The sequence below is a fragment of the Sinohyriopsis cumingii genome, chromosome 5, assembly GCF_028554795.1.
Source record: "Sinohyriopsis cumingii isolate HCF-2022 chromosome 5, ASM2855479v2, whole genome shotgun sequence".
Lineage (NCBI taxonomy): Eukaryota > Metazoa > Mollusca > Bivalvia > Unionida > Unionidae > Sinohyriopsis > Sinohyriopsis cumingii.
The window spans coordinates 51,778,208-52,066,565 of record NC_142965.1 but is presented as its reverse complement, the minus strand read 5'-3'; the positions used below and the strand labels follow the sequence as shown (position 1 = coordinate 52,066,565).

At 35.8% G+C, this 288,358-nt stretch overlaps 1 protein-coding gene and 1 long non-coding RNA gene across 3 annotated transcripts; both read left to right on the top strand.

Annotated features, from left to right (window-relative positions):
• Window positions 1–67,141: 67,141 nt before the first annotated feature.
• LOC149799160 (A disintegrin and metalloproteinase with thrombospondin motifs 4-like) lies at window positions 67,142–194,089 on the top strand. The gene is made up of 27 exons (XM_089958320.1): window positions 67,142–67,312; window positions 81,595–81,737; window positions 88,220–88,286; window positions 92,064–92,133; window positions 98,917–99,178; window positions 99,643–99,796; window positions 100,660–100,847; window positions 102,720–102,806; window positions 109,026–109,126; window positions 110,768–110,896; window positions 123,038–123,154; window positions 127,429–127,523; window positions 132,375–132,451; window positions 132,971–133,248; window positions 138,775–138,841; window positions 144,405–144,531; window positions 145,314–145,498; window positions 147,391–147,511; window positions 156,330–156,419; window positions 162,249–162,418; window positions 163,527–163,596; window positions 164,083–164,163; window positions 171,834–172,076; window positions 173,270–173,380; window positions 175,127–175,401; window positions 184,067–184,181; window positions 189,950–194,089. The coding sequence occupies exons 2-27, from the start codon at window positions 81,666–81,668 to the stop codon at window positions 190,030–190,032; spliced, it is 3,435 nt and encodes a 1,144-aa protein (XP_089814446.1). The 5' UTR covers window positions 67,142–67,312; window positions 81,595–81,665; the 3' UTR covers window positions 190,033–194,089.
• Window positions 194,090–218,380: 24,291 nt separating this feature from the next.
• LOC149799159 (uncharacterized) lies at window positions 218,381–229,682 on the top strand. Of its 2 annotated transcripts, none has more exons than XR_016420875.1 (3): window positions 218,381–218,474; window positions 224,000–224,110; window positions 229,498–229,682. It is a non-coding gene; the product is annotated as an uncharacterized LOC149799159 (long non-coding RNA). The 2 variants fall into 2 exon arrangements; XR_016420874.1 differs by lacking the exon at window positions 218,381–218,474 and adding an exon at window positions 221,702–221,867.
• The last annotated feature ends 58,676 nt before the right edge of the window (window positions 229,683–288,358 follow it).

The following is a 288,358-nucleotide window of genomic DNA, read 5'->3' as shown; positions in this document are numbered from 1 at the left end:
TGTCAGTAGTTATGTAAAACTGTAATGAGAGTTTAACTTTTGGTGTATGAATGTTGATTCAATTTTTAATAGAGCTATAAGTGAGTACTTTACCACTGGATAATTAAGTCAGGATGGTTGTATTGCAACATAAGTCACGTAGGAAATATATATATATATATATATATATATATATATATATATATATATATATAGAGAGAGAGAGAGAGAGAGAGAGAGAGAGAGAGAGAGAGAGTTAATTAATTCCTAATTCCTTATATTGTTCTTGTTTTAATGTGAATCTGCAGATGTATTTCATGTTGTGTTTAGATTTAATCTGAGATGAATCAATTGGTTGGGTCACTTTTATTGCAATTACAAAGCAATATTGTGGATTATTATGAATTCATTCACAGGAGGTCTGGACAATGCCATTGTGATACATCAAGACTGTTGGCACATTAGAGCATTCAAGGCTATTGGTATATCTGCATATTCAGGACCGGGAATTCGTTCGGAACACTCTATTCCGTCTGACTTGTTAGTATTTATTTTACTTCCTTTTTATTTGTTAGTTTAGCAAAATAGTATCGTAACAGAAATTGGGCGATTGTCCGCGTGTGTGTGTGTGTGTGTGTGTGTGTAATTTGGATTTTTAACGTAGCTTTAACAGTTGTTCAGTCATTTCGCTACGATGTCTGCAGTGTGGCAGTTTATAGTTATGCCTAGCACTGGGGCATCATGTTGCAGACATGTAGCATGATGTCCAACCAAGTCACATTATCCTGACACCAGGCCAACCAGTCCTAACACTAACCTATTAATGGTGAGCGCCAAGCGAGGCAGTTGTTAGTACCATTTTTATCAAGTCTTTATTATGACTCAGCTTGGGATCGAACCCACGACCTCCCGCATCCGAGGCGGACGCTCTAACCACTAGGCTACCAGAGCGATCAGCGCTAGTCCGTTGCTCGAATGTTAGAAAATATTTTAAAGAAATTCAATTTGTTTTTGAAGTGTGAAAATTAACCGTGTTTCGGAATAGTCTTATTTCCAGTTATTTTAATTTCACGCATTTGAGAAATCTTTACTGAAACCAACAAGCTTTTACAATGTTATCTTAAGTGGAAAGAAGAAATGTAAATAAAACTATGTATGTCTGTCTTTCTATCTCATTTCTACTGTTCTAATGGAATTGATATTTATAAAGTGCAAGAACGATTCAAACAAAATACGTATAAGAAGTTTAGTTATGATTCATCTTCATTCGCCCTTTTCTATATTATATAGGTAGGGCGTGATTACTGTTTCAAAGGAACTGGATTTCACAGCTGGATAACATCATACAGCACTAAGAAAATTTCCCACGACCTCTTCATTGTATCTTCGCTTCACTAAATAACGTAAACAGATAAGCGCTCGTTTGTTTATTGTTATAAATCACGCTATACGAAGAATTGAGTATCGAGCACAACCTCTACGAGTTAGGGGGCAGGGGCCAGTTTTTATGTACAAATTTAATACCGCAATCAGCAACCTAGTATAAAAAATCATAAAAAATCAAATACACAAGTGAGGTAAAAAAGGTCCATATTTTTAGATACCTGTATTAAAACAAAGCATAAGAATAGTATTCACTTGACCAGAGAAGTCAATGGCAGTTCATAGCAGAAGAAGTTTATGCACCCAACCCCTATTTTATTCATGCATTTTTCACATCCAAAGGCCATTTTTGACAGCATGTTGTGCTCACAGTGCAAACGCAAGGTCTTTCCCTGCATGAAAATTTTGAAAAACATTGTCTACTAAATAGTTTGATGCAATTCAGAATAGTTGTCATCCAAGCCGTTTTTGAGATACTCTACTTGCCTTGAACCCACGTGTCTACTGCTATGGGAGGCTAGCTCTTCTTCCTAGCCGACTATTGGTATTTCACGATCAACATACTGTAGAGCAACTATGGAAGGTGTATATGCCTGACATCAATTTCAAGAACAACATAAGCCCGAAACACCTAGTTCACAAATATATCCATATCTATAAATAGTAAACAATAATAGCTGAAAAAGTCACACCATAGCTTTAAGTTAAGAAATTTGCCAGGGGCCAATTTACGAAACTGGACCCTGCCACCTTAGCAAAGGAAGTTTTCAGTTTGCGGCTAAAAATGCTTGTTGGAATCAAGGCGGCGAGGTACACAACGGATAGAACTTGACGGGCAGACACGGTAAAGTATATGTGTTAATACCGCGTTGAAAAGAACATGGAATATAAAAGACATCTTTTTCATGTAACTTTGGAGTCTCCACATAAATATACTACTTTTAAATTAGATCTTTGATAATTTCATTTCGTTTTTGTATGTGAATTTGTGTATTTGTGTTCTTTGTTGATAGCAAATTTGCAAGAACCCCGTCCCCCCCCCAAAAAAAACAAATACTATGAGAAAACAGTTTATCCCTAATAAATATTATTCTCAGGGCAATCAGCCTATTACTTTCAAGCAGCAACTTTTATATCAGCGAATATTTCTCATTTGACAGTAGTAACACACACACACACACACACACATCTATATATATATATATATATATATATATATATATATATATATATATATATATATATATATATATATATATAAGACAAACATTATAATTTTCATTTCCAGTTAAGTGCTGCGTTGGACGCAATATCAAATGACAATGCTTATTATGTGGATCGATCGGTGTGGTACTGCTCTGATGGGACTATTAAAGACTAAACAGTTATTCCAGAACTAATGCGAAACCCATCCCGAAAGGTTACACAGATATTCATACAGTAACAAGGAAATCAAGACAACGAGCGATAGGCGTTTTTTTAGCATTCTAACGTGACAGTGATAATCTACATTATACAGTATAAAGAGGCAAGTCTTCATCAAACAATGGTTTGGAGTGGATGAGGTGGATTAGGTACTGTATCTGTTATTTTTATTTTCTGAAGTTAAAACTCTGGCCTCTGGGTAACACAAAATTATATATGGCCGCATTTACTTGCAAGATATTTTGTTTCACCCAATGAAAACTGAAGGGAAAAAGAAAGGATATTAGTAAGAGGCAAGGTAACGCGAAAATGCTGGCGAATGATGTATGCTGGATACATTAGAATACAAGAGGAAGCAACATGTTTGATGTCTCAACATGCATGCATACATACATACATACATACATACATACATACATACATACATACATACATTTTATTATCGTGTGCAGTGCCTGCTCAGTCATTTAACAACGTCATCATGAGCAACGTGCAGAGCATACAATCCACCGGCGAACTTTGAAAGTGGACAGTTGTTCAAAATGTGTGACATGGTCTGAATAACTCCACAGCAACAGGAGGAGTTAGTGGCCTGGCCCCATCGGGAAGGTTGACTGCACAACGACCCTGTCCTGTCCGAAAGCCGTTTAATGTGGTCCACAGATGACGTGGAATGTTTAGACAGATGGCTCCGCTACGAGGGAGTAGTTTACAACATCTCTTGAGGATCACTCAACACTCCATGCCGAAATATCTGTCATATCCTAAGGCAACAGACCTAACCAGATTGGGAATCTCGAAGTCAAGCGGATTGCTGGATATGAGATAATATCCATGTACAGTGGAAGTTTCTCACTCGCATAGACCTTAGCCAACATATTTGTGGCTTCATCCTTGCGACGCAAATGAGGAGGAGGAATATTGCTGACTAGTGGCAGCCATGGTAAAGGAGTAGGAAGAAGTGTTCCAGAGAGTATGCGCATTGTTGTGCTGAGCTGGACATCAATTAACTTAGTGTGGGATGATAGAGCCCAGACAGGAGCGCAGTACTCGGCTGTCGAACATGAGAGGGCCGGTGCTGATGTCTTGAGTGTCTGAGCACTAGCACCAAAGTTGAGCAAGCCAAATTTTGGAGTAGGTTGTCTCGAGTGCTAAGTTTTGTTTCAGATTTCTTCAGGTGGTTGTAGAATATCAGTGATCTGTCCAGAGTCACAAATAAGGTATGCTGGTGTCGGGTCGTGTTTTATTTGCTGCCCATTGATGAGGATGCAAAGCTAACGGTTCGCAGTTGCATTGTTAAGGTGGAAGACGCTGGAGTGCTTGACTGTAGATGCCATTTCTTGAAGAAGTCCGTCATATTCTCCAGGTCCTTGTTCAGTACCACCTCAAGCTAATCAAATGAGCGACTTTGGGTCCCGAGAGCAATTTCATCTGCATACACGACATGGCTTGGCATGGTTTTAGAGGAACCTTAAAACTGAAGTAGTTTTTCTGGATCTAACTGCTGCATATGACACTGTCTGGCATGCAAGGCCGCTGCTGAAAATGCCCAAAGCATTGCCATGCTGGATAGTTGAGACTGTTGAACTTTTCCTTCGCAACAGGCGTTTCAGAGTGCACATCAGAGAGAACTGCAACTCGTGGAGGCGTCAGACTAATGGACTCGTACAGGGGTCTGTTCTTTTGCCAAATTTTTCAATATTTATATCAATGACTTACATTAACATAGTCGCGCAAGTTCATTTATACATACATACATAATTCTGGTATATCTCCAGCACCTTTGTACTACGTGCACATCAATTAGAAGAGTGTAGTGTATGTTGTGTAATCTATGTCAGATTAGATTATTACTACATTATGTAATTAGCTTGTGTTGTACTTGCACATGTTTATCATTTCCATATGAGCATCCAGTAGCAATACTTTATTTGTACATTGTGCGTCGTGTGGCCGATTGGCCTAAGGCGCTCTCCTTCACAGATCATTCACTTCTCAGCCTCTCGCAGTGTTGGTCCGAATCTTGGCTTGACCATTTTGAGGATGCAAGAAAGCCTGACAACAGTTACACAAAATTTATTCTCTGTGCTACGTTTCACTGAAGGACTCCAGTCCAACATACCTATACGCTCCTCTTCTGACAATCGTATACTCATTATTCCCACTATGAAAACAAATTCGTATGGACAACGTTCTTTTGCATACCAGGGCCCAGCAAAGTGGAATGAATTGCCCACTGAACTTAGACACAAAGACACAGTGATCCCATTCAAGAGTGCTCTCAAAACTCACTTATTTCGACCGCAAGAACAATCTTAAAGCCTAATAATGTTTCCTACCTTAAATATTTTTCAGCATGTTTTTATGTTTTCTAATTTCATGGTGTTTGTTTTGTAATCATATCATTATATATGTTTTTTTATCTTATAGGTGTTGTCTAATGTTGTAAAGCGCTTAGAGCTTCTAAAAATTAGGCGCTATACAAAGTCCTCATTATTGTTATTATTATTATTATTATTATTATGGGTCGGTTGTTCTTTCCTCGGCTCGTCCTCCACCAAATGTACTGCCCGCCAATACTTTTCATAGAGCATTTAACGTACCGACTGTTTTAAATAACAGAGGGATTTAGCGAAAGATAGTGTGTCCGTAAAGTAACTACTTCCACAACTTGCATATAATATGTCATGTGTATATATAAATATTTTGTAACACGTACCTTAATACCGAGCGAATAAAAAATATTTAAAAAAATATTCGCGTAAGGCTGCCTTGAGATCTATGTTACCCATATATCCAAAGACCTCAAGACAAGAGTCGTTCTCATCTGAAGGTTTCTTTCAACGCACCATTACCGCAAATAATTTCTTCTAATAAGCTAACGACCACACATTAAAGAGATTCTGATCTCATACTTATGTTTTTTACTTTCTTCATGTATCGCATTTTGATGGTTTATTAGTACGCTTTCCTAGCCCACATTTCTGTATTTCACATCAGGTACTACTGACTATGCAGGTCGATATTTAGGACTGTTTCTCGAAAAACTCACACAACTAGGTATTTATTTACCTAAATCCTGGAAGGGGGGTGGCCGAGTGGCCAAGAGGTCTAAAGCGCTCTCCGTTACGGATCACTGCCATCTCATCTCTGTCTGCGTGGGTTCGAGCCTAGGATTCGGCCAATGTGGGTATGTGAGAAAGCTTGCCAGTAGCTCCTCGTGGGTCGGTGGTTCTTCTAGGGGTTTTCCCGGTTTCTTCCTCCACCATTAATGCTGGCAGCCATGCATAGCCTATCGTGTGCTGAAAAATGGCGTTAAACCCCACAACAACAACAACAACAACCTAAATCCTGCTCAAAGCAGCAAACAAACAACTTCTGGCCAATTCTTACGGACGTTAATAATGCACATGATAATCCGAAATAATTTACTCAAAATGGGCGTCTGCCGTCACATAAGAATTTCAAAATAAAAAATAACAAATTACAAAATATAAATCAACAATCTTTGCGCAGGAAGCTATGTGCATTATTCCTGTGGCTTTGTCAACTGAATCTGTTTGATACTACTATTCCGTCCTTAAGCCATCCGTTCAGTGGTTAGGGGACAAAGCGGTTTTCGACCCTTAGAAGAATTCTCCTCTTTCGAAATAAAATGGCTATTATTTTGTTTAGTAAGTATTAATATTAAAGCGCGTGCGAGCAGCTGCGGAGAACTGGTGTGTGAATGGGGCCATGTAGAAATAGATTCTCGTGAGGATATTTTTTTTATCAATCAAATTCATGAGTCCTGATTGAGAATGCACTCATTACAAAATTATTTTTGTACAGGTGCCATATGTAGAGATCAAGACACGTTAGAAGTGAAAATTTGTTTATAGTGAACTGTAATGTGTTAGAATTCACCCCTTTGTAAAGTCAGGAAAGTTACAAACGATGATGCAAGTGTTGATGGTTAGAAGAACGACTATTTTTGTAGTTTAGAGCGTTTTTAATTGGGACTAGTTAGTAGTGAGCCCTACGGTAGAGCAAACCCTGGCCCGGGGCCAACTAGAGACAGACGAAATTGTCAACATCAGACCCTGGAACAATCCGGCAAATAACCCTATAGCCATAGACCAGCCGCTAATGGATATTAACCAGGTTCTGACAAATATTTAGGCAGAACTGAAAACCATGAACCAAAATAATACTGAACTTAACCAGAAAGTTAGTGATCTTTTGAATGACTTAAGGTAGGAGAATAGGGAACTTCGTGAGCAAAATTTTAAGTTAGAGAACCAGGTAAAGTAAATGGAAAAACAGACGGACAAAGTGGAGGTACAATCTAGACAAATAATTTCATAGTTTAGCAGGCTCTGCTAACGAAGAAGAAAGTCAAAAATGTTTTTACAGGACACCCTTCATATACACGATGCGCGAACTATCCCAATCGATGGCGCCCAATTGAAGGCTCACTTCCAAATACCAAGGCAGAGCACGGGTTATTCACCGATCATAGCCATGTTTTACTGTGTATTTATGAATCCGAACATCTGAGTAATTCGCAATAAGAGTACTCTCTCTTACGTAGATACGCCAACTTCGGTCTAAATGTCGGTAAGGCGTTAACCTCGCAATCACTAATTGAAGGCAGTAGACTAGCGACAGATTATCAATATTGTTACTTTAAGAATGGTTTGAAATGCTGAAAGCTTGTGTTGCTGTGCGTTGAAAAACATCACATATGATGGGGACAAATCGTCGTTCTTTACGTTTCCAAAACACGTGCAAAGACAGAAAATGTGATTGACAGCAATGTAAAGGGACTAACCAGACGTCAAGTCTTGGGAACCAACTAAACGCTCAGTTTATTGCAGTAATCATTTTGTCACGTTTGCCTGCCCGCGATTACGTAAGTTAGGAACAAAGGAATGGATTAGTGCAATGAGTATGTCGACCCTGCACTGTTATGGCGATTTTTGTTTGTACAAAATCCGCTCGTTAGGTGTTAACACTAGCATATAGATGTTAGAAGCTTTGTTCTAAAAACAAAGGACCCTCAACGCTATTGTAAATCTCTCCGCTTTGACAGATGGCCTGAGGCTCGTCTGTTAAACTGGACCGACTGGGGGTAGACTTGATATCCATTCAGAACTGAGGAAGGGTGGGGCCATCAATTCGAACCAGAACTTAACAGTCAGTCGGACTGATAACGAATTAGTGATTTGTAAGCCGTCGTACTGGTAAAGCAGAATATACTCACTCCGAGGGAGCCACTCGTGATTTGGCGGGAAAACTCTTAGTACATTCTAAGGACAGAAAGCTTCGTAAAGGTCAGTGAGTTATTTGCTCGATTGTTGCAGAATGTTACGGCATTGTAATTGTAATTATGTGCGGTATGTATATTTACTTACTAGATTCGTTAGTACGTAGAATTACCCTTGTATTGTTTGATTTATATGCGTACTTGAGAAATGAGCTATGATTATGTAGATTGCTCGCTCGTCAGAATTAATATTGTAATTCGCTATTTAGTTACTTCGTGGTAAACTAGTGTATTTATTTATGGGATATTCTAGATTTTGCAATTGTTGAATTAAATGGTAGCTTGTAAAATGGCTGCAGTGTGTAAATTTAAATAATATGAATATTTGAATATTTGTGTACACTTGTGGGAGTGTAATGTACAGAAATGCGTTGGATTATTGTGATATTGTTGAGAATAATGAGATTAAGGAAATATATATATATATTGATGTGACGCAATTTAGTGATTTCTGTATGGTAAGTAGGATACCGCTCTTATTGCAACGTTGTTTTATAAGAACGTGTGTGTTTTTCGATGTGCATGAATGCGTGACCAAAGATGTAGATAACCTTGATCTGATGATTGATTGATTGTTGATTTAGTGTGAGCGAGATGGCTAACACAAATGCTAACGTCCTTGTGTTTTTCGTAGGAAGCTTTTGGGGACAGAGTATTTAAGTCCCGAGTCTCAGAGAGACAGGATAGAAGTAGGCGGAGAACAAGCTTCGTTGAAGGAGAAATAGAGAATAGAAGTAGGCGGGGAACAAGCCTCGTTGAAGGAGAAAGAGAGAAAGAAAAGGAGGAGGAGAAAAGAAGACAAAATGGGAAGAGGACAGGAAGAATCGGAGAACGCCGGAAGGAGGAAAGCAATTGGCATAGTAAACACAGATGAGTAGAAACCAAGTACAGGAGAAAGCCATCTCACACTAAAATCACGTGATGAAATAGGCTGTCACATGGTCGAGAGGAAGTAGATTGGTTGAGAAATTAATATCGTTTAATTTGTATTAAATTGTTATTCTTTGGATTTCACCTTTGTGTTCTTAATAATTTAATTGTCGGTATTGCTGACTGGGGGCTCGGAGCTTTACCTCTCTCTGTCACTAATTTCACTTCCTACAAAAACGAGCCAGGGTGGGAATTCCTCAGTAATTCAAATAAATATTGGGAACATCCCACACCAACGCATAACAGTGAGTCACATAGAACGTCACGTTTGTAACAGACTGACATATTTATTAAGGAAGAATACTTTATATCATGAAATTATGTTCCTGTGATATTACTGACACACACAAAACCACCTATAAAGACACAAATCAAATGATGTAGAACTTTACTTGCTTGCTGCAAGGTAGGCTTACATACAGCACTGCAATACTGTTTTATATTGTCTTATACACTTCATGCCTATTTGATAAAAGGTTTAGAAATATAGTGAAATTTTGTGAATTCTTTACTCTTTACAGGAAATCCACATTAGGATCCAGATCCCTCAGGTTATATATAACTGTTTTGAACATGCAGTAAATGATGTTATCTACAATTTGTACTTTTTATGCAACATGTTCTGAAAAAATACAAACGTTCAGAGTCAAACTGTATTCGTTTAACACTCCTTGCAAAACCACTGTCCTTTTCACAACGTTTCAGTTTTATACATTTCAGATCGAACTATCGTGCTTTGCACTTTGGATTGTCACGACCAATCATATCATCTTTACCGTTAGGGGTGTAACAATACGTTCAAAACCTGATTGCGATATACTGTGATATACCATAATCATATTGTAATATATATTGCAATACAGTAACACTTAATGAAAACAATACAATAATCAGTATAACATTTTGCTTGAAAAATATAATATCTCTAAGTGATGTTGCCAGGTAAGATCTCAGATGTCTACAAAAACATGAAAGCAGTCAAATTATTAACAAATAAAAATCTCACTTCCATTTGTAGCCGGTCTATGACGTACGTTAGCATATCACTTCGTACATGAGACAATAACTTCATCAATTTCACCACTACTCTTCCTTTTCCTTAAACCTAAAGATTTTCGCACGGCACTTTTTGATTTCTCTTGGGATAATTTTTTGACAAAATGTATGAGTAGTGAAAGGGGTGAGATTAGCGACAATGGGAATTAGCATTAAAAACACCCCTGCGTAAGATTAGCGACAATGGAAATTTAACATTAACCACCCTGGGTAAGATTAGCGACAATGGAAATTTAACATGGGCAAAAACCCTGGGTAAGATTAGCGACAATGGAATTTAACATTGGAGAAAGGAAAAAAAAGGAAATATTGATTTTAGCGACAAAGGCATTCGAACAATGGAAAAAAAATATCGATTCTAGGGACAAAGGCAATTGAACATGGGGAATAGAGTTTGGGTCTGTCTAGGGACAAGGGGAATTGAACATGGGAATAGAGTTTGGGTTTGTCTAGGGACAAAGGGGAATTGAACATGTTAGAAAAAAAACTACTTTAGGGACAAGGGGAATTGAACATGGGATTTTTTTTTTTAAAAACAAAAAATTAAAAAAAGGGGTAGGCAATCGAAAGGCTTTCTCTTTTCGAGAAATGTGGGTGGCCCTGAAAAGGGCCTTTGGGTTTATGTTAATATTAATATTAACATAGACGGCATCTGTCACATCTTCTTCTTCTTAAACTCCTTCTAACTGCAGGTCCATACACAAGTACCCTCTTGAGGCATCCTTGTCTTTCTATGTAAACTCTTCTCATCCATAGACTAGTATCTGTCCTATCAACAACAGTCCACTTGGACCGGACATACATGAGCATGTCCGTCCTAAACATCATTGAAGACACAAGGGTGGATGATTCAACTGTGGTCCACATCGTGAGGCGACGAGAACAGGTGAATCAATGCAGTGAACTGCGCTTATTTATAGGTAGAGGAAGGATTGAAACGGATTGAGTTCATTCACCAATCCGAACACGCGTTACAAAATTCAGTCAGTCCGCATCCAATCCGAAGAGAGCAGTCTGTGACGTCATGTGGTCTTTATAGATTCGCTAGCGCCTGTGTGCTGTCAATCTATGCGACAGTGATTCAACATGACGGAAACTCAGAAAACGATCCATTGGGGTGCACCAGCAGTGGAGACCGCCCAAGGGAACCCGGACTTACTTTCAGAAGAGGTACATTGGGATTTTGTGGATTTTCTTACCTCGCAAGAATTTGTTCCGGAACCTTCGTCTCATTCTTCATTACCGCAAGTGGAGAATTTTAGACAGAGACAGAAAGAAGAATTGGAGAAATTTATGCAACGACAAAAGGAAGCGGAACAAGCTTTTCTCCTACAGCAACAGCAACAGCAACAAGAAGAGGTAAGAAAAAAACAAGAACAAGAAGAAGTAGCAGCAAAGAAACAAGAGGGTGAAAATCAAACGGCTACGGTACTGTTGGACATTTTAGCGGAGTTAAGAAGTCTGAAACAAATGTATCAGACTTCTTTATCACGACCGAAGAGAATACGACCTTCCCGAGCTAAACACGCCAACCCTGTGACTAAGCCTATCGTACCACCCTTAGTGATTTCAACCCAATCATCATCATCAGAAGTAGGCCACGGCCGTGGCAAAGGCTTAAGGCAGTTAAAGTTGATTGCTTAAACTCACCCCTACACCAAATAAGGCCCTTTTCAGGGCCACCCACTTCTCTCGAAAAGAGATAGCCTTTCAATTTGCCAATAACTCAAAAATCAACAAAAAAAACCCATTTTACCTTTATAGTACATGTCTGTGTATGAGTGCGTGAGTGTAGCTTCTTATTTTAAAATCAAAACTCAAAGACACTTACCTTATATAATTAATGTATTCTTTTCTCCATAGTTACAATCCAATTCACAATTCACAACAGAACACTTTATAAATTACATTCACTTCTTCTGTTTCTTTTTTTACTCTCTCTTTTTTTTTAATTTCTTCACCGTCACAGTCTTTTCCTCCTCTTCCTCCTCACTTTCTTCCCTTCTTTTCTTCTCCTGTTTCTTTTTCTTCACCTGGCTGCTTTCTTCCTCTGAAGAATCTCTCTCTTCTTCTGAAGAATCCCTCTTTTCTTCCGACTCCTCTCGTTTCTTTTTTGGGCAATCTGGAGACCAATGTCCTTTTTCTTGACAATAATAACAGGTATCTTGACTTTTGTCTTTTCTAGCCCCTGTTTTTGTTCTTTTTTGACGGTCTGGACACTCTGAAGACCAATGCCCTTTCTTCTGACAGATATAGCAAGTATCTTGACTTTTATCTCGAAAGGAAGGAGAGTAGTCCGTCGGCTGGTCTGAAGAGAATTTTTTAATGACCCCTCGCAAAGCTCTGATGAAACGTTCCATCTGGGTAGTCTCTTCCATCGTTGTGCTCGGTTTGAGAGTGAAATGAATAGCGAAACGACAAGACACACGCCCTTTTTATATACGCTGGTTTGCCATGACTATAAATTAGTCTATGGTGTTTAAACTTGAGTCATTTGACGTTTTGCACTCAAGATGAAACGATCCTATTCATTCGAGAAGAAAGAAGAAGAAGAAAGTAAGAGGCAGAAACGTGATCTATCGCCTCGTACCAGAGCTGAAGTCTTGGCACAAATTCATGCCAGTGATTTTGAAGAGGACATGAGTGAACCAGAATCCGAACCCTCTAAACAAAGTTCACCACCCTTAGTCAACCCTGAAAAGTACTATTCCATTCGAGAGACGGAAGTTTAAAGATTTCAAGTCCGACGTACCATTGGAAAAAGCAGAAGGGTTTATCACCGAGATGTGGGATTCTTTGCTCACCGCACTCAAGCGACAATGTCAACCCAAAGAAGACGATCGCTTGACACTATCCATAGATCACGACAGCTTGAAATCCCCTGTTTGGATCGAGTTTAGCAGACCCGCAGAATTAACCCCTTCCAAAGTCATGGACAAGATTCAACACGTACAACAATCTAATGACCAGTTTGACATCACCGATGGTAAAGCCACACTGAAAATGGCCCACGTCTCTCCTCCTCAAGGGACCGGACAACGCAATAAGGTGTTATTGGTGAACGACCTTCGCAACACCAAAAAGAGTCTCGTCCAAATTCACAATTCTCAAGACCAGATGTGTTTAGCCCGAGCCATCGTTGTGGGACGAACCTATGCCAACAGGAACGACACGGTAGAATGGAAAAGAGCCTGGAAAACTATTCAACGATCCGACCGAGCCAAACAATGAAACGAAGCAGAACTCCTGTTACAACAAGCCGGACTGTCCAAAGACACACCCTGTGGTATTCCTGAGATGCAGAAATTGCAAGATGTCCTAGCTCCACTCTACACCTTGAAAGTGCACCCTCAAGAAATGCGCGGACCTCTGTTGTTTCGAGGGAAAGACTTTAAGGACGGAAAATACATTCATGTCTATTATCACGATGACCATTTCGATACCATTACCACTATCACTGGATTCCTGGGATACAGTTATTACTGTGAGAAATGTGACTATGGCTATAACAATCGAGAGCAACACAAACATTGCGGATGGAAATGCCCAGGATGTTTGGCCTCTCCACCCTGTCTGAGCGAAGGACAAGAAAGAGTACAATGTCCTGCTTGTCTGCGCACGTTTGTCAGCCCTGCCTGTTACCAACAACATCTGAAGACGCAAGGTTCACAGCAGAAATGTGCTTGTCAACTGCTGAGATTGTGCCCTACTTGTCGACAAGGCCTACGTACCAATAATGCCAAGGCACACGTATGTTCAGGAAAGAAAAAATGTCACATTTGTCACCACATCGTGGACTTGGAACACGAATGCTACGTGCAAAAATACCAACCCCCACCAGAGAAAGAGGACGGTCACAAGAAGAAAGGCAATTTCATTTTTTTCGATTTCGAATGCATGCAAGAGACTGGCATTCACATTCCTAATTTCTGCGTGGCTCATCGAGCGTGCGAGAAGTGCATTCAAGAACCTATCTTCAGTCATTGCCCTCACTGCAGCAAGATTCCCGGAGGGCGTGAAAAAATCTTTCGAGGACCGAACACGTTAGCCGATTTTACCCAATGGGTCTTAGATCCCATCGACAAAAAGTGGAGCCAAGAGGACATCGAACGTTACGGAGATTGTCATCGTCATGCCACAGTGATGGCTCACAATTTCTCCGGATACGATGGACAGTTTCTTCTCAGATACTATACGGAACAAGGCACCGAACGTCCTAAAGTCACTTTGAACGGAGCCAAAATCATTTTCATGCAAGTGGGACAAGTGCAGTTTAAAGATTCGATGAGCTATTTGGCCATGCCTTTGAGCCGAATGCCTAAAACTTTTGGAATGACAGAAATGGCTAAAGGGTACTTTCCACACTTTTTCAATACGGAAGCCAATCAACACGCCGTTCTACCCCATTTACCTGAGGCTCACTATTACGACCATGACAACATGCGTACCGAACAACGAGAAGCTTTCTACGCTTGGTACCAGACTCACGCCTCCGACCCTTTCGACTTTCAGGAAGAAATGCTAAAGTATTGTCGTTCTGACGTGGACATTTTACGGCGTTGCTGTGGAAAATTTCGAGAACTGTTCATGGAACACGGAGGGGTCGATCCTTTGAAAGAAGCTTGCACCATTGCCAAAGCGTGTTCCTTAGTGTATCGACAACGATTCATGCCTGAAAACACCGTGGCTGTCATCAGTCCTCAAACGACCCACTATGTCAAACGTCAATACTCGGTCAAAGCCCTACGTTGGTTACATTACTTGTGCGACAAGGAAAACAAATGGACTCAGCATGCCCGCAACGGAGGAGGCGAAAAGACCATCGGAACGTATTCGGTCGATGGCTGGGACTTAGAAAACCCCAAGATCGTGTACGAGTTTAACGGTTGCTTATTTCACGGATGTCCCGTCTGTTACCCTGATCGTAGCACTAAAAATCAGTTTTTACAACGAACCATGGAAGACTTGTACCAGGACACTTGTCAGCGACGCCTAAAGTTAGAACAGCAAGGATACCAAGTGGTGGAAATGTGGGAACACGAGTACGATCACCGGATGAAAACCGATCCCGAGTTTAAACGTGCCGTGGAAAGTTACAAGCTGATGGACCCCCTAAACCCGAGACATAGTTTGTACGGAGGAAGGACCAATGCGACCTGTTTGCTGTACCAAGCCGACGAAGAGAAAGGAGAAGAAATCAAATACTTGGACGTGTGTTCGCTGTATCCTTACGTGTGCAAATATTGTCCCTTTCCTGCAGGGCACCCACAATTGTTCACGGAACACATCGACCTGAAAAACATTCGACAATACGAAGGCTTGATCAAGTGTAAAGTTTTCCCTCCCACGAACCTATACCATCCCGTCTTACCTCACCATTGTCAAGGCAAACTGATGTTTCCATTGTGCCGTACTTGTGCCGAAACGTGCGACCAAGACCAACCTTGTCAGCACACCCAGGAAGAACGGGTTTTGACGGGAACCTGGGTCAGCGTAGAATTGTTCAAAGCTCTGGACATGGGATACCAACTGTTAGAAGTGTACGAAATTTGCCACTTTCCCAAGACACAACAATACCACAAGGGTGACCCCAGTCAGAAAGGCATTTTCGCCGACTACGTTGATGCCTTTTTGAAACTGAAGCAAGAAGCCAGCGGCTATCCTTCCTGGTGTCACACTTCCGAAGACGAAAAGACATTCAAAGAGAAATACTATGAACAAGAAGGCATCTCTTTAGACCACATCGAGAAAAGCGAAGGCAGGCGGTCGTTTGCCAAAGTGATGTTAAATTGCTTGTGGGGTAAAATGGCACAACGACCGTGTTTACCCAAGACGGAATATTTGACAGAACCTTCCCGCTACTTTCAGATGATTCACGACAAAACCAAATACATGAAACACGTGGACGTCGTTCGCGAGGATTTGATCTTGGTCAATTACGAAGAAGATCTGGACTTTGTACAAGACGACCCCTTTGGAAATGTCATCATTGCGGCTTACGTGACAGCTCATGCTCGCTTAAAATTGTACGAAGCTTTAGAACTGTTAGGGGAACGTGTCCTGTACTTTGACACGGACAGTTGCATTTACATCCATCACCCGAGTCAACAGCACCCTGACATCGAAGGAGACCGTTTAGGAGCCTGGACAGACGAACATCCCGACGACAAGATTCTAAGTTTCGTCAGTGGTGGTCCCAAAAATTACGGCTACGAATACCGGGACCCACAAGGAGAATTGCACACGACGTGTAAAGTGAAAGGATTGACTCTGAATTATCGTACCAGTCGTGTGGTGAACTTTGGGGTATTGAAAGAAGCCTTGCAATCGGGAGAGGATGAAAACTTTAAAGTGACCACCTATCAACCGAACAAAATTGTTCGTTTACCCACTCACCACATCGTCAGTCGAACCTTGGAAAAAGTCTATCAAATCGTGTACCAGAAGCGAGTGCGACTTCCCAATCATTTCACCTTACCGTATGGACACGTCGGTATTGGTCTGTATATAAAAAGGAACCCTAGGCAAGACCGATAGTTCATTGTGACTACCAAGACCGAGCGAACAAGATGAATACTTTCAGAGAAACACAAAACAAGTTTAGACAGGCACAATTCAAGTGTGGGGCTTCTGAAGTGGAATGCGATTGTGAGCCTTGCGACTTTTCAACCTGTGTTAGTGACGGTGCCAGAAGAACCCGTCACCCAGGACGGGACTGTCGTGGACAGGCCTGAAAGACCCTTTCGGGAGGACACTTGTGTGACCTTACCCCCTACTATAGAACTGGTTAGAACATTACCCAAAACATGTTGTACAGACACTTGTGTTTATTCCACGTTAATGGTTATCATGTGCCTTTTATCCTTATACTTAAGCCTTTGGCTTTTATGAATTTTTGTCTTTCGTATTCATGTTTGAAACATTCAAATAAACGTGTTCTGAAAAAAAGTATATAAACTCTTGTCTTGTTTGTTTTCCTGTCACAAGTGACATTTCTCACACTATGGCTACCTCTGCTGTCTCTGCTCCCTCTTCCTCTAGTGTCAAAGTCATCGACGAACACTTAGATCGTGCCAGTTGGGAGGCTTTGTATCTTCGCCATCCCTTTAACATGCTCATTGCTGGACCTAGCGGTTCAGGCAAAACCGAATTCGTCAAACGTTTGATCGAACATGAACATCATTTGATCGATCGGCCACCTCAGCGGATCGTGTGGTGTTACAAAGAGTGGCAATCGGCGTACAGCCTCTTGCGAGAAAGTCAAGGCGATTCCATCGTGTTTGTGGAAGGCATTCCTAAAGAAGACGACGGCATCGTCTCTGACTCCCGTCTAACCCATTTGGTCATTTTTGACGACATGTTAGGAGAAGACGAAGAAGAAATTAAACTGTGGTTCACGCGCAAAGGGCATCACCGTAATGCCAGTGTCGTTTACATCACCCAAAATTTGTTTCAACAAAGTAAAGCCCATCGCACCATCAGTCTCAATGCGCATTACGTGGTCTTGTTTAAAAACCCTCGAGATAAATCGCAAGTGCAAGTCTTAGCCAAACGGTTAGGAACGCCTTGGCTGACTCAGGCGTACGACGATGCCACTCAAACTCCACACGCCTATTTACTCGTCGATTTGAAACCTATGACCCCCGAGGATTTGCGATTTCGTACCCACTTGTTTCACCACTGGTGCCAAGACGGAGGGCCTGTCCTGTACACGTCTCCGTCCTCGACTTAATTTCACTCCACAAAAAAAATCTATAAAAAACTCAGACCCTTTTCGTCTGTCTCACACAGCGTCAACATGACGTCCTTTCAGTCGCATCTTCCCGTCAAATTGATTCGTGCCTTGTATGGCATCAGTCGAGAAAAAAAATCCACAAATACGAGCTCGTGTCTTAGAAGCTAGTCTCAAAGATGTCTTACGATGGTTCACGGTGACGGCACGTCAATTACTCCAAGGAATCATTCAAATTCCTCATCAAACCAAACGCTTTTTCGATCGAAACAAAGTCGCTTTGGTCCAACTGGCCGATCCCCGCATCGACACTCAAACCAAAAAACAAATCATTTTGAAACCTGGAGGGAGCGGTACTCTAGGAGGGGTCATCATTCGCTCTCTCTTAAGATGGGATCCTAATGCCCCCAAACTTCTCCCCAAGAAAAAAGTCCAACGAAGCCCCAAGAAGAAGAAAAAGACCAGGTCCCCAAGAAGAACTTCTCCAGTGGCGGGACCCTCCTCTTACCAGACACCACCCCAGAAAAAGAAAAGAAGCCCCCAGAAAAAGAAACAGAGAAAAAGTCCCCAGAAAAAGAAAAGTCCACAGAAGAAAACTAGTCGCAAGAGAGGCACTTCGTCCAGGACGAAACTTTACACTCGCAAACCACGACCTGCCACGGCGGTGACCGCATCTCCGGCAGCCTCACGTTCATCCACTTCTCCGTTGATGACACCAAGAACTGAAGAGTACTTGGAGACGTTGATCACACCAAGAACTTCTCCGTTGATGACCCCAAAAATTACTTCCCCAGTGGCAGGACCCTCCAACTTAGTGGCAGTGGCTGCTGCTCACAAAGTACCTTCTCCCAAAATCAAAGTTCAAGAAAGATCGGGCATGTTACAAAGTTTACTGGATTTGTCCAAGCAAGAACTGGCTCGATTCAGTCCGTTACGTACCCCTGCACGACGTGTCATGCCTGTCCTCAAATTGATACGACGTAAAGACAATCAGTGGCGACGCGTTCCAGTATAAAAAAGGTGTGTGACCAAGTAGGGTATCAGTGTTTTTTTGGTGCTCCTGAAGACTCAAAGATGTCACCCTCCAGAAAACCCCAAGGAAAGAAAAGGAAAGGACTACCACCACGTTTAGTCAAACATGGGGACATGTTTTCTGTCCTGTCCAAAGCTTCTCCACCTCTACGAAAAAAACTCATTCAATCGGCCTCCAAAGAGGTCATCGATACCGTGTGCGAATGTTGTTTGAACGTCTTGAAAGGCACGATCCCTTTGTCCAAACACCAGAAACAATGCTTAGGCAAACATCGTCACGTTCTTCGCCAAATGGTTCGAAAGAAAATTCCCATTCGTCAAAAAAAGAAGATGTTGGTCCAACGTGGAGGCATTTTACCTCTCTTGTTAGGCCCCATACTGAAAGGAGTCTTGGGAACCATGTTGGGAGGACTGGTGGGAGCAAGATAAAAAGGCCCTCGGAAGTCCCAAGATCTCAGAATCGACCCCTGACAACCCCATGGAAGGACGAAAACTAGCTTTAGTGCCTTACAAACGATGGATGGAATACCATCGGTGGCAAGAACAACGCACCCCGCATTTACCTCCCAATCCCCATTTGAGCGAGATGTCCCAGTTACAACACGAATTGCAGTCCTTGATGGATCGCCAAGATTTGTCCGAAACAGAAAAATCGCAAAAGTACGGTCAACTCTTGCAACGACTGCAACTCTTTCACCAGAAAGCTTTAGACGAAACAGCTCTACCCACTCTGAAAGATTTTAAGACCTTGATGAAAAGTCCAGCACCATCACCAGTACCAGTACCAGTACCACCACTACCAGTGACCAAGACAGAAAAAGGAGAAGAAGAAGAAGGGTTTCAAACTCCACCAGAAAAAGTACGCAAGTTAACAACACCACCTACCTCCAGAATTGGGTGGACTAAAAAGATGATGGCCACCCCTTCTTCATCACAAGAGAAAAAGAAAGTGAAGACAGAAGTGAAGACAGAAGTGAAACAAGAACCGATATCCCCCGCTCAGACATCCTCCTCTTCAACACCTATTGCCGGTCGCACACGCAAAGCATTGCAATCCAAGAAAATACCCCAAGAGAAAAAGAGTAGCATCCTCCAAGAGTGGGTGTCTTATTAACACACCAACCAACAGAAAAAATGGAAAAAGTCTTAGCCAGCATTTACTACGATCCCTCGCATCCTGCAGGTTACGCAGGAGTTCAAAAATTGTATCGTGCTCCCAAAACGCGACTGAAAAGTCTCCGTTTACCTCAAGTGCAACGATGGTTACAAGAACAAGCTACCTACACTTTACACAAACCCATTCGACGCAAGTTTGCCAGAAGTCGCACCCGAGTGGAAGGCATCGATCATCAATGGCAAGCCGATTTAGCCGATGTCTCTCATTTGGCCAGCTACAATCGTGGCTACAAATATTTGTTTTGTGTCATCGACGTCTTTTCCAAATTTGCCTGGGTCGTGCCCTTGACTTCCAAATCGGGCAGCGAGTTAGTGCGAGCCCTGCAACGAGTGTTGAAACGAAGTGGCCGTCACCCTCTTTGATGGCAAACGGACAAAGGCACCGAATTTCTGAACCAAGCTTTCCAAAAAGAATTAAAGAAACGTGACATTCATTTTTTTACCACCGAGAATCCCGAAACCAAAAGCCAGCATCGTGGAACGTTTTCAACGCACTTTGAAAGAACGCATGTGGAAATATTTTACGCATCACCACACTCTGAAGTACATCGACATCTTACCGCACCTGGTGCAAGCGTACAACCAATCTTACCATCGAAGCATCGGACGTGCCGCGCAAGAAGTGACTCCCGAGAACGAAGTGTTGGTGTTTGAGCGCCTGTTTGGTACGTCCCCGACGAGGGCTGTCCCCAAGAAAAGTGGAGAGTTGGCCGTAGGAGATTGGGTACGCATTGGCAAAACCAAACGCACTTTCGACAAAGGTTACTTACCTAACTGGACGACCGAATTGTTTCGCGTCACTGGACGAGTGCATGGCCGTCATCCTGCCGTCTATAAATTGGAAGACATGAACGGAGAAGTGCTCAAAGGAACGTTTAATTTGCCCGAGTTACAACGTGTCACCAAAAAAGAAGACGACGTGTACGACATCGAAAGCATTCTCGAACGCAGAACCCGTAAAGTGGGCAAACGACGTGTCAAAGAAGTCAAAGTACGTTGGAAAGGATATCCACCCAGTTTTGATTCTTGGATCGACGCTTCGCAAGTCATCGACTATAAAAAGAAGTGACTATCATGCCCTTTCACACAGACGCAGCTACGTCGACCACTCCTTCACCTAGTTCTTCTGTGCAAGATTTACAAAAACAACCCTTGTGGGTGTGGTGCGGAGAACGTGTGCCTAAAACGCAAATCATCTTTTTCTGCCAAATCTTCGTGGTGTATTGTGTCATCGGGGCAGCCATTGCCAATTTGAGTTTGCAACAAGGAGACAAACAATTGTGGACCATTTTATTGAGCAGTTGCGTCGGTTACCTGCTTCCCAATCCCTCCCTGAAATTCTCTTCCAACGGGAACCACGGGAACCTTGTGTCCAGTACCAGTGCCAGTCACCACTCCAACCACAACCAGAACCCCATTTTGAGCGGAGACACGCCTCTGACGTCCAGTAACCCCTTGGACAGCCACAGAACACTGGAATTATGAGTCACCAAAACCAATTTTACTTAACCTTACCCAGTGACAGTTCCATGGAGGTGTTTCCCCACAACACGTTGTGCTGTTACACGGCCAAATTACCTCAGGCCATCCCCTTAGATCACGAAGCCCATTGGGACGTGGCTTTGGTAGAAATGATTCACCCAACACAAATCAAAAACATCACTGAAACTCAAAACACTTTTGACGTCGAAATTCTGGACCCAACACTGCAGCAAAACATTATGGGCAGTCCTCAACATAGATCACATCTTGCGAAGGAGCCATTACCCCGTAACAGCAGTGACACTTCTCCTCCTCTTTACGTTTATCACTTTAAAATTAACTCAGGCCATTATTTTAGTGGTCAACATCTGGTGGAGGCCATCGCTGACAAATTCTATGCAACCTTTGACAAAGTTCTGACCAAAGAAGGTAAACGTGTCACCATGGAGTACCACAAACTGTCTCACCGTCTACTCAAACTGTCTCACCGTTTCCCGGTAGAACTGAACCAAGGACTGAATTTGATGTTCGTGTACTCCGATGTGGTGGAGTACAACGTGGTGGTACACACCTCCGTGCCGTTACTGCGTGTCATTCCTTTCAAAGTAAATTCTGCCTCGGCCACTGACGAGGAAGGTGGAAACACTTACCATGTCCACCGCAAATTTGTACAGCCTCACTATTTGCCTGTCAGCAAGTCGTATTTGGACACGGTCAACATTGCTATAAAAGGAGATTTGGGACAAAATATTCCATTCACCAAAGGAAAAGTCACGGTGAAACTCCATTTTCGAAAACGGTTCTCTCACGATTCGTAAGTCATGTATCCAGTGTACCGAGGGGTTGCTCGACAGCGAGGACACGGTTTAGGAGATATGTTAAAATCGGCCTTTCGTTCGGTGGCCCCGGTGTTGAAACCGATGGTGACACGCGGATTGCACGCCTTGAAAGATGTGGCACTGACGCAAGGCAAAGAATTTCTCCAAAATGTCATCATCGACAAACAAAACCCTAAAGAAGCCTTCATGAGGGCAGGCAAAAATGTCTTGTTGCAAACGGGTAAAGACCTTTTGGGCCAACGAGACACACCTATAAATGCCCTGCACGCTACCGAGTCAGGCATTCAGCAAGGACAAGGCAGAAAGAGACGACGAAGAAAACACCCTTTCACCAGACTTCACACTTCTAAAATTAGAAAGGCCAAGAAAAGAAGAACCGTGAGAAGAAATGCTCAAACCACCCGATTCAATAATGTGAAATTACAAGGCACAGATTCCTTGGTGTGTGGACAGTACTGTGTGTATTTTCTGCATCATCGCAGCCTGGGCTATTCCTTAGAACATTTAGTGACTCATTTTGATCCTCGTTCTTCTTCTAGAAACGATGTGAAAGTAGATCGATGGTTTTGTGACCATTATGCTTATCTTTTGTCTCAAGCTAGGAAACGTAGTGTCCATCAATGGCCTAATGATTTCCAACAGTGGAAATCACAATTTCATTCACAACGTTGTCAGCCCTGTTTAAAGTAGACTGTGAATTGAAAAAAATGTTTGTGATTAGAAAAAAATGTTTGATGTTATAATGTTGGATTATTGTTAAAAATGTTAGAGTTGTTGTTGGTTAGTGTTAAGTGATGTTTGAATAAAAAATGTTGTGTTTTGAAAAAAAAATGCCTTTGTCTTTTGTTTAGCTATAAGAATGTTTGATTGATGCTCTTTAATTTCTTACTATCCCTCTCATGATACTCATTGAACGTTGCGACTCGAAATCCGTGTGGGGGATGTTTTCCTTCACGTCCGCGCTTTGACTTTAAGAACCGGGGTTGTTTCCAGTCTAACCATCCATTGTCGACTCATCCTCCTACGAAGATGTGCTCCAAACTAGCTAAGCTCAACGAAGCCTACGTGAATTTGCATAGGGTCAGACAGAGTCTGATACCGAAGCCAGAAGAAATAGAGAATGTGAGAATGTTAAAAGTCACTGAAGACCTGATAGAAGAGCTCTTCAAAGAAGAAGTGAACAGGGAGAAAGAAGAATGGACAGAGAAGTACAGACTTCAGAGACAGCAGCAACAACAGCAACAGCAACAGCAACAACAACAGCAGCAGCAGCAACCTGAACCTGACAGAGGCTTTGTCGATTGTCGTATCGACACCAAAGAGTTCTTCTTCTCTTTCCGAAGAAGCAGACCTATTGCCAGAAAGTCCATCCTCAGAGGACATCGCATTCTTAGAAACTAAAAGATTGCCATAGCAAACAAAAAAAAAAACAGCCCTTTTCAGGGCTACCCCAATAATCTAGAAAAGAAATAACCATCAATTTGCCAATGTGTGTAGGTAGAGTAGTGTGAATATAAACACTAACTCTTTCTTTTTAATAGTGTGAGTGTATGTGTTTGTGTGTTTGTGTGTTTGTGTTTGTAACCGCTCACGTGCGTTGGTGTGGATAGTAGATTAAGATGACTTTTTTTGGTGTTTGAGGTGTGGGAGAGTAGATTTGGGGTTGGATTGCTTTGCGTATGTGGATAGTCTATTGAAGTGGTTAATGAAAAAAAATTTAGAATAGGAATGGGTAGTATAAAAAAGTGAGTGAGTGTTTCTTTTAGGTCCGCGCGTTGTTTTGGTCATGATCTAGGTAAGATCAATTTTATGTTTTTAGGGGGATGTTTTCCTTCACGTCCGTGCTTTCACTATAAATTGAAACTCGCTGGGCAGTCTAGCTACCCTTGTTGATTGATCAACACCAGAATGAATACCAGAATAAGCAAACTTCTTGAACTCCAGATACATCTGGAATATGTCAGGCGCCTGTTAAATGAACTGGCTGCGGAGGCTATAGTAGAAGAGGAAAGAATAAAGAAGGAAGAGGAGGAGAGAAGACAGAGGGAAGAGGAGGAAAAGAAAATAGGAGAGAGGATGGCTTACAAGATACCAGAGACAGAGGATTGGGGTGATGAAGCTAATCATCCTCCCTCTGCGCTCCCAGCCAAACGAGTCAACTGGAAAGACTGGAGTAGAAGATGCGTGTGTGGCGCCAGGCCAGGAAGGTGCCATCATTAGATAGGTGCATCTGGAGTTCAAAAAAAAACCAACAGCCCTTTTCAGGGTTACCCAATACTCTAGAAAAGAAATAACTATTAATTTGCCAATGTGTGTAGGTAGAATAGTGTGAATATAAACACTAACTCTTTTTTCATAGTGTGAGTGTATGTGTGTTTGTGTTTGTGTTTGTGTTTGTAACTGCTCAAGTAAGTTTGTGTGAATAGTAGATTATGGGTTTGTTTATTGTTTCTTAGCGTATGTGAAGAGTATAGTTTGGGTTTTATTATACGAAATGAGAAAGTAGGGGGATGTTTTCCTTCACGTCCGCGCGTTGTTTGGTCATGATCTAGGTAATATCAATTTTATGTCTTGGGGGGATGTTTTCAATCACGTCCGCGCTTTAAGTATAAAACTAACAGTGTTTGCCATTGGAGCCCATTCTACGGAATAAGCAAACAAGAAGATGCCAGCAGCTTCAGCTTTGTATAACAACCTTATGGGAAGTTGGTATTGGATGGTGGATGGATTGAATGTAGCAGAAAGGCTTGAACAGGAATGGAGGCATGCAGTGACAAAAGACTTCGTCTCAAGACAAGTAACCAGCCTCCACTTAGCCATCGATATTGTAAAAGAAATGATAGAGGATGAGGAGAAGAGAATCAGAGGTTTAATTAACCCACCGTATGTGAAAGTGGGTAAGTTGAAAGAAGCCATAGTTTATGTGACGAGTGTAAGGTGTTTTTTAGAAGACATTGTAGAATGGACAGATTGGTCTTTTGTGAAGTGGGGCTTAGACAAGCTTAAGAAAGCGGAAGAAGTAATGAGGAATGTGCTGACCGAAGAGGTCAAGAAGATCAAAGAAAAGTGGTCAAAGGAAAGAAAAGAAGAAGAAAATAGAAAGAAAAAGGAAGAACTAGAGAAACTAAACGCTAACTGGATGAAAATCCAAGAGAAGTTCTGAGCCATGGGTCACCCGGACTGGATGCCGGAAACAGAAAAGAAGAAGAAAGGAATGATGGAAACAATAAGAGGATGGTGGAAGAAGTTAAGGAGTTAGAAGAAGAAGAAAAATAACCCAAAGGCCCTTTCCAGGGCCACCCATATTTCTCGGAAAGAGAATGACTTTCGATTGCCTACCCCTTTTTTTAATTTTTTTTTTAAAAAAAAATCCCATGTTCAATTCCCCCCCCCCCTTGTCCCTAAAGTAGTTTTTTTTTCTAACATGTTCAATTCCCCTTTGTTTCTAGACAAACCCAAACTCTATTCACATGTTCAATTCCCCTTGTCCCTAGACAGACCCAAACTCTATTCCCCATGTTCAATTGCCTTTGTCCCTAGAATCGATACTTTTTTTCCATTGTTCGAACGCCTTTGTCGCTAAAATCAATATTTCCTTTTTTTCCTTTCTCCAATGTTAAATTCCATTGTCGCTAATCTTACCCAGGGTTTTTTGCCCATGTTAAATTTCCATTGTCGCTAATCTTACCCAGGGTGGTTAATGTTAAATTTCCATTGTCTCTAATCTTACCCAGGGGGTGTTTTTAATGCTAATTCCCATTGTCGCTAATCTCACCCCTTTCACTACATGTATGAGATTTAAAGTTAGGTATACATGCATGCTTACTAGCTTCAAAAATGAGCTGACGTTATTCGATATTTGGAGGAAGAAAAAAAAAAGACGTTAACATGACGTAAGCACATTGATCCAACCGAAACATGTATTTGGCACTGAAAAGGTGTTTGGGCGACCGCAGTATTTTTTAAAATACATGCTTCGCTCTTTTTTTTAATTCTTTTGAAGCTAAAATATCACTCATCGCAGCAGACGTTGCATGCCTCGCTGTATGTACATTCCGGGCATTGGATAAAAAAAAAAAATATTTTGGAGGAATAGACAAATTTACTAACACGGACATAAATATCTGAGGCAAACAAAATTTTTATAAATTATTATTTTTAACTGGAAAAATATCCGCTAGATATGACCTGCCACCCACCCACCCCAGCAAATAAACTTTCCCCGAATAATGGTACATTGCATCGTGTTTTACATTCTTTTGCAGTCTCGTGCTAAGAGTGCACCTAGGAGAAAAAGGAAATGCGGTTCTTGAATTAAATTGGAAAAATCGTGAGGAATACACAGCTTTGTAGAATGTAATCAAGACACTGAAAAAGTCGCGGTTGAGAAAATCGTATTGCAGTATGTATTGAGAGAACAGCAAACCGCAGTATTATCAGTATACTGGTATATCATTGCAGCCCTATTCACCGTCATCTTTTGAATGGCGTATTCAACATAGTCTTTGGTCAGTTACGCTGCTATGACCTTACAACGACTTCTTGCTGAACTATCAAGCTGATCAAAATAGTTATTCACCATTTGCATGAGTTATACATATTGGTAATGATGCTTGAAAATACTGACTAAACAGGCATAGCGTGTGGCATTTTCAGGGGATGCTGCACGTTGATAGGCTTCACCTATGCTATAACCCGGATATTGTAACTAAGACGCAGGTTTCTTGAGTAAGTAGAGAGACCTTTTTAATCCGACATGCGACACGTGTAATGTAGATTTCATTTAATTTATATCTAATTTAATTGTTTGTACGCTTTACAATCTTTTTTTTTCTTCAAATTTCATTATATGTCAAAATAATGTAGTTATGTTTATTAGGAACTCGATACTTTTTCCAGAAAATAGTTTGACCTTGACTGTTCATTTTTGAAAACACATATGGCTGACTTGGTTCCCGACCTTAATTCAAAAATAGTAACAGTCACGTCATCACGTTTTTTAAATAAAAAAGTTTATTATGGGAATAATAAGACTGAGATCGAGGCTGTGTTGGATACGTGACTCTCGACTTGTAAATAGATTTGAGTGAAGTAAACAACTTTTATTCTCGGAGTAAAATGATTGGTTCTTGTCAAGTACTTACAGTGGCTACGTGATTTTCTGTAAACATGATCACGTGACCCTTATCAGTGCATCTGTTTTGCGTAAAACTGAAGTTTCAAACCATCGTTTTAGAGAAATAATCTCAGTGGGGCTTCTAAACACTGAGACGTAAAGGTGTTTCTTTTGTTGTGTCATTTTGGGAATTACATTTTAATGTATATTCAAAATATTCGGATTTAAAAGGATTAATTCGTTTCTCTAGAAATATTTTTGAGTGCTCATACAGGATTCTTGAAAAAAGACATTTCTTGAAAATTTTATTAGGATTTCCAAGACCGGAGGGTTATTTCTTGTGTTTCTACAAGGAACTGTAGGTAACAACATTGAACAGGATGCAGCATACGTCATCGCCTTTCATCTTGGATTCTTCGTCGTTACTCGAACTTGAAATCATTAGAACATTTGATTATTAGGACTTCTAAAATTTTATTCGTGGATTATTCTTGGATTATTTTTAGATTTAACTCTTAAGACCGTAAGTTCTTTTTTATTTGTAAAGTATTTTTTCAGGGAAATAAATAATTTGTTAAATTTTTGAGCCTAAACACGTAACACATGAAAAGCACCCAATCAATAGAACAGATACAGTGTCAGAAGACAACACTCACCGTATACAAAACGGGAAGGGGGAGGGCTTACCTAGCTCTTGATGGTGAAAGAAACGAATGAGGAATACTTCACAACAATTAGATATAATAACGGATTATCGGACGGCAAGTTTACATGCATAACTGGGAAAAGGAGGAGGTTTGTTCGGTTTGCAGGGTGTGAATATCAGATCAGAAAAACTTACCATAGAGCACTGTGCATGCAGTGAATCAACACAGCAGACGAGATACGGATGGAGCTCATGTAACCAGCAGGGAACACGATTAGGGAGGAGGTCAAGGTCACTTTAATGAAAATAATGACAATGTGTTTTTATGTAGTAAGTAAATTTCTTTCATGATGGAATATCGAAGAACTTTAAAACAAATATGTAAAAAAAAGCTTTGAATTTTCCTCTTATTTTACGTGTTTATAATATTAATCTTTTGTGAAGCAAGGGTTGTGTCGGACTAAGATTTTCATATTTCTTTGAGGGTTGTAGAGATTTTAGCTTCATGTGTAGAAAAAAATCTCAGTAAGAATTCAGATCGTGTTGCCATATTTGTCACGACACAGCTAGTAGAAGGTATAGTGTCAAGAATGCCAGTGTATGATTGTTGTTGTTGTTGTTGTAGGGTTTAACGTCATTTTTCAGCACACAATACTGGCGGCCAGTATTAATGGTGGAGGAAGAACCCGGAAAACCCCGGAAAGAACCACCGACACACGAGAAGCTACTGGCAAGCTTTCTCACATACCCACATTGCCTGAATCCGAGACTCGAACCCACGCAGACAGAGGTGAGATGGCAGTGATCCGTAATGGATAGCGCTTTATACCATTCGGCTATTCGGGGCCCCTGTGAGTCAGTTGTGAAGTGTTGTGTTGTGTTGCATATTATTTTAACTTACCGAATTATATCAGAGTGATAGTTTATGTAGTTAACATATTTCACCGGAGAGTTCGCCAATTTACAACAATCCTGAAGACAATGGAATTGATTCATTTAATAATAATAATAATAATAATAATAATAATAATCTTTATTAGTATCATAGGCCATCGGCCCTAATTACATGCATGTATTAAAAATGTGGTACAACCAAAAACCATGACAATTCTTGAATTAACACATTGATTGATTCATTTATTGATTAACTAGAAAGAATAACATCTGTCGATCATGGAGTTGCTTTGGTCTTTACGGGAGATTTTAATGCTGTTGTAAAACGTTTCTTGACTTTACTCATGATGTTACTTGGAAAATATTTTAAATGTTAGATGACATGTATGATGGCGGTAATGTTTCTCTGCCACGTAATACAAGAGACTGAAACTAGTACCAAGTGTTGCCATTTGTAAAATAATGTTTTTCAAAATTATCACCCAGGGAAAGTGCTCGTGTTTGCACAGTGAGCTCCAGGCGTTCTAAAGAATGGCCTTCGAAAAAAAAATGCGTGTAAAGATTTGGGGGTGGTGTGTAGCAACTTTTATTCTATGAATTTCCATTGACTTGTCAGATTCAGTGAATTATATTCGTATGTATTGCTTTATTATACCTATTCAAAAAAAAGGATCTTTTTGACCTCACTCATGCATTTTATTTTTTATGAATTTTTATATTAGGCAGGTGTATGTAACATTAAATTTGTGCGTGAAAACTGTCTCCTGCTTCCTTAATGTTAGGCTTTTCAATGATACGAATGGGAATGTAACATGCATTGGAGCTAATGGGGCTTCAGCATGATGGATTATGTTTTCCCAACAGAGTTGTTTCCCTTTAGATCAAACTTTGGGTATGATGAGATTCCAATCCTCAAATTTTTCGACCTATTATAGCATGAAAATTGCTGATAAATAATTGATTAAAATAGATTAGAATATAGAGAATTATGTATATGACGATTATATCAGTGATGGTGGCGTTAGTGTCGAATTTGTGGACGTTGATATCGATGACGAAATATTACGATAATAATTGGCAATTATTTCATGGAAAGAAACAAACGGGGAAGCATGGTCAAAACATAACCGATTAACTACATTGAAATAAGGACGAGTGTTTCAAGATAGTGTAGTCTTTATATAAGGAAATTCGTGATGAAATGTAGTCAGAGACGTTCCAAGTTATACCACAGAGGTCGCAATCACAATGACGTGATGATACTAGGCAGGAGAAAATTTAAGGAACACACACACACTATATATAATAATAATAGCTAATAATTTAGATGCACACGTTCTCAGATGAAACTCGTTTAAAAGATGGCGTGAACGGCAAAAATTTCATTATATAAAAACTCAGTGAAAGATGAACTTGTGCAGTCAAGAAATGACCATAAACAATTCCGACAAGTGTTAAATGGAAAAGATTATAACAGGGTAAATGCAAGAGAATCTAATTTAACGATGAATGACTGGTTAGCTATTCTAATTTAATAATGAATGACTGGTTAGGCTATTCTAATGTAATAATGTATGACTGGTTAGGCCATTCTAATGTAATAATGTATGACTGGTTAGGCTAGTTTCTTTTTGTAATATACATGAAAATGCTCATAACGAGGGTACTGCAAGAAATGAGAATATCAATTTCGAATTGAATAAGCTAATTGGCCAATCAAGAATAATTTATTGAGTTCGCTTTTTAAAAAATTTAACCCCAAATTCCAACGACAAGATTTAAGTAATTTGTTACCAGTGGACATTACCACGCATTGTTTTATAACTGAATATACTCTTCAAGAGAATCTTGAAAAGGGGATTTCCCAAGAAATGGTCTTAAAGTATAATATGTCCGACATTTAAAAATAGTAGCATGAATGGTCCTAACTATTAAGGGTCAATGTCTATAATAAAGCAATCATGCTAAATATTCACATTCAATTTGATCAAACGGTTGTATAGATTGTCAAAAGGCAATAATGTAACGGATGAGTCTCAGACTGACTTTACGGTACTGTACATGTGTAACGGATGAGTCTCAGACTGACTTTACGGTACTACTACTGTACATATGATCATATATTCACTTTGCATGAAAATTCCTCAGAAGTGTATATGTAAATCTGTTGGTAAGTTTCACTACTTATTTGTTGATTTTTCAAATGCTTTCTATGGTATACAGCATACTCAACGATGTTTTTTTTTTTTGTACAGAAAGGTATTGATGGAAATATTTTACAAGTTTTAAAGAAACGATTGTTATTTGAAAAGCCGTTTACTATTTTAAATATCTATATCGTGCATTTTGTGTGTGTGTGTGTGTGTGTGTGTGAAATTGAATTTTTAACGTAGCTGTAAACAAATTCAATCATATCGTTAAGATGTCTGCAGTGTGGCAGTTTATGGTTATGTCTTTAATAGTCATCATCCCGCATACATGTGGCAATATGTCCAACCCAGTCACATTTTCCTGTCACCAGGCCAACCAGTCTAACCTATTATTGCTGAGCGCCAAGCGATGCAGCTACTAGTACAATTTTGTAATAAATCTTTAGTATGACTCGACCTGGGTTAGAACCCGCAACCTACCCCATCCGAGGCGGACGCTTTCACCACGCGAGCAACCGTAGCGGTCCCTTTATAATTTTGTTGCTAGCCTGTAGATTGCACAGGATCTATAATATTTAGAAGAAACCTGTTTATGAGTTTGGGATAATTTCCATTTGATGGGTCGGTCGGATGGGTTCGTTCGTCTAATCATATTTTGCTATTACGAACTCTGATCATTAGTACACGTGCACTCTACAATTACCAATTTAGAATGCCTGACTTTAAGCGAAAAAACAGCAAAAGAAAACAACAACAAAACACCACCAACACCACCACCAGCAACAAAACAAACTGAACAAAACTATCACAAAGCTATTTAATATTTCATCGATGCTATCGAAAATTCATTCTTTTCACATAAAAGGGGTTCAGTAGAACCTTACTACCGAACGAACCAAGAAACATCTGCATGTTGCTGGCTTGAGGTAGATGTTTCCCATATTTCCAAGGACGGCAAGACACCAGCTGGTGTCAATACCGCAAATCCTTTTCTATAATGATCTACCGTCCACACATTAACTTGAATGTTTTTTCATGCGTCATATTTGTATGGTTTATTAGTACGCTTTTCTACGCCACAAATTGGCATTTCATGTCACGTTCGATAAAACATGCAGGTCGTTATTTAGGACTGTTTATCTAAAAAGACACAAAACTAGATATTTATTTACCTATTTATGTTAGGTACTACAGAACATAACCAAAATACCTAATATGCGGAACTAATCCCAACTTAAATATCTAAATACATATAGATGAGAATATATCGAGAATCCATAATATTAAGCTCTTGGAGCTGGTACGTTTCACGAAACTAATCCATGCTGCCGTACTGCTTTATATGAAAACACTTAGTCCATGTACATGGCTATTTACTCCTTTTCAAAAATGTCTTCTCAACACCTCACAATCAAACAAATAGTCAATAAAATCTATAAAACGTATAGCAGAGACTAACTACAAATAGCACATATATTAGGTTATATATATATATATATATATATATATATATAGAGAGAGAGAGAGAGAGAGAGAGAGAGAGAGAGACAGACAGAGAGAGAGAGAGAGAGAGAGAGACCGACAAACAGACAGGAGAGAGAGAATTACAAATGTATACCAAACTTAACGGAAGGTGTTATCCGTTAATTATACAGGAGAACGCTTGATAATACAAGGCAGAATTGATATTTAATATAAATATTACTATCATACATGTTAGAAAATTTTAATTCGTACTCTTCTATTCTCTATCCGGTATTATATATATATATATATATATATATATATATATATATATATATATATATATATATATATATATATATATATATTTGACGGTGCTTTAGAGTATATTATTCGAACTAATCAGCAGCATGTATTTGGATGTTACAAATACGGTTAAATGAACTAGAAATTTACTGGACTCGAAAAGGAAAAATGAATTTTCGCTGAATATAGATATTAAAAATTTGAACTAAGTTGATTGTATATTAAGGAAGCTAATAAATATAGATGATATCAAGCGAGAAAATGTTGCAGATTCATAAACGATATAGGTAATATTTTTATTAGTTTTGCTGAATTGTCTTTTTGACCTGAAGGACATAAGGGTGAAAGTTCTACAAATGCACTCAAGCAAAAAGCGGACCCTCAACCATGGTTTTGCAATATGTGTACAACGTCCTGAAAACGTTACCATAGATACAGGAAATTTCTCGAAAGTAGAAAAATTGCAGTGAGCAAAACCTGTATGCCAACAGCTAGCAGACACTAGCTGTTAGCATATAGGCTTTAAGAAACAATCTCGATTTTTCAACTCCCCGAGAAGAAAATAAAACGTATTCTTTTTTTTTAAAACAAAAGCATGATTTTCCGTTTCCCTGTTTCTGTTTCTGGTTTTTCTGTGTCTGTTATGTTTCTTAGTACATTACCATATTCGGCTTCATTTCTGGTTCAAATCCGCCAATACAAAGAGAATGTCTCACAGTGTGGTTCTCTTTATCCGACCCCATCAGCAAATCTCAGCATCATAATTAATAAGTTTCTCAGCAAGAATCGAAAACAAAATAGAAGCAAAGGAAGTAACTGATGACTTTTCACCAGCCAAGAAAAAGAAATGGGATCAAACATATAGGAGTGATTGGGAGAAGCAGTTTGCTTTCATTCGTCCATCGACTCACGGGGCCTCTGCCACTGATGATCGGCTCTTCCCACATTCAATTCTGCGTCAGAATTGTAGATTTGGTAAAGCTGAAACTCTCTATGCAGATCTTCAGTGTTGGCTCCTTCCATTCGGTTGGAGAAGAAGGCCAGGTCCTTAAAAGATACAACAGATTGTTTAGACACATCATCAACTCTTGCGTGAACAAATATGTCATCCTTTAGCGGGTTGCTCTCATGGAAGAAAAAGAATGGATCTGGCCAACTGTTGTTTCCAATTTTGGGAGAGTAATTCTATCAATACTTTCAATACCTCACAGCAACAATAATGCTGAGAGAGCATTCTCAATGGTCAGAAAAACAGAGCCAGCCTGTCAGCATCAATCCTGAAAGCTATTCTTGTTATCAAATTTTATCAAATAGCTTTCAGGGTTGATGCTGACAGGCTGGCTCTTTGGCTGGTTCTGTTTTTCTGACCATTGAGAATGCTCTCTCAGCATTATTGTTGCTGTGAGGTATTGAAAGTATTGATAAAATTAAAGATATATACACCTTACTCTTGTACCTCCTGATTTGTTACCCTGCCTCCAGAGTTTTAATGGTGATTTTCCTGATTTTGATTTTTTCAATGTTGACAGGTCTGTATATAACTAGATATAAAAAGAAAACAAAACATTTCATGGGAAAATCCTCTCTTTAGAATAGAAAGATCAACCACAATACTGTAATATTACGAATAATGGTGGCAAGAATAGACTCGTTCGAAGTATTGCATTGCAGGAATGTGTTTATTTTTTTAAAGATAAAAACACACTAGAAACAGGAAGCGGAGGATGTTGTAGATAACTCTCGTCTGAATGACCCAGTAACAGTTGAAGTAGACCGCGCTGGTGACATAGTGGTTAGAGCGTCCGCCTTGGATGCGGTAGGTCGCGTGTTCGAACCCAGGCCGAGTCATACCAAAGATTTATAAAAATGGTACTAACAGATGCCTCGCTTGGAGCTCAGTATTGAGAGGTTAGTGTTAGGACTGATCGGCCTGGTGTCAGGATAATGTGATTTGGTGGGACATCATGCTACATGTCTGCGGCATGATGCCCCAGTGCTAGACATCACTATAAACTGCCACACTGCAGACATCGTAGCCATATAACTTAAAAATTGTTAAAGCAATGTAAAATGTCCTAATCACACACACAACACACATGAAGAAATATTAAAAGCTATTATGAATTAAATAGTAAGTTCAATTGACAATGTATTGCATGATTACATTAAATTATCAATTGCTGAAATGTTCAATGTACATATAAAACTTTTTAATACATTTTTGCATATATTTACCCTGACTCCGGATTTTTAAAGATGTTTATGCACCAATTTTTAAAAATAAATTTGACAAAACCGATATCTGTAACGTTAGCCAGCTGTTTTGGTCTAGTTTTTTTTACCGGTATATATTAAACTTATGATTTACTACATTTTGTATGATAATATCTTTACTATCTGAGACACAAACTAGATTCAAGAATTGCACATTAGACAAGATCTTTATTTTCTATGGCCGTATTTGTTTCAAATAAAAGTACATTTGATAATGGATATGACGTAAGTTACATTTCCTAGGCATCAGGGAAAGTGTTTTGGTGTGAGCAATGAATACCACAGCTGTAGACAACGAGAATATATGTCTGTATTAGTGTTCTCCTTATTCCTACATAATCTGTAGTAATATTTACCGTATATACTCGCTTATAAGTCTAGTTAAACTGCAGACTGCACAGACATAGATCTGTCGTTGCACAATGCGTCGGCCTATCTTAGTATATGCAATTTGTTAGGAGTAATCGGTACAACATACAACATAGACCCTGATCTGCAAGTTCTTTATACCATGGCAAATCAGGACCTCAGTTTTTCGCAGTTTAACTTTATCATAAGTGAGTATATACAGTATTACTTAATCTGTGTCGAGGTTGTGCTGTACCTTCAGTACAATGTTAAATTTAATGCAGCTTATATACTCTGCTGACACTATACTTGCTGCAGATAATCATACGTGTATGCAATATACTCTTACACACATGATGCAATGACTAGAAACTTAAAATAAAAAAATATATTGCATTTGGTTAAAGGCGTATCACACCTTCAGGTTTAATGTAAGAAATGTATCGGCCAACGTTATCGATGGCCTGGTTAATAAGAAACTGTATTAGTGATCGTTGTTAAGTTTCTTTGAATCAGCTCATTTATAAATTGTAAAACTTTGGAATGCATCCTAGAATTCATTATTTCAATACATATTCAATCAACGTTTACCAACAAACTGACATTCTAAGTAGTCCTGCAAGACAGGACCTGGATGTAATTTATGAATGATATACATATCACAATAGACCCAGTCACTGATTATAACATTTCCCAAAAATGGCAATCTCCATCTGTGCCAAAATTACAGAACTATCAGTTTGATCAGCCATGCTCGTAAGGTAATGCTGAAGATCGTCTTGAACAGATTGAAACCACAAGCAGAATAAATAATCGCTGAAGGACAGGCCGGGTTCCGGAGTGGAAGAAGCACAACAGAACAAATATTCAATCTCAGGGTTCTGTGCGAAAAGTACTCGCAACACCAACAAGACATATATCATGTGTTCATAGATTTCAAAAAGGCCTATGACAGAGTGTGGCATGAGGCATTGTGGGCCACATTGAAGAAGTATAACATGGGTCAAAAGTTAACCAATACCATCAAGCAGCTGTACGCCAAGGCTACCAGTGCAGTAATTGCCCAAGGTTCTGTGGGGGACTGGTTCCAGACAACAGTGGGAGTGCGTCAAGGCTGTCTCCTGTCACCCACGCTTTTCAACATCTACTTAGAGCGCATCATGAGCGAAGCCCTGGAAAACCACTGTGGCACAGTCAGCATTGGAGGGCGTAACATCACCAACCTCCGCTTTGCTGACGACATTGATGGGCAGGCAGGCAGTGAAGACGTGCTTGCCACCTTAGTGAAGAACCTGGATGAAACATCTTCCAGATTTGACATGGAGATAAGCGCTGAGAAGACAAAGCTGATGACAAATAGTGGCAAACAAATCTCAGCCAAGATTAAAGTCAGAGGACATGAACTGGAAACAGTGAGCCAGTTCAAATATCTTGGTTCCATAATCACCGAAGAGGGATCAAGAGCAGAAATTTTGTCAAGAGCAGCACAAACAATGGCAGCTATGTCAAAGCTAAGACCCATCTGGAGAGACAAGAATATCTGTCTAAAAAATAAAATCAGACTATTGCGAGCTCTAGTCATCTCAGTCTTTTTGTACTCATGTGAGGCATGGACCCTGACAGCAGAATTACAACGAAGAATCAAGTCACTTGAAATGAGATGCTACAGAACCATCCTTGGCATCTCTTACATGGACCACATTACAAATGAAGAAGTGCGTAACACCATCAGGCGCGAAGTAGGCCAATATGAGGACCTCCTCACCACCGTCAAAAAGAGAAAGCTGAAATGGTATGGCCATGTCACTAGAACCAACAGTCTATCCACAACAGTCCTGCAGGGCAGCGTCCAGGGTGGCAGAAGGAGAGGTAGACAGAGAACAAAGTGGACTGACAACATCACAGAATGGACCAGAAAAAGTTTTGCGGAGACACAGGCATCGGCACATGATCGAGACAAGTGGAGAGAACTGGTCAGATGTTCAGCAGCACAGTGCCTCGACGACCACGCTAGGTCATGAGACTGATAATGATGATGATACATACATTGTTGGTGTTTTGGTCTCTTAGGGATAACTTTTATTAATTGTTGTTGTTGTTGTTGTGGGGTTTAACGCCATTTTTCAGCACGATAGGCTATACATGGCGGCCAGTATTAATGGTGGAGGAAGAACCCGGAAAACCCCGGAAAGAACCACCGACCCACGAGAAGCTACTGGCAAGCTTTCTCACATGCCCACATTGGCTGAATCTTAGACTCGAACCGCCGCAGACAGACTTTTATTAATACATTAATGATAACTTCGATATATATTTTAAATATCTCCCTTTCCATTTTGTTTCGGCAATGAAATTGGTTTCATTAATAAACTAGGTCATCAGTGCCGTTTATCCGCGGACCCGGGTTCGAATATCCGTAGGGTACGAATTAGAATTGTCTAACATCTGATGTTATATTTATATATATATATATATATATATATATATATATATATATATATATATATATATATATATATATATATATATATATATATATATATATATATATATATATGTATGTATGTATGTATGTATGTATGTATGTATGTATGTGTGTGTGTGTGTGTGTGTGCACGTGGGTAGGTGGGTCGGTGTTTAGGGGAGATAACTAGCATTTTCATACATTTATGTTCTCTGGTAGGTGCACGACAATGGGATTTCCAAACTTGGAGTATCGGACTTTCAAATTTCCTACCTTTGAATATCCAGAATTCCAGAAATGAACGATTGATTGAAGTCCTGTAGGAGTTTATACATACATGTAAAAAGACTTATAAAAATGGTACTAACAGCTGCCTCGCTTGACGTTCAGCATTAAGAGGTTAGTATTAGGACTGGTCGGCCTGGTGTCAGGATAATGTGACTGGGTGGGACATCATGCTACATGTCTTCGCATGATGCCCCAGTACTTGACATCACTATAGACTGCCATAATGCAGACATCGTAGCGATATCACTGAAAAATTGTTAAAGCTAGGTTAAAAATCCAAATCACATCACACATACATGTACTTGCATGATTCTAGAACAGATACATAAATAGAGAAAGGTTCTTCGCCACAAACGTTGATCATCGTGAAGTTACGCAGCAGCAGAGAGGGCGAACAGACCCAAGAATTCCGACAAAAAAAAAAAAATAAAAAAAATGAAATCATCTCGTAGAAAGGTCCAGATTCTTTTTTACAAATAAACGTTTCCTTGAGATGTTTTATTTCTGTTGAAACCAACCCCATTAATAAAACCTTAGTTCGAAAAGGTAGCTGAAAAATAAAGTGCTCTACGTGTTTATTTACTTTTTGTTTAATTTCCACGGACTACCAACGTTGGTAGGCGCCCTCTCTGCTGCTATTAATTTTAAAAATCAAAAACGTTAAAAGATTTTATCAAGACCTACACGATATCTTGTTCTTGGATCATGTAAATTTATTGTTATAAATCCATGCGGAGTAGCTTGCGCTTGTGAGAAGAAATTTCTGAATTTATTATAATCCACGTCACCGCTGCACCAGGTTTGATGAATATTTCTCAGCGTGTGTGTGTCTACGCCATTAAACACAACTAAAATATTACAATTGTCCCTGATCACTTTTGGTATTTGTGTATACCGTTGAGTAACATAGATCACATCTGTATTTTTATGTCTGCCGCGAGAAAATATTCTGGCTGGATTTGATTGTTTATCTAGCATCACATCGTCGTATACAACTAAATTATTAATAAATCCGTCTAAAACATCTACGGATGGTGCTTCATCAATATCGGTTATAAACTCTATAACATCATTACCTTCGTCCAGTAATCTTGCATTTTCGTTAAAATCTTTTAATACTTCATAACACCTCTGATCATCAACGGATGGTGCTACCAAATATAATTTATCCCATTTCAACCATCTCATTATCAAATTAAGTAATAATTGCGTCTTACCCTATCCAGATGGTCCTATGATAATCATTCTGATGGAATTGGGTAACGCAGGGTGATGTTTAACTGGCTCTCGTCGCCGAGTTGCTGAGAAATCAATTATATCCATATATTTTATAACATGAATTTATATTGTTTACGCTGTAGAATTAAAACTCCAACTACTGATTTAGCTACGGTTACAACAAAAAATAAAAAAAAATAGCGTATGGTGGAAAATGTTCTGCGTGCGGTAGAAAGAAATTTTCGTTTTTACCTAATAAGCGCGGTGGTGATATTGCTAATTTGATGTCAAAGTTTCCAGGTGCCCCATGGGCTAAATACTCAGGAGAGAAACATCTACCAGGATATAATTATTGCGGTCCTGGTACCAGATTTGATAATCAGGATCAACCAAAACCAGGCGAGGAACCAATAAACGCTATTGATCGAGCTTGTCACGCTCATGATGTAGCTTATAAAAGTAAAAATATACAAGATAGGCATATTGCAGATGTAAAATTAATTCATGCGCTAGATTCTATAAAAAATAAAAATATCAAAGAAAAATTAGCTAATTGGTTGGTAAGATCTGCGATGAAAGGTAAACTCGTATTAGGGTCTGGTAATATATAATGGAATTAATTTATTATTCACCAAGAGGATACTGGAGAGGCAAAGCAGCAATTAGTAAATTTGCTGATGCAGCAGCGGTTAAACATTCTACTGCTAAAGCGTGGTTATCCAAACAGGCAATATGGCAAATTTATCTACCACCACCGAAACGAATTCAGTACGCGTATTTCGATGTTAATGTTCCTAATGAAGTTCATCAAGCAGATATTCTGTTTTTACCACATGATACTGTACGCAGAAAAACATACAAATACTCGTTGACCGTTGTTGATGTTGCAAGTAGGTATAAAGAGGCAGAGCCGCTATCAACGAAAACATCATCTGAAGTAGCCGATGCGTTTGAACGAATTTATCATCGAGGACTCGGACCACAAGGTGGTCTGCGATGGCCACAATTATTACAGGTTGATCCTGGTAAGGAATTTCTTGGTCCAGTATCATCGTTGATGAAACAACATGATACCAAAATACGACGAGGGCATACTGCAATTCATCGTGATCAGGAAATTGTTGAACGATTTAATCGAACACTCGCTGAGCGGTTATTTGGATATCAATACGCGAGGGAATTTATTCAAGATAAAAGATCTCGCGAATGGGTTGCAAGATTACCAAGCGTGATAGCTGCATTAAATAATGAGATTACACGAACAACCAACATGAAACTCATTAATGCAATTACAAAAAAAAAAAAAATACCAACACAACGAAAATATATTGAAAAACAAAAAATATTGGGTGATGTTACAGTTAGATATTTTTACGAGCCTGGTGAACTTGAAGGTGGTAAAGCGAGAGCGACTGATCCTATTTGGAGTGTTACCACACACAAAATATCCACCGTGACAAGATCCTCAGGTAGACCTGCAATCTACAGATTAGATTCGGCTGCTCCTCAACGTGGATTTACACGTGAACAACTACAAGTAATCCCCGAGGATACACAACTACCACCGCGATCACTTAACTAGCACTAGTGCCAGCACCCCGACGTCGATTACACTCGAGACAGGTCAACATCACATTTTCTCGTGTATGACCGCGACTATTATCTTTTCTGTCTACGGTAAATTGTCTTGAATCATTATTCAAATACCGCCATAACATTATACAATTACAACTTGCGCAATGATTATTCTGCTGCTGTTTTAACTCAATAATAAATTGAACATCAAGATCAAAGTCGCGTTTATTTTTTTATCGGATTGTTTGTATCCGATTAATTTTTTTTCTTATTATATCATCATCGATGATGTTAAATTTATCAACGATTTCAGGAATTATAATTCTACGTAATTGAGATATTTTTCTAACCCTCGATACCGCTAAATAAACTAAATTTGACCATTCGATGCGATCGTCCACAATCCAAACTCGTGTATCAGAAATAGTTAATCCCTGAGACGAGTGGATCGTCATAGCGTATCCCAACACCCATGGAGATTTGTCAGCGTGTAATGCATCTTCGACTACACTGGTATCAACGGCGACAATATCATTTAATACGAGATTCTGTTTTTCAGTCTGTCCTGGAATATCAACATTAATATTCTGTTTTCGTGTATGTGATGGTCTATAACATAACGGTACGGGTAATTCTGAATATTTTTGCAGATGGTTGATGATCGGTTCAGTAAATCGATGCAATAAATCCTGCAGAAAGGAATTTTGTTGGATGCACTTACAAAATATACGGCGAGGAAGTCTAGGACCAATACCATGTCTGCGGTGTGGTATTGGGGTGCGAGTAAAAACAGAATTATGTGGAAAGCTCGGTGGAAAACGGTTCAGAGAACTTAAAAGATATTATGACAAAAAAAATAATAATAATTAAACAAATAATATTATTGTATAAATGGAGCAAAATATATTTGTCCCACATCCTGTCATCAAGAATTACGAATCAGATCGTAATGGCGTGATCAGAAATTGTAGGTTGAAGAGACAAGTTGGTACTGTTGATAATTTTGGTTATCTTAGATTTACTGTTGGGAAGAAAAATTATCTCTGTCATCGTTTCATTTACGAGTGTCACAAGGGTTTGATCAAAAATGGTTTTGTTATTGATCATATTGACGGAGATCCTCAAAATAATATTTTATCCAACCTTCGAGTTGTTAATCAGAGCGAGAACTCTGCATGTGGTAATACTGGAAGATGCAAAACAATCGGAAAGAGGGCGGTAAGTTCTGCAAACATAGAAACTGGTGAAGAAATAATATTTCGTTCGATATGTGCTGCTGCGAAATATTTTGATATTCACCCGCATTCAGTACAGAAATTTGCAGAAAATATATATAAAACCGCTTTCTCAAAAAAATATAAGCAAAAAATCACCCTTCAGTATTGTTAACTATCATCATCACATTGAATTATATTTATTTATTTTTTGGTCAGAAATTATCATTATTATACTACTTACCTGAAGGGAGATAACTCCGCTGAGCATATTCATGTAACTGAGTTACTTTCCCTTGACCGTGTTCACGATAGTAAGCGTAAAATTGCTGTAATACATCTATTTCAAACTTGCGATGTATTTTTAAGCATCTACGTCGTAATTAATTACTTGTAGAAAGATATTTATGGTTTCTAACTTACAAACAGAAAAAATAACTGCAGTTACATTATGTAATAGTAGATCCGTTGCAAAGATACATTTATCATTTTGATGATGGGGAAAAACCCAGGAAAAATCCCCCAATTATGGGTTTTCCGAGTTTCTCCACTATATATCCCGGCCTCATACGTTGTGTTTTGCCCCTAAACTTGCTAGTGTGCGGTGGCAGACTAGGAGTTATGGGGCCGCCTCTAAACTTGCTAGTGTGCGGTGACAGACTAGGAGTTATGAGGTTTAATGTTGTGTTTTGCCTCTAAACTTGCTAGTGTGCGGTGGCAGACTAGGAGTTATGGCTTGTGCTGTCCTTAATTAAGATTATATTTTCTGTGTGTCCTCTAAACTTAGTAGAATGCGGTGGCAATCTGCGAGTTTAATAAGGATTGTCTTTACCCTCTTGGGCCTCTAGACCGTTGTTTGACGGGTTAGGGGCTCTCACAGGGGTAGTGTTTCGTGTGCCCGTTGAACTTTGGTAGAATGCGGTGGCAAGCTACGAGTTCTGGGTTGTGTTGTCCTTAATTAAGATTTCATTCATTGTATATATTTCATGTCATTCATAATATATGTTGTGTTCTGTGTATCCTCTAAACTTAGTAGAATGCGGTGGCAATCTGCGAGTTTAATGAGGCTGTAAATATGTAAATACTATGTGTTGTGCCGTCCATGAAACATCCCGACGAACTCGCTAAACACTCAATAAGGGTTCTATAGGGATAATTATTTTTATTTTAAAGATTTGTATATTATATAATGAACCATGAAAATATCAAAGATATTATTTCTGCTATCAAAAAACTAGAAGAAAACGGAATTAATATATCTGATGAACTAAATCCTGAAAAAATAATATCTGATTTTGAAACGTTAGAAGAAATTAAGAATGAAAATAAGTATGTTCTTTCATCTCAATATAAGTTCATAAAGCGGATTCAGGCAGCTATGTTTCAGTCACTAGCTATGGTGAGCGATGATCAAGTAAATGAATTTATTCCTCTTTCTGTCGCAGTAGAAAAGGTCAGATCGGGATTATCCATCTAGTACGAAACGAAAAAACAATCAGTACCCGCATAAGATACTTAAGAAAAATTATGTCAACAAGTAACGACCAAAGCAACCCTTTCTGAACTATTATATATTTATTCTGAAATATTTTATTTATTCTGAAATATTTTATTTTTTCTGAAATATTTTATTTTTTCTGAAACTGATGGGTTAGTTGGTACTCAGAATCAGTGCAAAATGATCAAATTTGTAATTTTGATGGGTTAGTTGGCACTCAGAATCAGTGCAAAATGATCAAATTTGTAATTTTGATGGGTTAGTTGGTGTTCAGAATCAATGCAAAATGATCAAATTTGTAATTTGGATGGGTTATTTGGTACTCAGAATCATGCAAAATGATCAAATTTGAAATTTGGATGGGCTAGTTGGTACTCAGAATCATGCAGACCAATCAAATTCGTAATTTTGATGGGTTAGTTGGTAATCAGAATTATTCTGAATTATTTTTTTATTCTGAATTATTTTACTTATTTTTTCTGAAATTGATGGGTTAGTTGGTACGTAGAATCATACAAACCGATCAAATTCATAATTTTGATGGGTTAGTTGGTACTCAGAATCATACAAACCGATCAATTTCGTAATTTTGATGAGTTAGTTGGTACTCAGAATTATTATTTATTTTATTTTTTCTGAATTATTTTATTTTTCTGAACTATTTTATTTATTTTTTCTGAATTATTATTTATTTCTGAAATTGATGGGTTAGTTGGTACTCAGATTTATGTAAAATGATAAATTTCGTAATTTTGATGGGTTAGGTGGTACTCAAAATTATGTAAAATGATCAAATTTGCAATTTTGATGGGTTAGTTGGTACTCAGATTTATTATTTATTTTATTTATTCTGAATTATTTTATTTTTTCTGAATTATTTTATTTATTTTTTCTTAATTATTTTATTTTTTCTGAATTATTATTATTTATTCTGAATTATTTATTTATTCTGAATTATTTTATTTTTTCTGAATTATTTTATTTTTTCTGAATTTTGATGGGTTAGTTGGTACTCAAAATTATGTGAAATGATCAAATTTTCAGAAAAAAATAAAATATTTCAGAAAAGATGAATTTTTCAATACAATCACCTCATCAGATATATTTTGTACCAATATTTATTTATTTATTCTGGAATATTATTTTTTTAAGTTGATCGACTTTAATACAGGAGTGTGCATACTTTAGAATTTGATCTCTGCTACAAATGATCTCGATAATACGTTTTTGACGGAGCTCATCTAACTGTTCTTGTGTTAATAAGAAATCCTCACTTCCGTATTCATCAATAACTAAATTAACGCTAAATTGTTCTGTGTTTTGTGAAAACGCTGTTCTGATGGCGTTTTCAAGTACTTCTTTGTCATGTATAAAAACCCTCACGCGCTGGTACATTATATAATATTTACTGTATCATTAAAATCAAAGATCTATGATTTCACATACAGATTTGTCACAAGCTCTTCTCCACGTATGTCAATTAAGCGATTAAGGTGGTCTGTGAGCTTAAAATTTATTCGTGTTAACATATTATTGTGACACCGCAGATGCACAGGATTAGTTGGTTCTTGCACGATTAATCTTCCAGGGGAAACTTGTGGTGTAAATGTATATAAAATATATCCCTGTTGAGCCTGATTTGATTCTCCAAGATCTATTTGATAGCTACCATCGACTACGTCACAAACCAGATTGACCACGATCCTGCTGGTTATATTAACGATTCCCGGAGATACGTGTCTGCCGCCGCCGTGTGGATAATTACTATATCTTAAAACAGTTGCTAGTGGTGCTAGTTTTCTCCATGCATCGAGTATTTTAGGAAAATATTCATCAATGACATCATTGACAGATTTTCTTAATCTATCTGGATTATAATCAGGGAACTTAAACGTTACAATCTTAGCTTCGGATATTTTGTACTTGGTTGCGAAAAACCTTCTATTATAACCCGATGATTCAAAAACCAAGTTTATGATCCTATTATGAAAATATTCAATGGTATCAGCTATATGATTTAAAATTTCTACTCGTTTAATTATTTCTTCACGCGTAGATGTCAAATCAGACAAATATTCCGGAAAACTATCACGTAAATTGTCCAGTTGTTCTTCGTGATCTGAATTTATTATATGAATGACATTATTGATATTTATATCGTAAAATGAATTACCACCATCAACGTTGTGTAAGAGCCAGTAGTACTCACCAGTTCGCTCGACACGAAATTGATCCCGTTTATCCCATACCCGTTTTTCTATGTTCCACCAGAAACTTGTATAATTCATTTTAATATTATGATGAAAACTTTTCGATGCTGTAAAATCAGATTTTTTCGGTTCTGATGGTCCTTCATACATCGGGGGAACATCCGGCCAACCTAGTACGGATCTTATCGTGGATTGATAAATATCAACGGCATAATCAGGAGAATGTATATCAACCGTCGAAGATAGCGTCGGTTCATGAACGTTAATTGATATTTTTGCTTCTTTTCCTGTTATTGATTTTATTCTACGCTGAAATTCTTCATTGATTTGTTCGATCTCATAACTACCAGTGGGTATTCCAACATCTATCCAGTCAGGAGTACCATCTGGTTTGTTCTTGTTTGCAAATACAAGCAAATTATTTGTTGGTGTACCATTAAATGATTTTGATCTGATATTTGGCCAGTTGTAATATACCCGTAATTGCGCTAGTGCTATTTCTTTTACTGGAATTGCAGTAGGAAAATTAATACTAAATTCAGGATTAGTTGAACTTACCGAGATCATCGTTATCTTTGGCGGAGTTGTATTAGTCACGATCTGCTGGAGTAATTCTGTCATTATTAATACTTGTATCTTTAATACCGATCCCTTCATGATATATTTTAGTCATCATTGAAAACTCGAAATCAGATATAATTCCATCACTGAGACTCGCTGATAACAACGAGGATAATTTCGAGTATGCTACCGTCGCTGTGTGTAATTTTATTATGTAATCGGATAATGTTTCGTTCGTGCAAGCACATATTTTTTTTTGCGATGATAGTAAGCACACCTGCAATAGTTGTTGCTGCTGAAATACAAATAGTTACGGCTACTGGTGCCATCACTGTCACCGCTGATAATATAACACCGGTTCCAGCAACAACAGCGGATACTGAATAAACAATCACATCAACGATAACTAATCGTCGTCGATATTTTTTTACTTTTACTGTATATTGTTCGACTCGATCTTTTAATGCTGCCTGCCATTCACGCGCTTGATTGTACCTGTACTGTGCACCGTCCATATATTTTTATGCAGTAACCAATTGAGGTGTTTCAGCTACAAATTCCAAACACCACCAGTAAGATGTTGCGGTTAATTTCTTATCAGCTGCTTCCAGAATAAATATTTCTTCGGTTCCGCTATTTAATATAACAGATACAACCCCGGAAAACCTATCCGTTGAATGACGCCATGGATACGTTGCAAATATTTCACATTTTGCAGCACTAAACACAGATAACCTGTACACGCCAGTGACTGTTGCGGTATATTTGATAGTTTTATTTTCCTGCGACCACGTTGCAAATCCCGATGATAAAGTGTATACGATGTTTGTGATATGTCCGGGAGTTATTCCAGCTGGAATTTTAATCAAATTGGTTTTATTAACGATCTCAGGAATCCCCGCTACGATGTCTTGCTGTGTTCGTTTGATCGTGTCTAGGTTAGCTTTGATATCAACGAGTTTTATGTCAATGGTGTGCGGAGTGCCGAAGAATTCTTCTGCGGTTTTTTGATAGTTTCTGCGAAATCTTGCAAAAGCGCCCACGTGAATGTCATACTCAGCCCGCAGCGTGGATAATTTACCATCTACGGTGTCGACGTATTTTTTTGTTGCTGCGTCTTCGTCGGATGTTGGATCTCTTAAAACTACTATTTTATATCCGTTCATGCTGAGTTCACCCGTCATTGTGTCGCCGGTGTTTCTCACACGATTAGCAACACTTTTTGCAATTTCATCTCTGATGGTTGTAAACGATATACTTGAATCTTTGATTCTACCACCGTCAGTAAACACAGGAATATTATCTGTAACTGCACCAAGTACTCGTCGAACTATATCATACCATCTGATGTTGCTCGTTTTTAGTTTACCTTATCGATCCTGAAAAATAACAACCTCATCTGGGTCAACTAAAGCAAGATTCATGATATCAGCAAGTTCATCTTTAGTTGCGTACTTCGACAGATCAACGTCGCCGGGTTTTTTCTCAACGCGTGAGGATCTTCTTCCGTAAATATCAACCATTATAATAAGACCTGTTGTTTAAAACGCTTTACGCGCAAAGAATCGGTTGCTTGTATACTCATGCACGACTATATGTGGCGGTTTGGATGATTTTGATATAGCGTTAAGTACATTAATTACTTCACGGCCACGTATTGGCGGATCTGTCACTGTTTGTGGGTAGCGTTGAATACCAAACTTTTGAACCAGAGGTTCTTGCGTGGAGTGGTGCGACATGCTTGATAAATTCAACAGGTGGAGCTAACCCGTACGAATCAAAATAAACGATTCCAAGTGGATCAACCGCGTATGATACCCAATGAGTACCGGGTCCTGAATTTGAGTCGAGATTAATAATACCTGTTTCGAGTTTGTTTGGTCGGTCCGGCAATTGATCTCGCATAAAAACACCTCTAAAGGCTTTTAGTTTTAATTTTTTTTAGCAGCATCAAGTAAATCAAAATTTGATGCTGGAGTATCTAACGTGGAAGCCTCAGACCTCTTCCCCAACGAGATCCTGGTAATCTTAGACCGCGTCCCTTTCTTTTGTATCCATTTCCAGTTGCTTTCTTTAGAGCCATTCCAGCAGCTGTTCCAACAGCACCTAACGCGGCTGCTTTTGCTACGGCTGGAGCAGCAGCAGCTATTAACGCTGGAATAGTCGCAAGAAGTGGAAATATACCACCCGTTTTAACCATGTCCTTGATGGCGCTCGGAGAAAGATGAAATTGAACTCCAGTTTTTGATTCTAGGGCTTTATTGAAATGTTTAATCTGATTATTTGTCAATGATAATTTGTTTGGACCACCACCAATCTGACCTCGTTTTAGTGATATTTTACTTCCACATTTGTTGGCGGTTTTTGATTGAAGCTTTTTAACCTGACCAGGAGTCAGAGTAATATTAACATGACCATACGACATTTTTATATAAAATATATTTTTCTGAATAATTAAAGATTTTCCACCGGTGCATCAACGACCCTCATCCGACCACTACCACCTTTAGGTAACATGGCTTTATCGCTGAGTATGACCGCGATTGCTCTATAATTAGCACCACCTGTATTTAATGTTGCTTTAAGATGTATATCAACGACAGATTGTTTTGATAGATCAAGATGCTCCAGTGAAAAATAATAAATCGGATATAGTTTTTTAAAATCTAATTGTGATATTTGCAACCCAGTATCTACATTTTGATCACGTCCCATAAATGACATCAAATGATGATATACACGTCCTATATGATCCTGTTCATAATTTAGTTGTAAATTTTCTTTTGGCTCTTGCTGTCCGTTTATCCGTAAAGAAATATTTGTGACACCTAGTTTATCAAATATCATATGAGAGTGAGCTTGTGAGCTTAAACGATTGATGTTCTGAAACGTAAAAAAAATATGTCGCGGTGCAGAAATACCCTGTTGTGATGCTATATGCCATGTAAACTGACCGTTAACGTTAGTTTGCATACTATCTGTGCTTGTTGTTAACCATGACAACAAGGATTTACCACCAGTGTCCATGAAAGAAATTAATTTCTGTTCTTCTGTGATCGTTGGAGTCATTACCGGCATCCACAATAAAAGTTTCGATAATATTACTTTACCATCATCACCAGCAGGTCTCCACAGAACATCGTTATCATCACCTTTTCGCACAAGAATAACCGTGTGTCTAGCTCCAAAAATAACCTTCCTAAAATTTCTACAAAATCAAAAAATATGCGATAGTGGAATTACACATGAGAATCTTCTGCTGTCTCCTAGCAACACACTTTTACGCGCTGTAAATCCGAGATTGAAATCTTCGTTAGAACCATGAACAATCACCCACACATCAGCATCAGCGTTATTGGCAAAATTTCTTGGTCGTCTTATATTATACGGATTATCATTGGGGTGATCAGAATTATCTTTCACAAACATCATTGTAGGACCTGTTGATCTTGTATAATCATTAGAATATCTTGCTAATCCTATTATTGTCGTAGCAACGTCTACATCTTTCTGAATCGATTCGATATTTTTTCCATCGATCATATAAGTGGCGCTATCAAACAGTGCCATGATCCCGTTGTTGACAAAACCAACTTTTACTGTATCTAAGAAATTAGTATCATCCATTTTCACAATTGTACCTTCTACCTCGAGAAAGGCCTCAGCGGGTAAAAAGTTTCTACTTGTGTCATGAACTTGTAGTTCAATTCTTCCACGTTGATTTGGTATTCGTGCTTCATAAGAGTAAAACTGATAATCACGTACCGATTCATCTTTAAGGACAGGTGCCTCCATATCAAATGCTTCATCGGATACGCGCTTGAACATTTTATTATAATTATTTTCGTTTAACATGTTGATTATCGCGTTCGGGAAACTCCACTCCCTGATATCAAACTTGAAATATTATTTCCAGATTCACCTGCTAGCGCCGCTAGTTTTTGATTTGCAGCTTGATTTATTATTCTACTGACATCTTCTGGCATAATTTCAGTACTTGGTAATTTTACTGGCGGTTGTGATTTTCGTCGCAATAATCGTGCTAGTCTTTCTTTGATTGCCGAAAACGCCTTACCAGCAACATTGACAATTGCTCCAGGAGCTTTATCACGAGCAACATCGATAGCTTTCATCGATAATTGTTTTGCAACAGATGCTACTTTTGGAGCCATCCTTGTGAATAATCCCTGTATAACTTCACCAAGTATATCTCCGTAAGTAGCTTTATAGATTGGTAATCGTGAGTTTACCGCTCTGACCTGTACGGGTTTACGATGATTATTATGTATGATCATCTTTTTAATTTACCATTTATTTAACAACTAGTCATCAACAAGTTCATCGATAAGTTCTCGGTAAACTCCGATATCCATGATACCACCTTGAAATAATCGCCGACAAATATCAGATGCTTCATTAATTATTTCTGGTGAATTATTTCCAGCTCGTTTTCCTCCTATGAGAACTTCTAACCGTGACACATCATTAATGATCTTATCAGGACATAAACCAGATCCTGTTTCAGGTTCATCTTGAGGTGTTTTAAATACTGGTGGTTGCATCACCGGATAAAGTACTTCAGTGATGACCGGGGATATGTCAGGTGAGTCACTTCTTCGAAATCCATGTGGTGAATCTACCGGTGAATATGTCCTTACCGGCGCAGAAATTTTTTTACGTTGTAAAGGTGGAGGAAGTTGATACTGGGAGAGTTGTTCTTGTTCTTGTTCTAGTCTCTCTCTACGAAGTATTTCTACTTTTTTATAAAGATTTTTGTATTTCGAATCATCACCTTCAACCCGTCTTTTGTTTGCATGTATGCGATATATATATTTAATAAGATCTTCATTTTTTACTTTTTCATGACGGGGTTTTAAAATACCAGATTTGTCAGATATATAATCTAATATTTTTTCGGGTAATTTTTCTCTTTCAGTATTCCTAATTTCTTCAACAACCCCTTCCTTAAATTTTGCAATTAATTTTATATTTTCTTTTACTGGCTTGAATTTAGGTGTATGTTCTTTTTGCACGTTGGCGGCTTCAGCACGAAGTTTTCCAATACCTTCAAGTATTTCTTCGCCGACAGGTGGAGGTTGAGCCGCAGCTATTTCCCTGGCTATGCCAAGTGGAAGATCTCGTAAAATCTTCTTTGTCTGTTTAGTTCTTCTTGCTATTTTTTCGGTTTGTTCTGCTGTTTGTTTTGATACCGGAAGAAGATCTTCTTTGATGACAGCTGTAACTTGTTCAGTAGCTGCAGTGACGGGTTTAAACAGTTTTTTAGTTTCTTCTTCGTATTCAACTTGTGCTTCTTGCTGCGCTTGTAGATTTTTTCTAAATGAATCTCGCACGGGAAGAAATTTTTTAATTGCTTCTAATCGTTCTCGTGCTATTCTTGCAGTATGAGATTCTGGATGTACCATTATTTTTAATATAACAATTTTTTAATTAATAGCAGCGGAGAGGGCGCCTACCAACGTTGGTCGTCCGTGGAAATTAAACAAAAAGTAAATAAACACGTAGAGTACTTTATTTTTCAGCTACCTTTTCGAACTAAGGTTTTGTTGATGGGGTTGGTTTCAACAGAAATAAAACATCTCAAGGAAACGTTTATTTGTAAAAATCTGGACCTTTCTACGAGATGATTTTATTTTTTTTTTTTTTTTTTTTTTGTCGGAATTCTTGGGTCTGTTCGCCCTCTCTGCTGCTTACGCCCAGCTCTCTTGACATACGTAATACTGTCAGGAAGTTACGAATCCAAAAACACTTATCTACTGTTAATTTGATATTTCTGTTGTGACCCAATACAATATTCATCATCTCAACGCAGTGACTGAATCACTTATTTGGTCATACACATGGTTTAGAAATGGCCCGACCTTGATATAACTATGAGCAATGATCCCCGGGATGATCTAACGTACAACGATAGGATGTTGAATGATTACAAATAAAGGTAATACTTACATCAGTAAATTTCATTTTCAAGGTTTCTTATACATTTTGCTGAACTGCATGTCCTTAGATAACGATCGTTGTATATTCATATACATGTATAGCTAATTAAAATGATTTTGTATATACCATGAGTAAGTGTAAAATTTGTTCAGAACAATAAAAATATCGCTTGGAATCTATCACACCATCCTCTTCCAAAATGCATTTTCTCGATTTATTTTCCTGGCTAAACGTTTCTTCTATTAAGCAGCTTTGTCTCGTTATAATCAAATCAAAATGCGAGACTCAATCGTTGTTGTAAATTGATTGTTAACGTTTCTCTCCATTCACATGTATCTTAAACTAACCTAAAGAATTAATGACACGTGCAGTACGTCGTGTTTCGGGACATATCTTTTTGAGTTAACTGGATTTTCCTCTCATGGAGGTTGCTGATGGTGGAAGTTAAAAATAACTCTTTGATTTATACCCATTTGGATAGAGTTCAGTTCGCACCTGCTATGGAGTAATCTGATATATTTGGAATACGTCATACGTATAAAGTTTACTTTATTTTTAAGCTAACCGTTTTCTTGGCGTCATGATCCTCTGGCTATTTTTACATACTGGGGCACAGCTACTTGGTCCTTATTTTGGAACCTTTTGAGATCCCCATCATATAACCGTATAGACAGTTCTTGATATAAACAGGCCAAGTCAATTCTACTCTGGTGTTGCACCTGGGTCATAACTGATAAACACTGCCTGGCTCCATTGTAGACTTATGCATATAAATTGCCTCTGCTTGACAGTGGGGATTTACTTCTAATTTGTGATTATGCATTTAACATTAGTCAGGGGTCTATCATGTGACCAACCTGTGATCATACATTGGAAACCACTGAGATCTCCACCCATACATCCTTATATACATTTTCATGGCATGAGATGCTGCCAGAATTTCTTCGTGGAACTCCCCTACAACCTGGGAATAAAGGCTTCCGATTAATAACTGGAAGTCGGTTCACATATCCAAGGTAAAAACTATATGTACGGTTGCTTGGGATAAAAAGGGCAATCAACTTTGAAGTAACTTACAGAAGTTGAGGTCGACCGAACCGAAAAAAAAACAAAGCGAGACATACTTATTCACAGAACCGTTGCATTACTAGTGCAATGGATCTTTTTCGGAAATCCGCGAGGCAACTTAGTTTTGAAAAACAATTGAGGAGAAATCGATGGCATTTTCGTTTATATATCAACTACGATAGGAAAGTGTAAATCATATTACCAATTTATTGTTGTCCTTTATTGTTTTATTTTTACTTTAGTTCGTATTACGTTGATAAATAGATAACAAACATATCAAAATTTGTCTCCTAACGTTGGATCAAGCTGACTACACAGTGCATTGAGAGAGAGAACGAGAGAGGGAGAGAGAGAGATATGGGGGTGGGGTGGCAGGCAGGCACATTGTGCAAATGCATAAATTTGTTTCAAGGCTACAGTCATCTGTCTAATACAGAGCTACTAAGTACAATAAGGTTTAGATGCGAATTAAATCTGTATAGTTTAACGTGGTATTTTGTCAGTAAGCTACACATTTGTTAACTGAAACTAAAGTTCAGTCATTTCAGAATTTTCATAGTTATAAGAGAGCGTGTGTGTGATGTGACTCCTAGCTTTGAAACAGAATCTATCCTGATCGGTTCTTGTGCACATTGTAGTGATGATTTCAGATACTATAAAGCAAGATTTTCCGTGTTATTCTGAAAGAAATGTATTTCGTTTAAGTCGCACATAACTTGAGATACGATATAGAATGATTGCATGCTCCACTGATTCAAGCAAGTGTTATATTTCTAACTCTTATTTTTTATTCAGTTCTGGACAAGATACACGTAATCAAACAACAGATTGTTGCTTCGCAGATTATTCAGCAGTCAACAATGTACTCTGTGATGAAAATTATCCCTTGGACGTTTATTGCTTTACTCTCAGGCCATATATCCGCATCTTTGGTACGTATTTTCATCTGTCTATTGAATTTAATATTTCTAAAATGCTTTTTTGAACGAAATTGGCAGCAGTATATTGCACAACAAGGGGTATATAGTTACTTATTAAACTAAACGTATAGAAATATTTGTTAATTATGAAGACATACATTCACTATTTCTGTTAAAAATCATTCTAGATGGGTGTAAAAATACAATAAGATCATAACTATCTCATGTGACCAGAGTAAGCAAGTCACATGACTGCTGGCAATACATAATGAAGTAAAGCACTACAGCCAACAACCTCCGCATCAGAGAAGAAACAGCTGATATCTAATTTATTATCAAAATGAATTATTTTATTCGATATAGAAAGGAGTTATGGTGTGGTTTATTATCACTAGAAAGTATTCTCCTAAAGAAACATAGGTTTTATATGCACAATGCTGATTCGTTTAAGTCGTTCGCCATAAATTTAAGGGGGGTGGGGTGGGGGAAGAGCTAACTGCTACAACTATAGCCATGTTACCAATGACAGCTAGAACAAATATATTCTGATCTGTTATTCTTTCAACATTAAATGTATGTAAGGTTTATGCACATATGGGGTTCAGCGCTGTAACATTCTGTACTCCTCCCCTTTGACAACTAAAACATCACTAGCAATCTTACTGCAAAACTTGCATACTTTAATACGGAACACTGAGAATTCATTAAATTTTTATGGGACTCGGGTAAGCAAGAGTGTGCAAATTAAAAGTAAACAACATAATGAGTAGATAGAGTAGCAGACCTTTGAGTTTATTTATTTTTGTGTTCATATATAAATAATCTATTGGCAACAACTTCTAGTTATAGGGAAACCAAGCAGTGATGGTAACAGATCATTCCAAATAAATCCTAGCTTACTCTGTTATATTTGTCATGATCATGAACTTTATGACCATCTCAGACAACAGTTACTTCAGTAGGAGATAACGGTGTGAACTACAACGTGACTAAATAATTCTGACATTTTGGACTTTGTCTTTTAAAACTAGAGTTTTTCGAGACAAACCAGTTTTTCAGTACGCGATACAATTTGCATGGTATAGGACTCTGATATTACCACACTTTAGAAGCCCAAATATGCATCATCATTCCATTTGTCATCTATATACATTTAACCAGATCCCATGGCCACTAGTGTGTGTGTGTGTGTGTGTGTGTGTGTGTGTGTGTGTGTGTGTAGGAAGTAGAATGCGAGCAAAACCGAATGTTGTACATAACAATTTTCCATGGATCAGAAGTTGATCTCGGTCAGCAGTTTTCCTATGGAAAGGTTCCCAAGAATAGAAGAAACATATTGACCAAGCTGCTTGAAAATATCTTGTCTACAAATGAATTGTTGTCAGGAAACTAAAATTGACAATTGAATAAACTGTAAATAACTATATAATTATTGTTTGAGAAGTAGGTCACTGTAATCTGCTTTCCTTAGTGATTGTTCCTAATGATCCGAGGCACACCCAGATAAATGTCCATGAAGATAGCATAACTAATCCTGGAGGTAAGGATAGATGCGCACAACTTTGTCACTGTGATATTGTCATTTGCAAAGAATAAAACTATTAGTGTAAGACAAATAGGTCACTGTGACCCTTTACCCTAGATTAGTTTTAAATTACACGAGAAGGACCTCAACCAAGTTCCATGAGCATATATCATGGTTAGATGGTCGAAATTTGCAAGTAACATGGAAGTTTAATGCTGATCTTAAGCTATAAATAACTCATTCACTCACGATAAGGAGATCACTGCTCGATATAGTTTTCTACGGTGGTTCCAATTCAAGGAAAAGCAATATCCAGACCAAGTGTCATAAGAAACGATGCCTACAGCTAATGTTCTGCCATGAAACAGAACTTTAAACATTGGGATACACCTGTAAACAAGTAAGTTTTTAATGTAAGAAAACAGGTCAATGACGCCCACTTTTCAGTGGGCTGGTTCAAACTGATTCCAAGAAGCACCCTCATGACATTCCACTCAAATTGCATACCTAAAACTGTATTGGAAAGAAAAGAAAGAGAAAAACAGAATTAACAGTCTAACTTACCTGACTGCAGAATACATGAAGGATGACGCGGGTACAGTGTTGGATCATGTTTTATAGTACAGGTGAGCGAATGAAGGCAGGTTAGAAATTAAGTGAACGTTTGTTTATTTATGTAGGGTTTGAAATATGCAGATGACAGTTATGAGACAGAAGAATTTATCTCGTCTAGAAAACTACGAGAAGGTAACTAACTATAGTAATATAAATATCATTTGTATGTCACGTCTCAACCCGAATTCTTTTAGATGACACCCATAATTTGTCTCAGTTGAAGACTGTCACAATTCTATTTTAGTATTTTGCTATTTTGTTTTAGATAATCAAGCAATGTTTGTTTTAAACCAAAAAAGAGTTATTCACTGATTCACGGACATTTTGTGTCAGTGATTTTAATTGTGCATTATTGAAAGACGGGTAATAACAAAGTCTTTCGTCCATCCATTTTACTATGTTTGTGATTAATGACTGAAACATTTTGTATAAATAGCATTACATGACACAGTGAAATAAAAAACAACTTTACCGATTCTTAATTGATAACAACATGTAGTTATTATTTCAATGTAAGTAGGATATGTATATTTAATTTTTAATGTACAACAGTTTCATTTCACTTCGCCAAATGTATTACCAGCTCTTTTGCCTAATGATATTACACAAGTTGAATAACCAAACCATTTTTTGTTCCTATTTCCTCCAGCTGGATTAAATGATTTTGAGCTATCACGATTGGAGCAATTGGAGAACGGAAACATGTGAATCATTAATTCATTTCTCACATTTAACGTTCTTTTCGGTTCTTTCCGGGTTCTTCCTCCACCAGTTATACTGGCCACCATGTATAGCCTATCTTGTACTGAAACAACGGAGTTAAATCCCATAAAAGGAAGAAGAACAACAACATGCCGAACTCTCGGGCGTGAACTAGATCTGTCAGTTAACCATCACATAGTTTCCAGTGGACAGCAGACTAAATCAGTCGCTGACTATTGTTTCATTAAGTAGATGATGTTGACAAAAGAGTAGGTTTTAAGAATAAATATTGGTGTTCGCAATCTTACGGAGCATTCTTATCTTTCTAAAGTCATTACATAATTGGCGTTGGTAGTACATGTGTGTGTGTGTGTGTGTGTGTCTTCAGCTTTAGTGGATATATGAATGTCTCAGGAGTTAAACACTTTATTTAGTCATTAAGTTTGCCGGAGACGATTTTTTCAGATTGATGACCCATTCGTCCCAGCAGATCGAGTGTCTCTTGGACCACACTCGTTTTGACGAGTTACTGCGTAATATAATAGCTGAGTCTACTTTTACTCTTCAAATCTATGGTTATTTTACAGTTGATGAGTGATTCTGAATCATCATCATCAGCTTAAAAACCAGTGACACGCAGAGTGAAGGTAACCTTAGCTATATTATAGGCATATATATTATTATAGACATTAAAGACCGCGTACAAATTCCATTAGGGCTAGACACGTGAACTGTGATTAATGAGGGCTCTTTGATATATGATTGTGCAAACAGTTTCGGAATATGTGTATCTCATTTAAGGCTGGGACTGGTGGGGTGGGAATATTTTAGATTCGTAAGAGCTCGTAAGTTCTATGTCTTAATTGTATTAAAGTCAATGTACGTAATAAATCAACCAGGTGTTAATACATGTCAGACTGTGAACACAGAGTGATCTGTCAGGGTCTTTCCATACCCCCATCCCTCTGTCCATAAGTTTTATATTTTGTTCTTGTGAGAGAATGTATTAAACACAGTTTCGGAACTGACATTGACCCGACGCCGTTCCTTGTCCTTAAACTACTGGAATGTAATGTGCGCTTCATGATTTTGATATGGTTTTAACATAGTATAAATACTATGTTAATGTATCTCGAGCCTGTAAATAAGATTTTATGGTCATAGCACAGAGACCTACTTATAGATGTTTCTGGTATTGATTTACCTACAGCCAAGTAAGGCTATGAGAATCGCTGGTTCCATTTAGAAATATTTTATTCCGTTACACCCGATCGCGCAGGCACCATAGCTTAGCTGTTTAGTTAGTTTATTTCTGAAACCAGAAACTGTATAATAATAATAATAATAATAATAATAATAATAATGATAACAGTCAAGAACGATATGCATTCCTGCTAACCACATTGTTATATAGGGTTCGTCCGTCAAATAGAGACAGCATGTACTGGAGTGTGCGTGATTTGGATTTTTAAAGCAGCTTTAACATTTTTTCAGTCATATCGCTACGATGTCTACAGTGTGGCAGTTTATTGTGATGTTTTACACTGGGGCATCATTACACATCCAGTCACATTATCCTGACACCAGGTCGACCAATCTTAACACTAACATCATAATGCTGAGCGCCAAGCGAGGCAGTTGTTTGTACCATTTTTATAAGTCTTTTGTATGACTCAACCGGGGTTGGAACCTGCGACCTCCCGCATCCGAGGTGGACGCTCTAACCATTAGGTTACCGGAGCGGTCCCATGCACTTGGACAACCCAATCGTATTTGTGAAATGACTGATCACAATATAAATCAATAATGTATGAGACATCCATACAGTTAAGGCCTCTTTACACGAGAAAATCACGCTGCGAATAAGACTGCATTTAAATGATAATTATTCAGGTACGAGACCTTAAGACACTACTGTGTTGCTATCTTTCGTTTGTTTCGTAGCATAGATTCAAAAATATTGAGAAGAATGAAGTGTTCAACTTCATTTCAAGAACCGATCACCTTGTCAATACCGGCGTATGGGGAGACTTTTCAGCTTGAGCTGATGCACGTGCAGTCAGTGCTTCATCCCATTGCTACCATATCAACACGTGCTGGAGATGCCGAGGAAAAGAAATGGACAGGAACACATCCAGATTGCTTCCTTGCAGGATATGTGGCGTCGCATGGTGGGACAGCGTCGATATCCTATAGTTTAGAGCTGGTAATATTTTTGTTTCTTTTTCTTTCTCGCGCATTTGCTAGGAATCACGTATTTAAAACTCTAACGTGCTTTGATAAATTCTATTTTTATCACTAAGGTAACAGCCTTCTGACTTTAAGTCAGATGGAACCAATATCTGATAAACACGAAAGACGTTATATAATAGCTATACTAATAATGTATTTGTTCTTTCTTTGTAATTTATGTAAGCTATATTTGTTATTATTTGTTCAAATCTTCCACACTGTATGTTTGCTCTAACAGTACGGTCTGATCTTCATTGATATTGATTTCTAAACTACAACTATATCAGTTGTGCTAAAAAACCTTGTCAATAAATGATGATGTTATTAATAAATAAACGCTTCCTATCAACTTTAAGGCAATACATACATACATACATACATACATTTCTTTGATACTGAGCAATTAATTATTCCCAAACACCCATTTTCCAAAAGGAGCAGCTTTTCTGATAATAAACAAAGATTACGACACTACTGGTTACGAGAGCGGTCTGTAGATACAACGTTTTCAGGATATTCATCCATGTTCTTGGAGCGAAATTTCAGAAGGCGATGGAGCTAAACATAACTTTAGCGGCTATGTAGTTATTCTGCAGAAGAAGTTGGGTTAGGGGTGGGGGGAAGGAGCACTTGTGATCCAAACGTTATCATTTCCGGGTATGTTTACATTTACATTATGCGGCACTTGAGACCCAAACTGGTAATTAACATTATGGGGCATTTGACAGTTAAACGTACATATTATCTCATAGCTATTCAACACCCATTCTTCGAATACTATTTGTCAGCTACTTTTTGATTGCTATCCAACACCCATCTTTTGATATAATAATGACCAAGACCCCCAATACCATTTACTGTCCACGAAGTGGTTATTTGTGCTTCCACACATCGTACATGCAAACATACAAACATACCATCACAGAAGGGGTTTTGGACGTTAAAGAAGAGAGATGAAATCACACACAAACGAGGGTAGATGTGTTTTAAAGACACGTGGCTGACCATGAAAAAAGGCCGTTTGATATTTGCCACACTTACATTTAGTGGACGCACCTCTCAGGTCTGGCTTTGGAAGCAGCACATTTGTTGCATCAATGATCTCTATCGGTAAGATTAATGGTTGGTGAGAGGAAACAGTGTAAATGGTTAGCCTCACATTCCCAGTCATCCGGTGGTTGGATAATGCAATCTGAATGTTGTTGCTATTTCTCTTGCTGCTGATTCTGTTAATGAAATTTCTCGTCCTCCTTTCGCCTCATAAGAATAGCAGTGGAGCATATTGGTAGTAGTGGTGTTGGTTGCGGCATCTTTTCTCTCAGTGTTTCTTATTATTCCCCCTTTCGCTTTCTCTCTTCTGGTCTCATCCGTGTGTTGTCGAGGCGCTGAAATTATCTCTCTCTCTCTCTCTCTCTCTCTCTCTCTCTCTCTCTCTCTCTCATGCGCCCATCTCCTCTCGATTTTCAGAGCTGTATGTGCTTCAAGCAGGGACGTGAAGGATATCATCTCTCCGGTTCGGAGCGTTGAGGCGATAGAAAACATTCATTTTTGTATACATTTTTAACGACCGACATTTTCAACTCGAAACATCATATCATAAAGATGTTTATTTGTGAAAGAAAAAACAAAGAAATGAAGCCAACTACACATTTTTCTAATCAACATTTGCTTAAAATAACCCCTGCGAACTCAAAACATCAACAAACGAAGAGGAAGTATATGGGCCAGTCCCTTCCTCTTCATGTACAAATACCCAACAATAATCATGAATGCGTTTACGAGGTTGACAACGTTGTGGTGCAAAACTAGGCTTCCCAGGATCTGTTACAGTGTCAATTTACCATACATACGCGCTAGGCTTTAATGCTAAAGAAAACAGATAGCCATAATGTTTGCAAATCCACTGTGCTATAGTGTCTAGAATAATGTAATCGCATATTATTGAATTGAGTAGATACAGCATTTCTTTGCAAAAAACCTATGATATCATCTTCCAGAACAGACAATCCATATGAATCAAAATATTCCTCATTATGGTCGGGGGGGGGGGGGGAGTAGGGATCTGCCAGGTGGGTTCCTGGCGTGGTTGTCGTCAGTGTTGATGAGATAAGCACGAACACATCTTCATCTTTAGCAAACACCACTGGATTCCAAGAAGATATGTACAAGCTGCAAATCAGAAGGTAATGATGTCCGTATATATTCATTCTCCATAGGTAATGATAAGTGATAAGTTCACATTTGACTTTTTCTTTTAAAATATTTGTCCAATAAGTTGAAGAAGTATCGGTTATCTTTTTGGAAGGGAAATTCAATGCATTTCGTCTCGATTACTTAACTCCATTAACTTCTAATGGAGTTAAGGAATGGTCACTTATATCTTTATAAGACTCTTTTGAAAACTCACCTTCTGACACGAGTGTCCATGCCTCTTCCAGATACTCTTCAGACTGATCTTAAAAGTGTATTATTTTTTAAAATGCTAACTCAATTTCAGGTATAATATTCCTTTCTTTTTGTTTTGGTTTATGATGTCATAAACAACCTTATTAAACAATACAACTTCATCAGACGCTATTATGTTACAATTGAGTGTAGGCTTTGACTCAATGTGGTAACACTTGAATGTATTAGAGAGTATGTTGATATGTATAATATGTTCACAAATGTGTTGTTTTTTTTAAACGTTCTTTGAAAACATTCCAGGTAACTGGCTTTTGCTTCAGGATTTTTAGTAGTGAAAAACAATTTTTTCTTTTTCCCTTCATTTTGCAAAGCTTGATTTAGAAATTAGGGTTGCTGTAACGTCAGTACGATACTTCGATTGTTGCTTTAACCATTGATGTACGTGCTGCAGAAGTGAATTTTAAACTTTGGTTTTGACTTCACGATACAGTTGCTAGTGGCCAGAGCAAGTCTGAAGCAAATGATTCCTAAAATGTGTCAGGTGGTTGTTGCTGCTGTTCAATAAGTCACACAATGTTCGAAACTCCATTTTTGTGTTGTTCGTATAGTATTTTGTATTGGGATGCTTGACGTGTCCGGCGAGCAATAGGGTACGAGGAGTCATTGGTTCTTTAGTCACCATTTTCTTGGTATCTTTCTTTATTTGTGTCTTACCTTCTATCTTTCTTTTTCTTTTGCCGACGAAGATGCCAGCACGATATATGTGATTCAGCCTTTCACTTCTTCTCGACAGGACATCGGGGAAGTTGTCAACAAAGAGGACGTGTTTCATATATCTATAATTTTGTAATTTTTATTCATGTATTTAATTTGTAGTGCTTATCGTTAGTTGAAATTTCATACGTACATAGGCTATGTGCTAAGATGTTAAAGAACTTAAATTTGCATAGGATCTATAAATAGATATTTACGTACATGTTGACAGTTACTAATAACAAATTTATTAGTAAATATATATACAAGTTTCGGGCTGTTTCCCCTTGTACAAATCGGTCATGGTGGTAACTCAGAAGAATTATATTAATTCCCATCGGATGGGTTAGATCATGTGAGTTCTTTTATCATGTTGGAATTTGCAGTATGTCTCACGTTGGCATAGTGATGACGTGTTTTGGAGCATTTTTGCCTGTATATAAGCTCGGTCTGAACAGTTTTCTTATTCTGATTCTTATTTCTTGTGTTCGTGTTGTAATATAACGTTTGTAGATGTGTTTCGTGTTCTATTTAGGTACTGGGAAGGAAAACAATTATTTAAGATTTTTTAATGGAAATGGAAAGTGCACATTGGACTTCAATATTATTTTGGAACTATTATGAATTATTCAAAGGAATTCTGGACGACGCAATTTTGAAACGTAAGGTCTGTTGGCGTACCTGTATATTCTTCGATCTGAAATTTACCCGGAACATTTCATTATGTTTTGGACTTTAATAGAACATTTTTGAGGTTTATTTTGGATTAAGTTCATAATATTTTAAGTTCCTCGTAAAGTTCCATTTTATTACATTGATAATTAAATTCTTTTTCAACTGTTACAGACTTGGTTTTGCCTCTTTTTGTTACTTGTTTTATGACAAGAGAGTAGCAACAGGACGCTACATAGGGTGTTTGAACAAACATTTTGTTTCTTTCTCTTTTTCCATGCTCTGGTTATGTATGTCATCCTCTTTGCTACGTTTTGTTTTTGTTCTATTTTCATAGTATTCTTAAATTTCTAATCGTAGTTTTATCCGTTTATTTTAACACTTTCTTGTAAAACAGTTAAAGTCGTTGCAATAATTGACGATAAATTGCAATGTTTCTGTTTTTGATAAACGTGTTCGATACATGAACTCTTTCTTGAACATGCCGCTTTCCTTTAATTACTGTCAGAAAGAAAAACGTGAATGATGTTTTATAGTCCCTTTCTAGACAGACGAGGAACGCGACATGTAGATAATGGAAACTGCATATTGACACGAATCGTGAAAACACTTTCTACGAAATCTCGAATAATCTTGAGTTGCACTTGAGTTGTCAATATTAATCCAGCATACAGAAAGCTACATTCCAATGCCAAACAATAATTTCCACATATTAGATGCAAATATAAATGGAAGATCAAGACAACATTGTAGAGATATTCAAGAAACCCCAAAATCAAATTATGGGGGATATAATTTTTTTATTAGAATTTTTACAATCATTTAAAAATGTACGAACACCACTGTAAATTATACAGAAGCTGAAGATATCGTTATTAATTTTGACCGTTTTCACGATGTGAAAGTCGAAGCTATATTTTATATATTGATTGCACATTTAATAAAAACTTAGTACTCACAGTCATTCAGAATGTTAAGACAACAGACAATTTACTTCAAATGAATACTTATTATATGGGAAAGATATATTATCACCTTTACAAACATTATTGTTTAATTCTAATTTTAATATTGGTTGTCTTCTATAATAAAAAAAGCTGGAGAGAAAGAATCATCCAACTAATTTGTAAATCAGAAGACACTGATTCCGACACAGATTACATTGAGATTTCACCTGAGGTTTTGCCTACACTATTTAGCAACTTTTTATCACAGATAAAAGGATGAAATGCATGATATCCGGTTTAGTTTCTGAGATTGAGTAGGAACTGTTAATGTCATTTGTAGTCACATTATCTTGTAAATTTGTACTTCAGGACAAAGTACAATGACTATTTCAGTAATGAGTACTTAAGTACAAGTACAATGAATATTTCAGCACAAAGTACAGTTAGTACTCAAGTACAAAGTACAATGAGCATTTCTACAAAAAGTACAATGAGTACTTAAGTTCAAAGTACAATGAGTATTTCAGTACAAAGTACAGTTAGTACTCAAGTACAAAGTACAATGAGTACTTCTACAAAAAGTACAACGAGTACTCAAGTTCAAAGTACAATGAGTACTTAAGTTCAAAGTACAATGAGTACTTCAGTACAAAGTATTATGAGTACTTCTGCACAAAGTACAATGAGTATTTCGGTACATAGAACAGTGAGTACTTCAGTACAAATTAAAATGATTACTTAAGCACAAAGCACATTCAGTGTTTAAGTTCAATGTCACAATGAGTATTTCGGTATGAAGTATACTGCACAAAGTACAATGAGTATTGCAGTACAAAGTATAATGAATGCTTCAGTATAAAATTACATTGAGTACCTTTGCACAATGTACAATGAGCATTTCATTATAATGTGATATGATTACTTAAGAATGAATGCTTTTATTTAATATTAGTATATTTTTTACATTTTGTCTAGATATTTAAATAAGGTTTTGCTTAAAAATAGTCACTATTTTGCGTTGTACATAAAAGGTAAATATGTCGTGCAATTGTACATACTGTTTGTTATTCTGATCTTTTTATATGTACTTTGTGTATGAAGATTAGCTTCGGCTTCTCGTAAATAAAGATATAACTGCACTGACAAAACTCAGGGCTAGCTCTGACTCACTGAGAATTGACATCGGAGGATTTAGCAGTACGCTGAGAGACATAAGTGTGAATCTGTTTGACGAAAGGTATGTTGAGAACAATTTAACTTTGTATTATTTGTAATAAGTACTATTAGTTCAGAAAATCCCACATTGCTAAATATTACGCAAACACTCTGCTGTCATAAAATGTGAGGAGTTGATGATGGTGCTCACAAGAAAATGGTGTGCAATGCATTAACAAATGTGTATTTAGAATTTGAAATGAGGAAGCAATTTATATTATTGGATTCCATCTTCAACCTAATCTAATCTGAGCTTTATGTGAAAATATGTTTCATTAGTGAATAATTATTCATATATTTCTTCAATATTCCAATAAATGTTGTACTTTGCTAAATAGGCATGCAACGCTTAAGAGTAGATAAAGAATTATATTAAAGCACCTATAATCGAATTTCTTGCCATGTATCAAGTCTCTTTCCTCGTATCCCTTAACTGTCTCTTTCTCATATATATATATATATATATATATATATATATATATATATATATATATATATATATATATATATATATATATATATATATATATATATTGCATAGATAGAAGTTGGACATACCAGTCAATAAATATGTAAACGTATGAACCAACATAGATCAGATATAAAAAATTATATCGATCAATCATTTTCATCTCATGTTCTCGTGGGTCGGTGGTTCTTTCCGGGGTTTTCCCGGGTTCTTCCTCCACCATTAATACTGGCCGCCATGTATAGCCTATCGTGTGCTGAAAAATGGCGTTAAGCCCCAAAACAACAACAACAACAACAACAACAATCATCTCATGTTGCCGCACATTATTTCCATACATTGCAAGATTTCTCCTTCCAACCTATTGTTAAAGCTGATTCTGAAAAGGAACGTCTGCTAAAGGAAACCTATTGGATTCACCCTCTTAATACGGTATATCCAAAAGGTCTAAATTCAAAAACACTATATGACATTCATTAATTCTATTTTTTCTTTTCTTCTTTTTCTTTCTTTTTCTCTTTTTTCTTCTGAATTATGTCCCCTGTTTATAATTAGATAAGAATATTTTTATATTATTCTACTTTTGCAGAAAAACTTAATTGGTAAATTGGTAAAAGTAAAATCTAATATCATAAAAATAAGTTTACTAATTCTTTAAAAAAGAAAGTGCATTTCTAATTAATTCTCAATATAATATGATTAATTATTTATAAAATACTTAATAGCAAGCGTTATGAACACCATAATTTTTTATTATATAAATTGAGTTCTGATATAATTTTAACAGTTGTCAAGAATATATCCAGATATGTCATTTTTTAAAAATTTATTTAATTATTTATTTTGTATATCTTTAATAATTATACGTAATACAAATATTGATAAAACTGTTTATCTGTATTTAGTAATAAATTTTATGTATATGCATGTAAGTATATATATATTATTAAATCTTCAATAATGATTTCGTTTCTGACGGCGTCTATGCCATCATTAGCTGAATATAATGACTGACGTCATAACGCTGACGTAATAATGTAATATTTACGTCATATCAAGTTCAGATGTCATAAACAATCAAGCAATCTCCATGCAGAAGACATTATGGACTGAATCAAACATTAAGGAGTTATGAAGATAGAAACTGTGTGAAATCAAGCATTTATTATACATCTACACATTCTACGAAGCTGACTTGTTAATTCAACGTCTGAGTGATAATTTCACAGTTCCTGTGACAGAACGGGTCCTTGCCTAGACAGGTCGGTAAATATTTGTCAATCCCTCTTTATTCACATGCCATTTTACTTCTAATGGTTTTATATTTCGGGTAACTGGTGTGTTTCTTCTTCATGGCGTGCGAAATCAGTGGAATTTCGAATCTGTTCTGCAAGACTCATCTCTTATTTTCTTCTTTAACCCTGTTTCCGGCTAGTTGTGCTATTTATGTATGCAAACAGCCACCAATGATTTTATTTCACTTTGTTTGTTTCTTTTTCTTTTCTTTTTGTATATATTCAATATCATTCATGTTCCCATTAAAACACGCACATTAGTGATAGAAGTAGCAGGAGGAAGCCTAGTCCGAGTTTCCTCTGACCCTTGCCATCCCATTTTTTGATATTTTTCAAGGTCGTTCAAGTGTGCTGGGTCGGCTAGAAAGCGGCTACCTCATGCCGACACAAAATGGTGTCGGCGAATTCCAACTTTTCGATAGGGAATGCGCTCTGACCCTACACCCCAAAATAAATGTCCAAATATCAAAAAATGGGGTGGCAAGGGTAAGAGGAAACTCGGACTAGAAGAAGCCGAAATTATCAAGTTCGAATATACTAAATGTATTCCGTGATCTATAATAGATTAAAGAGAAGATATTTGCCTGAAACAAGTGAAGAACGGATAGTATATTGCCAGTAAATATTCAGGCCAGCGTTATTAAATGTAGCTAAAAGTATTTAAAACGAACGTGTTACATACAATGACGCCGAATTACAGACAGGATAAAATTCACAATGCAGTGTAGGACGAACTATAGCAATATACCCACCATGTCGGCCGATTCTGCGCAACGATACGTCATTTCTGTAAACATTGGATCACGTGTTATTTTGGGTAAAAAATCAATTTTGTATCAAGAAAGAACGATCGTACTTTAATTAAGAAAAGTGATATTCATAAAGTGTACAAAAATATACAAAATTTCGAATCCAAATGCATATGAAAATGTGCTTTCTAAATGTCAACATGAAAACCCACTCATGACCTTCTTGTACCTGTAAGCCATAAAATCCCATTTACTGTGAATCTTTTAAAATCATGCAAATCAAAACATTATTTAAAAGATTGAAATGCATACCCTAACAAATTCTGCATCTTTATCCATCTTCCAAATTTTGCAAGAAGTTGTCCCACAAGAAATTACCCAGCGTATAGTATGTTTCTAAATCCTTTAGATATTTTCCCCCAAAACCAAGACTTTGTAAACACATTACATCATATTCATTGTTGTTTCCCTTCCACATAATAGCTTTTTTATAAAATGTTGAACTTTACTAGTTTATGACAAGATCGGTTTAGTTTGCTTAATATCTTTTGCAACTTATTGGCATTGTTACGTTGAATTTTGCAAACCTAGCAACAGACCTGACCTAATTACTCGACTGAACTGCTGACAGAAACAGTCCAAAGTAAAGTATTTAATTTCTATAGCCCGATGGATAAACATTACATCTTTTCAAGGCTGTGTACAGAATAGGCCGACATATCGCGAGTCACGAAAACACGGAGGTGGTATCCCGTGTGTACAAAATTAATAGTATTTTGAAGGGAATATTCTGGTGACAGTTGCCTCTTATCAAATGGTAAGTATTGCAGTATTTTATTTTCGTCAATCGGTCGAGGTCGGTATGCGTTTTGCTTCAATATTGGAGACGGAAACCTTGTGTGCGCAGAAATGCCCGACAGCATTGTATATAAAATACTGAATTATCAGATTTCTTATTTAACTCAGCACGATGTCAACTAACTACAGTTTATTATCTGCAATGTTTTGTTAATATTCGCACAGAAAAAATAAACGGTAACTAAATTCGTCTATCCAGTTCAAAGCAAAATAGCACATTAAGAAAAAAATTTATTTACACCATGTTGGATTTGAAACTGATTCGTCTTTAACTGTGGCAGAAATGCTTACCGATTAACTACGTAAGCGTTTAATAGTAACTTAAAATTTCTTGGTCAAAATGCTATCCGTGTCTATTGATGGCCAATGAAAACTAATTAATTTTTTCACTGAAGAGAAATATCAAGATCATTTGTTTCAGAGAATCCAGTAAGTCACGGCCTAGCATAAAATAAATGGAGGATATTTTCTTTACCCACGTTGATACCGGATATATGTCATTGTGTGGTACCAAAAACATATGTTGACGATATATTTCATCTTGTGGTGCCAACAAATATATAATAAAATCTGTACTTTATGGTAAAACAAAATGAATTATTGCCGGTATTAACGTAGAAAAGAAACTTACCTCTTTATTATACGCCAAACTTGCTCTAGAATAGAAGTTTAGAAGATTAAACTTACTCGTCGGCAAAACAAGCTCACCCCATGCCCTTTCCTAAACTCACCTAACTTTCATAGTTTTGTCATATATGTACATGTGACTTAAAAAAGCGTTCGGATTGTCTTGACTTATAGTACAAGTCTCATGGTCATATATGCGCATTTACTCATTTTAAATTTAATATACATTGTTCTTTTAAATTTAACGCTAATTGTCTTTAACGAAAGTCTATTCAATCCTGATTATTGAATGTCCTGCGCCCGAACTATCAACAAAAAACTTCCAGAGGAAAATTATCTATATCTATGGACTATTACAATGGTGGCCATGTACTAAACTTGGGTCAAAATAAGAGCGCGTCGAGTGGAATTATCAAACTCGAGTTTAGTATGAGTTTGTTTATCAATATGCGTAGCTTTCATTGTGACATCACAGCACGCTATATTCAGTTCGGATTGTAGTGGATCACACCCAGGGGCGTATTAACCATTAAGCAGACTAAGCACGTGCTTAGGGCACCACAAAGTTGAGAAAAGGGTGAAAAGAAAAAAAAAACGAATGAAGATTTGTAAAAAAAAAATTGATAAAACTAGTGCACATTGATCATAATGTTCTGTTTCTTGATCATGGTGCACCCTAGGGTTATCTTCCCAGGTGTACGTGGAAAGGAGGCGGGCACCAAGATTTGTCAGTGCTTAGGGCACCAGTGAGCCTTAATCCGCCCCTGATCACACCCTAAGTTTCATTTCGTCCAAAAATGTCTACGTACTTTAACATTGACATTGCCGTATGCACCTCTCGGGGAGTCTAAATAATGACATTCTAAAGGAATATAGATGGTACGAATCCAAATGAAGTGAATACTTGACACTTAAAGGTATGTAGAATCAAATTCTAAAAAAATGACACCCATTACTGAAATAATCGGTGTTGAATGCCTACATGACCCGTGTGACTTATACTATAATCTGTCGCAGTAATTTATATTCTTTATCATTTTGTACACTATTTGACCCTATCTGAAAACAATGCAATGTCTAAAATGTAGGGCGGTTTCTAATTATGTGTTCTTATTAGTAATGTGGGACGATTCAGCCTCAAGGGGAATTAGCATTACAAACCACCCTGGGACCGTTTAGCCTCAATGGAAAATTTAACATTACGGAAACCCCTGGGACTGTTTAGCCTCAAGGGAATTTAACATGGGAAAAAATTTTTGGGACTGTTTAGCCTCAAAGGGAATTTAACATGGAACTGTTTAGTCTCAAGGGAAAATGGAACAGGGTCGGGACCCTATTTTAATACGGTCCCGACCTGATGGGTCTATGGAAATGGAACAGGGGAAGATTGAAACAGGGAGGGGTCTCTATTTTTTTAAAAAAAAAAAATAAAAATAAAAAGATGGGTAGGCAATGAAAGTCAAGATCTTTTCGAGACCTATGAGTGGCCCTGGAAAGGGCCTTTGGTTCATCATCTTCTTCTTCTTCTTTTATTTCCTCCACTTCTTCGACCAAGTTCTCACTTTTTCCATCATTCCTTTCTTCTTCTTCTTCTCCTCTGGCATCCAGTCTGGATGGCCCAATGCTCTGAACTTTTCCTGGACTTTGATCCAATTCTGACTGAGCCTCTCAAACTCTTCCTTTTTCTCTAAATTTTCCTTATTCTTTCTTTCTTTACTCCATTTCTCCTTTATTTTCTTTACTTCTTCCTCCATTACTTTTCTCATTAGTTCTTCCGATTTCTTAAGCTGGTCCAGGCCTTTTTAGACAAATGACCACTCTGTCCATTCCATTATGTCTTCCAAAAAACACCTTACTTCTAGCACATTATCCATGGCTTCTTTCAAGTGACCAATCTTTAGATACTCTGGATCTATAAAGCCTCTTAGTCTTTTTACTTCTTCTTCTATCATCTCTTTCACCAGATCCATAGCTAATTTCAGGTTTGTCACTTGCCTTCTGGCAAAATCCCTGGTAACTTCATGCTTCCATTCACGTTCAGTCCTTTCCACTACATAGGCTCCATCCACCATCCAATACCAAATATCCTTCAACTGGTTAAACAATTCTGTTACAGCCACCATCTTCCTTGTCTTTATTCCTTAGAATGGTGCGAACGACAAACACTGTGGGTTCTTATACTAAAAGCGCGGACGTGAAGGAAAACATCCCCCTAAGGCCCAAATCTTATATTACCTAGATCATCACTTAAAACGCGCGGACGTGAAGACAAACATCCCCTACTTTTCTCATTTCATATTATCTACTATCCACATACGTGAAGCAGCAATAACCAAACCCAAAATCTACTATCCACACACGCAAAGCATTAAAATGAAACCCAAATCTACTATCCACACAAACCAACTTAAGCGCTTACAAAACCCAATAATCTACTATTCACACAAATGTACGTGAGTGCTTACAAACACAAACACATACACTCACACTAGGAAAAAAGAGTCAGTGTTTATATTCACACTACTCTACATACACACGTTGGCAAATTGATTACTATTTCTTTTCTAAAGGTTTGGGTAGCCCTGAAAAGGGCTGTTTGTTTTGAACTCCAGGGCACCTGGTTAATGATGGCCCCTTCCAGGCCTGGCACCACACAGACATCTTCTACTCCAATCTCCTTTCACTCTTTTGACTGGGAGCGCAGAGGGAGGATGATTGGCTTCAGCACCCCAATCCTCTGTCTCTGGTATTTTGTAAGAAATCCTCTCTCCTATTTTCTTTTCCTTCTCTTCTCTCTGTCTTCTCTCCTCCTCTTCCTTCTTTATCCTTCCCTCTTCGACTATGGCCTCTGCAGCCAGCTCATTCACTATACGCCTGGCATATTCCAGGTGCATCTGGAGTTCTATAAGTTTCACAATCCTTGTATTCATTGTCTTGCTGTTAACAGGTCGATGATGGGTAGCCCAACTGACGATTAGTTTTCAATTTGTACTATCCACATACGTAAAACAGTCAAATCAAACCCAAATCTACTATTCCCACACTTCAAACAACAAAAAACATTATTATAACCTACTATCCACACAAACGTACGTGAGCCCTTACAATGACACACAAACATTTTTAACTAAGAAAAAATAATTCATGTGCTTATACACGCGCTTCTAATTTTTTAACTTACTATAGGCAATCTGTTGTTATTTCTTTTCTAGAGGTTGGGGTAGCCCTGAAAAGGGCTGTTTTTTTGTTTGCTATTGCCATCAATTTTAGGTTCTAAGATGGCGGCATCCTTTGACGATAGGCTTTCTCCCAGGATAAGGTCTGCTTCTTCGGAAAGAGAAGAACTCTTTGGTATCGATACGACAATCGACAAAGCCTCTGTCAGGTTCAGGTTGTTGCTGCTGCTGCTGTTGCTGCTCTCTCTGCTGTTTCTGAAGTCAGTACTTCTCTGTCCATTCTTCTTTCTCCCTGTTAATTTCTTCTCTGAAGAGCTCTTCTATCAGGTCTTCAGTGACTTTTAACATTCTCACATTCTCTATCTCTTCTGGCATCGGTATCAGACTGTGTCTGACCCTATGCAAATTCACGTAGGCTTCGTTTAGCTTAGCTAGTATGGAGCACATCTTCGTAGGAGGATGAGTCGACAATGGATGGTTAGACTGGAGTCTAACCCGGCTTTAAAGTCAAAGAGCGGACGTGAAGGAAAACATCCCTATACGGTTTTCGAGTCGGAACGTTCAATGAGTGTCATGAGAGGGATAGTAAGAAGTTAAAGAGCATGAATCAAGAGTCCTATAGCAAAACAAACCACAAAGGCTATTTTTCTTCAAAACATTTTTTATTCAAAATCACTTAACATTAACAAACAACTTCAACATTTTTGACAAGAATCAAACATTATAACATCAAACATTTTTTTCAAATCACAAACATTTTTTTCAACTAACACATTATTTTGGACAGGGCTGACAACGTTGTGAATGAAATTGTTATTTCCACTGTTGGAGGTCATTAGGCCATTGATGGACACTACGTTTCCTAGCTTGAGACAAAAGATAAACATAATGGTCACAAAACCATCGGTCTACTTTCACATCGTTTCTAGAAGAAGAACGAGGATCAAAATGAGTCACTAAATGTTCTAAGGAATAACCCAGGCTGCGATGATGCAGAAAATACACACAATATTGTCCGCACACCAAGGAATCTGTGCCTTGTAATTTCACATTATTGAATCGGGTGGTCTGAGCATTTCTTCTCATAAAGTCGATGATATCGTCTTCCAAAGGGGACAATCCATACGATTCGAAATATTCCACACATCCTTCTTGAGGAAAGTAGACGGCTACCCAGTGGGTTCCTGGGAGATGACTGTCGTCCGTGTTGATCACATAAGCTTGATGGTCTTGAGGTTTGCGATAAGGGAGTTCATCTTTAGCACAGACGACAGGATTCCAAGAAGCAGTGTACGAACTGTGGTTCGAAAGGTAATAAAGTTCCCAGGTATCCATTTATTTGTGTGGGGTTTTTTTCTTCACAGGTAATGATAAGTGATCGATTCGATCCTGACGTTTTGCTTAAAAATGTCTGACAAGTAAAAGGCGTTTAGCTCTGACTTCGGACCCTGGTCCACGAGAGTTTCATTGCGACGGATCTCCAGAGGCGTTAATAGAGGACAAGAAAGTTCACGCAAGCCTTTATGGTGGCGCTATACAGTTTCGCATTTTGCATAGGGTTAGGATTTTAAAGAAAAAGAATGTCCCCGGCTTTCCTCACTGGTTATACTGGCTATTTAAAAAAAAAACCTTGTATATCTTAGATATAATGCAAAGAACCTTTAATTCCCTTTATTTTAGTGCATGATTGATGGGTGTACTATGTGTTATAGAGTATACAGCTTGGCCTTACTTCAAATGTGCACCTTTCAAAAAAGTGCTAGCTCTACTTGGTCATTTTCACTTCCTGAACTTCAGAGGTAAATTGTATAAAAAAGAGCCGATAACTTTTTTTACATTTTATATATTTGGTAATTCATTCATTGCACTTTCAGAAGCTGGTATTGTCTAGTCTGGCAAAATTCATTTTCCCTATTTTAATAGCTGCTATGTATAGTGTATTTTAGACTAATTCAGACTGATTTTTTAACACAAGGGAGCAGTCATTTTAGTTTGCAGTGTGCTTAAATCATGTAAAATTTCCAAAAGTACAATATCCAAAAGAAATATCATCCACATTACATTAATGTAGCATAGAGGTATGCAAACATTCTCTCCACTGTGCATGTTTTAAATGCGAACTACTTCACCTTACATACGTCACTCTCTCAAAAGTACATATTATCTGGTGAGCGCCACCATAAAGAAGATGTAGGTATTATTTTTGTATGATTTAATTATGTTTATATGGCTGAAACATTTAAGTCGCAAGCATCAAAACAATCCTTATGAATAATTCTCCTGCCTTTTTCCCCACAGAACAGTATTTATGAGTGTCAGAGTCTCTAACAAGTCCAGCCCCCCCCCCCCCATGTTGGAAGTGAGCTATTTTAAGAATGCACATTACATTTTGTAAACATAGCAACCAATGTTATGCTGAATGACAGGAACATGAAACTAGCCAGAATTATTTCTGAGATATCAACAATGAATTTTACAATTAGAAAAGGGAGGTAACTCATCAGCTTCATAAAGGTCAAAGGTCAAAGTGTAAAATATTTGCCTATTGTTTAATATGGAAGAAGCGAATTCACTTTCTCTTCATTTATTTTTTTATTTCATTGCAAATAAATGAAAAGAAACATTTTCACCATATATTTCTGTCACTTATTGCAACAGTTTTAAATTTAAGTTGACTCTATTCCTATATTCTAAGTCTTCTAATTTCCCCATAATTAAGGTCACTACTCACACAAACGTACCTCATGGCAAACTATGTAAGCAAGAGAAAAATGATCATAATTAGCTTATTTTCATGCTTAACATCAATATGAATCTACCAGTTTATTCAGAACATCATACATAATTATATGAAAATAAAAAAAAAATAATTGCAAACATTTTTTTATTTTGTTTAAGGTGGCGCTATACAGTTTCGCATTTTGCATAGGGTTAGGATTTTAAAGAAAAAGAATGTCCCCGGCTTTCCTCACTGGTTATACTGGCTATTTAAAAAAAAACCTTGTATATCTTAGATATAATGTAAAGAACCTTTAATTCCCTTTATTTTAGTGCATGATTGATGGGTGTACTATGTGTTATAGAGTATACAGCTTGGCCTTACTTCAAATGTGCACCTTTCAAAAAAGTGCTAGCTCTACTTGGTCATTTTCACTTCCTGAACTTCAGAGGTAAATTGTATAAAAAAGAGCCGATAACTTTTTTTACATTTTATATATTTGGTAATTCATTCATTGCACTTTCAGAAGCTGGTATTGTCTAGTCTGGCAAAATTCATTTTCCCTATTTTAATAGCTGCTATGTATAGTGTATTTTAGACTAATTCAGACTGATTTTTTAACACAAGGGAGCAGTCATTTTAGTTTGCAGTGTGCTTAAATCATGTAAAATTTCCAAAAGTACAATATCCAAAAGAAATATCATCCACATTACATTAATGTAGCATAGAGGTATGCAAACATTCTCTCCACTGTGCATGTTTTAAATGCGAACTACTTCACCTTACATACGTCACTCTCTCAAAAGTACATATTATCTGGTGAGCGCCACCTTACCGAACTCAATTGCAAATTAGCAAGGCCATATCAAACACAACTGAATGCGGAAATAAACAAAACGATAAACCGAAAATAACTTAGAATCATTAAAATCTTCTGTTTGATGATTTTATGCTGTATAATCTGTCAAATATCCTCGCTATATGATGTTACGCTGTATAATCTGTCAGATATCCTCGCTATATGATGTTACGCTGTATAATCTGTCAAATATCCTCGCTATATGATGTTACGCTGTATAATTTGTCAAATATCCTCGCTATATGATGTTACGCTGTATAATCTGTCAAATATCCTCGCTATATGATGTTACGCTGTATAATCTGTCAAATATCCTCGCTATATGATGTTACGCTGTATAATCTGTCAGATATCCTCGCTATATGATGTTACGCTGTATAATCTGTCAAATATCCTCGCTATATGATGTTACGCTGTATAATTTGTCAAATATCCTCGCTATATGATGTTACGCTGTATAATCTGTCAAATATCCTCGCTCTATGACGTTTCTGCAGTATCAACACCACAACAATGTTCACTGTATCAAAGAGAAAAATCTTTACAAAAAAGTCATTAATTTGATGAAATACAGTTTGAAGCATTATATGTTCGAGCTTTTTCCTAAAAAATTCACTATCGTAAAATTATTGTACATTTCGAAACTTTATGTCAATGTAGTAATGCAGCTGTTAATCGCATTGGCACAAAATAAAGACAAAAATCCCTCTACATCAACGGTATTTGACCATAAAAATAGAGCATAGAAAGAAAATCTACTTCTTTTTGCGTAGATAAATAAATTGTGAAGCTGAAACAATTTTGTTGTCACGCCTATCGTGACATGACCGAGTTTCCACATCTCTCGTTAGAATTTTTTTCATTTTATTACGCACTTAAGTGTGAAATATAGAGATATTTTTATTGTCACGCCAATCATGACAAGACAGAGTTACCACATCTCGTTAGATTTTTCATTTTATTACGCAATTTAGTGTGAAATTTACAGGCTTTTGGGGAAATAATTTTCATATTTATTTCGTTCCTATCTCTTCAAATGTGGAAAATACATCCTTAAACTTTAACATGTGACAATATATCTATATATATTTTCATATGTAAAATTATAAGACTTCCCATTATGCCATGCAACGCTTGATTGAGTGTGCCTACAAAGTTGTACCTGCAGCAACAAAAAACATTACTGTGTCAGCTAGAAGAAATGGAAAGAAACTGTCTTATATTTCAGAGACCAGAAATCAAGCTTTTCCTTTTACGTGTGTAATTCTCTACAGATTTTAATTCGACTCTAATGTTTATAAATTAAATATCGTAAGCGGGTAGTGATTATATTGCGTGGAAGATACCACGATTCCGTAAATTGCCGAGTTTTTCCGAGTTTTGATGAGACGACAGATCACGTGGTCCCGTGACGCAATACTAGCCAGTCCTCGAATACAAACATAAACATGACGAGCGAGACAGACAGGAGGAGACCAGATTTGATTTGCAAAAGTTGAATCTACTGTCTGGTATAATAGTTTATGTACTGTACTGGTCAGTGCTCAAATAATTATTTTTTCAGGCACAGGCCCTGGGCTGGTGACTTAAATAAACTCAAGCCCTGACTGAAATTCCACAAGCCCGGACAGTTCATACCTGTCAACTCTCAAGCCGTGAGAAAAATCTCCCGAATTTGGGGGTATTTCCTCAGCTACTTCCCGATCTCGTAATATCTCCCAGTTTTTCGCAAAAAAGTCACGATTATTACATCATGTCTGTCAATTTTCAAAAACCATGCATAAATAGATATAACGTATGCAATCCACAGATGCCATATTCTATTTTGTCACTTGTGAATATTGTAGTGATGAAATCAGTGCCGGATTTAGGCTTAAGTTAAACAAGCTACAGCTTAGAGCCTCACAGTCTGAAGGGGCCTCTCAATTAAGATTAAACATTATTCACGTAAATTTCAGATAAGAAATTAATAAAATTGTCACCAATTAGCTTAAATGAATGATCACTGTGGATACTATGAAATTTTCACTGCAAACAAAATCGCATCTCCACATCCGGCAAAAAAAACTCGGCCAGTTAACACCTGATATTCCTCTACCATATATATAAAGTTTAATCTCCATTATTAAATTAAACGTAGGAATAAAACAAAATATACCATGCAGTATATGTGCCCCTAAAGAACTAATTCAGATTAAATATTTTATTCAGTAAACAGTGTTACATGCATTAAGATTTAAACCTAAGGAAATAAGGTGGGGCATAAAACGTGGGAAAAAAAGTTGCCACATGTACGGTAACTTGTGACTGCAGATTTGAACTGTTAAAATGAAGTCCAAGGCATCGTAAGTTAGAACAAGATAGGCATCGTGTATCTGGCAATCAATTGCTGGTGCTTACATACACACACTGTCGAACATGGTTTCTTTGAAGTATGTCCGAAGGGCAGTCGTTTTCACACGATAAATACAAGGATGAGGATTAACTGTCAATTTGTCATACTGGCTTTATTGTTTGTGTACTTAAATCAAAACTTCAGCTATTTCGCAATTTCTATTGTCAGCTAGTTAATGTGAAACTTTGACCTCTTTTCTTTTAATCGCTGCTATTTAAACTGTCCATGGGATAGTTTTACATCAGTTCCAGTCATTATAGATTACCAATTATACATACTACATGTAACAGGCATAGACTGAAAGTTTTTGTTTTTTTAATTTGTAATTTTTTTTTAAGATTACTGAAAATTGTGTTTTCTCGAAACACGACATGTTTAGAATTTTATTTATGGCAAAGCTCCCATTTGATTAAAATCAGATCTCAATTTCACCTAGGACTGTGGCGATTTGATTAGATTGTGCCATGTTAAGGCATTTATGTCAACATCTTGAAAATACATTTGCTCATTTCACCAGCGCGATCAAAGTTTCTTCAGGCAAACAATTTTTATTTCGACAAGCCTGACGGACACCTAACATTGAATACAGGATGGGCCCGAACTAAAATCAGAGGGGCCCCGGTTGTCGGGCTATCAGATTTCTTTTAACACTGCTGGTCTAGATAAAAGATCTGTGAATTGATTGTTGCACTTTGTGGTCACTTACTCGACCTTCTGTCTATTTTCTTAACTCACACGTTTAACACTTTTCCCAGGATTTAAAATATCCAACGGTATGTCTGGAACAGCGCCAACTTTTAGTCTAGGCCTAGCATTTGCGTATCCTAGAGCTGCCAATTTTTCAGGATCCCTCTCGTAACATTTCTTTGAGAAATGTAATGAGCACAGAGTGCTTTATGGTGTTGCTTTGAAATCGACTCGCTTGAAGTAATGTATCCATACTTTCTTTGTGCCTTTATCTTTTGGGAAGGAAAAATAAAATTTTGTCCACAGGCTTTTATTAATGTGCTATTACACCCGTAAACAACGCAAAACGGTATTGCTTTTTACTCTGGCAACTCCCACTTGGGATGCTAGAGTCGCTACTATGACGTCACATCCCGAAAGTAACCGAATAGGCGCGGAAAGTTTGCATACGAGGTCACGGAAATTCAGCTCCTAGAAGATATGCCAATATTTAAATACTGGCATTACGGTCGCAGAAGATACTTCAGAATAAGGTTTTCTGCTATAGTACTTTTATTATTATTGTATCTTTCCATTGGTTTCTGGTCTTCTTTAATCTCTGATAATTCCCATTTTTATTATTTGACCTCGTTTTCTAGAGTTTTGATTGGATGCAAATGGTAACGTGATACTGATCTGGAATTATTTACACATCAATACATTCTGCGGAATACTTTTGATTTCCTGTTTCCTGTATATTCTTTTTGAAGTTTTATCTATATCAACGCCTTAGACCATAATAAGAACAACAATAAACCCTCACCCACCCACTCAGTGATTTCCGATCAAAATTGAAAACCCCCATATTAAAACCGTCCATTATAATTTAAAACAATGCAATTGCACATAGTTTCATGCACTCCAACACTCGCCCCTTTTACCGAAGAAGGCATATCACAGGCTTAAGAAGCCAGTCTTCAGAAGTTATTGCATTTCGCTTGGATAACATATTTCAGGGATTGTTATTAGAGATCAGGGTAATTTGACGAGCAAAGGGTCTTACTGAACATGGATGCTAGTTTGCTTTGAAAGATCGAAATGCACAGAAAGCAAGAACAAACAATGCTATAACAACAACTGCCATACGCAAGCGTAATGTTGAAAATACGAATAACCTGGCATAAATAGCATCAACAATTTTCATTTAAATGAAAATAAGATGATCATACTAAGCTCCTTAGATAACTGCCATGATCCACTCTGACACTCTACCCAATATTACTACATAAAAATCGACCACTATTGGCTAACGAAGATGGGGCTATGTATTCTATCGCAGTGAAGAGGTTGGTAAAATATAACTTCGAGCTACCGAAAAGTGAACTCTTTGTTAATGAAACATGCTGATATGTTGACAGAAATAAATTATAATGGAATTATAAGGATTAAATTATCATTTAGGTAGTAATCGATGTGTATATTGTTACCTATTTACTCACAAAGTTAACATAAAGTCCTTCGGCCTTTATTTACTTTGTGAATGATTTGATAAATTTACACATCGATAAATATCCAGCCATGATTTAATCATATAATAAACAAATCTGACCAGACGCTGTCTGCGTCTCTTTGAATCTATTTCCCTTTTTTCCTTGACTACAATCACGACAAACCCGCCATGATGAAGTGCTAAATCGGATTTGATTGTTTTCAGATAGGGTCAAGCGATTTTCAATATGACAAAAATGTAATTTACTGCGACAGATTAGATAAACCCAATCCTACCGCTTTCTTTATGTGGCCAGCCTATGAAAGAGAGGTGAATTCATAAAAAGGGTGGGGTGAGTGTGTTGGGCCGAAGAGTAAGTTGATTCTTCCAAACTTCCAATATTTCTAGTTTATAATAAAAAGACATATTTTTTATTTTTCTTCTTTAATACCGAATATATTTCATCTTGAGGTACCACAATTATATCTTAACTCGTAGCTATGCAACTCGTTAAAATTTGACACTTTTTGGTACTACACGGTGAAATATATCCGGTATTAATATAGGAAACTAAAATATCCTCTATATATCTGTAAAAAAAAAAACCCTAATATTCTCTACCTGTCTCTAAATGGGAAAGGGCAAATGTTTGCATGCGTATTGAAAATAAAAAGTGTTATATTTCTTACTCGGGTGTTCTTTTCTTTTCAGTTCTGGTTCAAGTGTCCGTGATCAAACAACAGCTGACTGCTTCGCAGATTACTTAGCAATAGTCAAGAAAAATGTTGTCTTGGGAGAGAATCGTCATATGGTCAACTATCGTTCTACTCACATGCCATATCGCCGTATCTTTGGTAAGTATTTTCATTTTTCATTGAATTAAATATTTCAAAGTACTTTTGAACGAGATAGAAAGCAACATGTTGGAGAAAATGGGGAATACTGATAGTTACATATTAGTTTATGATGGTGTACATAATGTTACCTGAGCCGTGAATTGGGTTCAGTACGGGCATAAAGTTCTTAAACATCAACAAAACTAACATGTAATGAATTTATTACTTTAAAACCTAACACAGATGTATTCATTAAAAGAAAACCACGTGACATTACATCTTAGATGCAAGTGTTGGCTATGCAGACTATTGTAAACAGCAAACTATCGATTCTTTATAAATCGTACCCACCTATAGTATTCGAAAGCATTTACCTGACACAGCTACAGTCAAGCTGAGGATTAGGTAGTCCCTTCAAATCTTACAAATTTCAAACCAAAACCTTGCTAAACCCGCGAAAAAATGTGTAATTGTAATTTGGAAAACAAAGTAAAATTATTAATGGCGTTAATGAAATGATATTTTTAGTTGACGGGACAGCCTAATGTATTCCGTGAAATTCATGATTGTGACGCTGATACTGTATATAACGTGCAAGATACAAATCGATATAAAGCCTTATAACTGCAAAAATTGACAATAAAAACAAAGCATTCCTATACACGCCTCCAATGAATTATCAAACTCATTTCTCATGGAAAATCCAGTAATTCACGCCCTAGCATAGAAAACAACAAAAATAACCAAGAAATCTGAACCGCTAGTTGATCACTTGTTTAAATAGTGGTAAGCACTGTCTCCTAACTTGCAGGGGTACCAGATTCTAATTTCACAAGCTGCATATTTTTTCTTTATAATTTTTTTATTGTCTAGTTTTCATTTTGTAAATGCCATCTGTTACTGAGTTAGGAAATAAAAATTGCTTGCTCCGATTAAATGATGGATATCTTTCGTCTGGTGGGTGGACAACGTTGTCGCGGGTGAAAATACGCAGTTTTTCCACCCACTCGATTCATGTTTATTTTATCACAGAAATGAGAGTTTGATTGCTAGATCACGCGAAGTTGTCAACATCATAACAAATAATCATTCCGAGATGTGTTGAGTCATAATCTGGATTTTCCGATGCTGATGTCAAAACAAGATTTAGCAATTAATATCGAACTACTGAAAAATTATAGTTTCGATATCGACATACTAATTTTCAAATAAAACAATATATTTACAAAACGTAACAGAAAAAAATAAATTGTTTAAAATTACAACCTTCTGATCTGAACTTCATCTTAAGTCATACAAATATTTCATTTGTTTTAACAGTTGATATTTGCATGAAAATCATTTATATGTGCAAGAAAAGTGACTCATTTTCACTACTCTTATATAAGTTACTTGTTTAGGATCCAATAAACAGTAACAAGAGAAAGGGTGAGAAAAAAAACTTTGAAAAAATTAACAAATAATTTATTTCCCTGGAAAAATATTGTAAAAATGAAAAATAAGAACATAGGTTTTAAGAATCAAATAAAAAAAAAAATCAAAGAATAATCCACGAACTAAAGTTTAGAAGACCTAATAATGAAATGTTCTAATGAATTCAAATTCGAGTCCCGACGAGGAATCCAAGATGGAAAGCGATGACATATACTGTAGCTATACTGTAGCTATTATTGTGATGTTGTGTATACAGTTCTGTGTTATTCACAAACAACAATCAGGTTTTTGAAGTAATTATGTATGAGCAGTCAAATTTTTTCCAGGAAAAATAATTATCATTTAGAATCCAAATAATTCGCATAAACACAAAAATGTAATTCCCAAAATGACACAAAAAAAGAAACACCTTTACGTCCCAGTGTTTAGAAGCCCAACTGAGAAATATCTCTATAAGCACGTAGTCGCAGTATCACCTTTACAAATTCCAATCATTTTACTCTAAGAATAAGATTTTTTTTAAAAAAATTGTTTGCTTGTCCAAGTGATTTCTGAAATCAAGATAGGGAACTAGGTCAGCTGTACAACCGAAGAGTCAAAATCAAACTGTTTCTGAAAAAATATCGATTTCCTCGTAAACAAAACTACATTCGTTTGACATGTAATGAAATTGAACATAAAAGCTCTAAAACTTACAAACAATTAATTTAAATCAAATATAAATTAAATCAAATATACATAACACAATTCCACCACGGATAAATCAATGTTGATATATGTCAGTGAACAGTTCTAATTATATCTTGGTTTTTGATATCATTGGTATACAGTAAAAACAAATGTCTACCATACATCTTGATATCATCCTTTAAGCAATTGTTGACATCGAAATAAATGTATTTTTGGAATAATCACAAAAGCTCTCCATTAGAGGTATTCTATATTTTGGGAAAATTACGATAATTTTAAAATTGTATTTTTAGACTCGTCATCTTATATAAAGGTTAGAGACCACGAATGTTGGCATTACTTAAAGTGATTACTGTATTTATTATACTCAATCAACTTAAAGTGACTACTGTCTTTAGTATACTCAGTCAACTGAAATTTATTGCTGTCTTTAGTATACTCAATCAACTTAAAGTGATTACTGTCTTTAGTATACTCAGTCAACTTAAATTGATTACTGTTTTAGTATAATCAGTCAATTTAAATTGATTACTGTTTTAGTATACTCAGTCAACTTAAAGTGATTACTGTCTTTAGTATACTCAGTCAACTTAAAGTGATTACTGTCTTTAGTATACTCAGTCAACTGAAATTTATTGCTGTCTTTAGTATACTCAGTCAACTTAAATTGATTACTGTTTTTTGTATACTCAGTCAACTTAAATTGATTACTGTTTTTAGTATACTCAGTCAACTTAAAGTGATTACTGTCTTTAGTATACTCAGTCAACTTAAATTGATTACTGTTTTAGTATACTCAGTCAACTTAAATTGATTACTGTCTTTAGTATACTCAGTCAACTTAAAGGAGACCAGAAACCAATGGAAATATAGAATAATAATAAAAGTACTATAGCAGAAAACCTTATTCTGAAGTATCATCTGCGACTGTAATGCCAATATTTAAATATTGGCCTATCTTCTAGGAGCTGAATTTCCGTGACCTCGTATGCAAAATTTCCGCGCCTGTTCGGTTACTTTCGGGATGTGACGTCATAGTAGCGACTCCAGCAACCCAAGTGGGAGTTGCCAGAGTAAAAGACAATACCGTTTTGCGTTGCTTACGGGTGTAATAGAACATTAAGAAAAGCCTGTGAACATATTTTTTTTTCTTTTCCGAAAGATAAAGGCATCATGAAAGAATGGGTACATTATTACAAACGAGTCGATTTCAAAGCAACACCATACAGCACTATGTGCACGTTACATTTCTCAAAGGAATGTTACGAGAGGGATCATGAAAAAATAGCAGCTCAAAGATACGCAAATGCTAGGCCTAGACTAAAAGTTGGCGCTGTTCCAGACATACCTTTGAACATTTTAAATCCTGGGAAAAGCGTTAAACGTGTGAGTTACGAAAATGGGCAGAAGGACGAGTAAGTGACCACAAAATGCAACAATCAATCCACATATCTTTTATCTAAAACAGCAGTGCTAAAAACAAATCTGATAGCCCGACACCCTGGGCCCCTTCTGGTTTTAGTTCCGGCCCATCCTGTATTCAAAGTGAGGTGCCCGTCAGGCTTGTCGAAACAAAAAGTGTTTGCCTGAGGAAACTGTGATCGCGCTGGTGAAATGAGTAAATGTATTTTCAAGATGTTGACATACATGCCTTAACACGGCACAATCTAAATCAAATCACTACTGTCGTAGGTGAAATTTAGATTTGATTTTAATCAAATCGAAGCTTTGCTAAAAATAAGATTCTAAACCTGTCGTGTTTCAAGAAAACACAATTTTCAGTAATCTTATAAAAATTAAATTAAAAAAAATGCATTGTATACATGTAGTATGCATAAACGGTAATCTGTATTAATTGGAACTGATATAAAACTATTCCTTGGGCAGTTTAAAAAGGAGCGATTAAAAAAAGGTCAAAGTTTCACATTAACTGTCTGACAATAGAACGGGGGAGGGACTATTGACCCCCCCCCCCGCTTGCCCCAATGTGCGACCGCCCATTTGACGTGCCTTTTCTCGCTGTGATACGCCTTATTATTTACCCATGACAAGCCCCTTTTGCATACTCTGGTCAGTTCTGGCTAAATTGCAAAATAGCTAAAGTTTTGATTTAAGTACGCAAACAATAAAGCCTGTGTGACTAATGAACAGAATCCTTATCCTTACATTGATATTGTGAAAAGGACTGCCCTTCGGACATACTTCCAAGAAACCATGTTCGACAGTGTGTGTATGTGTAAGCACCAGCAATTGATTACCAAATAAACGATGCCTATTTTGTTGTTACTTACGATGCCATGGACTTCATTTTAACAGTTCAAATCTGCAGTCACAAGTTACCGTACATCTGGCAACTGTTTTTCTCAAGTTTTATGCCCCATCTTATGTTCTTAGGTTTAAGTCTTAATGCATGTAACACTGTTTGCTGATTAAAATATTTATTCAGAATTAGTTCTTTAGGGCCACATATACTGCATGGTATATTTTGTTTTATTCCTTGTAATTTACTCATGGTAATTAAACTTTTCATATACGGTAGAGGAATGTCAGGTGTTAACTGGCCGAGTTTCTTTGGCGGAAATGGAGATGCGATTTTGTTTGCAGAGAAAATTTCAACGTGATCATTCATTTAAGCTAATTGGTGACAATTTTATTCTTTTAATTATTTTTTTTTACTATAGTACTGTTGTAGTTGTTTAAAAAATCTGAAATTTACTTGAATAATGTTTAATCTTCACGTTCTATTTACTGAAGAAGAAAAAAGAAAGAAAAAAAAAACTGTTGTATGATATTAATTATTTCGTCCAGTGCCGGGTTTAGACGTGTGTGCGTGTGATTTGAATTTTTAACGTAGCTTTAACAATTTTTCAGTCATATCGCTACGATGTCAGCAGTGTGGCAGTTTAGACTGTGGATTGCATACGTTATATTTAAAAATGGTTTGGGGTTGGGTTTTTTCTTCTGACAAATGAAAATTGACAGACATAATGTAATAATCGGGACTTCGCTGCGCAAAATTGAGAGATATTACGAGATCGGGATGTAGATGAGGAAATACCCCCAAAATCGGGAGGTTTTTCTCCCGGCTTGAGAGTTGACATGTATGAACTGTCCGGGCTTGTGGAATTTCATTCAGGACTTTAGTTTATTTAAGTCACCAGCCCGGGGCCTGTGCCTAACAAATTTCTTTTAGTACTTATCAGTACAGTACATAAACTATTATATCAGACTGCAGATTCAACTTTTGAATGTGCAACCCAAATGTGGTCTCCTGTCTGCCTCGCTCGCCAATGTTTATGTTTGTATTCGAGGACTCGCTGGTATAGCGTCACGGTACCACGTGATCTGTCGTCTCATTAAAACTCGGAAAAACTCGGCAATTTACGGAATCGTGGTATCTTCCACGCAATATAATCACTACCCGCTTACGATATTTCATTTATAAACATTGCAGTCGAATTAAAATCTGTAGAGAATTACATACGTAAAAGGAAAATTTTGATTTCTAGTCTCCTTTAAAGTGATTGCTGTCTTTAGTATACTCAGTCAACTTAAAGTGATTACTGTCTTTACTATACTCAGTCAATTTAAATTGATTACTGTTTTAGTATACTCAGTCAACTTCAATTGATTACTGTTTTAGTATACTCAATTAACTTAAATTGATTACTGTCTTTAGTATACTCAATCAAAACAGTGGTAGAATATTTTGTATGCTTTAAACATTGCACTGTCTTAGTGTTGAACAATATAAGATTGCATACAACTTTAGTATCTCATGTAGGTCCTTTCCCTAAATATACAAATACATTTTTATGACTATCAATAGTAGTATATTTACAAAGTAACAAACAAAACATTTTAGAGACAAGTGAGCATAAATTACGTGATTATTTTTAGCTCTAAACAAAGTGAGCCAAAGCCTTGCTCACGACAAATATGTATCTACGCCACCTAGAAAGGATGGCATTAAATCACAACGTAAATTATTGCTATTATTATTATTATTATTATTATTAGTAGTAGTAGTAGTATTAGTAGTAATACTGATAGATGCTATTATTGTGATTGCTATTTTAGTGGTTCATTTCAATTTCAATTTGCAAACTGCAAAAAATGTATTTTGGACCTATAATGTGCAAGACATGAGATTATTGATGTCTATAACTTAGTTTCCTTGTAGCTGTTAGTTATTTTGAATTCCTGTCTATTTTTCTAATATATATATATATATATATATATATATATATATATATATATATATATATATATATATATATATATATATATATATATATTTCCATCATATTATTTAATACATGCATAACTTCTGACCCTATATAATTATGTCCTAATATTGTTCTTTTCTGTTACAGGAAAATGACTTTATTCAGAATAATTCCCTACTGCAAGATTTTATAGATGTACGTCAACTGACAAAAGGTAAAATAAATCGTTTTTTTATGGGGAGGGAGGGGAGGGGAGTTTTGGCCTGTTAGATGTTAGATAGTAAATATATTAATATAACTTCAGAATTTTGAATATTTTCTGCAGTTGTTTATTAGGCAACGTTATACATGCACATTTATATTTATCATTACGTTTCATTGCTGGAATATGAGACGCTATTGAAACTAAAGCAACTTGTGTACAGTAGAGTAATGAAGACTTTTCTGGGCGTTTACTTTTACGTTGATCGATTTATTTTTCAATTTCGAAAGTGACCTAATAAAAAGGCAGTGAATAATAAACTTGAAAGATGCTCAGAAACATATTTAAACTGACAAAATACTTATTATGTTCCCAGATTTAAGCAAGTAGATCAATGAAAATACAAGGGTTGCCTGAAATATGTCATCTCTATTTTCGATTCATATTCTAATTCCAAATATCATTTATGGCATACAAAAGTCCTCGTGCTTGTGCATGAATGTACTACTCGTATTCTAAATAATTCGCAACAATACATTCACCTTTGGTGCATTGAAAATATATGTAGCAGAAATGTGTTTGTCAACAAACCAGAACTAACCAAATAGTCCCTGATTAACTGAGTAAAATCATGCCGGCATTATTAGCTTAACTAAGGCTTTAAAGGTTACTACTTTTAAGGTGGTCCAATTTTGAAATCCGAAAATTTGTTTAACAACATAATTGTTTGATACGATAAAATCTGCGTTGATTGCTTCGTGATAAGAGCAGTTGATGTTGTACTTCAATTTCATTCATGTATTAAACTAAGCGTTTCAAGTTTTTGGTACATACTGTTTTTCAGGTCCGATTGAATAAAGTGTTATTTTTGGTTTGATTGGTTGTTGTATTCTAGTCGCCTGTTCTTCGATTAGGCTTGGGTTATAGCTTTAATGACAGGGACGATCGAAAATCATGTTAATGTACGTTGACGCATCAAATATACACGAGGAGATAATGGGCAGACAAAAGTGAAATTAACCACCGTGAATTAACAGCATTAAAATAGTGTGATGCATTAAAATGAAAATGCATAATCAGCAAATTCATGCGACTAAGTACAAATCCTCTCATCTGTACAGTTATCAAAATTTTCTATATTGTAAAAAGACACGAAAAAGGAACTCAAACTTTTCACCGTTAAAATATCAAATATTTGTCACACAAAGAATAAAGATTCAACAAATGTTATGAATTTTGCTGTATACATATTAGTGTATTTATTAATTGTTAGAAGGCAAGGAATTTATCTTTTTAAAATAAAAGTTCAAGTAAACAAAATAGACAAGAAGAATTAATCAGCAAATATAAGAAATTGATGACAAAATTATCCCTTTATAAATGTTAAGTTGTTCTAGATTATTAAAAAACATACAATAAGAATCAAGTGGTTTTGAACGTTAAATATTTTAGCAAATAAATGACAAATTATAGCAACAAAGGTGTCAACATTTTTTATATATAAATACCAAGGTTTTACAATACTATTTAAAGTCAAAAATGAAAAGGAAATCAGATAAAGGAAAGAAAGAACACGAATAACAGTTGACATCGACTGTCATTTATTTTGATAGAATAGGGAGGAACAAGGTTTTAGGGGGACACTGTGTAGTCATGGGCACCTGCACATATAGGCAAGGGTGGGTGGCTACAAGCCCCTCTACCCCAATTTAATCTCCAGACATGTTTTGGTCTACAAATATAAAACTTAATATTTGACCATTGCACGTTTGCACCCCTCTTGAAAACAATTTTGCAGGCGCCCCTCCGTGTATTTAATGTTTTAGGCCCATATGGCAACGAACATAAGGAGTGACCGAAGAACAGTTTCTTATATTTATTCGTTTGTTAAGGAGGAGCGCAAAGAAGAACACGTATGCAATTTGCATTTTTGTTAGATAGCTGTATAAAACTGTATCTCCTGTGAAAAGACTTGATATAGACTGTGCTGGTATTTTTGAGGTCTTAAAAAGTGCAGAAATATGGCAAAATATGGGATTTTCGATGAACATACCACCTTTTAGGAAAACAAACCTTTGAAATTTCTTTTCGGTGTTTCACATATGACAAAATGGACATTGTAGGATAACCTTAACAAATGCTGTTTCTATCCCCTGAATTTATTTCTAATTTGGTTGCCAAAATCGTCGCTAATCCAACCTTTCACTTAACCTTTGATGACATAATCTTAAATAATGTAGCAAAGGTGTCCGTGCAATCCTTAATTATGTTGTGGAAAAGTCTTGTCTGTGACATATTCCTTTTATACAACGCTGGCCATTTCCTAAGAATGTATCTGTTTTATACCTAAATCATTTGATGTGCTCACTGTACCTAAATCAATTCCAGTTTAGATGTAGTTAATACTTGACATCGTTATAGCGATGCCAGATATCAATGGACGCTGACGGACTTAATTTCCTTTTTGTTTTTCACAATGTCCAAATGCGACAACCAAACCGATATTCTACACGTAGAATTAGGCTGCTAACGTATACCTTTATATTCGCTAAAATATGAAGCTGGTTGTTGTGTGTCGATCACTGGAATGTTTTCAAAAGTAGATCGAATTCTAGCCCTAAATGGCTACTTCATAGTCAAATGTGACCATATGAGCACGTGCATATATCATATCTAAATAATTTTCAAAAATCAATCACAATTTTAAGTTTCTAAAATGTTATTAAAATGTTTCTTTATTTATCTCAGATCAACTACATTTTAAAAAAATGTTTTGGCCAAAAAGAGACCTTATAGTACCTACCCCCTTCAAATATTAAAAAAAATTCATTCCACTATTTGTTAAGGAGTTTCTAAACAAAAGAGCAAATAAAATATCTATCGTCCCTAACAACGGAGAGAAATATATTTCATTCAGCAATGATTTTGTTGCGCATTGGATTGAAAACGATCATAAGAAACTTTCTGAAAAAGAACTATTCGATTTGTTTATAGATACCAATTCATGGGGAAAGTACTTGCTCAGTTATCCAGGAATTTTTGCAATATGTTGAAAAACTAAACACTTTGACATATTTTCTGGATAGCTTTAAAATGTTCAATGAGATAGAATTATGTCCCAAATAATTTTTATTTACCGTTGTTGGCATCAAATTTTTCTGATGATAACAACAAAGGCAACGCCAACATCACTAGGCCACGCATAATATTTTGAATGAAGAATTAGTGTTCGTGAACTTTGCTATGCCAAACGTCGTATTATAAATTTTATGTTGAGCATTTCAGAGATGGCATATTTTAGAATTCATTGTCAGTTTAATTTATGTTTGTTTAGCAGTTGAGTAAAGGAAAGTAGTAAAGAAGAGAGCTTTGCGCCATGTACTCTAGTTTTCCTAGGTTACTTTTTAATTTACAAACAAAATTTGTCGAGGTACAGAAAGTGGCTTACAAACTACTACTCTTTATTATAATTATGCTTTTTAAGGTTAATTTCCAAAACTGCATCAGGTTACAAATGTCTAAACATGCAGAAAGATATAATTCTTATACGAGAATATATTTGGGGTCATTATTTTTCTGAATAATGAGAGGCATGTTTAACATTTACTTTAAAAATATTTTCTAATTGTGCAAGAGATTATTTGCTAAACAGTTTGTGTCTATAACGCTTTATGACTACACACACACACACACACACACACACACACACACACACATATATATATATATATATATATATATATATATATATATATATATATATATCGATTTATTTTCTTTGAATTTCAGAACATCATGAGTTTGATATATCTATGCTAGAAGAAGACGTAGAACGGAATAGTTCAGTAGCACGAAGCGGGTGAGAAGAACATATTTTAGAGAAAGAGAGAGGGAGAGAGACATATGTCTCCATTACTTTAAGTTGACTTCTCTGGAGAATATTACCATAGGATCACACAGTTTCAAATGCGTGTCATGTATGTCATGATAATATTACAACAGGATCACCCAGTTACAAATCAGTGCCATGTATGTCATGATACTATTACAATAGGATCACCCAGTTTCAAATGCGTGCCATGTATGTCATGATACTATTACAATAGGATCACACAGTTTCAAATGTGTGCCATGTATGTCATGATACTATTACAATAGGATCACCCAGTTGCAAATCAGTGCCATGTATGTCATGATACTATTACAATAGGATCACCCAGTTACAAATCAGTGCCATGTATGTCATGATACTATTACAATAGGATCACCCAGTTGCAAATCAGTGCCATGTATGTCATGATACTATTACAATAGGATCACCCAGTTGCAAATCAGTGCCATGGATGTCATGATAAAGTCATTAGGATAATCCTAAAAAGAAAATGTAACCATTTCTTTATATTTAAAAACTAGCGACGACTTTATAATGACATATTATTATTCACGGTGATCAGAAATTCAACAAAAAATACAACAAGATAATGTAAATATGGCTACATAAACTTCGTGACATTGACAGGAAATTGACTTCTGTGATCCCAGGAAATGAAAATGCAATTATCGACCATTTTGGTGTTGTTTTGCAGTAAAATGATCAATTGTTTCCACTTCAGACGCAATGAGAGATATTTACAAGAATGTTGTGATGGGGCATCCAACTGTTTCAATTAGAAACAGCTTTGTATGTCACTTTACATGTTACATTTTAACAATACCAGGATATTTTTCTGTTTATATCGCATAGCAAGAGCCGGAGTGCAAAATGAGATGAAACATATTCGGTCCATATCTGCATGTCACTGAACTTCTTCGACTTATTTGTCTGTTTTCTTCCTCACAGCTGGAATATCACAGCAAGCAATTGCCTCCCCCTTTCTCCATTAACCAAACCAGAAATAAAACTGATCCACCACTGGCCACCAGCGAATTATATATTATCGATTTTTTTTAAAAATGTCGCATAGAGAAGTCATGCATAGTATCTGAAACTAGCATGTGCTTTTATCGCCTTAACTCATGGATGTATTTTAATTATATGTCTTTTCTATTACAGTATACTATATCGTCTATCAGCATTTTTTTCTATTTGCATTTTCAATTAGTTATGTGCTGTATATTCTATTTTGTATTGTTCTGTTTTGCATTTTCTATGCGTTCAGAATGATCATTCTATACTGTAACTTTAGATCCGCCAATATTTAAGACTGAGTTTGTGGGGGAATGATATTACATTTGTGTGGGTATGATATTACATTTGTGTGGGTATGATATTACAATTGTCATGTCTTAGATTCCACTTCGGTGTTTTTATGTGCATGTCAATGTTATACAAGTGAACATTCTTAACAGTGTCTTTCCAACGATAAATGTTCTCTTTGCAATTAAAGATTTTAAGTATTTACACAAGTAAAATGTTGACATACTGAACATTACAGTGTAACACAATGACGACAAGCTGGCTTTTAACTTTACCCAAGATGCAATAGATTAATGTCCCATCATGACAACGAAAGGAACCGTGTTAACCGAAGGAAAAGTGTGACGTGGAGCAGGTATAATGCACATTCTAATCATGGAGCACTGAACCATAGAGCTTACCTGCCGTGTCTCGACAGCAAAATAGTGTTTGTTAAATAATAAGACAATATAAATGCTTCTTTCTTTCATATAGTAACTTTTATTTTTATTAATGAATGTTCCCTATACAGGAGAAGAAATGAGAAGAAACAACTCTTTACCTTCTTCGTTCATCAGTACTACCAGCATTATCATCGGTTTTAAAAGTTCAAAGCTCTTCCCAATCCTCTGTCTGTCTGTCTGCCTCTCTTGTTTATATATTGTGGCCTATCAATATAGATGTATATGAAAATAGGGACATATATTAGCAAGACTGGCCCTGGCTAAAAACAAATGGCCAGCATGAAAACAGTACTGATCAAACGCATGTGACACATTGTTGATCAGAAACTAGTCGAAGCTTCCTCTGACCGTTGTCACCCCATTTTTTGATATTTGGATATTTATATTGGGGTGTAATGTCAGAGTCCATTCCCAATCGAAAAGTTGGAATTCGCCGACACCATTTGGTATCGGCATGGGGTAGCCGCGTACTAGACGGCCCAGCAAACTTGAACGACCGTTCATATAGATATACATGCATGGAATCGATAGGAATATTATTTATTTTCTCCAAAAACGTGAGCATAGCATTCGTCATGTCTTTAATCAGCTGACAGACGAGACGAAAGTACTTCGTATCTGAAATTTGACCTGGATCTGGCCATTTGCATCCCGAGTCACATGACTATACAAATCTCTTTGTTGACACTCTTAAGCTCCATCCCAGCATATATAGCTGGTTAGAACTTTAGAGTGACACCCTGTTTTTCTAAAAGTGTATTTTGGTGTGGGTTTTCTCCTGTCTCCCTTGGAGGTCTGTAAGTGTTATTGTTCAGAAAACAATAATGCGATATAGAATTTTGCAGGGTTAATTTCTTTTTTATCCATCGAATTCTTAGAGGTTTTTCATTAATCCCATAAGAAAGCATTATTGGTATACTTTCTTCCCTTTGTCCGGGCTGACAGTGGGCCTGATTTCTACCAATTTAGCTTCGGATTTTAGGGTTGTACTATTACCCCAAAGGCTATTTAGCCCTGGGCTAATTTCCTTCCCTTTCCCTTGTGTTATTTATTATTTTTTGCCAGAGTAATATGTTCGTTTTTGTGATGTATTTTCCATTTTTATTAAGAGACGTGTCTTGTGTGTATGTTTGATGTCGGAAAGCATTATTATTTCAAATTAACAAGTTTTGTTTCTATCTAATGTATCCCAAAAATAATAAATGTTTGAGTTTGTATTCTTGTTTTTTGAGTGTATGTGGTGCGTTTGTATATGCCTTAGCATATAATGGGTTGAAGAAAAAAAAATTCACACACAAATCTCCCAACCAACATGTCAATGACATCAGAGGTCATATGGTCACCTGATATCGACAGCAAACAAATTCCCAAAGTTGTTGTACATACAATTTGGACATATTATATAGAAGTCACTTAATGTTTGTAAATAAATATAATGCACAACTTAATTCTCAACATACTTATTCTAAGAACAACGACCAGAAACCTGCTGGTATCGCAGCAGGGTGGAGAAAACCATTTTCAGGAAGTACAGAGCACGTGTCAGCGATGTTTTTGTTGGTGTCACGTGACTACCACATTGACATGTGCTCTCTGTGTAGTGAATCTGGTTTTCTTTACATTGCTGCAATATTTACGGATTTTGGGTCGTCGTTTTCACAATAATATTTTGAGATATTTTTTTCTCCTTCATTTTTCTATAAAAAATTACGTGACTTTCATTTGTATGTTCGATTTGTTTTCCTACAGCAACACTAGAATTTGTTTATTGTTGATATCACGTGACTGTATGACCTCTGATGTCATTGACATGTAGGTTGCGAGAGTTGTGTAGTCACGTGACTAGGAATGCAAATTGCCAGATCCAGGTCAGATTTCAGCAACGGTGTACTTTCGTCTTGTCTGTAAGCGGATTAAAGACAGAACGAATGCTATGATTGCAATTTCCGGCTAATATAAGGCTCCCCATGCCGACACCAAACGGTATCGGCGAATTCCAACTTTTCGACAGGGAATGGAATCTGACCCTACACCCCAACATAAATGTCCAAACATCAAAAATGGGGTGGTAAGGGTCAGAGGAAACTCGGACTAATCAGGAACGTACAATTTTATTTCAATAAACTTGTGCTAGTCTTGCAAAACAGCTATTAAATGTCATGTTCCCATGATACTGTTAGTGATCCATTTCAATCCAAACAATTCGTCGAATTCCGGTAGGAATGATTATGTGAAAACTTCAGAAAAGGGCATCATGTGATATATTTGTTTTCAGAATGAAAAAAAGGTTTTCCAAAATATTTATGACAAAAAAATGTGTAATAGGTTTATGAAAATAAATGAACCCCTAGCAATGTTCAAATAGTTTTCTTTCTTTGCTCACGGCTTTAAAAATTTTGAAAGCAAATCTTCTTCTTCATTAATAAAACAAAGAATTTCTAAATATTTTGTATTTACAAAGACACTTATTTTAAAAATTAAATTTTAGAATCATTATTGATTTGGCAACGAAGTTTCTTGTAGTAAATTCAGCACTTCTCGAAGTAGTTTACATAAATAAAAACACTGTTTAAGCTAAGAATGTTTCTTACCTAAATATTCATAACACCGGTGTGTTCCATAAACAAAATAAACAGCATCAACAACAAATAATAAAACAATATTTTTTAACTAAGTGCTTGGAAAAGACGATTGGTGTGAACGGGGCAAAAGGCATTTGCAATGCTGCATAAATGCTTGTCACAAATAGCTGCTACCCAAGATAAAAGTTCAGTGTTATAATTGCGGTTACATGAAATGCTTCAGACAATTAAAGCAAAATAAAATTAGATAAACTAACATATACTATTATTTTCAAAGAGCCTGGGTATCAGCCTTGGCTTTCTGTGCAACTTCATTCTATCGGTATCGCAAATCCCTGCGCATTTTATTATGTATTGCCATATTTTCAACCGAAACGTACGGTGTCTCCGAAAGACGAGATTAGATTCATTTATAAGATCAATAACGAATAAATAAGTTGGACGAATTTCCAGCAGTAATTATGAATGAGCGATAATTATAGACACAACGCACGGACGGAATGAAGGAGGGAATCCTTAAATGCCCTGACACTGAATTGTGTTCTAGATAATGTTATCCATCATAAGTGTCGATACCTGCTGATTATCTGATTTTATGGCAAATTGCAGTGAACAATCCCTGATTCACGATCATCATGTAAAGAGAAATAAATAAATAAATAAATAAATAAATAAATAAATAATGCCTATTAACCAAAGTAAGCAGACGGAGATCTCCAGACCGTTAAATAAGAGCGTTCTATCTCTCTCTCTCTCTCTCTCTCTCTCTCTCTCTCTTAAGATACGAAAAGTTAGCCAATGTTTGTTGGTGGAATAGAGGCTCCGTGGCCATGTCTTCCATGCTTAGAATCAGCAATATACTGGACCCATGGCAGTTCTGCCTCTTCCGTGATTAATATAACTCCTCGATCTGTTGTCATAATGTGTCAGTACAGTAAAGCCCCATTATGACAAAAGATGGCGTTGAGTACAATATTATAGCTTGCATTAAGCTAATATCTTAGCTTGTCATTTTCACTGTGCTAGATTGTGCTATGTTAACATCTTGGCTTGTCATTTTCACTGTGCTAGATTGTGTTATGTTAACATCTTAGTTGAAACTTTCACTGTGCTAGATTATGTTATGTTAACATCTTAGCTTGTCATTTTCACTGTGCTAGATTGTGTTATGTTAACATCTTAGTTATAACTTTCACTGTGCTAGATTGTGTTATGTTAACATCTTAGTTGTAACTTTCACTGTGCTAGTTTATGTTATGTTAACATCTTAGCTTGTCATTTTCACTGTGCTAGATTGTGTTATGTTAACATCTTAGTTATAACTTTCACTGTGCTAGATTGTGTTATGTTAACATCTTAGTTGTAGCTTTCACTGTGCTAGATTGTGTTATGTTAACATCTTAGTTGAAACTTTCACTGTGCTAGATTATGTTATGTTAACATCTTAGCTTGTCATTTTCACTGTGCTAGATTGTGTTATGTTAACATCTTAGTTATAACTTTCACTGTGCTAGATTGTGTTATGTTAACATCTTAGTTGTAACTTTCACTGTGCTAGTTTATGTTATGTTAACATCTTAGCTTGTCATTTTCACTGTGCTAGATTGTGTTATGTTAACATCTTAGTTATAACTTTCACTGTGCTAGATTGTGTTATGTTAACATCTTAGCTTGTCATTTTCAATGTGCTAGATTGTGTTATGTTAACATCTTAGTTATAACTTTCACTGTGCTAGATTATGTTATGTTAACATCTTAGCTTGTCATTTTCAATGTGCTAGATTGTGTTATGTTAACATGTTAGTTGTAACTTTCACTGTGCTAGATTATGTTATGTTAACATCTTAGCTTGTCATTTTCACTGTGCTAGATTGTGTTATGTTAACATCTTAGTTATAACTTTCACTGTGCTAGATTGTGTTATGTTAACATCTTAGTTGTAACTTTCACTGTGCTACATTGTAACTTCGCATTGTTCTATATTTTGACCGTTATGGTGATTAACATCTTATTAAATAAACCATCAGAATGCTACGAAGAAAGTGACAGATGGAATAATGCAGTGTTGCATGTTGACGTGTGTATACTGAAAAATATGCACATGGAATTTGAAAATAGAAAATGTCAGTATTCTGATATAATGTATATCAAATTTACAACACAGATATGATGAATAATGAAAAATTGTTCGTTCATTTATTTTGCACGGAAACTTTACAAGAGAAACAAACTTTGTGTCACATCGTGCTGTTAAACCTCACACTGAGATATTTCTGGTATGTGAGTCCAGAATTCGTCCTCTGTTGCACTCTTGTTTTCAACAGAATCTTTCCCCCTTTTTCTATATTTTATTTGATATATTATACATTTGATATGCAACGTTAATAAATCACGTGTCATTGATAATTTTTGTATCTCAGTATTCAAAGTCATGACCTTCGGCGTAAAAAGAGATCTGGATCTACCGACACCCCAGTACAGTTATCCCTAAAAGCATATGGAGAAGAATACATACTGGAACTGTGGCACGTGCAGTCAGTGCTTGACCCCGATGCTACCATAGTTACACGTCTTGGAGACTTTGAAGAAATAGAATGGTCAGGGAACCATCCTGACTGTTTCCTTCGAGGAATGGTTACGTCACATGCCGGGACCGCATCCATGTCTTTCTGTGATGAATTGGTATAATTAGATGTTGTATGTATGCACGTGCTTGCGATGGAGAGTAGAAAGAAACTGCATCAGTTAGCGTATCAATTAATATAGACATATTCAGAAAATTCTAAAGCAGAAGCAACATAAACAAATTTGATTTCAATAAGAAAATTTCAAATTCTAATGATAGTATTTATTTATTTTTGAAATAAAATGAAAAAGAAAACTAAAAATACATATAATACAAGATACGCATTCGAAAGGAAGATGTCCATGTCGAACTTAAAATTCCTATGGATTTTATTTTCAAAATGTAGAAAAACAACTCTGTTTCGTTAAGTTATTTTGTTACTGAATCCAAACGTAAATTATTTACCAAATTCTAAAATTTTAGCAAACATGCGCATGTCGTATACTTCTTGACGCTGAACAGTTTATAATCAGGTTGTTCATAAAATGTTCTTAAGCGCATTTTAATTATATGCTTACAGGTAGGAACTATGAATGACGGGATATACGAGTACCACATCGAAACATTGCCCAGACATCTATTAGAAGTAAGCAATTTTCCCGGCAATGTACTTGTCGCCAGGAGGAACGTAACCACAGTTCAGCTGGGACCTCCGCTTAACCTCAGTACAACAGGTCACTATTTCTTATCCATTGTGAAGATCTATATCAACTGGAATTACTATTTCTACTGCGCCTACCCTTCTAAAAGTATTAAAGTTAGAGATGTGAAGTAGGTACACTTCGTCAAGGTCTTAAGTCGATAACTTGATAATAGGTAACCTGGTGAGTTTTCCAGAAAATTACATATATATTGTAAATGATAACCTGATGAAGTTTCCAGGACATTACACTAATATGTCAGTGGGAAACCTAATGAGTTTTCTAGAACATCACAGCAATATTTTAAGTTTTAACCTGATGTGATTTCCAGGACATTTACAGTAACATTTTAAATGTTAAACTGCTTATGTTTTCATGATATTACAATAATATTTGAAATGGGTAACCTGATGTGATTTCTAGAACATTTTCAGTAATATTTTAAGTGGTTAACCTGATGCGATTTCTAGAACATTTACAGCAATATTTTAAGTGGTTAACCTGGTGCGATTTCTAGGACATTTACAGTAATATTTTAAGTGGGTAACTTGATGCGATTCCTACGACGTTTACAGTAATATTTTACCATGTCGAAAAATATCCATGTAAACACCTAGAATATGCAGGTATATCCTGCCTATTTCCATTTGCTGTTGACTTTGATTGTGAATTATATATATATATATATATATATATATATATATATATATATATATATATATATATATATATGTGCGTGTGTGTGTGTGTGTGTGTGTAGAAAACCAAATCAACATGATCCAGGAAGTGAAAAGAATGCTACACAATCTGGAGTTTTATGTACTTATGAATGATGCATATACATACAAAAAAGGGCAAGGTTATAGCAGTAATTGATCCACTTTCATACAATTTAGGTAGTGACTTCAACACATTTAGTTACTACGGGAACCACAGGCGACAAAGACGAGCCACAACTAACACATCGTTTCAGATTGAGGCGGCGATATACGTGGACCAGTTGATGTATGAGTTCATGGAGAACGGACTACATGCAACAACCACAGAGAAAAAGATTGAGCTGATCATGCTAGAATGGAATGGGGTAATTTTCGCTATCTTTACATGGAATGGGGTAATTTACGTTACCTTAACATGAACTGGGATCATTTAAACAAACAATTGGGTAATTTAAGTTCTCTTTACATGGAATGAGGTAATTTACGTTATTATAAACAGGAAATGGGGGTAATTTACGTTATCCTACCATCGAGTGATGGGGGTAAATCACGTTATCTTAACATGGAATGGGGTAATTCACGTCATCATATTTTTGTCTTTAATAATATGTATACAGGAAAGAAGTCACAAGGGCTATTAGGACTAATTAGTTTGCTTCCTGTATATGAATTTATAGATTGGTTGCAGGGTGAAGCAAACTGTGTTCATGATCCGGATGATTAACATTTCAGTTTGTTCTTTGATATGCTTATAAGGGATATAATAATTTGCGATAAAGGTTTCATTTTCAGTAAGAGGTGGCATAGAGGAGAGGTTTACATGATTAAATTTAATGAGTTGAATTAAGTTACAGCTTTGTCTTCCAAGTTACCTAGAGTCATGATGCAAAATAAGACAGTATTTCATGTATTTCCTCAACATATATGGCAAAGGTTTAATGTCATTAGAACTGTCCGTGACGATAGAGAATGTTAACGTTTTAGCTGTACTATTATATTCTAGTGTATAAAAGTAAATGTGAGGTATTATTTTGTTAATCTCAGACTTTATATCAAGTGTTACAACTCTATGGTCTTAAAAAATAAGTAAAATGAAAGAGTGAAAACTAACAATTTCTGTACAATTCAACAAATAACTTATTTCTCTAGAATACAAAGCAAAATTTACAAAGAATATACAGTATTGCTAATTAAATCCCTAAAAGTCCTACAAGTTTTATCGCTATTAAAATGTATAGAGTTCCAAATGATTCCCAGTTGTGATCCGAATAAATCCCAATATTGAATGTGCCGATGTACATGTGGTACAGTGCTAATGTACCAATAGCATGGAATGGGGTGATATGTTAAAAGTCTTGATGTAAAACAGTAATTTAGTCCAAAATGTCCTTTAATGAACTTACAACTATTCCAAAATAATGATTTAGTTCGAAAATATTGTTGAGCACTTTGTAATTACAGTGAATAATAATTTAATTAAATAAATCCAGCCAAATTAAATACCTAATACAACATTAAATAGACAACAATACTATAAAAAGCTAAGACACAATAATAGAGCCAGGATAAACGTAAGTTTCATTCCTAAAACATTCTAAGTTATCGACAAGATCAGGAATTACCAAGTGAAAAACTAATATTCTAAGCTCAGATACAAATAATAATGGATATCTTCATTACAATTATCTATCTATTTCATCTATAATTATTGAGAAATATTAACTATGCAATCTGTTCTTTACAAAACAATAATCTCTAGTAAGGTAGACCCTTAAATTGATTTTGGACACAGGTCAGTTGCAAAATACAGTTATACATAACACATTATCACGAAGAAAAGCCAACAAACAATGCAAATTCAATATACATAACACAAGTTTGCGGATATAGTGATACCATCCACCTGTCATTCTGTCCATTTGTCCCACTGACTGTAGCCGCATCGCTCCTTCAAAACTGGGTGGAAATTTACAAAATTTGGTATCTTATATTTTACTCTTCTAGTAACCATCTGCAAGAGGGGTAATGTTCTTTGTTCGCGTCTTTTGGGTCCCTTTTGGAGTGGTCACGTTCCTTGCTCGCGTCTTTTGGGTCCCTTTAGGAGGAGTAATATTCTTGACTCGTGTCTCTTGGGTCCCTTTAATGGAGTTATGTGTAGGAGGTGGCATTATCCCAAGTTAAATACTTCCACTCTCATGTAAGATGTTTATTCGCCATTCCTTTCCAATTTTCACCAGGTACAAGCCGAGTTTAGCAAACACGAACAGCTGGGTTATAACGTCACTATACTCATTAAGAAAATTGTATTCTACCAGACCAATCCTGTAAGTTGAACCTAATTATTAACCTAGAACTCTCTGCCTGACTGCACATCTGTATGTCTCTGTCTCTGTCTGTCTGTCTGTCTGCCTGCCTGCCTGTCTCTCTCTCATTCTCTCTCTGTCTCTCTCTCTCTCTGTCTCTGTCTCTCTCTCTCTCTCTCTCTCTCTCTCTATATATATATATATATATATATATATATATATATATGTACTGTGGAGTGCAGACGGCACGTGGCGGTCCACTACAGCCAAGGAAGCTGGCAGCCGTAACGAGTTATCGTGCCACTGGACTACGACTTCAGCGGCCGAAAGGGTGAGATTGCTCCAGGGCAACAGCTTCATCACCATAATCTCCTTCACTCGCAGGTTTTCCTTATGTAACGCTCTTCACGCAAACCCCTGCGTTCTCTTTCTTTCTACTCTGCGCATCTTCAAAGTCCAACGGCGATTAGGGAGGGACGAAGGGATAGGTAGAGGTTACTACTGGCAGTCGTAGTTCCAAACCTACACGGAAGCGGTCTGTGGACATGTGGTCATTTGTCTTTGAACCAGGAGAGCAAAGATGTCCGGCAGCATCCCAGACGACTAAGCAGCCCTGTTTAGGTCAGCACTGCGCACCCTAGTAAGGGAAGGGACTCGAAAAGGTGTCCTAAAAATTGCATCTCCTATAAACTAACTGGCTGGCAAGCCATGGTTGGCAGTTAACCCTTAATGCGGTCGACACCATGAGCATAAACAAACCAAACTCACTTTAGGTACATGGAACGTATACACACTCATGGACAAAGAAGATGCACACAGGCCTCATAGAAGAACAACCCTCATAGCCAGATAACTGGGCCGATACAAGATTGACATTGCCGCTCTTAGTGAGACAAGCCTAGCTGATGTAGGATCTGTCTGTGAACCAAGGGTGGCTACACCTATTTTTTAAAGGGGAAAACAGAAGATTAACAAAGAATCCACGGAGTCGGTTTTGCCATTCGTACTGCACTTTTGAGTCAATTTCCCAGTGGTTCCTATGTATGATAACGAACACTTAATGCAACTCCGCGTCCCCCTCTAAGTCACGGTATATCACCATCATCAGTTATTATGCCCCCCCCCCCCCACGTTGACCAGCAGCGAAGAAGACAAGGAGGCCTTCTATGAAGGTCTCGATGCCCTCGTAAATGCTACCCCAGCTTGCGACAAACTCGTTGTACTTTGCAATTTTAACGCCTGAGTGGGCCATGACCAAGAAAGCTGGAATATAGTATTGGGACAGCATGGAATCAGAAAAATTAACACGAATGGACAGCGTCTACGTTCGATGTATGCAGAGAATAATCTGACTATCTCGAACACACTCTTTTGTCAGAAGAGCAAGTATAAAATGACTTGGATGCATCCCAGATCCAAACGATGGTATCTGATCGACCATATCATCGTCCGTAACAGATATCCGCGATGTACGGATAACAAGAGTCTTGAGGGGAGCCGAGTGCTGGACGGACCACCGATTAGTCAGGGCTATCCTTGATCTCAACATTGTCACGCTACAGCGCAAAAAGGCGAAGCTTACCCGAATCAAGTTCAACACTGCAAGGCTGAACCATCCGCAGGTGAGAGGGCGATATCAAGCTCACATTGAAAACCTACTGACTGCGCACGGATCTCTGACTGGTGACCCAGCCTAAAACTGGAACCAGCTCAATGACATGTTGAGTAAGTCTGTGAAGGTCATCCTAGGACCCAAATGAAAAGTCAACCAAGACTGTTCTGACGAAAATAACGAAGTGATGAGCATCCTCCTTGAACAAAAGCGAGAGGCCTATATAGAATGGCAGACCTACGTTGACTCATTCTCAAAACATGATCGCTTCAAACACCCGCAGAGCAAAGCCCAGACAGAACTTCGCATTATGCAAAATAGCTGATGAAACCGCAAAGCAGATGAGGTCCAGCATTACGCAGACACCAACAACTCGAAAGAGTTTTTCAGGTCCCTGAAAGATGTCTATGGACCGTCGAAAGCCTGTAGCACCACGCTAATCTCTTTCGATTGAACCACTCTGCTCAAGGGCAAAGAGGGTATCACCGAAAGGTGGAAGGAACACTTCTACAACCTAATGAACATGGCCTCCACCGTAGACTCTGCAGCAGAGTTAGACGCAATTGTCCCGAAGTCAGCTATCTCGGACCTGGACTTGCCCCCTACCACGGAAGAAATCGAGCGAGCCATCAAAATGATCAGGTCTGGCAAGGCGTGGATGGAATTCCCGTTGAACACTGCAATGCAGCTGGCCCTAAGGTACTTGAGGCACTGAGCATTATCCTTAAACATCATTTGGGAAGAGGAGTCCATGCCACAGGAGTTCAAAGACGCAATGATTGTTACCTTATGCAAAAACAAAGGGCACAAAGCTTACTGCGGCAACTATCGAGGCATATCACTCCTATCGATTGCAGGCAAGATTATGGCGCGTGTCCTTCTCAACAGTCTAGTCAGTAATGTCTCGGAAGCCATACTGCATGAGGCCCAATGTGGCTTCAGACCAGATCAGAGCACACTCGACATGATCTTCACAGTGAGACAAATACAGGAAAAGTGCATTGAACAAACATGAACTTCTACGGTGTTTTCATAGACCTCACAAAGGTCCTTGATACGGCCAATATTGATGCACTATGGGCCATCTTATCATCTTAGCACGATTCGGTTGCCCTAGGAAGTTCATTTAGAAGATTCGACTTTTCCACGACGGCATGACGGGACTCGTTCTCTACAACGGTGATGTCTCCAAACCATTCAACATTTCTAACGGCGTGAAGCAGGGCTGCGGTCTGGTCCCAGTATTATTCAACCTATTCTTTACATGTGTCCTGAGCCATGCTTCACGTGATCTCCAGAAAGGTGTGTACATAACGAACATACTGGATAGCTCTCTCTTCGACCTTCGCCGACTTAATGCCCAGTCAAAAATAATGGAGAAACTTATTCTTGAAGCACTTTTTGCAGATGACTGTGCTCTCATGGCACACACGGAAGCAGATCTCCAGATCATCGCTACTCGCTTTGCAGAAGCCCCGAGACTCTTCGGACTCGCCGTCAGTCTACACAAGACAGATGTACTTTACGAACCTGTCTCAGGCAACATAGCTCATCCCACCCCCGACTGTGTCTATCGAATACAACCAACTGAAAGCTGTCGATCACTTCAAATATATTCGAAGAGTCATATCTTCCGATGGATCACTAGACAAAGAGATAACGGCACGCAGCAGCAGCGCCAGTCAATCATTAGGACGTATATCCGCTCTCGCGTGTTGAGTCACAGGAATATCAAACTGTCCACCAAGATAAAGGTATATAAAGCAGTTGTGCTAACAAGTCTTTTATATGGATGTGAGACCTGGACAACATACGAGAAGCACATCAAGCAACTTGAGCGCTTCCACACGAGAGAACTGCGTTGGATTATGGGTGTCCGATGGCAAGACAGACTGACGAACTTAGAAGTGCTGGATAGATCAGCTTAACCAGTATCGAAGCGATGGTCATGAAAGCCCAACACCGGTCGACGGGTCATATCGCCCGTATGGAGGAGACTCCAGTGCCACGTCATAGTTTGTTTGGAGCTCTATCTAGTAGACACAGAAAAATTGGTCGCCCGAAGAAAAGATTCAAAGACTCTATGAAGGACAGTCTGAGATGCTGCTCGATATCTGTGACAAACCTCGAGTCCTGCGCCAAGGATAGACCTGGTTGGCGTGCAGCTGTTAGTAATTGGTGCAAAACCTTCGAGGATGCCCGCAGAAAGAAAGTCGCCGACGTCAGGGAACGCAGGAAGGCCTCAAGGTCAAGAACCAACCTATGCCTCTAGTGAACACACTGCTCCAGGACATGCGCGTCTCGTATCGAACTCGTCAGCCACATGGGGACCCATCAGCGAAGAGCAGTCCAGGATTGACTTCAACGAGCCCGATGGTCAACCAGCACAATATATATATATATATATATACACACACACACATATATATATATATATATATATATATATATATATATATATATATATATATATATATATATATATATATATATATATAATTACAGGCAATACTACTGTGTCAAGGTATGTCATTTTAAAGTTTGTTTATTTCACTTAAATATTAAAGAGATGGAGATTTTTTTTTTTGCTTTAGAAATGTGAATATAATTCCAGATACAGTATATGTACTTTCATCTCTTTGCGGATATAAATATTGTGTTTTTATAAATGACGGTATGGAGACAGGAATTAGATATACTTCGTATACTTCCTAATACTGCAACCGTGGTTCCTTCCAGCAAATAGGTTGATATTGCACACCAGCAATATAAACTACGTACATTAGCTTTAGCAGCTTCGACGTGAACCAGACGTTGGTATCACTGATATGATCTTATTATACCTTTTTTGGCACACAATGCATGCCATTCTGTCTGGGATCAACTGTTTTAGACAATGTTCATTCTCGCCGATTATAATTTCAACAGGTGTGACTATCGACGGGTCACAAGGTCACACAGCTACTTCGCTGAGTATGATTCTCGTTAAAACTTTGAGAACATGCTAACAAGTATGACGTCAACAGATCTATATATCATATATTAGTACCTTGGGTTGCACTTTAGATATTTAAACGTTTATGAAAATGTTTCTTTTACGTCTAAGTGATATAAAAAAGAAAATTGATAAACATTTGACCTAAATGTTAACCACAATTACTATTAACGTACCACTGTGTGAATTTGTTGTTGTTGTTGTTTTGGGGATTAACCTCATTTCACAGAGCTAAAGTAAGGGAGGAAATTTGATTAAAATCAAAACTCCACTGCCTTACTTAAAGATCTGACAGCGACCGCTTAGGAGTCATATTCTGATGACCTATGTTATTACCATAACCGCTAAAGATTATCAGCCAATCAGATGAAGTCTTACATATTCGCGTTTTGGAGTCCCATCATTATGAACGAAGAGCATCAATGTGCGCCGAACGATTTCATTAACTTTAAGATGTATGAAATCTACATTTCTTGTCTTATTCAAAGGTTACCAGAAGATGACTCCTATGCCGTCGAGGTCACATCTTCACGAAGGATAGTGGAGATCTAATTTTAATCAGATTGGGTGGAAGAAGTACCCGGGAAAACCCCGGTAAAAACCACCGACCCAAGGGAAGCTTCTGGCAACATTCTCACATATCCAAACTGGCCAAGCCAGAGACTCGAACCCACATGTTGATAGATGAGATGGCAGTGGTCGGTAAAAGCGAGCCCTTTAGACCACTTGGCGACCTGTGACCCCATTTTATAGGGTAAGCGAGAATCAAGTAACAATAAAGATCCAATACTAAACATTTATCTTTGAAACAAAGTATTTACGTGCCAAGCAATTAAAGAGAGATGCAAATGAATTACATTATCTTCTGAATTTCACCTGAGTTAACATCCTTCGGTTTCTAAAGAATATTATCACTATTTCTTTAATTATTTTTAGCATTCTCAACTTGTGTGGTCAGTATTCTATTCAAGACACACTGTTAACTTATACGTTGAAAAGAAGGCTTCATTATACTGTTCTTCCTGTATAAGTTGGATGATTTATTTTAGTGGGAGATGCTCCATAATTTGATATATGAATGATCTATCTGAATTACCTTTCACAGAAAATTGCTACTTACTTTTTTTTTTTGAGGTGCGGAATGAACACAAATAACCCATGTTGTGTATTGTTGTAGTTATGTAAACGGCTTTTGAACTTTAAATCAAATAATAATCCTCCATTATCATTCTTTACGGATGCATTTTTAAGAATGTATCTTTTAAATTTATAGTTTTAGGCCATACTATTCAAAAAATTATGACAAAATATATTATGAGAATAAACAGAGTTAGAATGTATAAAGAAACAGAAATTAAGAGTTCAAAGGAACTAAATACTTGTCGTTTGCTTGACCACACATACTCAACTGAATAGGTATAATTATTGACCAGAGTTGAATCAATAATCATTCTTTAACATTAAAGTACAATAATTTTACAGTTGAATTTAAGCATTTTCTCTAATGGCTTAAATGAATTACAAAGTAATTTATTCAATGTTATTTACAGTCATATAGGCGATACACTCTTTGATAAAATATCCCCCCCGTATCACGAATAAGAGTATCAGTTATTTTATTACATGCTTTCAGAGCTGGTATGTCCCGTCAACAAGCCTATCAGTCAGCTTATATTCCATCTGCAATGGGACGAAAAATGAATTAGCCTATGACCATGTCCATCTTCATACAGGGTACGTAGTTGTCCTTATTGCCAGTTTTGTGGATACGTTGGTTATCTTAATTACGTATAATTTTTCTTTGCTTTTTCTATACTTTGATCTAATTTCATGTTTTGGAATATTGTTGTTGTTGTTGTTGTCGCATGAGTCATGATCCTTCAAAAAGTGATTGAAATTTCCTGCAAAGATTTTGACTACATGGTCATAATTATTATGAAGAATGAAACATACCATTACTAACATGCATATATGTATCAAAACAACAAGAAAACAATTTCGGACGCAAAGTTGAATCAAAATAATATTTATAGTAATTGTAATGCAAATGATGGATATTGATTTAAGGCCTAGATAGCACAATGTAAACACACTAGCTGTATGCCTTGGCAGTTTTGGGTTCAAACTCGGTCTCATATTTTAAAATGTACAGCGTTTGTGCTCACCCATTCAAGGACTTTTATTTCATCCATGGTGTCTGGTTCAAGGTTTCCAAAAGTAACAAGCTATGCGTCGATCTGAGAAGGTTTTGAAAATATTGGTACGATTTGCGGAAAATAAATCCATTTCTGCATATAAAAAAAAATTATGATATAAAAAAGAAATAGACCATTTTCAATTCCATATGCATGAGCTCATGGTCATATTGGAGAGATGGAAATCCTACAGGAACTTGCGAGGTCTCACTGAAATACCTGCCGATCTAGACCTGTTAGACATTGAAGTTGCTAAGCAAATGCAGGTTTAGGAAGAAAGAAGAGCGTGAATATTTCCCCGAGGACAGAATTAAAATTTGAATAGAAATAAAGTTTTATCTGATTTAATTACATAACACTGTACACTGTCTCAGACTATCTTGTCTAGAAAAAACAACAAAAAACGAATAGCACAGTAGCATATATCCACTGTACAAATGTTAAACGAAAACATAAAAAACCATGTCAAATCCATGAGTAATAATGCTTACGAGTTTGTAATAACAGTACAGAGTCGACCAAAATCAATATATTTCATAGTTTTCGAAGAAATTTTTGCATTTAAGACCTATCCATGCATTTTAGGGTTTTGTCTTTCGCAGTCTTAAAATATGTGGTCGTCATTCATAGTAAACATGTGATTGTCATGTGACGATCATGTGATCGTCAGTTCATAGCTAGCTTCCTCCAGATACGTCAGAAGTATATTCATTCGGTTTTGAAAGTTGTCCATGGTGTGCTAAAATATGACACATAACACAACTAGCCAGACTGGAAAATGATCAATACGCCTTAGAACGATAGCTTGTAACAATGGCACCTCATCTAATCACTCTGTCGTTTCACGGATTTAGGTTTACATTTGAACAACACTGAACCACTCTGTGAAAACATTACGAAAATATCTGGCAAAAACACTTTCAATACAGTGTAAGCTATTTTAAGGAAATTCTTAAATACGTTAAATGTTATTCTTTTTCATCTCGCATAAATTATATTCGTCTATATTGCCCAACAGATAATGAGACAGCAGGGATGGCATCTGTGTTCGGTTCATTTAATCAGTGAGCACAATACACACCTTTACAACCTCTTGTATCGCAGCACATAAACATTACACTAGTTAGTGAATTAAATTCTCTTCTATATCGCCCAAATTATTCTCTTTTCCTTATTAAAGGCAAACAGGTACTTCGACATCAGGCATGGCGTATCTGCGAGGTTCGTGTATTCCATCCCAGCGTTGTGCAGTGAGCTCAATACGGTCCTTTACATTCTATTATATTTCAGCCCATGAACTTGGACACACGTAAGCAATTGCATATGCATTTAAGTAGCTATATGGGACAATACAAACTACAACAGAAATTTGACGTTACGCTTGGGGTCAGTATAGGGTTTATTGGAAATTTAAATTTATGCTTGGGGTCAATAAATGGTCTCATGGGAAATTAACGTCAAATTTGAGATGATATAGAGTCCTATGGAAATTTTACGTTACGCATGGGAAGGTATAGACTCTAAAGGGTTTTTTACGTTACGCTTTGGACGGCATATAATCTAAAAGGAACTAACACTACGTTCGAGTTATTTTAATATTACGTTAGGGACGCTAATGGGAATTTCACAGTTTGTTTGGACCACTCTAAACTCCAATAGAAATTTAGTATTGCCTTTCGGAAGGTTCATCACTGTTTGCTTTTCTAATTTGAAGGGTGACACTTGAGGACCCTCTAGAAATGAAAACATTCATGAGATGATGATTTTCGATGACAAAAATCAGTTCAAAGTTGCTGCACGTTGCTGGCGATATATGATGAAAAACTAACACACTGACAAATTTCATTTTAGTGACGTCATTCCCATAGCGTCAAGTTTGAAAACTATCTCTCAATTTGCTTGATTTGTTTACTGTGTAAAACCGGCTTGGTGTATAATTTTAAAAGTTCTACTGAGTGCGGCCACCACCATCACCAATTAAAATAGAATAAAGGAACAGGAAAACAAGAGCAAAGAAATAATACCAAGAAGAGGAAACGATTAGCAAACCGCCAAGCCGTGAACAAAGGAACTGAACAGAACAAAGGAACTATCAAACAAAGGAACGATATTAACACGTAACAGAAAACAAAGGAGAGACTTCTAGCGGAGGAGCAGACTGGGTTAGGACAAAAACAAAAGATAAGTCATCATTCAATGCTATACGCAATTTAAGTAGAAGAATGCAAACTAGGTCCAAACAAATGGCTCTATTCAATCCAAACACGCAAACACACAAACCACCAAACAACCCTATCAATAAATCAGTAAAAATATTGGATGTATCACAACTCCAAACAGCACCAATAAAGCATGTAAAACAAGCAAGATTAACGCAAGTAGTACCAACCACAGCAAACTCGAATTCAACCAACATCACACTGGGACCCCAAATTCTGGTCTCAAACACAGACCAAACAAACCACAAACCAGCAGACATAATTAACACACCCCCTCCCCACCAACAGAAACTACTAGAAATACAAAACTACACTCCAGGGAACAATATAAATACAATGCCAATACTATCGCCAGTCCTCTTCAAGGAAGCGGAAAAAACAAACACAAATGAAGATATAGACACCACTATTCCAAACCTAACAAATGAATATGACAGTAACCTACATACCTTAAACTCCCCACAATTAGACCACATAACCATAACCAACACCCCAAAATTCACCAAAAATGAAATAACCAATTCTAGAAGCATGCAAACAAACCAACAACAGGAAATCAAGCAAACAACAATAAATCAAAACATTAGGAAAGAAACTAGACACTCAAACCAAACTCTTGGACCATCTGGGATAATAACAGCAAGGGAACCACCAACCTATGGGAACAAATCCAATGAATTGGACATTACAAAACGACCCAGCAGCATCACTAATATGGCAACCCAAAGACCCCAAACAACCCAAAACACATACCTAGGTAATGGCAAGGGCCCGCTAAAACCGCAAAACAACCCAAAAAAACCCACAAGTAAGGTTAACTCAAAACAGGAAATAAAACAACAACATAACCCCCAAAACAAAATGTACAGTTATCATTCCATCGAACACACCATATACATAAGCAGCAGGTGCAACAGAAGTACTGGTCTAAGTACCAATTGTATTATGACAGCACTGGCCAAAATTCACACTGGACAATTCAAACTGATAAGACCAAGGCGAAACTACCTCATTGTCCAATGCAGCACAATTCAACAGGTGGAAAAATTCATCCAAATTGAAACTATAGGCCCAATAAAGATCAAAGTAGAGAGACACCATAGCACTCAGAGCAAACCACGAGTCACTTCGAACTCCAAACACAGTGAAACTACAACTAATCTGGCTGAACCCACTAAAACCACTATCTTTAATAAAGTAATAGCACTAAACGGATACAACAAGGACATAAGCAATGAACTCCTACTTCATAAACTCACAGCAAATGGAACACAGACCACCAAAGTATATCGTCTTAAAAATCACAAGGGACAAGGAACAAACAAAGCAGTTATAGAGGCTACCGAGCCAATACCCTCAATAATAAAACTAGGACAGTCAGGAGTGTACCATAAGATGGAAAACTACATAAATAGGCCAAGATTTTGCACCAAATGCCTGCACTGGGGACACTATGCCCTCAGATGTAGATTCAAACCAAGATGTAAGTACTGCGGAGGTCAACACAATGGAGAATGCCACACAATTAAACAAAAATGTGCTAACTGGAAAGAAAACCATTATCCTAGATCGGCAGAATGCAGATTTGCAATAAAAGAGAAACAAATAGTGGACTTAATTAACGAAAAACACCTCACCTACCATTCTGCCAAAAACATTATTTGTAAAAACAACCCCAACACACCAAAATCTACCTCTGAAACAATCAATGAGCACCAAAACTCTCCACGCAGAATCAGAAGGGAAAACATTGCACCACAAAACATACCCTTGAATCAGGAAACAAAAGAACCAAAAACTACAACCCACATTGTAATAAACCACGACCAGCCTGATAACACTCCAGATACAAACAAAACTGTCACCCCAAACATCCCCAAATCTAACACACACCCCAACACAGAATTAATACAGGAAGTAATGAACCTAACAACACGAACCATAATACAAGATCTCAGTAGCTTAATCAGAACCCTCAAAACCATTTTCACCATACTAGCTGATTGGACCACAAGACTAACAGATAAAGACACCGTCAAAAATGAATAGTACAAAAAAATAATAAAATCAGCATCTGGCAATGGAACTGCAGAGGAATCTTTAAAAACCTATTAGAACTGCAGAACAAACTGAATAATACGGCCATAAAACCAGACGTAATCTGCCTACAGGAAACCCTCATAACACAAGAACACAAACGCCTGCCCAAACTACAAGGCTATACCCAGGGAATCTTTAAAAACAGACCCATGGGACAGAAACGGGGTGGACTAGCAATTTTTTTAATAGATACACTAATCTACTATGAAGTAATAGAAGTACCCCCTAACCTAAACATCAATAATAGCATCGAAACAATGTCAGTAATGATAAATATAGGAACCACAAACATTGAAATAATAAATGCATACGACACAGGGGTTACCTTCTGCCTTACCAACCTAATCTCACTAAAGGCAATTACTAATAACAACAACAACAATCTAATGATCTGTGGCGACTTCAACGCACACAGTGAATTATGGGGAGGTAAAAAGAAAGATCAAAGAGGAAAAATGGTTGAAAAATGGATAACTGGGAACAATCTGGTCATCTTAAATGACTGGTCGAACACTAGATTAAACCCTGAGGATGGCACTCTCTCAGCCATAGACCTAACCATCACTACCCCAAAATTGGCTCAAATCACAAATTGGTGGGTGGATCAGGAAGATACGTTAGGAAGTGACCATTTTCCCATCACAATCAATATTCAAACAAAAACTCAACACATTCCTAACGAAACCCCACCTAAATGGAGGTACCAACAGGTAGACTGGGACCAACTCCAGTTATTACTAGCTAGAGTAAATCCAGATAACTTAGAAAGCCCAAGTATTGACATGTATTATGATAAGATAACATACACAATTATAGAAGCAGCTAACCGATGCATCCCAAAGACAACTAATATCCAAAATAAAAACCCTGTACCATGGTGGACTAAACAGTGCACTATAGCACATAAAGACAAAAATGGGCCTTAAATAAATATAAACGCACCACACATTCTATCTACTTACAGCAATATAAAGATAAAGAAAAAGTACTAAAACAAACTATAAAAACTGCTAAAATTAATCTATGGCAAACCTTTTGCTCTAAACTGAGTCTAAAATCAAACTCAAAACAAATATGGGACAAGATAAAAGCCATAAAAAGGAAAGCAACTACCTCAGCCCCAAAAATTAAAAATGCCGTGACAAATAAAGATAAGGCAGTTCTCCTAGCGAAGCATTTTTCGAACATGAGTAGCAACAATAATCACACCAAAAACTTTCAAGAACACAAAAAACTAATGGAGGGAACCCAACCTCAAATGTTTCAAGACCAAGGACCAAAAGAATCTCACCTAAATAGCGACATCACAGTACATGAATGGGAGATAACCCTACGATCCAAAAACGAAACATCCCTTGGTAAGGATCAGTTAGGTTACACTATCTACAAAAAACTACCTATCAATATAACAATCAAACTCTTTAATAGGATATGGGATAAAGGCCAACTACCCAACAAATGGAAACAGGCCATAGTAATACCAATCCCCAGGCTAGGTAAAGATCCCAACAACATAAATTCGTACCGACCCATCTCCCTTACAAACAATATTTGCAAAATAATGGAGACAATAATCGCAAATAGGTTAAAACGCCACCTAGAAACCAATAACCTACTCTCCATAAATCAATGTGGCTTTCGGAACAAACGGTCCACCACTGACCAACTTCTCAGATTGGAAACAGACATCAAACTCGCTTTTAACGCACATACGAAAACCGATCGCAACCTCATAGCGGTTTTTTTAGACATAGAAAAAGCGTTCGACCTAGTATGGACCAATGGACTAATGGCCAAATTAAACCAATTTGGAATAACTGGACGCTTGTTCAACTGGATTGGCGATTTCCTCACAGGCCGGAAAATTACCACAAGAATAGGCAACACCCATTCGGAAGAATTTTCACTTGAAAATGGAACACCGCAAGGCAGTGTAATAAGTCCCTTACTATTTAACCTAATGGTAAACGACCTTGACCTCACTGTAGCCTCCACAAAAATAAACTTGTCACAATTTGCAGATGATAATGGCATATGGAGGAATGGAAATCCTGCCAATAACACAGTAGTTAAAGAAATCCAGCAGAGCCTAGACAACATAGGGAGATGGGCGGACAAATGGGGTTTCAAAATATCTCATGGAAAAACTGTGGCAATCATATTCACCCCCAAACGAAATAACAACCTAGTCTATCCAAACTTCTATATACAAAATCAATTAATCAAATACATAACAGTAGTAAAATTCCTAGGAATGTTCTTTGACAACCACCTCACATGGAAACAGCACATTGAACAACTCACCCAGAATTGTAACAAACATCTCAATTTACTCAGGAACATCACAGGGACTGACTGGGGATCCAACCAGGAAACCCTCCTCAAGATATATAAAACCCTAATTAGATTAAAACTGGATTACGGTTGCCAAGCATATAACTCGGCTAAGCAGCCTGTACTACAAAAACTTGACACTATCCAGAGAAAAGCCTTGCTATTATACACAGGAACACTCCCCTCAACATCATTAGAAGAACTACAAACACTAACAGGAGAACTACCCTTAAAATTACGTAGGCAAGAACTGCTCCTCCGATACTCCATTCGATTAGATACCCACCCAGACAACCATCCCACCAAAATAGCTATAATAAGTGTAAAGTTGTCTTCAAACCCAAAATCATACCTATCACACCAAGTGGCAAGGTAATCCTTGAACTAAGAGAAAAGATACCTCTACTAAAAAAACAGGTAACAAACAATACAGACCAGAACAAATCACCATGGTTACAAAAACCACCAAGGATTAACATTGAAGCTACCAAATTAGGCAATAAAGAAGGACAAGAAAACTTACTAAAATCTGTACTGGTAAACGAAATCAAACAAAAATACCCGGACTATGTTAAAATATATACCGATGGATTAAAAACAAACAACCCACCAAGAACAGCAGCAGCAATAGTCATCCCTGAATTCAATATACAAACGGGATCCAGATTACCTGACTATTGCTCCATTTACACCACTGAATTCTGGGCTATACTTGAATCACTATAATGGATCAAAGACAACCAGATACCTAAAGCAGTCATTATAAGCGATTCCCTAAGCGTTATCAAGTCGATCCAAAATCGCAATACACACTCTAGGGAACAATTCCTCGACAGAGCATGCCGATTAATCGACGATATCACCACAGCACATGAATTAGTCGAGCTCATGTGGATACCGTCGCACATTGGAATCTCTGGCAACGAAACAGCAGACAAAGTTGCACAAACCAAACTAGGAGATCAAAACTCTATCAAGCTTAACTATAGCTCTACAGAAGCAATAAGCTTCGCACAAACATATATAGACCAAACATGGCAAGATTTTTGGAACTCCTCTACTAAAGGCAAAAAGCACCATGAAACCCCCAAAAACGTAGATAGGAACATACAGCTACCTAAGGGTACATATTTAGAACAGAAAACCATAAACAGGATAATAACTGGAAAAACTAAACTAGCAAGCAGTTTTGGAAGGTTTATAGGACCCAAACCAGCAACCATTAACTGCTTTAACTGCCACACCACCGAAGATCTACACCACGTATTCAATATATGCCCAAAATATCAACCCGTTCGGAAAATATTTATCAAAAACCAAAAAGAGATTGGATCAGCACACACATACCCAGAGTTACTTATGGACTCTAATAAAAATAAACAATCAGCATATAAAAATATAAATCAATTCATAGACTCAGCAGGACTTAGGAACAAAATATAATTACTATCCCCACAAAAGCAAATGACCCAGTAAGTAGCTAAATAAATTTAGAAGCCACCACATAAAAACCATAACATACCATTCAATTTTATAAAAGTATTAATAAATAATTCACTTACGAAGCACCTATAAAAAACTAAGGAAACCACAAAATCGGATGTCCTAGATGTCCTTAACGAACCGAGTAATCAGCTAGGATTCCCGTCCTAGATGTCGTTAACGAACCGTGTAATCGGCTAGGACTCCGGTCTCTTGCTAAATAAAGTATAAATAACATTCAATCTCTAAAAACATCAATTAATAAATAACTTAAAGAGGTAATATCTAAAAACTTCTAAATAACATAACGTAGGAAACACACCCTAAACACCTCGACTAGTAATCCCATAATAACCTTGAAAATCTCTCTTCATACATGATATCTGCTAAGAAGCTCTATAAACAGCATAGAACATCCCCCCTCCTTTTAGAACATTTTGAAGAAAAAAAAAAGAAAAAAAAAGAAGAAAAAAAACAACAACAGGCAAATGCGACAAGAAACCAGCGATGTAAAGCAAGCTGGACTGTTCCCGAGCTCTCCTTCCCACTAATGACAGCCAACCATTCAACTGTAGGGACCTTTATGGACCCACAGATTGAGGCCAAACTATCAAGGTTCCTTGAATCCATAAAAGCCTGGGGGAGGTGGCACCATCCCCTTCCCCAGGAACAACTAGCAGGCTGCGGTGCAGTCAGAAAAAAGTGGCACATGCACAATTGTGCGATCGCTACTATAATTAAACTCAACAACAACAACAACCGACAAATTTCAAGAATACATTTTGCTACAAAAGAACAAAAGAACAAAATCTTTCTGTTCTTACCAAGTTATGCATACTTATTAATTATCAGAATTTTTAGTATCGCTTCAGTGTTTGTTCTTTCAGTTCAGTGTGCGTTGAAACTCCAATAAGTCTTCAGTATTAGTCCCTTTAGCGACAAGCAGGTTAGAAATTGCAAATCAATCAATGAATTAACAAAACAGAAACCTTTATAAAATACAAATAAAGTAAATAGATAAACTCAATACGCAAATGACCACAACCCATACGACGCGCCTATACTGAATTGGATAGGATCAGAACTTTATTAGCAGGATGCACATGGCAATACCTAAAAGTAGCCGCGAATATGAACTACATATACTGCCCGAGTCCGGAAACACCGGAACATGTGCAAATTTATATGCTCCAGATATAACCAAGAAAATGGCCTAGTGGTTAGAGCGTCCGCCTCGGAAGCGGGAGGTCGTGGGTGCGAATCCCGGTCGAGTCATATCAAAGACTTACAAAAATGGTACTAACAGCTGCCTCGCTAGACGCTCAGCATTAAGAGGTTAGTGTTAGGACTGGTCGGCCTGGTGTCAGAATAATGTGACTGGGTGGGACATCATGCTACATGTCTGCAGCATGATCCCAGAGTGCTAGACATCACTATAAACTGCCACACTGCAGACATAGTAGCAATATGACTGAAAAATTGTTAAAGCTACGTTAAAAATCCTAATCACACAAACACATACACACACACACACACACACACACACACACACACACACATAACCAAGAAAGAAAAGCGTTTCACTGGATCAAGAAGCACATACCAGGAATACCTAGAGGACAAAATCCAAGCTGTGAAATTACATAAAACAATCTCCAGGTATTTATAACAAAAGTAGGAAAAAGAGGCAAAATTAAGATAACAACAAGGGTGGAATTTCGGATGTCTAGGACGGAAGAGGAAATAGGCATAGCCACTGAGGGGATATTGTTCGAAGTGCTACGAGACGGCATAGCCCGCTCTAAAGGAAATGGCATTAGGACATAGACACCCCCTCCAAAGAAAAAAGAGAAAACATGTATTACACGAGTAAATAACTACCTATGTAAGCAGACACTAACACACTAAAGTAAAGTAAATTAGCTACACAACGGTAAGAACGCAATTGCCAATCAAAGCCTGGACTCCTTCTCCGTTAAAGATGATTGGTTCGCTCTGTCGAAGACACAACCTAGAATCAGCAAATTTGACGGTCTCAGATTCGAGGTATCTCAAACGTTAACCTATGTAAGTGATAATTTTATAATTTACTTAGGTAAAGGTGTGAATAGAAATATTCCATAAAAGGACAGAACACTAACCGCTTAGTTTCAGCGAAAAAAACTATATTCTAAACCCACCTAAAACCATCTTTCTAACTACACACACACACACACACATATATATATATATATATATATATATATATATATATATATATATATATATATATATATATATATATATATATATATATATATATATATATACAATATAACTGTTTCTGATTAAACCATTTTGTGGTCAGTTTATCTGAGTAATGTTTTTCTCGTCATGCCCAATTTATTGTTGGACAGCTCAAAGAGAGAGAGAGAGCGAGAGAGAGAGAGAGAGAGAGAGAGAGAGATGATTTTGACTCATTTTTGTGGGCGGTGTCACCACTGCGATGTTGGTGCTACATCGTTTGCATGTGCAAAATGGTACTAGGTTCGAACTGGAAAAGAGAGTTAGAACCTGTATTATGCAAAATAGCAAGTCTTTATTAAAACTAAACATTACTCGATGTAGAAAATTTACACACAAATCAAATTATGCATTTAAGATATATATAATAAACTTGTTATATTTGTTAAAAGCTAACCAACTTTACACATTCAGTAATTTCTGTATTTTGGAATTACATGGCGAATGAGTCACCAATATCCGAAAATGCTTAGGAATTTAATTTTACATACTAATACCAAAATTGTTTGCAATCAAAGTATTTTATTGAATGTTTGTTCTAAAAAAAATCTAAAATATTATTTTCTGTAATTTAAAAGTGATTTTGTTTCTAAATTATATTATTTTGTAGCGTGAGGTTGGTAGCAACTCATTTCTACAAAAATCAATCCTAAACGTATACATTCTAAAACAATGTAATCAATCCATGACATACTATTTTTAAAACGTTATATTACATAATAATAAAAGATTACAAACTCTTATGAAGCGAGTGAAGTGAGTAAAATATTTCCTAAATATGTTTGTTCTCAATTGTCAATAGATTAAGGCACTTTGGAAAAAAATATCTAAATTGAGACTAATTATATTTCTCTTACCTGGAAAAAGGAAGTCAGAACCCAAAGTCTGCAACGTATCAATTCTGACTAGGCTGTCGAGAGCAGAATATATATATATATATATATATATATATATATATATATATATATATATATATATATATATATATATATATATATATATATATATATATATATATATATATATATATATATATACACACATACATACATACATATATATATATATATATACTTTTTCCTATACTGACAGAACTTTGCTTTGTTCTTAATAAATCATGGCTTTTAACACAAAGCTTTAACTTACGTGTTCTTGGAGCTGGGATTGTTGTTCCTGCGGCCGAAAAATCACGAAGAACACCCCATTTTGCATCTCGAATCCAAGAATATTTAACTCGTCAGAAATTGTCTGCAGTGCAACACTTTGATTCTGACTGTATCCATTTATCTCATTAGGCCTTTTTTAAGTCAGCGGCAGGAACGTTGCCAACGTAAATATTATTTCTTATGTATGTACTGAATTGCTGCTTTTCTTTATTGGAATATACAACTAACACAGTAATATATTTTGGTATAATGTAAAAATGCTGTAGTACATAACAACAATGATAATCTCTACTAAAGATATACAGTTTGTGTTAATATAATAAAAATCTAACAATCATAGTCTCATTTAAAGTTATGCAAATTTGAATTACACAATACGAAAATTCTGACAAGATGAAAATTGTACAACTTAAACGGGGGGTGGGGGTTATGTGTAAGTTACATTTAGGGCCCCAATAAAAATAATATATACTTACTAGGGAAGAAAATCACAAAAAAATCTCACTTTCCCCACATCACATATTGTAACACACACATACAACGGTTATCTCATACTTCATATATACTTTCGGCTTTCAGTCTGACCGAAGAAAGTCGTTTTTAGACCTGTACTTAGTGGCCCTGAAAATGTCCGATTGACATGCTCCTGTGAATGACTTTAGAAAAAACGCTGGGAAACCAAAATTAGGTTTACAAAAAGCGATCGGCTATCTGAAACAAATATCGTTGGGGTCACTTTTTCGGAAATCAAAAAAGTGCCCTAAATACAGAAAAAGAAAAAAACTACTTAGTAGAGAAATTCACAGCTCGGAAATATTCTAATCGAATACGTGCCAATTCACATAATTGGCATTATGATAGGGACAGCCCCACAAGCAACTGGACCTAGCTTTGACAAAACATAGCATGATGACAGCTGGTAGACAGGAATAATCGGACAGACAGCTGAAGGATAATGGAGTCAGATTGAAACGATGTAGGAGACAGTCAAGGCGCCCTACAACCGCTGACTAACCAAGGAGGCATTTCAGATAGTACAGTCGAATTAACTGGTATGCAAAGAACACAACTAAAGGATTCGTACACGGCAGTATCTGCCGAAAAATGACTATAATCCAAACAAGCAAACTAAACGGTATGCTATCGGACTCTATATCGTCCCAAATGTACAATGTGACTTAAAGTTCCTATTATAGGCCATATCCTTCGAAACATATTATTAAATTCCCATTACAGTCTACTTGCGTTGGGGAATGGGTAGGAGTTTATACTTGTAGTGTGCATATACATGGCCGCGGGGGTGGGGTGGGAGGAGTTATCTATGTGTGATTTGTTTGTGCAAAACTTCACGTGGAAGAGAAAATTGTTAAAACACCGAATAAGGATACGAATAGAAATTTACAAGGACCACATGATGAACACTGTATAATAATAATAATAAATATGGGATACTAAAGTTCATAATACTAAACAGAATGTCAAAAGTAGACAAATGTAACAACTGAAAATAATATATAATATTGTATGTAAATAATTGGTAATAACATATTTGCTGCTAAATCATATGTCTTGTATTACTTTTTTAATAGAATGTAATGCACTAAATAATATTACTTATTAATGAACAAAAATGGTACATGATGTTCTAGTATAACAGTGGGGGTAATGTTTAAAATTTATGCAAGTACATGTCAAGATTTACTACTATAGCACTACTGTTGTTATTACTGATGTTATTGAAAATACTGCTACCAGTAGCCGTAAATATAGTAGTAGTAATAGTAGTAGTAGTAGCTGTTGCAGAAATAATAAATGAAGCAGTATCATACAAATTCAGATTCTGACATATTTTCCCCGTATTTCCAGACTTGGCCTTACCCATGACAGTGACAACGGTTGTCGCTCACCTAATGATGGCGTCATGGGAAGCAAAAGTACCAACTGGAGCGCGTGCAGCAAAGCCGAGCTGGCTAATTTTGTCCAGTGAGTATCTAAAAATATAACAGTTTATTGTACAGCCAAGATCATATACGCATTAGCTAATATTTAATGATCGCTATAAATTTGATATAATTAAATAACATTAGGTGGCCCAAATAATTATTCTTGATATATCAACTAGCAGCAGCGGGATCAGCATACCAGGCCATCGGCGCAAGCCCCAAGAAGGCAACCTCACCCATTTCTTCTATGGAGAGGATCACAAACACCCCACCAATCGAACCGAATCATAGATAAAGCGTTCAAGTCAAGAAACCCCATGCAAAACAATGGTCCGTCCTAAGCGTCGGCTTGAAAAGATATAGTATTATTGATTTTGGTACCGGCGCTCTTCGCGAGCCATTTCGCTTACAGTAGTAGGAAATTATGTATCTTGACCCACATGAAGCCTCTTGGTTACATGTACTTGGCTATACCAAAACAGATGCTTTAAACAAAGTAATGACTATCAACAGGTAAATGTACGTTGCCAAGTGTGACAGCCTGCTACTAAAATGAAGCAGACGTTGATATCATTCTTAACCTTTTGCCTGCTATTTCACGTGCCAGGGCAGTTAAAGGTACTAACATAGCATTAGTAAGAAACTAGTTGTAACTATTTTTATCTTAAAGAAAACAAAAACGAACATGTCTTTTTAATGATTGAAGGAATAAGACGTCTTACTTTTTAATAATTAAAACCAATCATGATTCGACAACTGATGTCACGTATGATCAAAATAGTCACAAACGTGACATGAAAGAGTCACATATGATCAAAATAATCACAAGCGTGACATGAAAGATTTCAATTTTCGGATCCAATTAAACAAAGAACATCAAGATACAAAATATAAATGTGTTTCACATCTAATTGCATGACCCAAATGATTTAGTCATGTATATCTTAAGCTATCAATACAGGGTATGTTCAGAATTGATTGTGTGTACATTGTACCCTGGCCGACTCACTATGGAAGCACGAAATAAATTGTGCTGAAAATTGTATGTTTGAAACTACTGGTTGTTTAATGTCTGTTGCAATCACTTTGCAGAATAACGGTCAGCTAAATGGTTAATGATTGAATGTGAGCATACTACCACTAATTAAAACATTTTACATTTGTTATTGGTTAGAATTGTGCCATATTTAGCATAAAAGCCAAATGTGTGTTGGATGGTTTTGGATGGACGCGCTGTTGCCCTTGACAACTTTAACATTTTTGATTGCAGAAGCTGCTGTATGTGCCATGCATGTTTAGTCTATGCCTGCTGTTGCGAAAAAGTCATTACTGGCAAAGGGCGATGACCATAAAGGCGGAAATATGCGTAAAGGAGGCGACCAAAAATAAGCATGAGTGAACAATAGCAACGTTTTACTCTTTTTTGTGTGTTGTGGGCTTAGACCAAGATATATTTTTGCGCCGCATAAAGACACATTAAAGCGGACAGAATGAATAATATCGTTGTGGAGCGTTTGAGATAGGTTTCATACTTTGTTCTTCCGCTATTTCAGTCATTCAGATTGTTTCAGCTCTTTCTGTCGTTTCATAATTTTCTGCTGACACCACATTTATGCCGAAGTTTCAGTTACGTATTGTCATGATTGCTTAGCGTTCTTAAACCTCCATGATGACCGCTGGTTGCTTTAGAGTGATCTGGGTAATCCTAGTCCTCAATGTCTGCAGCTTCGTTCCATTTTAATGTGAACCGGGTCGTGTTAACCCCATGTTGGTGTAGATACTCTTCCACCAGGGGTTTGTATTCCTTTTGGATATCAGGCGTTTGTTTCCCGAGCTCATCTAATACTACTATACTTGGCAGGCACAGCTGGATAATATGGTCAGGATCGGCAGGCACCACTAAAGTGTGTAAGTCAGGCTTGGTAGACTCCACTGACTCGAGTTTCTCAGTGTCAGGTTGCTTTCCCGTAGCATTATATTGAGCATAATGCTTTAGGTTATGCCAGTGCTAATTGATACAAGAGAGCAGGCCAAATACCCTGTCTCACCTCGTTATTAAAGCATAGTATTTGCGTTGATGTGAGGCCATGCCACCTTTATTGTGTCTCCGGTGACTAACATAGACGCAAAGCTAGAGGTAAAGCTTTCGGAGGCATTAATAGATAAGCTAGTACTGCAATTTTCTGCCATCAAGCATCACTCACACGGATTCTAACGGTTCCCTACGACCTATCACCTCATCTCCTATGCGGGTTAATGAAGTAAAATGCAACGTTCAGGATGGTGATGTTATTATTGATATGGACTTAAAAACCACCAACGTTTTGAAAGTCTTATTTTGAATGACATCGATACAAACCGTACATATTTATTACAGTAACGTAATAAACATATGTGATTCTGTCAGTAGTTAAGTACATTTAAAGGAAGTTTGCGCCAGTGCTGCTCTAACAGGTCGCTAGCTCGTCCCCAGTTGCATACTTGACGAGGTTGTCCTCTGTGGTGTACTGAGATAGGTCGGCGCCAGCCATGAGACACGCGAGGGGTGGCGGGTGTAAGTACTAAATGACGCAATAGCCTTGAGACGCTTGCAGAGCCACCACCAAAGAAGAGAGGACCACGTCGACTCAGAGCGCGTGGACGGAACGCCTTAATTCTTAATTTTAAAGGTGATAGTGTACTTCAGCACAAGATATATTTCTTTGTTTTTATCAGAGTCACGATTTGAGAGTTCATGGATTGCTGACTTCACACATTATAAGATTTAGAATGAATATCTACACCAACCTGTATTTGAAGAACAATGTGCGTGCGTGTATTTGAAATGAACCGACAATGTATTGTGTATGAAATTTATGATTTAACCGGTAAAGAAACCACCTCAAAAACCGACGATGGAACCGTCACAGAAACTGCAATAGGTACCATCATATGTCACTGTGTTAAACAAATCCTCACAGAGTGGGCTCTAGTAAACGCTGGTCGCCTTAATGAAAGAAACAGCGCAGCGTCAACGACGGGTTCAGCGAAGCTCATAGTGAGAACCGCAAGAATCGCTACGAAGAGCTTAAAAACTTGTGCTCCTAAGGCCATATGCTCCAATTTCAGCCCATTCTTCGAAACGAAGAAGATCTTGGAAACACCGGGGATTGCAAATCAGGAAATATATGTTATTTAGCTTCGTAGTTCTGGCTGCCGCAGACTTGTTTTACGCCTACACCAGTTCGAAGAACAGAAATCTCGTCGACCATACACTGGTGCGAGTACACAGTTATGTACCTATGCAGGCACCTGTAAAAACGCATAGACAACAGCCGGACCCCTTTGATATGGACTAACGCTTGTCGTTTTCGCTTGTACTTGTTTGCAGCAAACAACGTATAACACTATAGGACTCCGGTCTCTTGCTAAATAAAGTATAAATAACATTCAATCTCTAAAAACATTAATTAATAAATAAGTTAAAGAGGTAATATCTAAAAACTTATAAATAACATAACGTAGGAAACACACCCTAAACACCTCGACTAGTAATACCATAATAATCTTGAAAATCTCTCTTCATACATGATTTCTACTACGAACCTCTATAAACAGCATAGAACATCCCCCCTCCTTTTAGAACATTTTGAAGAAGAAAAATAAAATAAAAATAAATAAATAAAAATAACAACAAAAAAAAGTAATCGCAAGAAACACCAGGCAAATGCAACAAGAAACCAGCAAGCAGGACCGTTCCCGAACTCTCCTTCCCACTAATGACAGCCAACCATTCAACTGTAGGGACTTTTATGGACCCACAGATTGAGGCCAAACTATCAGGGTTCCTTGAATCCATAAAAGCCTGGGGGAGGTGGCACCATCCCCTTCCCCAGGAACAACTAGCAGACTGCGGTGCAGTCAGAAAAAAGTCGCACATGCACAACTGTGCGCACGCCACTATAATTAAACTCAACAACAAAATATCTAAAACCCGTACGCCAAAGACATCGGCAAAGTACGGTACCATGGTACAGTGCTTGGCGGCCTGAGGTCTGATATACCATTATTTCAGCCGATTTCATTGCATAATCTATTAATTGGAGATACAGATACATATGTGTTTAGACAACATGTAACCATAATTATCATCAACAGAAATACAGTTATATCTCCCATTTCCAAAATGAAGGATCGAAAGACTTGATCTTCAATATACAGTAGTAATAAGCTCATTTGAACTTCTCCATAGCCATGAGACTTAAACATGTATTTCCAAATACGAGATTAGGTCAGACGAGTTTCTGCTGCAGATATGTAACGTTTTTGTTGCAGATCCTCATCAGCTAGCTGTCTTTTTGTTACGAATATAGATGAAGCGGATGTACCCGCTAACTTGGTGAATACATCACTATCAGGACTGTGGATGGGTGAGTCTTTTGCATCATTGTAGATATGTTGTACTAATCATTTTAAAAATATATGTAATCATTACAATCAGAAGATTGGCTCATGTTTAATACTCTGCTATTTAGGTTGCCATGCCCCAGATCGTATTTTGGTCGTATTATACAGGAATAAGACATGTCCGTGATCTAAACAGCCTCTTCTCTTCCAATGCGAGTCGAATAACTTCGAAGGCTTGAATGTGACTTGCCGGTGATCGTAGTGTTGCTTCCCAAATTATTATACTTTTGGTGGATAAATACCTGGCTAGATATGCGAAAATAGATCCACATAATGAAAGATAAGCAGATAAAATTATATTAGAATACGTTTAAAAAATCCGATACATCTGTGCACTTTCAATGTTATTCCCGTAACTTTTCATTGAATATAAATGAGGAAATAGTTTATTTTCAATAGTTTTAAATGTTAGCTTAGGATGCTTTTAGTGATCACCTGTCATCGTATGCTTGAAAGGTCAATATCGTTATTAAAATAAAATAAAAACCACGCGCTTGCGGACACTTTAAAGTGGCTACTATTTGTATCCAATGTCTTTTTCAAGTATGCGAAGGGAAAGGTCGAGAACGGTCCAATTGGTCAGGCAAAGGACAAGCAAATTATATTATGGCTCTTTCTCCGCAAGCTAGAAAAAGATCAGACACTGCACAATGTCTTACATACCCTTGGTAGGCTAGCTCCTCGGCCACTTTGCTGTAAATGTAGAAGTGTAGTGCCACATGAAGAAAACTGTACTCCCTTCGGTAATTGTAGCACACTAAATTAGTTTCTTTGTCTGCGATCTTCCATTTGAGTGGCTTCGATGCAGAATATGTCGATTTTTGTCTGCGATTCTGAGTACCACGCGTATAACATTATGAAGGATCCTGTGAGCAGACGCTACACTGTACCATTTATATCAGAATGTAGTAGAAGTGTCCAAACTGTTTTGGTTCGTTTTCATTGATTCCTGATGTGAGTAGCATGACTGTATATATAAATAAAATATGATCCACTCAAGAGTTTCTATTACTAATTCACGGAGATGATGCGTCAATCAATAGACCAATAAGAGCTCTAATTAATTTGCCATAAAATGTGAGATAGTATGGATACATAAAAGCGAGGAAAAAGACCTGAGTCTCGTTCAGAGAATAAATTATTTTAACTCGCATCAGAAATTGACGAGGATGTTCCAAATTAGGCAACGGCGTAAGGTAAGCTGCTCCGTAATATGGCTGATAAACAACGCCACTCTTTGCACAGACAGTTTGACCCCCGGGTTCTGTCTCAGTTTTAATTGTCATGGAAGTAAGTTTTGCTTTGAATTTTAAAAGTAAAAGTTAATAACTGTATCAGTCAGGTATCTCAAGCCTTCATAATATAAATTTTTTCCCAAATGTTGGCAAATTGTTTGGAAGACGAAGCATAAACAAAAACAGCCAGTTTCTGTGAGCGTGTGGTTGAAGTAATGTTTGGAGATAACTGTCTGAAAAGCAATTAATGTCTGCGGTTTCCAATTATACTTCGGAGTGAGAAATATTTATACTGATCAAAACCCGTACTTGTCTTAACGCGATAATGTAATCTTGTGTTCTTACTGATTTCTAATATATTCTACGAAACTTGCAAATTGAGATTTTTGATCGCCAAAACGCGCCAAATCTGATATATTTAATTCATGATCAAACATTTAAATGGTCACTCATGTAATGTCCTATATAACGAAAGAGATGAGCTTGTTGTTGGTAATTAATTGTAACTGAGACATATAAAATAAGACATCTTTTTTTTAATAATTATTCACGTTCGTAAGTTAGAAACAAGTTTGTTATTGCTATTTCTCTTTAGCTGCTTGGAGGATTGCCATGAAAATTACATACACACACATTCATTATAAGGCTTAGCAGGTCCTAAATGAAAATGGGTTTGCTCAAGCATTCAATACGGCCGCCACTGCAGCCATCTTGAAACATTCTCAACGCTGCTACTTCAAAACGGAAATCATATCGGCATGGGGTTTTCATGGAAAGAATTCATATGAAGTTTACTTGGTATTAACTGAAAATAGTTCCGCACGAACATCCAATATTGCAGTCGCAGCGGCCGTCTTGAAGATCGTGTTATCACTACTCCTCCTAAATGAATTTTTAAATAAAAATGGGATTTTCACTAAAAAGAATTTAAATGATTTAAATGATTATCTAAGGTGGCGCTATACAGTTTCGCATTTTGCATAGGGTTAGGAATTTAAAGAAAAAGAATGTCCCCGGCTTTCCTCACTGGTTATACTGGCTATTTAAAAAAGACCTTGTATATCTTAGGTATAATGCAAAGAACCTTTAATTCCCTTTATTTTGGTGTATGATTGATGGGTGTACTATGGGTTATAGAGTATACAGCTTGGCCTTACTTCAAATGTGCACCTTTCAAAAAAGTGCTAGCTCTACTTGGTCATTTTCACTTCCTGAACTTCAGAGGTCAATTGTATAAAAAAGAGCCGATAACTTTTTTTACATTTTATATATTTGGTAATTCATTCATTGCACTTTCAGAAGCTGGTATTGTCTAGTCTGGCAAAATTCATTTTCCCTATTTTAATAGCTGCTATGTATAGTGTACTTTAGACTAATTCAGACTGATTTTTTAACACAAGGGAGCAGTCATTTTAGTTAGCAGTGTGCTTAAATCATGTAAAATTTCCAAAAGTATAATATCCAAAAGAAATATCATCCACATTACATTAATGTAGCATAGAGGTATGCAAACGTTCTCTCCACTGTGCATGTTTTAAATGCGAACTACTTCACCTTACATACGTCACTCTCTCAAAAGTACATATTATCTGGTGAGCGCCACCATAAAGAAGATGTAGGTATTATTTTTTATGATTTAATTATGTTTATATGGCTGAAACATTTAAGTCGCAAGCATCAAAACAATCCTTATGAATAATTCTCCTGCCTTTTTCCCCACAGAACAGTATTTATGAGAGTCAGAGTCTCTAATAAGTCCAGCCTACCCCCCCCCCCTGATAAAAGTGAGCTATTTTAAGAATGCACATTACATTTTGTAAACATAGCAACCAATGTTATGCTGAATGACAGGAACATGAAACTAGCCAGAATTATTTCTGAGATATCAACAATGAATTTTACAATTAGAAAAGGGAGGTAACTCATCAGCTTCATAAAGGTCAAAGGTCAAAGTGTAAAATATTTGCCTATTGTTTAATATGGAAGAAGCGAATTCACTTTCTCTTCATTTATTTTTTTATTTCATTGCAAATAAATGAAAAGAAACATTTTCACCATATATTTCTGTCACTTATTGCAACAGTTTTAAATTTAAGTTGACTCTATTCCTATATTCTAAGTCTTCTAATTTCCCCATAATTAAGGTCACTACTCACACAAATATACCTCATGGCAAATTATGTAAGCAAGAGAAAAATGATCATAATTAGCTTATTTTCATGCTTAAATGCAATATGAATGTACCATTTTATTCAGAACATCATACATAATTATATGAAAATAAAAAAAAATAATTGCAAACATTTTTTTATTTTCTTTAAGGTGGCGCTATACAGTTTCGCATTTTGCATAGGGTTAGGAATTTAAAGAAAAAGAATGTCCCCGGCTTTCCTCACTGGTTATACTGGCTATTTAAAAAAGACCTTGTATATCTTAGGTATAATGCAAAGAACCTTTAATTCCCTTTATTTTGGTGTATGATTGATGGGTGTACTATGGGTTATAGAGTATACAGCTTGGCCTTACTTCAAATGTGCACCTTTCAAAAAAGTGCTAGCTCTACTTGGTCATTTTCACTTCCTGAACTTCAGAGGTCAATTGTATAAAAAAGAGCCGATAACTTTTTTTACATTTTATATATTTGGTAATTCATTCATTGCACTTTCAGAAGCTGGTATTGTCTAGTCTGGCAAAATTCATTTTCCCTATTTTAATAGCTGCTATGTATAGTGTACTTTAGACTAATTCAGACTGATTTTTTAACACAAGGGAGCAGTCATTTTAGTTAGCAGTGTGCTTAAATCATGTAAAATTTCCAAAAGTATAATATCCAAAAGAAATATCATCCACATTACATTAATGTAGCATAGAGGTATGCAAACGTTCTCTCCACTGTGCATGTTTTAAATGCGAACTACTTCACCTTACATACGTCACTCTCTCAAAAGTACATATTATCTGGTGAGCGCCACCTAATTGGGTCTAAACAATCTGAAAATGGTGACATTTTGAAGTCCAATATGGCCACTGCTGCAACCATCTTGAAAATCTTGTTATCGCTACTTCTCATATCGACATGAGTTTTCACCAGAAGCCTTCATAAGAGATATAGTTAGTCGTAAATGCAAATGGGTATACCCAAACATTCAATATAGCCGACACAGCTGCTATCTTAAAATCTTGTTATCACTACTCCTTCTAGATGGAAATCCACATCAACATTTACTTATTGCCAGAAGTCGTCGTATGGTGTTTATCATTATTAAAAGAAATATCTGATCTTAAATCGAAACTTGTTAGAGGACCGTAAAAGAAAAATAATTTTGTAAATCCATCATGTTGCGGTGATATTTTTTATAGTTTCTCATTTTTAATTCATTGTTTGTAATCATACAGAAAAAGAAGGTTTAAGCCGAATTAAGGCCACGCGACGGGTAACCGTAGGCAAGGCGATCGTTTTTTATTTCATAGTTTTTCATTGCGTTTTATTCCTTTTGGTCTTCACGTTATCGTATGTACTGTAAAATTATAATTCTAGCACGAGTGAATATGAATATTGAAACTACTTTACATCGATAGGAATGATGCATACTGACGATGAATATTGCGAATATTTACATGGACCTGGGTGGAGATTCAGAGAATTTCCTTACTGGGTATATAACTTCTCTGTCTCTATCTCTATCTGTCTGTCTGTATGTCTGTCTGTCTGTCTGTCTCTCTCTCTCTCTCTCTCTCTCTCTTACACAGTGATGATGCAATAATCAGTGGAATGACTGAATACAGCATTTGCAGATATACAATGGTAATTATTTAAGCTTCAAGAATGCCAGCGTTGAATGCCAGAGTCGAATGCCAGAGTTTAATGTTTTATATTTGTTAACCTGCTGTTAACATGAATATAGTGCCAACATGGAAAATTAAAAATGTTAGAGATGTGATACACTGTATAGCATAGATATGAAATTGACACCAATACTGATCATCACGTATGATTCCCGTCTGTAAGCGAATCGTTTTATCCTTAAGTTTTTCGTAATACGATAAGAGAGAAAAGTGTTACAGTGCCACAAGGGACGATGGTAGGCGATAATACAGTAAAATCGTGTAAAATCGTGGGAATAGGCTGCATCGCCACTGATTACTAAATATAAATGTTCCACCTACACTTTTAGTGGGACTGTTCTATGCATAGTTGCGCTGACATGAACAGAAGTTCCTTTACGTACGGCAAGATGGTTAACTACATGTCAGCCATACCTGGTCGCTACTGCGGAGATGGGAAGGTGTGCATTGGTTATGAGAATTGTGGCACTTGGGCAACCACGGGCCTAGACTTGTCCCTCTTCACTGTGGTGCCAGGAGGCTGGGGGCAGTGGGGGTCCTGGACCTCCTGCTCCCGGACATGTGGCAGAGGAATGATGATTCGACAGAGAAGCTGCAACAACCCAAAGTAAGTGAGGTTACACTCACATGTGATATCTTTCATAGTAAAAATGGATTTTGTTCTTACGTTACTTATCAGTTACCATCCGTTAGTACTGTCCTTAAGCTAAGTTTTGTTTTGTTATTTTGTTTATTTTTCTCCACCGAGATCCTAAGTATAGATGTATCACAATTACTACATTAGACACTGTACTGACACATATTTCTTTCTTGAACTTTGTTTTTGGAACATGTTGACTGCTCACAGAAAAGTGAAAACCCTTTTATGTTTGAACATTATACATTTAAATTTGTTTGTTAGTTTTTAAAAAGAAATTAAAAAGTATAGCTTTCATATTTCTGAATGCTAGGGTGTTTGTAAACTATGTATCCATTGGACCCCGTTGTACCACCCACACCAACAAACCTGTGACCCTAAGTTCTAGTTCCAGGCGGTAAGAATGGACCAGGCAGACATTTATCTTTTCAAAGACACCCAACTATTAAATGGTTATATGTGTATAGGAATGACACACTGACCAGGGCCTAAGAGTCTGGGAGGGTCCAGAGCCAAAATAAATTTAATGTACACATTTGCATTGTCATGCCCAGTAAATGCATATATGTTTATTGGGTGCAAGTCTCAATAATTTGAATTTTTATCCGAGCCTACGTCTATGAGGGTTAGGTGTGTACTCCAGGGCCAATGTTGTTACATGTACAAATGGGTCTTTTCAGGTCCAGTAAGTGCCCATAGGATTAAAATAAGTGGATCTCAATAGTTTCTTTCTTATTATCCAGAAGCTAAGCCTTTGGGGTGAAAATAGACCCAAGGGCAAAGATACGATACAAAAAGCATGACTTCATATTATCAAGCCCAGAAAATGTATGTATGTATGTATGTATGTATAGATGCATGCATATATATATATATATATATATATATATATATATATATATATATATATATATATATATATATATATATATATATATATATATATATATATTAAAAATAACATGGCATTTAAAGTGTTGGTATAAAGCAAATTGATATACGAATGGCGAAATAATAAGCATTTATAAACATTCTTGCAACAGTGTGTTATTGATTCTAGATCAGTCATGAATTTCCACACAGTAATCATTAGTGACGTATAAAAATAACGATCAAAAGTATTAATAATTATCTTTTTCTAAAGAATTTAATATAGTAGACAATTTTATCGCAATTCTTTCTGCTTTCTGTTTCCCCTCCCCTCTCACGCATAACGGAAACAAATACGCCTAAATCTGCAGTGAGGGAGAAATAGAATTTTGTTGGACGAAGGCCTTGAAATTGAACATACTCCAAGTAACCGTCAAGAATATAGTTCGTCGTAACAGTATGTGTGCGCTTTACTTGGGATTTATGTACATTGTATATAAAATCAATGATACACAGTTGCAAACTCTGTCGACATTAAACAGTAAACTTCTCTGTTACGTGATACACATACTGTGATGCACTTAATGTTTTGTTGTTTTTGTTTCTTAAATCTATTATGATGTTCTAAAAAGTTATTAATTAAATATGAAAAGGCCGACCCCCCCCCCCCCCCCCGGACCATCGTAGGAAGATACGGGCGAAAATCTATGCAGAGACCCAACGATGTCTCTGGACTTATGAATGATGGTAAAAGTTAAGTCAAACAAACCAAAGGATGAGAGAGAGAGAGAGTTTGTTTTAACGTCAAACCGAAACCGACGAGAGAGAGAGAGAGAGAGAGAGAGAGTTTTATGGTCGGTAGTACTGTTATTAAAGCAGAATGATGACTTAGATCAACTGTACATATATTGAAAATATTTTATTCCCAATTGTTGTTTTACCATTTCGCTTAGTTTCTATTCCACATTAACTTCCATGTGACGATATGTGAATGGCTGAGCGTTTATGTGAATGGCGTAGCTAACCATGTGCTTATAGTGCTCTACTTTCTTCATTAAAACCGTCTTTCATGTTTAAATCACATGTTTGTATTATATCGATTTAATCAATGTGAAGAAAAAAAAGAAACTCATAAAAGAAAACAATCAAATTATCAAAATGCAATGGTGATTGTGAATAGCCACAAAAGGAATAGAACAACATTTTGTAGCGGACACACTCGGAACAGTGGTGTTAGGAGTTCAATCACATGGTCAATAAATATTTATAGATCTCGTGGTATATCTTTGATACAGCGTACACACACACACACACACACACACACACACACACTGTTTGTATAGTATGTATACTGTATCAATGATATACTACAAGATGTATAAATTTTTCACTAAAAGGAAACGAGTTTCCTTTTAATGAAACATTTATCCAACGAGTGGTATATCATTGATACAGCGTACATACTATACATATATTTCATTTATATGAAATACAAATACATATATTTGCCCTTTGAATAGAGTAAATATGTATTACAGGCAGCTGTGTATTGACCGAGTGAATGATCTCTTCACATCCTCGGGTGTGTCTGCTCTTTCTCTCTCTCTCTCTGTCTCTCTCTCTGTCTCTCTCTGTCTCTCTCTCTGTGGTCGGTTTGACTTTAAGACTAAAACTCTCTCTCTCTCTCTCTCTCTCTCTCTCTCTCTCTGTCTCTCTCTCTCTGTCTCTCTCTCTCTCTCTCTCTCCTTTGGTCGGTTTGACTTGACTTTTACCATCATTCCAGATATATCGTGGGATGACACAAACGAAAATCCTCTACGCTCGTCATGTCATAGATTTTAGAATGTCGACTTGGTTTGCAACTTTGTACAATTGAGTATATAAATACTGTAGATAAATCCCAAGAAAATTCACACACACCATTACGACGAACCATATTCTTAAAGATTACTTGGTTTAAGTTCAATTTTAAGGTTTTCATCCACAACAAATTCCTTTTCTCTCTCACTCTATAATTCGATGTAGTTTCTTTCCGTTATGCATGAGAACGGAGGGAGTCAGAAAGCAGATAGGATTCCGATGAAATTGTGTACCATATTCAATTCATTTAGAAAGCAGGGATTATTAATATTTTATATCGTTATTATATATGTCACTAATGATTACTGTGTGTTATTTCATAATTGATCTAGAATCTATAGCACACAGTGGCAAGAATGTTCATATATGCGTAGTATTGCGCCATGGGAGGATCATAATTTGATATACCAATAGTACTGGTATATCAATTTGCTTTATACCAACACTTCAAATGCCATGTTATTTGTAATTTATGTGACATGTATACTATCTATTTATTTTTTTATCTGCCTCTTTATCTCTCTCTCTCTCTCTCTCTCTCTCTCTCTCTCTCTCTCTTTTGTTACGTGTTTAGGCTCTTACAAACGTTAAAGAAAAAAATGAAGACAACAAGCTTTGTAAACATTAACAAATAATTTATGTCCCTAGAAAAGCAAGGTAAAAATGAGAAGAAAAATAATTACGATTCTACGAATCTAATCACAAAAAAATCCAAAAATAATCCAAGAATTAAAAAATAGAAGTCATAGTAATAAAACGTCCTAACGAAACTGATTTCGAATACATATGAAGTCCAAGATGGAAGGTGATGACGTTTTCTGTGGTCAGCGTCGTACTGATGTGTCTTTGTTGAGTCACAGAAAATAATATTCCAGTGCTTGAATTCTGTGTAAATTTTGATAACTGTCCTTGTCCAAGATTTAATTTAGAGCACGAGTATTTCCAAGGAAAAAAATTTGCAATCCAAATAAATTAAAGTAAACAAAATAACTAGCCCAAAACTGGTCACAACAAAAGACACTTTAACTTCTCAAGTGTTAAGGCAAAAATAACTATTATTACACAAAACATCAAAATAAATCTAGCTACAACGCAAAACAGATGTCCGGATGTGCGTCGATCCTCTGGAAAAACCAGAGTTTGTAACGCTTGCTACATGTTATTTGTCATGTAGTCCAAGTATGGCAATGATTCTACTTTATGAATCTTACTCTGAAAAAGAATTTTAAAAAATTAAAAAAATGTTTACTTAAAACTATCACTGGTTCTAAATCAAGGTCAGGAACTATATCAGCATTAGATACAATGTTTCTATAAAGTTGTTTACGTCAACAACAAAAAATCAGTCAGAACTAAACTCTATTCCAGTAAATAAAGTTACATTACAATAGCAAGTAATGGAATAATTTTAAAAAAAACCCAACAAACAAACAATTAAATTCAATCATATATACATAACAGCATATATATATATATATATATATATATATATATATATATATATATATATATATATATATATATATATATATATATATATATATCTATATCTATATATCTATATATATATATATATATACACACACACATATATATATATATATATATATATATATATATATATATATATATATATATATATATATATATATATATATATATATATATGGGGTGGGGATCTCTCGAGTATCTAAGTGTGACTACATGAACGCAAATGAATAGTCGTAGGGTATGATCCAAATGTCGCATTAGAAAATTCAACGGATATTCGGTGGCACTCGGCTCCATCATACGCACTAATTCTCCGACATGTTAGCTTCATAGCTTTAGTTATTTTTATTGAATGTATAACAAATATGACAACTACAGACGATCCTAAATGAATTCGTACTGTTTGAAGTCTCTTTTATGAACAATGCATGATGTGCGATATTAGTTATACAAGCGTTCAAACTGGTAGAATGTCATAATCCAACTCATTTCTCTGAAAAGTGGGGATGGGGTGGATACAAAATGACATAAGCACATTTGGCATCTAGTTTCCGGTTGTGATATCACTATAATAAGTTAGTTCCTTATATATTCCCTTGGTCGTTTTATATTTATTACAAATTTCAGTCTATAATACGTCCAGATATACCATGACTCTCTTGAATCTATTAGGAACTTCCATGAACACAAAATATTCTATGTTCATCACAGGTTGTCTTGCATTTTCTGAAAATTAGAATAAAATGACTGGCATACTTAGTCCAAGAGACCTTTCTGAGACCGACCATATTATACCTGTTTGCTTCGTCACTCTAAGCTTGAGCGAAGAGAAAGAACTCCGTATAATTATATTTTCTGTTTAGACTTTAGTTGCAGAAACCCTTTTCAATTGCTTGAAAATCTTTAGAAAAAAATGAAACAAAATCTTTGAATGATTCTATTACGGTGCACAATGTAATGTAGTGATATTTGATTCGCTCAATAAGTGTACCTATAAAGGAAATGTTATGTAATGCAATGATATTTTGATTGGCTCAGTTAGTGTAGTGATATTTTGATTGGCTCAGTTAGTGTAGTGATATTTTGATTGGCTCAGTTAGTGTAGTGATATTTGGCTCAATTAGTGTACGTAAAAAGATAATATAAATTCAAACAAATTTTTAATCTTCAGAAGAAAGTTGTTAGTTGGGAAAATATCAGAATCTCTACTGTTGAAGTTCTTTATTTCTTGTGTCTTTTTTGTTCATTCATAATAATGCCTATTTATATTTCCAGACCAAAATTTTCTCCAGAGTGCAAAGAAAACGGACATGAATACGACGCTGTGGCATGCAACACGGACGTGAGTATAACTTCTGGATCCATATTCTGCTGTTTTTAACTGATTTATTTCATTTTATGAAATCGTTTATATTTGTATTATGTCATGTGACATAATCTGCGTTAAATACAACTTCACAGCTCGAGGCTAATACTTCAGATCACATGGTACAATTCACATATATTTCACATGTATAAATATAAAAAAAGTTATGTATGTATGTATGTATGTACGCAAGCACGCACGCATATATGTATGTATGTACGTATGTATGTATGTATGTATGTATGCATGTATGTATGTATGTGCGCGCGTGCGTGCGTGCACGTATGTATGTATGTATGTGTGTGTGTGTGTGCGTGCATGAATGCATGCAATCATGCATGCATGTATGTATGTATGTATGTATGTAGTATGTATGTATGTATCGACAGTTTTAAAATATTATTGGCTACATCGTGTTTAAGAAATGGGAGCTAACTACCTTTCTCATGGACACCGAGAAACAGCTGACACAGGCCATATTTCTTCATGCATAGATATATGTGTTGCTTAGTGGTTTATATAAAACTTGGAAAAGTTGAGGCGCTTTGGGTCTATTCCTATGGTTTGAGTTTTCGGTTTTTGTTGTTGTTGAGTTTAATTATAGTGGCGTGCGCACAATTGTGCATGTGCCACTTTTTTCTGACTGCACCGCAGCCTGCTAGTTGTTCCAGGGGAAGGGAATGGTGGCACATCCCCCAGGCTTTTATGGGTTCAAGGAACCCTGATAGTTTAGCCTCAATCTGTGGGTCCATAAAGGTCCCTTACCGATGAATGGTTGGCTGTCATTAGTGGAAAGGAGAGCTCGGGAACGGTCCTGGTTGCATCACATTTTTTTTTCGTTCTTTCTTCAAAATGTTCTAAAAGGGTGTGTGTGTGTTCTATCTGTTTATAGAGGTTGCTAGTAGAAATCATGTATGAAGCGAGTTTTTGAAGGTTATTATGGTATTACTAGTCGAGGTGTTTAGGGTGTGCTTCCTACGTTATGTTATTTAAAGTTTTTAGATATTGCCTCTTCAAGTTATTTATTTATTAATGTTTTTAGAGAGTGAATGTTGTTTATACTTTATTTAGCAAGGGTCCGGAGTCCTAGCTGATAAGTCGGTTCGTTAAGGACATCTAGGACATCCGATTTTGCGGTTTCCTTACTTTTTGATAGGTGCTTCGCAAGTGAATTATTTATTAATATTTTTATAAAATTGAATGATATGTTATGGGTTTTTATGTGTGGGGCTTCTAAATTTATTTAGCTAGTTTCTGGGTCTTTTGGTTTTGTGGGGATAGTAATTATATTTTGTTCCTAAGTCCTGCTGAGTCTATGAATTTATTTATATTTTTATATGCTGATTGTTTTCTTTTATTAGAGTCCATAAGTAACTCTGGGTATGTGTGGGGTTATCCAATCTCTTTTTGGTTTTTGATAAAAAATTTCCTAGCGGGTTGATATTTTGGGCATATATTGAATACATGGTGTAGATCTTCGGTGGTGTGGCAGTTAGAGCAGTTAATGGTTGATGGTTTGGGTCCTATAAACCTTCCAAAACTGCTTGCTAGTTTAGTTTTTCCAGTTATTATCCTGTTTATGGTTTTCTGTTCTAAATAGGTACCCTTAGGTAGCTGTATGTTCCTATCTACGGTGTTTTGGGTTTCATGGTGCTTTCTACCTTTTGTGGAGGATTTCCAAAGATCTTGCCATGTTTGGTCTATATATGTTTGTGCGAAGCTTAGTGGTTCTGTAGAGCTATAGTTAAGCTTGATAGAGTTTTGATCTCCTAGTTTGCTTTGTGCAACTTTGTCTGCTGTTTCGTTGCCAGAGATTCCAATGTGCGACGGTATCCACATGAGCTCGACTAATTGATGTGCTGTGGTGATATCGTCGATTAATTGGCATGCTCTGTCGAGGAATTGTTCCCTAGAGTGTGTATTGCAATTTTGGATCGATTTGATAACGCTTAAGGAATCGCTTATAATGACTGCTTTAGGTATTTGGTTGTCTTTGATCCATTGTAGTGATTCAAGTATAGCCCAGAATTCAGTGGTGTAAATGGAGCAATAGTCAGGTAATCTGGATCCCGTTTGTATATTGAATTCAGGTATGACTATTGCTGCTGCTGTTTTTGGTGGGTTGTTTGGGTTTGATCCATCGGTATATATTTTAACATAGTCCGGGTATTTTAGGTTGATTTCGTTTACCAGTACAGGTTTTAGTAAGTTTTCTTGTCCTTCTTTATTGCCTAATTTGGTAGCTTCAATGTTAATCCTTGGTGGTTTTTGTAACCATGGTGATTTGTTCTGGTCTGTATTGTTTGTTACCTGTTTTTTTAGTATAGATATCTTTTCTCTTAGTTTAATGATTACTTTGCCACTTGGTGTGGTGGGTATGATTTGGGGTATGAAGACAACTTTACACTTGTTTATAGCTATTTTGGTGGGATGGTTGTCTGGGTGGGTATCTAATTGAATGGAGTATCGGAGGACCAGTTCGTGCCTACGTAATTTTAAGGGTAGTTCTCCTGTTAGTGTTTGTAGTTCTTCCGATGATGTTGAGGGGAGTGTTCCTGTGCATAATATTAAAGCTTTACTTTGGATAGTGTCAAGTTTTTGTAGCACAGGTTGCTTAGCCGAGTTATATGCTTGGCAACCGTAATCCAGTTTTGATCTAATTAGGCTTTTATATATCGTGAGGAGGGTTTCCTGGTTGGATCCCCAGTCAGTCCCTGTGATGTTCCTGAGTAAATTGAGATCTTTGTTACAATTCTGGGTGATTTGTTCAATGTGCTGTTTCCATGTGAGGTGGTTGTCAAAGAACATTCCCAGGAATTTTACTACTGTTACATATTTGATTAATTGATTTTGTATATAGAAGTTTGGATAGACTAGGTTGTTATTTCGTTTGGGGATGAATATGATTGCCACAGTTTTTTCATGAGATATTTTGAAACCCCATTTGTCAGCCCATCTCCCTATGTTGTCTAGGCTCTGCTGGATTTCTTTAACTACTGTTTTATTGGCAGGATTTCCATTCCTCCATATGCCACTATCATCTGCAAATCGTGACAAGTTTATTTTTGTGGAGGCTGCATTGAGATCAAGGTCTTTTGCCATTACGTTAAACAGTAAGGGACTTATTACACTGCCTTGCGGTGTTCCATTTTCAAGTGACAATTCTTCCGAATGGGTGTTGCCTATTCTTGTGGTAATTTTCCGGCCTGTGAGGAAATCGCCAATCCAGTTGAACAAGCGTCCAGTTATTCCAAATTGGTTTAATTTGGCTATTAGTCCATTGGTCCATACTAGGTCGAACGCTTTTTCTAGGTCTAGAAAAACCGCTATGAGGTTGCGATCGGTTTTCGTATGTGCGTTAAAAGCGAGTTTGATGTCTGTTTCCAATCTAAGAAGTTGTTCAGTGGTGGACCGTTTGTTCCGAAAGCCACATTGATTTATGGAGAGTAGGTTATTGGTTTATAGGTGGTGTTTTAACCTATTTGCGATTATTGTCTCCATTATTTTGCAAATATTGTTTGTAAGGGAGATGGGTCGGTACGAATTTATGTTGTTGGGATCTTTACCTAGCCTGGGAATTGGCATTACTATGGCCTGTTTCCATTTGGTGGGTAGTTGACCTTTATCCCATATCCTATTAAAGAGTTTGGTTATGGCTATTGTTATATTGATAGGTAGTTTTTTTTTTTTTTATAGATAATGTAACCTAACTGATCCTTACCAGGGGATGTTTCGTTTTTGGATCGTAGGGCTATCTCCCATTCATGTACTGTGATGTCGCTATTTAAGTGAGATTCTTTTGTTCCTTGGTCTTGAAACATTTGAGGTTGGGTTTACTCCATTAGTTTTTTGTGTTCTTGAAAGTTTCTGGTGTGGTTATTGTTGCTACTCATGTTCGAAAAATGCTTCGCTAGGAGGTCTGCCTTATGTTTATTTGTTATAGCATTTTTAATTTTTGGGGTTGAGGTAGTTGCTTTCCCTTTTATGGCTTTTATCTTGTCCCATATTTGTTTTGAGTTTGATTTTAGACTCAGTTTAGAGCAAAAGGTTTGCCATAGATTAATTTTAGCAGTTTTTATAGTTTGTTTTAGTGCTTTTCCTTTATTTTTATATTGCTGGAAGTAGATAGAATATTTGGTGCGTTTATATTTATTTAAGTCCCATTTTTGTCTTTATGTATTATAGTGCACTGTTTAGTCCACCATGGTACAGTGTTTTTATTTTGGATATTAGTTGTCTTTGGGATGCATCGATTAGCTGCTTCTATAATTGTGTCTGTTATGTTATCATAATACATGTCAATATTTGGGCTTTCTAAGTTATCTGGATTTACTCTAGCTAGTAATAATTGGAATTGGTCCCAGTCTGCCTGTTGGTACCTTCATTTAGGTGGGGTTTCGTTTGGAATGTGTTGAGTTTTTGTTTGAATATTGATTGTGATGGGGAAATGGTCACTTCCTAACGTATCTTCTTAATTCCACCCACCAATTTGTGATTTGAGCCAATTTTGGGGTAGTGATGGTTAGGTCTATGGCTGAGAGAGTGCCATCCTCAGGGTTTAATCTAGTGTTCGACCCGTCATTTAAAATGACCAGAGTGTTCTCATTTATCCAGTTTTCAACCATTTTCCCTCTTTGATCTTTATTTTTACATCCCCATAATTCACTGTGTGTGTTGAATTAGCCACAGTTAATTAGATTGTTGTTATTAGTGATTGCCCTTAGTGAGATTAGGTTGGTAGGGCAGAAGGTACACCCTGGGTCGTTTGCATTTGTTATTTAAATGTTTGTGGTTCCTATATATATCATTACTGACATTATTTCGATGCTATTATTGGTGTTTAAGTTAGGGGGTAATTCTATTATGTCATAGTAGATTAGTGTATCTATCAAAAAAATTGCTAGTCCACCCCATTTCTTCCCCTTGGATCTGTTTTTAAGATTTCCTGGGTATAGCCTTGTAGTTTGAGCAGGTGTTTGTGTTCTTGTGTTATGAGGGTTTCCTATAGGCAGATTACGTCTGGTTTTACGGCCGTTATTATTCAGTTTGTTCTGCAGTCCTGACAGGTTTTTAAAGATTCCTCTGCAGTTCCATTGCCAGAAGGTGATTTTATTCTTTTTCGTACTATCCATTTTTGACGTTGTCTTCATCTGTTAGTCTTGTGGTCCAAACAGCTAGTATGGTGAAAATGGTTTTGAGGGTTCTCATTATGCTATTGAGATCTTGTATTAGGGTAAGTTATTTCGAGTTATCCAAGGTGATGCTATTCGATAACAAAACTAAGCAAGTCATTCATATTAAAATACATGCTTGAGTTATAGAAGCTGAACTCTCTCTCTCTCTCTCTCTCTCTCTCTCTCTCTATATATATATATATATATATATATATATAAACAAGCGATGATGCACACGAACAGAAACAATACGTTTTTTGCTACAAAATCTATCTCCAAAAATAAATAAAAATACTAATACTTCTACTATTAATAATAATATTGATGATAATAGTAATAATAATAATAATAACTACTCACTTCAGCCCTGTGAGAATGACTCAAGTGACCTGAGAAAGCCGAGAGCGGGAGAAACCTGTGAACGTCTGGTAGATAATGGACTGTTAAATTCCACTGTGTATGATGGAACCGGTGATTGGTTTCATTATAGTGGTAGGGAGGGTTGTTTCTACTACTTGTTTTACTATAGTGGTAAGGAGGGTAGTTTATAATACATGTTTTACTATAGTGGTAAGGAGGGTTGTTTCTAATATATATTTTACTATAGTGGTAAGGAGGTTTGTTTCTACTACATGCTTTAATATAGTGGTACATAAATACATGCAGAGAGAGAGAGAGAGAGAGAGAGAGAGAGAGGAAAAGTATAGCTATTATGTGCAGCATTATTAAGGTACATACAAATAAAAAACATGACTAAATAGTTGGAATTCTATTGATGTGTTTTAGAGACGTAAATGTAACGAAAAGCGATCCGATGATCGGCACCTATGGGATCAAACGAACTCTTTCTAAGTCAGATAACAAGATGATGCAACATAAACAAGAAAAAGCATACAAACGAAAGAAAGAAAAACAAACTAAGAAAGTTGTTTTCAAAAATACCTTTTCTGATGTTTATTTACTAATAATAGTGTCAAGAAATATAAACTGAAGTAAAATACAAAACGCATACAATCTTTCTTTATATTTCCTAATTTGTATATGATCAAAACGAATTAAAATGACAATTGCGCGCTCTTTCAAGTAATGCAATTTGAATTGTAAAGCGTGCCTCTTAGTTTCTGATTTTTGTGCATTTTCTTAAAATGAACAATAAAAGCCTTATTGATAAATGCTTCATGCCAAAATGGCTCTGCAGCCACATTAAATTTCATTGAATTTGTCGTTTATGATATTATTACAGTTAACTAATGTAAATATTTCATTTCCCTAAGCCCATGGGCAATGTGAGGTAGTGTGCAATGTCCGCAGTGGGTACAAGTCACCAACTAATCAGAGATATGGCCTCATGCCGGACGGGACTCCGTGCACGTCAACAGCAACACGCAACATTGCAGATACAAATGGCTATCCCCGGGTGTCCGGTGTGTATGGAGCCTGTCTACAGGGATACTGTGAAGTATGTTTAGATTGTTGTCCGGTGTGTAATGAGTCTGTGTACATGGATACTATAAATTATGTTTTGATTGTTTTCCGGTGTGTATGGTGCCTGTGTGCATGGATACTGCGAAGTATGCTTTGATTGTTGCCCTGTGTCTCTGGAGCCTGTGTACAGGCATATTGCGAAAGTATGTTTAGATTGTTGTCAATTGTGTATGGAGCCTGTGTACAGAGATACTGTGAAGTATGTTTAGATCCTTGTCCGTTCTGCATCTAGCCTGTTAAGATTGATGGCCGGTGTGCATGGGGCATATGAGCCGGAATACTGTGAAGTATACTTAGATTGTTGTCCGTTGTACACGGAGCCTGTCTGTGTATATGGTTACTGTGAAGTGTATTTACATTTTTGTAATCCGGCATTTAAGGAGCCTGTGTACAATAATAATGAGAAGTATGTTTAGATTGTTGTCTTGTGTGCATGGAGCCTGTGTACAAGGATACCGCGAAACGTGATTAGATCGTTGTCCAGTGTTCATGGAGTCTGACTATAGGGATAGTGTATTGTATGTTTAGATCGTTGTTCGGTGTGCATGGGGCCCGTATGCAGGGATACTCTCAAGTTTGCTTAGGTTGTTATCCAGTGTGAATGGAGCCTGTCTACAGGGATGAAGAGAATTATGTTTAGATTGGTGTGCGGTGTTAATGGATCCTGCACGCAGTGATACTGTGAAGTATGCTAACATTGCTGGACTAATAATTCGTACATTATTTATATTTGGACCGTTGAGGAATGGATTGTCATCTTCCGAATCCGTCATAAAGGGTACATGTATAAAGGAGTCGCTGGTCTTCAATTATGTAATCTTTCCAGATTTTGTGAATCAAATTGTTATTGAAAGAAAATTCTATTAAAAACCACCTGACTCAGTGGGCCACATTTCTCACTTCACATACGTGAGAACATAACACAGGGCTGGCTATGTTAAGTTTGTTCAAATGGCGATGTGCGTTTTCTTGCTGCTTTTAGGGTAAAAATAATTTCGTTCGCAATAATGATTGAGTTTTTATTTTCTGGAAAAATTCAAAATTCAAAACATATAATGGTTTATCCAAATCTTTAAATATTGATGTCTATAAGCGTAAGGTATCTCAAAATTATCAGCACTACTCTTCATAACGTGAGTTAAAAGAATTCTTTTCATGGAAGATGGAAAATTAAATTCTTCCAGATCTTCACATCTTCGCATCAAGTTTTAAATCGTTAGTTAGTCACAAATCTCATGTGGGATGTTTGGATGACCTTGATTATCACAGCAGTGATGTTACGGAGTCTTCTACAATTTCTTACAGGTACACCAGCTTAACGATTCGCCGTGGTAATAATACTTGTTTGGGAAATATCGATAAGGACATGATGATATACTTAAAATTATTGCATATAAATTGTAAGACACGTTGTCTGATATTACACTGATTAAGAACTCAAAATATTATGATTGGTTAACTAGTTGAAAAGAGAACTATTTTAGGTTGGTTCAATTTATCGCACTTCATAAAGGTATAGGAGTTATCAAGAGGTGATGTGTACGTAACAAAATAAACACATGGATTCATCAGCAGACACAAAAAAACTGTCCAGAAATTAATTGTGTTATGAGAGACAATTCATATTAGTCAGCTGAGATATCAGGCCACTTTCGTCAGAGTCTCACACTGGTTGATCAACCAGATGAGATTTAGCGACGTCACAGAAAGGAGAACGATTATTCCTTGCTATGAGGTTTGCTTACCCAAATTTTAAATTTGTACTTGTATGTTTTAAATTAAAACTATTATTCTTTTATCAAATGATTAGACATTATACGGTACGACAGGATATAACAACATGTTTTCCCCTTTTGTTTGTTACAGGGCTTTGGCTGTGATAATTCCAATGTAAATATGTCGATTTACGATGGATGCGGAGTGTGTGGTGGCAATAACTCCACATGTCAAGTTTATGAGGGAGTATTTACAAATCCAACCACTCAAGGTGACGACATACATACATACATACATACATACATACATACATACATACATACATTGTTATGCATATTTGATTTAATTTATATTTGATTTAATTTAATTGTTTTTAAGTCTTAATTTTTTTTATTTTTAATTTCATTACATGTCAAAACAATGTTATTTTGCTTATTAGGTATTTGCTATTTTCCAGAAACTTCTATTTGACCTGACTATTTTCATAAACATCTAATAATAGAAACACTGTTTCTATTTTTGACTTAGTTTCCGACCTTGAGTCAGAAATCACTCAGACAAGTAAACAACTTTCTATTTTTATCTTATTCATAGAGTAAAATGATTGGTTTTTGTCAAGGTCATCCTGGGAGCACGTGATGTTATATGTAAAAAGCCTTTATTTCACAATTCTGGGTTTTCCAAAATTGCGCAGTAATTAGCTATAACAGTGATGTCTAGAGAGATATTTCGGAGTTGGGCTTCAAAACACTGGGACGTAACGGTGTTCCTTTTGGTGTGACAGTTTGGAGTTATATTTTTATTCAAATTATTTGGATTCTGAAAGATTAATTCTTTTTCCTGGAAATATTTGAGTGCTCATACAGAATTCTTGGACAAAGACATTTCTTTATATTTTATTCGGAAATTCAAACACCGGAATAATGTTATTTATGGAATAACAAGGAACTGTATACGCTACAGCACCATACTGAATACAGTATACGTCATCGCCTTGTATTTTGGAGTTTTCGTTGGGACTCGAACTTGAATTCAGTAGAACCTTGTTTTATTAGGACTTCTAAAATTCAGTTCATGGATTATTCTTGGATTATTTTTTCCATTTTTCCATTGTTTTCCAGGGAAATAAATTATTTGTTAAATGTTTCAAAGCTTGTTGTTTGCACTCTTTCTTTTGTTACTGTTTATTAGAGCCTAAACACGTAACATAAGAATTGGATCCTCATCCTTGGATTTTTCAATTTTGGCTAAAATATTTCAGAAAACTTTGTTTTTTGACATTTGAATTCCCCATGTGTTTGAAATCTTTGTGAAAGCGGCAAGCTTTTTCTAAAATGTCATCAAAAGTAGAAATCTCTCTTTCAAGTCCTACCCATGACCAATTAGACCTTTTCAGAAAAGATCAATTAATTCAACTTGCCAGAAAATGATCTTTTTGAGGTATAGGCTTCCTTAACGAAGCAAGAAATAAAAAATAATGTGGTTCAGTATTTGGTAGAAAAGAATGTTTTGGATTAAAAAAAGCTTTGGTTTCGATCAATAAGTCTGTATCAGACTCTGACATAGAAATAAAGGAATTAGAATTAAAACACAAGATGGAATTGGAGTTGAGGAAGCTGAAAGAAGAAAAAGAGAAAGAACGGCACATGCAGGTGTAAGAGAAACAAATGCAGTTACAATCTGAGAAAGAGGAGAGAGAGAGAGAGAGAGAGAGAGAGAGAGAGAGAGAGAGAGAGGAAAGAGAGAAGAAAAACAAATGCATTTACAAGCAGAGAAAGAGAGAAAGAAAGACAAATGCCAAATGCAGTTACATGAAAAACAAATGCAAATGCAAATAAGGAAGAAAGAGAGAAATAGAGTTAATATCAATGTAGAATAAAAGAAATGGAGCTGGCAAGTGAAAAGCACATTCCCACTTCAAATACAAATTTAAGTTTTGATGTTGCAGAGAATATAAGGTTAGTGCTCCCTTTCAGAGAAAGAGATGTAGACAAATATTTTACTCGTTTTGAAAATGTTGCTGAAAATTTAAAATGGCCAAGGGAGCATTGGACTCAATTATTACAATGTATACTCACTGGTAAGGCTAGTGATATTTAGAATTCACTTTCAGTTCACCAAAGGTGTGACTATGATACGGTTAAGGAATGCATCTTAAAGGCTTATGCGTTAGTCCCTGAAGCTTATCAGCAAAAAATCAGAAACTGTAACAAAGTAGCTGAACAAACTCATGTCGAATTTGCTAGAGAAAAGGAGCAGTTATTCGATAGACGGTGCTTAGCCAAGAAAGTTGAACAAGATTAAGAAAGTCTCAAATAACTTGTATTTCTTGAAGAGTTCAAGAACTGTTTCCTTATTGACATTAAGACTTATCTTGACGAGCATGCGATCAAAACTTTAAATAATGGTGCTCGTGCTGTTGATGAGTTTTTTTTTTAAAAGATCATAAAGTTCCTTTTTTAAATAAGACGTCTACTCGACAGTCTTTTGGCAGAAAAGTATTTCAGTCTAATACAAGCCCTTCAAAATTGCAAACTGGCACAACTTTTAAAAATCAAGCTTCAGGTAAGCTTGATCAAAGATCATTGTCTCTTCCTACGTGTACCTATTGCCAAAAGAAACGACACGTTATTTTTGATTGCTACAAATTTTTAAAAATGTGCATCAGAATCAAGACAGACCTATCTAACATGCCCTTTCTTCTAAAAGGTCAAGGTCACGTTGATGTATTGAAAACAATACATTTGCTGGGTCTAATAAATCCCAGTCTGATGTTATTATGGACAATTATGAACCATTTATATCGCAGGTTCTACATCACTAGTGGGTGATTCGGCCAGGCCTATCGATATTAAAATGTTAAGGGACACAGGAGCTTCTCAGAGTCTTTTATTATCAGGCACTTTGCCCTTTTCTGAGAAGTCTTCTAATAAGAGTCTCAGATTCGGCCAATGTGGGTACGTGAGAAAGCTTGCCAGTACCTTCTCGTGGGTCGGTGGTTCTTCCCGGGGTTTTCCAGGGTTCTTCCTTCACCATTAATACTGGCTGCCATGGATAGCCTATCGTGTGCTGAAAAATGGCGTTAAACCCAACAACAACAACAACAACAACATCAGACTTAGTCTCAGGATCCGTGACAGTCGGAACAGTGCTGTTTGAACCGTTGATAGCATCCATTTATTACTAGGCAACGATCTAGCTGGAGACAAGGTTATGGTTAATACATTTGTAACTAACAAGCCTTGATTTAATCAGAAATTGATCTTATTGAAAATGAATTCCCTGATTTATTCCCTGCTTGTGCAATTACCAGAGCTATGGCAAAAAAGCACTTGAGAATGATGTTGATAAGGAAAGTATTCCTTTAGCTGACACACGTATTTGTCAGGCTTATGATGAGGTCACTTTCATTCCTTGTTTGGATGAATCAGAATGTATTGATCACAGTGTACCTCTTTTAACTGCGGATCCTCTTTATTCTAATCAGGGTGAGAAAAGACAATCACTTGTCGTCGACACAGGAAAAAGATCCTGAGATCTCCTATTTGTTTCAAAGGGCCATCAGTGAAACTAAAGTACCTGTCTGTTATTTGATTAAAAACTGAATTCGTATGAGAAAATGGAGACCTCCTGAGGTACCTGCTGATGACGAGTGGTCAGTGAGCTATCAAATTGTAGTTCCAAAACCTTAAAGACAGGAAATACTTAGTCTGGCCCATGAAATTCCTTTGACTGGCCAGTTAGGCATAAATAAGACTTATCACAAGATCTTGACTCACTTCTACTGACCAAAAATCAAACGTGATGTTTGTAAATACTGTAGATCATGTCATACTTGTCAAATGGTAGGAAAACCCAATCAAATTACACATAAGGCTCATCTAGAACCTATTCACGCTTTTGACGAACCATTTAGTAGAATTATAGTAGGTTGTGTTGGTTACTTACCTAAGACAAAGTGAGGTAATCAATGCCTGTTGACCATTATGTTTGCGTCAGCAAGGTTTCCAGAGGCAATTCTTTTTAGGAATATTAGATAAAAAACAATAGAAAAAACTTTGATAATTTTTTTTACTCAATGTGGCCTTACAAATCTGTCCAATCTGATCAAGGCTCAAATTTTATGTCTGGAATTTTCCAGCAAGTTATGTACGAATTAGGCATCTAGCAATTCATATCTTCTGCCTATCACCCTGAAAGCCAATGAGCATTAGAAAGATTTGATCATGCACTGAAAATTATGATTCAGTCACATTGTTTTGATACGGGTAAAGATGGGGATCAAGGCAGGCATTTAATATTGTTTGCTGTTAGGGAATCATTTCAAGAATCTCTAGGGTTCAGTCCCTTTGAATTGGATTTATACACACTGTGCGAGGACCATTGAAGTTGTTGAAAGTGAAACTTCTTTCTGATGAAGATACTGAAATTAATCTTCTTGATTATGTTTCCAATTTTATGTATAAGTTGTCAAAGGCTTGTGAGGTCGCAAGAGCAAATCGGAAATCTATTCAATCAAAAATGAAGTCAAGATATGATAAAAACTCAAAGGAAAAGAGTTTTCTGCCTGATGATAGAGTCCTGGCTCTCTTGCCAATACCACAGTATCCTCTTCAGGCCAACTATTATGGTCCCTGCACAGTTGACAGGAAAAAAAATTATTTAAATTACATCATAACTACTCCTGAGAGGCAAAAACAAAAACAACTTTGCCATATAAACATGCTAAAAGAGTATATTGGAAGAAATAGCCAGGTTAAAATGCAATTAATTTAGTTGTACATGTCCCACTCAGTGAAGATTTAAGTGAAGGAATATCATCGGATTCTACTGATATTGGAGTGACAAATCTTCGGAATTAAGAAATTATAAAAGATCCGGACCAGTAACTTTTACATTTGCAAGAGCAAAATGAAATGAACTTAAAAATGTATTAGTTGGATATGAGCACTTATTTCCAGATGTTCCTACAAGAACAAACAAAATTTTCTATGACGTTGAAATTGTAAATTCCAAACCTGTAAAAAAACATCCGTACAGGATGAACCCTCTTATACAGGAATACATGGAAAAAGAAATTCAGTATTTACTTGAGAATTATTTCATAGAACCTAGTAAAAGTGAGTGGAGTTCACCATGCATAGTTGTCCCAAAATCAGATAAAACTTTCCTTATGTGCACTGATTATAGGAAGGTGAATAGTGTAACATAAATAGATTCATTTCCATTACCAAGAACCCATGACTTATTGATAAGATCAGAAATGTCAATTATGTCTCCAAATTTGACCTTTTGAAAGGATTTTGGCAAATGCCACTAACGGATAGGGCAAAGGAAATTTTGGCATTCGTGACACCAGATGGACTTTATCAATATAAAGTAATGCCGTTTTATGATGAAATTGTCGCCAAGTACTTTTCAGCGTCTCATGAATATGATTACCTCTGGTCTAGACAGTTGTGATGCTTACATCAATGATGTTATCATCCACAACGACACCTGGAAAGAACATTTAGCAACAATTCGGGAACTCTTTAACAGACTCACAGATGCAAGTTTGACAAATAATTTGTCCAAAAGTGAGTTCTGCCGTGCTAGTGTAACATTTCTAGGACACATCGTGGGTTATGGACAAGCAAAACCCATATATGCTAAGTTCATTTCTATCTCTGAAATTCCCGTGCCAGTAAATGAAAAGCAACTGGTGCGATGTTTAGGTATGGCTGGTACTATCGGAAATTTTGTTCCAATATTTCTATAATTGCTGGACCCCTGACAAAGTTATTGAGTAAGAAAAACAAGTTTCTTTGGACTGAAAAATGTCAGAAGCGTTTGACAAGTTAAAAGACATACTGTAAAGCGCACCAGTTCTAACAGCTCCACATTTCAGCCAATCATTTAATCTGTCTGTTGATGCAAATGATATTGAGGCTGGATCAGTTTTGATTCAAGAAGACGAAAATGGTATTGATCATCCAGTGTGCTATTTTTCTAAGAAATTAAATAAGTACCAAAGAAATTAGTCAACAATCGGGAAGGAATGGTTGGCTTTGACATTGTCATTACAACATTTTTAGGTTTACATTAGTTCGGCCCCCTTCTTTGATAAGTGCGTGCCCACAGCCTCCTTACTCTCATCGGCAAGATGAGAAATAACAATCAAAAACTACTAAGGTAGAGTGTGTTGTTACAGGAATATGATATTGATATCAGACACATCAAAGGGGAAAGATAATTAAATAGCAGATGCACTTACCCGTGTAAAGAGATGTATTATTCATGTACATTTTGTATAATTTATAAGAGTTCTTTTTAACCTCATGTATAATTAATCCATGATAAAAAGAAAGTTTTGTCATATGAATCTTTCCTTTTCTTTATGGGGGATGTGTTATGTATATTTGATTTAATTTATATTTGATTTAATTTAATTGATTGTAAGTTTTAATATCTGACTTCTTTTAATTTCATTACATGTCCAAAAATGTAATGTTGTTTTCTAGAAATTTGATATTTTCCAGAAAATTAAGTTTGACCTGACTCTTCTCATAAACACCTAAATATAGAAACACTGTTTCTATTTTTGACCTAGTTTCCTAAGTTGATTCAGAAATCGTTGAGACAAGTAAACAACTTTCTATTTTGTTCATATTCTTAGAGTAAAATAATTGGTTTTTCTCAAGGTCATACTGGGAGCACGCGATTTTATATGTAAACAGCCTCTATTTCACAATTCTGGGTTTTCCGAAATTGCGCAGTAGTTAGTTATAATAGTGATGTTTTGAGAGATATTTCGGAGTTGGGCTTCAAAACACTGGGACGTATAGGTGTTTCTTTTGTTGTGACAGTTTGGAGTTACATTTTTAATTTTTACTCAAATTATTTGGATTCTGAAAGATTAATTCTTTTTCTTGGAAATATTTGAGTGCTCATACAGAATTCTTGGACAAAGACATTTCTTTATATTTCATTCGGACATTCAGACACCGGAATAATGTTGTCTGTGGAATAACAAAGAAGTGTAGACGTTACAGCACCATAATGACTACCGTATACGTCATCGCCTTCCATTTTGGATTTTTCGTCGGTACTCCAACTTGAATTCACTAGAGCATTTTATTACTAGGAATTCTAAAATTCAGTTCATGGATTATTCTTGGATTATTTTTGGATTTGATGCTTAAAACTGTAAGTTCTTTTTCCCCCATTTTTACATTGTTTTTCCAGCGAAATAAAATATTTGTTAAATTTTTCAAAGTTTGTTATTTTCACTCTTTCTTATGTTACTGTTTATTTGAGCCTAAACAAGTAACATAAGAAGATACATACATGCATGCATACACACACACACACACACACACACATGCATACATGCATACATACATACATACAGCATAATGTCCCATGTCTCATCAAGTGACATTATCGGGACACAAGGCTGACCTGTTCTAAAACCAACCTATTAATACTGAGCGCCTAGCGAGGCAGCTGTTAGTGCCATTTTTATGTCTTTTGTATAAGAGAGAGAGAGAGAGGGGGGAGGTTTATGGTCAGTAGTAATGCTAATTAAAGCATAGTAATGACTTAGATCAACTTTAAACATATTAAATTGTTAGATATGTTATTTAACTCTTGTTGGTTCGTCATTTCGCTTCTTTTCTACGCTACACGCCGGTACTTTCTTGATTAAAACCTTCTTTCATGTTTAAATTATAAGTGTGCATTATAATGATTTAATCAATGTGAAGAAAAATAGAAACTAAAAAAGAAAGAATGAACTTATCACTATACAAAGGGGATTGTGAATAGCCAAAAAAGGCACAGAACTACATTTTGACACACTTGGCAGGGATGTGATTAACTCATTCACTCGGTTAATAGATAGTTGCCTTTTGTAAATCTTAACTTTTTTCAAAGGGCAAATATAAGTAATTCTATGTGATATAGATAAAATATATATAATGAAATACACTTCGTTGTAATAATTTTTCCTTAAAATGAAAGTATTGTTTCCTTCAAAGGAAAAATTTAGAGATCTCGTGGTATATTATTGATGCAGTGTACATGCTATATATATATATATATATATATATATATATATATATATATATATATATATATATATATATATATATATATATATATATATGTATATATATATATATATATATATATATATATATATATATATACAAATGTGTGTGCAAACATATAATAATTGTTATCGCAGTAAAGATAACAATGTAATATTTAGTCTTCAAAGATTCACATTTTATTGAACAAGAGCTTAATTCCCCCGCCCCCGTGTGAATAACTTAATTGCAATTTTATATACGTCTACCTAACGCAATGTTAGCATACCGGATATAAGGCCAGACAAGTGCGTATAGAGATCCTGCTCAAACATGATTGGGGTGGCCACATTGAGGATGCCACAAAATCAATAATCTATAAGAAACATTAAAGGGACCACACAATTAACCATCTGTAATGAACATGAAGGAACCACACAATTAATCATCTGTAATAAACAGTGAAGAGATCACTCCATTTTGTTCATCTGTGATGAAAATAGCAGGGACCACACCTTTAGCAATATATAAGGAAAACAAAAGGAAACAAAATTATGCCCATATATGACGAACACTTAAGAGACCTAAGACTTATCTTTCTCCAATGAACACCAAAGGGACTAAAAAAATTTGTCCATCTTTTTTTTAATGAACTCCGAAGAGTCCATCAACTTAACAATCTCTACAGGAACCAAACAATTATATCATATGCCCTATGTGTGTATATGTATTACGTAAATAGAGGACAAATGTATTAGTGCCTGCAAGAAAAGGGATTCATGCACGTGGTTGTTCTATGAGCAGTAATTCTTTTTACGACGGGTGTTTTCTCTGTATTTGCATTATCGCACAAAATATTTTTCCTTCGTGCCAGTGTTCTGTAGATCTCATAATGCCTAAAATGCATTGAGAAAGTCCCCGAAGTATCCATTCCAGCGTATTTTATCTTGCTGCTGATGTTGTTAGGTGATATTATTATCATTATTATTAATAATATTATTATTATTATTATTGCAGATAATAGAAAAGATATGGTGTGGCTGCCTAATGGAACTTACAACATACAGTTCTACTTCACATGGGGTAATATGAAGCAGGTCTATATAGGTTAGTCGTCATTTTACGCTTTCTTTTCTAAGTACGCGACCAGCGTAAAATCTGATATGCACAGGCAGCTCAAGGTCTATGATGGTCATTTTCGTACAGTTTTGAGCACACACTTCAAGATAAAAATACGTGCGCAGTAGTGTTGGTCAAGGTGTATCACTATCGAATTTTCATGCGCATTTCACGCCCTGGTGTGTTGTACCGATCCTTTCACGGTCTGCATGTAAAGGAAAAAACTGCACATTTATTTCGCGCGCGGGCGTGTGCGTGTTGACTGAAAACATGCAATCCAGTCGTAGAGAAGAGAAAATGTTTCCAAGAAGAGAATTATGACGTGATGTTTTGCTCATAAATGTGTTATCCATTCTGAGTGATAAAAACAAGGATGTGCGAAAAGGGGAGTTTTTAACCCGTCTGTATTGTTTTTTGAATATAATTCAAACACACACCAGAATGTGGGTAATTCTGCGTACTCGCCTCCCGGACATATGATAGTAGCTTTATTCCTAAAAAGGACATATTTTGCCGAAAGATTCGCTGAAGTGGTTACTTCTCAGCAAATATTAAGAATTAGTTCTCTTGCAGGAAGATCATTTGTTTTACATCAGTTGATCTGGCACGATTCGCCCCGGAGAAGGATTAAGTAAAGACAACGTACCGGATAAATGCCATCACAAGAGAAATTTTAAATTGCAACTGAATACTTGCAAGTTTTTGGGGATGGTGTGTTATGAAGGAATGTCGAACAGATATGTCTTCTCGGTCTTCAACGACCCTATGGGGATTCCATGAATATCGATACAAGAAAACTAAAGAAACCCCAAATAAACAAACAAGAAAACAAAAAACACGAATGATACCTATCTTGTAGAACCTAATCGGACATCGTAAAATGTAAGAATGATGACGAGTTGAATACCGTCCTCAAGAATAAATTCATCACCTTCAAGGCGATACCTTTCTCAATTTTTGCTTGAAGTCATTTTTTTTGTAGTTAGTACACAATCAGCTTGCTTTGCACAGTATGTTTTGGTTCTCTGATGCTGTATTACATGATACGTTATTTGTGTCTTTCATGCGTGAATTAAAAGGATCACTTTTGCATCTTAAATATGTAAGAAAGTACAAACGAGAAGAAATATACAAGTAACTAATTTCCCTGCTAACCGTGTAATAAAATTGTTCTTGATGATATATCAAAGTTACTATTTTCTACCCATCAACCATAAAACCAGGGGTTACCGTCTGCCCTACCAACCTAATCTCACTAACGGCAATCACTAATAACAACAACAACAGTCTAATTACCTGTGGCGACTTCAACGCACACAGTGAATTATGGGGAGGTAAAAAGAAAGATCAAAGAGGGAAAATGGTTGAAAAATGGATAACTGAGAACAATCTGGTCATCTTAAATGACGAGTCGAACACTAGATTAAACCTTGAGGATGCCACTCTCACAGCCATAGACCTAACCATCACTACCCCAAAATTGGCTCAAATCACAAATTGGTGGGTGGATCAAGAAGATACGTTAGGAAGTGACCATTTCCCCATCACAATCAATATTCAAACAAAAACTCAACACATTCCAAACGAAACCCCACCTAAATGGAGGTGCCAACAGGCAGACTGGGACCAATTCCAATTATTACTAGCTAGAGTAAATCCAGATAACTTAGAAAGCCCAAATATTGACATGTATTATGATAACATAACATACACAATTATAGAGGCAGCTGACCGATGCATCCCAAAGACAACTAATATCCAAAATAAAAACCCTGTACCATGGTGGACTCAACAGTGCACTATAGCACATAAAGACAAAAAGGGCCTTAAATAAATATAAACGCACCAAATATTCTATCTACTTCCAGCAATATAAAGATAAAGAAAAAGTACTAAAACAAACTATAAAAACTGCTAAAATTAATCTATGGCAAACCTTTTGCTCTAAACTGAGTCTAAAATCAAACTCAAAACAAATATGGGACAAGACAAAAGCCATAAAAGAGAAAGCAACTACGTCAACCCCAAAAATTAAAAATGCCATAACAAATAAAGATAAGACAGACCTCCTAGCGAAGCATTTTTCGAACATGAGTAGCAACAATAACCACACCAGAAACTTTCAAGAACACAAAAAACTAATGGAGGAAACCCAACCTCAAATGTTTCAAGACCAAGGAACAAAAGAATCTCACCTAAATAGCGACATCACAGTACATGAATGGGAGATAGCCCTACGATCCAAAAACGAAACATCCCCTGGTAAGGATCAGTTAGGTTACATTATCTATAAAAAAAACCTACCTATCAATATAACAATAGCCATAATCAAGCTCTTTAATAGGATATGGGATAAAGGCCAACAACCCTAAAAATGGAAACAGGTCATAGTAATACCAATCCCCATGCTAGGTAAAGATCCCAACAACATAAATTCGTACCGACCCATCTCCCTTATAAACAATATTTGCAAAATAATGGAGACAATAATCGCAAATAGGCTAAAACACCACCTATAAACCAATAACCTACTCTCCATAAATCAATGTGGCTTTCGGAACAAACGGTCCACCACTGAACAACTTCTCAGATTGGAAACATACATCAAACTCGCTTTTAACGCACATAGGAAAACCGATCGCAACCTCATAGTGGTTTTTCTAGACCTAGAAAAAGCGTTCGACCTAGTATGGACCAATGGACTAATGGCCAAATTAAACCAATTTGGAATAACTGGACGCTTGTTCAACTGGATTGGCGATTTCCTCACAGGCCGGAAAATTACCACAAGAATAGGCAACACCCATTCGGAAGAATTTTCACTTGAAAATGGAACACCGCAAGGCAGTGTAATAAGTCCCCTACTATTTAACCTAATGGTAAACGACCTTGACCTCAATGCAGCCTCCACAAAAATAAACTTGTCACAATTTGCAGATGATAGTGGCATATTGAGGAATGGAAATCCTGCCAATAAAACAGTAGTTAAAGAAATCCAGCAGAGCCTAGACAACATAGGGAGATGGGCGGACAATTGGGGTTTCAAAATATCTCATGAAAAAACTGTGGCAGTCATATTCACTCCCAAATGAAATAACAACCAAGTCTATTCAAACTTTTATATACAAAATCAATTAATCAAATACGCAACAGTAGTAAAATTCCTGGGAATGTTCTTTGACAACCACCTCACATGGAAACAGCACATTGAACAACTCACCCAGAATTGTAACAAAGATCTCAGTTTACTCAGGAACATCACAGGGACTGACTGGGGATCCAACCAGTAAACCCTCCTCACGATATATAAATGCCTAATTAGATCAAAACTGGATTACAGTTGCCAAGCATATAACTCGGCTAAGCAACCTGTACTACAAAAACTTGACACTATCCAGAGAAAAGCCTTACCATTATGCACAGGAACACTCCCCTCAACATCATTAGAGGAACTACAAACACTAACAGGAGAACTACTCTTAAACTTACGTAGGCAAGAACTGCTCCTCCGATACTCCATTCGATTAGATACCCACCCAGACAACCATCCCACCAAAACAGCTATAAATAAGTGTAAAGTTGTCTTCATACTCCAAATCATACCCACCACACCAAGTGGCAAAGTAATCCTTGAACTAAGAGAAAAGACACCTCTACTAAATAAACAGGTAACAAACAATACAGACCAGAACAAATCACCATGGTTACAAAAACCACCAAGGATTAACATTGAATCTACCAAATTAGGCAATAAAGAAGGACAAGAAAACTTACTAAAACCTGTACTGGTAAACGAAATCAACCAAAAATACCCGGATTATGTTAAAATATATACCGATGGATCAAAACCAAACAACCCACCAAGAACAGCAGCAGCAATAGTCATACCTGAATTCAATATACAAACGGGATCCAGATTACCTGACTATTGCTCCATTTACACCACTGAATTATGGGCTATACTTGAATCACTATAATGGATCAAAGACAACCAAATACCTAAAGCAGTCATTATAAACGATTCCCTAAGCGTCATCAAATCGATCCAAAATTGTAATACACACTCTAGGGAACAATTCCTCGACAGAGCTTGCCAATTAATCGACGATATAACCACAGCACATCAATTAGTCGAGCTCATGTGGATACCGTCGCACATTGGAATCTCTGGCAACGAAACAGCAGACAAAGTTGCACAAAGCAAACTAGGAGATCTAAACTCTATCAAGCTTAACTATAGCTCTACAGAAGCAATAAGCTTCGCACAAACATATATAGACCAAACATGGCAAGATTTTTCGAACTCCTCCATGAAAGGTAAAAAGCACCATGAAACCCCCAAAACCGTAGATAGGAACATACAGCTACCTAAGGGTACCTATTTAGAATAGAAAACCATAAACAGGATAATAACTGAAAAAGGTAAACTAGGAAACAGTTTTGGAAGGTTTATAGGACCCAAACTAGCAACCATTATCTGCTTTAACTGCCACACCACCGAAGATCTACACCGCGTATTCAATATATGCCCAAAATATCAACCCGCTAGGAAAATATTTATCGAAAACCAAAAAGAGATTGGATAACCACACACATACCCAGAGTTACTTATGGACTCTAATAATAATAAACAATCAGCATATAAAAATATAAATAAATTCATAGACTCAGCAGGACTTAGGAACAAAATATAATTACTATCCCCACAAAACCAAAAGACCCAGTAACTAGCTAAATAAATTTAGAAGCCCCCACATAAAAACCCATAACATATCATTCAATTTTATAAAATTATTAATAAATAATTCACTTACGAAGCACCTATCAAGAACTAAGGAAACCGCAAAATCGGATGTCCTAGATGTCCTTAACGAACCGAGTAATCAGCTAGGACTCCGGTCCTAGATGTCCTTAACGAACCGTGTAATCAGCTAGGACTCCGGTCTCCTGCTGAATAAAGTATAAATAACATTCAATCTCTAAAAACATTAATAAATAAATAACTTAAAGAGGCAATATCTAAAATCTTATAAATAATATAACGTAGGAAGCATACCCTAAACACCTCGACTAGTAACCTTGAAAATCTCTCTTCATACATCATTTCTGCTAACAACCTCTATAAACAGCATAGAACACCCCCCCCCCTTTTTAGAACATTTTGAAGAAGATAAAAAAAAAGAAAGATAAAAGAATAGAAAAAAAACAACAACAAGAAACACCATGCAAATGCAACAAGAAACCAGCGATGTGAAGCAACCAGGACCGTTCCCGAGCTCTCCTTCCCACTAATGACAGCCAACCATTCAACTGTAAGGGACCTTTATGGACCCACAGATTGAGGCCAAACTATCAGGGTTCCTTGAACCCATAAAAGCCTGGGGGAGGTGGCACCATCCCTTTCCCAGGAACAACTAGCAGGCTGCGGTGCAGTCAGAAAAAAGTGGCACATGCACAATTGTGCGCCTGCCACTATAATTAAACTCAACAACAAGAAAAACCATAAAATGATATATTTTCTGCATAAAGCGTGTGAATTGCAAATAGTCAATCATTTTTAAATGACAGCGTCAGTGGACATTTGTTATATGCCTTTCATTTGTGTTATTTATTATCTGTTTAATCATGACGCTGTCTCCGACTGTTCATATAGTTTGCTATGACTGCCTAGAAAGGTATATGGTCACTTTAAATGATTTTTTTTAAAGACAACTGTTGTTCGTTTCGGACATGTTAAATGATAAAATTATGGTAAATTTGAAAAATCATTCTTTGTTGTCTTGCCTGTATTTTGTCATACTGTTTTACTATTCACAGAGTTGTGGTCGAAGGACAATCAAGCAGTCTTAGTCTCTTGGGTTGACACTTCATTTATATTCGACAGTCGAAGTAATCCGACAAGCTTCGCTGGCACCTTTTGGACATTCTATGTTTCTAGCCAGTACCTGTATGCCGCTGGACCTATAACACAACCTGTTCTCATAAAAGTAAGTCGTCACAAACACTACTAGTATCATATCCGCTCATAGAGCCATGGTCGAAGGTCAAATGACAGAATATTATGTTATACGCAGATGGTCACACTACCGAACAAATCAAACAACTTCTACGTGAGCATGGCCTGGGGTCGATGTTTCCTCTCTTTGCAAAGACATCAATACAACAGTCGTTTTCAACTGCAGGGTTCATAAACATGCACACACCGCAATACTTTTTATCCAATCACTTCATAATCACACATCATCAAATTCTGTTAATTTAACACGTACATATTTTTTTCCTGGCTGCAAATTTCTATGACTCATCAGTAAAATTTTCCAGGCCTAATATTAGTACTTCACACTCTGTACCACGAGCTATGACCCTAACACCTAACAAGAAGAATTATTTCTATCGCATGACTACTGTGCCAAGTGAAATTTACGTAGTAAAAATGATAAAGGTAAATAATTGGTAAAATATTTAGAAAGATTCACCCTTTTGATAAAAGATAGAAGTTAACCTGATGTAAAATGTATTCAAAAGGTATGAAATAAAAGATAACAGTTAAGGTACAGTCTTTACAGGAAGAGTCAAACTTTTTATATGATCAGCATTCTTAAAAGAAATACAATATTTGCCTTCATATCACTCCAGGTTAAAGCTTCTGCAGCAAGGTTTCATTAACAAAAGGTAACATGTCTCATGGGTGGGAGTCGAATTCAATTCAGTACAGTAAGGTCAAGTAAACAACACATCTTTTGTTCACGTGTGTAGAAGACATGCTCATACTTTTCTCACAATCCATGATATCGATACAGTTACTACTCCCTGATGTAAAACCAAAAGTAAACTATAGGCCTCCTGTGTCAGTATTTCTCGATGAACTGCAGACAGGTTGGATGTTCCATGTGTTACATAAATGACATCCTATTGATTATGATAAGGAAGTCAACAACTTATGGTAATAAATTCAATACTTTTAACAAGCCTCCTGTAAGGAGTGTAGGTGCACAACAGTAGTTCCTTTTTCCATATTACTACTACTGTTGCTACTACTACTACTACTGCTACTACTACTACCCCTCATCTCAAACCGATTTGTGTCTTTTGTAGCTGTACCAAAGATCAACCAACAACAATACGGGTGTGTACTATGGATATTCGACTCCATTATCCAGTGTCGGTAAGTTGTGTCCTGTTTGTTTTAATGGACGAATCAACACGACTCACCTATTACCAACTGGTATTCGATCATTGTTAATGCAAAATCTGAGCGATATGACTAAATATTGCCAGGCCATCTAAGTGTGAATTATTATGTAATATCAACCTGAGTAAAAAAGTTGTCTTCTTCTGACACTTTGACAACTTTGTAGTTCTCACCATAATAAACACCTTCTGATGCAACTCTACAGTCATCATAAACGTAGTAACCATTTCATTAGTGGGGTGGTTACATTGATGCATAGAGAATCTGTTAACGAAAATGAGGGTTTACAGTAGGAGTAAGGGTGATGGTGGGGTGGTCAACATTTAAATGTATACTTTCTGGTAACCATTACATTCCATTTAAACAATATAACATGACAAATTGTACTGGCCCAGTTGGCAAACTATGCATTTCGTATATTCCATTATATTATATTTTATGTTTTAATGTATTCTACAGGTAGTTCATGTACTGGACCCTGTGTCCACGGCGTTTGGAATTCAACTTTGTGTGGCTGTATATGTGAAACTGATTACTATGGTAAATCTCATTCTCTGTCTCTGTTTGTCTGTCTGTCTCTCTGTGGGGTTGAAATTCAACATTTCTAGCGGCATAAATAACATCACATTGAAGTATGATACTTGCTCACTTTCTTCAAATCGCTTTTGAAATATGGATGAAACACCTTAGCTTTGAAAGAAGCACTTACAGCCTTGATTGGTTGTTCTTTAGGAAATAATCTCTGTAAGGACTGATTACTGATTGATCAGGTATGAACTTTACCAGTAAATAATGCAATTTGGAATGTTTTTCCAATCGATATCCGCAGTAATTGTCGGCGTGGTTGACTTTCACAGCTAACATCCCTTTCGAACTTTTGATGTTATGCCGCTCTGGTGGCCTATGTGGTTAGAGCCTCAGCCTCGGATACGATGCAGGAGGTCGCAGGTTCGAACCCCGTCCGAGTCATTCCAAAGACTTATAAAAATGGTACTAACTGCTAACTCGCTAGGCTTTCATCATTAAGACGTAAGTGTTAGTATTAGTCGACCTCGTGTCAGGATAATGTAACTGGATTGGGCATGATGCAACATGATAACCCAGTGATATACATCACTATAAACTATTAACGCTACGTTAAAAATACACACACACTGGGAAACACACACACACACACACACACACACACACACACACACACACACACACTGTTGATCGTTCTGATTCAGATATATGACTTCTACGTTTACAGATACAGTTCCCTAAACCTTGAGGGACCCACTGGTGGCCGAGTGGTCTAAATACTTCACCCTACAGATCACTGCAATCTCACTTTTGTCCGCGTCGGTACAAGTTCGGGCTTGGCGTAGGTAGGCATGTAAGAAAGCTTGCCAGTGGCTTACCGTGGTTATTACCCGAGTTTTTGCGGATTCTTCCTCCTCCTGTTGTACTGGCCGCCATGTGTAGCCTATATATAGACTATCGCGTGTTGAAAAATGGCGTTAAACCCACCACAACACTAAATACTGAGAATTGCTTTGTATGACTTCTGAACGCGTCACTGCTCATACAGGCCAGTACAATCCATATAAGGCTTTATACTCCATATTAGGTTTCTCTGACAATAAAAGTAATATTAAACAAAGCCTTATATAAACTTTAATGACCCGTAAGAGAAGTGACGCGAGATCGGAAGTATATAACCCATAGTATTCGGCAGTAGATACAAAATATCTTTCGGGATTCGGAATATGGTTTGGGCAGCTGCCTAAGAAAAGTAATGTAAAACACATAGTGTATCTGTTATTTCTATCTACTCGTCGCTTATGAGGTTTTAAAGATATTAGTGATTATTTCTTTGGTTAAAGGGAATTGGTGTTAGGAAGATATTTCTCATACCCAGTCATTACCCATTCACTAGGTACAAGCGTCATTCTGAATCGTTTTCATGGGACTATAAGGACCGATAATATGATAAGGACTGGTTTAGTAACATGGCCCCATCTATATTTCCTAACATCAAGAATTCTTGGAATATTCTCACCTTAGTACTAAGAAATGATAGGAATAAGTATGTATATTGGTTGTTTGAGGCTTCTTATGTTGTGTGCTTGGCACGAAATACCGATCAACGGATTCGAATTGCGTAATGACAATTCATGCCAATCTAAAGTAGGAGAACATAACAAGTGTGAAATTCGTCTAGTTAATTTATGGTTCTTAGTTTGATTATAGGAAAATGGTTTGTGTTATCAGCACGCTAATCTAACTATTCACTGAAAACGATCATTGTTTTGTGGCTTTTGAAAATATATAGATGAAACAAAGACCTCAGGCCAAAATCGCGCTGTGTGTTCAGCATTGACTTTTACCCGCTTAGTCTTCATGTAAACGTTAAAACAAGCTGATTTTAGAACCAAAATTAAGAACAGTAACATGGAGAAATGTTTACATAATTTTGAACGATAAGCGGTTTGAACTAAAATATGGACATTCAAGGTTACCACATAATTAACATGTTAAATTCTCAAGAGTAACTAGGCCATTCTCTGGGATGGGTTGTACCTCGTGGGGGGGGGGGGGCACGTCGTGTTTCTTTGGGAGTAGCTCGTACACATTTGGTCCCCACCAAGCACTCAGCTCTCACCTGTGCATCCAAGCAGCTGTAGCATGCGCAGCGGCCACATCACGGTCAACGGTTTCGACTAGCCGGCTAAATCAGGTTGAGGGTAGCCGACGGTTCTCAAACCCTCGGTGACTTAGGAGCTTGCCTATCCTTGCATACAAAGCCAGATTCGACAGACTGTGCGGAAGAGATCAAATGAGTGATCCAACGGCCACGAAGGCGAATCTGCAAACGCTTTGTGGAGAGCGCAGGACATGACAAGGCTCTGGAGACGTCATGACCATCCAATGCAGCCGAAGTAGTCCCCGGCCGTGCGGAATCTTCGTACCGCTGAGTTCCAACTACCAAGGCCGAGAGGGTGAGGCTGTCTCTGTGCAAAGGCTGTTTCACTTTAATCTCCTTCACACACAGGTTATATTGTGCACCTATCTTTCATCCTCATCATCACAATCATCGTTCCTTACCTGCACCTACCAAATTCCTAATGCGATGGGTAACTGGTGACGCAATAGGTGGAGATGACCACTGGGAGTCGTACTCAGAAACCTGCACGTAGGTGGCCCTTGGACAAGTGGTAGCAAAACAGTTCGGCAGCATCCAGGGCGACTGAGCAGACCTTTTCAGGACAGCCCTGATGACCCTGCATAGGGAGGGGCCTAGAAAAGGTTGCCAAAAAATAGCATGCCCTTCAAAATCTGGCCAGATTTCCGCAGCTGGCAAGATCATCGATATCTGCGGTCGAATCTATCAAAGAAAAAAGACTTCTTATTGGAGCACGGAACGTCCGTACTCTCATGGACAAAGAGAACGTAGCAAGACCTCACAGGAGAACAACCCATGTTGCTAAGGAGCTTTCACGCAACAATATCGACATTGCAGCCTTGAGTGAAACCAGGATCTCAGAGGAGGGTTCTCTACATCAGCTAGCAAGCGGCTATATCATCATCTGGGAAGGAAATCTTCCCAAAAAGGACAGGATCTACGGAGTTGGCCTGGCTATCAAACCAAGTCTTCTGAAGCAGCTTCCGGACCTGTCTGTTCGTATCAATGAGAGGCTAATGAAATTGCAACTACCTATCAGTCACAAACTGCACGCAACAATCATCAGTGCATACTCTCATACCCTCTCGAGTCCAACGGAAGCATTGAGCACTTCTATACGGACCTCAGCTCTGTACTTAGCTCAGTTACAGCTGCCGACAAGATCATACTACTGGGAAATTTCAACGCCCGTGTTGGCTGCGATTATGGTCGATGGAAAGGTGTACTTAGCAAGCGGGGTGTCGGAAAGATGAACAACAACGGCCTGCTCATACTCAGCAAATGCGCAGAATTTGACCTCCTAATCACTAACTCAATGTTCAGAATGGCTAACAAACACAAGAACACTTGGATGCACCCCATATATCGCCAATGGCACTTAATCGACTACGTAATACTCCGTCAGCGCAATGACCAGGATGTCCTCATCACCATGGCCAAGAGAGGAGCGGAATGCTGGACAGACCACATACTTGTCCAAACTACCCAAAGGCTTTGCATTTCCCCACATCACCCAAGGCGTCCTAAGCTTGTGTGCATAGCCTTAAACATTGTCAAACTTCAGCAGCCTTCCACCTACCTCAATTTCCAGAAGAGCCTGGATGACATGCTGTCCACCAAGTACATATACGTGGAAATTCCTCCGAGAAATGGAACATGCTCAGGGACATGATAAGAGAAACAGTTATGGCGACTATGGGCACCAAGAAGCGAACCCATCAAGACCAACGGTGCCAATTAAGATCTGCTTGCCAGAAGAAAAAAAAAACATTCATGGACTGGCAGAATGCCACAAACTCCATCCCCCCAAAATACCTTTTCAGATCCTATCAAGCTGAGGTTCAGAGAGAAATCCGCAAGATGCATGACCATTGATGGGAGATGAAAGCTGATGAAGTTCAACGCTATGCCCACACTAACAATTCCAAAAAGTTCTACAACGCCATCAAGTCAATCTTCTGCCCTTCAGAGCCTTGCTCTTCCCCCGTTAATTGCTGCAGTTAGCAGTACACTAATGAAGGACATAGCGGGCATTAGGGACATATGGAAAGAAAACTTTAGTCAGCTCCTGAACCTGTTTTCATCGGTCAGCCAATCTGTTCTTAACAAAATACCCCAACAGCCAACGCACGACCAACTGGATGTTCCGTCAACGATAGAGAAGTTGAGGACGGCCATTAAACACATGAACTGTGGCAGGGCACCTGGAAAGGATGGTATCCCAGCGGAGGTGTACAAGGCTCTCAGTGAACAGACTCTGGATGCATTCTACGATGTGCTAATCAGCATCTGGACGGAAGAGGGGATGCCAGACGACCTCCGCGACGCATCAATCCTAGCCCTTTAAAAGAATAAAGGCACACGTGAGGATTGCAATAACTACAGAGGCATCCCTTTGCTCGCCATAGCTGGCAAAATACTTGTCACATCATTCTCAACAGGTTTATTGAGGCAGTGTCAGAATATAACCTCCCGGAGTCTCAGTGTGGTTTTCACCCATACCGCAGCATCACTGACATGATCTTCGCAGTGAGACAAGTCCAAGAGAAGTGCCTTGAGCAGAACGTGAATCTGTATGCCGTCTTCGTGGACCGGACAAAGGCTTTCCGATACAGGTAACAGAGGCGCACTATGGGTAGTGCTCAAGAAGTATGGTTGTCCTCAGAAGTTTACCAATCTCATCCGGCTCTTCCACGATGACATATCTGGAGAGATTGTCGCAGACGATGAAGCCTCTGAGAAATTCCCCATATCTAACGGTGTCAAAAGGGGCTGTGTACTCGCTCCGGTACTCTTCAACCGTATCTTCACACAGGTACTGCACCATGCCATCAGTGACCATGACCTTGGTATCTACATTAAATATCGCTTGGATTGATCAGTGTTTAATCTCCGTCGCCTAGCTGCAAAGACACTCGAAAGACTCATCACTGAAGCACTCTTTGCAGATAACTGTACCCTCATGGCCCATGAAGAGACTCATCTACAGGCAATCGTGGACAGGTTCTCGGAAGCGTCCAACATATTTGGACTCACAATTAGCATAGGAAAGACATAATTCGTCTTCCAGCCCACCCCAAACACTGTCCCTTTACAACCCTGCATCACCATTGGCGACACGCAGCTGAAGAATGGACAGTTTCAAATATCTTGGCAGCACAATATCCAGCGATGGTTCCATGGACAAAGAGATCAATGCGAGGATCCAAAAGGCCAGTCAAACATTCGGAAGACTCCGAACCAAGGTGTTCCAGCACAAGGACATACGCCTGTCAGCAAAGATGAAGGTGTACAATGCAATTGTCTTCACGTTTCTTTTGCATGTTTTTGAAACTTGGACTTTCTACCGAAGGCATATTAGTCAGCTGAACCACTTCCACCATCGCTCCATGAGATCCGTCATGCGGATCAGGTGGCAGGACCAAAATCACCAACCGGGAAGTCCTAAACAGAGCCAACACAACAAGCATCGAAGCCAAACTATCCCAGGCCCAGTTTCCTTGGACTGTTCATGTTATCCGCATGGATCAAAACAGAATCCCAAAGCAGCTGTTCGTTGGCGAGTTAGCCCAGGAAAAGTGAAACCAAGGCCGTCCTCGCAAGAGGTACAAAGACAATCTCAAGAGGCACATCAAATGGACAGACCTTCTACCCCACCAGCTCGAGCTCGCTGCCTCAGACAGAATCCACTGGCGAACCCTGACCAGAAAGGCCTGTTCCACCTCAATGTTGATCACCGCCAGGGTCTTACTGCAGCACGTGAGGGAGGTCACAGAGCTGTTTCTCAGCCACCACAACCACCGGTGTCACATGCCCCACCTGCAACCGCCTGTGTGCATCGGAATTTGGACTCAGAGCCACATGCGCGTCCACCGTGGATGAGATCGCACAACTTGTCTTCCTCGGCTCGAGAGACTACATAGAAGAAGGAGAAGAACTAGGCCCTAGTTCAATTTTGTCAATATAAAGAAAAAACTCTGGCAAATTTCGCACTTCTGCCCGCGTGATTTCTATTTTCTTTGCACTATGATCTACCTTACAATTGACATTAATACCCAAATAATAAACGCGATTTCCAAGACAGAATAAAGTCGGCGTAATATGCTGATTTACATGATTATATTGCGACGGATACAAATGGAACTTACCCTAATGTTATTTGTGCGCTGCTAGCACTAGCGCATACATGGATGTGTGTGGTAAAGGAATTAACAGCAGACAGCTCTGTAATAATAAACTGACATGTACAGTTCTTATGATGACAGGGGCAAAATCAGCTACGTAGTTAGTTACACTCGTGAAACTCGTGCAAATCATCTCTGTACGGCCTAAATTTTTACTTTATACGAGTATTACGAAAGGCAAAAAGCGCATGTAACTTGTACGTTTAAGAGTGTATATAAGTATGTGTTGATGAACATTACGTTGTTTTTTTTTTTAAATTTCAAGGCTTTCTGATCTTTATATATATATATATATATATATATATATATATATATATATATATATATATATATATATATATATATATATATATATATATATATATATATATATATATAATTATTTAGCATATTAATAAAGCAAATGCGATTTCCACCTCATATATATATGTTGTCGTATATTGACAAATTACAACAAAATAATTTCTTGAAACAATTGTACTGTTCTCTCGTTTACAAAATGCACCAGGTGTACAATTATTCAGGACAAGTGAATGTTCAAATATGGTAGCATTCTAGTTCAGCAAAAAAACTCTACATAACTCAAAAGTTACTTTGTATCTTTAGATATTTCTTTCTAATTTTACCAAGCCATAAAAGTTGTCATATAACATATCATGCTTTAATCATAATGACATGATAATAATAATAATAATAATAATAATAATAATAATAATAATAATAATAATAATAATAATATATATATTATTATTATTATTATTATTATTATTATTATTATTATTATTATTGTTACTATTATTATTATTAGAAAAAGAAGAAGAAAGAAAGGATTGTATAAAATTAAAGAGCTAAACATAAAATAAAAACCCACTAACTCAACTAACATTCGCACTGAATGAACTGCCGTTCTGTACAATACAATCACAAAAAAGCACTAATTGTTTGATAAATATTCGCCCGATCCTTTTCATTAACTAATTGTTTCTAATACTGACCCCTTTTAAATGTCTAAATATTGAAGTATCTTGAAATACTTGCCAGCTTTGATATATATATATATATATATATATATATATATATATATATATATATATATATATATATATATATACTGTACTGGTTAGAAATGTCCATGTAGTGATCTTAAAAACAGTTCTTATCAATAATTTCTAGACTTGTTTGTTGCTTTCAAGCATTAGGTCATAACAAAAAACGTTTGAGATGAAAGCAAGAAGTTTCATAGAACACACACGCAATCTGCAGGATTTAATGTATTGCGAGATCCATTATGAGATTTCATATTTACATATGCCAAGCAATGTTGATTCATCTTCAGTAATTTACGGGGTTTTTTTTAGGTTCCAGTTGCAACACCACCTGTAACAAGATCTGCTATAACAGCGGAACATTGAACGAAGCAACTTGTGTGTGCCAGTGCACGGAGTACTGGTTTGGATTACGCTGTACGACATGTCGCAACCCCTATACCGGGCCGACCTGCACCGCCTGCAAATACAGCGATTGTCTGAACTGCGGCACTTTTAACAGTACAACATGCAGGTGCGAATGTCTCGCTGGTCATGGTGGCCTCCGGTGTGAAAGTAAGTGGAGGTCTAGACGAGAAAGGAAATACACTCTTCATTAAAATCAGACTGTATTCACATGAATTACATATATTATGTTAGATATTCTGGTTCTTATATGATGGCCTAAAACTATTCACATATGTGACAAAATATAATTTTTGGGGGTATAAATGGCGTTATCATTATAAGTAATACTAATAAAACGGTATTTAATTTTTTAAAGTGTGAGCTAAGATTTTCCTATCGTATATATCTTAGATTTAGTAGCATAACTTTATGTTGTTACGTTATAGCCTTATGGGAATATAGCTATTTTTTTCATCTAATGGTCAATCACACAGAAACGTCTTGACCAAGCATGTTATCCCTACAAATCTAGAATCAGTATTTAAATAATTTAAGCATGTAATAAGTGTATTTTGTTGTTATTATATTTTAAACCTTAATTTATGTGTGCTTAAGAAGATATGTGATCTTTTATTACAATCTGCAGTGATTAACGTAGCTTGATTTTGGATAATACGCAACATGAATTCTTTGTTACCACTATTAGGCTACTGGCTTTCAATTTCGTGCATAACGATTATAAAAAGAACTGGCAGAATGCCTATATGCAAACGACATATGTATGTATGTATGTATGTATGTATGTATGTATGTATGTATGTGTCTGTCCCTCTTTAGGTTTTATCATTGTTATTCGATCGAAAGTAAGACCGTTTACCGGTGTTTGTGTCATTAGCAGGTGGTGATGTCGCCTGTTACTGTCACATTGTTGCATTGAATTGCAACCTTGCACGGGATTTCACCGTTCTATGCGACCATTTACCTATATTGGAAGTTTCATTTCTTGGTATTGTTGACATTTTCTCGCTCTACTAACGGTGTTCCCCACCCCATTCATCAACTAATATTTCATGTATTACTATAATACATTAGACCTCCAGCTGCCATATTGTTTAGCTGAGCTGCTATGGATACTACAAAACAATTCCTATTTTTTTTTACATCGTAACAATTACATAACACAAACATAGCGTATCATTCCAACTAGGGTTTCAGGTTCACATCACTTCATTAAGTATCCGTTTGAGCTCCCGTAGAATAATAGTTAATAGTGTATGTACTACAAAGAGTATAAATATTGTAGAACAAATGACTGAAATTATAAACTATAGTTACAGTGTCTATTTTGTGACTTATTGTAGCGGATTGCAACAATACCCTGTCCACGTGCGTGGCTAATGCGGCGGCCGGGAAGTGCGTCACGGACAACGTCAATATGGAGACCAAGTGCAATCTGGCCTGTGGATTGTGTGGTAGGATAAATGTTATAATCACCTTCTCTTAAAGGTTACGTTTGGCATAAATGCCTTCAAACTTCCACGAAAATGGTATGTGCAATCTTTCAAGCAAAGTGTTTGGCATCCACGATTCTCTTTAGCATCACATCAACGAAAATTTATATAAAATGCACGAATATGTTCAGGTTGCATCATATGCACACAAAAAAAGAAGATATATTTTACATATTGAAGACACTATATGCCAAACAAAGCCTAAGTCATTCTAACATTAGTTGCATCTCGTAAGAACAGAATTACAAATCGCTGTTGGTCACGTTATAGAATTCCTTCGCACGTCATAGGTGCTGACTTTGTCTAAGCCATTTCTGAATGTAGTATTCCAGTAGAAAGCTAGATATTTCAGTTTCCAGAGTACAGTAGTGTAAACCAAGCGATGTAAAGGTAATTTGCAAAGTGACTGCATGTTTGGCATCCGCTATGCTCGTTTGAGTCACACTCAGGTACATTTCTATTTCGGTTCGTGGCAGTAATAAGACAATGTCGGTTCAACAATCGCTGCTATCGGAAATGAATATATGTCAGCATTTCAACACAATAATTCTTAAAACGTATTGAAATTTTAGATTGATTGATTTGTCAAATGCGTCAAATTGCAAGAGAACAAAATCAGCAAAGGAAATTATTTTTATGACAAGTTTAACTGATTGCTTTGCATTACCTGATTGTAATTAAATCTGAAGATACCGTTAACAGATATTTATGTGAAATATAACAGAGAAAGTTCAAAAGCGAGCAGTTCATCTCTATCAATTTTGTACAGAGTTATCAGCTTGATTCTGGTTACACAACGCTAAATTCCACAAGTTGATGTTATGCAGGAGAATTTAAAAATATATGCTTTGGATTAAACAAGTTATCAACTTTTGTTGACATAAATCTAACAGTTAAAAAACATCTGTATTTTCCTCCAGGTCGTTTTGAAAAGAAATAAAAAGTGACCAATAGGCAACACGTACAAGCTAGACAATGAATGACCGATATGCAACGCAAACAGCCTAGATAACAAATTTCCGATTTGCAGCATATACAGTCTGGACAAAACAAGATGACCAGTATGCAACAAATACAGTCTTGACAACAATTCACTGTTATGCAAGACATACAAATTAGACAACAAGCGACTGATATGCGACATATTCAGCCAGGACAAAAAAAATTTTCTTAGCGTTTTACATGGTTGACGGAAAAGTAGCGTTATAGTCTTTTTCATAAAATGAGTACTTTATATGCATGTGGTTCAAAATTCATCAAAATTAATCTCTTCCAGCTTAGAAACTTTGCTTGTATCTTGGTATTTGCCATTACTTATGATGATCGTGTTTACCTGTGTGTAATTCTGACGAAAGCCAACATGTATTCACATATATATTCAGCATTGGTTGAGACAAAAACTGATATCAATAGGCAAGGTTATCTTTTCTTCTCAATGCAGGACAGTTGCTTAGATGTACTTTATAGTCGTGTAAGAAATGGAAAGTTCAGAACTTTCTAAGGCCTACCTACCTACCTACCTACCTACTTGCATACCTACCTACCTAAATACCTACCTACCTACCTACCTACATACATACATACTGAAATATTGAAATTTCATTTATTGAGCATTTGAAAGGGTTGCATTTTGATTTTTTCCTTCATGAGATTTATAAGATTGCAATTTTCTTTTATTCATTGTGCTTTGTTTTAATTATATTACAGTTGCACGAGAACCAAAGGAATACTGTACCACTACAACACTTTCGACGGTTTCCACAATTTCGACGAGTCCGACAGTTCCGACAACAACGAATATAACTCAGTGTACAAATTGTACAACAACGACAGTTTCGACTTCGACAGGATCCACGGTTCCGACAACAACGAACATGACTCGGTGTGAATACTGTACCACTACAACAGCTTCGACGGTTTCCACAGTGTCGACGAGTCTTTCAACAATGAATCTTACTGAAAATGGGAACTGTAATTCAACGGTATGTACTGACAGTATTCCAAAATTGGATTTTGCACTTTTTACAAAATATTCTTTGTATCATTTTGACCAATGGGTAAACATTAGCAGTTACGTTTTCAAATATAAATCTTTTAATTTTGAATATGTTCAATTTCATAACTTTAAAGGTGATTTGTTTTCATACTGAAACCATGAACAAATCGTTTATTACCTCATAGACCCTAGACCTGTATTAACGGTTTGCGGAACACTCTTTTCCTGGTTTGACCATAATTAGTTGTTGTTGTTGTTGTTGAGTTTAATTATATGCGTGCGCACAATTGTGCATGTGCCACTTTTTTCTGACTGCACCACAGCCTAATAGCTGTTCCTGGGGAAGAGAATGATGCCACCTCCTCCAGGCTTTTATGGGTTCAAGGAACCCTGATAGTTTGGCCTCAATCTGTGGGTCCATAAAGGTCCCTTACAGTTGAATGGTTGGCTGTCATTAGTGGGAAGGAGAACTCAGGAACGGTCCTGGTTGCTTCACATCGCTGGTTTCTTGTTGCATTTACCTGGTGTTTCTTTCATTTTTTTTTTTTTTTAAATTTCTTTCTTTTTTTCCAAAATGTTCTAAAAAGTGTGTGTGTGTGTGTGGGGGGGTTCTATGCTGTTTATAGAGGTTCTTAGTAGAAATCATGTATGAAGAGAGATTTTCAAGGTTATTATGGTATTACTAGTCGACGTGTTTAGGGTCTGCTTCCTACGTTATGTTATTTATAAGTTTTAAGATATTGCCTCTTTAAGTTATTTATTTATTAATGTTTTTAGAGATTGAATGTTATTTATACTTTATTTAACAAGACACCGGAGTCCTAGCCGATTACACGGTTCGTTAAGGACATCTAGGACCGGAGTCCTAGCTGATTACTCGGTTCGTTAAGGACATCTAGGACATCCGATTTTGCGGTTTCCTTAGTTATTGATAGGTGCTTCGTAAGTGAATTATTTATTAATATTTTTATAAAACTGAATGATATGTTATGGGTTTATATGTGGGGGCTTCTAAATTTATTTAGCTAGTTACTCGGTCTTTTGGTTTTGTAGGGATAGCAATTATATTTTGTTCCTAAGTCCTGCTGAGTCTATGAATTTATTTATATTTTTATATGCTGATTGTTTATTTTTATTCGAGTCCATAAGTAACCCTGGGTATGTGTGTGGTGATCCAATCTCTTTTGGGTTTTTGATAAATATTTTCCTAGCGGGTTGATATTTTGGGCATATATTGAATACGTGGTGTAGATCTTCGGTGGTGTGGCAGTTAAAGCAGTTAATGGTTGCTGGTTTGGGTCCTATAAACCTTCCAAAACTGCTTGCTAGTTTAGCTTTTCCAATTATTATCCTGTTTATGGTTTTCTGTTCTAAATAGGTACCCTTAGGTAGCTGTATGTTCCTATCTACGGTTTTTTGGGTTTCATGGTGGTTTTTACCTTTTGGGGAGGAGTTCCAAAAATCTTGCCGTTTTTGGTCTCTATATGTTTGTGCGAAGCTTAGTGGTTCTGTAAAGCTATAGTTAAACTTGATAGAGTTTTGATCTCCTAGTTTGCTTTGTGCAACTTTGTCTGCTGTTTCGTTGCCAGAGATTCCAATGTGCGACGGTATCCACATGAGCTCGAATAATTGATGTACTCTGGTGATATGGTCGATTAATCTGCATCCTCTGTCGAATAATTGTTCCCTAGACTGTGTATTGCGATTTTGGATCGATTTGATAACGCTTAGGAAATTGCTTATAATGACTGCTTTAGGTATTTGGTTGTCTTTGATCCATTGTAGTGATTCAAGTATAGCCCAGAATTCAGTGGTGTAAATGGAGCAATAGTCAGGTAATCTGGATCCCGTTTGTATATTGAATTCAGGGATGACTATTGCTGCTGCTGTTCTTGGTGGGTTGTTTGCTTTTGATCCATCGGTATATATTTTAACATAGTCCGGGTATTTTTGGTTGATTTCGTTTACCAGTACAGGTTTTAGTAAGTTTTCTTGTCCTTCTTTATTGCTTAATTTGGTAGATTCAGTGTTAATCCTTGGTGGTTTTTGTAACCATGGTGATTTGTTCTGGTCTGTATTGTTTGTTACCTGTTTATTTAGTAGAGGTATCTTTTCTCTTAGTTCAAGGATTACTTTGCCACTTGGTATGGTGGGTATGATTTTGGGTTTGAAGACAACTTTACACTTGTTTATAGCTATTTTGGTGGGATGGTTATCTGGGTGAGTGTATGGAATCGAATGGAGTATCGGAGGAGCAGTTCTTGCCTACGTAATTTTAATGGTAGTTCTCCTGTTAGTGTTAGTAGTTCTTCTAATGATGTTGAGGGGAGTGTTCCTGTGCATAATGGTAAGGCTTTTCTCTGGATAGTGTCAAGTTTTTGTAGTACAGGTTGCTTAGCCGAGTTATGTGCATGGCAAACGTAATCCAGTTTTGATCTAATTAGGGTTTTATATATCGTGAGGAGGGTTTCCTGGTTCGATTCCCAGTCAGTCCCTGTGATGTTCCTGAGTAAATTGAGATCTTTGTTACAATTCTGGGTGAGTTGTTCAATGTGCTGTTTCCATGTGAGGCATTTGTCAAAGAACATTCCTAGGAATTTTACTACTGTTACGTATTTGATTACTTGATTTTGTATATAGAAGTTTGGATAGACTAGGCTGTTATTTCGTTTGGGGGTGAATATGATTGCCTCAGGAAAAGTGCCACAGGTTTTTCCTGATATATGTTGAAACCCCATTTGTCCGCCCATCTCCCTATGTTGTCTAGGCTCTGCTGGATTTCTTTAACTAATGTTTTACTGCAGGATTTCCATTCCTCCATATGTCACTATCATCTGCAAATTGTGACAAGTTTATTTTTGTGTAGGCTGCATTGAAGTCAAGGTCGTTTACCATTTGGTTAAATAGTAGGGGACTTATTACACTGACTTGCGGTGTTCCATTTTCAAGTGAACGTTCGTCCGAATGGGTGTTGCCTATTCTTGTGGTAATTTTCCGGCCTGTGAGGAAATCGCCAATCCAGTTGAACAAGCGTCCAGTTATTCCAAATTGGTTTAATTTGGCCATTAGTCCACTGGTCCATACTAGGTCGAACGCTTTTTCTAGGTCTAGAAAAACCGCTATGAGGTTGCGATGGGTTTTCCTATGTGCGTTAAAAGCGAGTTTGATGTATGTTTCCAATCTAAGAAGTTGGTCAGTGGTGAACCGTTTGTTCCGAAAGCCACATTGATTAATGGAGAGTAGGTTATTGGTTTATAGGTGGTGTTTTAACCTATTTGCGATTATTGTCTCCATTATTTTGCAGATATTGTTTGTAAGGGAGATGGGTCGGTACGAATTTATGTTGTTGGGATCTTTACCTAGCTTGGGGATTGGTATTACTATGGCCTGTTTCCATTTGGTGGGTAGTTGGCCTTTATCCCATATCCTATTAAAGAGTTTGATTATGGCTATTGTTATATTGATAGGTAGGTTTGTTTATAGATAATGTAACCTAACTGATCCTTACCGGGGGATCTTTCGTTTTTGGATCGTAGGGCTATCTGAGTTTGATTTTAGACTCAGTTTAGAGCAAAAGGTTTGCCATAGATTAATTTTAGCAGTTTTTATAGTTTGTTTTGAGCTTTTTCTTTATCTTTATATTGCTGGAAGTAGATAGAATATTTGGTGCGTTTATATTTATTTAAGGCCCTTTTTGTCTTTATGTGCTATAGTGCACTGTTTAGTCCACCATGGTACAGAATTTTTATTTTGGATATTAGTTGTGTTTGGGTTGCATCATTTAGCTGCCTCTATAATTGTGTCTGTTATGGTATCATAATACATGTCAATATTTGGGCTTTCTAAGTTATCTGGATTTACTCTAGCTAGTAATAATTGGAATTGGTCCTAGTTTGCCTGTTGGTACCTCCATTTAGGTGGGGTTTCGTTTGGAATGTGTTGAGTTTTTGTTTGAATATTGATTGTGATGGGAAAATGGTCACTTCCTAACTTATCTTCTTGATCCACCCACCAATTTGTGATTTGAGCCAATTTTGGGGTAGTGATGGTTAGGTCTATGGCTGAGAGAGTGCCATCCTCAGGGTTTAATCTAGTGTTCGACCCGTCATTTAAGATGACCAGATTGTTCTCAGTTATCCATTTTTCAACCATTTTCCCTCTTTGATTTTTCTTTTTACCTCCCCATAATTCACTGTGTGCGTTAAAGTCGCCACAGATAATTAGATTGTTGTTGTTGTTAATAGTGAATGCCCTTAGTGAGATTAAGTTGTTAGGGCAGAAAGTACCCCCTGGGTCGTTTGCATTTAATATTTGAATGTTTGTGGTTCCTATATATATCATTGCTGACATTATTTCGATGCTATTATTGATGTTTAAGTTAGGGGGTACTTCTGTTATTTCATAGTAGATTAGTGTATCTATCAAACAAATTGCTAGTCCATCCAGTTTCTGTCCCTTGGGTCTGTTTTTAAAAGATTCCTTGGGTATAGCCTTGTAGTTTGGGCAGGCGTTTGTGTTCTTGTGTTATGAGGGTTTCCTGTAGGCAGATTACGTCTGATTTTACGGCTGTATTATTCAGTTCGTTCTGCAGTTCTGAGGTTTTTAAAGATTCCTCTGCAGTTCCATTGCCAGATGGTGATTTTGTTATTTTTTGTACTATCCATTTGTGACGTTGACTTTATCTGTTAGTCTTGTGGTCCAATCAGCTAGTATGGTGAAAATGGTTTTGAGGGTTCTCATTATGCTATTGAGATCTTGTATTAGGGTTCCTGTTGTTAGGTTCATTACTTCCTGTATTAATTCTGTGTTGGGGTGTGAGTTAGGTTTGGGGTTGTTTAGGGTGACAGTTTTGTTTGTATCTGGAGTGTTATCAGGGTGGTCATGGTTTGTTACAATGTGGGTTGTAGTTTTTGGTTCTTTTGTTTCCTGATTCGAGGGTATGTTTTGTGGTGCAATGTTTTCCCTTCTGATTCTGTGTGGAGAGTTTTGGTGCTCATTGATTGTTTCAGAGGTAGATTTTGATGTGTTGGGGTTGTTTTTACAGATAATGTTTTTGGCAGAATGGAAGGTGAGGTGTTTTTCGTTTATTGAGTCCACTATTTGTTTTTCTTTTATTGTAAATCTGCATTCTGCCGATCTAGGATAATGGTTTTCTTTACAGTTAGCGCATTTTTGTTTAGTTGTGTGGCATTCTCTTTTGTGTGGACCTCCGCAGTACTTACATCTTGGTTTGAATCTACATAAAGCCTTGTATCTAAAGTATCATATATGCATTAATAAGATCAGGGTTTGATGTTGTCTGATAAATGATGGTGTTAGTCTTTTATTGTTTCGGTCGATATTTGATGGCAAAAATCATGCAATCTATCTAACAATAAAAACAATGATATTAATGAGCTACTTATGAATCAACATATTGAAGAATTTAAGTAATGTGCATTTCAAGTCACGCTTGTGGTTACACTGTTAATTGTTTGCACTGTTAAAATCCACTTGATATTAGCTGGTCAGTTGTGAATGGACAAAACAAAAATTGAATATCCCTCCAATGCCCATGTCTGATTGTGGAACTAGGCTCTGCTCTTCCATTCAGATTGATGCCGGTATATATGAAGGTTGTGAAACTAGTTCGTAATGCAGGCCAAACAAACCTAGCTTATGAAAAAATATGCAGTGACGTATCAGAAACTATTTGATTTCATTGAACTATCTAGCTTATGGAAAAAGATGCAGTGACGTATTAGATACCATTTGATGTCATATAATTATCTCTCATTTACTTTTGCCATCTTTATAAATAAATGATTGGAAGAAATTTGCTGACGAACTATATCATAGAATTACATCTTCTAACAATAGTTTGCTACATTTGGCAGATCTGGCACTAACACAGATTTAATGTGACTTTATTTCTCGTTCATGTGTTCCAGAAGGTTTTGCAGTCCAATTTCATATGTTTTATTTGAAATAGCTATGTACAATTTCTCTAGATGTTTACCGATTTTTTTAGACTGTACTTTTTCCACGTTTCTTTGAAACCTAACAGATAGTCCAGTTTGTTTTGAGACTGACTCTGCTCCATTACTCAGCTAGGAGATCTCACTATTTAAATAATCGAAAAATGAATCAAATTAGTGATGGTTATTCATATGAAAATCTGTTGCATGATAGTGACAAGCTTTTGTGGATAATAAATATTCCATCCGTGATACTAGATCTTGGTAATGATTACAGTGTCTTCACGTCAATATGAAATATTATCACCTAACTTTAAATCAGGTCATATTGGAAGGTGTTGTTGGTCATATCATGTTGAAGGGCGGAAATGCGTGCTTTCGAACATTACAAAACGTGATAAACGACCATCATGCCCTCTTGAAAATATTGTTGTACAAAGAGAATTTGTAAAAGTACCTGTGAAAATCTATATGAAACATAAACAAAAACGAGTCGAATGATTGACAGGTAAGAGAGAGTAAGACTGTACTTGATGCATGTCACGAATGAATTCAAAGTTGTAGGCTTGCTCATGCAATACAAATATTGTTTCGTACGCAAGACAAAAGTGAATTAAGGAGTTATGAAAATCCTGTAGACGTAAATACGAGAAAAAGAATATGTGAAATTCTGATGCTAACAAAAGTACAAGGACTGAAAAGACATCAACAAATTAAACATGCAACTATTACGGTTCAGTCCTAAGAACGGTTGGAAATGCTAAAAGTAAACGAACTGAGTGGGAAACATACTAATGTCAGAAAAAGTAGGGAAAGGGTACAATTGAAGAGAGAAAATATAATTAGGTGAAATGAGTATGTGAAAAGTTTAGTTCCATCGAGAAACAAGTGAATCACATTAAATATCTTTCAAATGTCAGCGTGCTGAAGGCGAGTTGTCCAATCTTTTGTAACTAAAGTAAATTGTGGGACAAAACAATAAATAAAGTGCTTCACTATTTTTTTGCTCTGATATCCCTTTTTTAAATTCAAGAAATTGGTGTGGATCTGCTTTTCTTGTACAAACACATTCAACTTCTGTTTGCTGTTGTTTGTTTCTTCATATTCGTTTTCCATTCATTTAAGATTCCCCTCTCAAATCTTGTTCTTACCTACACAGCAATACCATGTTAATTTGAGTAATTTTACTCTCTATATACTTATCAATGATTTTGTATTTCCTTTTTCCTTTTTCTTTTTCAGTTTTCTGTTGAAGTTGGTATCATTTACAAACATCAAACGTTCATTGGACACTATCTTTGTACAGTTTTATTCAGTTGAACCTAGACGTCAAATAAAGGATGTTTAAAAACAGTGTCTTCAAAATCTGTTGATTCTACCGTTGTTATACAGCATGTCACATCCTGTGTCATAAAGCACTACTTTCATCCAAAATCTTCTATAAATTCTGTTTTTTTTCTCTCTCGAATCGTTGACGTTTTAAAATATGCTCTATTTCGTGATTTTATTGTAACTATTGTAAAGTACAAATAAGTGTACTTACCCTTTTTAAATACAATTATTACTTCTGCATACAGCCATGTTTTAGCCTTTTTGATCTTACTGTTAATACTAAGTTTTTACTGTTATCATCGTTAAATATAATCTGTAAATCTTCAATCACTAGTATTAGGGCATGTCATTTTATGTTTTGAAATAACCGAATTCACACTTGTATGCTCAACAATGCAATATGTTAACGCTACAAGCCTTTTGATTACATTTTATCCTGTCCATACTTGTAGACACAATACATATTATCTCCTGATACCGACATTGTTCCTCTCATGTTAAACTCGAGAAATAGTTCTGTTATCAATCTATACACAGCTAAATTCAATATAAAGAAGCCTTATGATTTAGTGACATTTTAATAACAAAAGTCAAATTTGTTAATCGTCTTCATAGTCTTACTGGTCTGGTATTTATTTTATTTTATTGTATGTATGTATGTATGTATGTATGTATGCATGTATGCATGTATGTATGTATTTGTGTGGGTGTGTATGTATGTATGTATGTATGTATGTATTTTGATTTATGTACTTTGATTTATTTATTTATTTATTTATTTATTTATTTATTTATTTATTTATCTATTTATTTCTGTGTGAAGTAATATCCTCGAGACATGCTGGTCTGGTAACATGTTAAACATTATATGTATATTTCACATATTTCTATATGAGAGGGTGGTGATTTCTGTGCGAACTAATATCACAGAGACTTGCTGGTGTGGCATTTGTTTCACTGTTGAAAATTGTGATGTATACCGTTTTCGCCCTTCTCAGCCATGATATGGTAATATTCATAAATGTGAGTTGTCTCATAAATATTCATGATTATGAAATACCCCAATTTTATCTGATCTACTAAAATTTTAGTTTGATTTCCAGTGTTGTTATATTTATATACCGCGTGTTATTAAAACACCAAAACTAAAAAGCACCTAGTTGTCATAATATTCTTTGTACTAGATAAGTTGACAAAGGCTGGATCGTATCCGACTCTTTATTTGGCAGCAAAAGTTGGTCGTCAATTGAATCATTATCCGAAAACACTGAGGCATATTTATTAGAGGCCTTCATGTACTGCTGATTGAATCTGTCTGTCTATTTTCATATTAATGTAAATGAAACGTTTATTTATCTTTAGTGCCCTTGGGCATCATTTTCCTGTGACAATTGCGAATGCAAGGACCTGGATGTTGTGTGCGATGGAAAGAAAGATTGCAAAGATGGATCGGACGAGTCGACAAAAAAGTGCTCAGGTTGTAACACAATAACTTTGCACAGAATGCATGCAACACGAAAGTACACACAGACTACAACGTGATGTTTTATTAACCTTGTGACGAATCAGATTATTTAATATTGTATAGGATAAGACGATTGGTCTGTATATAATACCAGGAGTTATTGGGTGTCACACGTAAGGATTTTTCAGGAAATTGCACACTTCTCGACAGTTGTACTGATTAGTAGCGGCTTCGTCAATTTGAGTGGATTTCTTTTCCTTTCGAAATTTTTTAAATTAGTAACTTTTGGAGTTTGAAAAAGCTTATTGACATTAAATACAACATTTTCAGATCTTTTTGTTAGATATGAATTAAAAGTAGATTGTATTATTACTGATTTTACTAGCAGATTGTAATATTACTGACATTACTAGTAGATTGTAATATTACTGATTATACTAGTAGATTGTAATATTACTGATTATACTAGTAGATTGTAATATTATTGACATTACTAGTAAATTGTAATATTACTGACACTACTAGTAGAATGTAGTAATATTGACACTACTAGTATATAGTAATATTACTGACATCACTAGTAGATTGTAATATTACTGACATCAGTAGTAGATTGCAATATTATTGACATTACTAGTAGATTGTAATATTACCGACATTACTAGTAAATTGTAATATTACTGACATTACTAGTAAATTGTAATATTACTGACATTACTAGTACATTGTAAAATTACTGACATTACTAGTAAATTGCAATATTACTGACATTACTAGTAAATTGTAATATTACTGACATTACTAGTACATTGTAAAATTACTGACATTACTAGTAGATTGTAATATTACTGACATTGCTAGTAAATTGTAATATTACTGACATTACTAGTAGATTGTAATATTACTGACATTACTAGTAGATTGTAATATTACTGACATTACTAGTAAATTGTAATATTACTGACATTACTAGTACATTGTAAAATTACTGACATTACTAGTAGATTGTAATATTACTGACATTACTAGTAAATTGTAATATTACTGACATTACTAGTAAATTGTAATATTACTGACATTACTAGTACATTGTAAAATTACTGACATTACTAGTAGATTGTAATATTACTGACATTACTAGTAAATTGTAATATTACTGACATTACTAGTAGATTGTAATATTACTGACATTACTAGTACATTGTAATATTACTGACATTACTAGTAGATTGTAATATTACTGACATTACTAGTACATTGTAAAATTACTGACATTACTAGTAAATTGTAATATTACTGACATTACTAGTACATTGTAATATTACTGACATTACTAGTACATTGTAATATTGCTGACACTACTAGTAGAATGTAGTAATATTGACACTACTAGTATATAGTAATATTACTGACATCACTAGTAGATTGTAATATTACTGACATCACTAGTAGATTGTAATATTACTGACATCAGTAGTAGATTGCAATATTATTGACATTACTAGTAAATTGTAATATTACCGACATTACTAGTAAATTGTAATATTACTGACATTACTAGTACATTGTAAAATTACTGACATTACTAGTAGATTGTAATATTACTGACATTACTAGTAAATTGTAATATTACTGACATTACTAGTAAATTGTAATATTACTGACATTACTAGTACATTGTAAAATTACTGACATTACTAGTAGATTGTAATATTACTGACATTACTAGTAAATTGTAATATTACTGACATTACTAGTAGATTGTAATATTACTGACATTACTAGTAGATTGCAATATTACTGACATTACTAGTAAATTGTAATATTACTGACATTACTAGTACATTGTAAAATTACTGACATTACTAGTAGATTGTAATATTACTGACATTACTAGTAAATTGTAATATTACTGACATTACTAGTAGATTGTAATATTACTGACATTACTAGTAAATTGTAATATTACTGACATTACTAGTAGATTGTAATATTACTGACATTACTAGTAGATTGTAATATTACTGACATTACTAGTACATTGTAAAATTACTGACATTACTAGTAAATTGTAATATTACTGACATTACTAGTACATTGTAATATTACTGACATTACTAGTACATTGTAATATTGCTGACACTACTAGTAGAATGTAGTAATATTGACACTACTAGTATATAGTAATATTACTGACATCACTAGTAGATTGTAATATTACTGACATCACTAGTAGATTGTAATATTACTGACATCAGTAGTAGATTGCAATATTATTGACATTACTAGTAAATTGTAATATTACTGACATTACTAGTACATTGTAATATTACTGACATTACTAGTACATTGTAATATTGCTGACACTACTAGTAGAATGTAGTAATATTGACACTACTAGTATATAGTAATATTACTGACATCACTAGTAGATTGTAATATTACTGACATCAGTAGTAGATTGTTATATTACTGACTTTACTAGTAGATTGTAATATTACTGACATTACTAGTAGATTGTAATATTATTGACTTTACTAGTAGATTGTATTATTACTGACATTACTAGTACAACGTAATATTATTGACTTTACTAGTAGATTGTAATATTACTGACTTTACTAGTAGATTGTAATATTACTGACATTACTAGTACAATGTAATATTATTGACTTTACTAGTAGATTGTATTATTACTGACATTACTAGTACAACGTAATATTATTGACTTTACTAGTAGATTGTAATATTACTGACTTTACTAGTAGATTGTAATATTACTGACATTACTAGTACAATGTAATATTATTGATTTTACTAGTAGATTGTAATATTACTGACCTTACTAGTAAATTGTAATATTACTGACCTTACTAGTACAATGTAATATTATTGACATTACTAGTAAATTGTAATATTACTGAAATTACTAGTAGATTGTAATATTACTGACATCACTAGTAGATTGTAATATTACTGACATTACTAGTAGATTGTAATATTACTGACACTACTAGTAGAATGTAGTAATTTTGACACTACTAGTATATAGTAATATTACTGACATCACTAGTAGATTGTAATATTACTGACTTTACTAGTAGATTGTAATATTACTGGCATTACTTGTAGATTGTAATATTACTGACTTTACTAGTACATTGTAATATTGCTGACATTAATAGTATATTGTAATATTATTGACACTACTAGTAAATTGTAATATTACTGACATTACTAGTAGATTGTAATATTACTGACACTACTAGTAGAATGTAGTAATATTGACACTACTAGTATATAGTAAAATTATTGACATCACTAGTAGATTCTACTATTGCTGACATTACTAGTAAATTGTAATATTACTGACATTACTAGAAGATTGTAATATTATCGACGTTACTAGGAAATTGTAATATTACTGACGTTACTAGTAGGTTGTAATAATACTGACATTATTGGTAGACTGTAATATTACTGACATTGCTAGTAGGTTGTAGTAATATTGACACTACTAGGAGATAGTAATATTACTGACATTACTAATAGGTTGTAATAATACTGACATTATTAGTAGATTGTAATATTACTGACATTACTAGTAGAATATAGCAATATTGACACTACTAGTATATAGTAATATTACTGACATCACTAGTAGATTGTAATATTATTGACGTTACTAGTACATAATACAAGATTTCAGGTAAGGTTATATGTATATGAACATATCTAAATCGCCATACGCTAATGTTCGTAAAAGTGCTGGTATGTGATTTTAAAGACTGTTAGTATCCGGGTATTCGCGAATTGTTTTGTGGAAGTTATAGTATTTTTCGTAAAGTTCATGTGGTCACTATCTGTTAGCTGGTTGCGCGATAAGGTATTAGAGAAGTAACAATATTACATTTTAGTTCGTGTTGTTAAGATAAAATACAATTACCACTCATTTGGTGACTTAATATTTATCAGGATGTAACTAGATTACTGCTCACTAGGTGACTTGATAATGGTCATGATTAACAAGATTACCGCTCACTTGGTGAAATGATATTTGTCAGGATGTAACAAGATTACCGTTTACATAGTGACTTGATATTGGTCATGATGTAACAAGATTACCGCTCACTTGGTGAATTCATATTGGTCATGATGTAACAAGATTACCGCTCACTTGGTGAAATGATATTTGTCAGAATGTAACAAGATTACCGCTCACTTGGTAAATTGATATTTGTCAGAATGTAACAAGATTACCGCTCACTTGGTAAATTGATATTTGTCAGGATGTAACAACATTACCGTTCACATAGTGACTTGATATTGGTCATGATGTAACAAGATTACCGCTCACTTGGTGAATTCATATTGGTCATGATGTAACAAGATTACCGCTCACTTGGTGAAATGATATTTGTCAGAATGTAACAAGATTACCGCTCACTTGGTAAATTGATATTTGTCAGAATGTAACAAGATTACCGCTCACTTGGTAAATTGATATTTGTCAGGATGTAACAACATTACCGTTCACATAGTGACTTGATATTGGTCATGATGTAACAAGATTACCGCTCACTTGGTGAATTCATATTGGTCATGATGTAACAAGATTACCGCTCACTTGGTGAAACGATATTTGTCAGAATGTAACAAGATTACCGCTCACTTGGTGAATTGATATTTGTCAGGATGTAACAAGATTACCGTTCACATAGTGACTTGATATCTTTCAGGATGTAACAATTACTACTCATTTGGTAACTTGATATCTGTCAGGATGCAAAACGATTACAGCTTAGTTGATAAGTTGACATCTTGATCTTAGGGCAACGGTTTTGTTAAAGGCGATTCATCGATTAGTTAACCTGATTGAAAGCAACATGGCATAAATAGGAAGAGCAGGGAAAGGTACCGTGCTGTTATTGTTTTCTAATATTATTACCGTTGTGTCCAGTACCAGAGTTTTAAATATTTTGATTAATGTTTCTTGCAAATTTGTTGCAAATTTGTTGGTAAGTGGGTACAGAATGCATTGTTTGCAATTTCTACTAATTGAATAATTGGTGTTTTCTTTTCTAAACTTGTTGCCGTCAAAGCTTTTTCGTTTTAAACGTTTTGGTTATTCCATAAATTTTACTTATCAGTTGAAATTTAACACTTGAAGAATTTGTCTGGCTACACAACGTTTTCTTTGTTGAAGTCAAAATGTGTAGGGAAACTTTTTGGACGTTTTTTTTTATTATTGCAAAATTGTTTATATTTCATTATATGAAGTAAGATATTCTCCATGGCCAGTATATGGTATGTATGTCGAAAATGATGCAAATCAGGAACAGAAATAGTTGGAATTTCTGCTGCAGTGAATCAAAACGTAAAGTCTACCTAGTACTTGAAGAAATAGAATTTTTCACGTAAAAAAAATCGTTTTATTGGTCTTTTGCCTACTAGTGTTTGTACTTCTAATATATGCTACATATATATTCGTACATAATTCACTGTTCTTACTAAATTATTTTAAATTTCTGCCGGTCTTCATGTTTGTTGGTAAGTGGTGGGGTTTTTTTTGTTTCCAGGCGAGAACAAAACATATTGTAAACTACTTCCCAGTATAAACGTTATACAGTAATTTAAAACAATACTCACTTTTTCGAAACTCAGCTACGTTCCTCTGATATAAATTTCATTTGCAGAATTACTCACCTAAAACTTAAAAATTAACCCATATTTAGTGGGCATATTTAATAATATGATGCATTTTTGTACTTTTCGAACAGGTTCATCGAGAGAGGCTGAATTTAGAATGTCCTTCATGTTCATGCTATCAATGGCAGTTATTCTGATGAAGAATTTTTATTGACGGGAGCTACGGCGATATACATGTACAGCCAGTTGTATGGACCAATTTATTGATAGCCCGGTGACAAGTGTTAGCTTAGTAAGGACTACTTGATTGTACAAATTCTGGAATAGTGTGTTTCAAAAATGATCCCATTCAAGAAATTTTTTTCCTTAAATTACGCAATAATTTTGACTTATATAAATCTTCGTACAGTATTTAAAGAAGAAAATGAATACTACTACATTGTATCAGATATTGTCCTGAAGAAATATATGGCATTCAAATTTTTATATGTTTTACACATGAATCACAAATTTAGCAAGAAATTCAGAATTATGCATCTGAGACACCTCCTTATGTTTGCCCCTCGTCATTTGTTTTATATATATATATATATATATATATATATATATATATATATATATATATATATATATATATATATATATATATATATATATATATATATATATATGACTGCTCACTTCACAAACTCCGTTCCTTTCCACGAATGATTCACCTAAATGTAAAAAACTAAATTATTCCACCTCCACCTCTGCTATATTTATTCTTTCCTGGGTAAAGTTCCTGATGAATACGAGATAATTTGTTTCGAATCAAAGTCAAATACGAGCTCTCCGTGTATATATATATATATATATATATATATATATATATATATATATATATATATATATATATATATATATATATATATATATATATATATATATATAAACTGACAACAAACAGTGCGAAACTAATATCTAATTAGCCTGGGCGCTTTCGACTCTTTAATGAGTAATTTTCAAAGTCAAATACAAAACATAGACAAGACAAACAAATAAGCTTAAAAACGGTTATGTTTGCAAAACTTTACATGGCTGTTTCCACAGGAATTAAACCTTTAAATTTATTATGTTCCAACTAGTATATTTCAACTTGTTGCTGATACCGGAAAATATTATTATTGACTAAGAAATCAATGAGCCATAACGACATCTGTTATTTTTATGTACATTTATGTGAGCGCAAATTATATCATGGATATTTAATTGTAGTCATTATAGGCTATTAAGCAAATTGAGAGAATGCTCCTAATTTGCTTAATAGTCTATAATGACTACAATTAAATATCCGGGATATAAGTTGCACTTATATATATATATATATATATATATATATATATATATATATATATATATATATATATATATATTGCTGCTCAATTTTTGTATGGTCCTAATTTACTTTCAATATTTTTCTGCTCAAGTCATTCCAACATTTATTATGTTGACTTTTTACAAACTGTTTTCTTCTCTACAGGTAAACTGTGATAATTGAACTGTGATGATGATGTAATATTTTGTTATTTGTTTCCATGGAATGTTTTAATATGTGCAAGAAATTAACATCCTGCATTTTAATAATTATTATCCCGATAACCCCATGAAATCGTTGCGCAGTATTCTCTTTACTGATTGTCTGCGATCGTAGTAAAATTTTCTTTACCCCGCCTTACGGAATTTGTATGGTCCTAATTTACTTTCAATATTTTTCTGCTCAAGTCATTCCAACATTTATTATGTTGACTTTTTACAAACTGTTTTCTTCTCTACAGGTAAACTGTGATAATTGAACTGTGATGATGATGTAATATTTTGTTATTTGTTTCCATGGAATGTTTTAATATGTGCAAGAAATTAACATCCTGCATTTTAATAATTATTATCCCGATAACCCCATGAAATCGTTGCGCAGTATTCTCTTTACTGATTGTCTGCGATCGTAGTAAAATTTTCTTTACCCCGCCTTACGGAATTTGTATGGTCCTAATTTACTTTCAATATTTTTCTGCTCAAGTCATTCCAACATTTATTATGTTGACTTTTTACAAACTGTTTTCTTCTCTACAGGTAAACTGTGATAATTGAACTGTGATGATGATGTAATATTTTGTTATTTGTTTCCATGGAATGTTTTAATATGTGCAAGAAATTAACATCCTGCATTTTAATAATTATTATCCCGATAACCCCATGAAATCGTTGCGCAGTATTCTCTTTACTGATTGTCTGCGATCGTAGAAAAATTTTCTTTACCCCGCCTTACGGAATTTGTTTTCTTTTTAATAGTACTATGAATACTTTGGCGGCTATTTTTCGAATCGGATTACCAAAGGAAATTGAGAAAAACGGTCCCATCTTTATGAATATGGCGATTTTACCCAACTGGGGCTTGTTATTCCATGTAAATGGCGTTAAACGCCAAAGAACAACAACAACAACAAATAACATTAAGAGTATTGTCCATTGATAGTGTGCATGACGGGAGGGGTGGGCGGTAATCCGGTAACAAGGAATTCGCCCTATATAAAAGAGTGGTTTAAATGTTAACTTCTAGAAGCAAATAAACTCTGTTCATAGAAGAAAATACACATCAACAGGTCTCTCAACTGACCGAACGCTAGGCCTATCTAACCACAGTATTTTTATTTGGTGAAATAACTCAAACAAATGAATGTCTCTTATGTGATGCAATTCCCACTTTCTCCTGTTCTAAATTCAACTAATGCAAAATGCGGTCACAAATACATTACAGTCACCGTAGTAGAGAGCGATTGCTGAAACGAAATTTTTCTTTTTTAAAATTAAAAAGTGTTGTTCGGCCAGGGCTCACTTACAAGCCCGGCTCTGGGCCCCCTTACAGGACGGGGCCCTGGGGATATGTCCCCGGTTGCCCCTACCCATATGTCGGCCCTGATTACAGTAAATATTGAATTTCTTCAACCAGTAATACTCCTTTCAGATGAATATCCAACAACTTCCAGTTCTGAAAATGACATACCTTAGGTATCAATATTGTTACGTTGATCGTCCAACCTCAATGAAGCAAACTATGTGACATCACACCGAAATTCCAAACACATTCTGAGTTGAGAAAATATGTTCTCTGAGTTCCATTCATTCGGAAGGACAATTATTCTTTTAATTCTAATTTGTAAACAAAAATATGTTTTTAAATATTGTTGGTTATAACACTGCCCCCCCCCCCCGACAATAGTCTGGGACTATTTTTTACGCGTAATAAATGAAAGGTACAACATCTGAGTCAGAATAAACGAAATTATTTTTTCTTTCCATCTACTTCCATTACAATAAAAGTTATGTGACAAACATAATCTCAAGTGGGTAATGATTTAATATTACATTTATGAAACTAGTTGCAAAATGTCCAGCTTTTATTCGCCAATGCTCGCATTCAATTCGTTTAAAAAATTCAATATTAAATAATTACCCATTTGAGATCCTCTGTACGTCTCAATTTTTCAATCCCCAACGTTTCGTAACTTAACATGTCACAACACCATTAAGTCATACAGGACAAAGGCGTAATGTGGAACATATTTTAATATCTCAGTCATTTTCCTTCGGCTAATTTTGGAAGCTTAAATGAATAATATCAGTGGGCTTTTTCTCGTGTGATAAAAATAATATTTAATGCGTGCCCATTTCAAATGCAATTAATAGATCTCGTCCAGTAAGTGTATTCTCTCGTCGCCGAGGATGCTGGTCTGCGCAGATATGAGGCGTTATTGATCTGAAACACGGACGAGTCTGAGTGTTTTCTAAACAGAAGTCTTTGTCTGAAAACATTATGCAGACGAGAATTCACAGTTGTAACAACAGCAATTTATTTTGATAGACGCAAACACTACATAATCATAATGAATGCATATTTGAATGATAACTGAAGAATGTGTCTGAACGTGCACAAGCAGTGTAAAATGTGTATTTTATACAGCTGTAGAAATATTGTTCACCACCATGTTTGCCCTGTACCTCAGGATTTCGATGAAGAATGGTCATAAAAAACAATTTGAGGGAGATTAACCATTGTTAAGTTGAAGCAACTATCGTACAAAGACCACTGACGCCTGAATTTATTTTCTGCACCAAAACGTATTTTTATAAAGCTAATGTAGTCTGTGATTATAAAGTGAGTGTGCTTGGTTATTTGCCTAGTATGTTTTTGTTTCTTCCATACCGTCCTTGGGAAAGTTAATCAAATAATTTCTGCAAACAGAGTTTGTTTTTGTATTAAATACTGACCCACATTTCTTGACATTTCATTTGTTTGTTGACATGATCTTAACAGAACGCCCACCTTCTGTAATATCTTTCAGAATGGTGTTTAATTTTCGCTCATGTATGCACAGTTCTACACTGCAAAATCTCTAAAGCAATTATGTTCTGGGAGGGACAAATTGAAGTAATTAATGGAGGTGGCTGTGGAATGATACTGTAGAAGGCAAATAAAATAATAGGTTGGAAAGCAACAACCTGCTGTGTGCCAAGGCAGGAAGACTTATAGGAACTGGAATGCATGCATGAAATTATTATTATTACAGTTACATATCATCAGAACCAAATCTTTGCTTACATTAGTCTTGATCTCAAATAAAATGTATGAAACGAGTCGAATAATTTTCATATGTTGCGATCATTGTCTAACACATAAGCTTAAAGTGTTCGACTGGTTTCATAAATTTCATTGAATATGAACAGAAACATACCATTCTTTTTGTCAAATGAAACAAATTCCAGATTGTGTGTGATGAAACCACAGAATAGTGTATATTAATTCGAAAAATGCAGTCGAGCAGTAATGTGGTTATGGCCTGTGTAGATCAGCCATCTTACTACTATTTCATCCAATACGACTTGGACCGATTTGATCCAATACGACTTCGACCAATTTCATCCAATACGACTTCGACCGATTTCATATATTACAGTTTGGACCTGTTTCAACTATTACCACTTCAACCTATTTCATCTATTACAACTTCAATCTGTTTCATTTACTACAACTACGACCTATTTCATCTTTCTTTTACAACTTCGACCTATTTCATATATTACAACTTTAAGCTATATAATCTATTACAGCTTAAAAGTATTTCATCTATTACAACTTTGATATATTTCTGCTATCGTTGCCGTTGAAAAGTTAGTTTGGCAATGAAGCAGAACATGTAACATGTGACAGCCTTAAAAGAGACAAGAACATTTTAGAGATGGAAAAACGTGGAACAACGTATAGTAGACGTTAGTAAAGCACGTACTATTCTAAAAGCGATCATGCAAAGATGATGGCTTATTACCATATATATAGGAAATTATTGATTAAAGTAAGTGTAAGTTTGGTAGGAAGCTAAAAGTTCTATAATATATCAATCATTTGAAAACAAGCGTACACAAAAGACTTTTGAAAACAAAAGTATACCAAAGTTATGTGGAAGAAATTTAGAAGGTATACACAATGAAATTGAGAATCACAGAAAAGAAAACATGCAGCGCAGACATAAAGAACATTTGGAGATATACGCAAAGAACCAGACGTGGAAGATAAGCAAGCAGAAAAAAGAAAGACCCCCTCCAAAAATATAAAAAAACGACTGTAAATGTGTCCTGATCTATTGTATGTGTCAATTTGGAATTTTTTTATTACACACCAGTATTTGAGTTGTTGTTTGAAAATGACCTTTCATCACTGAATGTACTAAAATCTATCTAAGAAAAAGAAAGATAGAAAGAGAACAAAAGGCAAGAAATGTTTTCTTTCACGATATATCGTTCTCTAGAAGTAAGACAATCATTTAAAGAAACTATTTACGTAATATATCGTTTCTTGAATATAAAACTTCAAGTTGACAAAATTATAGCCCAGCAAATAAGAATAGAAAAGAAACTCAAGAATTTCAGAGCATTATAGATAAATTGTTGTGAAATAATCCGTGTCGCATATGACATATGCATCTGAATGTACACACAAGTATTTCAGGTTTATCACAAATTGTCACTGAGTACGTTAAAACAATATACATTGATTTGTATGCAAATGCATTGTCTCCTTATGAATGTATATTTGTCTGCCTCTTCATTACGTTCCATTATCATTTCCCAGAGTGCCCATACTGTACCAACCCCTAATATTAAATTCCTTTAATCTCTGTATCATCCCGTATCCCATGTTAAATATCCATAGGCGGCCATAGTGACATCATAGCGTCGAATTCCCGTATCTCCATACTCTCCCAAGTGCACAGTTACATTTTTCATAGCTTCCAAACCTTCCCAACACGTTAAATTTTCGTAGGAGCCAGCGTTGAAACCAGTAATACTTATTCCCTAAATTCTCACAGGACACTGTAAAGTCCCTTCAACCCCAACCCCACCAAAAAAAAAAAGAAAGTAACAAAATATGATGGCAAATTTCCAGAAAACGTTAGAGTAACTGATCCATGTAAAATTCCCATATGACCCCCAAATTAACTTCAGCCCCTATTTTACATGGATGTTTCATATAGTTCCATACTTTCCATCCATGTCAAATTCCGATTGGATCCCACACCGCCTTATCCATTAAAATTTCTCTATGGGACATAGATAAGCTAATCTATGTTAAATTCCCACAGGACCACATAGTGGCCTATCCATGTTCAATTCCCATTGGTTCCCTTAGTACATAGAACCTCTTTAGCATTGATTTTACATTGGTTCCCATATTGTCCCACAAGCTCATAATATCCATACCCATTCGACCCTGTGCTCATCCCCAAACAAATGATGGAACAAAGCTGAAGGCAAAGACTCGAGGTTCACCAGAATTCACTCGCTTGGCAATACAGATCCACTGGAGTTTCATTTATAAATGTAACATATGTATATACATTCAGTCAGGGAGATCGAAGAGACAATAACATGCTCCAATATATCAAAGAACCTTTATGTTTTGCAACGTGCTAGAAAATGAGTACAACATTGTATTATAGAGTGCTAGTAGTATTCGCAGCCAAGAAACAAGAATGTAACATCTTTGGAAAACACCATGTATGCTGAAACTTATTAAATTACCAAATTCGCGAAATCTATTGATGTACGAAATATTTAAAGAGCACTAATTGACCGTAATAATAAGATGAATGCTACTTAAAATTACATCAAACTACATGATTTAATTAATTCGTTTTTAATTATTATTACTGTTTTATTATTAAATTCAATGTTATTTTCATCTCATCTCGATTTCCTTATTTTATACATGCAATATTATCTATCATATTTGATGTATAATGTTCTGATAAATCTAATAAGAAATTCCTTTTGAACACTGCTTATATATGGATAACCCCTTTTGCCAAAGAGCACTGGTAAAATGGTCATGTCTCTTGGAATGTGACCAATTTACTGCACAGGGCCACGTTGCAAATAAAATTAAGGGTGTCAGTCAATGGAAAAAGGGCGGGGGAGGGACCTATAACATGGAACCCAGCCTATGACAAGCGTGATTTAAATGTCAACTCTAAGGGTAATTAAACTCACACCTGTTTAGAGAAGAATGTGGACATTTGACGGTCTCTAAACTGACAGTATGTTTTCCAAGCGTTTTTCCGTTGCGGTAATATAGTTGCAGCAAGCTAATGTTTCTTATGTGATGCAATTCTGACTCTAAATAAAATTTGTCTTTGTCCATGTCTATCGTATTTTTCCGAATGAAATAATGCATATATCCGGTCACAAATGCATTAAAACTGGAATTTCTTCATCCGGTAATCATCATGGGCGCCCGCACATAGGGACATCTAAATATGTTTTGGCCTATATCAGTAAAACTCAATAGCTGACTACTACATGTTGCCCCCACCCACACTCCCCACTCCCGAAAATAAATCTGCGGACGCATCTAGTAATCATCTCATCACATGAGAATCCAACAACTGGACTGCTTAGTATTGGAATTGGCATTCTTTAGGTAGGTCACGTTAATATTTTCCATCCATCCATTCTTACAAGATACATTTAAACATTGGTACGCCCGAAATACTAAATAATGCGCATTTCAGAGTTGAGTGTCACCCTTTCATCCTGTCAACGTTGTCAGAAGTCAAGTCATTCTTGCGTATCCATTAGCGGAGCCAACGTTTGTATGTGTATTTTATCGACCTGGGCTAGATGGATATGCAGATGGTGAGTAATTAAATATTCCCAGTAGCACACAAGAAACGAATAATAATAAAACATGTATGCAAGAGACCAATTGTTACAACTGTATTATGTATTAACAAACACATGGCGACCGCTCCAGTTGAATAGTAGTTAGAGCGTCCGCCGCGGATGCGGGAGGTTGTGGGTTAGATCCCCGGCCGAGTCATACCAAAGACTTCTAAAAATGGTACTAACAGCTGCCTCGCTATGCGCTCAGCATTAAGAGGTTAATGTTAGGACTGGTCGGCCTGGTGTCAGGATAATGTGACTGGGTGAGTCATCATGCTACATGTCTGCCGCATGATGCCCCAGTGCTAGACATCACATTTAAACTGCCACACTGAAGACATCGTAGCGATATGACTGGAAAATTATTAAAACTACGTTTAAAATCTAAATCACACACACACACACACACACACACACACACACACACACACACACACACACAGAAAGACATGAAAAGTCCAGAGAGAGAGAGACAGACAGACACACAGACAGTTGTTGTTGTTGTTGTTGTGGGGTTTAACGCCATTTTTCAGCACACGATAGGCTATACATGGCGGCCAGTATTAATGGTGGAGGAAGAACACGGGAAAACCCCGGAAAGAACCACCGACCCACGAGAAGCTACTGGCAAGCTTTCTCACATACCCACATTTTCTGAATCCGAGACTCCAACCAGCGCAGACAGAGGTGAGATGGCAGTGATCCGTAACGGAGAGCGCTTTAGACCACTCTCTCTCTCTTTCTCTCTCTCTCATCAAACAAAGCGAAACGAACTGTGACTGGTTTTGGTGCAGATTGCTGGATTAGGATTCTGTGAGGCGTTATACAATAAATTTAATTAACTTTACTTTTGTTTATTTGGTATACACTGTTCGAACATATCTCTGACAATCACAACCACGTAGAAGATATGATGGAGGGGACTATATTCCTTCGAACATTTCCTTCATATTGTCTCCTCTCGAAGTTTAAGACTAAAACATACATAGCCCAGGAGGATGTACCCCGCCTCCGGTATTGATTCTCTCTTGGTTGTATAAAATGGTATGCATATATTCTACTGATAGGCAGATGCACTTCAAATGTGATATGCGAAAAAGCTATATCGTAATTACAACTTCTTATGTCGTCATTACGAGTTGCCTATGTGAAAACAATGAAAGCGTGATTCGGCAGTGCATCACGGCGGGTTTGTCGTTGTTGTCAAGGAATTAAGTGGAAATAATTTCAGAAAGACATGAACGGCGCCTGGCAAAATGATTTTATCAAAGATTGATTTCCACGTCTGAAATGTAAGGCAGTTTCAATTTATATATGCTAGCCTACAAAGTACTTGCTTTTTGCTGCTTAATGTAAAACATATGTAGGCACATACAGTCAAACTTTACATGGCATAATGGAATTCTAGATTTTCACGTGTGTACATATAGAAATAAAAAAAATATGAAAAACATTTCCCCCATAGCTCTCAATATTTCACAATTAAATATATATAAAAAAAAGTTTTTACTTAGAAATCTAGAGAAAATAACCAGGCAGGTGACTGTTGTAAAGATAGTACGCGAGCTTAATACAATGGCATTATTGATACATTGATACTGCAAGAGTTTCCTGACTGCACATTGAGGAGTCGCAAATGTTTAGCAGTATATAGTGTTTTTTAATGAATATTAAAATACTGCTTGACTTTCAAATATTAACAGATCCTTGTACACTTCTCTTCATCAGGACTTCAGGTTAAACAGTTCAGAAGCAAACGTGTCTAAATTGGTAAAATATGGTAACCAAGACTACGAACCTTGAAACTATTTGTCTCAAGTACGAGACGATTGCCTTTTAATCAATTAATCAGTCGACGAATGACAACTATGAAAGTGGACTTATTTCTATTGAGAATGAAGTGATGCAAAGGATCTTACTTGTTGTAGGCGGACAACGTTCTAGGGTAACATGTCTTGTTTTGTGTTGGTGCTGGTGGTGACCATTTGCAAAGTATGTAGAAGAAAAAATGTCTCCAGCAGAGAGTTTTTTGCCGCAAATTTGTTCAAGATATACAAAACTTCTACCAGAATTTATCAGGTTTTTCTGTGCAAGAACATCGTCGATTATTCTGCAAAGAAGAACTCTTTTTCTGGTTTTGCAGTCTTTTGCGTTTGGTGGCAGACCCCATTCGTTTGTTGGTACTCCCATTACGCCATCGATGCATTGTATTTGTTTGATTGTTTCTTGCAGGATATATTCTATTTTATTTTGTATTCCTGCAGTTTGTTTTCTATCAACGGCGGTACAACAATATTCTCCAAAACAGGCACACGGATTCCATTTGCTCAAAATGGGTCTTCAAATCCACCCAGACCAGACGACAACGTTGCATATTTTCTATGACAGATGTTCAATGGGTTTATCTACCATGTGTGGGATTTGCAGCAATTTTGTTGTTTAGGGGTTTTGTAACTCCAAACACAATGCTTTCGGTGCTCAACATAACAGCGGTTGTTGTAGTGGCCAGGACGAGTCTTCATTATTGTTTCCAGTAGAAACACGCGCAGCCAGCATTGTTGCATCGCATTTTTTGCAGCTGTTTGCTACATATTGTGGAATGTAGTCGTGCTGGTACAATAGGTATTTGTTGGTCGGGTCACACGATTAAAAATTAAATTGTCTGTTTTCATGTTGTACTAGTTTATTCTATAACTTTTTGTATATTGTCTATACGTTCTTGCAGGTTTGGTCTGCATATGTGCAAGAATAGTTTCTACTTCTGTTCGTTGTTGAACTATCGGTGTTTGCATTCGGTTCTCTTTCTAACGGCTTTGTTTCGTCGTTGAAGCTACTTCATCCTGCCCATGCTTCTCTCGTAATAAAAGAGCTTCTACGTCCAGCACTCGTTGGCAAACTCGTGTTGATGCCAGGAAAACATTTTGTGTGGTTATTGTCTCTTCAGTCGGAAATGGTACAAGACGTCGATTCGCATACCATACTTTCTGATGCCATCGAACAAAGGTTGTATGAGACAAATATACTGATGCCGATGCAACGTTGAGTTTTAAATATGTATCAGGATATCAACCGCATGGTCGTATGCTTCGTGAGAAATATGTTCTGGAATTCTCGCTGGTTTTTCGAAATGTTTGTGACTTTAGTCGAGTACAACTCCGTGGATTGGCAAACCTAACAAAACCATAAGAAGGGTGCCCACATAAAAAATATTTTCTGTTCCAACTTAGGAAGGTCTTGTTCTGCATTTTTTTCGAACCTTCATAAAGCCTCCTAGTTTTGGTATTTCCCCAGTTTATTGCATATAGTATTTTGGTTGCTTTGGATAGTAGTACCAGGTCGCAAAGTATAGCCTCTACTAGTGCTCGCCATTGGTTTTGCATCGGCTATCTCCAAATCAGCAAAAGATGGGGATTTTTCGATAGTACATCTGTCCTACAACAGTTTGTTTTAGTTTCAATTGATCCATCTTCTGTCAACGGACCATACAGATACACATCGATACGGCAGATCTTTCGTTGTTTTATTTCCGGGTTGACAAATGCTCCCAGTCGTTCGTCTGGACATTTGCAGAAATTTGTTACATTGTTTCTTGTACGCCAGCACTTTCCATCATATAAATTTGTTGTAGAACTTTCGACACAATAGCATAATATTCGAGGATCCTATTTAAGTTCTTCCATGAGAATAGATAGACAATTGTTTCCAACACTGTTTTCGGCTGTACAGAATACGATTGGTCAAAACCTTTTTGTGTGTTTTTTTATCACGAATCTGTCGATTTGTTTTGTTGATGTCATAAATTTCTTGTCGTTTCTCCAGTTGGATAACATTTCGACTGCTTCATGTTTGATATAATGTTTGGTATAATTGTTTGCATTTGTTGCTTGTTTGGAGGCTTTGTTGTATACCGTTTCTAGAGAAGGAGGCTATTGGTTGTTTCTCGTGTTCCGTATAGTATTGTTGTTGTTGTTGTTGTTGGGTTTAACGCCATTTTTCAGCACACGATAGGCTATACATGGCGGCCAGTATTAATGGTGGAGGAAGAAACTGGGAAATTCTCGGAAAGAACCACCGACCCTCGAGAAGCTACTGGCAAGCTTTCTCACATACCCACATTGGCCGAATCCGAGACTCGAACCTACGCAGACAGAGGTGAGATGGCAGTGATCCGTAACGGAGAGCACTTTAGACCACTCGGCCACTCGGGGCCCCCTCCGTATAGTATAGTGTTATGTATATTTGATTTAATTATATCTGATTTAATATATATTTGTTTCAATTTAATTGTTTGTCAGTTTTCAATTATTTTTATTTTTCGTTACATGATATTGTAATGTAAATGTTTTCACTAGAGATGATACTTTTTTTAGAAAATAGTTTGACCTTGACTGTTAGGTTATAAACAGCAGGTTATGATCTAAATCCTGACCTTGTTTCAGAATTTGTTGCAACCTTCATAAACAAGTTCTATTTTATTTTAAAATGATTTGTTGTTTCCAAGTTCATGATGGGACTTTGTCTTTAAGATATACACAATCTTTTTTATTATTTTCATTTCTTTGAGTAAAAATGATTGGTTTTCGTCAGGGTCATACTGGGTAAACATGATCTGTAACAAGTACTTGCTTCTATAAAAGTCGAGAAGATGATCACGTGATCCCTTGTTTACGTTTTTGGAAACTATATAATCTCTGTTTTGGAGAATTAATCTCAGTAGAAGCTGGGCTGTTAAACTGTTGTATGTTGTGCTGTTTGGGGTTATTTCATATTACTTGGTTTGGAGTGATTTCAAATTTCTTGGATTCAAAAGAATTAATTCTGTTCTCTTTCTGGAAAATACGTGTGCTTATGTAATATTGTGGAACAAGGACAGTTTTCTTAAAATAAATATTTATTCAGCTATCAGAAACCGGAGTGATAATTCTTGTTTCTATAGGGAACTGTAGAATTCAACACTACATATTCAGCATACGTCATTGTCTTCTATCTTGGATTCTTCGTCGGGATTCGAACTTGAAATCAGTAGAACATTTTGGTATTCGGACTACTAAAATTTTTTTTCTTGGATTATTCTTGGATCATTATTTTGATTTGATTCTATAAAACCGTAAGTTCATATTTTTTCATTTTTACAGAATTTTCCCAGGGAAATAAATTATTGTATTTTTTCAAAGCTTGTTGTTTTGACTCTTTGTTGTGTTACTGTTTATTCGAGCCTAAACAAGTGACATAAGGATAGTAGATGTATGTACGTTTTGTGGTTGTATTTGTTATATTAATACTGAATTTATATGATCTTGGACATCTTCATTACTGCTAGAATATTCGATCATAACATCAGACGATTCATTAGTATAATTCTCTTCAAAAGTAGTTTCGGTTTTAGCAGTTGTATTAGGTGATTTAGTCATCCTCAGAGACTTCAATGTTTCTTGCGCAATAATTTTAAAAAAGCTTTTTCTGCTCATAAGCTTGACCAAGCATGCATCGTTGATGTTGTAAGATAATTCCTAAGTTAATCAATTATCAGTGTGTTCTAGATATGTATCTTAAAACGCATATAACATCTTTTGAGCCTCTTATAAAAATATGTATAAAGCATTCAAACAAAACAGTGGTTTCAGTTTTTCTGTTATGTTTTCACATGCCAGTCAAATGGTAGGTTAACTCCATTATTTGAGACCTTCATACATTCCTTCAAAACATTAATATATATATATATATATATATATATATATATATATATATATATATATATATATATATATATATATATATATATATATATATATATACACATACATTCACTTCCTTTTCAAGTCCACAATTTCTCTACGACAGAAAATTATACTCAGCCAATACAAATTTCCTGTGCTAGAAAAAAGTTATACCACACTGTGAACACACTGTGTTGTGAAACTCAATATCGTGGCTTCCATTCTTTCTGTGCAGTATAGTTACAAACACTTATATAGGCCTGACTGAAAACTTCACTTTCGTGAACTAATAATACACAGGTTGCTCTTAATATGTTGCTTGCTTGCTATAATATGCAAAGGATATGAGGGATAGAGGCTGTGACCTATATTAGGAATACAAATGCAAAACAGACATAATGATGCTACCTCTTCATACAAACATCACCCACTGATAGAGCCGTAAAGCCAGGCCTCCTCAAAGAACACATGATTAACACAATATTTGTAATGCTGTCTCAAATCATTAATAACAAAGAACTTATCTGTAACAAAGAATATATCACATAATAAAGTTGATTGAAATACCGACACAATTTACATGGTGATTAACTAATGAAGACTTATCATTGTTGAATACTGGGGGCATGCAATCCATAAACGAGTGCCATATCGTATTGGGGGCATGCAATCCATAAACGAGTGCCATATCGAGATCGACGAATGTTTCTGATCTAAATATGACCAAACTATTATACCTGACTTTAGTGTTTGTGATTGACCTTTAAATTCGTGATAAAAGCTTTAGAAAAAAAAACAAAATGCATTTAAATAGAAAGAGAGATTATGTCGATTTTACGGTAGTGATGCGCTCGATGTAATACAGAAACACACTGAGAGGACTGGCCATAACACAACGTTTTGAAATACTCCAGCCTTTGTAATACACATCAAACACGGACACACTGAGAAGACTGGGTATAACACAACTATGTCAAGTACTCCAGCCTTTGTAATACACATCAAACACGGACACACTGAGAAGACTGGGTATAACACAACTATGTCAAGTACTCCAGCCTTTGTAATACACATCAAACACGGACACACTGAGAAGACTGGGTATAACACAACTATGTCAAGTACTCCAGCCTTTGTAATACACAACAAACACGGGCACACTGAGAAGACTGGGTATAGCACAACTATGTCAAGTACTCCAGCCTTTGTAATACACAACAAACTCGGGCACACTGAGAAGACTGGGTATAGCACAACTATGTCAAGTACTCCAGCCTTTGTAATACACAACAAACTCGGGCACACTGAGAAGACTGGGTATAACACAACTGTGTCAAGTACTCCAGCCTTTGTAATACACAACAAAACACGGACACACTGAGAATACTGAGTATAACACAAGTATTTTAAGTAATCTAGTCTTGGATATTTTTTACATTTCCGGACTTCAAAGTCATGCAAAAATACTAAATTGTTGAATTAAAGAAAGAGCTGAACAAAAAAGATAAATAAATAAATAAATAAATAAATAAATAATAATGATAATAATAATAATAATAACAATAATATTAATAACAATGATGTTGATGATGATGATGATGATTATGATGATGATGATGATAAGCTAATAATTCTAATTTGCGTTTCTTAATCGCTCATATCAAAATTATAAAATTAGTAAAGAAAATACAGCCCTATCGTGCACGACTGCACTACACTAATATGTTCCACTATGTTCTACACAGAGTAAAAGAAATTGGCCCGGATTATTCACACACTATGTATGTGAACACAACCATATGGACTCTTATCACTGATTTTAAGTATGATGTAGGAATCATAAGATCATTTGCAGACTTGACATTGATAGAAGCATCTTCAAAAATAGACAAGTAAGTACAATTACATTGTTTTTAAAAATATATGTGAATACCTGTGTTTTTCGAACATGACAAATAATTTGGAATGAAATATAAAATATCCCATTGAAATTAATAATAAGATTTGCTGTTAAATGAATAATATACAGCATACAGTTTAAGGCAGTCGTCAACATTAAATCAATGGATACAAAAGTTTTAACCAGTAGGATTTGTAGGTTGAGGATCGGCAGAAAACTGGAGGAAAAAAAAATCAATGCCGGCACGTGACAGCCTAAGCTATACCTTCCTATATATAACACTACGTGACAGCTCTATCTTGATCCTCCTTTCTGAAGGCGTGACAGTGCGAGAAAGCTCCGTTGTTATCCTGTCATAATTATATGAAGTGACAGCTTCGTTTTTATCTCTTTCTTCGATCTATGGCTATATTTGACGCCTTAGTCGTCATAATTATATTAGCGGACACGAAATATTTGTCGAATTTTAACTTATGTAGTGTGAAACCTACTATTTCTACCAATTAACGGCACATAAACATATTTACACCTCAAATATGGCAATCACGAGATGTTCATGTCAAGTGATACAATAGCGAGATGTTCACTTAGACGTTAAGCTTGTTGATCGCAAGATGTTCACTTCGTTGCAGACTTTGTCGAACTTGCGAAACAGTTGCTAAAATCAGCTTTAATCTTCAAATTTTAAATCTGCTTTATAGCTGACACTTTGCAGTTAGATTGTAGATGTAGTACCGATGCAGGCAATGTCAATCGGATCAGACTCGCTGAACACAATCGACTTGTCGCAAAGAAAACAACAGATGCATAAGTACACATATAAGGCGCCACACGCGAACGAGCTCCTCTCCAGAAGAAATCTCTGTTACATGGGTAATCAAACTATATTCTAAGAATATATGACGAACAATATCATTTAAAATGCACCAAAAACCTAGGAGACACATGCTAGATAATGTTTATAAGTGATATTGACAATAACATATAACAGTTAAAATCAAGGTTTGTTGCAGGTGGGGTGTGAAGCTAGTATTTTACGTAAATTAGCTGCATCATATTTCCTTTTACTTACACCGTTCTTTCTCCGTTTTCAAAACTTACAACAAATATTATTTTCTTTTCATTTGTTTTAAAAGTTTTATTGAAAACTTTTGGACTCGTCCAGTACAGCTGATGACACTGACATGGGAATTTACCTTGTTTGAATATCGCCATCAAAGCTACGAGACGGTGACGAATAAGAACAATACCCACTAAGATACACAGTTCGAACTTTGGTGTGGACAAAAAAAAAATGAATTATTATTTTACACCAGAGAACCAGGCTACATAAAGAAGACAAATAAATATTTTGCGACGCACACATTGGCAAGTAAATGGTTTTGATATTTGTACATATTAATTTCAAAATCTTCAATGTGTTCGTTATATTGAGAACAAAATTTACTTTTATTTGTATATCGTGTATTTAATTTCCTATTAACAAAATCTTATATTAACTCTTGGTGCGAGGCCATGCCTTTTGACGAAGACCAGGGGGTTCCCTGTTTAACTGCACTAGCTTAAAAATCGATACCGAATACATGTTCTTCAAGGCTGAAAACAATTCCCTAATTCAAATGAATTTACACATGTGTAGTTTGTAAGCCAGTCTAATGAAAATTACTTGTATTTGTTAACTTTGATGGAAAATTATTATGGTCTAATCTCTATATGATGTATTTGCACTCAATATATTAAACAAATAGCTGAGGTAAAATGACATATGTTGGATAGTATCATGATAAATAAATTCCAGCCGGGCAACATACAGATAGCTGAATAATAATAATAGTTCCCTTAACTACTCACAGTCCTTGTCTCGGTGACATTTACGACACACATCCTATTTCACTTTAATGGGATGTAGCAACAATGTGTTGTTTTTGTTCGCGAATACGTTGAAGAGAACTGGTACATAAATAAAGAGGAATGTAGTGGAAAGCAAACTATATGTGCGACAGACTTCGAGCACCGCAAGAAGTCACAGCCTCAGCATTAAATGGCTATGGCTCTTGACGCAATAGAACCATGACCATAAGATTAGTTTTATTTTACCGGCATCTTTTGCATCTCGTACCAATTTATGATAAATTCTGAACATGATATAGAATGTGAAGACAATCATCGTCATCATCATCTGCTTCATCATCATTTGCTCATTCTATATTGTATTTTCCCATTAGTTGTGGAAAAGCGATTGCACATATAAATAGTCGAAGGATACGTTTTCTTTTGTACAGATAATGATTAATGATACTAAGTCGTAATTGATATCTTTTGAAATACTGAATTATTTATTTTCATTCCTTTAAGTCAACTGATGGCTCAACATCTACTAGTCTGTGGTAAGTAGATACTCCTTTAGTATATGGATATAGCGATATGTTAATTAAAACTTTAAGCTAAATGAAAAAACAACAAAGTCTGCAGAGAGATCGACGCCTACCTACTTACCTAAATGAATGCATACCTGCCAATCTGCCTACCTATCTACCCACACACCTAAATACATACATACATACATGCAGACGTACATACATACATACATACAGACAGACAGATAGACATACATGTATGTATATATGTATGTATGTGTGTGTGTATGTATGTATGTATGTATGTATGTAGAGGGAGATGACTTATAGTCTGGGACTCAATAACAGTCCACATAAGTGGATTTTTACTTATTCAAAATTGAGGAAACGCGTAGACCTGTATATAAACGTTATCATCAGTTTTTGGGGGGTTGCTTCAAGACCAGCATGAATAACAATATGTTTGCATTCATAATTAAGTTTTCGGATTTCGAGATGGAAATAAAAATTTACGTGAAAGATCATATTTATGTAATTCTTTCCTTCTTTCTTTCAAATAATAAATGTTTTATTAGTTTTCGATTCAGAGGAATGAAACTTTTTCAATATCTTAAGCAGTACTGCCATATTTCTCGAAATTAAAATTTTAACTCCTTACCGCTATATATCCCATGTTTCAAACAACACGCTTTTCATGTTCTCCTACATCGTTAAAACCAACAGAATTAGTTCTACAAAATTCGGAAAGAATAACGCATTAGTTGGTTTGCATATTTCTTCTCTTATTCGATTACAATGAAATTCCAAATACAGCTTATCCAGTTGATATGATAGGCGCATCTTTCACCTAGCGTTACAATGGGAACTATAGATTTATTTCACCTGGAAAAAGGAATATTGATTAGATGAAATATGTACAGTTTAATTCTAAGCAGGAAGTATAAGTGTATATGAAAGAAAATACATAGAATTGGTATTTATTGACATTGAATTTCCAAATAGGTTTACATCAGGTATTATTATCGGCATGCTGTATCAACACTAGCACGTGTTAAACTCGTTGTGTTGTACACAACCTTTGATGATTTATGTGGCGTAACATGGCCTAGTCAACTGTTAACTTTATCTTTGATCTAGCTTAAACACGTTCTCCTTACAGCGGATTCCTATTTTAGAAATCTGTGTGGGCAGATTATAATCTTTTGACCTGTCGCCGTTGTTAACACAAAAACTGATTACATTTCCTAAGACCATCTTGTATCTATATTCAAAGAGATGCTTAATTTAAATGCTGAATACACCGATAAAACGTTTAGGTGAATTTATAGGCAAGAACATTGCATGGAACTGAACATAAAATAAAATAGAAGAAGCTGAAAGAATGACTAAGTAAGGCAGATAAATGAGAGGAAATCTATTAAACGTGACAAACTAGAGAAAATATGCATCCGAAGACATTGAACGAAAGCAAGTTTTAACATATTATGTCAATATCAACAAATATTATGATTTATATGTCATATAAATCATAATATTTGGTCGATATTGACATTTCGTTGCCAATTAGTGCGTACAGTTCTTGTCGTTTAACTGTAATGATTTGGACGTCTGCCGGTGGTCATCCACACACAATATGTATTTTCTGTATGGAGATATTGTTCGTGCTTGCTTATGCAATGAATATGTAGATTGTTCCGTGAACCAGTTTTTATTTTAATGTATTTTCTTTATTGTTCCTCCTTTTGATATGTTCCCACAGTTGGCTGATGTTTGAAATAAGCAGCTAGCGTCATGGGACAGTAGTAACGATGCCTTCAATAATCATCTTTCATCTTTAATCTTTGAAACCGTATAAAACACACAGAGAATAGAGAACACTTGAGAGCGACTTAGTGTATAGAATGAACAGAACAGGTCCAAGAACAGACCCTTGTGCAACACCACAACATAGATCAACTGGGCTGGAGTGTATTCCATTTGCAGATACAATTTGTGTCCTGTTGACCAAGTAGGACTTGAACCACAGTAACTAAAGCACGCACACACATGTACACATGCATTTAGCATGCGATCTCTCTAGACACACACACACACTAGATACACTGATAAGCGTCTAGGTGGCATATATTTACAGTATGTATTCCTGTTTTCCAAATTGCAAAATCTATATGTTCATGATTTAGATCCATTATTGAATAGATTGGTCTTGGTTTTTGTTTATGTTTGCAATATATTTTTCAGTGTTCATATTCGTTTCAAATATTTGTTTAAAAGTAGCAATGGAAAGATTTTGCATATTGAATCTGCAAATGTAAATATAATATTCAGCCAAAGTAAATATGAGATTGCACAAAATGTCCAATTATCCAACTCCTTCAAAATATCTCATGTTTGGACATACTTTTTAATATTTGGACTTCAAGGTGCGAATGTTCCGTAAAACTGTACCAAAATTTTGAAGTAATATTCCAGTCGTAGAATATAAGTTCAATAAGTTCGTTCTAACTTTTACAGCAATTGCGTTTGTCGTGTTATAATATGTTATTTATTTTCATAAAGTATTAGTGACAATTATTATAGGAACTTATTTTGAATTAAAAGAGACCAACTGTGTAATCATAGTACAAAGTTACGCCGGCAAAAAATTTAAGGTCACTACTCAGTACTTACATTTTTATTTAATACTTGTATCCACGTTTCTTGATTCGCAGTGTGTTGCCTCTTTGAAGTATTTGTTTTTAACAAACTTCAGAGTTTGGTTTTGCAAGTTCATTATTTCATCCTCCTGCTTACAAACTTGTTTCGAGCGAATTGGTTTTTGAATGCATCTTTCCATCATTTTGGAATTTTGGATATTGCAGAATAGTATTTCAAAAAATCTCTCATACATTTTTTTTTTGTTTTATCATTTCAAAAGGTATTAACTCGTTGTTATCATTAGGGAATTCTTTAAGAACTTCAATGCTGACTACTTTTCAGGATTTGTATTGATGTAACATTCAAGTGCAACAAAATGTATAAAACTCAGAGATAAATAAACATTTGGACTTTTCGTTTCCGCTTTAAAACTTGATACTGCAAAAATTTCATCTTACCAAAAACTGCTTTTAATGAGATTACCAAATTCGTCTAATCCTTGATATTTATGAATATAGTTGTACTGATTAGGTTCTACCAAGTTCCATCCTCGTTTTGCAAAAATGTTTTATGGAATTTTCATTGACTATCTATAATTCAAATTATATTATCTCTGTGCAAGACTTCTATACTTCCTGATCGTGATCCCGAACTGTGGTGACTTTTCTTCGTTTACTCTTAGCGTGCGTCATAACGATACTTTCAAAATTGCGATAAACGGCCTTTCGGACTTACGAAGGACGAGGATATTTTTAAATTTGACAAATAATACTTTTTTCAGGCATTTTATCTATCGCTTGTCTGTAAAGGATTTTTTTATCCGATTACTCTTCGTGTTCATTAACAAAGACGCAAGGAAATTTATTTTAATTACAGGTGATACTAGTAATCAGGATAAAATAAATTGTGTCATTTAAATGTAATTTTTCATTCCACCAAAATGTAATCAACATGCCGAAATTCTTATTTTTTATTTCTGTCACTTCAAATGTCCTATTCTGTTTCTTTTGGACAATGAAAAATATGTTTAACTAGATGTAATATTCAAGTTCATGTGTGCATTCACTGTAACGTTATGAAGCGTGTGTTAAATCAAACGATTGAACCTTAAAAAGACTTTACGTTGATGATTTATATTGTTATGTATATTTGATTTAATTTATATTTGATTTAATTGTTTGTTTGTTAGTTTTAATTCTGTTTATTCCATTATATGATGTTGTAATGGAACTCTACTTACTGGATTTGACATTGTCCTGAAATTCAGTTCAGTTCCGTTTGATTTGACTGTTTTTCATAAACAACTAATAATATAAACTTTGCATCTAATGCGGACCTAGTTTCTGACCTTGATTCAGAACCAGTAAGAGTTGAAGAAAATAAATTTTTTTAAAAAACTCTTTCCCAGAGTAAAAATCATTGACTTTAGTCAAGGACATACTGGGAGTACGTGATGCTAGGCATGTAGAAAGCTTCTATATTGTTCTAGAAGGGTGATCATGTGGCCTTCATACGGGAATCTGTTTTGCCTCTTAAATTAGTGTATAACTGTTTTCTGTAGAGAATTTGGAAATTCAAGCTGTAAACCACCGACACTTAAAGGTGTTTGTTTTGGTGACTTTTTGAGTTGAAATTCTAATTTATGGAATACAAGTGATTCTTTTCCCGGGAAATATATATGTGATCATACAGAATTCTTGGACAAGGACAGTTATCGAAATGTACACCGAATTCCAACACTAGAATGTTATATTTTGTGATTCTACAAAGAACTGTTGACACATCAGTACGAATCTGACCACAGCATACATCATCTCCTTCCATTTTTGATTTCATCAGGATTCGAACTAAGTTTTAATGCCCAAGTCTGTATGGGAACAAATCCCGTGTCATGTATAAATGTATCAGTTGTTGTTTTGAAATGTTTGCTCGTATGCAGTAGTCAGAAAAAGTGGTCAATGCAATGAACATATGGCTCATAAGAATGTTGTAATTTGTATTAATTAGTCAATAAGTTTGTGCTGCATTTGTTAACAGATATCACGACAAATGTTTTTTGTTTTTTTTTTCTATGTACGTTTCACTAGCTTCCATTAACCATCTACTTAGTTAATGAAGTAATTACTGCGTTTGATTTTTTTCCTCAATCAGAATCCTCTATATTAATGTAAAACATCATTAATTAATTGATGTGTTTTCTTTCGCTTACTTCATCATCTGGGTTTTAGCATGGACACATATCGTCGTCGTCATCATCATCATCATCATCATCATTATGATCATCATCATCATCATCGTCGTCGTCGTCTTCGTAATCAAATAATGATCTGAGAACTTTCTTAGGTTTACATAACTTCGAAAACATACTTGTAGTAGCTTTCTTCAATAATTATTCAGCCTCGACAATTTGCTTTTATTATAATTTATGTATGTGCTTGATGGCATGTTTTTAATAATAATAATAATAATAATATTCTTTTATTATTATTATTATTATTATTATTATTATTATTATTATTATTAAAATATAATTATTATTATTGTCTTTATTTCTATTGTATGATATTAATAACCATGCAGTAATAAGTATCATATAGTATATTAACAATATATTGCTTATTCTTCATTATATTTGTTACCAACACTTTAGCGAGACTCGCCAAGTACGCTGATGCCAGGCGATTAGACTACCACACGCTTAAAATCAATCCGTGAGGACACGTGGTTACAAAGGCAACTGGTGTTCTGACTGAAACCGCAATAAGTAACTAAAATCTGTCAATTAAATATGTCACTCTGATTGTTCCTTTGCTGATCCTCTCAATTCTTGAGCATGCAATATAGATTATTTAGTGGTGTGCTCAAAAGATGTATGAGTGAACAACCACCTTAATAATTATATATATATAATTGAAGCGTGAAAAAGAAATAACAACGAAGAGTCTTCAGTGTTGTCCATATACGTCAATGAGAGGCTAATCAATTTTTCAGCAATGTATCTTGAAAATCATGTTATGCAAACAAACAAAATCTAAATTTGATACTTGTGAAGATAGAAACATTTACAGGAATCAGACACGTACATTTCTCAATTCAGTCAAACATAAACTACATTAAACACAACAAGATTTTAAAGTGTAGGCATAAAGCCAATTAATATAATTAATTACTGTTGGTATATTAAAGTGTGATTTGTCCAATATGTACTAATCTCTCTCTCTCTCTCTCTCTCTCGCTGCAAAGGACAAAACATGTGGATATCTGTGGAGTGAGAGAAAAAGGATTCAAAATGGACGGCAACCTTGATCTTGAACATACAACAAGTAACCTGTATAAACCCAAATCATTATAACAGTATGTGTACACTTGTGTATACAGTGTTGCACGAAATCAGTGTTACACAGTTGCAATAACTTGTTGAAATCAGAAAGTCGTACTGTAATTTCCTTAACTAGACGTCACATGCTCCAAAATATTTCGTGTCTTAAATTTTCTTCTCGTGTTTGACTTATAATAAGGATATAAATGTATCATTTGTAAATATTATAGCTTCTTAAGATCACTTCCCTGCTCTTTTTCTCTCTGACTCTTCCCTGGTTAGTCAGGTTACATGCAAGTTTGACCTCATTTGATTCTCTCTCTCTCTCTCTCTCTCTCTCTCTCTCTCTCTCTCTCTCTCTCTCTCTCTCTGTGTTTGTGACAGAAACATACCAAATTAGAGGCAGAGAGATGGGTGAACAAAACAATCCATCTTCAGTCTCTCTCTCTGTTCGATGGTTAGACATCATGTCAGATTTACGACGATGGATCCAGATCTCTCTCTCTCTCTCAGAGAAATTTAGAAAGAACGTGTATTAAAATATTTATAAATTTACAATATACAAAAAGAACATAAAAGATGGAATAAATTTAAAACGAAAATTAGAAACATTTCTAAAAATGTTAGGAAACATTTAAGAGGCTTTTAAAGAAGAAATTACATAATTAAAATATAATAATTATATGAAATAAAAATTATAGGAAATATAAATCAGCCGTTTCGAGAAAGTATAAATTATCACATGTTTGAACAATAATTAGAGAAGAAATTATGAGGCTGAAAGAAGGACACAAGATTTCATACAAACATGCACCACAATAATTTCTTCACAAACAAAGTCTCTGACATCATCTTCGATGTGTATGTGGTCGATGTGGGGGAGAGGGAGAAACTCTATAGTCACAAAATTCAATGAGAAAGTTCACCATCTCGATCATACCGCTGTATTCTATCAGGTTGTGTGAGCACTGTGTGACAGTATGTAATGTCTAACTCAAGTGGATCGATGGTTTGTTCAATTGATGCATTAAAATTTCAGTGCCTTTTTATAAACCAGTCATAGGAAGTTGAGAATGCTGAAGCAATTATGCATTCCACTTTTGATCGTTTATCTTCTTTGAAAGGACGATCTACTTAACATCCGCAACAACTGTGTATGACCAGAAGTGTGATTCTTTTAGCACGATGATGAGCAAACGTTTTCACTGACCTTTATTTTATTTCTCCATCAAGCCACGAGGTTTTCAACATCTATTTTTTTCTAGTATCATATTTTGATTATGTTCTTGTGGCAGAGTTTCTGTGTGATTGTCCGTGCGAGATTTGTCCATCAGAATGATTTCCATTAGTGAATTTGTTGAAAAGGCACTTATCTGGGACTGATGATTTAAATGGCGTTGCCAATTCTGCAAACAAGGTCACGTTCACAACTTTCTCAATGGCTAGATTCCTGACGTTACAATCTGGAAATGTCCCTCGTCATGTCGATGTACAATTTATCTGTCTCGACATTTATGTTTAGCGAATCTGCGTTCATTGTCAATAATCTCATTCTATAACTGCATTAGCTTTTCAGCTGGTTGTAGCAGATTTCGTGCATTACATTTGGTAAAATAGAACCCTATCTAATAATTATACATGGATTTAGTTATCATGAGGATTTTGTTTTCAAACTGACGAGTATTAATTCATCATCAATTATTGGCCTCCTAGCTTTGTGGCATCTCTTGACTTTTGACTTGTATTATTTTCAGTCTATAATTTCAGCCAATGTTGATCCATTTGCAAGCAAATATTTAGATTTTGTATTGTCTCTTAGGTTTACGATCAACACAATGAAATTATCTGTCAATTATCTTCTAGGATCCACCATGTGTCAATAACATTATAAATGTTTGACTAGTTTTTCTCCAGCCATCTTATTTATACATCGCACTTCCATTTAGCTGACATGTTTTGGCTCATTGTTACAGGCGAAAATGTTTCGCTCGGTTACAGTACTCTTGAACTATTTTATAAGCGGTTTAGTGTTGATCATGCTTCCTTAGCGTTCTTTTCTCATTGGAATAACTACACACACACACACACATACACACACACACACACACAGAGACACCATTCTTTAACATGACCTCGATTGCAACATCCAGTGATGTACATGTATTGTTAAATGCCCGTCTCTTTGCTTTGCCAATAAAATATGTTTAAACAACAACAGATCGCGGGTCTTCCTCTTTCGGAACAAAACAAACAAAAGCAAGTTAAATTCAATGCTTTTATGGTCACATTGCTTGAATGACATGGTTAAAATATGACTGCACCATTTGTACGGAGGCCATATTATTTGCACTGGTTCGAATGTGACGCCCAGAGATATTACGAATGTGGTTGTCTGAGAAGATGGAAGGACTTCCAGCCAATGTGCAGATCCGAACATGTTGATAATCTGAATTTTCGGAATCACATTCCGCGAAGTTTACCGTTTGAGGAAAATTCCGAGATGTGATGAATCTGACCTTTCACATCACCAGCTTTTTATGAAAATTAGAGTTTACGGGTCAGTCAAACATAAAGAAAAATACATGATCACACACACACACACACACACACACGAGCCGGTGAAAGTTACTAACGCCACATTTACTAACTAACGAAACATTAACGGGCATGTACAAGTTCCTGCCAACACGTCTCCTTTTATATTTTTTAATTTATAACCTTGTTTATTCAATGCGAACCAAATCTAATGCGTTTCAATTTCCTTTTATTTGCATGATGCCTTTGCCTTTCAAAACGGATCCACTTGAACACATAAATCTTTTCATCTTTCCATCATATATATATATATATATATATATATATATATATATATATATATATATATATATATATATATATATATATATATGGGTGTGGATGGGTGTGACGCGAGAAATAGGTCATTTAGAAAAACACTGAAATTTTAAATTTCGCGTATTTCTAAAGATCCATCCTTCCTGAATTGATTGCAGTTTATTTCACGGAACTATATTTAATATTTAATAGAGATGCAACGAACTGAATGCATGATTAATAACGACATGTCTTGAATGCATAATGTAACAACGACATGTCTTGAATGCATAATGTAATAACGACATGTCTGCATATGTGTATAGGTTACTCCAATTGTATGGGAAAATATGAACGAGTTTTTTCTGAGTAATACCGCGCGACCATGGGAGTGCTGTATTAGTTCAAAAAATACAAATGCAATAATCTTTTTAATCTATTCTCATTTCGTTCTCCTTCCTAAGGCTTAATAGTGAAGGAATACACTATAAAAAAACAAAGTAATTAAAGGTATGCTTTATTTCAAAATAAATACACAATGTAATACCAAAATAATTATGTTGGTGTAGTCATTACATAGAAGATCTCTCCTTTGTCTTTCATCAGAACTAATAGCATGTAGTCCCAGCCCAGGACAAAGAAGAAAATTTAATGATCTATTATTCCAACTGGCGTCAAAATTATAGCTGGCAACGCCTCTAGTAATACCGCATTACCGAAGTTGCATAACGCCACGTTGTAAGCAAGTCGTATTAATGACGGCAGTTGCTGTCGAAACAAGTATCATTAATATTATTAGTGATTTGTAATGAAATAAGTCATCATATAAACAGAATACGTATGTTTATTTTCACTTCAAGCCATTTTATTCCTTAGCTGTACCAAAAATCAAACAACAGCAACACGGGTGTTTACTATGGTTACTCAACTCCGTTGTCAAGTGTTAGTAGGTAGAGCTCATCTCAGTCTAATCTACAAATCACCAAGCACCATCTATCTATCACAACCTTTCGTCCTTTCGTTTGTGTTTTTTTATATATAATTATTTCTAAACTTCAATCGATTAATTAGCAATGGCATACAATACTATGTGTGAATTACAAGTATGTCTTATTTTATGGTAGCATGACTCATTAATGGTTAGACAGCTAGGAAGTTTTCACTAAAAACTAATTATAGATGTAAATTTATATAATTTAACTATCATCTAAGGAGTCAGATCGAATTATCCAATGGGACGGTTGCTTCGAGGTCAGAGAGAATTTTTCAAATGAAATTGGAAGCCGTTGTCGGCTTCACCATGTAAATGTTGGATTTAGCCGTAACCATTAAATTCCGTACCGTGTAAATAATATAACGTCTTTGTACCAGATGATTTTTCTGTCCCAAATTATGATAAGATCGAAAATACGAAAACAAAGGTGCAGTAATGACGAAATATTCAAAGTCTGAAAACCAATTATTGCAGTTTACGTTTTAATTGACTGGCAACATTGACAATCTACTTGTTTTCATTTCTTTTATAAACTGTATTATATATTGTAATGTATTCTACAGGTAGTACCTGTACTGGAATCTGTGTATACGGCGTGTAGAATTCAACTTTGTGTGGCTGTATATGCAATACTGGGTACTATGGTAATCTCTCTCTCTCTCTCTCTCTCTCTCTCTCTGCATCTATCTATCTCTAATATATATATATATATATATATATATATATATATATATATATATATATATATATATATATATATATATATATATATATATATATATATATTTATTTATTTATTTATTTATTTATTTATAGTGTGTGTGTGTGTGTCGGTAATTCGGTAGTTTCTGTCACAAACGAATGCATGGAATTTCTTAGTAATCTTGTTACGAACTGAATGCTTATAAACGCATGTTTTTGGTTTACATGAAAACATATTTCAGATAATTAGTATATTTGTTGTTCAAAAGTTGTATTTGTATCAACTTAATTTTGAATATTACAAATAGAATTATATTCATGATCGCATGTTTAATACGTGTGACGTTTGCCAACGTGGAGGTCAAATGGGATATGTGAAAGATACTCTGTTGAAATCCAAATTTGTCAGAAACATTTTAGATTGAACAAAAATGTCATTTTAGCTATTTACAAGCTCATGTTATTGTGTTAAGGACATGTATTCCTTTGTAAGAACGTGAATCACGCTAAGACCTTCCGGTGTGCAGTTGCTTTCTGTTTGATTTTGCGTAATTTTTCTTATCCAAAAATTATTTTCTCATTTCGTGAGTCAGCTGTGTTTTATGTTTACTGTTCTTCTCAGATAAATATCTTGCCGGTTTTGTTGGCATCCCTGTCTAGTATATCAATAGTATAACCAGTATATTGTATGCTTCAGTATTAACACTTTCTATATTTATTAAGAAACCCTCTAATGTCAGCTCAATGTATTTTATACAGTATCTACTATAGCGTAAACTTAATCAACTCACTAAAGTTACAGTTTTTAGATTACACTTTATGCAACAATTAAAACACACACATTCTTATGTCAATTGTTTAGGCTCGAATAAACAGTAACACAAGAAAGAGTGAAAACAACAAGCTTTGAAAAATACAATAATTTATTTCCCTGGAAAAATTCTGTATAAATGAGAATAATATGAACTTACGGTTTTATAGAATCAAATCCAAAAATAATCCAAAATAATCCGAGAACAAAATTCTAGAAGCCATAATAACAAAATGTTCTACTGAGTTCACGTTCGAATCCCGACGAAAAATCCAAGATGGAAGACGATGACATATGCTGCAATATGCAGTGTCGAAGTCTACAGTTCCTTGTAGAAATAAAAATTATCACTCCAGTTTCTGATACCTGAATACATTTTTATATAAAAAAAACTGTCTTTGTTCCACAATATTACATGAGCACACGTATTTTCCAGAAAAACAATGGAATTAATCCTTTTGAATCCAACTAATTTGAAATAACTCCAAACCAAGTAATTTGAAATAACTTCAAACAGCACAACACACAACCGTTTAACAGCTCAGCTTCTACTGAGATTAATTCTCCAAAACATGGGTTATAAGGGATTTCTAAAACGTAAACAATGGTCACGTTATCATCTTCTGGAAGTTCATAGAAGCAAATACTTGTTACACATCACATTTACCTAGTGTGCCACTGACGAAAACCCATCATTTTTACTCTAAGAAAAAAACAATTGTTAAGATCTTAAAGACGAGGTCCCATCATAACCTTGGAAACAACCAATCATTTTAAAATAAAATAGAACTTGTTTACGAAAGTTGCTACAAATTCTGAAACAAGGTCAGGATTTAGATCAACGCCTGGTGTTTATAAACTAACAGTCATGGTCAAACTATTTTCTAAAAAAGTATCATCTCTAGTAAATAAATTTACATTACAATATCATGTAATGAAAAATAATAAAAACATTTAAAACTGACAAACAATTAAATTGAAATAAATGTATATTAAATCAGATTTAATTAAATCAGATATACACAACAACATAGAAAAGTCATATTCCATAAGGTAATGACTACCTTATTTTAGGGAGGTGGGGGCTGCGATCTTCTTTAGAGCTAATTTTTTTTTTTACATTTTCGCTTAAGAAAATTATTTTTTTCAGATAATATAATGGACATAATATGGTGTTAGTTTGCTATAAATCAGAGCACTATGTTGTTTCCCGCTATTGACAGACAGACCGTTTATTTGAAACAGTGTCAGGGCCCGGTCTCAAAAGATTACATTGATGTTCCCTAATATAATTGCGGTAGTCTGTGGTAGATATCGTGACATGTTCCGAAATACTGGGGTACAAACGTTTTCATGGTAACCAGCTTTAATATATATATATATATATATATATATATATATATATATATATATATATATATATATATATATAGGATGAATGTTAATGAATAGACAGCTTCCATAGCTGACACCGCTTTCAAACTCAAAAGCATTGCTGTCCTATAATACGTCTAATACGTTTACTGCCTAACACTTATCACGGGCAAAACTGTTACTTGCACCACAATATTTTATGACTGCTGAATGTATAAGTTTGTAATAGGTACGGAGTCTGCATGATTCAATATGTAATAACTGCAATGCCAGTAGCTGGTAAAGGAAAGTAACATTTCCATTGGTCAGAATGTTATCACGTGATCAAAATGAATTGCGTTTATTTCTGTATGAACTGTAAGGAGAACTGCTTTTCTAAGAATACCCACTTCTATAAATAGAGTCACGTGTACAGCATAAGATAAACACTGCCAGTGAAGGCAGGCACGAAGTAAGCATTAAAGGAAAACAACATTCTAACAATTTTTTTAAAAAAATAATTGAATAAATTTGGCTTCCATTAGTTGAAGGACTGGTATTATGATGTCCTTATTACAATCAAGCAGGACAATCCCAAGTGCTATAAATAGCTACGTAACAGAAAACCCTAAACATGTATTACAACGCTCAATTAAGATTTATGTTTTTTGGGGTTTTTTTAATGATGCAAACAAAATATCATAACGAATGATTGAAATTTCAATTATAAGAGTTTAACGTTGTTTTTTCTGAGTTTATCGTGGTATAAACTGTCAGTTGCCGATTCACCCAGTTAACATAACGCCTACAGCGATAAACTCAGAGAAAACAACGTTAAACTCTTAAGCGAATTTCATTATTACATTTGAAATTTACATTAGTAGAAATATATGTTTGATTGACCTCCAGTAAGTAGTTCGCTTTCTAGGTACCACGTGCAGCACTACCTGTGACAAAATATGCTATAACGTAGGAATACTAAATGAGACGAGTTGTGTTTGCCAGTATACGGATCGCTGGTTTGGTACTCGCTGCACATCGTGTCGCAACCCGTACACCGGGCCGACATGTACAGCCTGTAAATACACTAGCTGTCTGAACTGCGGCACGTTCAACAATGCCACGTGCAGGTGTGAATGTCTACCTGGCTATGGGGGTCTTCAGTGTGAAAGTAAGTTTAGGTCTACTTAAAAATAACAAAATAAAACGTTTCATATGCAAGAGGTATAACAAATGAGCTAGATATAACCTATCACGTTGTGTGATGACCAATTAGATTCTCATATCAGCAAAGTTAAATAACATTTTGGACAAAACTAAACCAATTTTATAATTGATTTTATGCATTTATAACATTCAGTTTTTCTTAACTTTAAGCTCGGATATTGATATTATATTTACTTGTGATAAGTTGGTGAAACTGCGTCTGTTATTAAGTTTCAATTAAAAGTCTGTTATGCCAAAAAACTTGAATGAGACATACACCAGTATTAATTCCTCACCCCAAAGGTTTTTATCCCCTACCTAGTTTAAAAACAGAAAGCATCAAGGTCAAATTAAGTGCACAGGACTTAGTCATTTCATTATTCAAGTTTCATCTTCTTACCTGATTGTCGTCAGGTGGCCCCTAATATTGTCGTCAGGTGGCCACTAATATTGTCGTCAGGTGGTCCCTAATATTGTCATATTGTTCGCGTTTCAAACCAAACTGCCAAACTGAAGTTGTCATTGTGAGCAGACAGACTGCACATTCTTTTCCGGTTCGTAGGACAATCCATATTCAGTGAACTCTGTGTCGGTTGAGTGTCTAGTTTTAATATTTCTAAAATATTGTTATAGAATAAAAAAGGTGCAAGAGAAGTAACATCGAAAATTGCGCAAATTTAAAGGAATTATTCAGAGCCTACCGAAGACGGCTAAATACACCATTAATATTGTCTGAAAGAATAGACTCGTCCACACAAATATGTTGACCGTGTTAGTAATGAAACTATATTTATTTAGGTTTGAATAAGATGACAGTGGTATAGATCCCTGGCAAATGAATGAAGAATGAAATGACTAAATTTTGAGTTGTATGCATGTTTATCCTTGATGTTTTTTAAATTTAAAAATGACACCAGACCGACAAATCCAAACACTAACATAATACTGCTGAGCGCCAAGCGAGGCACCTGTTAGTAACATTCTTATAGGCTTTTGAGTATGACTTGCCCGGGATTCGAACCTGCGACATCACGTATGCGAGGCGGACGCTCTAATCACTAAGGCCACTGGAACGGTGTCCCTGGTGTGAACCACTGTATGCGTGTTCATGCAGCGCTCACACGTGATCTGATTATCTGAGCTGAAGACAAAATGCAAGAACCGCTCCGGTGGCCTAGTGGTTAGAGTGTCCGCCTCGGATGCGGGATGTCGTGGGCTTGATCCCCTGCCGAGTCATACCAAAGACTTACAAAATGGTACTAACAACTTCCTCGCTTGGCGCTCAGCATGAAGAGAATAGTGTTAGGACTTGTCGGCCTGGTGTTAGGATAATGTGACTGGGTGGGACATCATGCTACATGTCTGCATCATGATGCCCCAGTGCTGGACATCACTGTAAACTGCCACACTGCAGGCATCGTAGCGATATGACTGAAAAATAGTTAAAGCTACGTTAAAAGCCCTAATCACACACACACACTCACACAAAATGCAATCCCACCCCACCCCCTCGTCCCATTAGCCCTATCCCGAGTCAATGTAACACCAACACTTTTCGTATCTGTCTGTTAGTATGTAGCAACATGCTTCAACAATGTTCGCTAATTGCTATATAATACTGATACAATGTGGAATGCACACGTTTACTTGAATATTTTATTTCCTAGTATCAAATTTACATGCATGTGTTGCTTGTCTTTCATTTCTCAAGTCAAATCTAATCATCAAAGTAAAGACTAATTGGGAGAACTCGAAATAAGCCTAAACTGGTTGCTTAAACTTTTGTATTTCTTTATGTGGTATTTCATAAACTTTCTTTGATTGTATTTTAAATAAATACAGTTTAAGGTTAGGACAAATAGTATGAAGTAAATTTAGGTACGGATTGTAAGGAGGTTATCTGCAAGCGTTTCGCGCATGAATTTACTGTTTAACCACGTTTCGTCTAATTGCTGAAAGAATTGGTGCATACCAATGCGTACCTATCTGAACAATGTGCCGCATTCCTCTGACATATAATTAGGATGAAAAAACAGTTGTCTCACTACAATCTGCTAGCACGTGATATGCAATGGTCTTTTTCGTATCTCATTGTAGCGAATTGTAACAACACCCTGTCCACGTGTGTGACAAATGCAGCGGCCGGGAAATGCGTCACGGACAACGTCAATATGGAGACTAAATGCAACCTGGCCTGTGGATTGTGTGGTAGGTATGTTGTTATTGTCGATGTATGTAATTGCAAAATGGCATATCGATTATGTGGATGGTCTATTTATATTATCGATTTATGTAATTGCGACTTGTGGTTGTGTAGTAAGTTTATTGTTATCATCGACCTACTGAATTACAATATGGGATGTGAATCGTGTCGTAAATCAATTGTTCTTTGTCAAATTGTTAAGTGTTTATGCTCAAATAAAGAGTAACAAAAGAAAGATTGAAAACAACAAGCTTTGAAACATGTAATAAATAATTTTTTTCCCTGAAAAAAACCCACTATAAAAACTAAAATTAAGAAGGTTTTAAGAATCAAATCCAAAACTAATCCAAGAATAACCCACGAATTAAATTTTAGAAGTCAAAGTAATGAAATGTTCTAATAAATTCAGGTTCGAGTCACTACGAAATATCCAAGACGGATGGCGATGAAATATACTTTAGTCAGTATAGAGATGATGTGTACAGTCCTTTGTGAACTACATAAAACAATATTCCGGTGTTTGAATTCCGAATAAAATTTAAATAAATGTCATTGTCCACGTATTATGTATGATTACTCACACATTTCCAGGAAAAAGATTTATCCTTTAGAATCCAAATAATCTGAACAAAAATTAAAATGTATCAAATTATAGAAAGGGTTTTCTGTGTCGTCAATAAATTAAATATACTAACTTTCATGAGAGAGAGAGAGAGAGAGAGAGAGAGAGAGATTATTCATTTTAACCAAGAAAATGTAAGCTATGAGCTGGTGATTAATTTGTTCAATAAATTACGCCTTGAATAGACATTTATTACCGCAGCTGATGTTAATTTATTCAATATATCATGACCGCTCCGGTGGCCTAGTGGTTAGTTCGTCCGCCTCGGATGCGGGAGGTCGTGGGTTCGATCCCCGGCCGAGTCATACCAAAGACTTACAAAAATGGTAATAACAGCTGCCTGGCTTGGCACTCAGCATTAAGAGGTTAGTGTTAGGACTGGTCGGCCTGGTGTCAGGATAATGTGACCGCGTGGGACATCATGCTGCATGTCTGCGGCATGATGTCACAGTGCTAGACATCACTATAAACTGCCACACTGCAGACATCGTAGCGATATGACTGAGGAATTGTTAGAGCTACGTTAAAAATCCTAATCACGCATATACAATAAATCAAGCCTTGAATGGACATTTGTTACCGCAATTAATGTTAATTTATTCAATATACCACGCCTTGAATAGACATTTATTAGAGCAACTGATGCTAATTTATTCAATAAATCAAACCTTGAGTAGACATATATTACCGCAACGAATTTTAATTTATTCAATATACCACGCCTTGAATAGACATTTATTAGAGCAACTGATGCTAATTTATTCAATAAATCAAACCTTGAGTAGACATATATTACCGCAACGAATTTTAATTTATTCAATATACCACGCCTTGAATAGACATTTATTAGAGCCACTGATGTGAATTTATTAAATAAATCACGCCTTGAATAGACATTTATTACCGCAATTAATGTTAATTTATTCAATATACCACGCCTTGAATATACATTTATTCCAGCAACAGATGTAAAGTTATTCAATAAATCACGCCTTGAATAGACATTTATTACCGCAATTAATGTTAATTTATTCAATATACCACGCCTTGAATATACATTTATTCCAGCAACAGATGTAAAGTTATTCAATAAATCACGCCTTGAATAGACATTTATTACCGCAATTAATGTTAATTTATTCAATATACCACGCCTTGAATAGACATTTATTCAAGCTACAGATGTAAAGTTATTCAATAAATCACGCCTTGAATAGACATTTATTACCGCAATTAATGTTAATTTATTCAATATACCATGCCTTGAATATACATTTATTCAAGCTACAGATGTAAAGTTATTCAATAAATCAGGCTTTGAGTAGACATTTATTAGAGCTACTGATGTTATTTGATTCCATTAATCACGGCTTGAATAAACATTAATTTGAATCTACTGACATTAATTGAATCAATAAATCAGGCCTTGAGTAGACATTTATTACCGCAATTAATGTTAATTTATTCAATATATCACGCCTTGAATAGACGTTTAATAGAGCTACTGATGTTAATGTATTCAGTAAATCAAGCCTTGAATACACATTTATTACCGCTACTTACGTTAATTTATTCAATAAATCATGCATTGAATAGACATTTATTTAGAGCTACTGATATAAAGTTATCCAATAAATCTCGCCTTGAATAGACATTTATTTAGAGCTACTTTTGTTAATTTCCCAGATAAGGCCAAGATTTAAATATTGTCATCCCACGTTTAAATTATTTCTTAACCATACTTGCTCCTTTGTTGAAGATTTCTATAAAATTCTCTTTACCGTTAAATAATATACGAAACACTAATTTCTTTGACATCGCGTTTTCTATTTCTTTAAATCAACTACTGCCAGTCACAATTATAGCCCAAATGTCAAAATATGTGATCACTTATAATTTATCATAGAATGATTAAAGTATGTCTTGATTTGGCTCACCTATAACTTATCACCGATTAACGGTGTCTCGGTGCATTTTTACGTCACAAATTAATGGTTGTCTCAATGCATATTTGTCTTTTTATGGTTGTAACTTGCGATATTACTTAAAATATTAGTCTCCAAGTATACAATATTGTGGATCCCAGAATGAATCTAATAATTAACAACTAATATTTTTTCAAACCACATTTTTAAGAGTTTTTCAACACCGATGACTAGTTTTAGGACTTCTTGTACCCGACTTTCCTTTGAGACTTTGACGCAGTGGTTAACATCAATAGCCATTTATGTTCATATGATTTTTCTACGTTTGAACAAATGCGATCTCAGAACTTTTTCTCGAAGTATGTAGTCCAAAATCATATAACCTCAGGTACGTAAGACATAAATGGAAGGAATTATATATTAGCATGTTTACTATAATCAGTCAGCAAATCTTGAATGAAAATGAAACCGTGTATACAAGTGTCGATCTTACCTTGCCACCGAATGGCAGTACGCGTAGATCATAAACCAGACCAGAAAGAAGAATTAATTAAATTTAATTTTGCACTTAACAATCTGAAGTAAGCTTCCATGGTCTACCAAAAATATGTCGTGTTTCTAATAAGAGAAGTAATTTCCGGTAATGAAATGTTTATTTTTCTTAATGTCCTTGGGCGTCTTTTTCCTGTGAAAATTGCCAGTGTGCGAGCCTGGATGGTGTATGTGATGGAAGATACGATTGTCTCGATGGATCAGACGAGTGGACAAAAACCTGTTCAGGTTGTAACACAATACTGTATAGGTTATACGATACTAATACTATAGATTTTGGTGCGATGAACGGGAATCGAACCATTTGACTCGACGCTCTTACAACTGCACTACCGCGACTCCCTTTGGAAGGACGAAATTATTAGTATTTTCTACGATATCACGTGTATTTAGTTGTTCACATTTGTAGTCAGGTACTAAAAAAGATTGTGACTTAATTATTTTGGCATGCTGTATGCATACAGTTCTCTGTTGAATCATGACACTTGTTGAGTGGCTGCATCTTGAGAAGCCCTTGACCCTTGGTGCAAATATAGGTTTCTGTGACTTCCATTCCATATATTTGCTCAAAAGGGTGCGTGCAATGATCATGTCTTGAATCCGCTCATGTTAGAATAATGAAACTTGATAATTTGATATATAACTGTATCTATACGCCACTTCAACCAAAATGGCATACTATTACAACCAAAGAATGTCACTGTGACCTACGTTTTATGTCATCTTGACGTGGGTTAAGTATTTGGAATTGGCTTATGACCACATATAGGTCTCCATGCCGTATATATCCTAGTCTTCATAGAAGGCCCTTTCATGACAAGGGCAAACGAAGGTAGTTCTCAGTATTTTTCTCAAGTGTCAACATGTATTATTAATGACTGTGTATTGTATATTATCAGTTACCCCCGGTAGACTATTTGTGTATTTGGTATATGTGAAATATGAGGTAATAGAAAATTGGACTGAGTGCATTTCCATGTGAGGCCTTAATACCAGATCAAGGTAATTACTGATGCATGAATATGTGTATAATATTGGCCACACTGGCCGTTTTTCCAAGGTTATTCAAAGTCTCTGACTCACCTACTGAAATATGTCTTTTAAGCATGGACGGTGATAGTAAATTATGAAGGAGATTTTTTGTAAACATTAATTTCAAGGGATAACGAAACGAAAATCCATTGTTTGTATCATAGTTTTCTAATTTCATATGATACAAAATAATATATTGGGTTTTCATTATGTTTTTTTTTTTTTAAATCTTTTGCGCCATTTATTCCCAGCCAAAATGGGTCAATATTTTCTGGGTCAAAACTACTTTAGGATGTTTTTTGTTTTCTGCACGATCCTTAATTCATAGTATGACTGCGGCATGATAATGACTGACCGAGACTACTCACATACGTCATTCACGCGCTCTGAGTCACTTTTTTGAAGCTATAGGTGTCATTGTGTAGAATCTGATGACACTTACCTCCAAATGGCGTTTATTCACTTTATTTTGCTCCTTGTCCATTACAATCCCAATGAAAATTATTTTCTAAATTCCTTGCGAAATGCTTAACGGCAAATGCAGCGATAACGTACATCGACATTTTTAGACGCAATCACTAAGCAGGGGATCCTGTTTAATCCTGTTTCTGTCACGCGCTATGATGTAAAATGGAACGCATCTGCTGCTGAGAAGAAATTATAATACAAATATGAACAGAAACGCGATAATATCATTCATAAAGAATTCTTGGGAAACCACTGGCAGGAAAATTACAGCAGACAAGGAGGTGAATGAAAATTGATGAATGAGATTTTTTTACGTTTTACAATATATGAGCAAATAAGGTGACGAAGTTGAGATGAGTTCATTTACTTATTTAGTCGGAATCTGTACTGCTATGCGTCCATATGCTATGAAGAAAATAAATTATTCATTAGTCATTTATCTCTTCTCATAAACACCATATATTTATCCCATATTTAATTTCAGTGGACCTTTAGGTCTCATCGGAATAAACATTACTCTACTTAATTCCTATTGTTTGCATAAAGATTAGGTTTTGTTGATATTTCAACATAAGCCTTGATATCCTTAAAGATTTCTTTAAACATTTTCACGGTCATCGGATATGAAATAAGAAACTTTGATTTCCCGCAACAGTCACAAAAAAAAAAAAAAAAAAAAAACGAAATCGCTATCAGATGGCGATTACGTCAGCAACATAAACGAGCGAATTAATCCGTTTTCAGCGAATAAGTGTCTTAAGGTAAAACATTTTCTTTCTCTTTGCTTCAACAGGATCACCCAGACAGACGTGCTTCATGATCTCCCTCCTGTGTCTGCTACCAGTTGTGATCATTCTGCTCAAGCACCTCCGTTAACGAAGAACCTTCATCACTGTACATATTATGATTTTCCCCAAGAATCAAACTAAGGAAACCATGATTGACTTTTTAGCTTAGTACGGAATATTTTATTGCTGAATGTCTACTGTTCAAATTTTTAAAAATAAATTCGTCCTTGAGTTTCACCAACAGAGTTACTCACGCATTGATAAAATATACCATGAAACTATCATTATATAGTCATTTGTTTGGAGATATATGAAATCTTGGCATTTCTATGAGTTTTCCTGTTGCGACTGTTGAGACACAGTTTTTCAAATGTTATATTTGTTTTAAATATGTGTCTGTCTAGTATAAACGAGCAATTTTCTGAACAGCAATAATCAGTTTGATGCTTCGTGTCAAGAATGGTATCATTATATTTGTCAATATATACAGATTACGTTTTATGGAAACGGAATGAGTTACTTACATATAAATATTTGTGACTTTGTACAATATGGATATAGTTGTATCACCAAATCAAATGTTTGTGGAACTAAAAAGGATTATTTAACATGATCCAAGTCAAACTAATTTCTTTTAATGTCACCTCTTTTAATTTGGTTCATTGTTTGTCGCCAAAGTTTTAATATTAGATTACTCGAAATACAAAATTATATTTATGATACATAAAATTGGAACGCCGCATTTTCTTTAATACAGTGGAAGAATACATTCTTAATATACTTATACACCTATTTCTGAATAGTAACATTTTTATGATTTTATTCAGATGGAGACAAAAGAGTTTCTCTCCTAACAAATGATCTGTATAACTAGCGGGTTAAATTGTACTGCGTCACCACATCACTGCTAGACATAAGCGAGACAAATTTTTCAACACTTGTACATAAAATACATTATTTTTTAGATATTCTCTTCTAATAATATCACATTCTGGGCAAGCGCAAAAACAAAATGAAATTCATCCTCTATTATATAAATATTTCTTCTCCCGCTCAGTTCACGAAATCTGAATGTTATATCAATTTTACCCTTCATCCTGTTTCATTTGTTAGTTTATGGCTTGAACTCCTTAGCTGCACTAAATGTTTTCTTAATTCAAAAAGGAATATTGCACGAGATGTATTTGTCACATTGTAGTAGGGATTTATATAGTCAGTAACATTTTGAGGAAATAGAAATATGGAGAAAGGGTAGTCGATAGCATCCATAGCTCTACAAATGTAATGGATGTTATAACAAACTTTGGAGTTAGGGAGCAAGATTTCTCCTCACATTTTCCATTTTACTGATCGTTTAAAGTGCCAATAATAGAGGCAAATGGGGAACAATTGCAATAATTTGAGGTAAATGTGTGCAATTAGAGCTTTTTCAGTCTTATAAATGAGCATAAGGAAGCTTTTAGACAACCACTGAAGTAAACGTTTCAGGCGACGTAGGAACATATAACATATCTGCTAAATGCTAATATCGATGATTCTATAATCTTTGGCTCCAATGCACTTTCCCACTGTGAAGAAAACAGTATAAAAAATAAGTAAATTTCAACCTAAATGGCAAATGCAACCATCACGGTAGGAAAGAGAATGTGAAAAGTCAAAACTTGACAAATGTGTACGATTACATAGATTTCGGCTTAATTCATGATTACAAGAGGAGGAAACGTAGACCGATGCGCTTTTCCAAATATTTACTCTCTCTCTCTCTCTCTCTCTCTCTCTCTCTCTCTCTCTCTCTATATATATATATATATATATATATATATATATATATATATATATATATATATATATCGACGCCCCTGCTTATTCTTTACAGGGTAAGGTAATGAACATAGGAGTTGTTTTATTGCACGTGAAAATGGTTTCCTTCTTTTCATACATTTTTGTGTATCTATCTCTTTGTGTTTTTTACAATGTATTTCCTATTTGTAGAACCTAAATATATTGACTCCCTTCATATGTTGTTTTTCAATATTTCTTTTTAGGAGGAAGTTTGACATATATAATAGTGCTTGTCATTGCATTCCTATCCTTAGACGAGATGTGTGACACTGACCATGTATATCCAGGACGAGATCTGTGACACTAACCATGTGTATCCTTAGACGAGATCTGTAACACTAACCATGTGTATCCTTAGACGAGATCTGTAACACTAACCATGTGTATCCTTAGACGAGATCTGTGACACTAACCTTGTGATGATTATTTGTACGCATGAATTCCTTTTCATGGAATGGTTTAATATATGTAGGAAAATTCTTACTTTACATGGTAATTACCATCTGAAGGCATTATTACACGGTGTTTTGATGAAATCCAATTTTAATGACATAATGACATTTTTGATACTACGATTACATGTATACATTGATTGCATGACTACTTGCATTTGCGTCTGCTACACCAATGACAGTGTTCAAGTTTTTTATATACTTAGGATCAGCTCCAATATGTAGTATTGGTAGGAAAAAATCGGGGCTTAGCTGAAAAGTCATATACATTGTCTGAGACTGATATACTGAGATTAAGAGTGTTCATTGAAAGCTTTACCCTAGACTTTCATGTGATCAAAAATGGGATGCGCTGTTTGCTTTTCTTGCATGCTTATCGTCATTTACTTTCCTTTCTGTATCTCGATATCTTAATCGCCCTAAACCTATATCATCATTATCCAACCCCTGTGCGTATCTTAGAAACCTTGTAACTTCACAAATGAAAACTACACATTTGCTGAAAGAATCGAACATGGCACTTTGACTATCTAGGCCAGTGATGTACATCATAATTAGATAAGGCTTACGTTAAAAATTTCATTATGGACTATTAACATTTTGAAATTTCCAGCTCTAGAGTACGATTTGTTTCCTAAACGTTTCGAGAATACAGGGTTTGATAATAATGCCACATGGGCTGTTGGTGTTGTTCTTGATTGGCATAGCATTTTGCGTCGTCCGTTCTCACTTCCTAATTCTAACACCTTCTCCAACTACCACCTTACAAATTATGATCCAACTGTCCAAGAACATTCGGGCATGGCGAACTTTCAGGACTGTATCAATATTGCGAGTCGCTAGTTTATACACTGAAGTTGCTCAATTTAGCAAAACCTTTCCAACGAGGTCTTTTTTAAAAATCACCATTCAGATTTTATCAAATAGGAGAGAAAGTACCATGGAATTAAGGCCTTTTATTTTTGCCAAATAATGTTAATCCTACCTCAAACACTGCCCTCGTTATAAGGAAATGTCTGACGGTCATTTTGCCAAATAATGCTAATCCTACCTCAAAATCGGCCCACGTTATAAGGAAATTCATAAAACTTTACAGATACATTAGCAAAAATGTCTGACGGTCATGAAAATAAAAACACTTTCAAATGACATCTCTAAAACTGTGTGGTAAATTTTAACTAATTTCACGCGAGCATTCTTGCCTTTCAAACTGTTTCTGAAGAGATCTTGTGATCTCTCATAGAAACCAAATATACCTATCATATATGTATTTTATCCTTTCATCTTTACATAAAGTATTTCAATTGACCATCCCACTATGATGTCATTAATAAATATTTACAAATATGTAAATACTTCTAAAGACCAAGAAAACATACTTGACCATTTTAACTAAATATGATGAGGATCCGAATGGCAACAAGTCCTACTGTTCAGTTTGCCATCATATATCACATTTATATTACATTGTTCTTTTGGTCGTTGTCATCCAGGCCATGTATGCACAAATCTCCTCACCTTGAGTGAACAGTCAAACTCAAATTTATGCCTATTTTAAAACTGTGTTTTCTTCAACTTTTCATAAAACAAACATCTAAGATATAATAACAACGTTAATTTTGATAAATGGCAACCATTGAAAGTTAAGCTACACGAATAAATGTTTTTAGGATCAGTTATTAGCAGTGTATGCATTAGGTGCATATTATGGAGGGTGAGCTATCTGAAGCAGATGGGGACACCTTTACTGGGGACATACTATTGACACTTTACTGTGGACATCTTATCGACACTTTACAATTCATGTTATCTGTTCAATCGTCGTGCTTTTTTTGAAAAATAATTTTGTATAATTTATTGCTCACTATACAGGCATTCGGGCCATAGAGAATCAAAATATCATTCATGGTACATAGATATTTCATGGCAATGCCATGATATAACACTTCACAAACACATGCTCTACTTTGGGTATTACACCCATAGTGACGTCAAGACGGTGACACGTCACTTGTGTCGTGTTTAAATGATCTTGACAGTTTCATCACTGCATTTTGTAAAGCAAATCATTAAGTTTTGACACGTGGTAAGGCTAATCGTACACCTGCCCTCCTTTCAAACTGGAGTGTTAAATTAGACAATATTGTAATATTTTGTGAGCTTTGCAAATCAAAAAAGGAAGCTCACTTATACATGTATAGGTTACGAAATTTGCATCGCTGTTCACATAACTACTTTGGGGTTCGAGTTTTCAGATGATTCGAATTGTTCGATGCTACAGTCAGCATAATTCCTTTTACCAGCTAAGTAATCTAGGTATGAGGACGTTTTGAACGAGTTATTGAAATTTTTGCACATTTCCAATGAAATGTGAACTTATATAAATTCATATGTATCCTTCGTCGCTTTTGAATTGATTTATGGCTCACCTCTACGAGTGATTTTGATGTTAAAGTTATTTTTAATGGTGGAGTGAAAAACAAAAATAGACGAGAAGGCGCATTTATGTGAGCGGTGTTGTTTATTGCAAGATAGTTGATTGGAGCCTATATTTTATGCTTAAGAAATTTTGGATAAATTCATATTTTGAGCGATTATCATCGCAGGGTTGCAAAACGTATTCAGGGGATAAATCTGTAAGAATACCACAAAAGCAGTTCAATATGACTATAGTTTATGAGTCAGTGACTTTGTTGAATTGTGGTTTTCTGTTGAATTCTTGTGTACTATTCACTATTGTCAACGAAAGTCGCAGTAAGATGCAACTTCATATGATTTTTTCAGTTTTATTGATTGGATATTTTGTTAGCTCAGTTTTTAAGACATGATTCAATATACTACAAGATACAAGATAGTCGTGTAATTTTATAGTGTCCCGCGCAGTTGTGTGTAATATAGCCATATACCAAGATTATAGCACAGCGGCTTCTATTTCATGTTCAGTTACTGTGTTTGATTTGTTTACGTTAAATTCCCAGTCTGTATTCTTGCTCAGCAGGGCAGCCATTCATAGAATGATGATCATGATATTTGAAATGTACCATTGTCGAGGATAACCAAATGCCAAAGATCAGTATCATCCTAGCGTGAATTTATCTTCTCTATGGAATTTTTTTCTCCAAAAGATACTAAAGATCTGTCATTGCTGAGTAGAATAAATGTATGTGACTTATTTTTATATATACAATGTGTTTGTGTGCCTCATTGTTTTGTTGAGTCACATTTATTGATTTTACCAGTTAGGAATGTTAATAAATTCAATTTGCACAAGCAAAGTTTCTGTTCAATAAATCAAGTTTTATGTGCAATTCTTTCATTGCTTAATAGCCTGATAATCGAACGCTGACCTCCTGTGGTGTCTTTGAGAATTCTATTTGAATTTGCCTCTTGCATGCATAATGTTTTAACTGTGTAATTTGCACTGCATGATCTTAGAGACAGGTAGTTATACAGAAAAATAGTTGATTGATTAGTTAAGTAGTTTTTCAAACGAAGGAAGCATTACAACGGAAAATGCAGGAAGAAAGCCATCAAAAAATACCAATTGTTGAAGGAAGCATTACAACGGAAAATGCAGGAAGAAAGCCAACAAAAAATACCAATTGTTGAAGGAAGCATTACAACGGAAAATGCAGGAAGAAAGCCAACAAAAAATACCAATTGTTGAAGGAAGCATTACAACGGAAAATGCAGGAAGAAAGCCAACAAAAAATACCAATTGTTGAAGGAAGCATTACAACGGAAAATGCAGGAAGAAAGCCAACAAAAAATACCAATTGTTGAAGGAAGCATTACAACGGAAAATGCAGGAAGAAAGCCAACAAAAAATACCAATTGTTGAAGGAAGGTTACTGCTGAGACGAGGAATTGCAAATAGTATTTATCTGAACAAATAGTATCAGACTAAAATCATTGCCGAGCTGATGAAAAAAGCATGTAGAGGATTTTACATCGAGTACTTTTAATATCTTGCAAGTCATGGCAAACAGACAGTTAAATTAATCGAAGAGTTTCATACATTTTATTTGAAATGAACACATAAAACTATATATTTATCCATATGATTTTTTATGTTTGACAGGTCTGTTGTCATACTAGGTACAAGCTCAAGCGAATGAATACATATACAAGCTCATAATAAGTAATCGACGAAAGCGAACCGGTGTACTTAACATTGTATGTGTTTAATACTGGAGTGAAACCCACACTGACAAAATTAATGAAATGTTCAGTAGGGGCATTTTATGCCCAGATTAATAAACCAGTCCAGAATAAGCCCTATAATATAAAATAGGAGCATTATTTTTGAAGCATATTAACCTTGTCAAACAATTGAATTTATTTACATATCAGATTGCATGCTAATTGTATAACGTTATTAACTCTGTTAACTTCCTTAAAACAAATTAAGTAATTCGGCCAAGAAGGTGCTTGTAAACATTATTGATTAATGCAGCGATTTCAACCATACGAAATGTGTAAGGAAAAGAATGCAAACGTCTACCATGCATCTCGCTCAAATCAAGATGGTCTTTCATAACAATTTATCCTTACTGTAATACTCACAATTCTTAAATTGTTGAAATATAATTATTTAACTGAATATCAAACAACTATTAAATCATCATTAGAGGTTTGGATGGTCTTGAACACGCATACATATGATATACTATCGCTAAATTTAGAATGCTTAAAATTCAAAACAAAATGTATGGAACTTTCATATTTCATCCTTTGATGTGAAATCTGCCGAAAACTTATCTAACCTGATACTAGCCTGCAACTTAAATACGTACGTTTCTAGAAACTGCTTATGCCTATCATCCCTGTGATTGTCTAAAAAGTGTACCGAACACTAATGTACTCTGACAGTTATAAAACAAAATAATAAGAGTTCACAAAAGTTATAACCATTCACAGAATAAAACGAAAGCAATTCACATATTTAAAAAAACTACAATCACAAGCTAAATGCTACTTTTACCAACTCATTTTCAATCGTGCAGAAACTAAAGGGGAGGTAAATTTCCAAGAGACTGGTAAATGTTTCTTTATTATCTACCTTTCCCTAATAACTGCATTCTGCCTTACCATGCATTATCTTTATATACGTGTGTGTAACAGTAGTTTCCTTATTATTCATGAACTAAATCAAATCATCAACTCTTTTGATGTTTTTTGTTTGTTTTTATATGACTGTTTAATGTTCTCCTCGAAACTTCTTCATAATTCCATCTTTAATCATGAATGATTTTGTGACGCAATAAAACGCCATCGCTTGTATATAGTCACTTCTATAATTGCACTACGTACTGCTATTCCTTTGGTTGTAATTATCACATTAACAGTTTCAATTTAGTTGCCAGAATACGTTGCCAATAGCTGAACTAGCAAAATGAATTAGCATTGTAATAGCAGAGGACGTGGCAGAAGGATTCTAATACCAATACACTTTTTTTGACTGAAATACTTGTATATTTTTAAGGTAACTGAAAGCAAATCCCTCTTTTAAGGCAGTAACAGTAGCCAAATCTCTCTCTCTTTAATAAGTTGCTGAAAGAAACTATTTGGGTATCTGGGTATCACAATCCATTTAACGTAGACACAATCAACCAGGAAAAATTAGGCATTTTACTATTTTCTGGAAATGCCAGTTTATGGCCTAATTTTAAAACTTGCTTGCAGGATAACGCTCGACTATAAGTTATTTCTAGTTCGTCTGCCACTGGGGGAAAAAAAGAAAGTACACACAATAAAACAACTAAAACTACAAGATGTGGTAGAAGATACTAGTATAAAATTTGACAATGAAATTATACCACAGGAAGCTAATTATAAAATTTGACAATGAAATTATACCACAGGAAGCTAATTATAAACTTTGACAATGAAATTATACCACAGGAAGCTAATTATAAACTTTGACGATGAAATTATACCACAGGAAGCTAATTATAAAATTTGACGATGAAATTATACCACAGGAAGCTAATTATAAAATTTGACAATGAAATTATACCACAGGAAGCTAATTATAAACTTTGACAATGAAATTATACCACAGGAAGCTAATTATAAACTTTGACGATGAAATTATACCACAGGAAGCTAATTATAAAATTTGACGATGAAATTATACCACAGGAAGCTAATTATAAAATTTGACAATGAAATTATACCACAGGAAGCTAATTATAAATTTTTACGATGGAATCATACCACAGGAAGCTAAGAACATATTGCCTAACGAGTTAGTAGTTAACATTATAAAGGAAGATGCTTTGGACAAAAAATTAACTGAATTTTGGTATGCATTGTGTAATGTTACGAGTAGATATACGAGTAAATTGTAGAGGATATACAAATTAAGGGAGGACGTAATATAAATATTAAAAACCTTGAGTTTCACAGAGGAGGGAAAACAAATTGTCTATGGTTGCCATAGTGCATTTCAATGGTTTTCAGTTTTATGTTACATAGAAAAGAAACAAAATAGGCAATGTTCAGAAATTATAAGCACAGACAAAGCAACGAGAGTCGGAATAGCCTCGGGAACTATCACAGCAACAAAAAGAGTGGCACTAACGGGACTACACTCATTTGCCTGCTTTTTCCCAATTTGTAACTACTGAGAGTCTCGCCCTGAAAATATCTAACGCTAAAATATTTATATAACATACTGTTGTATATTCCTTGTTGACTGTCTGTTACGTTGTTGCATAAGACTGTTGCTCTATGAAAACACTCCATGCAGAACTATTTAAATTGTTTATTTCATTCTCACTGTAGGAACTTGCAAATGGTTTCTAAGTCCATATTCAATTTTGTAAGGCAAAGTAAAAACGTTAGAATTCGTAATATAATGTTGTTATATGCTACAAGCGCAATGATGGAAATTGCTAAAGTGTACTTAATTTAAAGCGGTAGATGGGGACATAACCACTGTATACATTGGTTTAAACGCTAGAGTGTGTAAGTGTGATTTGGATTTTTAACGTGGCTTTAACAATATTTCAGTCATATCGCTACGATGTCTGCATTGTGGCCGTTTATGGTGATGTCTAGCAGTTGGGCACCATGCCGCAGATATGTAGCATGATGTCCCACCCAGTCACATTATCCTGACGCTCTAGCCACTAGGCCACCGGAGTGGTCTCTTAAACGTTAGAGAAAGAAAACTTTATTACAAGTATGAAATCAATCACCAGTCTTATAACGTTATAAAAGAAACCTTTAAGCCAGTAAATATTATATCTTCAAATGGAATATATTATCCAGTTTGTCAGCCATTATCACATCGAGATCAATTTTGAAACGCTGATAGTCATTTTATATTTATATTCCATTTCATTCAAACTAATATTTACCTGTCCACTGGCTCATTTTCATCAGTGTTTGACCTTTGACATTTGAACCTTTGACCTTTGTGTCAAATTATGAGAAAACCTATTTGATACCTCTAGCTTGTGATAATCCTCTTAAAAGAGTATACGCGACTGATTGTACTAAAGTATCACGAACACCTCTACACGAAGTTGAATATTTAAGATAGGAAAGGGTAAATATTTGGGACAGGCGATAGTCACTCAAGAGACGAAGATGATAAAAAATACACAAATAATATTACATTTATTGACATATAATACTAATCATGCACACATTCGAACATTCCCACTAACACTGTCTCTCGTGATGATAAATGTTAAATGAAATAAAATCAATATAAACTGTTTCGCTCCATCTGTTAATCTGACGTGTTTGTTTAACAACTAGAAGGGTTGACGTAGTCAGATTTCTAACCCTAAGTCATTCAGGTTCAACTATACACGTGCATGTAACCCTTACAATAGCCTCTAAGTGACACGAAAGACTAAGAGATCCAAAAGGAAGTTAAACATCAGTTATTGCCATTATTGCACACCATGTTGTTTCCCTTGACCTGCAATATAAACGAATTTCTATTAAATCCTTTGGCATAAATTTGATGGCATGCTACATTTAGCACTTCCGATAAGGGAGAATTACTTGGATCTGTAGTCGAAGATTTTTCGTCTACATCAGTAAGGCAGTTGCATGTCAGCACCCCATCCCACACCCCCCAAAAAGAGCTTTCCATTCGAAAGTTACTAACTTATTTATTTAATTTATGTTTCGTATTCTGTACATATTAATAACATAAAACTATATAGTTAGTTTAAATCCGTGCAAAATTAAAATAAGTGAGTCAAGATACACCACTTAAATATAAAAAGTTTTCATTATTGATTAATTTAATGTATTAATTCATATATAATGTTCCTAAACTAAAGACAGCCACCGTCGCCCTAAATCAATATAGCTTTTTTTTAAAATTAAATAATAGTATAATGGTCAACTTTATTACGTAATTACTCCTTTCTGTGTATCCAGGCCCGTAGAGAGCGATCACGGGCCCTGGGGTAAGAAACATCCAGGCCTCTCCTAGTTCTTGTTCAAACAAAATGTTTCTTTTATAAAATTAAAAGTTTTGTTCGACCCTGGCCTCGGGGATATATCCCCGGTTGCCACCCACCCACCCACCCCTTTGTCGGCCCTGTGTGTATTATTCAACTATAAAGTCAATATTGAAACTTAGGATGTATTCAGAACGTGTACGAAAGACAAACTCTAACTATAAACTGTTTGAAGTTCAACATTGACTTCTGGCAAACAAATCTTTGTGTTCTTCTTCATATTACCGGATGAGCAGTCTACATAATATAAAGGAAAGATGCGTGAACAACGTTTTCACAACTCAAATAAGAATTATCCATCTTATAAATTCAGTCTCTGTTATGCCATAACAGAAAGAGGAAGAATATTAGCAAATGACTGATATATGTTTATATTATCAATTTTTTCGAATAGCTGCATCCTTCTCTACGATAACATACATGTCTAAACGGGAGCGTAACTGCATTTTCCGTGTAATACATTATAACTACAACACATTTACTAAACTTGGATGGGTATCCGATCTTGATAAGTATTAAATATCTGTAATTTTAGAACATAATTTAAAACAAAACAGGAACACGTTTTAGGCAAAATATTTTCCTGTGCTTCGTACATTGTCATAATAGAATCTGAGACGTACATACTATTCCTGGTGTAATTAAAGAAGGCAACGAGAAATGCTGGAAACTGCTAGGCTTTCAGTACCATGATATTATAGAGGTGCGACCTGAGACAAGGCAAGACCATGCTTTGCCTTCAGTACCATGATATTATAGAGGTGTGACCTGAGACAAGGCAAGACCATGCTTTGCTTTCAGTACCATGATATTATAGAGGTGCGACCTGAGACAAGGCAAGACCATGCTTTGCCTTCAGTATCATGATATTATAGAGGTGCGACCTGAGACAAGGCAAGACCATGCTTTGCCTTCAGTACCATGATATTATAGAGGTGCGACCTGAGACAAGGCAAGACCATGCTTTGCCTTCAGTATCGTGATATTATAGAAGTGCGACCTGAGACAAGGCAAGACCATGCTTTGCCTTTAGTATCCTGATATTATAGAGATACGAACTGAGACAAGGCAAGACAACGTAATGCTTTCACTATCATAACGCTATAGAGGTGCCACGTAAGACAAGGCAAAGGATACATTCAGTATTATGATAATACTGAGCTGTAACTGGAGATAAGACCATGGATAGTTTTCAATACTGCACTACTGTACATGTGCGGCGGTAGAAATTTCAGCGAACTAGCCAAATACTTAAAAAGGTGCAACTGAGGACAAGACAACAGACAGTTTTCACTACCAAGATAATATCGCGGTACGACTGTCAACAAGACAATGGATACTCTTCACGTTCTATATATTAATAGGAGAAGATTAGAGACGAGTTAAAGGCTGATTTTCACTACCGAGATACTATAGAAGTACGACTGTTACCAAGACAATGGATGCTCTTCACGTCCTATATATTAATAGGAGAAGATTAGAGACGAGTTAAAGGCTTATTTTCACTACCGAGATACTATAGAAGTACGAATGTGGACACAACAGCTGATGCAGTTAACTGTGGGTACTTTATAGGTACGAATGTAAACAGACGATAGATCATTGTCACTATTTTGTATACAGTGGAGTCCCACTAGAGATAAGAAAACAAAACGGATCGTTTTCACAACCGCGATGGCGCGAGACGAAGGATAGTTTTTTGACTACCAAGACACTGTATGGGAGGCACTAGAGAGAATACGATAGACAGTTTTCACTACCTCGACACAATATATGTGTGACTGGAGACAAAACAATGGATAGTTTTCACTAAAATGAGACTATACTCGTGTGACTGGAGACGAAATATATTTGCACTACCGTGACAAATGTATACCATATTCTTTGAGATATCTGACACTTCGTCCTGAAGTGTACAATAATTTTACAGTCAATACAGATAAAGGGTTCGAAAATATAAAATGAATGTATCGTCAAAATTATTCGATAATAATCGAACGCAGTTGTCACTACTAAAAACGTTCCTTCGCTAAAGCATTAAGTTCATTTTTCGTTCCGATCATGCGTTTTGCTTTTATTTTTTTTTTTATAAAGCTTTTGCATAGAATCCTCCAAGATATGCACGACTATAACGCTGCCTTGTTGAGTTGACTTCAGTTTTTGTTAGGGCTGAGACAGATTTCAAGAAATGTGATCAAATCATAAAATTTAATTATACAAAGTTATTCCGCTCTGCCCACTGAAGTGATGAATATTTTCCCAAATATTAAAGATTTATTCAAACTATTTCTGAATGTGTTGGACTAAGAAGATGTCTTAGCATTATGTCCCCAAAAGTTTAAATATTCAGTGCTGTTTAGCAACGGACAGGCGATACAATACGGTAATTAAGTGGTTCATGCATTAGCTAGCTGTGAGCTTAAGCTGTTCTAACATATACAGAAATGGGCATTATTTAAACAGCCTCTAAACTCGTTTGACTTCCATTAATGAAATTTCGAAAAGTTCAGAAAGATACGAGCAGCAGTCACACTCAAGGTTATAGAAAGCAGACAGTTGGATTCTATAATTTTTTGGTCATCATATTTCGATAACAATTTTACTTTCTTCTAGATATCGAATATTGATAGGCGATTCGGTTTTCCTTTCAAATATTTTCAAGTTTTAAAATCATAATCGAAAGTGGAAGCAAAATTGTCAGAATTGACGCACCCCTCAAGCCAGCTACGTAACTAAGGATCTCGAATTCAAAATTAACTGGACAGACTCTACAACAGTTAGCACACATGCATCCAAATAGTCGTTCGATTAACAGATGTACAAACAAATCAGTCAGTCAACCAGTTAGTGTACAGGATATAATTATAATTCTGCACATTGCGCAGTTACACATATAAAAGTGCAAGGAACATGGATTGATTATTGATAACTCATGATAGCATCAGATGTTTTAACCAAGACTTGTCATATTTAATTTCCATACCTTTATGGTAAACATAAAATAACTAATTAAGAAAATAGTATTTGCACAAAATATATGAATGTATTATCGTGAATAGTGATACTTAATTCAAGCATTATAACGTTTAACCTGTCAGCTAGTTCTACAAAAAGGTATATAATAAAACATGTGGAATATGATCCTTTAATAGAGAAGCTCGTGATTGGACACTGCATATAACCGGGAACCTGATAGCGTTATCTCATCTATACATAACTGAGATTCTAAACGTTGCGAAGTATGTTAATTTTAGAAATACTTAATGCTGAAAATATACCGTTAATATTATTGGGGTGATAATCGGTAATTAGTCCAGAATGCGTTTGGTCCAACGTTTTATGTTGCCAGTTTGAAATCTATATTTGATCTACGAAATTATTTTCTCTCAAAGATGCATTCTTTAAAATCGAATCTTAGTAAACACAAACTTGGACTAGTAAATTTGGTGTCAACAATTTATACCTTGTAAATTAATGTTTTGGTAGAGTGATTAAAACTTTAATGTATCCGCTTTTTGAAACATGTACAAAAGAACATTTTTATTCCATCTGAAATATATTTTAAAATGCAGGAATCTGAATACGCAAATACCTTTAGTTACAAACGATCGAATTTAATTATAGACTCGATTTGTTTTAAATTTTGTATTTTGTAGCACTTAATTCCTCCAGTTAATTTACTTTCAAGTAAACAAGGGACATGAAAACAATATTTTTGCTTGAAAAAAACTTAACGAGACCATAATAAGATAAAATGTACTACTTTAAATAACACTGCTATGTCTTATGTATAGTGTCCATCTTATTTTGATTACAGTCACTTGACCTAGTGATCATATCGTTGTTGCCGTGACCCTTTGTACGGTTGATCAAGTTATTGTTGCCATAGCCTCCTAAATTAGTAATACCTTACAATAACAGCTTTGCCGAAGTAACACTGCTTCTCTGATAGTCTGTTCATCACAGGCTTCTCGCATAAGCAGACTGTCTTTCGATCTTGGCCAGTTGAACGACTCGATGAATCCATATATCGCTTTTATAGCGTGAACAAAAATGGGCAGTATACTGTATTCTTGTGTGGAACATAAATTTTGGAGAAACCAACACATACCCGTAATTACGCTTTTGTTGTACAGTGAACATAACAAATTGTAATAATAATAATAATAACAACAATAATAATAAATTATTATTATTATTATTATTATTATTATTATTATATTTGGCACGTAGCATTTGTTCAAATTATAAATTTGTGAACCTGTTTACAATCGCCAGTTTTGTCTTTTACCATCAGTGGCCTCTGTGTGTGTAAATTTGCAAAATAAAATTCATGCTCATAACTTGTGAATTTTTAGAGGAATACAATTAATCCATAACTGAAAAATTGTTAAAGCTACGGTACGTTAAAATCCAAATCACACACACAGACACACACGCACACACACACACACATTAATCAATGCGAAAAAATGCTAACTTAGGTTAACATTTGTTATGAACTGACAAATTATTTTCATCTACCTTTGCGAGAAAATCACTCAAAGGCTTCAGTGAAGATTGCGGTCATATAAATGTTACACAATTAAGGCACATATCTGATAATAATTTCAGCGTACGACAAGACGATTTTAAACTACTAAACTTTGGTGAACAATAATTACTTTACTATGTTAGATATATATCCCTTATACATGCATTCGGCAATCGTTGGTTTGATCATGTTTACACGCCTTGTTATGACCATTTTTACACTCAGTTTGCAAGCCTTGGCATGGCTATGTTTACACGCCTTAGCATGGTCATCCTAACTCGTCTTGGTAAGGTCATGTTTACACGCCATTTCGTGGCCATAATTACACGCCTTGGAAGGGTCATGTGTACATACAGTCTGCAAGCCTTAGTGGTCGTATTAACATGCTTTGTTGTGGCCATATTTACAGGCATTGGCATGGCCATGGTTACACACAATCTGCAAACCTTAGTGGTCATATTAACATGCTTGCTTTGTTGTGGCCACATTTATACGCATTGGCATGGCCATGTTTACACACAATCTGCAAACCTTGGCGGTCCTATTCACATGCTTTGTTGTGGCCATATTTACAAGCATTGGCATGGCCATATTTACATACAATCTGCAAACCTTGGTGGTCATATTAACATGCTTTGTTGTGGCCATATTTATACGCACTGGTATGGCCATATTTACACGCATTGGCATGGTCATGTTTACAAACAATCTGCAAACCTTGGTGGTCATATTAACATGCTTTGTTGTGGCCATATTTATACGCATTGGCGTGGCCATATTTACAAACATAGACATGGCCATGTTTACACACAATCTGCAAATCTTGGTGGTCATATTAACATGTTTTGTTGTGGCCATATTTATACGCCTTGACATGACCATGTTTACATACAATATGCAAACGTTGGTGGCCATATTAACATGTCTTGTTGTGGCCATATTTACACGCTTGCGTGGCCATGTTTACACACAATCTACAAAACTTGGTGGTCATATTAACAACATTTGATGTGGCCATATTGACACGCCTTGGCATGGCCATGTTTACGTACAATATGCAAGCGTCAATGGCCATAATAATATGCTTTGTTGTGGCCATATGTATACGCCTTAGCATGGTCATGTTTGCACGCATTAGCATGGCAATGATTACACGCAATCTGAAAATCTTGGCACGGTCATGACCATACGCAATATATTGTCATGGTCATGTCTACTTGCAGTCTCTCAGTCTTGGCATGGTCGTGTCCACACATAATCTGTCAGTCTTGGCATGGTCGTGTCTACACGCAATCTGTCAGTCTTGGCATGGTTGTGTCTACACACAATCTGTCAGTCTTGGCATGGTTGTGTCTACACGCAATCTGTCAGTCTTGGCATGGTTGTGTCTACACGCAATATGTCATTCTTGGTATGGTTGTGTCTACAGGCAATCTGTCAGCTGTGTCATGGTAGTGTCTACACGTAGTCTGGCATGGTGATATTTTACAAAACCTGAAATGTTTTGACTATCATCACATTATCGCATCTGACTAAGGTCGCCTAATAATGCCCAATAATGAGAGTGATTTGGGTAAATATAGGACACAATACTCACATCAATATGTTCGCTGATATCGTCTCATGTTTCACGATATTATAAGCAGTTCAAATGTGTATCGTAGTTATGCCTAAGAATGGACAGGGTTGGAGAGGGTGCGAATGGAGGTTTTGAAAGCATTAATCATTATATGCCTTTTTAAAACATTCGATGTTTAATGTATGTATCTTTGTACGTATTTAAAAGTCCATACTTCAACTTCTGTCTCTATGTCAACAATACTTTACCTATATCTATATTTCTGTCTGTCCAAGTGAATCATGGGAAAACATATGGATCATAACCAGACAGGAAAATTGAGATATGTCCTTTTCTTGGTTCACCCTAGATCATAATATTTCTATCGAGTCTTTTTTCAAACACATTTCTCCATTGATGTACATAAATGTTTTACCTTCCTTGAAATGTCCCTGGTTTTTTAGAGGGGTGGGGGAAAGGGGTCTAGATTATTGTATTGACATGTGAAATAGCATTGCAACGGTCAATTAATATATAACGACTCTTATTGCTTACTTGATAACGACTGTGTATGTATATATATCTCTTATAGTTACTTGTTGACTTTAACGTGTACGTATTGGAGAAATGAATATATTTAAGCGTGTAAATCAAGTCGAGTCAATCGTTCAATGTGGATGTAGATGCAGGGAAAATGACGTCGATGAATTGGAACAAATATAAATTTCAAACAATTAAGAAAATAAAAGAAAGAGTACACCAAGTGTAATCTGGACAAATTACTCAATTAGCACGACAATAATATATACGATACAATTTAAGAAATAATAGTTTCATGAATAAACACACATCGCATCGTTAGGTGCTGCATTTTGTGCAGGAATGGCCACGCAGTCAGGTTTCCAATTATATGCATTGTCAACCACATATTTGAAATAAAGAAAATCATCAATTAGCTAAAATACGTGTTATGTATTATTTGCCCATTTTGTCCTCGCTTTTGTAAAAAAGCCAGAGGACAAATTACTTTAATTACTACACATTGTTCAATCACGTTCTTCTCTATTAAAAGACCATATTTCACATTTTATATCATGTGCCATTTTGCAGAACTTCTATAAAGGTTAAACATTACAAATTCTTAAATTATGTGTCGTTATTCGGGATAATATCTGCATACATTTTGTCCAAATACTATTTTCCTAATTAACTACTTTACGTTTACCATAAAAGTACAGGAATTAAGTATGATCTTTCGAGGTCTTAGCAAAGGTAATAAATAATATAACTAGTCAGCAATAATTAATCCCTGACCTTTGCAAGCTCTTGGACAAAGAATCTAGAAATGATTAGAGACCAATTCCTTCTGCATACATTGATTGGCTTACTGACTGATTGATTAATCGATATATTAGTCACACGAAAATTAGATACACGTAATCAAATAATGTAGCGTTTGACCAACTCGATGAATTTGAGATACTTAATCAGCTCTCTTGAGGATTGCATCAATTCTGGCAATTTCGTTTTCCAATAATTATTATTATAAAAAGTCTAAAATATTTAGTAGGAACACCGAATGTTTCCATATCTGAACAACGTAAAATCATCGTTGCAATATGATGATGGGAAAGCTTATATAATCCAACTGTCTACTCTCTGAAATCCTACGTGTGCTAGTCATGTACTTATCACCTTGTTGAAAATGCATTTATAGAAGTCAAATAGTTTTAAGATGTTCATATCTTACACGTTGCTATATGTGTATGTAACAGACCAAGATCTCAGATAGTTCTAATGATGGAGAATAAAGGAGTAAGACACCTTATGACGTCATCAGCCTTAAATAGTAAAGAGGACTAAGTTGTTAACATTTTGAGAGGATGATGCTAATGCTAGGGTGCAGACAGTGTTTAAATCACGAAAAAATAGTTTAACTAGATATTAATTATTTATTTTTTGGGGAAACTTCACAAGACACGCGTTAGCATTGCGATGTAATTTTATGTAATTAACTTTTATGAAAAATTTAAATTCTCAGTCTATTCTAAAAATGATCATTCATTATTTCATCCAATCGTTATTTCATCCATGCAATAGATAAAGTCAACTCAACAACTCAGTTTCTTAGTTATCTATAGTGTAGCTTTATCTATGCATTCGCTTTGCACACAAACATAGAAAGAAACACTGACATGTATACCTGAACGAATCCTTGCAAGAAGTGGAAACTAAGCTAAGTTATAATCTAATACTGCTCTGACATGTTCTATATTTTGGACTCCTTTCTGTTCTTGAGCGCGAGATGTTTGAACAATTTAGGGTCACCTTTCAGAGTGTGACAAAGAATGAGACATAATTATACCGATATAATCAAACAGGGCTAGTGAGATTTAATTCCTTTCGATACTTAAACGCTCATGACCATGCACTCATTCCAAGGAAGGATCAAAACAGATCGAAAGAAGTGACAAGAGGTGCATAAGAACTCCCGTTATAGTCAAGTTTCATTTTAATTTACCTCCCCTACCACCTCCAGATCGTTAGGGCCAAATCAACGAAATCGAGATAAAAGTGAAGGACACATATTCTTCATTCGCGTTAGATTGTCGCCCTTTATATCTCTGTGACCTGTCTTTTGATTAGATCTCTTTTAGTTGAATCTTACGAAATCTGCTTCAATCGTGATTAAATATGTGCGTGCAGAAAATAATAATATCACAGCAGTTAACCTTCAACATGATTCATGGCGCCTTTGTTAAGTAACTTTGACCTCATCTTCTCATCGTCTAACTGAGGTAAGAAAATAAGAGTGAGTTGAAATTTTAAATATGATTGGATTTTATCTTTTGTAACCTCGAGTATATACCCTTCTACTAGTCAAGCCCAGTCAAAACATCACATTCCAAAAACAAATTAGATCTGTTTCGTTATTCTCTTTCAGTTCAAACTTTTGTTGGATTTTCATACAATTTCACGCATATAGAATAGAATATAATCAACCTGCAGATGATAGAATGGAGGGTTATAGTTTATGGCGAAATAGGCTTGCAATGAGGACAATATTTCGAAACGAATATATTCGGTGATACAATAACAGATAAGTGATTAGAGACATGAAAAGAACTGGCCTATCCACCCAACTCTTTCCTTCAATTACTGGCTATTATATTAACTTACTTAGCCTTCACTTTCAATAAAATGTACCACAGGCTATTTTGCTATGAAATACATCAAAGATGTATTTTTGGATAAACTCCCACTTTTCTCAAAGTGAGATTATAACATTCTTGACTTTGTGATTAAATGTTTGTCGCATTCGCATTCCCGCTAAAAGCACACTAAGATTAAGCACACATGAGAAGTTCATTGTAGTACAAACTTAAGGGTCAAAGTTCCTATTAGAACTCCGTGTCATTCAGACTGAAGGGAACACATTATTTTTTATTATGTATGTATGTATGTATGTATGTATGTATGTATGTATCTATCTATCTATCTATCTATGTGACACCAGGCCGACCAGTCCTAACACTAACCTCTTAATGCTGAGCGCCAAGCGAGGCCAGCTGTTAGTACCATTTTTAGGCAAGTCTTTTTTATGACTCGGCTGGGGATCGAACCCACGACTTTCGGCATCCGAGGCGGACGCTCTAACCACTAGGCCACCGGAGCTCTCTCTCTCTCTCTCTCTCTCTCTCTCTCTCTCTCTATATATATATATATATATATATATATATATATATATATATATATATATATATATATATATATATATATATATATATATATATATATATATATATACATTTATTATTGTTGTTATTATAATTATTATTATTATTATTATTATTATTATTATGATGTCACTTTGCAAATAAGTTTAAAGCTGAGTTGGCATTGAATGCATGATCACATATCCACTATGTATCGCATTTTTCTCCACATAAGGCGAGACAAGAAATTGATTGTTAGAACACCAATAACAAATAGTAGAAAATATAATCGTCAGTTAATAAAATGTTACTCCTGGATATATTTACCTAGGATTATGGTCAACTCCATATACGGAGGACACCTTTTGATTAAGGGTAATATTTATACAGGCCTTCTCTCAGTCTACTCGCTTATGTCACCTCTCTCTAAAGGACACCTTCCAACAATGAACAAATTAACCGTAAAATTTCAGTAGCGTTAATTTAACCCAGCTTACAGTATATACTCTAAACCAGTTTTTCACAGTAATATACATACCCATTCCCGATTAGTAACGCCAGAAAATGTAACGTCAAAGACTGTGTACAGTATTCACATACCTGACGTCAAGGACTGTATACAGTGTACACATACACACACATTCCATACACATAGTGTCCGACCGAGTTACTTAATTAACATAAAGGGCTCTCCTTTACATTTTTAGTGTATTATTTTGTGAATAAAGCATAATTTCTTTGATCTAATTGTTTTCTAAAGTTCATTTATGTTTGACTTGACTATATTATTCCATTTTTTTTTTTAAATTTGTATTTTACCTTCTATTTGTTTTTTCAAGTATGCTTCGCAGATACTTGACAGTGGTTAGTTATATTAAGGCGATTCTGAGTGCTTAGCTGATCTGAATTTACTCTGTCAGTGTGAATTTTAGCTACAGTCATCATCCATGTGCACTGGACAGGCATTTTCTTCTGGTGTTATATTTTTCACTAAATCCCTGTTTTTATTTTCTTTCTCACACTCTAAAACGAAATTGTTAATATTGTCTTAATACATCAGAAATTGCGCATAAAATCATAAAATGAAGTGAAGGCTTTGATTTTTAAGCAAAATTAACTTTTAGTATTCTATATTCAACTGTTAAGGTTTTTAATATTTTTTGTTATTATATTTTGTATAATAGCATCACCAACAGAAAAAGGATATATTACTACCAGAAGGATGAATACGCAAATACAGCAATAATTCATGCTTTTGTCCTCAATCAAGTCGGGAAATCTACATTGTCATAAAAAGAAATCACCAGACCTTACGTAAAATCTGAGTTAGCTATTTTTATGTAAATGGTCCAATCAGATTACGTTAATGTCAATTAATTAATAATGCTGTCTTTACAAGAATTCAAGAGAAAATCCTATGTTCACGACTTACTTTTGATCTTCAGTTTTAAAAAATGCGCTCTTCTGGATTATCCGTCAAAATATGTGCAACTCTGACGAAAGAAAGGTCTAATATGGAGAAATCCGCACCAGTGTTCAGCTTTCTGTAACCTGCTTTAAATATTATTGTTTTTCTATTTGTTTACCGTGCATGTTTTTGGTTTTTTTCTGGAACGATTTAATGCGATCTACCAAGTGATACTACCTGTTGAATACACCTTTTTACAGCTAAAGTACACGATTGGTACATTAATTAGCCGTGAGTTAATTATTTAATACAATCATCCAAATTTTCACTTTCTTTAAAAATATCATTTACAAGAGTGTGCATTCGATTTTGTACTTGAAGAAACCTTCCCTTACCCCAACCCCAACCTCATCATCAAAACAAAGAGAATATGAAAGGCGACACCTGAACGGGATAATATTCACAAATATGAAACTTGATTTACAAAATAGATTAATAAATTTTAAAATAATTGTATTTTCCTTTCGTGACGACTTCCAATATAAATTGAAAGAGACTGCAATGTATTTTGCAATGCAACATTTTCCCATAGCAAATGCATTATGAAATGAAATATATTCTGTTAGCACGTGTAAGGAATATCATACACATACACGTGATATGACATCAAAATAGATGCCATATGGAACACACTGTATCAATACTCAATATTACTTTCTCAATACAGCGCGGAGATACATTGATTGTCGAATATAAGAGCTATCGAGTGGTTTTGCCTGTTTGAAGTCATGTTTATATTCTAAGTAGCCTCAACTCCCGATTGTTAATTGCTACCTTTTTTATTAACTTGATGTAAAGAAAGAACACTCAAATCGGTTAGCGTGTCATGTAAATGATTTATATTGACAGAAATTTTCCACTCCAGTTTAACTTCAACAATACGAATTAGAAACAAGCTTAGAGTTGTAAACCGATAACATTATATCCCCATGAAAAGCGTGACCTCTTTGATGACAGTTTGTCAGTTTCATTTACCTTAATAACTATTCATAGCATATACAAATTGACAGTATTGACAGTATTGCGGGTTGTATTTAGGAGATGATTACGATGAATTTGTCCATTTGTCCACTAGTTATAATCCACGAACAAATAAAAAGTAAATCAAAGAGAAAGTCGGGCTTAGCGATAATTTTAGTATTCAGTAATTAACTCGCATGGTAGTACTAATCGCACAGGTTTTTTCTTTTTTTTAGAGATATGATACCCATTCTATTGCTTGTTCGATTCCTAAAGTAATTAAAACATTATTAATGAAAGTAATACCTGCTGATTGAACGACTTCAACTTTTAACTTATTTACGTTGTAACGATTACAATTTATTGCATGATCAAGACCTCTCTCGCAACATGCTCTGTGTGACAAGTATACATTAAATTTATAAGACATTCCTTCAGCTATAACTGTCATATCTCTCTCTCTCTCTCTCTCTCTCTCTCTCTCTCTATATATATATATATATATATATATATATATATATATATATATATATATATATATATATATATATATATATATATATATATGTTCATGGTTCCCATTGATCATTGATAGGAGAGACATGAGGGTCGGTGGGGATGTTGGATAGGGGTGAGTGAAGGATAAAGGTCACGTATACAAAACTGTAAATGACAACGACTTTTTTTCTAAATGTATCCAATCAGACTTCATAGCACAAAAAGGGATGATATGTTTGACCACTGTTTACATTATGATCCAAGTGTCACTGTCTCTGATACGTATGCGTACTGAAAGAGTTGAAAGGGAGAGAATTGGAGAATGCAGCGAAAACATTAGTGATTTCCGATGACTAGCCATTGCAGTCGCTGTTTGTTTTTTTTTTTGGGGTGTGTGTGTGTGTGTGTGCTTTTTTATATATATATGATTACATATGAATGGAGGAATAAATTGCATCTTCTTGTACAATGGTCTCATCAAACACGAGTCTCTAAACAACTCCATTTGCTATCTCAATATCATTTACTGTGGTGATAGTGATGGCAAAGGTTTAATATTCTTATCTGGGCTCTTTCCCTAATTCTTTGACAAACGATTGAATGTGCACGAAGAATTAAAAAATTTCATTAAGATAAAAACAAGAATTTGATCGAAATTGATTTTGATAATGAACATTGTATCTCTTGTATTGTGTCCAGTCAAGTGTACTACTGTCGTAGTAAAAACTACCCGTTCTCTTGTCTTCACTGGTACCTTTGTAGTACCATGGTGTTTGAAGCTGGCCGTTCTATTGTCTATAGTCGCACCTCTAACGTAAAATCGTTCAGTCATTTCCGTCAGGTCATAAAATTAACTTTGGATGTAATTCGTCACCGTTGAAAACTATATGCTGAACTACTTTTCTTCTCTTGAGCAACATGGCAGCTGAAGGAGACAATTTCACACTCGGAGTAACCTCAACATTTGCTATCGTAACATATGTGGTGCACTCCGCCAGAAGTGAATCATCACACACATCAAATTGATTCGAATTCCTTGATTCGCTTCCGAGGTTATTTCACGGAGTGAAGGAAATGGCTGAACGATGTTCCAATCGAGTGGCATCTCTGTAGTACATTGGTAGCGACAACTATATTTTTCTTGTCTCCGACCGTAGCCCTGCATTATCTTGGTAGTGAAAGCAATCCGTTGCACTATCTTTTCTCCTCGTTAGCCAAGTTTCCGATATGTCGACCCTATCTATACCGTGGCGGATTGATCAGATATTTCAGTCCTTTGTTCTAGCGACATCTATTGGATTTCATGAGTTGCCTGCCATCTAACCAATGGCATGTAACAGCGGTGCACTGTACATCGGCCAAAAATGGTGCAGGCAATTTACTTGAAAAGGATAATCTGTACGTTTAATATTGAAATTATGACTACGTACCAGAGAGAAGCCTTTACATGGGTATTTGAGGGAAAGGACGTATTTGTACAGACACGGACCGACAGTGGAAAATCGTTTACTTATGAATCCATTCCAGCTGAGTGCTCCCCTTGTGTCGATCATGTAGAAACACGTTTCGAATTTAAACAACTTGATTTGTTATTGGATGCGGTGTCTTGCGGTCACATCCAATTAAATTCACAGACCCGAAGTGCTGAAATATCTGATCGATCTGTCAAGGTGAAGATATGATAAATATATCAGGACCTTGGCTATCGAAGATGGCTATCTCCAGTCTAACACCTACATTATCTTAGCAGTGATAACTGTCTATTTTATTGTCTCCACTCTCACCACTATAACATCTTGGCGGTGAAAATTGGTCGTTGTTTTGCGCCAAGTTTAACCCCTATATTATTTTGGCAGTGAACACTGTCTGTTGAATTGTTTCTAGTCTTACCGCTATGGCATAGTTGTCTCGTATCCAGTCGAACCTCTGTGTTATGTTGGTAGCGAATGATATCCCTTGTCTTTTTTACAGTCAGCCTTGTTTGTAACAATTATATGGTTATATATATTTAATTTATATAATGTGTTTGATTTTTGTCCGTGAATCAGTGAAGAAGTATGAAACTGTTCGTTTTACCCTTTTTGTCACCTTTGTGGTCTTTCCAACCGTCCTCGACCCTATCCGCCATTATATTTTACACCCTATACGGGCGTTGCCAGGTGTTAACTTTTAATTTTGTCCGCAGGGATGTAAGCAGCCCCACATGTGATGCAGTTATTAGGCTAGAATCTCGTGTAGATGGAAGTGCCTAAAAAGTTTTCAAAATATTGCAGAACCTACAAAATGACTTGGGGCTATCAGTTTTGTTCATCAACTTGCAGCATGTTGTTTTTGACGAACTAGTATCTCGACACCGAAAACCAAACACAAACACCAAATCCAAAAACAAACACAAAAACAGAAAATAAAAATCAAACAGTCACCAAAACCAAACACATAAACTGAGAATAAAAACCAAACACCGAAAACCAAAACCAAAACACAAACACACGAAACAAAACAAAACAAAAAGAAACACAGTGTCCACAAAGTAATACACTAGCAATGCCATGCAAAAACAGTGTGCACAAAGCAAAACACTAGCAATGGCAGGCACAAAAACAATGTGCATAAAGAAATACACTAGCAATGGCAGACAAGGACACGATGCAGTACACTAGACAATGCACTAGAAATTGCAGGCAAAGACACAGAAACCAAACACAAACACAGGAATAAAATCCAAAAGATCAAACCCAAAAACTAAACCCAGACACCAAATCCACACAGCAAATACAACATAAAGCCATCGAAGCAAACAACAACAACAACAACAACAACAACAAAAAAAATGCCCTACTACAAACAAGTCGAGAAATACGGTAGTCTGTATATATCAAAATGGAAAACAAAGTCGCTCTCAAATGAGATGCAACAGAACAAAACACAAATGTGCTACAAAATACTACAATAGATGCCTGCGTCTGAACAATAGACAATCCAAGGTGCACTAACATCGTTAGTACTGCATGTACTCCAAGAAAACACATACACATCTAATACCGGACATCTCAAATGTCGACTCTCCACGAGCTCACGAGGGTCGTACACATTTGCAGCCACTCCCCAGTCTTCCTATATTTATTGACGACGTAAATGTGTTTTGATACCTTCAACGCAAATATATTGCATACACAGAAGGAAGCCAGATGACCGCCGAACAATTCGCTAATCTCTGTGGCCTCGAAATTATTAACAATTTTTGTGGCAGAATTTGCATCGTACTGTGCATCCTTCAGGAGATTGCCGTAGATACGAAAGAGTGTGCTCTCCAACGTTGTTTTTATTGTCCAAAATTGTGCTGCTGCATCGCACACGGTTATGTTGTTTTGCATTCGAAACCGTTGGCCAAGTAGCTATTGTAAAAGACACGGTTGATCGAGAACACCAGAGAAATCGCTCGTGTAGTCAGTCTATGGAGTAGAGTACATATCCATAGCAGGTAGTCGTCGTTCGAAATCTGCCAAACACGAACATAAGAATTTTGGAAACGTCCACTTTTACCACAAATACAGCAACTGCAGGTGCAGTATAATCGATTTTATATTGCAATTCCTTTGCAGATTGAGCTTGCTTGTTTCTTTCGGATTCTATCCGAGAAATTATCAATCTTAGTATAATACCTCCGTTGTTACCAAGACCATCTGTGTGCTAAATATAGATGTTTGGGTGGATATTGCAGTTTTGATTTTGCTTTGCCAAATTTGCTATGGCTTTCTGAACATACCCTGGAAATCGTCAATAATTGTGCTGGCAGACATCCCCCATCCATGGTTGTACAGAGGACACTGCCTTACGTGTATATAATATATTTGCGTCGAGGGTATCCGAACACGTATACGTTGTCGACGAATGTTGAAAGAGCGGAGAGTGGCTGCAAATGTGCGACCCTCGTGCACTATTTTGGCCAACATGACTGTCTTGGCTGAGGGTTATGTGTACCTGACTTTTGTCAATTTTGTTAAAGTTGTTTGCTTGAAAGTTTACTTTTTAACTTTTAGAAACTTAATATTTGTTAGTTAATTTTGCTAAACGTGTTAGTTTCTCTTCTTCCTCTTACTTAGTTTAAGACCATAGAGTAGTAACAATATGTTGTCTTTTGTCTACAGTCTCCTTAGTGAAAACTATCAACCTTTGTCCTCAGATAGTAGTGTAGTTATACGTATTCACTTATAAGTTAGCAACACTTCCTTCAGTTTTTACTTATGTGCATTTTACGGTTCGATACATTTCAATTAAAATCAACCAAGACATTAACTTCTTTATAGATGGTAACAGTGAAACGTAAGGAAAATAATTGTTTGTATTTCGCATCAATGCACGTAGATGACCTGAAAAATAAGATTTTAGAACATTTATTCAAACCAGAGAGAATATTTTGTCAAACCTCATTATTCTACAAGCATAACAGAATATCGCATCTCCTCCTCTTCCAAGATTCGACATGCTCATGTGTCTATACATGGCGTTTAAATGATGCAAATCATAACTTTGTTATGAAGTTTAGCACAGACACGAGGACTTACCAAACTTAAATACAATACAAAATTTCTTAATTTCTTAATTATGTCAAATAATCTAAATGCATGTAAGGGTGTATAATTAATTCATGTTTCAGTAAGATTATATACGTTGTTATCGTTGTTGATTTGGTTTTAACGCCATTTTTTAGCGCTTAATAGGCTATAGATAGCGGTCAGTATATCGTATGGAGGAAGAAACCAGGAAAGCCACGATAAAGATTCACTAACTCAAGGGAAGCTACTGGCGATCGTTTCTACCTACTCATATTGACTGAGACCAAGTCTCGAACGGACGTAAACAGATAAAATAGCAGTGATCGGTAAGAGACCACTCGCTTGAAACCATTCGAGGACCCCGATTATCCAAGTAATAAATTTAAAAATAATGGTCCTAAGAGGACTTTCAACAGTACCTGAAGTAATTGCTTAATTCATTCTGGTCACGATCTATCTGCCACCTTACCTTAATTTACCTTAATTATGCAATACTTGGCTCGAGTTGTGTTGCATGTTTTCTTCCCAGCAATATTTGTTAAGTTTCCTATTCCTAAGTTTCCTATTCCTAAATCTAAATATAATTTGAGAAAAATAGTACAGATATCACGACGATTGATCTAAACCCGCAAAAGCTCATATAACGAATTTGTTGGTAACCTACGGAAATACGACAAATGAAACCCATTCGTAGTGAAATATGCCGAAACAGAATTTAAAACTCTATATTTTCATTCTCATTTGATTTTTTTACGGTCATCTATGGAACATAATTGTATGGTTATATGGTTATAAGTAGATACTAAGGCCTCAGTTTGTCTCTTGCTACAAGGGTATGAAAGTGAAAAGAGTGAATGGGGAGATGGTTGTGTGAAATTAATTGCTCTCAAGCTAACCAGAAATGTTGCTACAACCAGATTGGCAACCTTTTCCCTGCTGAAACAGGATTGGACCCCATTGCTTTACTACTACACGATTGGCATCAACTTCTCTGCTACAACTGGATTGGACCCCATTGCTTTGCTACTACCTGATTGTCATCACCTTATCTGCCACAACCGGATTGGCACCTATTTCCCTGCTGCCACCGGATTAGCACCCATTTCCGTGCTAACAGAATTGGCGCCCATTTATCTGCTGCAACAGGATTGACACCCATTTTCCTTGTACTACCGGATTGGCACCCATTTCCCTGCTGCTAATCTACAACCGTTTCTTACTTTTCAGAAGGATAAAGGTTTGGAACGGTCAGATATCAGGAAGCTCTGCAAAGGCTTCGATCTTCTTTAGATTCAAAACATTCCAACAAGAGACCGTTTGTGGTTATTTTTGTCCCAGACTTTTACAGTAATTATTCTCCAAAAGCATAAGTCATTCGGTCATATTAAAGTTAATTGTAGGCTTTGTATTAAGATATATCGCCCTAACTGTTGGATACATACAAAGAGTCCATGACATTGACATATAGACAAAAAGACGAGCCCAAGATCTCACATACGTACAGACACAGTCACATGTGGAGAAATAATTTAATCTTTAAGTTAGTCTTTATTCCTTAGGCATGGTTACAAGGAAAATCTTTTGAACACCCAGAACAATTTGAAAAAATGTAACGTAATGGCTTCGAAAAAGTATTAATACACAGTTCTTTATTTGCAATATCGACCAAAGAAGTACACTCTCCAATTGTATGCTTTGTCATGTAATCGACTAAGCGACCTTTCATAATTACGTGTGACATGAATACTTCTTTTCAAACGATTTGACGTAGAGCTTGAATTGATGAGATTATTTTATATAATCTTGTAGCGGACAATTTGCCTTTATGGGAATACTTTTTCGATGGAGTTGATCTTTACCAGAAAAATAAAGAGAACTCAATATTACCTTGATGAAATAGAGGAAAATATTACCTATATGGAATAACGGGAGGACAAGATTACATTATATGAAATAACGAGAGAACAATATTGCCTTAGTTGAAACAAGGTGTGGATAATATTACCCTGTAAATTAAAGAGAGGTCAATATTATCTAGAATACGTATAAAGAGGAAAATATTACCAGTTGAAATAAAGAAAGGACAATATTGCTTGGAAAAAAAAAACAAGAAGAAGCCTATATTATCTATATAAAATTACACAATAAGAATTAGAATAATGTATTCTATCCTGAGCTAACAGGAATTAAATTCGTATACCAGACTCGCTACCAGAATAGTATGGGTTCGACTGCATCCCAGAGAGCCTATCTTTGTCGCCAGATAGTTAACTTTATCCCGTTTGCCTTGACATAATAGAGCCTTCCGTGTGGTTATGTGCTGCTAAATGGTAATGAATTCAGTCAATCAAATTTGATTAAAATCATATGAAATAACAGACCACCGGTGGCCTAGTGGTTAGAGCGTCCGCCTCGGAAGCGGGATGTCGTGGGTTGGAAGCCCTGCCGAGTCATACCAAAGACATACAAAAATAGTTCTAACAGGTGCCTCGCTTGGCGCTCAGCATTAAGAGGTTAGTGTTCGGACTGGTCGGCCTGGTGTCAGGATAATGTGACTGGGTGGGACATCATGCTGCATGTCTGCGGCATGATACCCCAGTGCTATACATCAGCATAAAACTGCCACACTGCAGACATCGTAGCGATATGACTGAAACATTGTTAAAGCTATCTCTTAAAAAGAAAACAATACTACCTTGACTTGAGCCATATACAATATTTCTTTTCAGAAATATAAAACCATTATGTGAACTGATTATTTTCTTACAGTACAAAGCATAAATAAATGATATTTGTAGAAACGAAAGCGTAGAAAAATTCTATCTTATCTGCCTTATATGCCTATGCGTCGATTATTTTGACTTTTGATATCATTTTAAGAACATTTTTAATTTTTAATAGGAACATCACAAACGGAGAGAAAAGTTGGAATAGTTTGATATACTTTCTTTCAAAGAATATAAATTGATGTTGTCCTAATTTTCACGAAGTTCGTATTACATCAATATGAAGATGTTATATGGCCGTGAGAGTTGTCTCATATTAACTTTTTCAGCTGGTGGATTTGCACATAGAATATAAAATAATTATTAAGCCTTTTAACAGCCACATGCCCGTCGCGGATATATTACTGATCTTACTGATATAAGCAAGAGCCAAGTAGCCAAGTCGTTAAGCGTCTATTGCAAGTTGAGCGTAAAGATCAACGTTATTCTGTGAAGTTTTCACATTTATCCTTCGAAAGTTGAGAGATAAGTAAACTAGCGTTCTTTATGTGCATTTTAATGAGTGCAAGTTGCACGTAAACGATGCAATGAACGTTGTTTGTTTTGGTTTCTGCGCTTGGCCTTCTACAGTCAAGGGGATAAATAAACTAGCGTTCTTTATGTGTAGTGACTGAACGTATTACTTTTAAGACATCACATTTGCAAGGTACTAGTTTCTTCTGTCACTGTAACTCCACTTGCTCTAAAAAGCCATTTGATAAGTTCTGAACAATTGGCAACCCAACTGAGATAAAAATATCGCACGTAAGCTGTGTTTTACAACAAAAGAATTAGATAGGCGTAATAATTTGCGAACAAAAAGCTACCTCATTTCTTTTTGAAGGGAAAATTAACGGTCTGACGCGTGATTCAATGTGCATGTTTCAAACGAAATAAGAGACTCCAGATTAAAATCTATTACCGATACATTCACCTTATTCAGTAATCTGATACAGAGGTTTACACATTTACACATTCAGCGATAAAGATAAAAACCATGTGCACTAGAATTGTATATTTTGAAAGACACTTGAATGGAACAAGAAATCAGATAAGTTATATCATTGGAGTATGTATATTACTATCTCCATATTACAGATCAAATTACCTGACAAACTCTAACTATGTTTTGTATAAGACAACATGTGCATATTTTTAATCTATCAAATCTTTATTTCGATACTTTGTCTTATTCGCCAAAGTTTGAATGAAGCTTTCGGGTATAAACTCAATACTCTGTTGAAACTTTTAAATATTATTTTATATCGAGAGCGTAAAATAAATATGAAATTGCATTATTAACCTGGATTTAAAAACATATCCAGTATGCACCTATTCAACAATGTCAACAGGCATAAATATGAGTTGTATAAATTCAATTCATATTACGAGAGCATAATTAATAACATGTCGTTATCCAGTAGTATTTTCATATATCATGCAGTGTGCCCTTTAAAAATTTGCTTGTTATTTTGAGGATAGCTTTGTGTGAAATGTAGTAAATTTTTCAATTCTACTTTTGATGTGATATACTGTATGTATGTATGTATGTATGTATGTATGTACGCCCACATGGCACTCCCATGTTAAAAATGGTTATGCGCTAAAACGAGACTTTAACATGGAGAAATGGTATGGTCGAAATAAATGGTTAGTTTGTTTGCAGTGACTGACAAAAAAGATGTTAGATTGCTGCATTGTTAGAGGGGGTCTCTACTGGAATTCATAATTAGTATGGCACTTGCTCATTCTTCCTATTCTTCCGCCTCTATATCTTCTTCAAATTGCTGTCCTGATGTGTCTTGTTTGGAGGCGGTGTCTGCGTCCTGCGGTTCTAAGATCTCTGTTTGAACCTCACGGTCCCCTGTTGCCTTCTGCCATATGTTAGTGGAGGAGGGAGTACAAATTGGTTCTTAGAGGGTTGTGGTTCTCAGTACTGGGGCTGGTTCATCCTGGAGTAACACAGATTGGTCAATGATGCTCAGTCCAGCCTCTTTCTTCGTCTTCGAAAACTGCCTGTTTTTTCCGCTCCTTGACCGCCTTCCATGTCATGTCCCTATTATTGTCATCGTCTTCCTTCTTATTGTCCTACAATAACAATAAGGTGGTCCTCTTATATCCTGCTCTTAAAGTCGATTTGGTGGTGGCTAAGGCATTTCCTTTGGCACAAATGACCCGTAATGCAGGGGTTGGCATTACATTATAGGCTCGTTTGTTATGGTTGCTTTAGTTTTAATCGCTGATGTGCTCTGTCGGCTAGATTCCTCGTGACTATTAAGTCCAGTGAACATTAATCTTCATATGGTAGAAGGAAGGAAGTGAAGAAAAACACCACTCCTTCTCGATACGTGAACGTGAAAGCAAACGTCACACAGGAAAGATCTGCTGAGAAAATTTGAAAGAACACGGTGACATGCTCCTTTTGCAAACAATAAACCAACTCAACACCATTGTTTTTAATGCGAAACAGAAGATCTCCACGAACATTTTAATAATAAGAGGGAGCTAAAGAAAATAGATAGACGTAATGCTCACAAAATTATTTCTTTATTGTAACATTCTTAATGAGTATTTGCTATCAGAAACAGTACCAAAATGTTCTAAATGTTCTACTTGAAATAAAAGACAGCATTGATGAATAAAATATACTCTATATTGTCCGTACACGACGTAAACTAACCTTTGTTATCTCACATTATTGGACTGAGCAGATGCAGCATTTCTTCTCGTAAATCGATCATGTCGTAGCCAAAATATTCCACACTAGGATCTTTGAGAACATTTATAACAACCCATTGTCTCAATGGACGATGACTGTTGTCTGCGTTGATGACATACGTTTGAACATCTTCAGTTCTCGACCTTGAAGGTCATCTTTATCAAACCACCAAGAAACTGTATGCCAAATGTGAGTTAGACGGTGATGAATGTCTCAAGTATCCTTTCATTTTCATCATGGGTAATGATAAGTTATAAGTTCACACCTGACATTTGGCTTGAAAATATCTATCAAATAAATGGATGACTGGGCAGCCTCAGTACACAGTTCAAGGAAGTTTCAGTGCTTTTAGTCTCCAAAGCAGTCATTGGAGGTAAGGAATGGTCATACAAGTCATTAAGCCAATTTTCTGAGATGAGCACCGTGTGTTTTCCAGATACTCTTCCAACCTGTCTTCTCTGTGTCGTTGAAGGCATCTAAAATGTCAGGTTTACATACCAAAGAAGCATTAAGATGTGTTCTTGTCTTCGTTTTAGTACGTCAAGATATTTTCTCGGTATGCTGCTGCTGACTAGTTTGTTAAACAAATACAAATCTATTTCGTTGAACAATGAATGCATGAGACTCTTTACTGGAGATAGTCTAGAACCTTCCTCTGGATTGTTCTGTCCGTTAAGAGAACTTTCACTTTCAGGAACAATAAACTGTTATAACTGTTTCGATGTAAGTTTCGGGTGTGTGTGTGTGTGTGTGTGTGTGTGTGTGTGTGTGTGTGCTAATATAGACCAAACAGAATGAATTGCTACATATTAGGATTATTACAACGTCATCATATAGGTAGCATGGCAACACCGAGTTCTGACTTGGAACAGTTGTAAGAATGCTCGTACATCATTTTCCTCTTCTCAGTTATTAAAAAGTACAATTCTCTGACTGCTCGTCATCTTTTCTTCTTATTGTTTTTTCGTATTATGCCTTTGGTTAGCATCTGCTACAATTTATTGGAGAATAGTTTTCGAAAATGTTAAATATTCTTTTCAGGAATTTTGTTTTGGTCCATAATCTTCTTTCACTCTAATACTGACACTGCCAACAAGGATTTCTAATAAGAATGTAAATATTATATGTGAATGTGAGGCGTGTTTCCTCTTTGATCGTAAGAAGCCAAGTCAGAATCTACTTTGAAATGAACTACTATCAACAATGGAGCTGATGTGTTTCCCACGACCTGTACTCAATGTCATCAGGATACATAAACAACAAATTTAATCTTTCATTCGATTCGATAGGACAGCAAAAATACATATAGAATCGGCCGTTGTTGTGAATGTTTTTCTTATGACGAGGGAGGTGTATCCATGTAGAATAGCAAGCACATTGGGAGAAAAAGCCATGGGGAGTATTTTGACGTCAGGAAAATGCATATAAGACAATGACGAATTTTTTGGTACTCGATCATTATAATTTGGCGAGGTTTTGGCAGTTATTTACCCATATGGCAGTTAACACCAGATGAAATCGTTTCGACGTGATGATGTTGTGCATTAAAATAATGACAGTAGGAATCTTCATGGTATAATTAATAAGCTGGAGATTTGCTGGTGATGGTTGTTTGGATTCGAAATAACTAGGATTATATTTGAGAAACACATCCACAAAACTGTCACAAGATAATGTTAGATGAAATTATTTATTCATATTTCGATGGTTCTGTTGTCCGAGGAGTCACACGTTGTCAATGGATGGTTTTCGATATGTTCCAGAAGAGGGTTGTTACCTACTGTGATTAGAAGGGTTGTGGCTTGCTTTGGATGAGAACCTACCGTTGTTGTTACTGTCGGAAGTAATTTGCAATAATGGCCTGGGAAAAATATAACTAATGCAACTGCTGAGTAAAATAATCACCACCCGTGTATCTCCTTGAGATATTAAATTACATTTACAATGGCTTCTTTTACGATACAATCCACCACAGCGATTTGGCAGAAAAATACAATTAAATGTCTTTTTTTATCTGGTTGTTGGAGTTCCAAACAATCGATCAATCATCTTAACATTGTTTTGAGGTGTCATTTCTTCTGGTGACCATCTGATATAAGGATGATACTATTTATTGTAAGCTTTGATCCTACGTGGCATAAGGTCGAAGAATTTGAAAGTGCTGGAATGTAGAATACATCTGTATTCACTTTTTCGATGCTCGTTGAACACGTTCCACAAAAATCTGAAAAATCAATGTTTCTTTAAAATTAATTCTCTTCTTTCAATAATATCGAAATCACAAGTGTAATATCTTCAAAGGAAATGGTGTTCTTTTTATCTTCTTCATTATCATCTCATCCCAAATGCGGTCTAGTAATTCATTCTACCAAATGTGCAGTCACGTTTCAAAAATGTCCTGTTAGTATGTTTAGAACTCTTTCTCGTTGCGCAAGTATTTATTATAGCTAAGTGTTGAAATTTTGTTAACCTTTTACCGAAGAAAGTGCTACTGTTATTTTCGTAATCAGTATTTCTTATTTGGTCAAAAGTAACCGTTACTTGTGAGGCGTTCCAACAATATCTGTACACTGTATGGATGATCGTTTTGGGTGCTTTTTGAATGATTGGATTTGATCAGTACTGACAAAAGATCCCAATCTTTAGCTAAACGACTATGGTGTCCATTTTGTTCACATGTTTGGCTGGAAGTTTCTTTTGGCTGTGTCGATGATGATGTGAACGTTTTGGTAACATCTTTGTTTCAGGAGGAAAAAAAACTGAAATTTTATATACTCGTCTCCACTGATTATCGGCACATGGTCTCAGTTAGACTCTGGGTAAAACTAGTTTTCTCAAAAGACTAAATCTTGTTAGTTCTTGTGTGGACAAATCTAGTAAACTTTGCAGCATCCTTATTCTGTCTTAAAAGGACACTTTTTGGCTGCAGCATTGGTAGCTAAAGCAGAAGCAGAACAAGACATCGTTGTCAATGAAATGTAGTAGTTTCTTTAGCAATAGGTTTTCATTTTTTCATCAAAAAAGGAAACATTGGTCTCAGACCAGGTTTTGGAGGTATCTTCATGAGCGAAGAAGAGGATGAAATAGCAGGAGAAACCGTCATCGACCCAGGTGTTTGAGTATGTTAGCGCTTTATCTCTTTTTTCGTTATTTTATTTCTCTCGAGACTTTTCATTGGGGTTTTTTCTGTTAGAGTTTGAACTTGCTGCACCACCACCTCTATTGTTTTAGGTCTGATGTCTATTAGGTGATTTGACTTTGTTAGCTTTGGCATCAGAATCCCATTTTAAAAGTCAACGAGTAATGACATCCTAAAGATTCACTTCCACCATGTCTCAGAACAATTTTGTTGTTTGCTTTTGCTTTTATTATCAATAATTGGATCAACCAGTTGCAACTTTATGTTTTTGAACAAACATTATGTTTAATGTGACATGTGAATGCTGCCTTGTAGTAACTGACGTTTAAACCGTGTTGACGGTGTAAACCATCTTAACTTGTCTTCGAGACTAGGATTTAAATCGATGAGTTAATATGCAGTTGGCAATTGAGTGGCATCGTTATAGGCATAATCGAGACAAAGTCTTTCTAACTGCTCAGCCACCACTGAAACTTCCGTTTTGTTCTTGGACTTTTAAATAACACTAAACAATGTGCAGTGAGAGTTATGGTATTGTCGTGTAAGCCAAAGTTTTATTTCTGCTTTGTCTTCTCCTAACATGACATCGATGCAGACAACATTTGTTTAACTAAAGTCAGACTGGATCCCGTCGTCTTTGCAAGTACTTCCTTCTACCAGCGAAATGATTTATTGATTTTCTTGGAACACGATAACACATTTTGATTTGTTTTCGATCAAACTTTGGACAAAATCAGGTTTGCCTGAACTACTTGGTTCAGACGAGATATGGCGATGATACACTGCCTCCCATCTTTGACGATCTAAATTTGGTAAATCACTTTGAGAATGCATATGCAGCATTAACAATGCTATTATTTTCTGAGATTCCATAAGCGACACATGACATTTTTACTTTTTATACACTAAAATATTTCTTTTTATCGCGGCACTGTAACAGCAATAAAACATGCTAAGATTTCAGAAACAACCCCAAATTTCGTTTGCAAGAATGTCCATCCGTTGCTATAACCAACTACTAGCTATGCTCTTTTCTTTGTATCAAGAGTGTATAAAGTACGACTTATCTCTTCTGCACACAGGGTTACACATCTTAGCTTTTTCAATATTCGTTTAATACAATAAGTTGCTCGAATACAGATAACGTTTGGTGGTGATGTCTTTGCATATACCGTCCATGATTGTTTCACCAAGAATCTGATGGTAATCGAAAACCAAGAAAGATAGTAATGCATTCATACCAACCTTAAAAGTAATGATATCTTTTTGTGGAATCAATTCTTCGAAACGGTACCTGGTAATTCACTAAACCTTGAACACTATCATTGACTTCATTCTATGAAACTTTATATAACAATGACGACAGACGTCGTGGCATCGCAAGTCTTATAATGGCTTCGCAGTTGATCGATGACTGATGATTTTAACATTTTCAGAACAATCCGTTTTCTTATATCATTTGAATACCAGTGTTTTAAAGCATGCCATGTTGGATGCAACTGTTGTTTGCGTTTAACATGAATCTGTACAACATCTTTGCAAATTCGATCTCGATCTGTATATTCATAACGTACTCTTCCAAACCAGACATAACATCGACGTTACTATTTCAGGCATAAACCTGTCAGGTAAGAAAGTTCGTAGATTTTTCTTTCTAATCCTAACTCATTAATACAGGGCATACATCTTTTTGCAATTCTAGAGTGTTGTTTTGACTGCTATTTGCACTATGACAATAGTCTAATCTAACAATTGTAGTGGTCTAGGGTTAATACTAGTTCCAAAGCAAAGTCTAGGTTCAATGTGAATAAAATAATAACATCTGAGTCCTAATTTTATCAGATGAATAATCAAGAACAATCCAAACACAAACTAAATAACAATAAACAATACACTCACCAATGCATAGCTGTATTCTGTTTATTAATTTCACTTGAATCTGAAAAAGCGTTTCTCAGCTCATGGTGGTAAACTTTGAATTGTCTCCTTATGTAAAGTATCTGACATATGGATCATAGTTGGACAGCCCAAAGGAAAGTAATTATAGCACGGTGGTCTCTAAGTCGATCTCGTTTCTGGTAGACAATCTGAAATACTTTTGCCATGGGTCAACTGACGATTTGATGGTTTTGCAAATGTACGTTGTTGTGTGGATCCAATGTTTTCACGCGAAAATCGTGATCATGTCCTGGCTTTAAAGCTTCTTTCAAAGCATCAAAGTTCACCATTTGACTCGAAGGATACATTAGTGATAGCCTTGTTACTTTGCTTTTGGTATAAAGTTCTCCTTCTTGGTTCTATTATCGGTGACATTAATTATTTTGGGTCAACCACTAGCAAAATAGTCTCTTCTGGATGTTTATAGGTGCATGCTCCTAAACGGTCATTTTCAATATATTTGGATATATTTGTCACATGAAAGACGAGCTACGCAAATATTAGGGTTGTGTATTCAACTTCTTTTGAACAATCCACGTAAATAAAAATCCACACGATAGTCTTGTTTCTGTGTCCTATGTTGGTAGTACTTTAATAACTAATCGAGATTATTGTCATATCTTTAAAGGTAACATTGATTTTCGAAGTCCTCGTCTTGGTCGCGGAAATGGCATTGTTTCTTTCCTGGACAAACGTGTGTCGTTTTGGGCATGCATTCAAACAAGATTTCCATTGGTGATATTCACTGTAACTGCTACTGGAATTCTTTTGTAGGATGTTCTCTGTAACAGGTGGGACTGACAAAGACTCTTTTGCAAGTAGTGCAAGATTGTTTTATTTTCCTTCAGTAATGAATGGCTAGGGAGCTAAACAAGCAAACCATTTATCTCCACGACGATTATGGCACTCCCGATGGCTAAATCCATGCTCATATTGTTTGTAAGAGTAACTTCATTCAAGAAATGGTGTGATAGTTATAATGACATCGAAATAATCTTGATGTTTATAAACATGAATGCATTTTGCATCTGGAAATTCTGGTCTGCGAAACAGAAGATCTCCACGAACAACGTGAAGGTATACTTTGAATGTATAACTAGGTGGCAGCATGCCTTGAACTGTTTGCATTACATGAATTCCACTTACATTCTCTTTGGAAATTTCCGCTAGATGAGAGAGAACTTCTGCTTCTCTTTGTTATTGGAAGATCGTCTTAAGCTATTACATGATCATTTCCATTGTACTGTATAATTCTTTTCGGCATAAACACGATATAAGTACATCTGGTCTTCACAGTGTTTAATCTGGACGATATTATGTTTGGTACTGCGAAGTTTACCCACTGATAAAACTTGACGCCGTCCGCTGATTCTTTGAGGTAAAACATACGTCTTGTATAGAGTCGCTTTTCCATGAGTGATTCTGACGTAGGATTTCGATTTTTGTACGTGTTGAATTTTATCGAAAAAATTTTAAGACGTAAACTAAATTCGATCCATCCAGGAGACTTCAAATCATTGTTATTGATGGATAATCTCAAATGATCGTCATCTTTAGCTTGGCATGGTCATTTAAATGTCTCGAAAAATTATTCCCATAAATCTGTTGCACTGCTTTTTCTTGTTGAACTGAAGACTTAATTTCTTTACATTTCGCTGTGTCCATGCGATACTTGTAAATTTTCTGAAAGCCGCCTTTAAGGTCCCTTGAACGTGTAAGTACTTTGTCAGACACTACCAAGCAACTTTCGTTGCCGATCCTGACACGCTCGGTCTTTATTTTTAGGTGGATGGGGTTTGTATTAATACTTTGCTTAGCTGTTTCTTGTCAAAATGGTGAGATCTTTTCAGTTTGATTCAAAATTTGCTTTGGCAAGGGTACACCCTCTCTTACTATATATAGAGAGCAACCAACCCTTCACCTGAAGAGAATATATTGATTTTGTTTGCAATCTATGAAGTTAGAAGAGTCGCAACAGATCGCACGTCAGCTATTTGCAGTTTCATTCCGACGTACACTTCCAGTACGACTTCAGACTACTTAGACAAGATACCTGTTATGTCTGTCAAAAGAAAGGACATGAAGCTTTCGAATGCCTACGTCAAATAAAGGGACTAATAATACAGAAGAGTAAAGAGAGACGAATTAGTTACTTGTCGTCAACGTCAAGAAAAAAAAGATTGGTCTTCAGAGCGTCGAAATGGAAAAGAGGGCAAGGAGAGAAGAAAAAACATTCTTCAGAAGTAGACGAGAAATGCTGAAGAACCCATACCTGTCAAAAATTGCTTGAAGGCTAGACACGTAGAGGAAACTGAAGTTGAAGATCCCATGCCAGTGAAAACATTCAAAAGAGAAATATGGATCAAAGACAATCAAATACCTAAAGCAGTCATTATAAGCGATTCCCTAAGCGTTATCAAATCGATCCAAAATCGCAATACACACTCTACGGAACAATTCCTCGACAGAGCATGCCAATTAATCGACAATATCACCACAGCACATCAATTAGTCGAGCTCATGTGGATACCGTCGCACATTGGAATCTCTGGCAACGAAACAGCAGACAAAGTTGCACAAACCAAACTAGGAGATCAAAACTCTATCAAGCTTAACTATAGCTCTACAGAAGCAATAAGCTTCGCACAAACATCTATAGACCAAACATGGCAAGATTTTTGGAACTCCTCCACAAAAGGGAACAATCACCATGAAACCCAAAAAAAACGTAGATAGGAACATACAGCTACCTAAGGGTACCTATTTAGAACAGAAAACCATAAACAGGATAATAACTGGAAAAACTAAACTAGCAAACAGTTTTGGAAGGTATATAAGACCCAAACCAGCAACTATTAACTGCTTTAACTGCCACACCACCGAAGATCTACACCACGTATTCAATATATGCCCAAAATATCAACTCGCTCGGAAAATATTTATCAAAAACCAAAAAGAGATTGGATTACCACACACATACCCAGAGTTACTTATGGACTCTAATAAAAATAAACAATCAGCATATAAAAATATAAATCAATTCATAGACTCAGCAGGAATTAGGAACAAAATATAATTACTATCCCCACAAAACCAAAAGACCCAGTAACTAGCTAAATAAATGTAGAAGCCACCACATAAAAAATCATAACATATCATTCAATTTTATAAAAGTATTAATAAATAATTCACTTACGAAGCACCTATAAAAAACTAAGGAAACCGCAAAATCGGATGTCCTAGATGTCCTTAACGAACCTAGTAATCAGCTAGGATTCCTGTCCTAGATGTCCTTAACGAACCGTGTAATCGGCTAGGACTCCGGTCTCTTGCTAAATAAAGTATAAATAACATTCAATCTCTAAAAACATCAATTAATAAATAACTTAAAGAGGTAATATCTAAAAACTTATAAATAACATAACGTAGGAAACACACCCTAAACACCTCGACTAGTAATACCATAATAATCTTGAAAATCTCTCTTCATACATGATATCTACTAAGAACCTCTATAAACAGCATAGAACATCCCCCCTCCATTTAGAACATTTTGAAGAGGAAAAAAAAAAATCTCGATAAAAAAAGAAAAAAAAATCTCGAAAAAAAAAAAAAAAAAAAAAAAAAAAGGCAAATGCAACAAGAAACCAGCGATGTAAAGCAAGCAGGACCGTTCCCGAGCTCTTCTTCCCACTAATGACAGCCAACCATTCAACTGTAGGGACCTTTATGGACCCACAGATTGAGGCCAAACTATCAGGGTTCCTTGAATCCATAAAAGCCTGGGGGAGGTGGCACCATCCCTTCCCCAGGAACAACTAGCAGGCTGCGATGCAGTCAGAAAAAAAGTGGCACATGCACAATTGTGCGAACGCTACTATAATTAAACTCAACAACAAAATGGTTGGTTGAGGGGTTGGGGTTGTGTGGATTGTTTTTTCTTAGTTTATTTTGAGGGGTGCTTCAGCACATGATAGTCTATACATGGCAGCCAGGATAATTAATGGAGCGAGATGGAAACAACTGACAAAACCGCCGGCCTAAGGCAAACTACTGGCCAGAATGTCTTGTAACATACTAACCGTTATATTTTGAGTCTTTTCCTTCTGTATAGTGTTCAACGTTTTCCACTTTTATTCTTCTTCTGGTGTTCATTTTTCCTGTTCTTTTTGTTGCTGAACAAATACGTGTTCGTCTTGACGTTGCGAGAAAGAAACTTCGCTGCAACTCTTCATTATGCTTCTTTCAGAAATTATCATATATTGGCAACAATGGAGAATGAGGTGAAGGTGTTCCTACCGGTGGCAAAAATCATTTCAGAGACGATACAACATCGGTTAAAGACAGATTGATTTCATCGTCTTCTGGAAGAAAAATACTTAGTAGAGCAGCGGTAGTAGTCCTTGAACTATCATATATCTGTCAAGCACATCAAGGGGTGTAGAAAGCGATCACGGGCCCTGGGGTAAGAAACACCCGGGCCTCTCCTAGTTCTTGTTCAAGCAAACAATTTCTTCTATATAATTAAAACGTTGTTTGGCCCGAGCCCATTTACAAGACCATGCCCCGGGTATTTATCCAAGGTTTCCCCCCGCCCCTCTTGTCGGGTTCTGGGCGCACACAATACACCGTCATGGTTCTATCAACTATAGGTATGGAACCCAGACATATTGAGCTTAACCACTTTTAACAATGTAACGCCCATTGAGCTCAGCCAACAATGTTACCATTTTTCTTCGGCCATAACATTTTCTCATGTTAAATTCCCATTCGGGCCTATAAATTTTAGACCCTTCGAGGCAATACCCTTTCCACCTTAACTTTTCCTATATTAAATCCCGGTTTGAGCTTTAAAACATTATACTTTTTATAAAAAGTGAGTCTCGTACGGGACTAAAGTACCATCTCTTACTACATATGTATCTATGTATGTATGTGTATGTATGTATGTATGTATGTATGTATGTATGTATGTATGCATGCATGCATGCATGCATGCATGTATGTATGTATGTATGTATGTATGTATGTTTGTATGCCGACAAACATGCACACTAAATCTCAAGAGTAGAACAGTGGCGCAGCAATCTATTCTAGCCGCGCCCTCCCACCTTTCAGCCACACCGCCAAACTTAATTCTACACCTCGCCTCGCTACTTTAGTAGAGTGTGTGATTGGGAGTTTTAACGTAGCTAACAATTTTTCGGTCTTATCGCTACGATGTCTGCAGTGTGGCAGTTTACAGTGATGTCTAGCACTGGGGAATCATGCCACAGACATGTAGCAGGATGTTCCACCCAGTCACATTATCCTGGCTGAAAAGTCCTAACACTAACCTCTTAATGCTGAGCGCCAAGCGAGGCTGCTGTTAGTACCATTTTTGTAAGTCTTTCGTATGACTCGGCCGGTGATCGAACCCACGACTTCCCGCATCCGAGGCGGACGCTCTAACCACTAGGCCACCGGAGCGGTTAAAGAGAACTCAATATTGCTTGATGAAATAGAAGAAAATATTTCTTATACGAAATAAACGGAAGACAAGATTACATTATATGAAATAACGAGAGAACAATATTACCTTAGATGAAACAAGGTGAGGAAAATATTACCCTGTAAATTAAAGAGAGGTCAATATTACCTAGAATACATATAAAGAGGAAAATAATACCAGCTGAATTAAAGAGAGGACATTATTACCTATGTGAAATAAAGAGAGGTCAATATTACCTAGAATACATATAAAGAGGAAAATATCAGCAGGCCGACTAGTCCTCACACTAACCTCTTACTACTGAGCGCCTAGCGAGGCAGCTGTTGGTACCATTTTTGTAAGTCTTTGGTATGACACGCACGGGGTTTGAACCCACGAACTCCCGTATCCGAGGCGGTTGCTCTAACCACTGGGCTACCAGAGCGGTCCACTTTAGTAGAACTAAATTCTGTACGATTCACAGTGGTAGCAAATATAGTAAGAATTCTAATTTTCTAAATGACTTTTTTAAAATATAACATGTTATGTCCAAGACATGAGATTAACATATATATATATATATATATATATATATATATATATATATATATATATATATATATATATATATATATATATATATATATATATATATATATATAACATTTACCAATTAGCATTTTACATCAATGAATAATCATACAGTAATCACTTTACTTTTCCTACGTGAATAGCAAGAAAACAATTTAAGGCAAATATGAAAAGATATTTCTAATTAATATGTACATACTTAGGAAGGTGACTTTCAACAATTAATTGCAAGTGTTTGATCAAATTTTTTAAAACAATAATATGTTATTCATGAACGTATTATAACTGAACATTAACAATATATATATATATATATATATATATATATATATATATATATATATATATATATATATATATATATATATATATATTTCCGCATGATTAATGCATACAACGCTGCGAGAGATGAAGCGTTCCTCAGTTCCCCATCATCGTCACCATCACACTATTCTCTCTCTCTCTCTCTCTTTCTCTCTCTCTTTTATAAATTTCATTGAGGATGAGTTGTTCTAGTTAGTCCTCTTAATAACTGTCTGCCAGTTACTTAATGAATAATGTTGATCTGGCACCACTTCCAAACAGAGGTCATACGTAATGTATCTATAACTGTCAACACTTCCAAAAATAGATCATACATAATTTATCTTTAACTGGAACCACTTCCATCATCTGTATTCAGCCTACTTAGGGAACGAATTTTTAATTTGTTCTTTTTGGGGGGTGGGGGGCGAGCGAAGATGTATTCTGAGATTTTCTTTTGAGCTGTGATACGTTTTACTTTTATTTCAACATAATTAATTCTGTTCAACTGAAATCTGACATAAACTATTTTTTCAAGCTATTTGGGAGCAGAAAATTGTTTATTCCTAAAAATTCCAGGGCTTCCATTTAAATTATTTGATATCTCCTTTTAACAAATTCTGGTGTTTTTTTTTTTAATCTTTGGTTTCAATGTCAGTTTTATTAATTATATTACTTCCAGGTTTTCATGTATGATGTACGATTCGTTCTCTAATTATCAAGTTACGTTTTTTCATTGAAGATCGACCATCATTCAAATTAATTTTGAAAGTAGGTTTCGATGTCCAAAATACACTTAATTAATCATAAAATGTATTCATCTTGATGTTGGTCTGGAAGAGGTGATTCAATCTTAGAGTTATACAAATGAACGTAGACAAAGATTGATTGATAAAATTATAGCTTTGTTTTATTAAGATAAAATGTCAATGTAGATCGAATTATAAGATCCTAGCCAAATACATGCTTAATCGTTTTACATTTGGAAGAAAACTATTCAAATATGGCAAAAAATCTCATAAGCGCGTAATGATTTGGAATTATCGTCATAAAAACGAAAACCTTCTTTAAGTTTTTAACTCGTTCATTTCCTCCCCAGCTGGATGTTAGTGCTTTCGTCACGGGTATTGGCCCTTGAAATACCTTTAAGTTACAATTATTGATTTTCTTTTGATATTATAAGGATACATGTACAGTCATTTTATATACACGTATATACCAAGCTAAAATCCAAGGGGTTTTCATGATTCCGTTGAGGTATTCGTCGGACTATAAGGCTCAAGAAATGATGAAGTTGCTGTGGATATTTGGAAATGTATGCTTGTGCTCGTGTATATTGAAGGAGAGCAAACATAGTTCCAAACTTATGAGACAAATTACATGATATGAAACAAGAATTTTTGGACCACTTATATACAGATTGATTGAATTTTCCTTTTTGTATATCAGATACTAGTTACAACTTTCATATCTTGTGGAGAACTAGTTACGCTACAGCTTTTATATTTTAGAAAGAATGAAACTGCAAACAACTATTTACGCTACAGCTTTCATATTTTAGAGAGAATGATCCTGCGAAAAACAAATCACACTAAAGATTTATTTCCCTTGGGACTGAACTTTACTTCGGAATCATATAATTCATATGCGCTTTCAACTGCAACTGTTTGACATGAGCAGTTACTTATTTGTTTGGCTCTCGTATCTGTTGTACATAAGTCGTAAATCACATTGTCCTAAAAAAAACGACACTGCACACACAAAAGCTTAATGGTGCAAAGAAGAGAATAAACAGGTTTAATTACTGATTTTGTCGACTGAGTGACGCGTGACATAAACACGCTACTTCTGAATTAGATCGAGTACCATAAATCTTCTCTATTCATTTACATTGGATCATAATTTCCTTATATCTTCAAATTACATCTAGTCTTCACAGCTTTTAAATTATATATTTTACTCATAGATTGCATATAATAGTTTGGGTTTGAGTGTTACTGGTTTTAAAAAAAGACTGAATAGGAAAACCATGGTATAGTATTCGATATAAAGAATGCATATAATTTACTTTTCCTCTTTGAAATCTATTTGATGAAGTTTTGATTCACAGTATATGATGCAAATCACGAACTCGAATTCAAAAGCGTCTAGATATATATTTCATCCTATAAAAACCAGACTTAAGAAATAGACATCTGATTTTCTACATTCCCAAATAATAGACTACAGATCTAGTCTGTCTTGTCTCAAATTGTAAACTTGCCTCGGCTGTATCACTCAATAATCTGAACTGTGATGATAGGACACAATTCGTTGTACTAATATAATCTTTAAATCTTGTTATCTTGCAAAAAAATTCTCATATAAGCTCTAAATCACAAAGATGTATTACGCACAAGTTTGAAACACTTTACTACTCAGATTTATATAATCGTATCATGGTATCATGGCCTTTCAAAAGTGTAATAAAAGCTTCTCTCATCATCAATGATGACATAAGTCGTGCAAATGGAGGGCAAAAAAATGCAGGTATCCCAACGTATTTTACAATCATATCACTACTATACTTTGCATTTTGGTCAAATAAAATCAGTAACTTTCATCATTTGATAAATATAATCTTTAACATCTCTGCTGATTTCAGATAAAATTTATGGAACTTGTCAATTAACTTTATTTTTGGCTTGTCAAAGTTTGCAAAAATAAAAATTACAGGGCTCGTCTCATAATTTAATTTCTTTTGAAATGATTACTAATGTAAGATCGTACACTCCCAAGCACACTGGTGTTATAGTAGGCAAGGATACTGAGAGAGAGAGAGAGAGACGCATTGAAATGCGCCATGTTCGATATAGAGATAATGAACTAGGTCATTGCTTTTGCATTGTCATTAAATTAATGATGTCAGTTATCCACGTAACATCAAAATATCTCAAAAAAAAACTTTTGGCGCTTAATCAACTACATGAACACCGACACATTGAAAAATATGTCTTAAAAAGTAGTATCGTTCGTTGTAACCGCGTTATACAACACATACGAATGTTATTAAGAAAAACATAGACGGAAACAGGAAAATCAGCTATATTAAGATTCGTAATTTTACTCCGTATATCGTCACTTGATTAACGCTAAAAATCATTATTTTATTAACACTTTGTCTTTCGTGCTTACCTACTAGTTAAAAACCCCACCTAATTATGACATTTCGCCTGCAGTACCTGAAACATGGAAGTAGTTTTCGCAATGATAGTGCTGGCCCACGGATAAAAATAGAAATAATTTGTATCATTATTGCATGGATTTTGCATGGACGTCGAGCTTGCTTGAAACTAGTATGTGTTAAATTAGAACTTTTGACGTGTTTTTCGATTCATGATTTTGTAATATTAATTACCACAACCAAGTTCCAGACAGGATATTTTTGACCACTTTCCCAACTACAAAATCGTTTGCATCTGGTAGATCGCTGAGCCTCAGCGGGTAAATTGTTGGACAATTATGGAATTGGAACATCTCTTGTCATTTGGTTTTTATCATTCATACCTAATATTGATGGTTTATTAATTGCGGTATTGCTGACTGAAAGCAAAATCTATGACAGAATTAGTACGACACATCATAATCAAGCTAAAGCCAACCAAGAATTCAACACGAATAATGAAGGAACATTTGTATGTTTCTTTAAAAGGGAGCTAGATGACGTAAATAAAATCTTATAGCATGTGACTGAGTGATAAATTGTAAATCAATATATTCCAATAAAATGGGATGAAGCGAAATCTGGTTAAATTCCGGATGGTAGCGATATGGTTTTCATTTTATAAGTATATATATATATATATATATATATATATATATATATATATATATAATATATATATATATATATATATATATATATATATATATATATATATATATTGAGATATTATATTACATATACCGATCATTTCAAGACGTCTGCATGAAACATAGAATTATAATTGCGTTTGTGAGTGAAGTCGGCAAACGTCCGGTGATAACGGTAGGTTTAAAGTATTGAATAATGCATGTGGCTGATGACAAGGTGAAAAAGTAAATATTGTCATTGTGAAAATGACAATCTACATTAATAAAAGAAAATATAACTACCGGATATTCCAAGCAAAATAATTACCATAATTCACTGGAGTGGATTATCAGGAATAGCTTTTGCTGTCTTGTCAATAGAGTTTGAAATCAGCATAACCAAGAAATTTGAGTTAAAATCCGAAAATGTTTATATACTTTCATATCTATATGTGCCGTTTTACCTTGAACTGGGGAGGACAATCATGTTTTACCGATATTTTATGTGCAAATGTATATAAAGCATAGCATACCATAACGCTAAACAGCTGACATTATCGAGTGGGATACAGTACAAAATAACAGATTCTATTTCATCTTGTGTTTGAAAAGTATTTTCCCCGACCTTCTTAAATTGATCCATTATTCACTCGTTTTAAGCAAATAACCTTTCTTTATAATACAAGTGGTAATAAACAAAATAAGTTGTTTGGTATCACATATCTTTATAATACTACTGACAATCTATAATACTACTGCCAATATAATGGACAGATTGTTTGTATCTCATCTCTTTATAACACTAATGACTATCAAAAGGTCAAATTGTTACTTATGACATGTCTTTATAACACTACTGGCAATCCAAAAATATGACTTGTATGGTATCAAATATCTTTATAACACTATTTACAGTCAAAAAGGAATATTTTATAACACTATTTACAGTCCAAAATTAATACTTGTTTGGTATCACATCTCTTTATAATGCTATTGGCAATCCAAAAGGTGAACTTGTCTGGTATCGCATATCTGTACAATATCATTGGCAATCTGAAAGATAGCGGAAAATCAAAACAGCATATATGCAAATCAAACTATGTATTATCAGAAAGAATTTTTAAGAAGTTCTAGATGTATAAAGGAGACTTTATTTAGTGATAGGGAGGATCACCAGGAAATGAATCTACACAAGGCATACAACTAGGTGTACAGTATAAATGAAGAAAAGACCATGTATAACAAGAAGGTATGTTGGCATATATCATCTCCTCTCGGGAAGATCTTCTCTCTTGTGATTCGGTCGTAAACGAAATATATTTTATGTCTGTATTTATCACTTATCGGTTAGGAAATCGGATTGTTTTCCCTTTTATACAATTTATCACATCTGATAATTTCCAATATGGTTCTTAATTTCCTTTTTTTGGATACAAGGAGGCATTTCCATCTTAATACAGATGTTTGCTGATTATCAGTAACGTGTGAAAAGGAACCTGACGTCTGAAAAAAGCTCTTAATGACTAACTTGATGTTTCCTAAATGCAATCGAAAGCAGATCAAAGCGGTTGATAAACAAATGTTGCAGTGCTTCGGTATAACTTTCCAAAGACTCAGCGAGGCAGCAGACAATGACTGGCTTGGGAATGTATCGAACACGTACCATTTGGACTACAAGTCCGACGCTCTACCATCTGAGCTACACAAAATCCCACTTTCTAAATGAGCTAATCAATTAGAATTAAAGATCATTCGAGTAGCTTGAGTAAGAATTTTCTCCTACAAGCATCGACATTATTCCAAACAATATTGTTAAATCATTTGAAGTTTCGATATTTATTGACGATGTTTAACGGCGTTTTACATTTAAACTCGAGAACTAAAGAAAAATATGTAAATACATCAAATAACGTTCCATCTATGCTTATGTGCAGTAGACAATTTGCCCTCTGATCCAAGAAAGTCAAATAAACAAGTCGATACGAACGAAAATATGATACCTATTTTAGCCAAGACCAAATTTGGTATTGTTAGATGTATTGGTATGTCAATTTGATATTTCGTTTTAACCAATTTGTCTGGAACAAGTACACAAGACAAACACGTTTCTTATTCTCGCACTTGCCATCACACCTGATTATTCAATATCATTTCGTGATTTATTTAACGCACTCACTAATCACCTGTATCTTATTGCTTTATATTTACAATTACTTTGAATGTAGTCAGATAACATTTATGCATTTATGTATCTTAATATTTCGACGGAAGCAAGAACCGGTATTTACCTGTTACACAATGATGATTTGGCAGAAAACTTCATTGATCAAATTTCGCTTGCAATCGGGAAGCATCGAATTAGTTCTAGTGTCAGCTATCTTTTAACATATTGCTATAAAAATAAAGAAGAAAGTATTTTTGCAGACATTACGTGATCAGAAAGAGGGCGTAATCCCAACTTATTTTACAATCATATCACTACTACACTCTACATTTATTTCAAATAAAATCAGTAATTTTCATTATTTGATAGATATAATCTTTAACATTTCTGATCATTTTAGATAAAATTTACGAAAATTGTCGATTAACTTTATCTTTTTCACGTCAAAGCTTGCAAAAATGAAAATTACAACTGGATATCTAGATAGAACCTAATAATCCATGTTACTACTTCAGCATGGTATTGTCTTACAACCTGAACTAGTTAAACTATTTTAAGATCGGATCAATTTATAACGTAACATACAAAAATCAACAAGTTATTCGCTTATATGCTTAACATGTGTTCGCGTGACAGCTTAAAATATCAATATCGAATCATAAGCCGAAGAACGTTTACAAATTATTATGAAATAATCTGAGCACTTCTTCGTGATACGACTTGAACATATTGCTTATCGTGTTGCAGCAAAGCTATTAAGCGTGTCAAATTAGAGCAAAACCCAAGTCCTGACCTAAGTGGTATTCTTGCTGCATTCCGTTTATTTGATCGAAAAACAAACGTCACCAGTTTCTACAATACTAACTAACGAATATATTCGGTGAAACCCTAATCAACGTTGTTTTAACAGTCTGATGTATTATATCTTCCTAAAGCCAGCTTTAGTAATACTGTTACAACCTGAACATGTTTACTTTTTAATCGTCCGATCCATCGCTGCATTTGTCGCTTCCGTATCATACAACATCCAAGCTCTCACATTGGACATTATCACAGGGAAATGATGCCCACGGACACTACAGACAAACATACATTTTGTTGATGGAATTTTTTCTTTGATTGTGTAAAAGCAAGATATTGTCAGCAGACGTGGAATCTTATTTCATTTCCTTACGTGAAGAAATAGCCTCATCATTTTTCTATATCTTAATATGTCCGACGACAACGCACGTTGCCAATAAGCGGGGAGGGGGATCTACTTTCTTATACGGTGTGTTTTTATATTTCAAGCTTGTGCAGACTCATTATTATAAACCATGGAAACTATTATTAAGTCAACCATGTCTTCCGTCCTAGAGGTTACAAGGACTTCGGACATGATCTCCATATCTCAAAACGGAAGTTATCAGAACGCAAAAATGAAACTATACCGGTATGTGCGCATGTACATAATATGTTGATGAAAATAAGAATATATGACTACACATGGGAAGTGTGTATGTGTACGTAAGTATATACTTTTAGGGCTAATATAATCTTTGTGAATGCGACAGTTATATAAATAATTCTTCAATTATGAAACATATTTTCACATAAAGGTCAATTGAGATTACAGGATGAAGATGGGATCTGATAACATAACTTTTCTTCCTCATTTCAAATTCTAAATACACACCTGTTACTGAATTGCATATCATTTTATTGTGAGTACCATCATCAGCTCTACACATTTTATCACAGCAGGGTGTCTGCGTAATATTTAGATTTTCTGAACTAATAATACTTATTACAAATAATAAAAAGTTATTGTTGTTCTCAACATACCTTTCATCAAACAGATGCACACATATGTCTCTCAGCGTACTGCTAAATCTTCCGGTGTCAATTCTCAGAGAGTCAGATCTAGCCCAGAGTTTTGTCAGTGCCGCTATATCTTTATTTACGAAAAACCGAAGTTAATCTTCATACACAAAGTACAAATAAAAAGATCAGAATAACAAACAATATGTAAAATTGCATAATTACCTGTAACATAAAACGCACAAAAGTGACTATTTTCAATTAATACTTATTTCAAATTATCTTGACCTAAAGTCAACAAATCTACGAGTATGTCATAAAGCATTTGTCCGTAACTAATCATTTTACTTTGTACTGAAGTACTCATTGTACTTTGTGCTTAAGTGCTCGTACTTTGCGCAGAAATACTCGTTGTACTTTGTGCAGAAGTACTCGTTGTTCTTTACGCAGAAGTACTCATTGTACTTTGCGCAGAAGTTCTCGTTGAACTTTCTGCAGAAGTACTCTTTGTACTTTGCACTGAAGTAATTATTGAAAAGATCCTAATAACAAACAGTATGTACAATTGCACGACATATTTACCTTTTAAATATAACGCAAAATAGTGACTGTTTTAAAGTAAAACATTTTTTAAATATCTAGACAAAATGTAAAAAATCTACTAATAACAAATAAAAGCATTTATTCTTAAGTAATCATTTCACATTATACTGAAGTACGCATTGTACATTGTGCAAAAATACTCATTGTAATTTTGTACTGAAGCATTCATTATACTTTGTACTGAACTCTCATTGTACTTTGTGCAGATGTATTCATTATACCTTATACCGAAGTACTCATTGTGACTTTGAACTTAAACACTGAATGTGTTTTGTGCTTAAGTAATAATTTTACTTTGTACTGAAGTACTCACTGTTCTATGTACTGAAATACTCATTGTACTTTGTGAAGAAGTACTCATAATAATTTGTACCGAAGTACTCATTGTACTTTGAACTTAAGTACTCATTGAACTTTTTGTGTAAGTGCTCATTGTACTTTGTACTTGAGTAATAACTGTACATTGTGCTGCAATATTCATTGTACTTTGTACTTAAGTACTCATTACTGAAATAGTCACTGTACATTGTCCTGAAGTACTAATTTACAAGATTATATGACTACAAATGACATTAACAGTTCCTACTCAATCGCAGAAACTAAACCGGATATCATGCTTTTTATCATTTTATCTGTGATAAAAAGTTGCTAAATAGTGTAGGCAAAACCTCCAGTGAAATCTCAGTGTAATTTGTGTCGGAATCAGTGTCTTCTGATTTACAAGTTAGTTTGATGATTCGTTCTCTCCAGCTTTTGTTTAATAGAAAACAACCAATATTAAAATTAGAATTAAACAATAATGTTTGTAAAGGTGATAATATATCTTTCCCATATAATAAGTATTCATTTGAAGTAAATTGTCTGTTGATATTAACATTTTGAATGACTGTGAGTACTAAGTTTTTATTAAATGTGCAATCAATATATAAAATATAGCTTCGACTTTCACATCGTGAAAACGGTCAAAATTAATAACGATATCTTCAGCTTCTGTATAATTTACAGTGGTGTTCGTATATTTTTAAATGACTGTAAAAATTCTAATAGCAAAACAATATCCCCCATAATTTGATTTGGGGGTTTCTTGAATATCTCTACAATGTTGTCTTGATCTTCCGTTTATATTTGCATCTAATATGTGGAAATCATTGTTTGGCATTGGAATGTAGCTTTCTGTATGCTGGATTAATATTGACGCTTAAATCACACGTTTCATTAATGACCTGAACATTCTGGTTTTCAACACTACAATCTCGTAAAAACAGTCAGGTTTATTTCTATTTAGAACATTATAAGATAGATATCTCTATCAATGTAATGTATTAGTACAAGCTGAGGCAAGGTAGACCTATTTATGCAGTTTGGTAATACAAGTTGAAGCAAGGGAAATGTATATCTATGCAATATAGTAGTGCAATTTTAAGTTGCAGCAGCGTCAATACTTTCAATACCAAAACTACAGTATTATTTTAAAGAAAACAAGAAAACAAAAGCCATCATTCTTTAAGTTTGTTTTACAAAGCTATTTGCATAGTTTTGGCACTGGTTGCATGGATTTGCCCGAATAGACATCTAGTATTTCAAAATATAATATCATGCAATATATATATATATATATATATATATATATATATATATATATATATATATATATATATATATATATATATATATATATATATAGTTAACTCCAGTGGTGAGTGATAATAATATTCGATAATCTTATGGATATAAATTCCAGTACTTGATCATCCATATATATCCCATAGAAAACAGAATCTACCAAACTTCTACCTTTTTATTCTGCATATATGAATATGTCTAAATATTATTTTCATGTGTATTTGCTTTAATTATATCTGATTTAATATATATCTATTTGAATTTAATTGTTTGTTTTTCAGTTTTATTTTATTTTTTATTTTTATTGCATGCTATTGTAATGTCAATTTATTCACTGAAGATGAGTTTTTCACGAAAATAGTTTAAACTTGACTGTTCGTTTTAGTAAACACCAGGTGTTGACTTAGATCCTAACCTTGATTCAAAATTAGTAGCAGCCATGTAAATAAATTCTATCTTCATTTTTTAAATAATTGTTTTTTGTCGAGGTCATGCTGGGACTACTGATTTAAGATTTAAACAATTGGTTTTATATTTTATTTCTTAGAGTAAAATGAATGGTCTTATCAAGGACATACAGGGGCTACGAGATTTTTTAAATATGTAAACATGACCACTTGACCCTTATCCGGGACATAAAATTCAAGTTTTGAACCATCGTATTAGAGAAGTAAACACATTTGTGCTTTTTCCTTTAAACTGGAAGGTGTTGTGTCATTTGGGGTTATTTCAAATTACTTGGATTCCAAAAGATTAATTCTTTATTCCTTGAAAATACGTGTGCTCATATGAAATTCTTGAACAAAGACATCTCTTATAAACATTTATTTGGATTTCCAAAACCGGAGTGATATTTCTTGTTTCTACAAGGAACTGAAGACTTCAACACTACATGTTACAGCATACGTCATCGTCTTCCATCTTGGATTCTTCGTCGACTCTCGAACTTGAAATCATTAGAACATTTTGTTATTATGACTTCTAAAATTTTATTCCTGGATTATTCTTGAATTTAATTTGGATTTGATTATTACACCATAAGTTCATATATTATTTTTAATTTTTACAGAATTTTTCCAGGGAAATAAATTATTATATTTTTCAAAGCTTGATGTTTTCACTCTTTCTAGTGTTACTGTTTAGTCGAGTTTAAACACGTAACATAAGATTACATTGGACAGAATCAACAAGAACTTTAATGAATAATTATTTTTAAAAAATTGAATTTTTATATATTTATACTCTCTCAGTATCGTCATCAATACTGTAATAAGTTTAGTCTAGAAAAGGGTAGGAGTCATTATTTTGCATGTATCGTTATGTATGTGTGCTGGTCTTGCATTAAAATGAAAACCCCATGTCTACGCCATATTTCATGCTGAACGAGTCCCGATAACACTATTTGGGAGCTGCCCCATCAGCCGTAATCTTGGAGGTCAAACGAGCAGCATTTTCATTCACAACCAGATACATATTTGTACAGTAAAACCCCATGTCGATACGATCTTCAGTTCAAGACGACTAATAGCCATAAGGATGTTCAAGTTGGCTGTCAAGATAGCCATTTTGTAGTTTAGATCAGGATCACGGTAATATGGGAACGCCGATATATAGCATACAAGAAAATGTAAACTCCATCTCAACATGCTGATATGGCTCAATGTCCAGAAGAAGCAAATATAACGAAGTTTTACACATTTTGGTATGTCACGTCAACGTCATTTTAATTTAGGACACGTTACATAGAGTGAAAAATACTTTTTGAAAACAACATGTCGATACAACCATGATTTCAAAATGAAAAGCGACAACACTTGTCAAGATGGCGACCATGGCTTTCGTTTGGAGATATGATCAATAGAATTTAAATTTAGAACCAAGATATAAGATGTATATTTGTGAAATCACAGGTCTATCCATCTGTTTATAATTTAGATGGTTGCTGTGGAGCTGGATGTCCAATTCCATAGAAGACAAGAAGACTAGGGATGGATGTATGTGCAAAGATTCACAGCAATCTTCAGTAACGTTTAGTGGAATTAGCTATCACAATCTTGTGCTGAAGGACGGGCAACAGTCAGAAGGACGAACGACAAACAAGAGGCATCACATAAGTTTTCCTATGAGTAGTAGAGATAGTTAAGACCATAAGATTGTGTGCCTGAAACGGAGGTCTTCAAAATTCTGTCCTTGAGGGATTTAGACAAATTTTGTTCAGTTAATGTACTTCACAGTTTTAAAGTTAACTTAAAATCAATTATCTGTATTGAAACGGCAACGTATTGGTATATAGGTAAGCCAAACATTTTACAGTTGGTATCGTGCTGTATGACTATAACATGAAGATCACAAAGGTAACATTTTGCCAATTTGATCTTGGGTAGAATAATAATGTGTAAGATATTTTTTATTCCTAATTTGAGAACTTCATATGCAGTTTATGTTCCATGCCTCATAAAATCACATTCAAAGTCATGCGTTTAAATGTGCGCCAAAAGGTAAGACGAGTTTTAAGACCGAACAATGTGCTCAGATTTCTAACAACTTCCTGTTTTATTCTATCGATGATAACTTCAGAGTTTTTCTCTCTTCTCTACAGAGCAAAATTTCTAGATAATAACTAAAAATGAACTCATCTAATCCAAGGAGTGCACGTCTTAGGATAAGACCTAATAAAAAATTAAACCTAAACAAATAATTTGTTTGCTATCTAAAGTAAATTATTCGTTATTAATTCATTAATAACTTAACAAATATACATATATCACGTGTGACAAAGATATAACAACCTGTTCATTTGTGGGTTTCCTAGTGGATGGCTAACAAAAAACACAGGAAAAACTCATATCCTGTGTTGAGCTTAAAAAGCGATCTAAGAATGATTTCATATTTTTCGTCTTGTTAAATTGGTTCTAATCCGTGAAACTAGTTACAGGTGCCAATTAAATAACATAATTTATTGCTTCTGTTTTTTTCCCAGTTTGCCCATTCACTAGCATCGTATTAGGAGATCTCGAAGTTAAATCTGAACTCTTTCTAAACTTGAGCAATCACGGTGTCTGCCACTGGATCTTGAGGATTATGGAACACGCAGTCTAGGAAAGGTAGACCACATTATCATTTTCTGTAGTTCTGGATTTGTAACAAAGCTTTCGATGATTTTTCTTGGAACCCCAAGTTCTGTTAGTAGACTTAATCCTTAAGGTCAGTAGTTTGCTTCTTCACAAGAACGGAATATACGAAGATCACTGTATTCGAATAGTTAGTATGTTTTCCAATGGATAATAAAATAAATTTCAATCTTCTCTGTTTAACAGAATCATAAAAAGTATATATTTCATTCTTTGTCACACAAGTAACCGTTTCTGAATGGACGTTCATTTATTTTTAACGTCAAGCAGACTGAGCCTATCTAAAAACAAAACAATGGGAAAGTTAATATACGTCGCATCATTTTGGAAAGTGATATTTCAGCTGTAGGCATGCAGAAAAAGATTATGACGTTAAATATAGTGTCAACGTATCAGAGTACATTAAGCGCATAATTAGTAATCTGTTCACATGAAATTTAACGTTAAATTATGCATCGAAATAAAACGTTTCATTGTTTTCTGAGAATGATTAACAGCTTCTTCTGAACTTCTCAAAAATATGTTGATTGTGCGAAAGTAATTTCACGTAACTACAATTTATGACTTTTACTATTATGAAAACAAGACATATAGTTTTATCTTATCTAACTAATATTTGTTCTTGTTCAGATTTTGATCTTATACGGTGAATACGCCATGATTTTTCGTAGACTTTCTTCGCCATTGCATGCATATTTTGCATATAGTTTAGA

Bases quoted from the DNA above. Each gene is read 5' to 3' on its own strand.
- LOC149799160 (XM_089958320.1), top strand. From the start codon at position 81,666: ATGTTGTCTTGGGAGAGAATCGTCATATGGTCAACTATCGTTCTACTC. The intron at 88,287-92,063 runs GTAAAATAAATC...TTTGAATTTCAG, and splicing joins TGTACGTCAACTGACAAAAG to AACATCATGAGTTTGATATA. The intron at 133,249-138,774 runs GTAAGTGAGGTT...TTATATTTCCAG, and splicing joins AGAAGCTGCAACAACCCAAA to ACCAAAATTTTCTCCAGAGT.